Consider the following 288,358-nt stretch of genomic DNA (forward strand, 5'->3'; position numbering starts at 1 on the left):
AATCAACGCATCTTTAAATACACCTATTGGATTACAGGGTTGAGTTAACCCAAGGGAGCAGTCATTTGAAACAGTATTTATTGCCGAGTATTAGTTTGTCTGGCGAATTGTCTAGTTTTGTCAGTGGGTCAGAGTTTCACTTCAGGGTAACGAAAACGCTATAGCAACACAGAGCGAAAACGTTACAATATAATAAATAACATAAAACGATTGTAAGCAAAGGTAAACCCTAAGGTATTATAATAATGCTAAATATTTTCAGCAAAGGTAAAACCATATTTATTGTAACTAATTAGACCTCCTGTCCGCCAATACATAGTTTTTACATAAAATCACTTGATGCAAGAGGTGTCTTCGCTTTTTTCTTTAAAATGTTGTTCTATTCCCATAGATAGGTAAATATGTTTATCCAAATATATCTGCTTCGCATTTAATTGTTTGATCTCTGGCAGATACAAACTCAAAAGCACATTTTTCTCCTTTTAGAATCGCACATCCATCCGGCGGAAGCATCACTCCTGCATGTATACCAATCCTAAATAAAATCAGTATTGTCTTACATTTAATTAGTATTGTGTTGTTAAAAAACCAATATGGTCAATACTATGATAAAAACAGCAACAGCACATACATGTTTTGTATGTAAAACATGAATTATGTAGAGAATTAGAAATAATTAGAATAATTATAACTGTTGAAGCCAAGCCTTTAAACAAAATTTCTCTAATGTTTTATTGGTACAATAATGTATACGCATTGTCATTTTTGATAGATTAATTAGTCATTTGTCAAAATTAGTTGTCCTACTCATGTCAGAAAAGGAAGTCCTTATTATGACTTTAAGACGAAAATACAGCAACAAATGCGCTGTTTCTTTACAAAAGCCGGTTATTCAAATGTGCTCATCCTTTCCTTTTGTCTATAAAAACATAAATATAATACATGTACCAAGATGCTTAGCTCACTAAGTCGGTGTCGCTATGAATGCCAAAAAATATTAATAACAACTTAGGGTTCTTGTGCAACTAACTTTTTTACCAACCGTGTAAGGGTAGTATAGCCAGTCAATGTCGTTAAAAACTTCCATTATCATCACTTAAAAACTAAAGAGTGTTCGCATGACATCATAATTTTCGTAAATTTTTAAAAAAACTCTTTTTTTTAAGAATAATACCTAGAAGCCATATATATTTGGAAACATGTTGATCCAAGCTTTTGGTATATGGAACAGTAATAGTTTATGATTTCAATGATGTGTAATTTGATGTCTGTCAGAACAATAATTTTAAAAGAAAACGCATAAAAAATTATAAATCATAATTTGTTTGAAATAATTGAACTTAAACAGTGTTTCATTCGAGTATTCTCTGGAAGTCTTGGAAATTAATCAAGCAACCGTATGCATTTTGGGAAGAATGATGAATACCCTTATGTGTGTCATCTTTTAAAAATATTATTGAACACATGCCCCTTGACATGTTGGTAAGGTGGCCTCAAAATAGTAAATATATACAACTGAAAAAGAATAAAGTGTCTTCGTTTGGGATACTTTGTAACAGCCTCCTGTTACAATTATAACTTGTACTTTTTAAAAGTGGTATTAGTTCTAATATTGATATGGCTACAGCAATGATTACACATATATGGTGGGCTTTATATAGCTATGTATTTTCAACATACCCACATATAGTCATACTTCCATCCGAACTACAGCTGTGCTCTATACAATTGGTGTAATCAGTGTATGAGTGACCTAAAGGTAATGTGACATTTTTATATACGCACTGCATTGTGCCTGAAAGAATAAGAAATTGCATGTATAAAGCTAGTTTGAAATAATTGTATGCTTCAAGTAAGACAATGATTTATCTTAGAGAATTTTAACCTTAACGTTTATCTAATAAAATTGATCATGGAAACAGGGAATGAGTCAAAGAGACAACAGCGCTTCCAAAAAAAGCAACAAAAAATACAGTCAAAGGCATATGCATTGGTCCCTAGACCATAATGAATACTAGTTCAGCGAAAATGGAAACCACACTGAACTCCGAAACATAATAAATGGACCAAAATTTTTAAAAAAATACAAGACTAACAAAAGTCAGAGGTTCCTGAATTGAGACAGGCGTAAAATTACCGCGGGGATAATCTTGTTTTGAAATCCAAACCCTCGCCCTATAATATATATATCAATGATACCCAATGTGGAAAAAACAAACACACATGCAGCAATACGCACAGTAAAACTCAGTTTTTTTTTGTGTCCATTTCTAGAATATGTAACAGACGAAACCAAGCATAATAACAATGATCAACATAAACACATAAATTAGCAAAGGACCACTAGCAGTTACTGAGATGCAGATCCAGATCTCAATTAAACTGATCGATCGAAGGATTATGTCTACAGTAACATCATATGAAAATCAAGCATAAACCCTCCCGTTAGTAGTATCATACCATATTAAAATATAAGAGAAAAAGTTACCGGTTGTACGTCTTTTCTTAATGTATGCCTTTAATAAATTTAAAATCATAATCTTATATCTAGTTCTTCTTTACATACGTCTCTATGAAGTTGTTTGAATTAAAATTGGATAATTATTATTTTTAAAGTTTTATCCTCTTTTTATCCAATTAAAATCTTTATTGTAATTAAAATCTTTATTGTTGGTGTGACTTCTTTCCCTTTTTCAACAAACTAGCCTTGTTCTTTGTCCGATAGTTATATTTTGGATATAGACACAAATAAAAAAAAAACATGTAGATTTTATGCTTCAAGTAAGACAATGATTTAAAATAGATAATTTCAACCTTAACGTATATGTATTAAAATTAATCATGGAAACAGGGAATGAGTCAAAGAGACAACAAAGCTTCCAAAAAAGCAACAAAATAAATACAGTCAAAGGCATGTGCATTGGTCCCTTAACCATAATGAATACTAGTTCAGTGAAAATGGACGCCACACTGAACTCCCAAACATAATAAATGGACCAAAATTTTAAAACAAATACAAGACTAACAAAAGTCAGATGTTTCTGAATTGAGACTGGCGTAAAATTACGGCGGGGTTAATCTTGTTTTGAGATCCAAACCCTCGCCCTATACCAATAGCCAATGTTGAATAACCAAACACACATGCAGCAATACGCACAGTAAAACTCAGGTTTTTTTGTCCATTGCTAGAATTAGTAACAGACGAAACTAAGCAAAATAACAATGATCAACGTAAACACATAACTTGATTAGCAAAGGACCACTAGCAGTTACTGAGATGCTTCTCCAAATCTCAATTAAACTCATGGATCCAAGGATTATGTCTACATCATATGAAAATGAAGCATAAACCCTCCCGTTAGGAGTAGTATCATACCATATTAAAATATAAGAGAAAAAGTTACCGGGTGTACGTCTTTTCTTAATGTATGTCTTTAATAAATTTAAAATCATAATCTTATGTGTAGTTCTTCTTTACATACGTCTCTATGAAGTTGTTTGAATTAAAATTGGATAATTATTATTTTTCAAGTTTTATCTTCTTTTTATCCAATTAAAATCTTTATTGTAATAAAATTCTTTATTGTTGGTGTGACTTATTTCCCTTTTCCAACACACTCGCCTTGTTCTTTGTCTGATAGTTATATTTTGGATATAGATACAAATAAAAGATTTAAAATAACATGCACTGAAAATATGAAATACATTTAAAAAATCTAACCAGGTTGCGGCATTGTCCTCATGCAAGACGAATTTGAGAACTGAATTAAGTTACACAGACACAACAAAGTCCAAACTATTCGGTCTGCCATTATCATTGTCACTTTTAATTTGTGACGGGAATAAGAAGATAAGATAAGAAAGTTGAAATTCTAGTAATAATATATACCAGTATATACTGCAAAATTGAAAGATATCAATTAAAACTTAGAAAATAGGGAACATCTTTTGAGTTTACTTAGACACCACAGTATATTATAAATGATCAAAAATTTCTACAAACGTGTAATTTGATATTTGTTTTTTCGCTGGTACATACTTAGCTTGGATTTTGTGGTGTGTTTTTTTTATGGCAAATATAAAAAATTACTTATCCTCATATATGTTTGGATATATAGAATAAGTAAATGAGACAGAAAAACCTTCGACGCAAAACCAAAATTATAAAGGTGCCTTTATATTATTTTTATCAAGTAAAATTGAGAATTGAAATGGGAATGTGTCAAAAAGACATCACTACTATGGGGTATTTGACTAACTTGAGTACCAATGAGGGCCTTGCACGGTCGGCCTTGTACAAGTGATTTCAACTGATGGTTCATCATTTTAGTGTTTAGTTTATTGTTGTCATGATAACGATGACAGCTCGATTTTGGTCCTAATTTAGGCATAAAGCTAGATGCATCAACTTTATTTCGATTTATCCATATGTGGATATTGATTGGATTGAAGACTAACGGTGCATGGAAACTGAAGTTCCTCTTTCCAACCGTATAAATATCTCCTTGCTCTTTCATAGCGGATTCCATAGTTGAAATGAATAACAACTTAAATATCATCATTTAATTGTGCAGTTATGCATTTTGATGTTTCGGGTATGTCACATTAAAAATTTCTTACCGATAATTACCTCTCTTTTTTTTTTATAATTTACAATATTTAGACAACTGCATCAGCTTGTTCACTATGTTCATGTAATTCATTATATCATAGTTTGTATGCCCCATTTATGAGCATTATGTTTTCTGGTCTGTGTGTCCGTTCGTCCGTCCGTCCGTTCGTTCGTTCGTTCATTCGTTCGTTCGTTCGTCCGTCTGTCCCGCTTCAGGTTAAAGTTTTTGGTCGAGGTAGTTTTTGATGAAGTTGAAAACCAATCAACTTGAAACTTAGAAAACATGTTCCCTATGATATGATCTTTCTAATTTTAATGCCAAACTAGAGATTTTATCCCATTTTCACGGTCCACTGAACATAGAAAATGATAGTGCAGATGGGGCATCCGTGTACTTGGGACACATTCTTGTTTACTATCACTTCCCTTAAATAAGTACCTTCAAAGTAACCCATTGGAAATGATAGATTTCTGGCAGAGTATTAGGTTTGAGGCTGCCGTGAAAATCTAGTCTGATCCACTTGTATTTTTGTCCATCTAATGAGTTCAGCCTTTTTCAACTGATTTTTATAGTTCGTTCTTATGCTGTACTGTTATACCACTGTCCCAGGTTAGGGGGAGGAGTGGGATCCCGCTCACATGTTTAACCCCGCCACATTATTTATGTATGTGCCTGTCCCAAGTCAGGAGCCTGTAATTCAGTGGTTGTCGTTTGTTTATGTGTTACATATTTGTTTTTCGTAATTTTTTTTACATAAATAAGGCCATTAGTTTTCTCGTTTGAATTGTTTTACATTGTCTTATCGGGGCCTATTATAGCTGACTATGCGGTATGGGCTTTGCTCATTGTTGAAGGCCGTACGGTGACCTATAGTTGTTAATGTCTGTGTCATTTTGGTCTTTTCTGGATAGTTGTCTCATTGGCAATCATACCACATCTTCTTTTTTTATATTAGATTATTTCATTTGACTATTACAATTTAGTCAAATAGATATAGGAAGATGTGGTGTGAGTGCCAATGAGACAACTCTCCATCCAAATAACAATTTATAAAAGTAAACCATTATAGGTCAATGTACGGCCTTCAACACGGAGCCTTGGCTCACACCGAACACCAAGCTATAAAGGGCCCCAAAATTACTAGTGTAAACCCATTCAAACGGGAAAACCAACGGTCTAATCTAAGTATATAAAAAACGAGAAACGAGAAACACGTATAAACTACATAAACAAACGACAAACTACTGTACACCAGATTCCTGACTTAGGACAGGTGCAACTTGACATTTGAAGCGGGATTAAACGTTTTAATGGTACCAACCTTCTCCCTTTTCCTGAAACAATAGTATAACATCACAACAGAAAAACAAAAAGCTCAAGTGTATCAAACAAATCTTGGTTACCTGTCACATTCCTGACTTTGTACAGGCATTTTCTGATTTAGAAAATGTTGGATAACTTTGAAATCATGTCATTATGTCTTTTTAATTTGTTGTGTCAAATTCATGTCTAAGACTTCTGTCTTGAATGTTCCTTGATAAATATACAAGAAGATATATAAACAGTCGCCGTGACTGTATCGTGAGTTATTCAGTTTTCTGAAGAACATTTATTTACTGTTTTTTGAAGAACATTAATAAATTTGGCTGGTTTTTTTTTTGTGTTCACGTATCGTTGTCAATATAGTGGAATTTGATACGACTGTCATACAAGTGAGAGGTTTAGCTAAATGTAGCTATAAAACCAGGTTCAATCCACCACCTTCTACGTAAGAAAATCCATGTACTGGGTAAGTCAAGAATATATAACAGTTGACTTTGTTATCCATTCGTTTGCCGATGTTTAACTGAGCAAGGATTTGTATTGTGACAAAATGTCACTATAAAATCCTTGGTTTGAGCTTTTGATTTTGTCATTTCATAAAAGGGAATTTCCTTTTTGAATTTTCCTCGAACGTCAGTATTTTTGAGATTTTACTTTTATTTATTTTTTCATTCTGTTATTTTTTTTTATTACTCCGGCTTTTGTCGGGTTGTTTACTCTGTGACTTAATTTCGACATATTCCCCATTTTCCGAAGTTTCCCTGTTTTATTCAAGTGGCAAACAATAATTAAATAATGAACTTGTTTAATCCCGTTTCTTGAGAGTAAATTAAATTAAGATAATTATTTGTTTGTTATCACACGATTAACGATACTTTACCTGTAATACCTTGCTTACAATTTGTACGATCACTGGTAATCACATGACTTGCATGTTACTTCGGGTCACCAGGCATGCGTATTATTCTGTTGCGAGAGCCTTGAACGAAAAGCGTCGAAAATGGCGGAGTCTCTGAGACGGTTGGTTAATATCGGCACATTTACCGTACTACAAGATAAGTTAGAAAGATGGCTCGGCAACTATCACGTAAGTCAATAAAATGCAGTATCTTATTTTGCAAATGCACAGGTCATAAACCCCTGTTATGTCCTAAAATCAACATAAGTTCCATTTTTCTACAGAATGATTTATGAAAAAACGGTTGCTAAGATAAATCCAGGTGTGTTTTGTGGAACGTGAATGTGTTTATAGAGCATATGACACCTCTCTTGTACTAGTTATGATGTACAGCTGCAACTTGCATTAATTTGGGGTTAATAAGAGTATTTTTTGTCGATTTTCAACCTTGCCGCCATGCAGACGAACTAGTTTGGACTCGGTATACGGATTTTTGATACCGGATATGGTATTTACTGACATTCTTCCTATTCATTTTCTTAACTAAAACATGCAATTTAAACAAATAAAAATTAAAATATTCAACACTTATTCAACAATTGTGTATTGATTGGTAACTATTTTTTACCATGATAAAAAATAAATAACCAACCACCAGTCACTAGAAATTATTCCTTCTTTAGTTTCACTTTCTGATCATAACTCTTACAAATAAAATTACTCAGATGAATTTCAAGCTCTTGCCGATTCAAGTGAACAGTAACTTAAAATTTTGTAGTAAAACGTTTGGCATTTTTTATGTTTAGAGTTTACAAGGATACTATACAAATCCTTGGAGTTCAGTAGTAATCTAAACTGCTAAAGGAAGGACAATGCAGTTTAAAATTTTCCTTATTAACCATATAAAACGCATATACTCTATTAAAGAATTTCAAGTACTCCTCAGATATATAAGTACAACTCGTCCAAAGGGCTATTATCAAAATTAAAAAATTGTTCACACTTAATTTTTTATTGTATGTTCGACAAATTTTGAAGCTTCTCAGTGTAGAGATGTTATTTGTCAAAATTAAATGTACGATCATGCACTCCCATTGTTCTAATTTGAAGAATTGGACATCATTGCTTTATGGTCTGTACCTCTCAGAAAATTTAGATTTATATAGGGGATCTTTAAAAATCTTGTCTCATTTCATCAAACCTATATCTTTTAAAAGTTAGTCCAGTTAAAAATAATGTGAATGATTATACATGTATGAAATAAATGAAAAATTTAAAAGGCATTTTCAAAGTTTCACTGTTTGCATTAGAAATGAACTACAGGTTGTACATTTATATCAAAATTCTGAGACTACACAAATTGTTAACATGAGTCTTAAGAGGCCTATGAAATTTCAAGACTTGCCAAATTGGCCATTCCTAAGGGAATGCCCAAATACAAATGATAATAGCCCATACTGTTAACAAGCATAGAGAAGCTGTCGTCTATTTTAAAGGCAAATTCTGCAAAACAGTCAAAGTTGGCACATATGTGAAATGCTCTATAAAAATACTGCCAGTAAAAATGTTATGTTTATCCCTGTACTAAATTGACAGTTAATATTTGTTTAAGAAACAATAAATCATAAGAAGAAGCATATATTACACCACAGTGTTATAAACTTATAAGTTTTTATTGGTTTTACCTATGTACTGGGGTAAACTTTTAAGTGATAAACTTTGTCAATACCAATTTATTACTATATATTTGTAGAGAATTTAAATTCATTCAGGTGTGAAATGAACAATAAATTAAACTATTTACATGTACTTTGATCTTATAATCTTTATTTATGGAGTCAGATTTAAAGTATGGTAGTTTTGCAGCAGGGTTAAACCTTCATTTTTTAAGGCATAGGATTGTTAAAATGGTTGAAAAATATTAAGTACATGTTATATATATTATATACACATAACAATTAAATACTTTTTTTAAACAGCTATATTTTTTTATGTATGTGTAATTATACCAGTTTGTGTGGCCTTATATATATCCTTGCATAAGTAATGCATTCATTTGCATCAGTTAAACCCCCTCCTAACAGTAACATATAACATTATTTTTTGTGCACACAGGAAAATCTTTCCTGCACAGTTGACATCTGTTTATGAATTCATTTCATTTATGCGGTATTCAAATGACCCAATAAATATATATTTTGCTTACACCAGTAAAATTTGTAGGGATTACCTATGAGAGCATTGAACTGTTTGTAATGGATGGTTATTGAATGTCCTCTTTTGTACTGAAGTTAAATAACTTAGATTGCTCAAGTTGTTAAGCATTTGTGATTTATTTTGAGACAGGAACAGTGTGCACATTTACTTAAAATGAAAGGTTTTCCTAACTAAACCTAATGGCTAGTAAGGAGTGTTTAAAACAAACAATGGAACATCCATTAAAAATTAATTTTTCAGTTTATAACAAATTTGATCAGATATATTTATTTTTATTGATTATTTCATGATCAAGTAAAGGTAATAATAAATTGACAAGTCATATACATGTACAATAGCTTTATTTGATTAATCTTGCTGCCAAAGGTTACTTAGGTTTAAATTCGTAAAATGGTTATTGATAAAATTATTGAAAAAAATAATGATTCAGTTTGATCAACTCTTTGGGGATTATGAAAAAGACTATTGTTCATTTTTTAAACCTCCAACAGACAAAATTTATAAAGCAAAAGTTAAAAGTATAAAGTACACAATGCATCTTTGATACAAAAGTTATTGTGTCCGTACATGAATTGTTAGTAATATTTAATTTGATCAGACTTGACAGGAATTGGATCTTTATGTACTTTAATATAATGATTAATAGATGTATAATATGACATGGCATGTTAGGCAATGGTTTTGGAGATTTCTGTCTTATATAGTTTTTGTATTTAATAAAAATGTAATTAGGTCATGGAATTGTGCTTCATAGGTCCTTTTCCAAGTCTGATTTGAAATTTTGGGATCTCAGGGTTGTCAGTAATTTGTCTCCTCATTTTTTAAGCATACATCAAGAACTTGATGAAGGAAATAATGTATCAAAAAATAGATATATGTCTTACGGTATACCCCTCACTTGCATTCAAATTCCATTCCCCGACTTCAGGCATGTTAACTTATTTAATTTTTTTATAATCCTTGAAAAAGATGAATTAAAAACATATTGCATTTAGTTCAAACAGCTACATACAATGATACATGTATACACTGTCATTCATTCAATTTTAATGTTATAGAATTTTACATATTACAAAGTTGTCAGATGCTTTTTACAATATACAAATTGCAGAAGTAGTGAAACTCTGTATGTTTATTTAGAGAACATGCTGAAACAAGCAGGATTTTTGTTGCATGATATATCACCCAGTTTAGTACATACACTTGACATTTTATCTCTCAAATTCCTATAGTTCCGTTCAAATTCCATTGACGTACATATCTGGGTAAATACAAACTATTATTAATTTACTAAATTTGTTTACCTGAGAATTTTAAAATAGGTGTTTAAACCTATCATTATACTGATTACAACCATATAAGGATAAGTTCAGAATTTGAAAACTAAAAGTTGTATTTCGTAAATTGTGTAAGAGGCATTGAAAGACCTGATTATGATTTTGAAGCCATGTAGAAATCTCTGACGTGAATGTGGTTAATCTTAGAGGTCATAATCTATCGTATAGTCACATTTACTATATACATATTTGTGTTTAAACAGTTCAGGAAATCTATTGAAGTTTATATTGACAAAATTAAATGGGGTTGATATAAAGCTGTAAAATATATTTTCTTTTCTTCGGTAGCAAATATTTGCACAGATTTTGATTTATTGAAAACATTTAACACTTTAAATGTTTTAGATTAAATATGAATGGTTTTGTATATATCATCAATTCTAATATGAATGGTTTTTCTTTACTGTGAATCAGAAATTTATGTTAGAATATTAAAAAGTGCTTCAGATATATATGCAAAGTTTATAATGTTTTATTTTCATTTAAAACTATGGACTGATAAATAAGTGCTTCTTTAAAATTGCTTCTTTATTTACCGTGAAGGGACAAATAAATTTTATATTCAAGAAATTCATCAACAGTGATATATATATATATATATATGTGCTAGTTTTTGCCTTTTTAAAAAAACTTTGATATCATAGTATTGATGCAAATAAAAAAAATATATATGCTGTTTTCTATTAGAAGGGAATTTTCTGTTTTAACTCCTAAAAATAAAATATTCTGTGATCATTTCTTTTAAATTTTAATTTTTAGAATTTTACCAATTTTGTTTTTTAAATCTTTTTCAATTTTGCATAGACTATGTAGACTAAAATAAAACTCATTATTTTTGTGACCAACTAGTTCGTAATTATTATTGAATTCAGGCCTGGATTCTGATGGGGGTACATATGTACCTTCCTAAAAACCAGAAAAACAAGACTCAATAAACAATACAGACAATTTGTTTGCCCAATTTTAAATTGCTATACATCAGAAAATATTTCAGTTGTATTTATCATTCTGTTACATGTTATACAGATTTAATTGTCCAAGTTAGTGCCAGCAAAATTGCCCTATAATATTGCTCATATTTCTTTCTACCTTTTATCTAAATATAGTGTATTTATACATGATGTTGTATGTACATTTTAACTTTTAGTTTCTTGTGTACAATTTGGAGTTTAGTATGGCGTTCATTATCACTGAACTAGTATATATTTGTTTAGGGGCCAGCTGAAGGATGCCTCCGGGTGCGGGAATTTCTCGTTGCATTGATGACCTGTTGGTGACCTTCTGCTGGTGTCTGCTCTATGGTCGGGTTGTTGTCTCTTTGGCACATTCCCCATTTCCATTCTCAATTTTAAATAAGTAACCAATATAAAATCAATATAGTTATAACAGTGACCATGGTCGTTGACCGATTAATTGATTTATATGACCTTTAATTTTGTGGACAGATTAATATTTTCTGACTTTCAACATTTAATCAAACTATATATATATTGATCTGATTGGTATGTTAATTATTCTGGTTTCATGCCATTCTTTAATTTTTTTATGTTCTGTGAAAATGTAAATAATTGATATGTCAAACATTAATTTGATATGAAACATCTCCTGTTTCTGTCACCGATAATTGTTTTTATTGATTACATTTACCTTATTGTACTTAAGTAAATATGAATTTTTGAATGATTTAAGTATGTGTTTGGATACATTAGTATTATAAATGTAAACAATTCTGATCTCTTGATTCATTAGTTTTAAAAGGTTTGCATATAAATGTCTGACTAGAAAAATTACCCGTTTCAAAATCCTCACGTAAAATATATACACACTTTGTGTTTTACTTAATGATTTTGAAGTATCTGTGTACCATGAGTGAATTGCATGGATTTCCCAACTTCTAAGACAAAGCTTCAGTCATAATGGTACACTTATAACATTAAGTAATACATATATAGGTCACATTTAAATTCTTACTTCGATTAATGACATTGATTCTGTTTATTGTTTATTTGAAATAAATGCAGCTATTTGAGTATTTAATTTCTTCGGCTTTTGTTATCAAATTTAAGAGCTTCCAAAACCAATTAAAAGTTTCCACCATGAGTCGGCAAAGAGTTGTGAAAGAGGCATTAAACACCAGAAATCAAGTCAATCAAATCTAAGAATAAGTCTTTTTAGTTCAGTTTCGGTTACCTTCAGAATTTTTAAACAAGCATGCAAAACATCTGACATTTCTTTCGACAAGTACAATATATAAAGCTTTTTGTATTGTATAAAACTTAAATGTTATTGTCTGCATGGAATATGCATGTACGTCAAATTTGTCAATGAAATCATTCAATTTAATTAATTTAGATGCTAGTAGCCCAGCAAAGCTAAATATATAAATGTATCATCTTTAAACTTTTGTTTTATTACTGTTTTTCCAGATCAACACATGTGACCAGAATGTTGCTCGGTGCTGTGAAATTATTGAACTCAATGCCAAAGTTCAAGGGCAGCTATTTAAATTACTCAGTGTCACTGCCGAATCAGGTAAGCCTTACCAAGATCTGTATTTATCCCTTATTTATTTTGGTTGTCAAACTATTTGACCTTACAAACAATATTTAATTGTGAGATCCAACTGGGACTCAGGGCACAAAAAACATGCTTGAAACATGAAATCCAGCATTTTGATTGGTTGATTTTGGAGTATGAATACAAAAATCGTGCTCGAAAGTTTTTGACCACAAGGCCTGATGTGGTCAAGTAAATGCCTAAATGGTATTTTTTAGTGAAAAATAAAAATTGAGTCAATTTCTAATGATTTTTTATGGACCTGCTATCACAGAGTGTGTGCAAGTTCAAACTAATCAATATGACAAGTTGTTTCTCCCAAGTGAACCACATCTCTCACTTGAACCTTTATTTCTCTTTTTATTTGGTTCTTTATTTTTAAATTCATAGATCTGTTTCAGAATTATCCATTTTTACATCAACAAAACATCAAATTATAATATCTTTCAATTGTAAAATTCTTGTAATACTTAGAAAATCTAACATTTCACTCTTCACATAATTGTCAAATATTTTGTACACAAAAACTGCATGATTTTGAAATACTTTTAAATTTTAGAAAACCTTAAGGGCACTTGCTGTCCTTACAAGTGTCTTTCTCTAACCCCTAAACATATTTGTGTAGTTTAAATTTAAATGCCTTGTGTTTTCTGCATTCTTAAATAAATTGAAATATTGATACTTTTAAAATGTTTACGACTGTAATAGTAGCATAGTTGTAATTGTTTTTTGAAGGAATTTAATATTTAAACAAAAGCCAATACACTAAATGCAGGTGCTCTATTAACCTGGAGATTAATTTCAAAGACATTTACCAGAGTGTGAAATAAATTGTACATGTATTTAAAATCGGCCATTTGGCACAAATAAACTTAAGATATTTCCTGTTGATAAGACGATTTACTAAATGTGCTTACTTAAGCATTTTATTGATTGGTGTATAGTTTTTAAAGGACAATTATGATGAAATATTATCTAATAAACTGCATTGTTGAATTGCTATATACATACATGAATGTATACTTTGAGTGTTTATGACACGATAAAAAACAGTTCATTTAGTTATTTGTTCGGACATAAAGAAAGTTTCCAAATATTGATTTAGCCTTTGAAATGTAATTTATAAATATTAAATTTGAAAATTAATATGGCAGTAAATTAATCATGCTAATATCATAAGAAGGAATAAATAGTAATATTATCTTTTCCTTCGTTTGTAGAAATATAGTCCTGTTGTAAAAGCAGGCCACTTGTTTTGTATGTTTTAAAAAAAAGCTTTGTGAACTTAATACCTGTTTTTTTTTTTTTTTAATAGAAATGTGTAGTCATGTAACATGTACATTTAAATACATGTAGGATTAAAATGTTTTTTATACAAACAAATATTGAAACATATACTTATAACTTCTTGATGTTTATCTTCTTGAATAGAACAAAATGTTCAATATTCTGTAATTTGCAAACACATATTAAAAAAATGAATTTTAATCAATTCAAACTCAGATGACGTACCTCACCAGGCATATGTTATTGTGTACCAAGGATTTTATTATTGCCATTCATAAACAATTGTCAATAATTTGAGATTTATGATATAATTACAGGTCATCATTGGTCATTAACAGTAAACATGAAAAAAAATGATTTTTATTAATTTACACCAAATGTGCAAGATGTATCAAACAAGGATCCGGAAATTTTTTCACCTAATTTCGGTCATTTTCATATAACTTAAAAGTTGGTGCCACTTTTCAAAAACAGATTGTCAAAATCTCATTACTGCATGAGTATGCTCCTACTCGTAGCATCAACGAACTTGTTTAACTGTTGCATCGCGTTTACTTCATGATTCATCCTACCATTTTCCTAAAACCGATCAAGAGCAATTAAGGGAAGGCAACAGTTTAAGAATAAAATGATTTTAATGACTCAAAATCGTAATTTTCTCAGTCATCGCTTACGTTTCTTTCGATTCTGAAGTCGAAATTCAAACCGGATGTAATGAGACAATACTAAAACGAACAATTCCGGACTTATTCCCGGGATTAGTTTTGTTTATCAAATTCACAGGAAAACATCGTTTTTTTTTAATATTTTACCTTTAATAGTGTAAGAATATTAATGAAAATAGTTGCACTTGCTTTATTTAGCAAGAAATCATTTTAAATTTACGATATAGTGTCAAATCTGCGGAAGAGAATTTTAGGCATGCGTATCATAGTAAACAAAGCACGTGTGTTAGTAGTGAAAAAAATCTTTTTTCTACGTAAATTAAATCAAGTTTTAATTTAATTTTAAATCATAGTTGACAATTGTCTTAGCTGAAAAGTAATTAAATAATGAAGACAGTTGGTATTGAATTTTAATTTCTTTATAATATTAGTTCGGAGCTTGTGATTAATAGCCAGGTGTGAATTAAAAACACAGGTAAAGAGATTATCGATCATTAGCCAATACTCCCCGAGGCAGTAATATAGCTATTAGGAGGGCCCTCAGGATTATAACACTTTACTGGAGTGGCAGTTTAATTACATAAAATCGATAACAAAACAAAAATATGTTTAAAATGGCGATTTGAAACTCAATCTCAACGAAATGACTGAAATTATTTCTGTTGAAAAATAAATTTTGACCTAAATCCCAATAAATGATTTAGGACTTTTGAGTTTCCAAATCGGTCATGTCTGGCATATATGACCGTTTCCGGACCCTTGGTATTAAATTCTTGGAATCATAATATATAAACTTCCTAATGGAAGTGTAATAATACATAAAAAGAGTAACAGGAATTATAAGAAATTTGGACAAACTTTCACCAATTGTAAGTAAATGTAACTAATTATGTTCATTTATATTTTCAGGTGGCATGTTTGGAGGTGCCAGTATTATCAAATCTCGTTTACTGCCATTTTTGGGACAGAATTTCTTTACCTCAGGGGGATCTGTAACAGCTGACACTAGCCTTAGTATCTTAGCAGAATCAGCAGCTAAAAATAGGGAACTAGATGACTTACAAGATCAGTATGAAGTCAGCTTACAAGACCTAGAAGCTGATCTTAAAGCTAGAGAAAATGAAGTACAAGACCTTCGTGATGAGTAAGCATTATCTTAGATTAACTAACTTCTCATATATATACTGTAAGGGGACCAGGGGGTAATTTATCTAAATATTTCATTTTCTGAATTATTAGCCTTTTGGTAGTTAACACTGAGGTTGTGAATTTGAACCTTGCACATTGCAGGTGAGTTTGACTCCAATCTAAAATGACTAGGATTGTAAGTTAAGGCTGAGGAACAGGGGTTCTCTATGGGCACTATGGCTTTATATTCCAATAAAATGTTTGGGCAGCCATGAAGTAACTTATAGTGCTGATCGTGGCCTTAAACACCAAAAATCAATCTGCCATTCTTTCAAAAGTCTTCAGATAATCAAGTGACTATCGTTTATTATGATCATGACTTAAGGATGATCTGATGTCAATATAAAAACTTTGGAAATGAACTCCTGCACCAAATAATTAAGATAGAGGTTTTAACTAAATTAGAGAAATGCAGCACTGTATGAAGGAACAACTTATTTACAGTTTTACACTGTCTGGTGTTGGATTAGAATGAAACATTACTTGCTTTCCTGATTCTTATTCATCTAAGCCAAACTGCACTACATAGGTCTACATATTTTGAAAAGGGAGAAATATTAGCTAGTTTTGATGTATACATACAGAAAGGCCAAAATGTGTAAGGCTTAAATGAAAGAATCAGAAAGCTGCTTGTTCAAAATGTTGATGTACAATATTTGATGATACATATATAACTTTACATATTTGCTTGATCAGACTGTTGGACACCAAGGATGAACTATCAAGGAATTTAAGAAATTCAACCACTGACAAAATGTTCTTGGATTCAGAAAATAGAGAACTGAGAAGAAAGTAAGCTATATTTTCTATATATTTTTTTAATTGTTACAAATGTTTTAATCATGACATGTTTTGCTTTCCATAGACTGATTGAAACAAAAGAGGAGCTTAACAGAAGTTTAAGAACAACAACTAGTGATAAAATGTTAAATGATGTAGAAATACGTGAACTACGACGAAAGTAAGATTGAATTATCTCCCTTGCTTCTGCTGTATTATCTCCCCTGCTGATTTAGTGTTGTATCTAATTACAGAATGTTTTACTAATTACATTTAGGATTCAGTGTCAAAAAGAAAAAAGAAAAGTTTTCCTGAATTCATTTTCATTCAAAAGATGTAAACAAAAATAAATTTGAAGAATGGACCATTTTGTGTTTATGTATCAGCATCATTTAAAGCTGATAATCAAACAGTTCAGATCAAATATGTAAATTTTGGACAAAAAAAAGTTGGAATTCAAAATCTCAAAATCAAAGTTGGTTCATTTAACAAATAGATAATGTGTTTTTTAAAAAATCTAAATATTATGTATTCTAACTTAATACTTTTGGGAGATGGTCTGACACCTTAAATAACTTAGGCACTACTTATTAGATTCTTATAGTTTTATTTCACTCTATAGATGGAAAGGCAGCACTGCATACAATTTATAGTTATATAGACAGATACACTATTACTTATGATTACTTCAGTTAAATTTAAGAATATCGGAAATGTGTAATGATACTATTACTAATATTGATCATTGTTTATAGTAAACTACACAATTCCAAGAAATACTTTTTTGATGGAATTTAAATGGGATGATTACAAATTGCAAGAAATTTTAAAAATTTTTGTTTGACCCATTTAGTATTATTTTTCTATATAAATATATTTTTTTAAAGTATAACAATTCTTTTATGAATTTTTGATAATTATAAAAGTCACATGTACACATTCCATCAGAAACTGTAAGAAATAGATTTTCATTAATTTGAATTTAAGAATTTGGTAGAAATTAGTATACTATTTTAACTACTGTAAATCAGTAATTTAAAATTTTTATAAACAGCTGTCATACTTCCCAAAAACAATGCAGTGCATTTTGGACAATTATTGTTTAAGGAAATGTTTTGTGATTTTGGATTGGTTAACACCTATGTTATAGTGGGTTTGGTGTATTATCATGGTTTGGAGTGTAATCATATAATTGTGGTGATTGTGTATCATTATAATTCTTCATACACACCTTAAAAGTATTGCCATCTCACTGCGATTATTCTTTATGCTACAAAGCTGGACATTATTTTACATGTCCATTATTCAGTTAGTCTGTCAGGTATTTAAGACTAAAATACTTTATATTGGACTTGCAATCATACATGAACATATGGTCACAAATAATGACATGAAGGTCCTTATAAATTTTGAGGTCACTGGATAGATTTTCTTTAGGCCCTGTAAGAATTCTTCCTCATGCTAATAGAATCTATACAAGACTTCCCCCCCAAAAAAACTGTGGTTAAAATAGTTTTTTATGTAGGCTGCAGTTAGTCTAAGGTCAAGGTCATTGTTATTATTATAATTAATAGACCAAAATGTGTACAGGAAACTGTTTCAATGATGCGAAATCAAATGCTTTAAATGTGTTTGTATCCTTATTCTGATTTATTAACCTACTGGTATATTATGAGAAGAAGATTCATGTTGATTTCTATTGATTTTGAGGTCACCTTGTTTAAGTTCAAGGGCAAGGTTACATACGATAGACTGAAATTTGAAAAAAAATTGCTGTTTCTGGATGATAAATCAAATGTTATTTATTAGGTGCTAAACTAACAAGGATATGTGGGCACACATGATGAGAGGAGGATAACTTTTAAATCTGAATGCACTGTGCATAAGGTCCAGGTCAAAATTACCAAAAATACAGTTTGTTTATGTTAGACAATATTATTGTTTGAAATCAGCTGCTCTACCCATTTATGTGGGGGACATAGATACCTCAGTTTTTGTAAAAAATTTGTTTTGCTTTCAATTTGGAAAATAATGTAGTTTTCAAAATGAATAATTTGAAATAAAGAGCTAAAAAAATCTCAAAAATAATTTGATTATACAGCAAATTACTTTTGAGCTTAGTTTTGTAAACACTTTCTTAGATGACCATATTAGGAATATTATCATTTAGCTTTGTATATTGCACTAAAATATCATTATAGCGGGTATTGACAGGTTGTTGTTAAAGTTAATACTAATATTATGATTGAATTTTCTTTCAGGTTTTGATATGATATTCAGTTTGTCAGATTATGCAAATATTTATTTTTTACGCCATAACTTTACAAGTTTTAACCAATCTTTCTTGCTATTGGTTAGTTCAATTAATCAAGTGTTATTAGATGAATTTACAGTGAGTTGACTGTTAGTGTTGCTCGTACACCAATTGCAACTCATTCAAAATTTTGACCAAATTGCAATTTGTTTTATAAAATCAAATTGTTCAACTGGTGTTGCTCTCCACCAATTGCAGTTGGTTCAAATTTCTGATCAGTTGAACAATTTGGTTTAATAAAACAAATTGCAATTTGGTCAAAATTTTGAATGAGTTGCAATTGGTGGAGAGCAACACTAACAGTCAACTCACTGTAAACAGGTTGATTCACTTGACTTTGCCTAAGTTTCAAATGAATTTCTACTGTCAGATTTTAAAAAGCTGCTGTTGATAATTCATCTTAAAAAAGGAAAGTTGATTAAAACATGTAAATTTTATGTTGTAATATTTCTTTGCAAAATTAAGTAAATGTATGATTAAAATTTGATATTTTAAGTATAGAGACGTTTCTTACAGGACAGAGGAGTTGTAATTTATATAAATATAAAATGTTTAAACAAACTGCTTTAAACATGAAATTAGATGTTCATGTTGAATGGTCATATACATTGGTGATAGCCATTTGTGTTTTATTTTGAGCAGGCTAAATGCTGTTTAATAGAGAAAGCTTTATTTGAAATTTGTCGCTTTTTGTCATATCATTTAAAAAAGAAGAAAGAAGCATTGAGTACTGATAAAAGCTCTAACATTAATAGTAGGAAGGAAACATTTAATTTCTTTAAATTTTACATATAATTTGGAAATTGGACATAATAAGTCCTACACTTTTTACAATTAAAAGAAAAAAAACAGAATAAGAATCAACTTGGTAAACAAAAAATTAAACTCAGCAAATATCGTAACTTTTAGTCATTTGTTTTGTTCAGACTAGCTTTAGCAGAAGATGAAGTTAGAACATTAAGATCAAAAGCAGGGCTGTTAACAGATTACGATACACAAGTTCGCCGTTTACGTGATGACATTGCTCTCCTAACAGCTAGGCGTGACTCACTTTTAAGAACGTCAACAATAAAAGATAAAGATGATTCATTCTTATCTTCAAAAGATGAGTCTAAACGCAACGGTCCAGGGTAAGGCAGTTGTCATGGAGACTAACAATGTCATTGCTTTTGCCAGCTTCCTGCCTTACACTTTAGTCCTGCACTTACATACTTGCTATTAATAGTAACATGTTTTATTGTCATAATCAGAATTAATTCTTTCATCCCTATTTTTGGTGTTGGCTTTTTTGCTTTGATATTGTAATTTTCAAATATATATTTATTTTCTCAAAAGTTTCAAGAAATTTATGAACCGATTCTTTATAGGGATGATTGGATTAAAATATTGAAATTTTTAGTGGTATATATACATGTATTAATAACATAATGTATGGATGTGGATATTATTTAATTTTAGAATTATATGTAAAGGGAATTTAATCTTTTGTTTGTGAAATGTAGAAACTTTATTTTATGGTGGCTAATAAGAAACAAATTAATTTATCTATTTATAGAACATACTTACTCTTAACATATTTTTTGGTTTTCTCTTTCTTTATGTTGTCAGAAATAGTTCTGTCTTGCTAAGCTATGTGTTTGTAAACTTTTTGTAAAATCAATAGTTTCCTAACAAATTCATGTTGTCTGTAAAAATTAAAAACTTATATTTTAAGGAAAAATGGAACGCAGAAAATGCTCGAAGAAATTTGCATAAATACTAGAAATATGAAGCTAAGTTTTTAAATTGGAGATATAAAATAACCGTGTTTTATAACAATTTTTCCATATCAAATAACTTTTTATTGAACGTAATGTGTTTAATTTTAGAATACAATAGTAGTTGGGTTTACTTAGATTTTATTTTTAATTGTGTACTTTTTAAAATTGATTATTATTTTTTTTTATTATTATTTTAAATTAATTTCTTCAATTTTTAAACTTTTGATTGCATCTGTGTTCATGTATTTTTACAGTTTTGGTGAATTTAATAGACTTTTCAGTAAAAAGTTTTAATCACAAACAAAAGCGTTTCATTCCCTCTGCATGAAAAAGCTCTTGGTCAGAAAATTTCAAAATATAATTGACTTGGAAATAACTCCTTCTTGAACATACGTAAAAAAAAATTAACAGTAATATGCAATTTTCCTTTTGGGACAGTATTTTGAAATTGTTTGGCCATAGATTAATCTTAAGCTTGTGAATAAAATAATTAAAATTGCTGTTTGCCCTGAAGTTATTTCTTCCTATCGTCCATTTTTATAGGCTCGCTGACGCACAAGATGAGATTGTCAAATTACGTGCAAGATCAGGTCTTATTGATACGTATGAAAGACAAGTAAGGAATCTCAAAGATGAACTCTCATTGTCTTCCACTAAAAAGAGCTATTTGGATGGGTAAGATTATGGCCGTCAGCACCTTCATTTCATGCTTTAATTGTTCTATCCTTCATTTTATTCTCTTTTATTTCTCAAAATCAAATACCAAAATTAAAACTTATGTAATTTGTTTTTCGAAATACACATTCAGTTTAAATCACAAGTTAGCTCCCTTTATTGCAAAGTGTGATGCTGTGCCACCTGTTGATTTGAATTTCAACACTTGTCAGACTTTTATATAGATATTTAACTTCAACCTCACTGCATGGGTATGAAAACATCTAACATTAGTGATATTATATTCTAGAAAAGTAAGAAATAATGAAGAGTGGAAAAGATTAACTACAAAAACATTACTTGATTTTAAGTTTTAATATGACTAATTAAAAGATAATGCTAAATCTGCATATTCTCTCTTTCTCATTTAAATGTAGATTTTCTGCTAGTTCAATATAGAATTATTCTTGTATAAATTATTTGTTATTTGCAATAAAACTGTGTTCACACTACATGGCGTGTTTTCATTTTGGAACTTACTAATTGCATGATGAATTTTCACACCAGTATTGCATCACAAATATGTATATTTCTAGATTGCAGACACTCTAGAGCACAATGAGAAAAAAACAATTTTTTTAATAACAAATTTTATAAACCAAAAGGTACATTGTATAATGCCTGATCAGTCTTTATGAACATGTTATGTGAACACTGTATCATAGAGTGCGTTTGATGAGGGGAAAAAAGAAGTTTGGATATTATAATACATATTTCATATCTGGAAGTGAAAAAATTTACAGGAAAAATTAAATCTTTCAATAAGAAGATATATATGCAGTCGATAAAAAGCTTTCTTATTATTCTAAAGAATTTTTATTCTGATTAAAATTACTGTTCTTTTTAAATTATAAATGTTTTCTTTACTGTTAACATTATAGAATTAAATCTTTATTTTTAAGCAGAGATGTGTACAGCAGTTTGAACTCCTACCGTTATACACCACGAGTAGGATCACCTCTGTCCATTGACGATCCCGTACAACGTGTCAGACAACAGAATCTCATCTCACGATGGAACGATATGTTCTCACAGGATCGTCTGGATGCTATGGATACACTCCGTCGCTATTCAGATGATTATGAAAACAATCAAAGAATCATCTTCCTAGCTTTACAGGTATGGGATCAAATATTATATAGTATGAAGAATAGTTTCAATAAAAATACATTATCGTTTAAATTTATAATTGTATATACAATAGATATAAGAAGATGTGGTATGAGTGCCAATGAGACAACTCTCAATCCAAGTCACAATTTGTAAAAGTAAACCATTTTAAGTCAAAGTACAGCCTTGAACAAGTATCCTTGACTCACAACGAACAGCAAGCTATAAAGGGCCCCAAAAATGACTAGTGTCAAACCATTCAAACAGGAAAACCAACAGTCTAAAATTAAAATTGAGAATGGAGATGGATAATATGTCAAAGCTACAACAACATAGAGCAGACAACAGCCAAAGGCAACCAATGGGTCTTAACAATCTAATCTATTATTTTTTTTAAAACAATGAGAAGCAGTATCTTACTGTATGTACCGGTATGTTCTTTTTTGTGTAAGTATTGTTGATATTAATTGTTTTTCCAAGCATGTCTCCTGTGATTAAGAATAAACAAAATTGTTTTGTATAATAGAGTCAAGTAAGATACTGTTTGTTTCAATGAATTAGAATCACTGTGACTTGCTTATTAGAAATACAGTATAAACCTCAAAGAAAGAGAAATCGTATAAAATTTTGATTTTTCCTTTTTTGTGGATTTTTACAGGAAGCATTCAGTGTGGCTAAGTGTGCTTTCCGTCAGTTTAAGATGAAAGTCCGAGCAAACCTTGCAGCTACACACATTGGTCCAGAGACTCTGGAAGAGGCAGTCCAGGACTATGTCAACAGAAATACAGACCTTTATGATCTTCCTGGAATGGTTGCTGTAAGTTTTCTATACAAAGGGAAATAACACAGGTTTTTCAATGTTTAAATAAGCCAATAATAAAAGGTATATTTTTTGAAAAGGTTTAAAATAGCTGGTTAACAAATTTTCGTCAAAAATCACTGTGGTCAAAACTATCATATATGCTTGAGATTTATATTTCTCAAAATAGCATGACACTAAAATGAGTACTATTATTGACTGAAATTTATAATTTGAGAAGGCAGGTTAGAACTGCAACATTAATACATGAATATAAGTACTCTTTTTAAAAAATCATTATGCACTTTAAATATTTGAACTTTCTTTTATAAGGATGTATTGAGAGGATTGAACAGAAGTCCAAAGATCTATCTTCCACCAGACTCTACCTTTGCAGTCGTTCAACCATTCATCAGAGAAGCCTGTAAACTTGCCTGGCAAATGAGTGCTCTGGCCCACCCACTTGATATTGCAGTGGCCACTGATGCTGAACTCTTTGACAACAACAGGTAACAACATATTATATCTGGCCTATTTGATATTTATAATTGTTTCTATACTTGTTTTTTTTTTTTGCTTAAACATCTAAAAACAGACAGCCATTTGAAATGTGTTTCTTATGTTAACTTGTATGAAACTAATTTGGTGAGGGACTTGGATCCAATTCATATAAAGAAGCATTTTTTTTATTGGTCAAGAACCAAATCTACCTTTTGAAGTTCTCAAAAAATGTCATGTCTTTCAACTATCTTACAGTATTTAATAAAAAGTTTGCACTGTAATTGCTTTACACAATAAGTAATTAATTATATCAAGTTTAATATTTTGCTAAATCTTCCTACAAACAACCAGTTTTAAGGCCAATCAATATATCAAGTAATTTTGCTCTTAAAAAAAAACACTTCTCAGAGAAATTTCAATATTTATACAATCTGTTTACAGATACCGCAGAAGTTATGATTCTGAGTACACAGCTCCATTAGTAAACCATCACATCTGGCCTGCCCTGATGCAGGGATCTAAAGTTCTAATGAAAGGAGAAGCTTGCACTCGTAGAGGAGCATCACTGGTAAGTCAGATTAAATTCTTAAAGTCAAATACATGTTTACCTTAATAGTATAAAAGACGAAGAGGAAAACTCAGTTAAAAATGAATGTAAAACAACTGCGACATCAAATATAGGGTGAATAATTTTCCATCTTTTCAGATGTATTTATAAGGAGGGGGATCAGACCTTTATCGGGACTCCGGGATCGAGTGTTTTTAAGCTCTGGATTTACCAATCTGGGAATTCTGTTTTGGAATAAGGGGATTTAAGTTTCTTTAAATTTTAGACCTCTGGATTTCATGTTTTTAAGCCCGGGATTTTGGGATCAGGACCCTTCCGACCACCCCTCCTATAAGTGGGAAGTGGGTCTGAAATGGGTACAAGCTACTATGTAATATGGACATTGAAGAAACTTAATTATTTAACTGTTTTTTGAAACATTAACAAGTCTGTGAAACTAAAATTTGATTTGAAATAGAAGGGATTTAAATTTGGTAAACACTGAGTTTTTCTTGTCAAAGTATATTTTAATCTTTAAGGGAAAATCCAGTCGAAGGAGATTACTAACTGTATAAAATCACTTGCACGTCATATAATCATTGTGGTGCAGTTTTCATCCTTATATGTTTGAAATTGTGTCTGCAATCCTTTAAATGTTTTAGACCAAATAAAAAAAATGTGTGTTTTCTGACTGCTGTCTATTTATATCAATTGACTTTCAAATGATTTTGATAAATTGTAGAAAGAAGAAAGTCAACGTTTTTGCATTAATATATCTAATTTTTTAAAAATCCTGAAAAATGTAAAAATTCTTTTGATGGATACACACATTTTCTAGGTCTTAATTGTCATCATCATTCTTACATCATCTCAAAATATAAGATAGTCACATGATATTATTTTAAAGAAAAAATAAATACATGTATGACAAAAACTGGTTGCATTGTAAACAGTTTACAGGAAATATTTTTGTAGAATAATTACAATTGTTTTAATGTTTTTTTATCACAGCCAGTAGAGTATTACCGCGTTGAGGTAAACATTCTTTAAATAAATTTTATTTTTTGTACACTTTTGGTGAAAGAATATTAAAAATGTGTCAATATAGTTGAACCTCATTTTCCCTATAAGAATGTTATTAAATTTGTTAATGATAAGCATAAATGATTCTTCCATTAAATGCTTTATTTTACTATATAAACTAGTCTTTCTTATCATTATGTAGATAGCTTTATAATATCAGCAGGTATAAGAACAGATTTATTTTATAATTCTAAATAGTTTCTGCTTGACCAAATTAATGTAAGAGAAATAAAAAGTAAATGTATATTTTAAATAACTTTTCTTTTTACTATTTTTTTTACTATGTATAATCAAAATATTCAGTTATTGAAATAAACTGGTGAAAATAGTCTTATCCTAATAATTTTCAATCATGACTACTTATAAGTTTACAACTTTAAGCTTCCATTTATTTAAAAATGCTTTTAATATTTAGAAAATTGAGATTCCTCAGAACTTTTATATGGTCATAAAATTCAGTAAAAGGCTTCTGCTTGCTTTTTGATAGCTTTGTAATAAACAAATCTAACCTAAATATTAAGCGTATAGTTCTGAAATATATGAAAAAAGAAAATACATATTAAATTCCTGGACATTCTAAGAAATGAGGTTCAACGTTTTACTAATAGTAGATTTTTAGTTTTAACTTATTGTATTTTTAAACTTTTATATAACAATTTTTACATATTTGAAGCTTATTGAGAATTATTTTATGAATGTCGTTTATTTTGTCAAAAATTTATAAACCATACTGGTAGTATTCTAACATTAAAGCTGAACTAAGAAGACTTATGCAGTTCAAAAGCCCCTCATCTTGACAGAGATTCAATTGGTTTGTCAGCTTTTTAAAATTAATATTGATTTAATGCCTTCTTTTTGTTTTCAGGGAGCTAGTAGGAGAAGCAGAAGCAGATCTCGATCTGTAAGCCCAAGTCTGCGTGCACGATCCCGTTCTCGTTCAATGAGCCCATCTCGTAGGGCTCGTAGTCGTTCCCCAAGTCCACGACGAATTGCAAGTCCGTATAGTTCAGGTCGGTTGTAGAAGAGACTTCTTACTTCATAGACTGTGGCTATCTGTTTAGAATTTCTTCATAGTTGCACTGCAAACTTCATTATCCATCTTGTCTTTGTATATGTAATCCTTTGTACATTATTATGCACTTTTGTGTGATGACCAAATTTTTTTTAAATCTTCATTTTGTCTTAACATGGTTCATATGAGCTGCACACACACTGCACCTTTAATGTCACTTAAATTTGTGTTATCAGTGAACACTAAAGGAATTTTAAATGATTTATTAAATTTTGACAAATTTTGAGAATATGAAGACCCTGGGATTTGAGAATGTCATTTTCTAGCACTTTGTATATAGCCTCTAAATTACACAGCATTTTTATTATTTATTTGTGACCTACTTTTTTATGCATGTGTTTTTTTCTTTTTCTTTGTTATACTCTTATGAATTTATTAAACACTTTAAGAAATCATATAGTTTGAAATTGTGAGCATGGTTAGAAAAAATAGTGGTTTTGAAATTTAAATGCACATTACAAGATTAGCTGCAGATTCACACACACACTGAGTTTTTTGTTTTGAAAGATGCAAACCATTTTTTAGTAAAAGTAAAACTTCTTTTAATTGTGCACTTTATTCTAGTTTGCACTCTATACTAATTTCATAACATACAGTTCATTGAAATTCAAATAACATTTAATGAAATAAATGGTAAAGGTTTAACATTTTATTTTTTTGTTGTGAACTTTAATCAGCAATCCTAACATTAAAGTGTGTAACTTAACTTTTGTTACCAAAGTCACATATGCTCATGTTGTGTGATCTAACCATTTGACCTTGACATTTCAGATCCACTTTTCTAGATGCAAGTAAAACAGATGATCCATGTTATTTAGTTGACAATATACAGATATGTTGATACCATTTGTTAATGTTGTTATTGACAATTATTTATTTGTTTGGTAATGTGATCTGTTGCAGACATACATGTCTATATTTGGTATTGTCATGTGACTTGTCGCGGACGGTCAAACTTATCTTGGTACTGTAGAAGGGGATGTTGGTTTTGTGTTAAATGTGAAATACTGTGTTGTAGTAAGGGTTCTAGAGTGAAGCAAATATAAAAAGAATGAATTTTTAATTTGTGTGTTTAAAGTACAATGTTAACCAGGAAAAATGTGAAAAAGTTTTAAAACGTATGAACTCTGAAACTTTTTCCCCACTTCAAATTTAAGGAAAGATTTTAAAAATTCAACTTTGATTTGAATATTTCATATCAGACCAGTTTGAATAACAAAGAATTTGATATTTAACAACATACACCTAACCATTTGAAGCTTCTTAACATGCTCATTATGAAAATTTTGGACAACATTAACAAAAAGTTCTTAATCTAACATTTAGTTATGACATCCACAATAATGTAACAGTTCACAATATTCAGTTATAAATATGTATTTTAATTTATTTATATTTAATTGTTAGTGCTTTAATATTGTTACCATGGTTATTGAGAAGTAAGATTCTTTTTGTTGACATTCCAAAAATATTATACCTTTTTAAATGTAGATTGTTTTGGTTTTTTCGGATAATCAAAAATTTGATAAGGGGTAAAATCATGCAAGACATTAAAAAGATTCTCAGTCAATCAGTTCAAATAGGGAAATTCAAGAGGACAATCCCTATAGCATTCTGTGAAGGTGCTTTTGGACCAAACTTATACAACTGTGATACTTATTTTATTTTTATACAATTTAAGAAAGATATTATTAGATTTTTACAATTTTTGTGATTTTAGAAAAGGGTTCTGTCCATTACTCTAGCCATTTCAGTATAATCTATTTTGTTGAACATTGTTTTCTTGTGATATTTTAATAATTGTTTTTATATTAATCATGTTTTCATTATTGTAGAATATTTTTGTTAGTGTGTATTCTATACTACAAGTTTGAGATAGATCTGTTTTGGAATTTTTACAAAAATAACAAAAATATTAATAGGGTTTTTAGATTTATGTTTATGTGTGAATATGAAAGTGAATATATTTTAGAAAAGCATGATTTGTTTGTTAATTTCATTGATTTTTCACACGAAATTTGAAAAATGATGTAAAATTTCATATTCTGTTTTTTAGCAAGGGGAGATAACTGCAATCATTTTCTATACTTCTAATTTCAGGTTTATTTTTTTGGGGTGGGGTTTTTTCCAAACTTTTTTTTCATTTTGTTATTTTTTCAAACTTTCTTTATATATATAAAAAGAAAATAACCTAAGTATGTTATAAAAAAAAAGATTGAAGAAACTTTTGATAATACTTTTTTTTTTAAATAATTTGATAACTGAAGCAGAATATGATATTTTATTGACCAGGTTCACCAGGGTTGGAAACAGATTGTAGATATATTTTGCAAGATTTTTTTTTCATATGCAGTTATATTTATATTATTACATATATTTATGTAGAGTTTTATAGTAATAAAAATAAACAAAACGCTTTACTTAATATTTTAAATAGAAAGGAAATTTGATGTTATTTTATAAAATTGAAAGAAGTAACAACAGGAATTTGTTCTTTCTTGATGGATAAATAGTTTTAAGAAGATATGGTATGAGTGCCAATGAGACAACTCTCCATCCAAGTCACAATTTGTAAAACTAAACCATTATATGTCAAAGTATGGCATTCATCACAGAGCCTTGAATCACACTGAACAGCAAGCTAGAGGACCCTAAAATGGCTGTGTAGTATTTGTATTTGTATCCATCTGATGAGTTAAGCTTTTTTCAACTGATTTTTATAGTTTGTTCTTATGTTGTACTGTTACACCAATGTCCCAGGTTAGGGGGAGGGTTGGGATCCAGCTAACATGTTTGACCCCACCACATTCTGTATGTATGTGCCAGACAGGAGCCTGTAATTCAGTGGTTGATGTGTTGCATATTTTATTTTTTCGCTCATTTTTTGTACATAAATTGGGCTGTTAGTTTTCTCGTTTGAATTGTTTAACATTGTCATTTCGGGGCCTTTTATAGCTGCTCATTGTTGAAGGTCATACAGTGACCTACAGTTCTGTGTCATTTTGGTCTCTACTGGAGAATTGTCTCATTGGCAATTATACCACATTATCTGATGGGTAGTGGTTATTTAAGAAAGATACCCAGAACATCAGGAAGTAAACTCAAAACTATGCATACAAAAATAAAATCGCAATATTACTGACTCCAAGAAAAAATAATAATGGAAAGTCCTTTGTGATATGATACCCAGAACATCAGGAAGTAAACTATCAAAACTGTATGCATACAAAAATAAAATCGTAAAATAACTGACTCCAAGAAAAAATAATAATGGAAAGTCCTTTACGATATGGAAAGATTAAAAGCTCAAAACACATCAAATGAATGGAAAACAACTGTCATATTCCTTGCATGCCTCAAGATCAATAACACAATGGCAGAATGTATTAATACGGAGCTACACCAAAAGTATATTATCAAAAATGGACTAAACAATGAAGGTAAACCAAGAAATAACCAGGTGCTCCCCAGGGCGCAGCTTTATACGACCGCAGAGGTCGAACCCTGAACAGTTGGGGCAAGTATGGACAAAACATTCAAGCGTGATACAGCTCTGAATTTGGATTGTGATCAAATTTTTGACAATACATGGGTTTTTTTTACACAAAACAAATGTCAAGATTTTACAAATCAATTAAAGATTTCTTCTTCAAACTTTTTAAATCTAAAATTAAATAGTTGACACAGCATAGGTTTCTGACACAGAATGAATGTGGTCTAATGAACTTAAAAGTTTTTTTTTTTTGCCTTTGAGCAATTCACTATGCTGTTGACTATTAATCCTCTCAAAAAAATGTTTGAAGAAATTTTCTTTTTATTTATGAAATCTGAAATGAGAAAAATTTAACCCCCCCCCCCTTTTTTTTTCACATCCCCGTTTCCCTTTTTCCAAAACTGATATCAATTCAAATTTCTAATGGAGTTTGCAACAATAACTACTCTTTTAAATACATCATAAAATATTAAAATGTAAAATAAAGTGCTTGTTATCACTGAATGGTAAAGATTGGTTGGTAGTAAAAGTGAATATACATTGTTTATTGTATAAAACAATAAAAAAAACTTCATCAGAAACATTTTATATTGGCAAATTTCCAATGAAGTTATTTACATAAAGTTATTGGCAAATAAAAATAGAAAATGACATCATAGTCATGTCTGGCAAATGTCCAACATACACTATCTAAAAACATTTTAGATAAGATAAGGAAAAAAAGCTTCATCAGCAACATTTTATATTGGCAAATTTCCAATGAAGTTATTTACATAAAGTTATTGGCAAATAAAAATAGAAAATGACATCATAGTCATGTCTGGCAAATTTCCAACATATATTATCAACTACTATTCTATACAAAGAAAGATAACTCCAATTGAAAATTAATTGCTATTGCACAATATTGTGCAATTAGATATTTCTTGCTATTGTGCAATACTGTGCAATTGAAAATTTCTTGCTATTGCACAATACTTGATATGGAATCCTGATTTGGACCAACTTGAAAACTGGGCCCATAATCAAAAATCAAAGTACATATTTAGATAAAGCATATCAAATAAGCCCAAGAATTTAATTTTTGTTGAAATCAAACTTAGTTTAATTTTGGACCCTTTGGACCTTAACGTAGACCAATTTGAAAACTGGACCAAAAATTAAGAATCTACATACACAGTTAGATTTGGCATATCAAAGAACCCATTTATTCAATTTTTGATGAAATCAAACAAAGTTTAATTTTGGACCCCCATTTGGACCAACTTGAAAACTAGGCTAATAATTAAAAATCTAAGTACATTTTTAAATTCAGCATATCAAAGAACCCCAAGGATTCAATTTTTGTTAAAATCAAACTAAGTTTAATTTTGGACCCTTTGGACCTTAATGTAGACCAATTTGAAAACGGGACCAAAAATTAAGAATCTACATATATAGTTAGATTCGGCATATCAAAGAACCCCAATTATTCAATTTTTGATGAAATCACACAAAGTTCAATTTTGGACCCTTTGGGCCCCTTATTCCTAAACTGTTAGGACCAAAACTCCCAAAATCAAACCCAACCTTCCTTTTATGGTCATAAACCTTGTGTTTAAATTTCATAGATTTCTATTTACTTATACTAAAGTTATTGTGCGAAAACCAAGAATAATGCTTATTTGGGCCCCTTTTTGGCCCCTAATTCATAAACTGTTGTGACCTCAACTCCAAAAATCAATCCCAACCTTCCTTTTGTGGTCATAAACCTTGTGTTAAAATTTCATTGATTTCTATTAACTTATACTAAAGTTATTGTGCGAAAACCAAGAATAATGCTTATTTGGGCCCTTTTTTGGCCCTTAATTCCTAAACTGTTGGAACCAAAACTCCCAAAATCAATCCCAACCTTCCTTTTGTGGTCATAAACCTTGTGTCAAAATTTCATAGATTTCTATTCACTTAAACTAAAGTTATAGTGCGAAAACCAAGAAAATGCTTATTTGGGCCCTTTTTGGCCCCTAATTCCTAAAATGTTGGGACCAAAACTCCCAAAATCAATCCCAACCTTCCTTTTGTGGTCATAAACCTTGTGTTAAAATTTCATTGATTTCTATTCACTTTTACTAAAGTTAGAGTGCGAAAACTAAAAGTATTCGGACGACGACGACGCAGACGACGACGCCAACGTGATAGCAATATACGACCAAAAAATTAAAATTTTTGCGGTCGTATAAAAAGAATACTATAACACTTTATTAAGATGAATAACACATCATGACCTAAAATCTATACCTCAAAACCATCCTGTACTATTGTGAAGTTGATATAATACATCTCGTAACAATGTCATGGTATTTGGATAAACTTTTATAAGAATAAGAATGAGATGTCCTTAGACATAACCTGGTCATCAACATTCTGCTCAGACTCCAGTCTTATAAAGTCTTGAGTAGTAGCTACATTACAGGGTAAAGTAAAATATGCCTTCAATGTTACCTTCCACCCCTACATTTATTTCTGCAACAGCCCTAATAATTTTATATGATATATAGAAAGATGATTAAACTGGAACCACAGATGACTAAAAAACAGTCTGTGATGAACACTGGCACCTCAACTTGAACATTAAATTGGGGCATCAACATAAACTATAGGTGAGTTATCTTAGTTTATGTTCATAAACTTAAAGAGTGCACATACTGAAGTGACTAGCCTGTTTTACTTATTTAATTTATGTTGAAAGTCTAATGTAAAGGTTTTACTACAAATATCCCCTAAACTTCATGCTATTTATGATCCATGTAAAAGAAGTTAATGTCCCATGAACCTTGCAACACACCATGCAATAGATATAGGTCGCCTATTGCTTATACTATCTAAAATAGATAAAGAAACTTTTAAGATCAATCTATGAACCATTAAAAGAGGTCAAGGTAAGATGAACCATGCCAGTGGACACTGCAATCAATTGATACATCAAATATAGCTTACCTGTTGATAAAATCTGACAGACATCAATGAAAACTTAACATTGACTAATAAACTGAAAAAAGAGGTGCAGGTCAAACAAACCAGTACACCTTAAAATCAATCCATACACCAAATATAGTTGAGATTCTGCTTAAAATATCTGATAAACAGACAAACCATGAAATCTGAGCATTGTTCAATAATTTAATTTTGGATGTAACGCGTCTTCTGATTGGCTGACGTTATTTTGTTATGAGCCCATAGACATAATTTAGTCATGTGACCGTGACGTCATCAACGTTTTTTCATGGTTTTCTACGGTTTAAAATGGAATTTAGAATTAAATTATAAGAAATGACTGTAATATTTTTTCTGTCTATTCGAAATAACATAAAAAATGTGGTGCACACTGTTAAATAACCCGCTACGCGCGTTATTCAGTGTGCACAAAATTTTTTATGTTATTTCTTCATAGACAGAAAAAATATTACAGTCATTCCTTAAATAAAGAATGAAAATGCAGTCAAGTTCAGACAAAATCTGCCAGACAGACATTCTATAAGCCAAGCAGCAGATTTATTGCTCCTAGTTTCAGGGAATCATCAACTCAGAAAAAACCTTACCAGTAACATTGACAAATGAAACATGAAAATAATGTCAAGGTCAGATGAAACCTGCGATCCTGATGAAGGTAAATCTAGTAAAGCACTTCTGACATATGGAATTTATAAAGTAAGCTGCGTTGAATAGAATTTGACCTTATGCAAGTGCACCTATATATGTAAATTGACAAAGAGTTTAGAACATTTAAATACATGCTGCTCTGATTTGAAAGGTTCTTATGACAACTAAATTTTCAAATAGTATAAGACTTTCAGTAGAAGTATTGTCATTCTGAAATAGAATTACATATTTCAAGACACTATACGTATATTGTCTTTATACTGAAATCAATAAAAAATGAAAAAAAAATGAAAAAAAATTGTTAAAAAAAAATTGTTAAAAAAAATGTTTAGAATTTCCCTCTTGGGGTACCATTTTGGGGTATTTCCCTATGAGCGTAGTCCAGGCTGTAAGACATTGACATTAATAGGAATTAGAAAGGGAAAATGAACTTAATTAATAACATTTGATAAACATGGTATATAAATAACCAATTTGAAGACACAACAAGTTTAAATTCATAAAAGTTTGACCATTGTTACTTTACGTTGTCATGGTCGTGATGTGACGTTGTTGATGAAATACAGTAGTTCCGGTAAGTAGGCGGGGCTTATAAGTTAGTTGAGGTCATTGATGTATAAAGCTTACGTTTATACGTATAGCTTTATCTGTATAGTAAAATAGCTGATTGCAGTATAAGTATTGATATTCTTTCACATAAGATTTCTATCAAACTCAGCTGAAGTGTCATCTTTAATTTTTACAGTACTGGCTCAATACTGCTGCATGGTGAATCAATTCATGAGAGTATCATCAACTCAGTAGTTGGTACCTTGGTATAATTTGTAGCAAACCTTTCTTAAGTTGACCATAGATTGGTTCTGCTTTATAACTTAGGTCTTTTTTTTTGTCATGAACCTATTCAACTGTTTGGTTCTTATACATTCTTGGCTTTCAAATATACAACTCTGGGCAATCTCGATGAAGGTTTATACAGAAAAGTTCTTGGAATGCTTTAAATTTAAATTTTCAAATCATTCGATACCCTTACTATGGTTGACATACTGCTAAAAAAATCTGAGATACATAATATCTGAATTAACAGTAATCTATTGAAATATATGGTTATTTTTGAGCTGTTTTTTTTGCAATTTTGGACAGGGTTTTGTTATTACGATTATTGTACAAGGTGAGTCACAGTAATAATAACTTGCATTCTGACATCTGAAAGATATATAATTGCAACTTTTCTCCAAAAAGCAATAAATAAACTCACATTTTTGTCTATTCTTCAAAAAGTGCAATAATAAATGCACACAAGTTGTTAAATTCTGTGTCATTTGGTCTCTTATGAAGAGTTGTCTCATTGGCAATCATACCACATCATCTTTTTTATAAACACAATAATATCTGTATTTACAGTATAAAGCACTGCTTATCATTATTTGTGATAATATTTGTACTCACTTGATATAAAATGAAACAACACTCTCTAATGTTTTAACAAATTTAATCTGTTAAATACCAGTACAATGACAACTTTCCCATTCTAATATTTAGTAAACAGAAAAATCAAGGCAACAGCAGCCATTAAATAGCCAAAGAAAAAACATGCAACTCCAATGGAATCTATATAATTTCAGCAATAGCTGGGACCATAAGTAAAATAGTAAAATAGTTTTTGGTAAACCAAATGATGGTTTTATTGAATACGTACATTCAGTTACAAGAAGACTACTACTGTGGATTCATTAATATTTGTAAGATACAAATTCTTGTGGATTTCTTGGGTACGAGCTAAACAAGAATTTAAATGTTCAATTAATTACAATTTTTTAAAGGAATGAATGCAGTCTTTGCCAAAACAAAGAAATTAAAAATCCACAAAAATTCAAATTTTTCCCAATCCACGAAAATTTGTACCCATGGAAATAAATGAATCCACAATATTATTCTTTACAGATGATACATAGGAATCGTGTTTATGCTCTTTGTAACCTCCATAATTTGACTCTTATTCAACAAGTGTGATTCTGACTGGCACAAGTAGTCTAGATCTCATAAAAAATAAATGCTTAATAATCTTTCTTTAGTAAAACATGTGACCAAAATTTATAGCCAATATTGCAAGGGAAATATAACAACTGAACACATGGGTTTAAAGTTCAAACTTTGAACTAAATTCATATTCTTGAATGATTGTGAGGCCATCAAAATAGTAAGGGAAAAGTGGAGTGGGGGAGGGAGTAAGGCAATAATTCAAAATAATTACATAAAGTGTTTTCATGTATTTTCATTGCATCAGAGTAATTCGTATGTATAAAAACAAGGAAGACCATGTTATTACTTAAGATTGTCTAAAAAATGAAACATTTCTTTAAAATTTATCTCTTCTAGTTTTTGTTGAATGTTCCACACTGCTTTACAATACATAAATGAGGATGTAAAAATGAATAAATGACAGGATGTCAGTTCTTTTCAAAACCATCAACAAAGCACAAAAATACAATTGCTGAGACATTATAAGACTATTACACAGAATAAATAAACACATGTATGAAATGATCTATTTGCTTCATATCTTATTTTAAAGTATATACTTTTTCTAAGTAGTAGCACTGTTTTCAAGTAGTAGCACTGACTGTTTTTATTTTCATATCTCAGGCCATGCCTATCCATTTATATACAGCCAATAAATGACAGGGAAGATTACCTTTCCAAAGTCTTCTTTTTTCAATAACTGATATGCCATTTTTTTCTTGCAATCAAACAAATGTCTTAATTTGTGTGAGTATTTTTGCTTTATTGGCTATATTAAAAAACTCTATCAGTAAAAAAATTAAGGTTTTTTTTTTAAACATAGAATTAATCAATTTTCCTTCAATATATGTTGCTTTTTACCATGGAAAGATAACTCAAAGCAGTCTGCAATGAATGTCTTCCAATTTTATTTTTTTTCATAAATCAGGCCATTTGTGTTATAATTTAAATTGCAACACATTTGTCATTTAGGACCTACTCGTAATTTACTAATAAAAGTACTTTAGGGAGGTGGTTTTGACCAATTATGTCCTGTAATCGTTTTCATCCTTTTTAATTCTTTGGTGAATAGTTGTCTAATGGACAATTTTATATCTCCATTTTATATGTTTTTATACAGGAAAAGAATTATGGACTCAAAAATAGTCATGGATCAGTGCATGATGCTAAATGAAAATAATATATCAATCTTCAATAAAGCTTGGTTGATATAAATAATAAAAGGCACAGCTTTGCAAAAAATAACATATTCTAAACTGAATAAAACTGAATAATTAATTTTAAATGCTATTTTACATGATAATGTATAATATTAGACAGATCATTAGCTGCATAGAGTAAGCACAACAATACATTTGCTTTTCGAACAAAATGTAAACAAATCGTAACAAGTCAAAAAGTAACCAGAAAATCGGCTCAACAAAGTGTAAAATTTATATATACATAAAATATTAACATTGCATAATGATGTTCAATAAATATATATATTTTTTTGTAAATTAATAGATTCTTGTTAAGTTATTTCCATAGCGGAACATTCTTTGCATTGTCCTAGTTTAAAAATCACTGGCCTTCAGTGGCTGAATATTCAAAACATCTAACATGTTATAAATAAATAGATTGGCAATCATTACATAATACTTTTATGGTCTATTTATATCTAATTAACATACATCTACTGAATTTTCAATAAGGGAACTAAATTGTTGAGCGTATTTGTATTTTATGCAACTCTTTAAATCATTTTTCTAGAAAAGTGACGGAAACAAAAATTCTAAATTGTATAACATTTGTCTGTCAGATCATTAAGTCAGGTTTTATTTTCTCAATAAAATATATTTAAACTATGAAATTAGATATGTGCAGTTGCATTTTAGATTAGTAATTGTACATACATGTTTAACATAAAGCAGGCACAATTTTTTAAAATATAAAAAACAACAACTTGCATTTGTGTGGTAATATGTCATGAGAAATTGTGGTCGTCATGAAAATCTATTTAAAAAAAAACAAAAGCACAAACAAAATTCACATGCTTGTAAGTAAAAACTATTATAAAATAATTGGAGTTTAGGTATTGTTGAAGGTATTCCTATTTTGTCAATATTTTTCTTACAAAAAACGACTAATCAGTAACCATGGTAAACACAGTGAGAACAGATTAACCCTCTTATATCAAACTGTGTGCCTGTCCAGTATTCACGGTTTTAAACTTGAATTAAATGTGGGTTCATATAGTCTCTTCATGTGAGAGTTTATGTTAACTGTAAAACCAGTATTCAAGGTTTTAAACTTGAATTAAATGTGTAAAATAAATTTTCAACATACAAAAATTCATACCTCCTTCTTATCCCAAGATTCCAGACCCTCATATCAAGATTCACATTTCTTCAGAATTACAAAGAGAAGTGAATCATACTTCATGAAAAAAATATATGTTTTGAGGCAGAGTGTTAATCTTAGAAGCTGTTCAATCTATTTGAGTGTGTCGGTCTAAAATTTAATACTTCTATGCTGATTTCTGTTAATTTTTATCATTTTTTTTAGATAACAAATAGAGATTCTTCCCCAATACTTTTTGACATCCTATTACTATTAGTTATTTGGATTAATTAATTGGTTGATATGTAATATGGTAATATTGGAGGTACTAATATTAATAATATTGAATTAAGACCTGATATCAATTAATATAAATTATGTAAATGAGGACTTTTAATGATTTTACCCTGAAGTTCGAAGTTCTGATGGAATGTTGATGCAGTAACTTACTAACAGATAATAAATATAGTGTTAAAGTTCAACAGTTTTAAAAACTGAAATATTCTACATTCCTACATCCTAGTATATACTTTGAAAATCACAGGTCACTTAATTTTCAGTGTTGACAAACAATACTGATATTTTTTTATGTGGACTTTATGTTGATCTTTGTCTCTGGAAACAAACATTTTTATTATTGCTATCTTCTTTAAGAAAAACAATACTGTATAAGTTATATATATCATATAATAGAAGACAGATCTACATGGATTACTTAACTGATATTTTGTAATAGCATCAGAGATCTATGTGGATAAATTAACTGATATATATCATATAACAGGAGAAGAGATCTTTGTTGATAACTTAACTGATATTTTATAATAGCAGGCGAGATCTGTGTGGAGGTACTTTGCATGCTTACTAGTAAACCTCTTACCAGAATCGAATTGTAAGAGGACTTACCATGCTTACTGGTTGATTTATTATTGCTTGGCAAACATTTCATGCATATTCAATATAAGAACATTTACTCAAATTAAATATCAATGCAGCAAGCAGAAGGATTATTAAAAGTTTTGGCACAAGTATTCAATAAATGTAGATTAAGAAATCAATATGTTGCAAAAAAAAGGCCATAATTTCGCTGACAAATATTGCATGCAATCAAAATCTTACAATAATTCACAAATTCAAAATACAGTGTTATTTAGATATTTTTTTCTTTGGTCTAACTGTCCTTCTAGCTCCAGAATTTGGAGAACTAGATCTATTGTGTGTCACTGGAGAGAAATCTCGCGCTGATATAGTTGGCAGGTTTGCTGTTCTAAAATTACAATTTGACTGTGACGGAACATTGGCATTTCCCGTACTAAATCTCCTATCCACATGAACATTTACATTGCTAGAAGGGGGGATGTTATTGGTATTAGATGGTATGTTAGTATCATCTCGGACACCTCGACAGACTGTTTCCATTGACTTTATTATAGTATCAACTCCTATATCTCCCTCATCCGACACCATTGCCATGAGTGTTGCAGTATTTACAACAGAGTTATTGTTCTTATTACCATATTCTGCTTTGGGCTTCCTAGGAAGACCTCTGTTAGGTAGGCCAGTATTTGTCCCTGAGGCAACAGAAGAAGACTGAGGGATAAAATCAGCAGTACTTGGGACAGGAAAAGCTTTAGATACATTATCATAAGTTTCTAACCCAGGGGACGAGTACCCTGCAGCCTCGGCCCCTGTTGTTACTTTAGGAACAACAAAACCTACATTAGATTTTGGTATGTGCATGGAAGTAGTAGTTGTCCTTGGCTGAACATTAGAAACTTTACTTTGTGATGCTGGAATAAATCTTTGAGAAGCTTCAGATGAACACGGAGGTGCAGTTATCATCTTTTGCTCACCACTTGGAGTTGATGGTATGACTGCAGACGAAAACCATGACGTTGTGGTCACTGGATTAGGAGTAATGACATTTTGTTTATATCTTGAAACTACATTTCCAGGGACAACAGGTTCCGATGCAGCACGAACTCCTCTTGGTATAGGTACAAAATTTGAGGCTGAGTTTATACTAACAGAAGTAGGAGCTATTCTAAATGAAGCGGATGAAACATTTGAAAATGATGGTTGAGTATATGTGGTTGATGTTGGTTTTGCTGATGTATTGGTTGAAACTGGAGGAATATTAGGAACTACAATATTTGGTTGAATATTGTCCTGTTCTGAAAGACTTCTTTGACTAGGATCCAAGTTCCTTGGTTTTTGTTTTTTAGTCATAGTTGACCTGGTGACTGTTCCTTCATTAAATGTCATAGAACTAGGTGATTGTGCAAAAGATATTGGCGGAGTTTTAGGGAGGTCTTCTCTAGATGACTGTCTAAATGACTGTGTCGTGTTAGAAAGACATTCATTTTCTCTAGATGACTGTCTAAATGACTGTGACATTTGAGGATGGCGTTCATCGTCTCTGGATGACTGTCTTAATGACTGTGCCGTATTAGAAAGGCATTCGTCTTCTCTCGATGACTGTCTTAATGACTGTGATGTTTGAGGATGGCAATCATCGTCTCTAGATGACTGTCTGGATGACTGTGAAAATGACTGTGATGATTGAGGATGGTTATCATCTTCTCTGGATGACTGTCTAGATGACTGTGTTGTTCTTGAAAGGCAATCATCTTCTCTTGATGACTGTCTAGATGACTGTGTAGATGAGGGTCCTGACGAAATTTCATCTGGCCTGGTACCTTTAACAGAAATTAGTAGTCTTACATCTGATACAACACTTATCCCAAGACATCAAATTATAAACAAAATATTATTTTCCTCTTTAATTGAGTTTGAAAATAAAAGGAAATGATAAAGTAAGTTTTATGCGCCAGGAGTTCATATTCATGTCTTGTTTTGAAAACAATAAAATGGCATAACCATGATATATCTAAAACAAATCTAATAAAATAAAGACAGAGGTTGCAGTCATAGGTGGCAATATTGTTTTAATAACTAACAGGCTTGATGAAAAATGTTTGGTTTCAAAAACTTGAGCTTCCTTTTCCAATTTGTAATAAATTCTAGCAATATTGGACATTTAATCATTGGAAATTTGATAAATTGAAGCATGGCAGTTTCAAAGTCTTCTATCTTAGAAATTCATAAAATTTGACAGGGAGTTTTTGAATAATGACAAGCTCCCTTTTCATTTCAATGAATTTCCGATTTGTGACTCAAGAGTAATTGTGCTTTTTTTGTGAATTGACAATTTTGGTCTTACAACTCTGCTGTACTTAAATAGATATTAACAAAAACTTTTGACAAGCTTTTTTCCCCTTATTGACAAGCTCCTTAATGATTTTGCCAGTTTTTAAAGATTTCTTCAAACACTTTAAATTTTGGGACTTGAGAATCATTAAAAATGAATATTTCTCCAAATTAGAATTTTTGTTTTATCTCAAATTTACTTTACTGTGTTTTAAAAATAAACCAAATGTAAACCAAAGGTTCGGTTTTAGAACCTTTAATTTATTTTGATTTCTGAAGCAAGCTAAATTTTATTGTTCTTTATAATCAAGTATATAAACATCTTTTTCCTTTGGTCTTTGGATGATAGAAGTCTTATTGGCAATCATACCACATCTCCTACTGTGGATTCAGTTATTTTCGTGGGTATCAATTTTCGTGGATTGAGGAAAACTTGCATTTTCCTGGATATTTGATTTCATGGTTTTGCCAATGTCTGTATACAAAGCCTATAGAAAATTTGTTATTCATTGAACATTGGAATTCCTGGTTCTTTTGTTACTACGAAACCAATGAAAATTGGTATCCATGGAATAATAATGACATGACAGTACTATTCAGTGGCGGATCCAGAAATTTTCATAAGTGGGGCCCACTGACTGACCTAAGAGGGGGCCCGCTCCAGTCACGCTTCAGTGATTCCCTATATAAGCAACCAAGTTTTTTCCCAAAAAGGGGAGGCCCGGGCCCCCTGGGCCCCCCTAAATCTGCCTCTGCTATTTTTTTTTGCTGTCAAAAATAATATCAGTCAATTACCACCAGATTTTTTCCACTGTAGTTGCTGTATGCTTTGTAACGTTCCTTCTTTGTCTATCTCCCAAACAGGCATATCTACTGTTGGCATATCCTTGGTACTGAACATCACCATATCAAAACATAATAAACTGTTTAACTGTCTCTCTGATTCCTTCATTAACTAAAACATATATTTCAAAATTATTTAATTATTGGAAAGCATTCAAACAAGTAAATTGTGATGAATTATTTAACAGTTATAAAACATTTTTTTTTAAGGCCAAAGCTTAAGGAAGGCAGAAATTTTCCCTGAAAGACTTATTCCTCCTCAAACTGCAAGAGGTATAAAACTTTGAGAACATTAGTTATATGCACTGGAAGTCGAACTTGAATGTCTAAGTTGAACTATGACCATCACACATTGTAGTTTTTGGTAATAATTCTGCCAAATTTCAAAACTCGAGGGGGTTATACGTCATTTATAAAAGAAGGTGAACTCTGTTAGTCAATCATTGCAATCACTTTCTGCTCAACTGATTAATGTTTTAAATAAGAAGTTTTCTGATAGGAACCACTTTACTAAGAAATGATTCAGTAAGCAAGATTTAGCGATGTCGAAAAGTTTAACTCTTAAATCATCATTTTATCAGCAAGAAAGTGGCCTGTAACATTGTATAGACACTTGCAATTGTCCACTATTGAAAAATGCATTGACCTTTGAATGTGCTGTTGGGTCAACGTTGTTGTATCATTGTCAGTCATAATTGCTAATTACGGTACTTGTACTCCATTATATATCTTCATTTATTTATCTGTCATTCTGTAGTGTTGTAACCTGTATAATGTTTTGCTCATCTTATGTTGGTCATCTTAACCAGTCTGAATATGCATGAAATACTTGACACTGGATTTAGTAAATCATAATCAATCAATCAATCAATCAATCAATCAATCAATCAATCAAACAATCACTACTTTATAACAAATCCCATTATATCTTCTAAATTGATCATATATACATTAAAGTAAAATTCTTGTATGTGTTTGAAATATGTGCTATACTATACTATTGTGGATTCATTTATTTTCATAGGTGTCAGTTTTTGTGGATCGAGAAAAACTTGTGGATATTTGATTTTGAAAATTTCTGCATATAAAAGTGTTGATTCGTTGAATATTTTAGTTTAAGGCTTATCTATACATGCTATACTCATGAAATCCACAAAAAATAGTACCACACAAACAATAATGAATCCACATTATTGGTACACATACATATACATGTACACATACATATACATATACATATACATATACATATACATATACATATACATATACATATACATATACATAAACACATACATGTTCACATACATATACATGTACACATAACTATATACCTTGATTCTAAGACCGGTATCTTTTGCTGTCTTTATACCATTCAGTCGTTTCAGATGATCTTCCACTGTTTTACTAAGCTGTTTATGTTTCCTTAATTGTTCATCTATTGGTCTTTTAATTGATTTTATATCATTCTGAAGTTGGCGTAATAATTCTTGATGTTGACCTTTTAATGACTGGATTAGTCCAGAAATCTGACCTTCTAGCTGGCTTTTAATACTTTCTTCATTGGCCTGCAAACATGGTAAATAAACAAAATGAAAATGAAAGAGGTAACAGTATTGAGAAAATTCTGAGATTATAGTGATGTTTTTAGTAATGGAAAAAATGTGACTGCGAGTATCATAATGATAAGAATACACATTCTTCATTCAATATACATTTTAAATATACATCTTTCTGAAATCGTAATCATGGTAATATTTGAATCAAAAAGCCTAACATTTTGTCCAACTCTTCAAAAATTGCCATAATTAATGTACACAGTATAAATTTGTAACTTTACAGTATTCTGCAGGCCATTCATTAGGAGGCAGTACTCGGTACTTTGACCTTCCTTTGCTATTGACAAGTACCGCCTAAATGTAGGAATTTTTATATAAGATATTCATGGAATAAATAGAAACGTGGAAAGTACCAGTCAACATGAAAGATAATGAAACCCCTGATTCTGAAATTTTCAAATGATCTTGGAAATATATCTATAGTTTAAAGTCATATGAAACGAGTGACTGGTGAAAAAAATGTTTATGCTATTCTTAAACCAATGCATATGACAAATTATAGAATTTTCCTGAGAAAAAAGTATATGTACATAAGTTTTAGATTAGAAACTAGCCATTTAGTAATAAAAAAACAAATATGCATCATTTTTTTTAATTTGATTAGTTTCATATGACTTTAAATATTAAGCAATTATAAGTCTCTATAGTTCTTTACCAAAGAGAAAAAGAACCTCTACTATCTGATCATCAAAAATATGATATTTTGACATAAAGTTATAGAAAAAAAGAGGATAAACATAGAGCATGTCAATCAACACAACATCTGGTTGCGTTCTATTTTAGTACAATAAGGGAAATTCCTGCTGCAAGAAGAATGGTTGCCTCAAAGATAAGAAAGATTTATATGAGACTGACAATGACGGATCTCCTGCATCCAAAGGTCATCATATCATGCATATAGTTCATAGACTGTTGATCCATTGTGTAGTATATATATATATGTTGCATGAACTTATGGTTAACAGTTGGTAAACACAAAATGTTACATGAATTTTAATGTTATCTAGTGTACTGTATTAACCTTATATTATTGTAGTTTATTGATGAATTGTAATATTTAATAGCTGATACATGTATATAAACCATATTTTTCAATAAACACCCTAAGGATACAAGTCACTCCCACCTATTGCGATAAATACATGTACATGTAGGCTAATGACTGTAAGATAAACAAATAAATTTCACATTTTACAATTTTAATATTTACTTATTTCTATTTGTGATGTGCATGAAACTATATATACTAAAATTGTTATAACACGTTCATCTTAGAAATGAAAACAAAATCAGTTTATATAATTTCATTACAAATCATGCAAATTATTAATTGTTGCTGTTAATATCAGTTATAAGTCACAGTTATATATAACCTGGTCATGCAGGTATATAATAAACAAACTGACTTGTTTAACTTTATGTCATAACAGTTTGCTCAAACACAACTGATTTAGTAATTAGATGAATTTTTAGCTTGATTGAGGATAAATCTCACACATTCTTTTTATATTTGTCCGTTAAGTCTTAGGCCAAATAAAAAAGTATGTGTGGTTCCAGTTACATCTGAAAAAAAGTTAGGGTAGGTAGGTAGGGATTTTTTTTTTATTTTATGGGTTTTTTTTTACATTGAGTCTATGGGAGCAACATTTAACTTTGACTTTAACAGTGCTTAATGAAAAATGACAATAAAATCTTTAGGGTAGGCTATTTTTAAGCCGAAAAAGTAGGGAAGGTAAGGTTACTGGAACCACACATATATTTTTATTTGGCCTTAGTCTCTTAGACAAGTGTAAGAGTAGTTTGACGAATACCTTCTCAATTCAAAACACTATATAGTAATTACGATCGAGTCTCATGACAAATACATTTGTATATTAAAATATTAACATTATTGAGAATTCTTTTATGCTAAAGTATCAAAGTACTAATGTATTACATTTATTGCATTTGTATTTTGTAATTTCTCATTCATTAATTGCAATGGAATCTCCTTATTTTTGCTTCTTGGAATATTTAAGATTCAAGTCTGCCTCTCCATAAACATCTTACCACTTATATTGACAACTAAAATTTATCGTAAGTATATACAATTTCTGGACTTACAAAACATTGTAGTTATATTAAATTTATTTTTTATAACAATGACAAGGCCAGTATTTCATATTGCCCAGTATTATATACTGTATAGTATTTGTGTAAATGCTCTTTTGTTCCAACGTTGGAAAGTTCCGGGCAGAAAGAACTAACTAGCCGAAAAGTTCTGGAGGAACTTATTAACTAATTACTTTGTTCTTCCTCTGGTTTAAAAGTTCCACCGGAACAAAGTGACTAGTCGAAAAGTTCCAACGGAACATATCAACTAGTTAGAAAGTTCCTTTTTGCCAAATTAGTAAAAACCGGAACTAACAAACTAGCCCAAAAGTTCCAACGGAACTTATCAACCAGGCAGAAAGTTCCATTTGGAGAATTGATGCAAAGTAAAAGCACAACATATTATATTTGAACCTTTCAAAGGGAAACCAAGATACTGATTACAAAAGTCAAAAGGAACTTATCAACTAGCCACAAAGTTCCTCTTTGGCAAATAAGTCAAAACCGGAACTAACGAACTAGCCCAAAAGTTCCAACAAATTTATCAACCAGTCAAAAAGTTCTATTTGGAGAATTGATGCAAAGATCCACATGAGGAGGGGGGAATAATATTCTTCCCTCTCTTGATGGTACTATGAATACTAAATTTGCATGATAATAACTTATTCCGTTTTTATATGTGAGCTATGAAGTAAAACTTTAATTTAGCTGAGGGAGTTTGTTCTTCCCACTCAGTACATCAAAATTTAAATACATTTTCATTATTTCCCCAAAAATGAAGTTCCATGCCTTTTTTTCATATTTGTTCCCAAAGAAATCCCTGGTTTCAGTGTGTTGAGTATTCTTGTAAATTAATGATTTGCTCTTATACATACTGATACTCATTCTTCCCTCACTTTCTACAAAAAGGACGAAGTATGGTATATTCCGAACGATGTAACTAGTTGTTCTGTTCCGCCAGAACTATTCAACTAGTCTAGCTACATTGTTCCGGAACTTTTCAACTAGCCACTTTTTCCGAAACTTTTCGACTGCACACGGAATAAAACAACTGGTTGGAAAGTATGAAAGTTCCATGGGAAAGAAATAACTAGTTGAAAAGTTCCGCCGGAACAAAGTAACTGACGGAACATATTGGCTGTTACATTAGTACCCTATAGCTAACATGCCTATGATATAAGTTGGTAAAACCACTAGGCTGGTAAATACTCAGATGTGCTAACCCTGTTTACTAGTCTGGGTCATCAACGAAAACAAATATTTTGAAGAATATAACTTCAAATGCGAATTTGTCTTGAAATTTTTTATACAATGTAACCAAAATCAATTACCTCTCAAGGGACATAACCCCAGAAAGTCTGGTTTAGTTGTTTACATTCATTGATACATTTCTTCAGAAAAGCTATGTACATGTTATGAAAATTCCTTGTAATGTCAGAGTATATCTGATCTATAGGCATCTGTATAGATATTTTTAAGTTCTTCAAGATAATGATGCAATTATTTTGCAATAGCTAATTAACCATGATAATGTGTCTGAAAGATAACACAAATTTGCTTTGTAACTTACATTACAATGCACATTGAACATTAATTGGCAATTTAAAAAGAGGTGAAGTTTACTTGTTTAAGTCCACATGAAAACTTTATGGTATATTGATAAACTCAATAAACTGAAACAAACTGAATTCAGATAGAATGGTTCATACATGTAACTTCAGAAGATAGAGTAGTTGATCTTCTTAGGCCACCAAGGCCCATCCTCATATTATCATGATTATAGTCTGAGAGAAATTGATTATTTTGATATTACATGTATTGCATACAAGTTTACAAGGCGTTGGCATTTTTGCAGAAAAATGGTTAAGTCTCTGTCATGCGAGACAAAAATCAAACATTGTAGCTCCACAAGGAACATGCACCAGGGGCGGATCCAGGATTTTCGGTTAGGGGGCGCAAACTTAAATTTTTTTTTTTGGAGGTATTATTATCGAAATTATTGAAATATTCTTCTAGAGAGGGTGCAATGTAAATATCTTGCCAAGCGTGGCGAGAAATAAATATTTTGTGGTAAAATTAGCGAGAAATTTAAGTTTCAAGCTAAACCTGCATAAATCCACCCCTTACAATTTGTAATCACTATAATTAACAAGAAATCTGCGATCTTCTATTCATTGACCCAATAATAGCTCACCGACCAATATAAGATTTTGAAAACAAGAATTTCTACTTTTGCCAGCGATTTTTAATTGTCTTTTCTTAATTTTTCTTTTCTTCTATTTCCGGAGGTCGTGTCAAACTTTTTATATACATTTCTACCGCAAAACAGTAAAATCAGAATGAGGTCCTTGCGAAGATATGTTTATTTTCGTGGGATCCTATGTAATACGGTAGTACGGGTTGGGGGCCTTCACCGTTTATGCATGCTTCGGCAAACTTTACAGGTTGAAAGTGAGAAACATATATTGATATCATACAGAGATGTTAAACAATGATACAAATTAATAAACGAACCTTTCGCTTGAACCAGTATTCCTATCTTTCATTAAGAAAGAATTTAAACAGGACTGTTTTCTTGGCCGTGCCATCATGAAATAACCAACCCAACCGCGGGTAGGGCACTTTCACCTACTTCGTGGGAAAGTGAGGTAGGGTTGTTTTTGAACTTATCAAAGCAATTGTTTATAAAATCCGCAACTACCATGTCACATTGTTTTACTTGAACTGCTAAAAGCCTATGATATTTTTTCACCAAACGCAGTACTGCGATGAAGTATAATATATTTATAGAACTTATAAATAAACCGTAGGTCAGTTTATTAGTAATCACGTTGATTCTGTTAAACTTACTGTTTTATATACTTCTTTGAATGTTAAAACAGATGCAATGCGACGAGATTAATATTCGTCGTCTGTTCAGATAATTTATTGAGCTGAGGAAAACCCATGCTTTGCAAATTTTAAGGGGGGCGCACGCCGGCCACGCCCCCGCCTAAATCCGCCCCTGTGCACTTCTCCCTCTCAATTTCAAAAAGAGAAGTCACTTCTCCCTATGATTCTAAAGTATAGTGAGCCCTGTTTTGTTGACAATTTAGTAAGGAATATTTTAGCTCATTATATGTTGCCAAATTGGTTTCTCACTTCAATAGCTGAGTTGAAACTACAACCAGATGCTCTGCAGGGTGCAACTTTATACGACCGCAGAGGTGGAACCCAGAACAGTTGGGGCAAGTATGGACATGACATTCAAGCTTAATACAGCTCTGAATCTGGATTGTTATCAATTTTTGACATAATATAGGTTTCTGACACAAAACAACTGTCAAAATCTATGATGCAATACTGTGCAATGAAAGATTTTTTCCTGGAACTTTTCAAAAATTTGAAATTTGAGAAATTTAAAAAAAAAAAAATAAACCCCTTAATAAAAGAATTGAACCCCCCTTGGAGCAATTACGCCCAAACTTGATCACAGCGTTTCCATTGTAGTACAATGTATATGGAACCTTGTGGTACAATTTCAGAGAGATCCATAGACTTAAACACAAGTTATTGTTTGAAAAGTAGAAAAAATGCTTGTTTTTAGCCCTTTTTTGAATAGGCAATAACCCCCAAACCTAAGTCCAGCCTTCCTTTTGTGATTTGGAACTTTGAGGTACCATGTTATAGAAATCCATACACTTAGCTTAAACACAAGTTAAATTATTGTCCAGAAACTACAAAAATGCTTGTTTTTGGCCCCTTTTTTGGCACTTAAAATTCCTAAATTGTTGGCACTATAACCCCAAAAATGAATCCAAACCTTCTACATGTGGTATTAAACATTGTGGTTTAATTTCAGAGCAATTAAAATACTTAAACGCAAGTTATTATCCTGAAAGTAGAAAAATGTTTGTTTTGGGGCCCTTTTTCCTAAACGGTAGGGACTATCATCTGCAAAAACAATCCCAACCTTCCTTTGTGGTATTGAACCTTCTTTTTAAATTTCAAAGAGATCCTTTTGCGTACACTAAAGTTATTGTCCAGACACTAAATATGTCTTCAGACGACACAGACGACTACGACATATATGCATCATACCATTATACGATCCCAAAAACTTTTTAGCGGTCGTATAAAAAGGACAAAGAAGAATAAGATGAAAGAAGACGGCATAACTGTTACCTTGTATTGGGACAGTTGGGTGCATTTATAACTGGTTTAACCTTAAACCAAGTAAAGCTAAAAGGTACATATTTGTGCACATTAATGTACATGTATCTACACCTTGTGCTGTTTATTGCAGTTTGTATTTGTTGCTACATGTAGGCCTATTTTTCTGGAGCAGAGTTTGTTGTTGGTGTGAAAAAATGTTGGTACATGTAATGCTATAAACCTTTTATGTACTGGATCCTTATTTATGCATCTGTTTAGGTCTTATATCATGTATATCATGTACAAGAGACACTTAAAATCTTCACTTTGTTTATTATAATTTGCATATCATGACTTTGAACTTTGCATTTTAGTTTTTACAGAACAGATTAAAGTTGGCATGAAGGTCAAATTTGGCTGTTAAATCATTTCTGCAAAAATGTTCAAAATTAGACAATTTTTTTTTTCTGATCATGTTGAAATTACGAATCTTGAATTTTTCCTGGGGAGGGGGCACTGACTGGCCTAAGGGGCCCAACTCCAGTCATGATTCAGTGATTCCATATTTAATCAAGTTAAAATGTAAATCAACCAATGTTTCCCCACTAAAATCCACCCCTTCCATCAACCAATGTATCTGTCTGCATTGTTTTTACCTTGATTTGTTCCACCATATCCTGAAGCAGCTGCATTTCGTCATGGACTGGGACAACCTTTCTTTTTATTTCAGAAATGGCATTAGATATTTTCATCTGAAAAGTAGGAATTAGTAAAATTATTAATAACATCAATCAAAACTGAAGCAATAATCAAGATAATTAATCAATATTTGCAAAAAATAAATAATGTATACATGTAGTGTATTTGCTTGAAGTGATAAACATGATAAAGGGACATACAGGTACAATGTAACTAGAGATCTGTAAAAGAGACAACACACAAATTTGAACTAACTGTGTTTTATGGTACAAAATGTAGTTTATATATAAATTAGCAATGTTTTTAACTATTACATGTACAATGATGTAAGTTGAGGCAAACCAAAGTAAAAGAACAGAACCAATTTTGGGATGTACATGTAAGTACAAACGGTTGGAAGTACAGATGGAAGAGGGTTACACTTGAGCACCCTCGCCTAGTGGCAGCTGGGGGATAAAAATGCAAGACATTGGTAAATTGGGGTCATTTAAAACTTGTTGTCAGGTAAAGTTTTGTACAATTATCTTCTACATGTAACTTTTACCAAATTAAAGGAAGATTCATACATGTGATACATGTATGACAGTCAAAAAATGAAAATTTTGAGATATGAAAATGATGGCGTCAAAAATATTGCCAGTAGCAGCCGTTCTTTGTTGCCAGATGAAATAAACACCATATAGAGGGTTTATTCCTAACCTGATTTAAATTATACATGTACATGTAGCACCATCATGATAACTATGATAATTGTTCCATGTTGCTACATTTTGTACATGAATAAAGCCCTTGGGAGAACACAGACTGATCTATCAATAATATTACCTGATATTGGTCTGCTTGTTCTTTGATTGGGACACATTTATGAATAGTGCCTGATGATTTGTCTGTAACACAGTCACATGACCTACACACAGCCCTGTTACAAGTCAGACAGTACAATGACATTGGCTCAGAATTGTGGAGAAGACAGGGACTGTCAGAAACTGAAGAATCAAGTTTCCATGCTGCATCATTAGATGCTAACGGTTCGTCTTTTCTGTGAAGAGCAATAATATTCTCCAGAATTCTGTTTACTGTTAAAGATTCAACACCACGATCTAATTCAATAGGTCGTTGACACAAAGGACAATCCAGGTGATACTTCAGACGATGTCTAGGTAGTTGTCCATAAATATTTGGTCTACTATTCACAGAGAGTATCCCCTCTATACATTTCCTACAGAAATTATGAGTACATGGCAACATTAGAGGTTTGTCAAAATATTCCAAACACACTCCACACATCAGTTCTGCTTCCATATCTGACATGTCACGAATAATAACAGTTATCAATATTTCCTGTGATTATACCGGTAAGCTTCTTACCGTTAACCGCGAAGCTACCACTAGTGGCACTACGAAACTCATGAGGTCAGCACTAGCAGAAGGAAGAAATTCAAGAATAGACCATTTATCGAAACACTATATGTTCATTTCATTTTGAGTGCACAGAAGCAACTTTACTACTGCACTGTTTGGGAAGATTCCAAGTTTGTGAACTTTTTACGTCATTCCATAACGTTACACTAAAGAAAGCAGTTATCTATCAATCAACATTTTCTGTCAGTTTGTCTTCCTAAACTAATTAACATTGATTAATCAAATTAACACAGAAATGTTATTAATATAAACGTTTGAATGACTGCGTTTCCACGGTTGGTATCAAAACCCGAAAATCTTTTATAAAAAATACAACAACAACGTACTGATAGCTATTGTCACCTAGTCGTCTATTACGTTATTATGATATCTCAATTATGTCAGTGGCGGATTCAGAGGGGCATAGAGGGCGTACGCCCCCTTTGCTCGGACTTTTTTTTTCGTAAAATGATTTTATCAGACTAGACTTCGTGAAGTTTGCCATTTCCCGTGTACTCTTTATTTTATTTTTTACGACAATTCTTTAATTATAAAGATATTTTCGCTGGAATCTACTGATTATCAAAGTCATGTGTCTGTGATTCGCTATATGGTGGAGTTGACCAGTGCATCGAAAAAACCGTCGCTCAGTCAATTTAATATTCAAATTACAGTAAGTGAGTAACACATTGCTTTTGCTGAGGATGACATTCATGACACCTTCAAAGTAATACTGGATTGAGCAAGAACGTATTGACTTCTGTTTCATTATTCCACCAAACAGAAAGTAATACTCTATATATATATATAGACTATTACACTCTCATGACAAAAAAGTTCCGCATCAATATTAAACACCTACGAAAACATGTTTAACCCCAAACGCTCCAGACTATTTTAAAATAACATAGCTGAATAATGATCCCCAGTCAGTATAAGCTCTATATACATTTAAAGTCTAATGTACAGTCTTAAATATTGAAGAGAAAAAAATTGACTCTGATTTTTGCTTTTTTAAAAAGGATTGAAAACAATAATCCTGTTCACATCTTTGCTATTAGAAACAAAAATTTCCAACAGAATTATTAAGCATTCAATGAACATGATGAATAAAAACGGGCATATTTTATTTTGTGGCAGGAGTTTGCATGTCTGACCGGCATATCTGTTTCGCCGAACTGATATATTGAATACTTTTTTTCAAGACCAGACTGCAACCTGCCGCTGCTGGGTGTGGCCTTTATGTCTCAATTTGTCGGCCATCAATCATAACTTCGTTGTCATTTCAGACTCATTATTAGCCTTTGGTTGATTTAAAAACCCTCACCTCCCTTAATTTCGTTGGGTGAAATATATCAACCAAACATTTGGATAAAAATTGCTTGTTTGTCTTTTTTAACTCATGACTGTCGTATTTTAAATTTAATCATATAGCCCGGCGTATATCTTGTTTAGATCACGAAATTTGTGAGTTTATGATAAACTTGTTACTTGCAACAAACCGGCGAGAATTTTCCATGTCTATTTTTACTGATAACTCACATGCACATCAAATTTATCAGAACATAGTCTTAGATTTGGATCCATACTACTAGTATTATTTAATGATAGACAATAATAGGGAGAATACAGCATCGAAAATATCCAACCCTTACACTTTACAGCAACTACAAAATATACATGCCACACGCCAGGACCCGTTTAAAAAGCGCATATTACACTTTATATATTATGTTTTTAGACCAAAAAAGGTCCCAAAAGTTTTAAAAACTTTGCCCCCCCCTTTTAAAAATCCTGTATCCGCCCCTGTATGTATTAATATTGTTTGTAATTTGAACAAACTATAATTTATCATTGATTTTAAATCACGTTCATTGTTATGCATATATTTATAGTTTATATGATATCTTATATCTTTTTAAAGATTTTTTTCAAATAAATCATTCATAAAATAGGCTGTTTAACCCTGCTAGATCATTATGATAATAGTCCGGCCCAGCCTATCAGATTCTATAATTAAGTTATTTTAAAAAAAGGACATCCAATCATCGAGGATATATGATATCGTAATAAGATATCTATGAAATATATTATAAGCTCTACAAGGTATCTTACATGATTGATTTATCAGATATCGTTTAGCTTATATGGTAAGTACTAACTTAATAAGATAACTCAGTTTACATGAAAAAAATCTGTATAAATATAAGATATCGTATATATGCTTTATACGATACATTTTATAATTATAAACAAGTCAAGTTATTGTTTTACCTAAAAAGATGTCTAGATTAAGTTGAAGATATCTTTATAACGGCATCTATTGGATCGAACTTGAGATAAATTATACCGTGACCAGATACGGTTAAGTCTGCCTATCATTTAGACTTACACATAGAAATTGACAATGGGGGCGGTTGAAACAAAACTTTACGACACAAGAGATGACTTCAGCTTCCCAATTGTGAACTTTCCATTTCTGTGTAGCATCATTCCAGCAGCGCCAGTATACAAAGTATATATTTCTCAAAATGCATTAGATATTCGATAATATATATATATATAGATTCTTTATCTAAATATTCTTTAAGATGTTTAAAAGAACTTAGGCCGTGTTCCCATTGACCTAAACTCGGTGTTGTGTAAGTGTAACTCACACGTAAACTATAGTGCCTAACAAGATTGTGTGAGGGAATTCGATGTTTGCTATACCACTGTTCATTTCAACACACTTTATGACAATACTCCTGTACCAATCGAAATGAAATTTTTTGCAGTGTTTTGAGAAATGATTTTGCTTTGTAGAAACGTATTGTTTTCGAAACATTTTATGTTTTAAAAGGATAAATTTTCTGTATAAAGTCAATAATTATGTGGACTTTTGAAGCCCAAACTTTGTACGGCCTTAAATACATAAATGAAAGATAAAAAAAACTGTACCAATACAGAACGACATGTTAATGAAATTATAGCAAAACTTTTGGTTGACAAATTTTTATTCGTTATCGCTAAAAAATAGATATTGAATATCTTACATTTTCTCCCTACCCAGTTTACCCCTATTACTTATTATAATGTGGACCGGTCATTGTTATTAAATATTACGCAATTTGATTGGGTTTAGTTATAATTGGTTTACCTTCAAACTGTTTATACTTTTCATACATGACTATTGATTAAATCAGGACGTGCATACAGTAACTAAAATGACCTTCAAACTGGACACTGGATGAGTCCATGTTATGTTTTATCAATGAAAGTATAGGTATGAAAGGTAAGAAATGCCAATTCTCCTATTTTCACAAAATTTTCAAAATACACAGTAAATAGATTATTTTTTAATAGTCAATTGCGGAGAAAAACAGAAAAAGTTTTCAAATAAGACGTTTTATTCCAATCAACAAGTCATTTTTCGGAGAGAAATGCCGAAATACACTTTACACACCGCTACGCTAGGTAAAATTATTATCTTTTCAAAAAAAACAACATTTTTCAGTCTCATTGGAACATGCTAATTACAATTAATCCCAAACTAAGTAAGTCATTAAATAAAGTCTAAATATGTCCGATCTACCTATTTTTAGAGCAAAAAAGTCAATACGATCGTTTTAAGGTCAATTTCGTCTACCTCACAAAATCTTGTTAGGCACTATAAACAAAATTACGTTCCCATTGATAAAACTCAATGTTTACATGTAGTGTAAATCATGTTTTGTCTACATGCAGTCGATACTCGATGTAGGCCTTGTGTAGATTCAGTGTACATAAAACTAGGCATTTAAAACATTAGTTTCACCGTGCATATTTAAAGAAGAAACGATTTTTGAATAAAATTGATTTATAGCAATTATTATAATAAAAGTTCTTTACAGAAATATTTGTCTAAACTTGACATATTTATTTGTTTTGTTTAGAAATAAAACTTAACGTAGCTTTATTAAGCCCTTATTAAGACTCAAAGCAGCATCATTGCCGAACACATAATTCATTTGAAAATTAAGGTATTTCCGAATGAACTTGACTTACACAGAAATATTTGCCACTGGTCTTTACTCAAACAACGATTCACTCATAAATGCATTACTAAAAAAGTGTGAGGTAAATGTATTGTTTGTGCAGTATCTCGGATCCGTGAAATTACACTTAAAAAGTCAAACAAAAAACATTACCCCCCCCCTCCCACTTTTGCCAAATATTTCTTGGAGAAGAGTACCATTTGAACAACAGAAAAGATAGAAATCTAGTGATCCCTAATATATCAATCCTTCTTCTTCGTCTGTAAGCACGCTGTTGCCGCCTACGTTTTCTAAAGCTTAATCGAGACATCTTTAGTATCTTTAAACTACTGCAAATCATCAAAATGGCTTTCATAAAGAAGCAACCACTTAACTTCAAAAAAAGGGGGGCTTTTTTTTTATTTATCTGAGTCAGAATTATTTCCGCGCAAACGTTTTACGGGTTTTTTTTTTGGTTTTTTTTTTTATGCTGGTATTCAAATTTTTTTTCCGCCTTCAACATTTAACATTATAATGTATGGGGAAACTCTTGATTCAGAATATTTTTTATCATCTATAGAACCAGAATTGTTTTCTTTATCCAATTGGGGTTTGGAATATTTCCAGAGTCAAATGGTCGTTCCCTTACTGCTAGAAAAGTTGTCCGAAAACTTTTCATTCGATTCTACGTAATGAACATCTAAATGACATAGAGTTTACAAGTGTGAACGAATCTTATGTACAGGTAATTAAACAAGGTGTATAGATGTGGACAAATTTAATGTAAAACCAATGTCCAGTACATTAAACTAATTGTAAACAAGTTTACTGTACATGGAGTTTGGTGTGAACACGGCCTTAGATAGTTGATTTTTTTCTGGTCGATTGATTGGTTTATCAAACATCTCCTTTTAAACATATTTTACATTAACTGGTTTTGACAGTTTTCTCTAAAGCAAAGGACCAGATTCCAAACAACACAATGAAATTTTTAACATGAACAAAATTATCATCAAACTTAAAAGGTGATGCGAGGGATACAAAAGAGATGGTGATGCGAGGGATACAAAAGAGATAGTGATGCGAGGGATACAAAAGAAAAGGTGATGCGAGGGATACAAAAGAGATGGTGATGCGAGGGATACAAAAGAGATAGTGATGCGAGGGATACAAAAGAGATAGTGATGCGAGGGATACAAAAGAGATGGTGATGCGAGGGATACAAAAGAGATGGTGATGCGAGGGATACAAAAGAGATGGTGATGCGAGGGATACAAAAGAGATGGTGATGCGAGGGATACAAAAGAGATGGTGATGCGAGGGATACAAAAGAGATGGTGATGCGAGGGATACAAAAGAGATGGTGATGCGAGGGATACAAAAGAGAAGGTGATGCGAGGGATACAAAAGAGATGGTGATGCGAGGGATACAAAAGAGATGGTGATGCGAGGGATACAAAAGAGATGGTGATGCGAGGGATACAAAAGAGATGGTGATGCGAGGGATACAAAAGAGATGGTGATGCGAGGGATACAAAAGAGATGGTGATGCGAGGGATACAAAAGAGATGGTGATGCGAGGGATACAAAAGAGATGGTGATGCGAGGGATACAAAAGAGATGGTGATGCGAGGGATACAAAAGAGATGGTGATGCGAGGAATACAAAAGAGATGGTGATGCGAGGGATACAAAAGAGATGGTGATGCGAGGGATACAAAAGAAAAGGTGATGCGAGGGATACAAAAGAGATGGTGCTGCGAGGGATACAAAAGAGATGGTGCTGCGAGGGATACAAAAGAAAAGGTGATGCGAGGGATACAAAAGAGATGGTGATGCGAGGGATACAAAAGAGATGGTGATGCGAGGGATACAAAAGAGATGGTGATGCGAGGGATACAAAAGAGATGGTGATGCGAGGGATACAAAAGAGATGGTGATGCGAGGGATACAAAAGAGATAGTGATGCGAGGGATACAAAAGAGATGGTGATGCGAGGGATACAAAAGAGATAGTGATGCGAGGATACAAAAGAGATAGTGATGCGAGGGATACAAAAGAGATGGTGATGCGAGGGATACAAAAGAGGTAGTGATGCGAGGGATACAAAAGAGATGGTGATGCGAGGGATACAAAAGAGATGGTGATGCGAGGGATACAAAAGAGATGGTGATGCGAGGGATACAAAAGAGATATTCAAACTCATCAGTTGAAAACAAACTGACATTATCGTTTCAAATTAAAAGACAAAAAAAAAAAAAAAAAAACAACGAAAAGACAAACAACAGAACATAAAAGACAACATAGAAAACTAAAGAACTGACAATACGAACATTATCTAAAACTAGAGATGATCATTGGAGCTCCAGAAAGGCAAGTAAAAGCTTGGTTTTAAGACTAATTCGTTAGTAAATAAGTCAAATTCGAGATCAGGATAGAATTGTGACGAAACCAATGAAACAAGACAACCAACTCGTGACAACGATTTTCATTTTCTTAAATTATCGAAGGGAGTCTTTTAATCTCAGGCACACTTTTGAACTTCGAGCTCTTAATTTGAACTTGTGCTTATGAGTGCAGGATTTTCTCTCTATATTAAAGACTCATTAGTGGGTTTCGGTTGTTTTGCGCACTTTGGTCGGGTTGTTGTCTTTTTGACCCATTCCCCATTTCCATTCTCAATTTTATTATCCTTGTGAGAATAAACTCTATATCAAGGAAACAGTTACAGGAAATATAAGCCCTGGAATATCGTATGAATTGGGAAATAAATACTTCGTATACACGGCGCTTCTCTGAATGTTGCTCCATAACTTCAATTATGGAAATCATGATGGGAAATGCAAGAAAATTAAAACTAAAAGAGAATTGTTATCACTTAGCCTTGAATTACAAATAAGACAACTATCCAGACAGAGACAAAATGACTGAATGTTTATTCACAAGATATGTATATGTAAAACCATCACCCAATATTGCATGATTTGATAAAAATATCGTTTTTTGTGTATCGGGTGTAAAAGGAGAAAGGCCTCATAACAGTATGAGAAGTCAGGGCCGTAACTACATTGAGGCAAATGAGGCAAATGCCTCACGTTAGAAATTAAAAAAAAAAAAAAAAAAAAAAAAAAAACTGAAACAAAAGATTGTCTTAATATCAAATTGTAATATCAAATTGTTTTCACGGAAAGTGTCTAGCACGAAGCAAGTTCTCTTCACTCTCTGATGTCGCCCCTGCATGTTTTTCGTGATCCATGTTTCTATTTTACTTTTATTTTTCAAAGTTGATGGTCTATTGTTTGTACTTCTGTGTCCCGTGTTTGTCTTTTGTTCATTTATTGTCCTACTTTATGACTATAGTCTGAGTGTTGATTTTCATTTGTAAACGTGTGGTTTTGGCAATGTTGCATGCCCATCGATGCACATATTTTGTGCGAGAGAATATTTTAAGAATAGACGATGCTACAAGACACAGAAAAAAATGGTCGTTTCTGAATGGAGAATTGAACTTGATATCAAAGAATACAAAACTGGCTTTTTTTGTAGATAAAACTAGATAGCTGACATGGATTAAATTAAAGTAAGGTCACCAATTTCCCGATATCAAAAAATTAAAAAAAATTATATCAATAATGTATTGCCATATGACCTTGAACATTGAAGGGTTAAACTTGCATTAAGTCATGACCTTTAACAGAAAATAAAGGAATATGGAGTAAATGTTCACGAAACCTATCACACACAAAGTCAATGCATAGAAAAATTACTAATGACCAATGGTCAAAGTTGCTGGAGTGTTCTTCAACAATAAAAGAATCATTAATACCAAGATGGTCCCTAGTGTCGACTTGAGCAGTACTACTAGTAGTACTTAAAGTATAATACTGCAATGTCACTATATTTAAATCTAGTCATAAAAAAAATCACCAAATTCTAAGCACAATACAAGCCTGGAACAGACAGTCGACATGCAGATCCGGTATTAATGATTATGAGAATTACGATTTTTGCTTTATTCTACATATCGGTCTTTTAATGTTGTCCATAAAACGTAAAAGTCTTAAATTATAATGAATCTGTTTTTGCTTTGAGACAAGAATTTTGTGGAGAAAAAAATAGCTAAAACTTAATTGCGTTTCAATGTCAGAAAGCGTCCGGGAAACGCTCAGAATGCACGATTTTGCGTTATTTTTCTCAGAGCTTCTGGGGGCCTTGAGCGCGGCCCCCAGACCCCTATCCAAAAAAAATTCGCCTCGCTCCGCTCGGTGAATATATTTTGCCTCACGATTAGAAGAGGCTAGTTACGGCCCTGGAAGTAAAATAATGATAATGAGATAACTCTCGCAAAAGTCAAAATGACACAGATATTAACAAATATAGGTCATCGTACGGCCTTCAACAATAAGCAAAGTCATACCGCATAGTCAGCTATGTCCCCGAAATGACAAATGTAACTTGAACAATTCAAACGAGAAGACGAACGGCCCAGTTTTTGTACAAACAAATTGTACTAAAGTGCGTGCCAAAACTTTTATTATTTTACTATTTCAGGCTTTCATCACCGGTAATGCTTGTTTAGAATCCATGAGAAAATAAATGCATTTGAACCATTAAAAACATATAAAAAATATACATTTAGGACCAACATAAAAACATATGAAAACATATGTTTTAGGTCTGATAGTTTGTAAAACATATGAAAAAACATATGTTTGTAAAAAAACATATGAAAAACATGTGTTTTCCATATGTCTACATGTATGAAAAACATATGTTTTGATATGATTTTAAAAATATATGTTTTTCAAATGTTTTCCATATGTTTTTATATCGGGCCTAAACATAAGTTTCCACATGTTTTCAAACATATGAAAAACATATGTTAAACATATGAAAACATATTAGGCAATTTTTCTTATGTATTGCATAATTTATGTACAAAATAATGAGCGAATACAAATATGTAAAATGAAATCCATATAAAAATAAAACTGTGACAAATGAATAAAAAAAAAACGTTAAATATATGCAACAGTTGCCTATATATATGCACATTCAAAGACTCGGATACACTGTCGGGATTGATTCCACAGAGTGTTGCTGAAAACTAGGAATAAGACTCGGAGTCATTATTTCATACACATTGAATGTTTTAAAGATTGAATTCACATTTTTTTTCGGTGCAACTCGCCCGAATCCGCACCTGCAATTACGTTGTTGATTAAAATCATAAAAAACTGGTCTATAATATAGAACGTTGTAGTCTTATATTTCTTTATGTATATTTGTAATTATTAGATTTATCAGTGTAGTTCGGAATCAATTGGCAAGATAGTAAAGATCCAAGGAGTATGGAATTTTAAATCTTAGCGTCTGCTCGATTGGCAAATAAGTGGATACATTAGAATTTTATTGTTTCTATTCAAGGATTTGGAAAATTCTTGACGTTTTATGTTGTAATACTTCAATCTTTCCGAGACATCTGACTTACGGCACCGATTTTATGTACAAATTGTATGTGAAAACGGAAAATCAATGAATACTAAAAAACCACAAATTAACAAACAGACCATGAAAAAATCGATGTAAACAAATAGCAGATCACACTCCAGAAGATGGATGTTGAACAGAGAAAATTTTTCAATGATTTTGTGTGTAAAGTTAAAGTTTTTGATAAACAGCAATGTGTACGGTGTTTTAATCTATTTGATAAAAACAGGTAAGCTACATTCATGATTATTGTTGTCCGATATGTACGCGTCTTTCCCCTTCGAGGACAGGTAAACACTAAAAGTAAAACAAGTGAAGAACAGGTAACCCTATATGCATGAAATTAGGAAATACACATTCAAAGAGATAAATTCACATTTGAATGTGAATCAGTGATTAAATTTTTTTTTATTCAGAACAACAGTGAACTAGATTATTCAACTATCCTACTGCAGTCTAAAATCGGTCATCTTGTCAGTTTGTTAGGTATTTGTGTTTGAACTTAACACATGGGGAAACTATGCCTTGACGTCACAACGCTACATCCGGCGTAGAAAAACACTTCAGAATACGTTTTTCTGCACTTTTGAATAAAAAAACATTTCTAAATGTACAAATGTAAGTTTTCATTGTTGTTCTCAATTATTGCTAAAAAATGCCAATTTTCTAATGCCTGTTTCAATCCCGACTTCCGAATGTCTAAAAACATTCTAGAACTTCACAAAATCCCACTTCCAGCCTCCATTGTTTTGTGTACATTCCATTCAGCGTCATCAATCTTGTGACAGGCAATACAAGTCAAGTACATGTAGGTTAATAAAAAAACAATTTACATTTATTTTTCTTAGAATTAATTTTTTATTCATTATAAAAAGATCGACATTCTGACCATCATGACTGTAGGCTAGTGGTGTAGGAAAATATTCATACAAAATTCCATTGATGTCGAAAGGGATGTCAAAAAATGATGTTTCCTGTTGAATAAAACACCTAATTATTGCAAACTATTTTAAAGCAATATCCCACAAACGAATAATGTAATTGCCAATGACTTATTGCGGTAGACTGAAAAGTCACATAATTGACAGTAGAGCAATTTGATTGGGTAGAACGATTTTACATCACATGATTTTGACGCCATTGGAATTTGAATGTAAACAAAACAAGGTCAGTAGGTTCAGTATTGGACAGCATTGTACATTGAGTTACTGAGAAACAATTATGAGTTACCAAGCTTGACAATGCATGGTAGTAAAAAATCAAAGCTAAGTCTACAGAAAAAAGAAGAAAAAAATGTCCTTAGGATAACGACTTACCAACATTCCAAAATATATAATTTGTATTATTAGCTCACCTGACCTGAAAGGTCAAGTGAGCTTTTCTCATCACTTGGCGTCCGGCGTCCGTCCTCCGTAAACTTTTACAAAAATCTTCTCCTCTGAAACTACTGGGCCAAATTTAACCAAACTTGGCCACAATCATCCTTGGGGTATCTTGTTTTAAAAATGTGTCCGATGACCTGGCCATCAAACCAAGATGGCCACCATGGCTAAAAATAGAATGCAGGGGTAAAATGTATATTTTGGCTTATATCTTTAAAACCAAAGCATTTAGAGCAAATCTGATAGGAGTAAAATTGTTGATCAGGTCAAGATCTATCTGCCTTGAAATTTTCAGACGAATCGGACAACCAGTTGTGGGGTTGCTGCCCCTGAATTGGTAATTTTAAGGAAATTTTGCAGTTTTTGGTTATTATCTTGAATACTATTATAGATACAGATAAACTGTAAACAGCAATAATGTTCAGCAAAATAAGACCTACAAATAAGTCAAACATGACCAAAATTGTCAGTCAACCCCTTAAGGAGTTATTGCCCTTTATAGACAATTTTAACAACTTTTTCGTCATTTTTTTCAACTTGTACAAAAATCTTCTTCTCTGAAACTACTGGGCCAAATTTAAACTTACTTGGCCACAATCATTATTGTGGTATATAGTTTAAAAAATGTGTCTGATGACCCCACCTACCAAACAAAATGGCTGACATGGCTAAAATTAGAACATAGTGGTAAAATACAGTTTTTGCTTTATACCTTTGAAACTAAGACATTTAGGGCAAATCTTTCAAGATTTAAATGTCCATCAGAATAAGATATATCCCCTCAAAAATTTTCAGATGAATCCTACAACCCGTTGTTGGGTTGCTGCCCTAAAATTGGTAATTTTAAGGAAATTTTGCAGTTTTTATGCCCCACCTACAGTACACACAGAGAGGATGTAATCTCATACTCCCAACACTGATTCTGGTGTAACACAGTGTCACACTGTGAAACACAGATTTCCCTCCCAAAAAACACCAAGTAATTACTCCCATCTGGGAGGGTTTTATGACCTGTTGATTGCAGGTAAAAGTAATAAAAATCAACAAAGCATGACTGCATGGTCTGACAGTGACATATAATTACAGGTTAACTATTCTCTCACTTCTTCCTATTTCAATCATTTCCCATTTAGTTTTATTTCTGAAAGCTATAAAAAAAGGTTAATGAAATGATTTAAAAAATTATATACAAAAAGTATTTTAGAATGGAAAATTATTTACATTCTTTCAAAATCTCATAATTAAGAATGGCAACTTGATATTTACAATAAGTTGTATTAATAGTCAGTTTAAACATATAGATATTAATATATACATGGTTTAAAAAATAATAGTAATGATACAAACAAAAATGAATAAAATAAAATAATGTAGATAAATTTCATACATATTATATTTATATAATCTTCATTTATCATTTAAATTTATAAAAAAAAAAAATCAATAAATTCAATTAAAATATATGTCTTTATTTTCTATTTATTAGTTTTGTTTGTTTTAATTATGGTCCTTAGGTATGAAAAACCAACACTGTCAGAACAAATGCTGAATATATTTTTAATAAATAAAGTTGTGCAGGATTCTTTAATAAAATCAGATTATAATATATCTTTGATTAAATTTAACAAATCTCACACTTTTCATCATTTAATGACAGGAAACACAAGAAATGATTATTGTAGTCATCAACTACTGGCACACTTCAAAGGTAAACAAGCAATAAAAATCATGGTGTTGGGAGAAACCACACCAAGGTAATAAACAATTAAGGAGTTTTAGGGAGGAATTACTCCAAGTTTCTCCTAATTTGCTCCCAAGATTTGGAGAGTGTTGCTGGAGTTTCCTGGTGTGACACCAAGTTTTTACACAGTGTAGGGAGTATGAGATTACATCCTCTCTGTGTGTACTGTAGTAGAGGGGCATTATGTTTTCTGGTCTGTGCCTCCGTTCGTCCGTTCGCTTCAGGTTAAATTTTTTGGTCAAGGTAGTTTTTGAAGAAGTTGAAGTCCAATCAACTTGAAACCTAGTACACTTGTTCCCCATGATATGAGCTTTCTAATTTTAATGCCAAATTATAGTTTTGACCCCAATTTCATGGTCCACGGAACATAGAAAATTATAGTGCGAAGTTCAGGTTAAAGTTTTTGGTCACGGTAGTTTTTGATGAAGTTAAAGTTACATCAACTTGACACTTAGTACACATGTTCCCTATGATATGATCTTTCTAATTTTAATTCCAAATTAAAGTTTTGACCCCAATTTCACGGTCCACTGAACATAGAAAATGATAGTGCGAGTGGGGCATTCGTGTACTATGGACACATTCTTGTTGGTTATTATCTTGAATACTATTATAGATAGAGATAAACTGCAACAGCAATAATGTTCAGCAAAGTAAGATCTACAAATAAGTCAACATGACCAAAATTGTCAGAGAACCCCTTAAGGAGTTATTGTCCTTTATAGTCAATATTGAACAACTTTTTGTCATTTTTGTAACTTGTACAAAAATCTTTTTTTCTTAAACTATGGGCCAAATTTAACCAAACTTGGCCACAATCATTACTAGGGTATCTATTTTAAAAAAGTGTCTAATGACCCCGCCTACCAACCAAGATGGCTGACATCAGTAAATACAGTAACAGGTGAGCAACACAGGCTCTTGAGAGCCTCTAGTTTTCCATATTTGGTCTTGTTTTATTGAATTTTTCAATTAGGTAATTTTCAGCAGGTTATGCAGCAATGTTTTTAATTCTTTACTAAGGACTGTTCAGCACATTGTTGCAGTTCTTTACTAAGGACTGTTCAGCACATTGCTGCAATTCTTTACCAAAGACTGTTCAGCACATTGCTGCAGTTCTTTACTACTAGTAAATGACTAAGGACTGTTCAGCACATTGCTGCAGTTCTTTACTAAGGACTGTTCAGCACATTGCTGCAATTCTTTTACTAAGGACTGTTCATCATATTGCTGCAGTTCTTTACTAAGGACTGTTCAGCACATTGCTGCAATTCTTTACTAAAGACTAATCAGCTTATTGCTGCAGTTCTTTACAAGGACTGTTCAGCACATTGCCGCAATTTTTTACTATTAGGGCTGTTCAGCACATTGCTGCAGTTCCTTATTAAGTACTGTTCAGCACAGCTGCAATTCTTTACTAAGGACTGTTCAGCACATTGCTGCATTTTTTTTACTAAGGACTGTTCAGCACATTGCTGCAATTCTTTACTAAGGACTGTTGAGCACATTGCTGCATTTCTTTACTAAATGAATAAGGACTGTTCAGCACACTGCTGCAGTTCTTTACTTAGGACTGTTCAGCACATTGCTGCAATTCTTTACTAAGGATTGTTCAGCACATTGCTGTAGTTGAGTTTTTTTACTAAGGATTGTTCAGCACATTGCTGTAGTTGAGTTTTTTTTTACTAAGGACTGTTCAGCACATTGTTACAGTTCTTTACTAAGGACTGTTCAGCACACTGCTGCAATTTTTTTTTACTAAAGACTGTTCATCACATTGCTGCAGATCTTTACTAAATGACTAAGGACTTTTCAGCACATTGCTGCAGTTCTTTACTAAGGACTGTTCAGCACACTGCTGCAATTTTTTTTTACTAAAGACTGTTCAGCACATTGCTGCAGATCTTTACTAAATGATTTATAAGGACTTTTCAGCACACTGCTGCAGTTCTTTACTTAGGACTGTTCAGCACATTGCTGCAATTCTTTACTAAGGATTGTTCAGCACATTGCTGTAGTTGAGTTTTTTTTACTAAGGACTGTTCAGCACATTGTTACAGTTCTTTACTAAGGACTGTTCAGCACACTGCTGCAATTTATTTTTACTAAAGACTGTTCAGCACATTGCTGCAGATCTTTACTAAATGACTAAGGACTTTTCAGCACATTGCTTCAGTTCTTTACTAAGGACTGTTCAGCAAGTTTTTTTTACTAAGGAATGTTCATCACATTGCTGCAGGTCTTTACTAAGGACTGTTCAGCACATTGCTGCAATTCTTTACTAAGGATTGTTAAGCACATTGCTGTAGTTGAGTTTTTTACTAAGGACTGTTCAGCACATTGTTACAGTTCTTTACTAAGGACTGTTCAGCTCACTGCTGCAATTTTTTACTAAAGACCGTTCAGCACATTGCTGCAGATCTTTACTAAATGACTAAGGACTTTTCAGCACATTGCTGCAGTTCTTTACTAAGGGCTGTTCTGCACATTACTGCAATTTTTTACTATAAGAACTGTTCAGCACATTGTTGCAGTTCTTTATTAAGGACTGTTAAGCACACTGCTGCAATTCTTTACTAAGGACTGTTCAGCACATTGCGGCATTTTTTTTTTACTAAGGACTGTTCAGCACATTGCTGCAATTCTTTACTAAGGACTGTTTAGCTCATTGCTGCAATTCTTTACTAAGGACTGTTTAGCACATTGCTGCAGTTCTTTACTAAATGATTAAGGACTGTTCAGCACACTGCTGCAGTTCTTTACTAAGGACTGTTCAGCACATTGCTGCAGTTCTTTACTAAGGACTGTTCAGCAAATTGTTGCAGTTCTTTACTAAGGACTGTTCAGCAAATTGCTGCAGGTTTTTTTTACTAAGGAATGTTTATCACATTGCTGCAGTTCTTTACTAAGGACTGTTCAGCACATTGCTGCAGATCTTTACTAAATGACTAAGGACTTTTCAGCACATTGCTGCAGTTCTTTACTAAGGACTGTTCAGCACATTGCTGCATTTTTTTTTACTAAGGACTGTTCAGCACATTGCTGCAATTCTTTACTAAGGACTGTTTAGCACATTGCTGCAGTTCTTTACTAAATGATTAAGGACTGTTCAGCACACTGCTGCAGTTCTTTACTAAGGACTGTTCAGCACATTGCTGCAGTTCTTTACTAAGGACTGTTCAACAAATTGTTGCAGTTCTTTACTAAGGACTGTTCAGCAAATTGCTGCAGTTTTTTTTACGAAGGACTGTTCAGCATATTGCTGCAATTCTGTACTAAGGACTGTTCAGCACATTGCTGCAATTCTTTACTAACAACTTTTCAGCACATTGCATCTTGAGTCTTACTATTAAAGCATTTATAAGTTACATTATATACCTATATGGAGTTATTTTCTGTCAGAACAATAGGTCATTCTTTTGAAGAATCCAACCGGATGATACCCTTGCTTTCACCTCATTTTCATGATTTTTGTCATGTCAATTTCATAAAATGAATAATCATGGTAATAGGATAACAATATTTTGCATATTGGATATGAGGTCCTTGCAATGCCTGCATGGCTATCAGACAGGCTCCATTCTCAAATATATTCATGGATCAGTGATTAAGTGACCTGATTTCTGTTTCTCAGATATTATAAGCAGTAGGCCAACTACATGTACAAATGTATATGTGGCTAAGTTATGATTGTAAGGGATACATACCAGTCTGTTTCATTTGACCTTGACCTCATTTTCATGGTTCATTGCATTGGTAAATGTTTAAAGTTTTTGTGCTTTGGTCTGTTTTAATCAATTTCTAATAGCAATATAGGTCATGAATGTTTGGTGTATTCATGGTATATATTAATTGAGGGTAGTAATGCCCTTTAACGTCGGGCATCAAACAGTCATTTTCAGCTACTGTTACATGTAGTGTCAAGTTGGTTAAAATGTTACCATGATTCTTCAGAGGTCTCAAATAATTATTGTTACTGTCATTTTTGTCAAGAATTCTTACTGTTATCCGTCATGAAGGTACCCCCATTACGACCCTCATAATTGTATAAAGTGTACTGTCTGTCTGACAGTATTTATTTGACTTTGACCTTATTGTTATGGATCTGAAAACATGTTTAAGTTTATGTGATACTCAAAGTAAAAGTTTCATATTTTAGACTTTCAACATAAAATGTTTAATCAGTAAAGCAGACATTTCAGCATGTGCACTCTTGTTATGTTAATTATATAAGGAGGAAGGAATACCATTGTCAAGAAAAGCGCCACATTGAAATTCGTTTAGTAGACTTAAAATCCATGAAATTTAAGGCCTAGCAATTGTGAAAATACTTCTACTGACTGGAAATATCACTCAATGTTTGACAGGTCCCAAGTATCTATGCTATCCATATATGTTTCTTACTTATTCCCCCATTGACCATCGCACTGCTGTTGGGGATCAATTTATATGTACATGTCATTTCTTATACATATGTATTGACTATTTATAATTGATAATCAATTTTAGCAGAAAATAATTTGAAAAGGAGAAAAATGGTTTGAACCAAATCTTATCAGGAAAATAATTTTTCTTAAATTTAAATACATGTAGGTGTGTAATTTATGTCATATGCAGTTTACATGTTTATGTTGAGTCATTTGATGGTGTCACATTAGATACATCATGGGTCATCATTAATTTTCTGGTCCAAAGTTTATAATAATCATGTTATTTTCTGGTTAAATCTTTCAATATAAAACCTTATCATAACACATAGTCATATTAGTAGGATTATGATTAAATCTCTTATATCAAAGTACAAAATATAAAACTATAAGTATTTTAATCCTGTTGTATAATTCTTTACATAGAATTTAAAATGGATATAATGAAGGCACAACATGATTTCATAAATAGTTTCAAAGCAAAGCAGAAAATTTTTGATGCACAGCAATGTGCTTGGTGTTTCCACTTGTTTGATGAAAACAGGTACGAGTATTTGTTATGCTTTGATATTAATATGATTATTTTTCATTTTATTCTTCTCTTAAGCTTGTGATATGGGTTTTTCTCAGTAAAAATAGAATGTATGAAGTCATGAGCTTACATCATTGACATTATCTAGGAAAACAATAGCAAACACATTTAATAATTTATTAATTAGTCTTTTAAACTTGAGGATGTTTCTAGGTTACATCTCATCTCAGAGTTGTTGCTCTTCATAGAGATTGTAGCTAATCTGAAATGCTCTCTGTTAGAAAAACCGTGACGGTCATTAATCTATAATTAATAATACCTTTTACCTATATGTAACCTATATATGATAAAAAAATTTGAGAATGGAAATGGGGAATATGTCAAAGATACAACAACCTGACCAAAGAGCAGACAAAAGCCAAAAGGCCACAAATGGGTCTTCAACCATTTTATACGAAATTTCTCCAAAACAGCTACAGTAAAAATTGAAATCTTCAGAAATCTAATTTCAATGTATTATTAAAAGTTCAAACAACTGTAACCATGGTAACTGTTCAAAGGAAATTTCATGAAGAAGAAAGTTTTTTTTTTTTGCTCATTTGTAAATTAGTGCGTTACTACAATATTTGATGACTGTATTATATTAACGTTGTTTGACACAGGTCTGAAATAACTGAGATACAAGTTCTTATGTATTCCTATACTTTTAAATTTCTTACATTTAAGGAATGAATGTATCATTAATGTGCAAAAGCTCACAGTTCAATTTCTAATATTTCATAACAATTAACTGCTTCATAAAAAAAACCCAGAGATGACCATTTGCAGGAGCATTGTTTCATATTCCTATGATTTCTGTACCAGGGTAGTACCAACTTTTGATATCAGAAACTTTACAGTTTATCATTTGTTTCTTTGGCAACTTGAACCTAATATTTTCCTTGTAAGGTGCTGCAGAAATACAGTCATGGATGAATACCCCATACTGTAAATTATTTTTTTTCATGGGTACCAATTTTTCGTAGATTGCAGAAAACTTGCCTTTTCGTTAAGATGTAATTTTCGTGGTTTTGCCAAAGTCTGCATACAATCTGTTGAACATTTGTAATTCATTGAACATTTAAATTCATGGTTCACCTGTACCCACGAATACCAAGAAAATTGGTATCCAACGAATATTAATGAATCCTGGTATATCCTTTCTGTTCTATTTTTATGGTACATTGAAAAAAAACATGTATTGAGGGGGTACTTCATTTTATATCTTTATTTTCAGAGATGGGTATTTAGATGGAAAGGAATTAGATAATCTTTTGTCAGCAGTTTTCTCCATTCTGTATCTTTATTTTCAGAGATGGGTATTTAGATGGAAAGGAATTAGATAATCTTTTGTCAGCAGTTTTCTCTGACGGTACAGAATCCTACACTGTTAATTCGGACTATAAGGCAGAACTGTTAAAACTACTAGATCAAGATCAGGTACCTTATATTTATATATTTTAACATAGATATGATTATTTAGAAGGTATATCAAATTAGTGTCTGACAACATGGACCAGAGACAGATGATACAAGCAATTCACCTATTCAGAATGACATGACCCAAAGTGCTTTAGATACAAGTTATGCCCTTTATACATGGAAATAAATAAAAAAAATTTTAGTTTCCATTCTCTAACTGAATTATGTTGCCTTAACCAAATATTACGAAGCTTATACATGCTTATTACCACAAACACAGACGTGTCACTTTAACAATTGATGATGGAAGTGTCTAACTACTTTGACTGGCTTTACAGCCCACCCACAGTTAGCTCAATGCCTAAAGGTGTTTGGTGAGTGTTTAAATATTTTGTGCAGTCGGTCAGGAACAGGTTGAAGACGCTATTTTGGAAGGCCGCCATCTTGGTTTTGTGAGTTGTTTTGGTTAGGTTGTTGAATATTTTAATGTTATATCTTCACAACTGCTGCTTTCAGGGCCAGTTTGTGGTTAGCTTGGTAGCCTGCTAACCACGATGATGGAGTACTGGTCGATAAATGTTGGATGTAGTAGTAACGATGATTTTAACCATTGTCGAGTTATGCCCCTTTTTAAATCGAAAAATTGCAAAAGTTTTAGTTTCCGTTCTGTAACTTAAGTTTGCCCCAACCAAACATTATGAAACCTATACTCAATACTTATTACCATAAAACCATAAAATTTCAAGTACAAATTTGGGTAGCGTCACTTTATCGTTCTTGAGTTATGTCCCTTTAAAATGGTGTATGCAAGTGGGGGCATCATCTGTCCATGGGGACACATTCTCCATTATTTTTTATATGATATATATCATGTATATATAACTAAAAGATAAACCTCTCTTTGCAGTACACAACATTCCTACACTTGATGAAACCCTCAGCAAAGTAACAATTTACCTATTATCTTGCTTTTTAAAATAAACTTGACAAACATTTGTTAAAGGAAAGCTGATAATTTATTGATCTAATATAGTTTGGAATGTTTTTCTTGGTTTTAAACAGACTATATCTCTAGGTACAACTATTAAATAGGAAGAGATGTGATAAGCCCTAATCAAACTTAATAACTGATCAAACATTTTAAGTAGTACTGACGTTTTACCATAAACATTTTAAATAGCACAGTCATTTGACTACTATTTAAACTGCTGAGCCAGGATTTTGAAAAAAAAGGCGCCCATGGCTCCCAAACTAGGCAGTGTTTGTTGTGGAACAGCAAAAAATTCTGCATTAACTATAAATGTAGCTCCATAAAGGGGGTCTGGCACCCTGCCCCCTCCCATTAAGTCTGCCTTTGTGAACCCTTTGTTACACCAATTGTCACCATGTATGGAAAATTAAATAATTCAACTGAAACAAAAAGTACCATTGGTTTTACAATAAACCCAAAGTGATGTACCCTGATCGTACACAAGAATGACATTTCTTGACAGGTGTATGTAACATCTTTATATATATAAAGTCATTATATATTCAAAATGAAACTATCCCCAGGTATGTTGTGATTAATGATACAGAATATTTCTATGTACATGAACTAGAAGCTGTGCTTACTTAGTAAGAAAATTAGCCTGACGGTGTTGTTACCTGTGTGTATTGGAAAAGTCATCAACTTCATTTACAATTGTATTGATTGTAGTATCAGAACATTGGTTTTATTCCTTTAACAGGGGGTATATACAGAGATGTTAAAATAGGATAGTGCTATCAGACTGTTAAATACTAGTCCAAGGTCTCCGGACCTAATAATAGTATCATATTGGGCCTATATATTTAGTATTGATGTCATATCAAAGGAAAGAAGTCTTGTTTGAAAGTAAATATGGTTCTAAGTACCTGCTTTGTTATTGTATTGGCATTGATGTTTAAATGTCAAAGTTTAAATTTTCTGATTAATTTCATATCAATGAACATTGACCAGTAATTATATTCAATAAGGGCTTTGACCAGCAAATATTGATGAAAATATTTTCTATGTCCAGAGAAATTATTAAGGTCAAGTGAAGCATCTTTTTGGGGTGGGGTTGGTGGTGGAATTGATTTGAATCATTTTAATTCCACTTGTATACTGTTAATTCATTTGTTTAAGTTGGTACCAATTTTTAGGATTAAGGAAAAAAAGTATATGGATATTTGATTTTACAGCTTTTTTGATTCTTCAAACAAGCTTATAGAAAATGTTTGCTAATCTCATGAATGATGAACATTTAGATTTGTGGGTCACATGTTCCTTCCAAATCCATGAAAACTGGTATCTAAAGAATACAGTTATAATAAATCCACAGTACATTTCATTTTGCTACCATGAATCCCTGATAGGTAAAAGATTGGACTAATAAATAGGACCTAGTACCTCTCTAAATTGTCTTATGGTAGCTATATATAGGAGATCCTAGTCTAACACACCTTTTCAAATGACCGACAACCATAGTTGACATTCAGAAGTGATCTATATTAGAAGAGAGAGGTCCAGTGATCTATATTAGAACAGGTCCAATGACCTATATTAGAAGAGGTCCAGTGATCTTTATTAGAACAGTTCTAGTGATCTATATTAGAACAGGTCTAGTGATCTATATTATAACAGGTCCAATGATCTATATTAGAAGAGAGAGGTCCAGTGATCTATATTAGAACAGGTCCAATGATCTACATAAGAAGATGTCCAGTGATCTATATTAGAACAGGTCCAGTGATCTATATTAGAAGAGGTCCAGTGATCTATATTAGAACAGTTCTAGTGATCTGTATTAGAACAGATCCAGTGATATATATTAGAACAGGTCCTGTGATCTGTATTAGAACAGGTCCAATGATCTATATTAGAAGAGGTCCAGTGATCTATATTAGAACAGTCCAATGATCTACATAAGAAGATGTCCAGTGATCTATATTAGAACAGGTCCAGTGATCTATATTAGAACAGGTCCAGTGATCTATATTAGAAGAGATCCAATGATCTATATTAGAACAGGTCCAGTGATCTATATTAGAACAGGTCAGTGATCTATATTAGAAGAGATCCAATGATCTATATTAGAACAGGTCCAGTGATCTATATTAGAACAGGTCAGTGATCTATATTAGAAGAGATCCAATGATCTATATTAGAACAGGTCCAATGATTTATATTAGAACAGGTCCAGTTTAGAACAGGTCCAGTGATCTATATTAGAACAGGTCCAGTGATCTATATTAGAACATGTCCAGTGATCTATATTTGAAGAGGTCCAGTGATCTATATTAGAACAGGTCCAGTGATCTATATTAGAACAGGTCCAATAATCTATTTTAGAAGAGGTCCAGTGATCTATATTAGAAGAGGTCCAGTGATCTATATTGGAACAGGTCGATTGATTTATATTATAACAGGTTCAATGATCTATATTAGAACAGGTCCGATATCTATATTAGAACAGGTCCGATATCTATATTAGAACAGGTCCAATGATCTATATTAGAACAGGTCCAATGATCTATATTAGAACAGGTCCAGTGATCTTTATTAGAACAGGTCCAGTGATCTATATTATAACAGGTCCAGTGATCTATATTAGAACAGGTCCAAGGATCTATATAACAACAGGTCCAATGATCTATATTAGATGAGATCCAGTGTTGTATATTAGAAATGGTCCTGTGATCTATATAAAAAGAGGTCCAATAATTTATATTAGAAGAGGTCCAGTGATCTATATTAGAACAGTTCCAGTGATCTATATTAGAACAGGTCCAGTGATCTATATTAGAACAGTTCCAATTATCTATATTAGAACAGTTCCAATGATCTATATCGGAAGAGGTCCTGTGATCTATACAAGAAGAGGTCCAGTGATCTACATTAGAAGAGGTCCACAAACTACTTCAGTCATTTTGTCACCACAGTCCCTCAAAATTATTGACACAATTGAAGTTTAAACGAATGATTTTATTATAATTCTATTCACATGGTATTTTGAAATACCTTTTAAAAATAGTGAAAACTGACCACTTCCTTACTTATATGCATTTCATTTAACCAAACAGGGTTCTATATGAAAAATACAATAAAAACCATGTGCAAAAGAAAAAATTAAAGGCAATCATACATCAGAAAAAATAAGGATCTTAAGACTAATTATATCTCGCTTCTTCTATTCAACGGAAGATGGTGGTTAAATGTAGTGCGTCAGGCGAATTCTTAAAAACAGGCTTCAGCGTGTTGAAGTGTCATCAATTGGTTGTGATATAAATTTAGAATTTGATTGTCTAATGCTAGTTTTATGTAGAATTTGATTATACAATCAATAATGGCCAATCATTTTACACAACATGTTTTATGTACTAACTTGTTATATTCTTTTTTCAGAAGAGTAGATTTTATATTGATCTATTTCATGTTCATTAAAGCAGATTAATAAAATCAGGTCATTAGCGAATGTTTTCTACCTGTTTTAATTAATGATAAGATGAAAGAATTCTAGAAGTGATTTCAACACTGAAAAAAAATGTTTTACAAAATCAAAGAGAAAAAAAAAAGATTTAATTTTTGAAAATGAAAATTTCATGTTGAAATGGTTGCAGAGTATAGGTTTTTAATTCACTATAAAATAAACATTGTTTAATTGATTTATAACAGTAAATGTTCTCTATGCTGTAAAATGTTGGGTATAATTTGAACCGTTCAATATTTAAAGGATCTTCATGAAAACAATGTAATCTGTAGTCCAAAGAAGAATTTTTTATGACCATAAATAGTTCTTTTTGTAACTTATTGATTCAGTCTTGCAAACATGCAATTAAGTCTTAAAATTGTTGTAACATAATTTCCTTTAAGTAATCTTTTTTATCATGATATCTGATTAATAAATTCATGTTTAAACTTGCACATTCATTTAAAGTGATAAACCCCGGTTCTAAACAATTCATTTTTTCGTGGAAAACATTGATATTCATTTCAGTAATTAATGGTAAAGTACTCTGTGGACTTTCTGTACTCATTGATTTTATTAGTCATTTTTTTTCCTTTTAATGTTATTTAATGTTTTATGTATGTTGATTTACCAACTTTTGACATTTAGTGTAGATGTGTCATGCATATTGAAATCAGTAGCATATTTAATTATTGAGGGGGTGGGGGATTCTTCTATTACATTGATGCTAGTGCTAGTCTACTGGCAGTCCTTAAAGTTTCTACTGTCCAGCACTGGAATGACTTCAATGATGCATTGTTTATTTTAAAAATTTTCAGTTTACGAAAAAACCTCAATCTACGTGACATGTTAATGTGAAAAATTCACAGATTTCTGTCAATAGACTATTTTCATATTACCAACTTTTGACTCCAGTTTATGCTATTTTTCATGTAAAGAAAATATAAAGCAGTATATTTTACCCTAGAATTGTACAGATTAAAAGCTTGATTTTACTTATTATGACTGTCCTTAATTGACTGAGTACCAGGATGTCATAGGTAACCTGTTGAAAAATAATATAAACCAGAGTCAAAAGTCGGTAATATGAAAATAGTCTATTAGCTGATTATTGGAGGAACCAATACACATACATGTAGAGCACTTGCAAGAATCCACTGACTAAATTTACCACAGTGGATGTCTATATGAAAAATGCCTTTAATAAATGTAAATAAATTATTTTTTTAGGTTCTTGCATGTGCCCAATATATTTTCCTTTCACTGTCATTGTATGAGTGAAAACTTAATGCTATTATTGTAATTTTTGGTACAAGGAGTAAGTTTTGTAAGGACCCTATTTTGCCCACAGTTTATTAAGTTCAATTTTTTAAGATAAAAATATTTTAAGTTGATTAAAAAATATGTAAGAATGTGATAAAGATTTTTTTTTTCAATTTTTTTATCAGAATAAAGTATTGATTTTGACATTCCAAAATAGGCTGAAAATAGATTTTTGACAAATTTTACAAGATCATCCATTAAATTATAAAAAATTCTTAAATAAACATTTAACAATGCATAGACTTGATAAAACACATCTGCATTTCTTGTGTACATATTACATTTGATGCCATCTATTTAACCGCTAAAATGACCTCCTAAGACTGCAAATGGTCTTTTAATTTGAAATAAACATCAAGAAAATATTAATAGATACAACAACCATATGGAAGTGGATTTTTCTAAGTCTGTTTGATTTCATGTTATTGCTAAATAACGTATAAGAATGATGGATTGAACTATAACTAATGAACATAATGTTTCACCCTTATTTCAATGTTGAAACTCTTTTCCTTTTAATAGTTTTAATAGCTGATCACGCCTGTTACATGCGTAGCCCATCTCAAACTATGAAGCTAAATTGAAGTTCACATGAATAAAGTTTCACATATACATGAGGTCAAATTATTCACTTGCAAGTGTAAAAAACGTCAGTGATGTTTTGGGGCTTTTTTTTGACAAATTTAGCCCAAACTAACTGCTTATAATGGAACATTATTTAAAATTTTCTCTTTGATTGATATTTGGAACAAAAAGAATCCAATATAAATTTTTGTCTATCTCATACCTAACTAATGCCTTTTTATACCCCCGTTTTAAAAAAGGGGGGGTATACTGTTTTACCTCTGTCTGTCAGTCCGTCCATCAGTCCGTCCGTCAGTCAGTCCGTCCCATGAAACTTTCGTCACATTTTTCTCAGGAACTACACATCCACCCTTCATGTAATTTGGTATCAACATTTATATATGTCAGCCATACCGTGTGATGCGTTTTCAGATTCATCACTTGACAACTTCCTGTTTACCGAACACTTGTCTGATTTTACACATGATAGCCAAGTTGAAAATTTTCGTCACATTTTTCTCAGGAACTACAATACAAGGATTTCTGAAATTTGGTTTCAGGATTTATATAAGTCAGCTATACCGTGTGATGCGTTTTCAGATTCATCACTCGACAACTTCCTGTTTACCGAACACTTGTATGATTTTACACATGATAGCCAAGTTGAAAATTTTCGTCACATTTTTCTCAGGAACTACAATACAAGGATTTCTGAAATTTGGTTTCAGGATTTATATAAGTCGGGTATACCGTGTGCTGCGTTTTCAGATTCATCACTCGACAACTTCCTGTTTACCGAACACTTGTATGATTTTACACATGATAACCAAGTTAAAAATTTTCGTCACATTTTTCTCAGGAACTACAATACAAGGATTTCTGAAATTTGGTTTCAGGATTTTTATAAGTCAGCTATACCGTGTGATGCGTTTTCAGATTCATCACTCGACAACTTCCTGTTTACCGAACACTTCCATATTTTTACACTATTAATATTATCCACTTGCGGCGGGGGTATCATCAGTGAGCAGTAGCTCGCAGTTTCACTTGTTAAAAACTTTAAAACATTGAGTAACATGATGCACTAACAAAATAAGTTTCTAAATAAGGACAGACAAATTAATATGTGGCAGTGTTTAATTTCTTTTTGAAAACTTTTCTAAATTATAAAAATTGGTGATTCTCTATGTTTTTCAAAAAAGATGAGCATAGTTTGTGATTACTCTGAAATCTGACAGGCTTTTAGAGTTTGTTAGACTTGATTAGCTCAAACAATTTCGGACTAGACAGTCATGATCAGTTCAGATTTCAAGCTTGTTAACATAAAGTTAATACTCTTACTTATTAATCTGCTCCTATAAAAAGTTGATCAATTTATATTTCAATTTATAATTAAGATTTATGATTTTAAGCTGGATGATAATATTGCTTAAGGTATAGATAATGGAGTTTGTAGGTGTCTTATAGGTGTTGATGGTTAACCACCCTTTAATCACACTATAATTAATGGTATAATGATGTTCTTCTTTTATTACAGGATGACAGATTAAGTAAAAAAGATTTTCTGGAAACATGCTTTTATTGGTTGAAACAGGTAAAGACTAAAAATACATGTAAGATCTAGAGTATATATTGAGGTCAAGGTGGCAGGCAGAAATCAGAGTTTACAGATAATTCTCTAATTATATATTATTGGAATAATTCTACTAAAATATGCTTGTCTTTGCTTATTTCTTGTAAGTTGCAAAGCTGAAGATGAAATCACTAATTTTTTTTTTTTTTTTTAAGACATATAAACGTTTTATTCCTAAATATTTCCTGTGTACAATTACCTTAGTCTTCCAGGATCAGGCTAAGGGTCCCTGTTTACAAATTGAAACCATCTATCCAGGGGAAATAGAAGGCAATAAAAAAAGTAGTCCACTTTTAACCTTGGATTTACATTTAGTGTAAAAAATATAACCATATAATGTTAGAAGCATCTAACAGTTCTATACTTTAATACAAAATAGTAAGTAAATAATATAAGATACCCACATAAAAGATATGCATTTACTACAATAAACATGATAAGCTAATACTTTTTTATCACTTTTTTTTATGTTTATATAAATTGATACAATCGATATTCTAATACTATAAACCATGAAAAATGTACTTTGAATCAAGCTATATTACTGTCATTAAAGTGAGAGGGTTAGCGCTATAGAACCAGGTTTAATCCACCATTTTCTACATTTAAAATCACTAATTTTAAAATACATCGAAGTCACATAAAATAATGTAGGTACATATTTATGGGTTTTCATAATTGTTAACAGAGATTAGAATAAGAATGAGATTCATCTGTAATTAAGCATCAACCATGCATCCATACCACATTCATGGTAAAGCAAAAGGATAGAAATATATCAAGATATAACAAAAAACAACAATTTTAAGGGTCATGAATTTTGGTTTAGCAGACAAACTCATGTTGCTGTTTCAAAGTTTTGGGAGTTGCTTTTGAAAGAAGAAAAAATACTGCTCAACTTCTCATGATCACATGAGTGTACCTACACACTACATGGTTAACAGGTTTTAGATAAATGGAGTATGCTACATGTGCATGCTAAAATAACAGTTGAAAATAATACTCAACTGTAAAAATGAAGAAAAGACACCAAAAAAAACCAATCCAAAATTTAAAAAAAAGAAGGAATAAATTCATTGAACATCTCAAAAAAGTCCACAATCATTTAATTTAAGAAAATAACAATTGTATTTTTTTCTTTTTCACAGATATTACAGCCAGTCTCTGCTTTGATAGTGGTGGATGTGCAGAATGATTTTTTAGATGGTAGCCTTGCCCTTCGTAACTGTCCTGCTGGTCAAGATGGCCTTGGGGTCATTCCAGCTATTAATTCTGTCCTTGATACTGTCAACTTTGACCTGGTTGTGTATACAAGAGACTGGCATCCATCAAATCATATATCATTTATAGACAATATAGATAAACGAAAACTACACTCAACTAATAAGGTAAGATTTGAAGAAGAAGGCTAAAAAAGTTGTCACCTGACAAGTTGTCATCAAATACAGGCTTATTATGACTCTCTGGACAACTGATATGCATCTCTGAAGCAATGCAGATTCAGCAGTTTAGATGAAAACACTAAACACTTAAAAAAGAACACATGTTTAGAGAAGGGTATTAATATGTTAACTTGTGACTTTCCTTGGAAAACTAAGTTGTCCAATTGGGGTTTTAGTAATTAAAATGAACTTACCGGTTACCAGAAATTCTTTCTGTAATTTAACTGCTTTGATAGGACAATCAGGTTTCTGTTTGAGAACAGTTTTTGTTTGTACTGCAGGGGAAAGGGTAGAAATGGGATTCACTGCAAAATATTTTACAGTCGCCAACTGGGCAATCAGGGTGATGAAATATATTCACTCAGTCGAAAATCCAGTCACCTTTGGCGATCATTAAGTTTAGTTCCTGTGATTATTTGATTTTAATATCTAGCGAATAGAAACACTCATAATATTTCTTATTTTCAGCTTTACAATCTGATATAGTTTTTAGTACTGTGGAATCATTATTGTACATGGGATATCAATTTTTGATGATTTCGTCGTTACAGGTGAACCACAAATTTGAATGTTCAACTAAAAACAAATTTTGTATAGGCTTGTATGCAGTAAAACCACAAGATCAAAAATGCACAAAAATACAAAGTTTCCTCAATTCACAAAAATTGGTACCCATGAAAATCAATGATCAACAAACAGTAAGGCCTAAATTAAAATATTGTTTGTTTGCACTTTTCCGACCCTATTTTTTTAAACAGGGTAGGTAGGTAGGTAAAAAATTTATTTTTCTTTCTCCCAAAAAAACCTGGCTTGGTACATTTTTTGTCATGGGTAGGCAAGTAGGTATAATATTTTATTTTATAGATACAAAATCTGCATGATATCATTTTTGTCTGTATTGCTTTTGTTTAAGTATGATTTTACTGATCTTTACTATTATTACAGTTTCTGGGACTGTAAGTATAATAGTCCAAGGAAGTTATGAAAAAAACTTATCAAGTAGAATGTGAAGTTAATTCATATGCACTACTATTTTGTTTTCAAATATCAAAATATAGGGCTGTGCGGCATATTTTCAACGTTTATATGCCTGGAACTTTTAAGAGTTTTAACTTGCACTAATAGTAATATTCTGTACTACGTACATGTACCTTGTACGCTTAACTCGACTGAAATGTTTATTAATATCATATTATTTGACAAAATTTTATAGTATGGTTTGTGAAACAGTTGTACAATGTGCAATCTCTAGCATGTTTTATTCCAACATTCTACCAATTTTATCAAAATCTGAACTTAAATTATCAGAGATGATATCTGTGAAATAAAAAGAATATTTGACTAGAATATAAAGCCACTGCCCGGCAGTGCATTTCCCACCATCATCCTCATGCAACCAGTTAAAAGAGCTACATTTAAAACTAAGCATTTGTCTTATTTTACTTACAACCCTAGAGACTGAGTGCTTAAATTTTTGTGTGTCCCGGTGTTATCAATAAAAATCTGCAAGACTTGAAACTCAATTGTCACATATTTTACATCGCATTTATAAATGGTCTATAAGGAAAACTTGGCGATTTTACTGCCAATTATTCTCCAATTTACAGGACTTTGGTTCATGTCAGATAAAAAATGTCAAAGCTGGTCGGAGGCAGTATTAACATAATCCTCCTGATCTATGGATCAACAAAGGCCATCCCTACATAGGATACAACGTTCGTTAACAAAATATTTTATACACACGTTAATAATTTTGTATTGGAAGAACTTTTTTTAATTAACCCTGCTCTTCAAGTATAAGGACACAGGGCAACGTTTGTCATATCAAGATTTCAAAACTTTTCAACATCAAATTCAATCAGATGCTTTGAATCTCTAAATGCAAGTGTTCATGCCAAACGCTCACGTGATACCAAATGGACTTATTCTTATACGAGGATTCCGGTAAAAAAGTTTTGAGCGGGAAATACAAATATAAAATTTCGGTAGGAACGAAAAAATAAATAAAAATAAATATTGCTGGTAAATACAAATAAAAGATTTCCAGTCAGACAAATTTATAGGGTCGGTCGGTAAAGTGCAAACAAACAATATTTTAATTTAAGCCTAATATGATACTAAAATCCTTATTCTGAAAGAAAAATAAAAGTACATTTTATTTACAGATATTGTGTTCCGAGGCCAAACCTATGGATACTGTGATATTTGAAGGTCCACCACCAACTGTACAGAAACTCTGGCCATCACATTGTATTCAGGGTTCATGGGGATCAGAGTTACATACAGAATTGAAGGTAAAGTTATTGATGTGAAAATCTTTTTTAGACAGATGCATATGCTGCTTGAGAATTGAGAAAAATGCAAACAAAGTTTAAACACAGGATACATCTAGCAAGAAAGAAGTTGTTAACTATTTTTACACTATGTTTAATGAGAGAAAAAATGGAATTAACAAATAAGTAGGGGCATTAAGGCCTGGTTTTAGACCAAGAAAATTAAACGTTTGAGAACTATTTCAAATTGGCACATAATGTTTAGAAATGCATAAGGGTCAAGAAATATAAATGGAAAACATACAGATTTTCATCTGATGACGTAACAATTACCTCATTATATGTACTGTTTTCACAAAAACGATAAACATGATGAAAAGTACAGAATTTTTAGCTGTTTTCTACCTTTATTTCCATTATGGAAACATGGTGCGCAGCCAAGAAACAACAAAATAATTTAACAGAAGCTTTATCATAACTATTGACATTATCTCACCAAATATAAAGTCCTTTCTTGGGTGCGGACATACTTTTTCCATTTAAAATATACCTTAAATTTGATGAAAAGCTAGGAAAAATCATGAAATTTTACAAAATATGCAAATAAAGTCAGGATTTGTTGCCATGGTAACTTATTCAATGTCAAATTTGTTTTATTTTTTTGAATACCTTGTACCTTAGTCAAAGTTTTCAGTAATTTAAGAATATGTATGATAACTTTTAAATTTGCAGTAATTTTTGGGCCAAATAAGGGCCTTATTGCCCCTATTCCTTTTAAGGCTTATTTTCAAACTATGAATTGGTAACAATCAAGTAACATATAATTAAAATACTATTGTCTTTTTAATCTGCAAAATAACATTAATTTATGTCTGTTATATATAGGACATGCAATTATGCCCTATTATCTTATCTTTGTTTGTTTCTTGTACCGCAGTATAGTCATCACTTTTTCTGCACACTTTATTTGGAGGTGACAGATGACACATGTCGTCTCTCCCAATTTTGCAAAAATCTGAATCGCTTAATCCTAGCATTTTAAAATACAATTATAGTAGAACAAAGAAATGCTTTTAGAATTCTCATTTAAAACTGAGGGTAATTAAGAATCAGAGACAAGAAAAAGGAAAATGAAACATAGGGAACATATTTGGTTCTAGAAATTTAAACAACAGAAACTTAATTACCTTAAAGTCCTTACTGTCATTGAATTATTAGTAACTAATTTTTTATTTTACATTGAAATAAGTATATTTATGACCATCTGTGGATTTAGTTCGTTTATTTTGCATTTTATAACTGTTTTTTTGTATTTTTAATCTAGAACACAGATGGCGGTATCATAGTTAACAAAGGAACACATCCCAATGTGGATAGTTACTCAGCATTCTGGGACAACAATAGGCAATCCCAAACAGATCTGGTCAAAATATTGTCAAAACACAAGGTTACAGATGTGTATGTGTGTGGTGTAGCATATGATGTATGTGTAGGTAAGTTGTCAAATGCATTGTAAGCTGGAGCAAAAACATTTTAGGTAGCAATACACAGTTAGGAGTTTAGTTTCGCATTTTGGCCCCTGTGGATTTTTCAAATAGGAAAGTTATTGTGTAATAAAATTCATTTTTAGACAGCTGAGTGCTAATTTAGCCTTCAAAGATGGTTTATAAGAGCATCAAGATTATTTTTTACATGTTTTATGGGCTGTTTTCTGTTTGACAATCTGTATCTTCATAGCTAGACTGGCAATCGCTCCAGAAATTAATGTAATGTTTACAAACACTTTTTTTCTAAACGAAGTTTTTGACGCAATTTTACAAAAAAATGAGACGAAAGACATATGATATTCATTGGATTTGCTGAATGATATATGCACAGAGTTTCAGAAAAGGTATTACTTCAAGCGATTGAAATTCTACTTTTAGTCAAATTTTGGGGAAATATTTGACATCTTTTCCCCCCTTTTTGCAATATTTTATAACAAATAAATGCAGATTGTTGCCATGGATACACCCAAAAGAAATTATATTTTACCATTTTATATACTGGATATAAAATCTATGGAAGATTCTGATTACATACATATGCCCATATATGACACAAACAGTAAGCTTGATATTGCAAGAAAGCAATGAAAAGGGGATGGTAACATTTATAAGGGCAAATTTAAAAAAATGTTCCTAACTGTTTATTGCTACCTTAGTCATTCACTGTGGACTACAAATCAGGATATTGTAAAAATTACAATATTCTCTGGGTTTTTATATACTGATGGGATACTATTTTTAGTAAGACCACAAATTTGATGAAGTCGAATTTCAGAAATATCACATCCACAGAATGGAAGACATGTTTTTCACAAAAAAATGTGAAGACAAAAAATTATTGTAACTTATACTGAAATGATCATGACTTACAAGTATTTTGATGGAGTTGTCCACGTGATGTAGCTGTGTTCACCACTATAGTTATATGTACATGTGTTAAAAGCTTTATTTGATGCTTTGCAGGATTTACCTGTTTAGATGCTGTAGAACATGGATTTAGGACAGTACTAATTGAGGATGCCTGTCGAGGTGTAGATCTGACAGATATAGATGAAATGAGGAAGAATTTGAAGACCAATGGTGCTGTCATAAGTCATTCCTGCAAGGTATATTATTAAATTTTGTACTTTTATGCTTGACATTTGTTTCAAAAAAGTTAAAATCCTATGACATATGCCCATGAGTGATTTGCCTTTCTAGTTAGTGTTTGTCGTGGTTGACCAGTATTTTGAAAATTGTGACCTTTGTCTAAGACAATTTCATAAAAGTTGCAATGTCCTGTCTAGTTTGTAATGCTTGCAGATCAGTACCTGATATTTGGCAATTGGTGGATCATGATCATTATGCAGGTCACATTTGTGTTTTGTTTTTAATTTTTCAGTTTTTACAATAACTGCCCTTGGACTTAGAAAATGTAAAAAAAATGTAATTAAGTTATTTGGTTTTTTAGGTAAAGATTGCATGAAACCTTATGGGACTGACTTGATATCTAAATGTTCCAAGGCTTATCACTACCTTTTTTTGATAAACAAAATATAGTGCATTGATCATAACATTCTATACATCCTCTATCCATGAACATTTCCAGAAATGTATCAATGTAATATATGCTCATATATTCAAGGCACCAAATGATGTTACACTTTTAAGAAAATTGCATAACTTTTGCAAGATATCTGTTCTAAAAATAGAATTATGTCATTGTTATTAAATCATCTTTAAATAATTTGGAATTATCTTCCTTTGTCTAGAATTGCTGTTAAATCAACTACAATTAATGCAATAATTAATTTTACTTCCTAATGATAAATTGAAGCAATCTTTACTGTTTGGTACTTACAAGCACTTTTATTTTTACATTTGAGCTGTTGTATAGAAACCAACTTTATGCCAGTGCACATATACATGGAAATATTATAGACTTTGGTTGATTTTAAAACATTCAAATACTTAATTAAAGATGAATTTTGGTCTGTTTTTTGAGGTTCTTGTATCACATCAGTTCTTAGGTTTTAAGGGTCTTTGGGTGGAAAGTGGAAGTAGTTGAACAACTGTATCGCTAGCCAGTCACATCTGAGTTGGAAACCTGCACATGGCAGGTGCAGTTGGCTCCTATATTAATTGATTAGGATTGTCAGTTTTTCTACCAAAGATCACATGGATCAGTGATTCATTCTTGGCACTTCATCTTCCTCCACAAATGAAAACTGACCACCATGAAACATAGTGTTGAAAGTGGCGATAAACACAAATCAATCAGATCAATTAAAATCAACTCAGTTTTTAAACAGATTTTGCATACAGATTTTTTAAAATCTGAAATAGGTTAATTGATGTATTGATAGTCATGTGGCTTTTTTTTGTGTGCATGAGATCCATTTCTATCTGATGCAGCTAATATATTGCCTACAGAACTGGAACTGTCGTTAGCATTTCTTCCTTATTGAAAATACAGAAGTTCTCAGTTTTGTCATATTTGCACCTTTTGTGTGAGTTCCCTGAAATGTACATTTTATAATAACATAGCAGGCAATATGGGATATTTATTGTACTGACACTTTCAGTTTTAGAAGAAATATATATTTTTAATGTATAAATACAAAATACAAATACAAAAACACATCAATGTTACTAAAATTTTTCTCAAATTTGGACATAGATAATGTGAAAAAATGAGAAAAAAGCTACCAGTCTTAAGATAAAGACGTTATTACGAAGTATGTTAATCAGCCCCAGCATAAATCTAACAACTCCTTCACTATTAATGAAATTTACATAATGGGAACAACTAAACATGAAAAGTAGTCTTTGAATTTACTAAGTCTAGGAATTAAGATAACCCATGTTTATACCTTTAAATAGAAAATTTTCATGATCCTATTTGCATTTAGTTAATTCTTGAAGTGAATATGATCTTTACTTTTCCTTTCAACAGATTAAAGATCTTGTCGAAGCTCATGACCGACCACCTCAACTTGGTTTACAGACTGCCAAAAATGTGGCATTAGCCAGGACCCTTGTAGCGGAGGGAAAAGTAACGTGACCAGATCTACAATGTGAATTCTAGTCAACAGAAATGGAATAAAGTCATACTTGTGTCACATGACTATCACATGACTAATAGTCATGTGACAGACTGTTTGTTGTTAAGTTAAATTATTCATTGTATATGTATTATGAGATGCACAAAGTTTAAAAGTATACATTTCTAATTATAGACTATATCAAGTGTATTTAAATGCTGTTTATATGTTTTCTCAGTAACTATCCTATGACAGTTTTTGAGTTTTTGTTGAAATCTGAAAATTCTACTGTAAATACATTAATTGTACTGCTAACGGTATGATAAAGGCAATACATTATTTGTGATATTATAAAGTGATAATTTCTGTTCTGTATATTCTATGACTTCTAAGTTTTGTACTTAAGCTTACAACTAAAATTATAAGGTTATTTGTTCTATAAGTATATATATTATGGATTTTGTCAATTACATGTACTTATCAAATGTCATTGAATTATTCTAGACATCAAATAAAACTGCCACACATGGGATTGTATGTATATATATAAATAGTGTAATATCCTGTAAAAAAAAATAATTTTTTTTTTGGTTATACTTGCTATTTTATTATTAATTTTTGAAGAAAAAAATCAGTAGACCAACAAGTTACTGCTTACTCCATATAAAACAAACAATTTCAAGACAATAATCATGTTTGCTTTGGGGGACTATTTTACCTAGCAACATAATCATCTTACTTTAAATTCAGGTCCTGGTCTAATTTTCACTGTTGTCACTACACATGTATTGACATTCAAGAGTTATGCCTCTTATGTGGATCCATTGATACAGAACGCCTACATGTACTATAAGATATTATTTTAAAGAATAATTATCCCACCAAAGGTTCATTTTCTTTGTAAACTTTAATTGTCTACCTCCAACAATAAAAATGCTGCCATGATATTACAAAAACTGCTGATTGTGGTGTTAAACACCAGAGGTCAATCATATGGAGAATAAAGGCTAAGTCGTCAACAAGATTGTATGGTCATACAAAAATGCAAAGGTGTGGAAGTAGAATTTAAGAATAAATAAAGAAAATTCTTTGTTTGATGCCTTTGAAAATATCATTGTCGTTGCTCTGACATGATCAGTATTTCCATTGTTCTCCATTTGTAACCAAGTTTGGTTGTTTTTTTCTAGATATCTGTCTCACAGTCTATGTAATTTTAAATTTATTCTAAGAATGTACATACTTTATGAGCCTGATATTTCAGACAATGCTTTAAGAATTCAAACATAGCTAGTTACATTTAGATAAATTATCTAATAAATATCATTAATATACAGAATTTATTATAAAAAAACATTGTACGGTGATGGTCATTTTAAAAATTATTGTAGATCTCGAGTGACTGAAATGTCATATTGTTTTTATAAAGAGTATTTTTACAAAATCCAAACAAATTCAGTGTCCAATGGTCTTTGTACAAATACCATTTTTCTTTTTATTATTTATACAAAAAAGTATTTAATTTGCTTTTGTGACACTTAGGTTGTTAATATTTAAAATAAAGTAACATGGATTTCAGTATAGTACGTTGTTAATATCTTGAAATAGAAATATGTTTTTATTTCTTTTGTAACTGTCCATATTACACAAAATAAAATGACATAATGTGCATTTTTTAAAACCTTTCATATACTTTCTGCTAAATTAGAACTGCTGTAAAAGGGGGAGTTGAATTTAGATTTTCAAGCATTATTTCATTCATTGCACTGTAAATTTTGTTTTATTAATCTTATTGGATATTTTATATTGTATCAAAAGATAAAGTTATATTTTTTAATTTGTGTTTATATTAGTACTGAAAAATGTATTGAAGATTTATTTATTTCCTTAGGGGCCTCTTTCACTGAATAATCTAAGTTGTTCATCTACATTGTATAGTGATAGCTAGCCTTTTTATACTGAGGTTGTGCGCTTTGAACAGTGCTGGTTGTTAGGTGCCTTCAACTCCAATCTTTAATTTACTAAGATTGCAATTTTTTCTGCCAAATGTTGATTGTGTTCTCCAGGAACTCGGACTATAATAAGCAATAAATACTGGCTGTTACAGTATAGGAACAGGTGATTACAGTAGTGTTAAACACTAACAATCAATTTATTTATTATTTATTTTTCAAGGGAATGAATTTTTATATTTTGTGGGAAAATTGTTTGTGTATATTTAATACTAAGGTTTTGATCAAATCTGCAAACTAAGTTATAACAAAATTGGTATTGCATTGAAGGCTTTATTGGTAGCTGAAATATACCCATAGAATCTACAAAAAATATTTTACACCAATATATAATAAATCAAATGTTCTAAATTTATTAAGAATCTCAATTATATTAAACCGTCCATGTTCCAAATTTAGACAAATTTTAAGTTTTAAAGTCATAATAAAGGACCAATATATTTATCTCTATTGATTCTTTCTATTTAACATTTTGACTATTATTTATGCCTCACCTACGATAGTAGAGGGGCATCATGTTTTCTGGTCTGTGGCTCCGTTCGTTCGTCCGTTCATCTGTCTGTACGTCCGTTCAGGTTAAAGTTTTTGGTCAAGGTAGTTTTTGATGAAGCTGAAGTCCAATCAACTTGAAACTTAGTACACTTGTTGCTTATGATATGATCTTTCTAATTTAAAAGCCAAATTAGACTTTTGACCTCAATTTCACGGTCCACTGAACATAGAAAATGAAAGTGGGAGTTTCAGGTTAAAGTTTTTGGTCATGGTAGTTTTTGATGAAATTGAAGTCCAATCAACTTGAAACTTAGTACATATGTTCTCTATAGTATAATCTTTCTAATTTTAATGCTAAATTAGATTATTACCCAATTTCATGGTCCATGGAACATGGAAAAGGATAGTGCAAATGGGGCATCTGTGTACTTTGGATAATTCTTTACACTATATTGATCTGAAATGTTGTTCATATGACATCTTAAAGTCACAAATGAAAGATTTTGAAGTTGTACATATGTAGAAGGAAATATGTTCAAACATTTGTAATGATACATTTACAAAACTAATTTTTATTTATATTTAATTTTTTATTTGTACATGTACTACATTTTTTTCTGAATTTCTGTGATTTTTCAATGTATTTCATAAATTTATGACTACTGTTACATAGCTTAAAGTGCTGAATTGTAGTTAAACAAAAGATTACTCTCCTTTTGTAAGTTAAAATCAGAACAATGACATTATTTTTTTTATCTGAATATTTGTTAATTTTTGTGGTCACAGTTTCACAACAAGGGCTGGTTCCTTGGGTTATATATTATTGGTATCTGTTGTTTTAAACCAATCACTGCTGAATAACAGTATATGCATATACAGTGTAACCTATGTAATTCAACACACTGCGGGATCAGGAAAATATGTCTGATTAAGCTGGGTGTTGGATTACTCAGGTTTTTTCTGCAAGGATAAGTATATTTTGGGACTATGAAAATGTGTCAGTTAAAGCAGGATATTAGAATACTTAGGTGTCGGATTAGGCAAATTACACTGTACAACATATTTGGATGTAACAAATATAAGCTCATCAGTAGGTACACATTTTTTCAATAAAAGTACATCTATTTTGAAGTCTTTTTTTGGCTTTCTGTGTAAAAATTAACTTATTTTATTTATCTCTTTACTCTGACATCAAAGTCAATGAAAAATATATATTTTGGAAGTTAAGTTCTTTGTTTTCTAATGATTTATCAACTACCAAATTTGCTTCTTCCATTTTTAGTGGAAAACTGTTGAATGAGTAAAAGAACAAAGGGTACCAATACTAGGAGGTTATATAAGAAACTGGTGATTTAAACTGCATATATATTGTGTTTTTATTACCCCAACAATAAGATGAATGTAATTTGATTTTTGTAATACTATTTAATATTATCTTCATGGGGTCTCTAAAATAGAAAAAAAAATTGTGTCGAGAACTTACTGTCAATAAGTGTGTATACTACAATACTATCCTGCTAGTCTAAGAGGTTTTAATCTCAGAACTGCTGAGCCATCTTTTCCACAGGTTGATGTGTGTTGTAATGATTAATTACAAACACCTTTACACATTTGTATCTTGATGATGAAATCCCTTTTGGTGATTTATTTGTGTCCATGCTGAATAATTATAATACCAGTATACTAGTCAACACTAAGCAGGAGATAAAACAGAATAGGCAACTTTTGAGTTCGATGCATTTCCGTCAAAAACTCTGGTTTTAGTGAACGTCATTTGTGCGTTTAGGGGCGTCGTCACTTCCATTCCAATGTTGAGCGAGTGGTTGGAAAACTATAATTCTATATTGTACGAATGTATACCACAAATTGAATTCTCAAAATTGACAATCAGCATTGATGTCATTAGGGAATTGTCATTAAGTACCTACAGAACAACCATTATTTCTAGTTTATCCTGCACAATGACGATCACCAAGACGCTTGATGAACGTAAATAGTGCAGGGATACAGGCGACCCCCTCTATCTGGTAAATGACGTCATAAAGGCGCATATAATTGACGAGTTTTTTCCGGTGACGGATGAACTAGAAAGTGGTCTATTGGCTACTTCAAATCTTATGTAGTTGCTTTCAAGTAATACAACTGATTTTTTGTTTGTTTTAAGATTTTATTTTGTACACTTTTTGATCTAGTTGGTTGATTCTACAGTAGAACATGATAGATTTACTGACCTTCGAAATAACATGATCATTTTTGCACGTTTTGTAAGTTTTCTTACAGTCATTGATAAACAGTGATTTGTCTTTAAAAAAGGGTGTATTTTACAGTTTATAGAGGATAAAAATAAGTAGATACACAATTATTAGGGTATTATGCACTCATGGAAAGCTGTTTAATGTGTAATACTGTAGAATGGTTATGGTCTGATTTTATCATCATACAATGTGTTCCATACCTACTGAAGACTTACGGCCAAAAGATGTGCCATATAGTATGCTTTTAAAATATTTATTTGAAGAAAAAAAAACATGAGAAAAGTTGGTTCAATTTTTCAATGATGAAATGATAACCTGTATTTTTCTCTCTCTTAGTAATACTATTTACAACTGTTTTCGTAAACTACATACATATATTATAAAACATTGTTGGTACTTAATTTAAAACAAAATTTGTATTGATGTTTCTCACAAATATGTGTATGTTTCACATATTATTTTATAAAAGTTTCATTTTTTGTTTTAAAGTTATACTAATAAAGCAATCATATCTAACAACTGTTCTTTTTTACAATCATTTCCACATAATTATTAGAGGATATGTCTATTTGACAATTTCATTTGTTGCACATTACTTTCTGGTTGACTATGTGACACCTTATTTCTGTCAATTTCATTTTTGTCGGGGTAAAGATTGCATTCATCTAATCAAAAACCCTTATGTAGCAGATATGTATCACTATTTTTGAGATACACAAAATATAGTGCATTGATCATAACATTCTTTACATTCTGTCTGTGAACATTTCAAGAATTTATCAATAAAATATATGCTCAGATATTACAAAAAAAAATGATATTATGATTAGTCAAGACAATTACATAACTTGTGCAAGGTGCAGGAATCTAATATATTTTCTTAAAATATCAATGATGTCATTGTCAAAGTAATCTTTTAAATTGGAGTTATCTTCCTTTTTTCAAAACTGAAGTTGATTCAATGTTTGATTTTACTTCAACTGATATTAGAGGTACGGCCAATTTCACGTGAATTGTTTTCATTAGATAAGATAGGTAAAGCATGTTTTAAATAGCCCGATAGATGCTAATTATAGTACATTAAAATACGTCACATCATCTATTTTCATACCTTGAACAGGTATTCCTAAAAAAGACAAGGCTAAGACTATTGATTTTCTTATATTGATGTTATCTAATTGTTAACACCCTTTATGCGCATAAGGTACCATACCACGTTACTTGTTTAGAAGCCTAATAATAACGAACAAATTCAAATCAGATGCTGTTTTTATGCCCCACCTATGATTGTAGAGGGGCATTATGTTTTCTGGTCTGGGCCTCCTTTCGTCTGTCGGTCTGTGCCTCTGTTCGTCCGTCCGGTTAAAGTTTTTGGTCGAGGTAGTTTTTGATGAAGCTGAAGTCCAATCAACTTGAAACTTAATACACATGTTCCCCATGATATGATCTTTCTAATTTTAATGCCAAATTATAGTTTTGACCCTAATTTCATGGTCCACTGAACATAGAAAATGATAGTGCAAAGTTCAGGTTAAAGTTTTTGGTCAAGGTAGTTTTTGATGAAGTTAAAGTTACATCAACTTAAAACTTAATACACATGTTCCATATGATATGATCTTTCTAATTTTAATTCCAAATTAAAGTTTTGACCCCAATTTCACGGTCCACTGAACATAGAAAAGGATAGTGGGAGTGGGGCATCCGTGTACTATGGACACATTCTTGTTCTCATTTGTAATTTATGTATATCTGTATTAGTCATGGTCTTTAAGGTTTTATCGTACATAAGATAAGATAAGATCATATATACTTAACCTGGACGACAACATCTGATATCAGTTGGTCATAGAACATCTTGTGTTACAACAACACAACACATGTAATATGGCCTTTTCTGGCATTTTAACAAATACAACAACTTCTTGATGCTTTATATACAATCACGATTTGTAGTGTAATTGATTTGTTCTGTGGTGTTGTTTTATTTTCTGATGACTTATATGTTCTGGTGCAGGGACAGTGGTAAAATTTCAGTACTAGTATCTACACAGTTGATGAATTTGCAACGAAATTGCTGTTGACCATGTTGACTGCATTTGTTACATACACCATGTTCAAAAAAGGTTTCAAAAATTGTTTTGTGTTGTTTTGAAACTTGTATACAATGGCCTTATTTTAAGTTATGTGTATATTACACATGCAACATTTGAGCTTCATTGCTATATAATCCATTCTCGTTTTATTGGTTATGTTCAGGCATCTACTTCAGTTTGAAGGCAGTTGCTCCTTGCAAATATGTAATAAATGTGAACACATGCATAGAAAGTAAGTTAAGAGTATGTACAGTCAAAGGAATGCACACAATAAGTGATACATTATTTTTTTTCTTTAATAAAATGATATATAGTCAAAGTATCTATGTGAGATTCGAACTCATTCTTCATAAAATTCTTTCCTTCCAGGTACTAGGCTTTACCGATTGAGCCAAATCAGTACATATAATTGTTTCTGGTATTAATCAACTATTTAGGTACAATTTAGCGATGTTCCAATTTTTCATTAAAAGTTGTTTTTTAGGTATTAAGGACACACTAAACCAGTTTCATTTTTGAGGGGGAAAGTTGTATAAATTACAACAATCACAAAAAACATAACTTTTTGGGGTTTGAAATGTCCTTCTTGGAGGATTCCCTGTTTTTCCAACCTGAAAACGCCCTAAATTCCGCAAACTTGACTTTTGTCCTTTTTGAGGGTTGAAATAAGTATCTTTCACACATATCATGATATATAAAAATCGAGATATTGATCAAAAAGCATTTTAATTTTTTTTAAAAGTAAATTTTATTCTTTCAGCACTTTTTTAAAATGGCCCTTCTGTGAAAAAAAATATGGGGAAATTGGCCCTACTTCAAATTTAAGCAATCTTTACCCTACAGCGTTTTTGAGCATTTTGATTTTTCAATGCACCTGAACTCTCAGTTAAACATTGACTGTGAACAATATTAAGAAAAAGGGATTGTAACATATTTTGAACAGGGAGACTCTAAATTTGTAATTACATTTGGTGTTCTGAACCAGCATCAATCCACTAGGATAAAAGTAATCGTGTCCTATGAAATAGTAATCTTTTTTTCTCGATTCTCTTCATCGTCCTGCTTATCTGGCTTTTTTAATTGTTTAAATACAAGGGTCACTGATGAGTGTTATGTAGACAACACATGTGGGTGGTGCTCAAAATTTGTATCTAGTGTCTATGATTTATGAGTTTATTTCTATGCACACTGAGAAATCTTTATTATTGAATGTCATACAAACTGACACAAAGGTAACCATTTTTGCATATTTCGTGAGTTGTTTAATCCACAATTTACTACGAAAGAAAATGCATGTACCACGTCAGAAATATGACAGTTGTTATCTATTTGATTGATGTGTTTGAGCTTTTAATTTTGCAGTTTGATTACGGACTTTCCGTTGCGAATTTTCGTAGAAGATCGATATTTCTGTTATTTTACAGCATGCTTACACCCATTCATTTACACTATTGACATAATATAGAAATTGACAAACAATGAGTTGTCTGAAAAATGATTATCATACAGTTGATGGTGTATAAGTATACCATGAGTGTCGAAATAGTGTATGGTATGTATACTGTAGAAAGGTTTTCATCATCATACTATGTTAAAATTGTATACTTATTATGTCGTATGGACAAAAGAATTGCCAAGTAGTTTGCTGAAGATGAGGAAACTTCAATATTGTTAAGGATTACATGAAAAGTTTAGTTTTGTTCTCTTTGAATACTTATAATACGTACAATAGTTAATTATACTACATACCATTCACATTGTTAGTACTTAATATAAATCAAAATTAGTATTGATGTTTCTCACAAAAATGTGTATTTTTCACATATTATTATTATTATTTTTAAGGTTTTACTATTAAAGCAATCATAATCATCTCACTTCTCTGTTTGCAATTGATTTGAAAGATGCTCTACTTAAAGTCTTTAGAGACTATAATGGCTTTCTTGGCATATACTTAGAATAAATGACGTAGATAATACCTACATACATATTTTTTGTCAATTTAGTTTTTAAAACCAGCAGCAAAATTGTTCTCTCATTAAAACAACTAGGATTAAAGACATAGAATCTTAAGAAATAATCATCTTTTCGTCAGCAATATTAAACACCGCCGTACTATATTTGGCCTTTTTAAGTGTTTTGATTCAGTATCACTGGTAATTTCTTTTGTAGACAAAAGGCGCATCTGGATTTCACAGTTATAGGTCTTGTAGCCATGATGAGTTTATTTAAATGCTATCTCATTGATCTTTATTGTTTGATCTCATACAAACGGACACTTGGATCAAAAGTATTTGAAAAAAAACATTCTTATATTATAATATGTATAGTTAATCTGCATGTACAGAGTTTTCCTAGTTAACTGTATTGTTAAGAAAAAAATAATTTAACAAAAAATACCGAACTCCGAGGAATTTTTTCTTCTATACATACAAAGTGTGCGTATATAGACTCATAATAGATGCCAGGATTAAATTTCGTAAATGATAATTAGCATGAATATGTACATACAAAATATTCATAACAACACACCCGGCCTTGTAGTTCTATTTCACAATTCATATAATGTATCAAGTGGTATTATATATTAACAGACATAATATAAGATTCTTGCGTTTTGCATGTTCAAGAAGTTTATAAAATTTCATAAAAAGACTGAGTTATAATTGACATGAAGTTTCATCCGTGTATTAATTTATTTCAAAGATACCACAAGATCGTTGGTTTGGGTGAAGTTCATGAAGTTATATAATGTACAAATTTATTAAGGAGATGGTATAATTTCATTGTGTATTGCAGTTTTAACGAAGTGTCACATTTGTTTTGCGCTGTACATAAGTTTTCGAAAATGTAAAAATGTTCAACCCTGCCATATTCTGTATGTGTGTGTACAATGTCAGGAGCCTTTAGTTCAGTAGTTGTCGTTTGTTGCTGTATATCATATTTGTTCTTCGTTTACTGTTTTGTATTAAATCAAGCCATCAGTTTTTTTGAATAGCTTTGATATTATAAAACGTTGATATGAGGTTAGGTTTTGATCAATGTTGATGGCTGTACGATGACATATAGTTGTTAATTTTTATGTCATTTGGTCTATGGCGCAGTTTTTCTGTCATTTACTATCATAGAACATCTACCTTTTCACACTTGCACTATGGTCGCGGTGTTTTGAATACTATGGATTCCTTTTTATTCGTTGGATACCAATTTTCGTGGGTTTCGTTCGAACAGGTGAATAACGAATTCAAATGTTTAACGAAATAATAATTTCAATCAGATTGCTAACAGACAAAAAATGGAAAGTTTTCCGCAATCCACCAAAATTGGTACCAATGAAAATAAATGAATCCACAGTATAATATGAATTTTTGAGACCACTAATTTATAATCAACATTATAAACGTCTCGGTAATTTCCACAGATCGCCCTTGTTTTTTAAAACGTACGTATATATAGAAGATATGCATACTGTCATGGAAATTGTTTTTCGGAGTACATTAAGTTTTACAAATACACATAATATAATCAACATATCACTAGGTAATTACAGTGATTGTGTTATATATTTTTCATGAACATTATATATAGAATACATTTACAAAGGATATAGCAGTAACTGCTATCTCATAGAATGTTGGAAAGATGGACGAGGAGAGAAATAGTTAATACGATTTAACATTGCCTTTATATAAGTTAGATTTAATATGAAATTGAGAACGAAAACGAGAAATTTGTGAAAGAGACAAAAAACCGGGCAAAGAGAAGAAAACATCGAAGGCCACCAACGGGTCTTCAACATAGCAGACAAATCCCACACATGGAGGCGTTTAAATTAACAAAGGACTACAAGCAGTTTCTGACATGTCAGATCCAGACCTCATTAAGGGCATAGGATACAGTTTTGATCCTGTATTTACAAGTTGATGAAAATTTGAATATAGGCTATTTTAAATCTGATCAAATCAAATATGTTATAAAAAATATACCTTCATGTGCTACTTTTTGAGTAAATTGAGGTTCAAATTTCAGATATTTCCTCAAAATACGGATTTGTGGACATATTTTCCTTTCGATAGAAATACATAACTTTTTTGTTTTAAAAGATAAACACGATCTGTTTTTTATTAAATTATTTGTAATTTGTGTATTATATAAATATTGCATAAATTTGTACATTTTATCTTTACAAATAACTCAAATTTATCAAATGATCATGATTGTAGGAAAAAACCGTAATTTTTGGCTGTATATTTATCAAATTTAAAAAAATTGCACTATTTACGTTTTCATGAAAATTGGTACACATAATCTTCTTACGCCATCAAACCAAATCCCATTTTAAAAAAGGGGGGTCCATGAACTCGTTTTCAAGTTAAATCAGTTTGAATGCTAAAAATTAGCCGAAAACTGCATCTTTTCCCGATAAGTCACCGTTTGACGTCGCGAAAATAACAATTTACGTTAGCAACGTAATTACCTCCCCTGTAACTGTATCGTATGCCCTTAAAACTGATTGTAAGATATGTCTTTGTAGACGAAACGCGCGTCTAGCGTATATACTTAATTTAGTCCTGGTATCTATGATGAGTTTATTTATATTCATCATTTGAAAATGAAGCACATTCCCCTCCATTTGGGGTTTAGAATCATACAATCATAAAATATGAAAGACGAACATCCATTCATCGACACAATTTGGTATGTCAAAGATGAAAAAAAAAACACATTTTCATTCAAATAGTGATATTTCAAACACCAATGCAACGATACATTGAAAATTATAATACTAGTACTTGTTGCTACAATTTCATTATTTAATCGCATAAAAAACTTATGGGTCAATAAAAAATGAGAATGACAAATTATTTTCAGCATTGTGCATATCCATTCAGAAATATGCTAATTGTCTATGGGATTGATTCCAATACATCTCTACAATTTGTCCTTATTTTGCCAGTTGAAATTAAGTTCAACAGCCTGGATTCTTACAGAGTGCAATTGTTCCGAGAACACAGTTATTTCGTAGTGTAGTAATTTAAGAAAATTAATTCAGATATAAAAAATCGCACCTACTCTATCTCAAAAATATTTTAACAGTCTAGTGTACTACTATTGGGACAAATAATATCAAAATTATACAAAACTACCATCTCTAACTCAAAATATGAACAATTCTATGTTAAGGGGATCTAAAATTCACTTGACAGTTTCAGACATACTGAGTTTTTACATCGTTTGAACTAGACCAAATCACTACTTAACATAAAGATACAGCACCCAATTTTTTTAAATATTAATTTCACCCCTTACTTTATATTTCATCCATGAAATATCAAGAAATACATTGGGAAAGTATATTACAAAAAATTGCAACTTATGCACTGTTCACCCTTATAGCTAGGGCCTACGAAAACCAAAGGACGATAACTGTGTCCTTGGACCAATGATTTGTAGTTTGTTTTAAATGACCCAACTTAATATTAGCAGCAAAGTTAATATGATATTTAGGTCCCCATTGCTTTAGTCAATACAATTCGTGTGCCCCCTTTATAGTTGAATATGTTTGCATTTCACCCACCTTTTGACAAAAAAACTAAATAAAAGATGAAGATGAATGATGAGCACTGACTTACTATTAGACAATTAGGAGTTTTCTTTGCTTGGCACTTTCAAATGTTTGTCCCTTCTTTTCAGCCTATTCCCACTCAATTGCTTTATTATTTACTAGATATAATACGCGACTACCGTTCTTTTTTAAAACACCCTTAAACTGGATAGACCCTTCATTCCGACATCTTAATCAGCATATTCGACTGATATGACCACAACAAGGACTGTGATATGTATTACCCACATTTTACATTTTTTTTAAAAACAAAGTAAAAATTTAAAATATCAGTGGAACAATAAATAATTATTAAAAAATATGATAAACAAAAGTAACAAAAACAGGCTTAAGCTAAAAAATGATAACCAAGCTATAAGCATTCGGTAAACAGTATTATGGGTAATAAATGTGAAAACGAAGTATGTCGTATATAGCATGCATGCACACATAAAATTGATTCAAAAAAGGTAGCTTTTGTAAGTTATTCCTGGGGAACATGTGACAAGATATCATACATGGCCATTATGTGTAAGAATACATAAGAATTCAAAGCATTCAGTAGCGTGGACATTTTTAGAGAATAATGTAAATTGATTCAGGTTAAGTATGCTTAGTTGAAGTTTGCTACCAGATTTCTTAATGCTCTGATTTCCTATTAATTCAGAGAAAAAAGTGATCAGACTTTTCATGGAACAGACGGAAATATCGACGAAAACATAAATCGAAGAACGGTTTGACATTGATCAGTATACCCTTCCTTTGGAAGCTATGGTCTAGATATATCTCCAACTGACTTATTATAAACTTACAATGAGCATTTAATTCACAAAGTTAATAACCCAGTTTTTCCCCAGTTGATTCACGAGACATGCTTTCACTGTCATACACATCTCATTTTCTAATTGTTTTGGGCACCACTGTGATCCTTAGTTTCGAAGGGGATACACACTTTTTGCAATTCTTCCATTTTGTCCTCATATTCCTCTTTCTCTGCAAAAAGATTATTATCAAGCCAATTTAGGGACTCTTCACAAGCCTGTTTTACATTAAATATGTAGTCTTCCATTTTATTTCTTGCTGCAAGAGACTGCTTTTGTTTTTCATCTTCTTTTTTATATTTCTCAGCATCGGAAACCATTCGTTCAATTTCCTCTTTACTGAGTCTTTCTGTGTCATTTGTGATTGTAATTTTCTTCGAATTTCTATTGCGTTTGTCTATAGCTAAAACAGTTAAAAGTCCATTTGCATCAAAATCAAATTCTACATCAATCTGAGTCACACCTCGGGGAGCCAGAGGTATACCATCCAGATCAAATTTCCCAAGACATTTATTGTCTTTGGTCATGGCTCTGTCACCTTCAAAAACCTGAATCATCATTGCGGGTTGATTGTCTGAATACGTCGTAAATGTCTGTGTTACACTTATAGGGATCTTTGCATTCTTTTCAATCATTTTGGTCATTACGCCACCTGCAGTTTCAATTCCCAGAGAGAAAGGAGCTACGTCGATTAAAAGAACATCTTTTATAGTGTCACTCCGATCGCCAGACAGGATAGCTGCTTGGACGGCTGCACCGTATGCAACAGCTTCATCTGGATTGACAGATTTGTTAAGTTCTTTTCCATTCATAAATTCTGACAGCAAGTTCTGTATTTTTGGTATCCTTGTAGAACCTCCTACAAGTACAATTTCGTCAATACTACTTTTATCAAGTTTGGCGTCTCTTAGCGCCTTTTCTACAGGTATAAGTGTACCCCTGAACAAATCTGCACACAGTTCTTCAAATTGTGCTCTAGTTATCTTTGTGTGAAAGTTAATATCTCCAAACAAAGAATCACACTCCACGTTTGCCTCTGTACTGCTTGATAATGTTCTCTTGGCTTTTTCACAAGCTGTTCTCAGTTTTCGTTTTGCACGATCATCGCGCGAAATGTCCTTTTTATATTTTCTTTTAAATTCATTTAAAAAATGATTGATCAATCTGTTGTCAAAGTCTCTGCCTCCAAGTCGACTATCACCGACTGAAGAGCGAACCTCGAACAATGAACTCTCATGTATCGTAATAATTGAAACGTCAAATCCTCCTCCTCCCAAATCAAATATAAGGACGAGTTTTTCGCCAGATAATGTTTTGTCAACACCGTAACCTAAAGCAGCAGCAATTGGTTCATTTGTTATTCGCAGGACATTAAGTCCTGCAATAAAAGCAGCATCTTTTGTGGCTAGTCTTTGAGAAAAACTAAAGTAAGCTGGTACTGCGATGACGGCATTTGTAACTTTCATTCCGAGATAATCTTCAGCTGTTTCTTTCATCTTTACCAATACCATCGAACTTATTTCCTCCGAGGTAAATGTTTTTGTTTTGCCTATGTGTTCAGCTTGTAGTTTTGGCTTGCCTTCACATGCGATGACTTTGAATGGCCAAAATTTCATATTTGACTGTACTTCAAAATTACTAAATTTTCTGCCGATCAGTCTTTTGACATCAAAAATTGTATTTGAGGCATTCACTGCAATTTTGTTTTTAGCTGCATCACCAACCAGTCTTTCAGTATCCGTGAAAGCCACATAACTTGGAGTTGTTCTGTTCCCCTGGTCGTTGGCAATGATGTCTACTTTTCCATGCTGGAAAACCCCAACACAAGAGTACGTTGTTCCTAGATCAATCCCGATAGCTGGACCTTTTCCTGCCATATTTGTCCACTATTGGTCTGTAAATGAAATATTCAATCTTATCAAAATCTGAAGAAATGTACTGATATGGAAAATTTTCTTACGTACATTAATCTCTCTATGGCCTGTGCGTATTCGACCTTAGCCTCTTGTTATGACTTCAGCAATAACAAAGCTAGAACGAGAAAAAGCCATGATAAATGAAAAGGTTAACAGACGTGCACTGAAAGGAAGAAACACCGAATAATTTAATGATTGTTTTGATTAAGTTCAATTATTAAAAATGAAAAACAAATTATAACAAAATGATAAAACAAATTTACATCTATCTTTCAACTCGATTATTTATCAAGTGCTCCATGATTTTGTGTTGTGGTAAACTCTTAAAATGTGCTGTGCCAAGTACCAAGTCAGGAATATTGCAGTTGTTATCTTAAAGTCCGTTTCTCTGGGTGTTGCATTGTCATTTGTTTTTATTGCACTTTAGTGTTTCTATTGTATCGTTGTTTTCCTATTATACCCCGGGTTTGTTTTCTCTCAATCGATTAATGACTTTCGAACAGCGGTATAGTCTTTTGCCTTTATTTGACAAAAAACAAGTTGATAAACAGCTAACGTTTTCAAAAACAATCAATGAATGGCGATTATTTGCAATGGATTCTTAATCAATATAAAAAGACGTGCATAGAGGACTAGTTTAGTATATATGCATGCATAGGTTCAATGATTTCCTTTATAGCATTAAATTTACAAGAAACTCGTTTTATATGACTTGATGCTATTTATCTATTGATTACAAGTGTGCATATAAGTTGAATGTTTTAATGAAATCTCTATCGTACGTACAACACTTTAACCTGATGAAGCGAAAAAAAAATAAGAAAATTTTAAATAAAACGATCAGTGCCACTAATATATTTCTAATACACATAGCAATAGTCGTATCATCAAAATAATATGTTTCGAAATAGAGATAGGCCAAAAATTAGGAAAACATTAATTTATTATCAACAGTTGATGAAATGGAATAAAGAAAGTTCTGTCTTACATCATTGTAATAAGTGCAAATAAAAAAGAAATGTTTTTTATCCTCAAAATTTGATAACAGTTATCATGGTGGTTATCACAAATAATGTACACTAATAAGACCTGGTTAAATAAATTAGATTTTATGTTGCTAGCAATTTTGTTTAGTTGACAATGACCAGTACTATGTTTCCTAATCCCATAATTAAAAGGCTTAAATATTTCAACAGTATTTTAGAATTTGTCAAGTCAACCTCTAAATATATATAAACTTGCAGATTTTTGTATACTTAAATGAAGAATATTCCAAAGTCTTAAAAAAACTATTTATATCTTATTTTAAAGGTCTGGAGCAAGTAATTCAATGTTGTCGTTATTTGCTGTATATCATAGTAATTATCAATCATGCTGTTAGATTTCTCGTTTGAAGTGTTCTATATTTTCTATTTCGGATACTTTTATAACTCCCTTTGCGGTATCGTTTTTTATCCTTACCGAAGGCCGTTCGGTGACATATGTTTTTTTTTTATTTCATTTTGTCCCTTGTGGAGAATAATCTTATTGGTAATCATACTACATTACTTTATTGCATATTAGCTTCAAGTTCAACCTTTTACTATTTGCTATCTACAGTCAGTGGATTGTGTCTTAATATAGTAAACAATACGGTGTTAAATAATTGATTTGCAAGACAAAAATTCCAGCTCATTTACATGTATACCTGTGACCTTTGATTGATTTTAGACAATATTGTTTTTGTAAGTTTTTTTTATTATTTATCTATGAATAGCTGCAGTGTGTATATTTACAATATAAATTTTGAAACCCGTTAAAATATTTTCTAGAGAATAGTTCGAAAAGGCTTCCAAAATTTCACAAAAGTGTAAAATGATGGTGGGCATGGACAAAATAAACGATTATTATGGAAGTTGGTCATGCCACTATTTGACTTCAATTTCTAAAACAGAACATTAAAGTACTAACACCACACATAACAGTTTTGTCCAGGCTTTAAAATTATTATAAAAAGTGCTAAGTTTAGAAAGTGTTAATATTGTCGAATATGGCAGAATAAAACTACTTACGTTATCCGTATAAATGTTTGCTCTAGTATTGTTATTATGACATCCGCCATTAATAGAAAGCCGGAGCTTTAGTTTGTATATATCATATTTATAAATGTTATTGAATTTTAAGTTCATGCATAATTCAGAGTATAATGTATACACGCTGAAACCCCATCTATCTATTGATTGCAGCTAACAATCCTAATAACAACGCTTAAGAAAAAAATGTAAAAATTCAAAAATACTGAACTCAGAGGAAAATCAAATCGGAAAGTCTCTAATCATGGCAAAATTCAAATGACAAAACACATCAAAAACGATTGGACAATAACTGTCATATTCCTGACTAGGTACATGAATTTTCAAATGTAGAAAATGGTAACTTAAACCTGGTTTTATAGCGCTAAACCTCTCACTTTGTATGACAGTCTCATCAAGAAAATATTTATACAAACAAAGCAAATAAGCCAACAAAACCTTTAAATTACAAGCATTCGAAAAATAGTTCTAATAACTTACACATAGTGTGACTAAACATCACACAACAATTGATTGTTTTAAAGCATATAAACATGCAAATGAAATTTGAAATACCAAATACTGAAATATTATTATATAACCGTCTCAATTCTTTCCTTTACAACTTTTTGAAGCCAAAACGAAAGTTCGCGTTGTTTCCGGTGATAACATGTTTAAAATTAGAACATTGATTTTAGAGCGATAGTCTGTGTCATAAATCTTTCTGAAGTATGATAAGATACAATAATATGGAAAGAATATTGGGTATTTTAATAGGAAAGTTACCATATACTTATCGAAATGTATGTGTGTAGAAAGTGAAAGTATGATAAAGACCAAGTTCTTTGAAAAAAGACTTTTTGTTGTTAATTTCTGTGTCATTTTGGTATCTTGTAGAGATTTGTCTCATTTGAGAGAGAGAGAGAGAGAGAGAGAGAGAGAGAGAGAGAGAGAGAGAGAGAGAGAGAGAGAGAGAGAGAGCTTTGAAGACAAATTGTAAAGTGTTGCACATGTACAGCTCCAAAAATTTTTAAATGTACAAATATATTAAGGATATATATGATTTATTCATTTTGCTTGTCACGAATCATGAAGATTCATTTAAGAATTGAATGCTTCTTTTTGTAAATTTATTGGGGTGTAAAAGCGTTGACCGACGTACATTTTGTATGAAGCGCGGCGCGGAAGCGCTTCATTCTAAAAATGTACGCACGGTCAACGCTTTTACAACCCTATAAAGTTACAAAAAGAAGCATTCAATACTTATAATTACATTTTTTAGCTATGATCATGAAAACACAAATTTTATATATTTTATTATTTAATTCACTTGTGCACTTTATTGTTGGAGCACGTGTTATCATGAGTGAAAAGTTGTATTGAGCAATGCAACTGCTTACGGAATAACACGTGATGTGCAGTTAGCCAATCAGAATAAAATATTATAATGAAACATACATCTAATGTAATTATAAATACATGATTTTAAAACAGACATTGTACAACGTCATTGTGTTAAGGCACAGTTTATTAAGTTTATCAAGTTTCGTAAATGTATTCATTCATAAAGACAATGTCACAAACTCGTGGTGTTTATAAGCACAGTTCGTGAAACGTAATAAGTTCTTATGGTTAAATCCACCATTTTCTACATTTTAAAATGCCTGTACCAAGTCAGGAATATGACAGTTCTTGTCCATTCGTTTATGATGTGTTTTGTTATTTGATTTTGCCATGTGATTATGGACTTTCCGAATTGATTTTCCTCTAAGTTCAGTATTTTTGTGATTTTACTTGTTCATGAATCTAGAATGCACAACCACATAGTTGCAGTGTAAAGTGTAGTTCATGAAATTAAATTGGATAGATCAATCTTAAGTTTCTATGTTATGGCTTGTGAAATTTCGTTTATCTTTTTCTTTTTCGGCCATGGCGTTGTCAGTTTATTTTCAATCAATGAGTGTGAATTCCCTCAGGTGTCTTTCGCCCCTCTTTCAAAATTAACATTGCATGCGTTTTAAGTAGATAAGCATAGTTTTTATAAACTGCATGAATTTATAATGCGCATTATACTTTTGTAACGTTGAGCACTTCTACAGTGAAGTTTCATGTGTGCATATCTATAATTGACATTGCACAAGTGGCGAGTTATTGCGTAAGTTCCGAAATTACAAAAGGGATAATAGAAGGTCTTTGTTTTCTGCAGAGTTCACAAACTATTCAGCAGTTTTTTTTTAAGTCAAGTTCTAAAGATGCATATTTATGTTTGATATTCTGCAAATCGTGGGGTGTGGAATAGTTCCTAACATTTCTATAGTGTTCAAATCTATAAAAAATATAAAAATAACAAAAAACAATGATTAAAGATAACAATAAGTAATGATTATAAATCACAATAAATCAAAGCAACAGTAACAGACTACAGTTTTTAAGTGTGAGCTATAACTAACAAATAATAACCCCGCATTAATATTCGGCAACTTGGAAGTTTACGGGAATCGAATGTGAAAACACATTTCACGGTTTAGCATGCATGCATACACAAAGGTTGAAACTATATTTTAGAAAGCCCTCTTTTCAATTGACGTTCTAGAGAAAATTAAAAACAAATTGTTAAGAGAACAATTGACATTCTTTTTCAACCGAAACAAAATATATGAAAAATTAATTTATAAAATCTGTCCTTTCCCGTGTCAATTGAAAGGTACAGTATGCTGATTAAAAAAAATATATGATTTCTATACACTTTTTTTTTAATTAGGTAGATAATTTGGTACTTCATGTTTTGAAATTGTCATTTCTATTATCATATTACAGTTTACCGGACACTGATTAAAAAAATATTATTTAATAAACTTTTACATCAAATGAATAGTAACAATAGCAATTACTGGTTTACAGAAGGTCACTTCTGGTAAGCTTGTGCAATGGCATATGACTTGCATCCTTATATGTCTCCACTGTGAATTGTTAACATTTTATATTACAATACATCTTTATTTAACATTCCAAGGAAGAAAACTCTTAATTTTTCACCGCAACGCTTCCAATAAATTTATTAGGACTGATCGCAACTAATAATTTAGTAAAAATTTATAACAGTTTCTTAGCGTAGTTTAAACAACCAAAAACAAAAAATATAAAATGACCTTGACCTTTGACCTTGAACTCATTTTTTTGTGGACCAAGAAAATAAAAAACAAGAGACCTTAGGTCTTTATCACTAATGGTTCAAGAGTTACTATTACATTTCTCATGTGTCAAATACATTAAAGAAATGTGTCAAATACATCAAAGAAAATAACTCTAATATGTATTCTTCAGAACTCTTCGATCACATTATTATTTACAACCTGAGAATATAACGATTCATTTGGTAAAATATTTTTTTCGTTATCTTTTGCGGTTGCGAAGAAGTAGTCCGCACAAGAAAAACACTGTTCATTGAGGATAACTCTTACAAAGAAAGTTCCGGTTAGCCATGGTCGGTTTGGAAAGCGTATTAACTATTCGAAATCATGTACCAAAATCTTATCATCTTTTGAAAACACATATACAGCGCAAAAAAAATCAAAAAAGTCGAATGAAGAAAACAAAACAAAACAAAACAAAATCAAAACGTCTTTCCACGGAATAGACATAAGACATTAAAATGTCATGCAATCCCACCATATTTGATTATTTTTTTTCTTCAAATATTCACTTAATAGTTCGTATCAGTATTCGGTAACCAGACTGATACGAGAAGATTGTGAAAACGTTTCGCACGATAAAAAGTAAAATCACAAAAATACTGAACTCAGAGGAAAATCAATTCGGAAAGTTCATAATCACATGACAAAATCAAACAACAAAACGCATCAAAAACGAATGGACAAGAACTGTCATATTCCTGACTTGGTACAGGCATTTTCAAATGTAGAAAATGGTGGATTGAACCTGGTTTTACAGCTAGCTTAAAACATGCTAAATTAAATCAAACAATAAAATATCGGAAAACTCTGATTATCTGCAGAGTAAAGGGTCACCTTTCATGGGACCGATAGACGGACGAACGAAACATTTTCTATAGAATGGAAAGGTGTCAACCAGAAGACCCCTTCCTTTATGAGTAGGGATATCGATATATAACAAACTGGCTAATCGTAACTTTACAAATAAAAATTTAGTCATATGTTTTCACATAAGTTCTTGTGAAGAGCATTTACTGCCATTTTGTCATCAGTCGACATTATCTATTTGACGATCTATTTGTAACACCACTGAGATGTTTTGGCATTAAAAGTTACACGCTTTTTGTAATTCTTTCATTTTATTCTCATATTCTTCCTTCTCTGCCAGATAAGTATTATCAAGCCAATCGAGTGACTCTTCACAAGCCTGTTTCACACGAAATATATAGTGTTCAAGTTGGTTTCTTGCTGTGAGACACAGCTTTTGTTTTTCATCTTCTTCTTTATATTTCGCTCCATCGGAAACCATTCGATCAATTTCCTCTTTACTGAGCCTTCCTCTATCATTTGTTATGTTACTATTCGTTGAATTTCCAGTGTTTTGGTCTTTAGCCGAAACATTTAAAAGTCCATTTACATCAACATCAAACTCGATTTCAATCTTTGGTTCACCGCGAGGAGCTGGAGGTATACCAGTAAGATCGACTTTTCCAAGAAAATTATTGTCTTTTGTCATTGCCCTTTCACCTTCAAAAACACTAATACTGAATGTAGGTTGATTGTCTGAAAACGTTGAAAATATCTTTGAAATCTTTATAGGGATCCTAGTATTCCTTCCTATCACTTCATTCATAACGCCACCTGGAGTTTCAATTCCAAGAGTAAAAGACATTACATCAACTAAAAGTACATCTTTGATAGTGTCGCTACGATCGCCTGACAGGATAGCAGCTTGGACGGCTGCACCGTAAGCAATAGCTTCATCTGGATTGACCGATTTGTTAAGTTCTTTTCTATTCATCAATTTTGACAGCATGTTCTGTATTTTTGGTATCCTTGTGGAACCTCCCACAAGCACAATCTCTTGAATACTACGCTTATCAAGTTTTGCGTCTCTCAACGCCATTTCAACAGGGTCAAGTGTGTTCCTGAACAATTGTGCACACAGTTCTTCAAATCGTGCTCTAGTTATTTTTGTGTGAAAATTTATATCCTCAAACAAAGAATCGCACTCTACAATTACCTCTCTACTGCTGGATAATGCTCTCTTGGCTTTCTCACAAGCTGTTCTCAGTTTTCTGATTGCACGAATATTGCCAGATATATCCTTTTTATACTTTCTCTTGAATTCGTTTACAAAGTGATTGACCATTCTGTTGTCAAAATCTTCGCCCCCAAGGTGACTATTCCCGGCTGTTGAGCGAACCTCGAATAATGAACCTACATCAATCGTAACAATTGACACGTCGATTGCCCCACCTCCTAAATCAAATATTAACACGTTTTTCTCCCCTAATAAGTTCTTGTCAAGACCGTAGGCTACAGCAGCGGCTGTTGTCGCGTTCATTATTCGCAGGACATTAAGTCCTGCAATTAAACCTGCATCTTTAGTAGCTTGTCTTTGAGAATGATTATAGTGTGCAGGTACTGTGATGACGGCATCTGTAACCTTCTGTTCGAGATAAGCTTCGGCAGTTTCTTTCATTTTAACCAATACCATTGAACTTATTTCCTCTGGGCAAAACGTCTTTGTTTTACCTTTGAATTCAGCTTGTACATTTGGCTTGCATCCTTTGTTGATTACTTTGAATGGCCAATGTTTTATATCATTCTGTACTATTGAATCACTAATGTTTCTGCCTATAAGTCTTTTGACATCGAAAATTGTATTTTCAGCATTCATAGCAATTTTATCTTTAGCTGCATCACCAACAAGTCTTTCAGTATCTGTGAACGCCACACAACTTGGAGTTATTCTGTTCCCCTGGTCGTTGGCAATAATGTCTACTTTTCCATGCTGGAATACACCAACACAAGAGTACGTTGTTCCTAAATCAATTCCAATTGCTGGACGCTTTCCTGTCATATTCATTTCACAAGTGTCAAATTGATAATCTGAAAAGATAAATGGTCATGTTTTAGTGCATATTATTTGCAGAAAATTACGATTAACAAAAAGTTAAATCACCAAAAAAAAACAGCTTCTAAAAATATCAATTGAACGTGAAATTTAATTCTCCTATTATAAAACGATACTATTAATATGATCAGTGAATAGAAATTGTATTTCTTTTATTATTATTACTTTCATCATTTCTATTATTATCAACATTATCATTACTATTATTGTAAATATTATCATTACCATTACTGTAAATATATTATTACTATTATTATCAATATTATCATTATTATAATTTATATTATCATTATAATAATAATAATTATTATTATTATTATTATTATTATTATTATTATTATTATTATTATTATTATTATTATTATTATTATTATTATTATCATTATTATTATTATTATTATTATTATTATTATTATTATTATTATTATTATTATTATTATTATCATTATTTCATTTATTTTATTTGTTCTTGACCACACATGTCAATCATAACAGCTAGTCAAAAATAAACTCATCAAATATACAATGCTTTATAATTTTGTACAATAAACACGCGCAAAACACAATGCTTTTCATAAACAGTAAAGCATTATTATGAAGGTCTGTAATTACAAAAAGCAAAACTTTACCTGAACCTCTTTGTCAAATTTTGGGTGAATGTCAAGATATGATGGTAAAATGTAAAGTCACAATATTACTGAACTCCGAGGAAAATTCAAAACGGAAAGTCCCTAATCAAATGGCAAAATTAAAAGCTGATATGAAACACGTTACATCAAACGAATGGACAACAACTCTCATATTGCTGACTTGGTATAGATATTTTCGTATGTAGAAAATGATTGATTAAACCTGGTTTCATAGCTAACTAAATCTCTCACTTATATGACAGTCGTGTAAAATTTCCTTTTTATTGACAAAGATGTGTGAACTAAACAAACAGACATAATAGGAAAAAAATTTGGGGTACATCAGTCATCGTTGTGTTATTACTCAATCACTACACAAACAAAAAAAAAAGATATATAAACAAAAAATTACCATGACACTATAACGGAATGTTGAAGTACAGAACCACACCTCATGCAAGAAAGAAACACAAAAATACACACAGACAAAGGACAGTAGCAAAAACGATAGACAAGAATACAAAAAATTATCATAAAAGAATAACAAAATGAGCCACGTCAAATGGTCACCACCTAAAGACTGTGTAAAAAGATAGTTACTTCAATACAGTCCTCAAACTTTAATATTGTCAGTTGGTAGACACCATCTATATAACGGAACGTGAAGTATAAGGATATGTTAGCTTTTCGTCATTTTCATAAGAAGGTCCCGTATTAAGTACTAATAAATATAATATAAATAGAGGTACAACTTTGTTACTAAGATGAGTAACAGAGTTGTTTCCCAAAGGAAGGTCAATAGTTTGTTGAAAACCTGTGCTACAAACGTAATAATTATGTTGTCAATCAAGACATCAAGCATTTATAATGTCACTTTCCCAGAACATTTTGTGAAATTGTTTGACATAAAAAGTAAAGATGTTTATCACTACCTAAAACAATATATTGTTTCAACGTTATTCATTCCTTTTTATAAAACAAAACAGTGATACATTTTGAAGTCCAAAAATAAAGGCAACAGTAGTATACCGCTGTTCGAAACTCATAAATCGATAGAAAAAAACAAATCCGGATTACAAACTAAAACTGAGGGAAACGCATCAAATATAAGAGAACAACGACACGACAGAAACACAAAGGTGTAGGTTCAGTAAGACCCCTTTTTGGACCCAAATTATAGCAGTTTTACAAAATTGTTAAAATGTATACTTTTAGTTATTTATTGGACAGTAGAATGCTTCTGCTAAATAAATATGGGCTGTGTTTGACAATACAATGCACATATATCGGGTACTAGCATAATTAATTAAGTCATCCTTAATTACTGAATTCTTCACAATTTTAACATTTTAGTTATATTTTAGGCGGTTTCCGTCTTAAATGAAAGTGGCCGCTTTCGTGTTCATTCTTAATATTGAAATGTAAGTTGTATTTGATGATAATACATAACATATATAAAGATTGAGGATGTTGTTTTTTATTTGGGCGGGTTGTTGTCTCTTTGACACATTCCCATTTCCATTCTCAATTTTATTGAGGATGACATACTTTCATTTTTGACAAAAACCATCTAAAAAGTGACAATTTTTGGCATATTTGATAGATTTTCATATTTAAGCTAGAATCGGGGCATTTTTAATGAGTAAATCAGTAAAAATCTTTTACATATACTTATTGAATCAACTAAAATATACACTTAAGTGTTTAAAAAGTCTTTCGTCAGATGAACTTGAAATTTGAGGCTAAAATCGGCCCTTACCAGACCTACTCCTTTAAAAGGTAACACACGCAGAAACGAACTAAGCATTAGATAAAATCCGATGAAAATAGCAAATATTAAAATCAAAATTAAATGCATGAATTTGGGATAGAAAAGTACCGTGACATGTCTTATAGCAATGCAAATTCACACTCAAAACAACAATTTCAGCTGTATACATAAAACTTTTGCCTTTATATATTGCTTGCGTCATAATCAAATAGTTAATCTTTTTTAGAAGAAGGTATGCTGAAACATCAAAACTAAAAAAACAATGTCGATGACTGACTTGATCTTTAGGTTAAAATTCATCTTTTTTTATGAATACAGATAAGCCTGTAAAATAAAATAAACTCTTAAGTCAAGAACCTGATTGTGGTTGTCGTTTGTTGATGGGGTACATTACTGTTTCTCGTTTCTCATATATAATACCGTTGGTTTTCCCGTTTGGGTGGTTTTACAGTTGTCATTTTGGGGGCCTTTTATAGACTGTCATCAAAGTGAGAGGGTTAGCGCTATAAAACCAGGTTTAACCCACCATTTTCTACATTTAAAAATGTCTATACCAAGTCAGGAATATTACAGTTCTTTTTGATGCGTTTTTTTTTTTTTTTTTTTTTTTTTTAATTTTGCCATGTGATTATGGACTTTCCGAATTGATTTTCCTCTAAGCTCAGTACTTTTGTGATTTTACTTGTTATAGCTTGCTGTTCAGTGTGAGCAAAAAGACAGTATTTTAAAGGATTCGTAATGATTTACTTTTTTACAAATTATGACTTGGATGGAGAATTGCCTCATTGGCACTCATACTGCGTCTTTTTATATCTATTGATTATTCGATATTCATCAATGATATTAAATCAAAAAGAATTGATACAAACGTCATTATATTATTGCACATGCAACTCATGGTTAAATGTATCTGTCATTATTTATTTCTGGTTACATACCCATTGTCAATATTTAGACGTCATGTCATTGGTAAAAAGTTCTAACCATTCAGACAAAAAAGCCATTCTTAATTGTTTTACAAGGAACATTTCTTTTGTAATTTTGTTACGCTTCAGTTTTAAATATCAAATTTTAGAATATGAGTAAATTCGAAGGATTCCATCTGGTAGCTCTTGCCCAAATGCCTAATTGATAACTTCAAAATTTTGCCAAATAACATCATAGATTATTCATTGTTTTAAACCATTGTTTGTGCAAATAACATATATATCATTTGACATACCAAATTTATAACCGGTTATCTTCCTTCATGTACAGCTTCTTACAGTTAAAACGAAACTGGTATTTCCAGTGAGGAAATGATTAAAGTTGAAAAAATTATTTTACTGCGATATCCTCGGTCGTTATCCTTTTTGAATTATGATAACATATAATAATATCGAACGAATATGAGAATTTTATCGAACCTTTAAATATGTTATCAATTCATCCATAACTTTTATACCTTTTACAGAAACAAAAGCGACATTATTGTTAAATCTAAAAATATTGTTTTATTGACATATTTATTGATTTTGTTATTTATAATTCATTACCAATAAAAGCATTAGTGTTGTACACACATGGACATGCATGGTCCTTATATCTGTCGATACATATATTTAATATAACACAAGGTCATATGTTTCTCTGATTATTAATGAAGTCTTGAGAATGATCCATTTGAAGTTAGACAAGTACTGATTGATATTTTAGTCTTCGATATATGATTTTTTTAGTTGTTATTGGCTTAGCATTTGCTTTTAGTTAATCCGAGTACTTTCATGTTGCTCGTTAAGGAGAAAAAAGTAAATGACAAAATCAAATAATAAAACACATCAAAAGAATGAACAACTGTCATATTCCTGTCTTGGTGCAGGTCTTTCAAATGTAGAAAATGGTGGATTGAACCTGGTTTTATAGCGCTAAACCTCTCAACGAATTTGTGTCTAGGAAGTCACTAATTCAATATCAGTACATTTATTTTGGTAATATACAGAATTTTATTTTATAAAAGGTATTCGTTCACCTCTTTTGCAGCAAAACTCAATCCATCCAAATATATGAAACATGTTGAACGTTTTTGTTAATTCGAAGTTTCATATGACAAGCCTCCTTACAAATTTCATGAAATTCCGTGAAGGTTTGATTAACTTCTTGATGTCTGTAAACACTTTAATCTCAGACTGAATCTGGATATAAAGTGTGAAAGGAACTGAGCTGATCATATATTAGTAAAATATGGACAAATGAAAATAAATATTTTAAAATTTTGCTTTGGGTACTGTATTTTTTACTCTTCATCCAAATCACAATTTGTCAAAGTAAACCATTATAGGTCAAAGTATGGTCTCAACATGGAGCCTTGGTTAAGATTAAACCACAATGTTGACTGCTGTAGTTTTGACATTTTTTCCCCTATTATGTATGTATGGTTTGTTCATGCATTGTTGTGAAAAAAAAATGGAAGTTAATGAAACTGTCATACAAGTGAGAGGAATATGACAGTTGTTATCCATTCATTTGGTGTATTTGAGCTTTTGATTTTCTCATTTGATTAGAGACTTTCCGTTTTGAATTTTCCTCGGAGTTTAGTATTTTTAGGATTTTACTTTTCACATTGAACAGCAAAATAAAAAGGGACCCAAAAATTACTAGTGTAAAACCATTCAAACAGGAAAACATGCTGTTTTTCTTTTCGTCATTTTTCATTTTCTTTTTCTCCTCACAACTGCCTTTGTTCATATCTTTTTGACAGATCTTAAATATCAACCGAGCATTGACTTCATATTTTCCTTTAAAAAAATCCATTCTTTCATTTAAAAAGTACTGTACATTACCACCCAAATTACTAGCAAGTTTAACATTTTTAGAAAAAAAAAACCATTTCGACCAAGGAAAGATTAGTTTTAGATTAGCAATGAAAATATATTTATAAATAAAGGCAACAGTAGTATACCGCTGTTCGAAATTCATAAGTCGATTGAGAAAAAAACAAATCCGGGTTACAAACTAAAACTGAGGGAGACGCGTCAAATATAAGAGCATAACTACGACACAACAGAAACACAACATTAAAATGTAACACACACAGAAACGAACTTTAATATAACAATGGCCATTTTCCTGACTTGGTATAGAACATTTTAAGAGCCGGTCTGTGATAAAACCATGCAAAATTGTCCAAATCCAAAATATTCCAATCAGACTGATATTTTGTATTTTAGATACCTTATATGTAATAACTATTTGTGCAAAATATTTTGAAAAAATATTCAGCCATTATTTGTGTATGCCGAACATTCAATAATTGTCTATTTCTGTACTGACAAATGGCCATTTCAAGCCTATTTTAGGGTATTTTGACCTGATTTTTTTTTGTTTTATAGAAAAAATACAGCTAAATGATAACAAATTTCTTAACTAACAACTTAAAATGAAAGGAAATTATGATAATTCAAAAAGTTGTGAGATTTCTCAATACCCCTACTAACAGGTTGAAATTGCATGGTTTTGAAAAAGTGCCGATTCAGCAAAATTTGTATATTTTCAAAGGCTTGAATCGTGTAAGATCATGTTTTATTTTCAATAAAATGTAATATTTCATAAAGCTTATATATTTATCTACAAAATGCAAGAAAATGGTGCTCGGCAAAGGATACCTTCTTACGAGAAAATAATAATTAAAGATAGGCGTGATGGCCATTTTGCCGATTTTTTGATTTTTTTATCTGTTTCAAAAGTATGTAATAGTCAAAATATAAGAAAAATAATGACTGAACTAATGTTTACTGGTTATATTAATTGAATTAACCAAGTTTAACTTAGTTTAAATTATAAAATATACTAAAGGAGTAAACCCGGGGAAGCCGCTTTTTTGCATTTTTTTTACCCTAAACTGAGCATTTTTACCATATGTTTGAAATCTTAACTTATTCAAAAGTAAATTACTTTAGTAACTTAAAATGGGCTGTTTTATTTACAATACTATGCACACTCATAAGGTAATATCATCATGAGTTCTTCACAATTTTAGCATTTTATAATGGTCTTTTTAGACGCTTTTTTGTCTAAATTCAAAGTGGCCACAATAGAGTTCAGTCTTAAATTTTTAAAACATGTTGTATTTGATAATGATTCATAAAACTGTTTAACATATAAAAGATAGAGACTCAACATGAATGCAAACCCTTGCAATTTAGACAAAAATACTACCATAAAAGTACTAAAAATTCTAAGCACGTCTCCCCCAGATGAAATCAGGGTATTTTCTTTTCTAAAATAGTATGAAAATGTAGACAAAATTTTACAAACTGCGCAGCCTTGTACATCCATGTTATCTATTTCCAGAAAAGAGGAAGATTTAATAGTTTTGTGAATTTCATAAAATTGTGCCTCTTACCTAGAAAAGTGCTATATTTTGTATATTGTGATAAAGCTTTATGTCAAATATAAAGAGACTACTCCTAGTAGTTCCTGATAAAACTGGAACTGAAATTTTGTGACGCTGACATGAACCAGTTAGTTATCCCTATGTCAATTCTGGGAGAACAGTGGACATAACAGTAATGTTAAGTTTCCTCCTAGAATGTAATCTCTAGCAATTTGAGGCTTAGGAATAAGACATGTAAAATACAGATGGCCTATTACTACCAGCTGAGACAAACACAAATATTTCAAATTGCAATAAAATTTATTTCATAACCACATGTAATAACCAGATACTCCGCAGAGGTCGAACCCTGAACAGTTGGGGCAAGTATGGACACAACATTTAAGTTTGATATAGCTCTGAATTTGGATTTTGATTAAATAGTTGACACAACAGAATGAGTGTGGTCTAAGAACTTAAACTTTGACATTTACCTATTATGGTCCAATATCCAAAATCTAAATACATGGTTAGATTCAGCATATTGAAGAACCCCATTTATTCAATTTGTTGAAATCAAACAAAGTTTAATTTTGGACCCCGATTTGGACTAACTTATAAACTCGGCCCATAATCAAAAATCTTAGTACATTTTTAGATTCAGCATATCAAAGAAACCCAAGAATTAATTTTTTGTTAAAATCAAAATAAGTTTAATTTTGGACCCTTTGGACCTTAATGTAAACCAATTTGAAAACAGGACCAAAAATTAAGAATCTAAATTCACTGTTAGATTTGGCATATCAAAGAACCCCAATAATTCATTTTTTTTTCAAATAGTTTAATTTTGGACCCTTTTTGGCCCCTAATTCCTAAACTGTTAGGACCAAAACTCCCAAAATCAATCCCATCCTTTCTTTTATGGTCATAAAGCTTGTGTTTAAATTTCATAGATTTCTATTTACTTATACTAAAGTTATAGTGCGAAAACCAAATATCTTTGGATGACGACGACGATGACAACGGCAACGTCATACCAATATACGACCAAAATTTTTCATTTTTTGGCGGTTGTATAAAAACAAATATACACAGATAAATGGTTAAACTGTTGAGCAGACATACAATTACCCGGCCACGTCCACTTGTATTTTTGTCCATCTAATGAGTTAAGCCTTTTTCAACTGATTTTTATAATTCGTTCTTATGTGTTACTGTTATACCACTGTCCTAGGTTAGGGGAGGGTTGGGATCCCCCGCTAACATGTTTAACCCCGCTACATTATTTATGTATGTGCCTGTCCCAAGTCAGGAGCCTGTAATTCAGTGGTATTCGTTTGTTTATGTGTAACATATTTGTTTTTCATTCATTTTTAATATACATAAGGCCTTTAGTTTTTTCATTTGAATTGTTTTACATTGTCTTATCGGGGCCTTTTATAGCTGACTATGCGGTATGGGCTTTGCTCATTGTTTATGGCCGTACGGTGACCTTTAGTTGTTAATGTCTGTGTCATTTTGGTCTCTTGTGGACAGTTGTTTCATTGGCAATCATACCACATCTTCTTTTTTATATTGTCATTAAAATGGTAAGATTTTTATATACATGTAATATTATGGTGGTCTACTGTAAAGAAAAACGTGCAAAATGGTCTAAATACAAGTTTTTAGTCATGAATGAACATGATGAAGGTATTAGCAAAAAAAAAGTAAAAGTTTGATAGATCTGAAAAAATTTAACATGATAAAGTCATCAATATCTATTTTAACTAAATATTAAACAATTTTGCAGCATCAGAATTTTTTTGGATAAAAACAAGCATTCTGTGAGTAAAACATGGCAATACATAGTCCCCAACCCGTTACAAATTCATTGTAATGGAACAAAATTTTAACTTGATCTATGATTTGTCATGGTGTAAACTACATAAAAATATCGAGACAAAATCTTCAAGCAAAACAAAATAAACTTGTTGAATTCCGACTATCTAAGTGAATTTCCTTATTCCAAAGACCACAACTCTGCACACAAATATCAGACTGGAACAAAACTGAATCACTAAATACCAAAGAAAAGGAAAAACATTCAAACTGTCATTTTGTCTTAAAACAAATGAGTTATTTCCGTTTGAACAGAAATTTTCTAATGAATAAGTATTGCATCAAAAATTTAATTCTAGAGAAAGGGCTTCAACTGAACAAAGAGAAAAGCTTAAAGCGTGAATAATGAATTTGACCTGTAACTTGTCATGATAAATCAATAAACCAAATATCAAATCAAAATCTACAAGCACAAAAAGTCTTGATTTGCCAAAATGACAGATAGACAGACTGACAGACTGACAGACAGACAAACGCAGTGCAAACCTAAGTCCACTTAGACGTGAGCCGTTAGGGGACTTAAAATCAAAATCTCAAAGTATCAACAAACAGGAAAGAGATGTTCTTTGGAGAGGGAACATTCAAGATAATTTTGGAAAAGCTTTTGATTTTTGAAGAAGTAGGGTCACCTCAAATGTCTTTCTTTTATCTTGATTTAATCTGAGATATAAATCAAAAACTTTTATATGGCACATTATATATGCACATATAAACTTTTTTCGTAGATGAAAAAAAATGGCCGCATTTTTTACATACGCTCTAATAGACACAGATTTCGAATCTAGACACTCAATGAGTGATTGCCCCTATAATTGGTTGCATTCCAATCAAAAGTTTCAAAGAGGAAGATTTTTTGAAGAACAAGTATGTTCACAACTCTGTTTCATATAACAAGCTTTTTAAAAGACTGTCATCAATTGAAAGTATGTGAAAATCAGGTGCTCCGCAGGGCGCAGCTTTATACAACCGCAGTGGTTGGACCCTGAACAGTTGGGGCAAATTAAAGTTGGTCACAATATTCAACCTTGATGCTGTCTGAATTTGGATTGTGATTGCATTTTTGACAAAATAAAGGTTTTTGTTACAAAATAAATGTGGTCAAAGATCAACAAATCTATTGCACAATACTGTGCAATTGAAGATTTCTTCTTGAAAATTTTCAAAATTTGAAATTTTCAAAATTTTGAAAAAAAAAGAAATCCCTTAAAAAATTGTTTACAAATCACACCCCCCCCCCATTTATTGAACCCACCTTTAAGGAATAACCCTTAAACACAATCCCATCCTTTCCTTTTAATTATAGAACCTTGTAGTACAATTACAGAGAGATCCATATACTTAAACCCAAGTTTTTGTTTGGAAACTAGAAACATGCTTCTTTTTGGCCCTTTTTTGGCCCTTTATTCCTACATATTTTGGACAATTAATCCAAAACTAAATCCCAGCCTCCCCTTTGTTATATGGAGCATTGTGGTACTATTTGAGAGAGATCCATACAATTACACACAAGTTATTGTCTTGAAACTAGAAAAATGCTTGTTTTTTGGCCCCTTTTTGGTCCTTAATTCCTAACTTTGAACCCATGACCCATTTAAATGAATCCAAACCTTCTACGTGTGGTTTTAAACATTGTGATACAATATCAGAGCAATTGAAATACTTATACACAAGTTATTATCCCTAAACTATAAAATGCTTGTTTTGGGCCCCTTTTGGGCCCTTAATTCCTAAACGGTTAGGACCATCATCCCCAAAATCGATCCAAACCTTCCTTTTGTGGTATTGAACCTTCTGTAAAAAAATCATAAAGATCTATACACTTAAACTAAAGTTATTGTCCGGAATATAAGTCTACTTTGATCAGTTTTAGTTAAAATATTAAGGGGCAAAAACTATTACAATTAGTGCATTTTATAGATATTTGGGAGCATTTTTTTTACCAATTTCCCAATATTTGCCAGACTAAATTTTTTTACTTGTCTTAGAACTGATATGCACCTTTAAAAAAATCCTAAAAGTTGAAAAAAATAAATATGATCTTGAGAGAAAACACCTACTGAGTACATGTACTACATGCAAGTTATCTAATACATCTGTTGCACGAACGTCTCTGGCAACCTGCCAAAAGGTAAAAAAAATGTCAAAATGCATTTTTTTTTATAATGTTCTTTGCAAAATATAACAAGATAATGCTATATTTAAGAGATATATCAATTATCCAGACCTTTAAAAAGTACCTAAATATGGTGATTTTTTTGGCCTTTTTTTTTTAATAATTCACAAGTATGCAAATAAGGCTGTTAAATGAAAAATAGTGTGAATTTACAAAAAAATTTTTTTTATCTTAACTCCTAAATACCCAAAGATTTTGGAAATATATATAATGTTGCCCAGTTATAACTACCAATTTGGACGAAATTTGAGATTTTGCATGGTTTTATGGCAGACTGGCTCTTAAGGGGGGAAAAATGGTGGGTTGAACCTGGTTTTGTGGCATGCCATACAGTCCGCTTTTATGGAAATGTTAAATGTTTGAACAGCGGTATACTACTGTTGCCTTTATTTAAATATAACATTAGAATGACAACATTACATGACAGAACTACAATACAAATAAATGGGAGAACATATAGGACAAAGAAACACACGAATAATAGCTAACAAAAGGTACCAGATTTAAAATTTAATACACAAGACGTGCTTTTCGTCCACACAGTGACGCTCAGATGAATAAAGTTAGAAACATAATATATCACATAAAATTGAGAATGGAAATGGGGAATGTTTCAAAGAGACAACCCGAACATAGAACAGACAGCAGCAGATGGTCACCAACAGGTCATGCTTAGTTTATGAGAAAATGTGAAGTAAATAATTTAACTTGTATATGTGATGAATTTTTACAACCTCAAGGTGAGTGTAACTGCTGGTAACCGTTTCGTCTCCGATGGTATAGCCGACACAGTAATGAACATGTTTGTATTGACATTAAATACCATAGATATGTATTTTTTGCTAATTTACTGTTTATGAAGTGCTGAAAGATTCGAAAACTCAAGCATTTTCTGAAAATGTTCGGAATTAATGCCCTTCAACTTTGTATTTTGCAAGCTGCTTTTTTTTTTATTTGAGTGCCACTGATGAGTCTCAGCTCCGGTCAAACGTTTTTGTCGTCAAAAACTAATGTAACATACATCTTACTTTTAACACTATCTCACCCTAATAAGGGCTCATGTTTTATCGCGAGAAAAATCCTCTGCAAAAGACCTACATCGTTTTCGGTAATATTCGAATAGAAAATTAATGGAATATTGCTTTTAAATCCGACGACTGTCTTTATTGCCGCTTTAGTCCTCGTTGGATCCCATGAAACTTAGATAATATAACTGGCTGTTTTTCGTGTTGGAAGGACCAACGTTAACATAATTAAATAAAAGAAGAATTTTTGAAAATGTAAATGAACGAGTGACGTTGATATAGATATGATGATATCAGGTGATAGATATAACCCCACTAAGGGAACGGCTATGCTTTTCTCATAACAAAAATATTCTGATCTCCAATTTGATGAAAATATTTTGGTCAAACAAATGACAAAAAATGTTCTGAAACCGGGTTTTCCCATACCTTATAATGAAAATTTAGAATAAAATATTTTGATTGGTACCATAGAAAAACAAAAAAAATAAAGATGTTCGTGATCATACCCCCCCCCCCCTTTCCTTTTTGAAGTTAAGTAATTAACCTAATTTAATTTCCATTCCCAAAATATTGTCTATGAAATTATTAAGACAAAATCGAACATAATCAGTTAATTAGAAACTGCCTTGAAGATCTAAAAAACTGTATTCTCACTTTAAAAACATACCTCTTTTTGTTGTCGTTATACCCTCGTCACATAGTCACATAATTTTGCGAATAATTTAAGTCATGTTTCCTATACCGTTAATGAGTTATCCCTCTTTGTTTACAATTATAGGCAAATAAAAAATGAAAGCGTTCTTATTTGGTATTATATTGGTTAGCAAATCAATATTTAACAATTTAATTTCAGATGATAAGGCTACTTACTATGAAATTTTTTGAAAGGAAAATCCTGAATGTAATCAACATTTCGGCCCGTTAAGGTCAAATCATTCAAATTGTAACTCGTCGAATACCATTCGTTGTAGCCCAATTAGCACTATTTCCTGTCCTATTAACGAAACTTTAACATTGTTATGACATAAAAAAAATATAATGTCAGATGATGTTGATATCTATATATCCTTACTTATTTTTACCAACAAGCTAATTACATAACTTTCAAATATACCGATGAGATAAGTAGGTAGCTATTCATGTAATGTGTATTGTGATTAGTTGCCCTACGAGAGAATAACACCTCCCGGAACAAAATCTGACTTTTACCAGCTATAGTTAAAGAAGGAGATAAGGCGGCTGTTCAATACTAGAAAGTGTGTCCATAGAAGTGAAAAATTGCAGGTTCAATCTCCAAGGAGGCAGGAAAGATCTAGTCTTACATGTTGGGGTTGCTTTTTTAGGTACGTATACATATATATATATAAATATATTCATAAGTTGTTAGATTGCTTAGTTACGAATAAAAATACATTGTGAATAGCTAACATATAACAACCATACACGCTTAAAACACATGTATAACTTAAATATGACATCTTAAAACGCGTTATAATATATTTATTATGTCATGTCTATCTCTAGATTTGCCTAATGTGACAAGGTAAACATGGTAAATAAAGGCAACAGTAGTTTACCGCTGTCCAAAATTCATAAATCGATAGAGAAAAAACAAATCCAGGTTACAAACACTACTAGTGAATGTATATTTTAAATAGCTGATGTGGTCGAGTGGTCTAGGTCGTTGGACATGAGGCTAAACGATTGGTGATGTACACAGGCAAAATTTGCTCACGTGAATTTCACATGAAATTGACATGAACAATTTCACGTAAGATTCACCTCAAACGAGCTTATACATGAAACTCACGTCAAAATATTCATGTGAAATTCACGTGAATTGAGATTCACATGAATCTCACGTGAAATTTTTCACATGAAATTCACATGAAATTCAAAAACAATTTGGTATTTTTCATGATATTAATCAAATTTTAAAATTGAGATGTTATTTGAATTACTTTTTTTTTAAAATTCATGTGAAATTCACGTGAAACAAATTCATGTGATTTCCATGTCAAATTCACATGAGTTTCACATAAGATTCACTCAGTTCACGTGAAATTGATGTGAGTGAAATTTGCCTGTGTAGTGTATCAGAAATGTTACTTGAAATCCCGGTGAGGGATAGAAAATTGTCAGCATAATAATCTGATTCTGACACTGATGGGCTATAGATATATACCAAGTCAGGAAAATGGCAATTGTTATCTTATAGTTCGTTTCTGTGTGTGTTGCATTGTTGTTTGGTTTTTTGTTGCACTTTAGTGTTTCTGTTGTTTCGATGTTTTTCTCTTATTTTTGATGTGTTTCCCTCAGTTTTAGTTTGTTACTCGAATTTGTTTTTCTCTCAATCGATTGAAGACTTTCGAACAGCGGTATACTACTGTTGCGTTTATACTAGTAAATATAATTACTCTAAATATCAGCAACACAAAAGAGCAATGGATACCAAAGGAAAATAAAATGCCACATAGAGAAATCGTCAAAATAGGCCAAAAAAACCAACAAATAAACGAAAATTTGCAAAATAACAAACAGCAGAATACAAAACACAAGATAAAAACAAAATTATAACAAGACAATCGCTCGAGAATTCCTTGGATTTATACACCACAAGGTCAGGAAGGATGACACTAGTTCCTAGATATATCAGCCCCTTTTAATTGTGCCAGATAGTCGTCACATTGAGTTTTCCTATAAGAACACGTTTTTTTTTGTTTAATTAAAAATTAAATATTCAATGAGTCCTTTAATCCGTTTATATAACCTAAACAAAAATGTGTGCTTTTAAACTTAAATAGTTTGTCTTTTGTATAATAACCCTTGTTGTAAGATTCCAAAAATTATGCCGTAATTTTTGCACTGAAAGCGAATTACCATCCAACGACCAGGGTTGAATGGGGGCATGCCAACAGAGACATAACGAACTTTGAAAGGCATGTTCGTCGAGTAATGACTGTTTCTTTCATTTGTCTCGTCTGCTGGTGGATGTTTCGACCCCGAGGGTATCGCCAGCCCATTAGTCAGCACATTGGTGCTGACATGATTATCAATCATATGGTCATTTTATATATTTACTGTATGCAAAAGTATGAAATATTCGAAATACTACAGATTTTCTTATCCGAGGCATATATAAACTTAGCCGTATTTGGCACACCTTGTTGGAATTTTGGGTCATAAATACTCTTCAAATTTGTACTTGTTTGGCTTTCTAACTACATGTTTGTAACTTGATCTGATCGTCACTGATGAGTCTTATGTATACGAAACGCGCGTCTGACGTTTTAAATTATAAGCCTGGTACCTTTGATAACTATATGAGTATGTATTCTTTAAAAAAAGTAAAACAATTTCAATTTCATAACAATTTTTTATTTTTCAAAACAAATATTGAGTTATAAACTTAACATTCGAATATAAAAACAAAAACAAATTGAAACAACTGTAAACAACAAAAATAGGTAAGTGTAAGTTTACAAAGAGCTATGATTTTAATCAACCTCTTCTACAGTAGGTCCATTAGAAGAGTTGTGTCCTCCTGTACTACTTGATTGTCCATTTTGAGCACCACCATGAAGTTTTGACATGACAGGCGTACATACTTTCTCTAGTTCTTTCATTTTGTCATCGTATTCTTCTTTCTCTGCCAGAGAATTATTGTCTAACCATTTAAGTGACTCTTCGCAGGCTTTACCTAAATCCTCTTTGTCCTGTGTTGACAGCTTGTCTCCCGAATCTCCGATAGCTTGCTTGACACTAAATATGTAGTTTTCTAATTGATTTCTTGAAGTGATACGCTGGGTTTGTTTTTCATCTTCTTCTTTATATTTCTCAGCATCGGAAACCATTCGATCAATGTCCTCTTTACTGAGCCTACCTCTGTCATTGGTGATTGTAATTTTCTTTGAATTTCCACTGCTTTGGTCCTTAGCCGAAACATTTAAAAGTCCGTTTGCATCAATATCGAATTCTACTTCAATCTTTGGAACACCGCGGGGTGCTGGAGGTATACCAGTGAGATCAAACTTTCCCAAATGATTATTGTCTTTGGTCATAGCCCTCTCACCTTCAAAAACTTGAATGCTAACTGCTGGTTGGTTGTCTGAATATGTTGTAAATATCTGAGAGGCCTTTGTAGGGATTTTTGTATTTCTGTCAATAAGTTTGGCCATTACACCACCTGCAGTTTCAATACCAAGAGACAATGGAGCTACGTCAACTAAAAGTACATCTTTGATAGTGTCGCTACGATCGCCGGACAGAATAGCAGCTTGAACGGCTGCACCGTAAGCAACAGCTTCATCTGGATTGACAGATTTATTAAGTTCTTTCCCATTCATAAATTCTGACAGCATTTTCTGTATTTTTGGTATCCTTGTTGAACCTCCGACAAGTACAATCTCTTGAATACTACTTTTATCAAGTTTAGCGTCTCTTAAAGCTTTTTCAACTGGTTCCAGTGTCGTTCTGAACAAATCTGAGCACAGTTCTTCAAATCGTGCTCTTGTTATTTTTGTGTAAAAGTCTGTTCCCTCAAACAATGAGTCTATCTCAACGTTTGCCTCTGTACTGCTTGATAATGTTCTCTTTGCTTTCTCACAAGCAGTTCTCAATCTTCTGAGTGCACGATTGTTACCAGAAATGTCTTTACCACATTTTCTCTTGAATTCATTTACAAAATGATTCACCATTCTGTTATCAAAGTCTTCGCCACCAAGGTGAGTATCTCCGGCTGTGGAGCGAACTTCGAACAATGAACCTTCGTCTATCGTAAGTATAGAAACGTCGAATGTTCCTCCTCCTAAATCAAATATTAACACGTTTTTTTCGCCTGATAAATTTTTGTCGAGACCATAAGCTAAAGCAGCAGCTGTCGGCTCGTTTATTATTCTAAGTACATTAAGTCCTGCAATGAAACCAGCATCTTTTGTGGCTAGTCTTTGAGAATCATTGAAGTATGCAGGCACTGTGATGACGGCATCTATAACTTTCTGTCCGAGATAAGCTTCGGCAGTTTCTTTCATTTTAACCAATACCATTGAACTTATTTCTTCTGGGGTAAATGTTTTTGCTTCTCCTTTGTGTTCAGCTTGTAGTTTTGGCTTGCCTCCACTATTGATGACTTTGAATGGCCAATGTTTCATGTCTGACTGAACTGTGGAATCACTAAAATTTCTGCCGATCAGTCGTTTTGCATCGAAAATTGTATTTGTAGCGTTTAGTGCTACTTGATTTTTAGCTGCGTCACCAACCAGTCTTTCAGTATCCGTGAAAGCCACATAACTTGGAGTTGTTCTGTTCCCCTGGTCGTTGGCTATGATGTCTACTTTTCCGTGCTGGAAAACACCAACACAAGAATATGTTGTTCCTAAATCAATTCCGATTGCTGGACCTTTTCCTGCCATGTCTAGTTATTTCACTTTTGTCTTCAATAAATAATCTGGAAAGAAAATAGTTTATTTTATAATATTTCTGTATATCTGAGATAAAACCAACTTTTACTTAGAATGTGAAACTGTGAAATACTGACTTACTGTAACAAAATAAATAAAGAGAGGTACATTAAATGTCTGACCAGAGAATTAACATTGATCTATCATCATCTTCATATAAACATGATTTGTATCTTTTAAATTATTATCAAAAACTAGCCGCAAATTCTGGAATATTATTTCCACAGGAATAAATATTACAGTATATGTTCCTAACGGAATTAATGGTATAGAAAATTTGTTCTAACAGGAATAGATATCATGACAATGTTTATAACAAAGTTTCCATTGGAACTTCTGTTTGGCGGAACAAATATACGTTGACAACTTGCAGTCAGTTTTACAGAAAAACATACATTTTTTATCACTAAAAAGGGAATTCATTTCTGAAAATCGATACAATTCTATAACTTGATGTTCTCGTTTACTTAATCAATATTGAAACAGGGAAAAAATCATATAAATTTTGCTAATAAGTACATTGTCAATTTGAAGTAACTGAACTATTAATTGTAAAAATGTTAAATAAAATTAATAACATACCAGTATATATCAATTGATGATGTTTTCTTTCGGGATCTCCTGTTTTTTATTTGTTAGCTTTTACTTCTGTTTTCACTTCTCAATCGTCGTCTATTTTGTTATGATTCCTTTCTTTACCATATCGCCTTTATATACTCCAAAACGAAGGTTCCTGATCATTCAAGAAAATATATAATTAGAAAATGATTTGTTGTGCAAAATCCTCTGTTTTTATCCTTTTCGAAGTATGATAACATCCAATAATATCGAAAGAACATTGGGAATGTTATTTCTATTTTTAGGATATTTAATGTAAATATGATACAACTTGTGTTGATCTTAGATATTCACGAATGTTATCGAAAGTTCAATTATGAAGTTATTTAACACAAGACCAAGTTCTTTATGAATATTTAAAAAAAAAGTTGATTAAGAAAATTTGATTTAGTTGAATTTTCATTTATAAGGGTGTTTGATATTGTCTGTTATATATCCATTAATAAATATTTTAAGTACTGATATTTCAGTATAAATGCAGAATCAACAGTTACTTTTAATTTTGAATACAGACATAAGAATATTTAACTATCTACAGATACCACTAATGATATATATATATTACAAACTGACATAAAGTTTATGACAGAATGGTGAATAGTAAAATCACAAAAATACTAACCTTCGAGGAAAATTCAAAACGAAAAGTCCCTAATCAATTGCAAATGACAAAATAAAAAGCTGAAACACATCAAACGAATGAATTACAATTGTCATATTCCTGACTTGGTACAGGCATTTTCTTATGTAGAAAATAGTGGATTGAAACTAGTTATATAGCTAGCTAAGAGACAGGAAATAACAAAAATATTTGTTTTGAAATTTATTCTGCTACTGATTATTAAATTTGCTTCTGATACAGATAGTCAATATAAGATATGTTCATTCAAACTAAATTGCCCATGAAGAGCAAAGTAATGTATTATAATATAATAATTTACAGACGGGATAAAAACATTTCCATATATATTTAGTATGACATTCAGTCTTTAACAGATATCATCCCCTGGTGTCAGCTGCATCTAGCATATCACTGACACTGGGAGGACTGTAAACATACTGAACCTTTTGGACTAAACAACTTAATACATATTCCTAATATGACAATGTATTAATTTATTCTCAATATATAATCAGCATCTCTTGAATTGTGCATTATAAAGAAAATTATGAAAAAAATTGATTCTATTGAATGTTATCTGTTTTAATCTTAAATTATAATGTTATCAATTTTCATGTCAAATGTTGGTGCCCTTTTGTGTCTTGATTTGGAATAGAATATTCGTCTTCTTCTTCTTCTTCTTCTTTTTTTGTTCTTTATTAAAGTAAACATTGCCAATATGAAGGCGTATTCGCTTTTTATTTTATATATACACATGGAAAAAAGTATTGCAATTTACACCAAATTGAAATTGAAATTAAAAAAACACTCTTTATTTTTTTGTGATATAATTTGGTAAAATAGAACTAGTAAAACATTATTTAAGTATCACCTGAGTTTAATCAATAAATATCGACTCGATAAGTTTGTATCTGCACATGCAGTTACTGTACCCGTAAACAGCAAAACAGATGTTTTATCCTCATTATTTTCAACACTTTAAATAACCAAGTTTTTAAAGTTATGTTATTGACACCTTGTAATGGGTGCGTAACAACTCTTAACTGCAGCAAGATGCAGATTATCAGCATTAGAGAAGCAGGGATGTCGCTGTAACAACTGCACGTATTGTTGGTCATCACCATTCCACTATAAGTCGTTTTGAGAATAAAAATCAGTCAATAAACGAAGTTAAAGACCTTCCGAGATAAAGAAGACCCCCTATACCATTTGCTAGGGAAAATCAAGCATAATGAAGGTTGGTCAGAAGGAAACCCATTGCATACAATACAATCCTAAAAAGTGAGTGGTGGGCATACAGGAGTGTTTTAACAAGAACTGTTCGATATCGACTCATCGCTACTGGTTATCGTGCGATAATACCATTTCGGAGACCTTTGCTTACGAACAGACATACATTTTTCCGTATCCAATGTAGTGCAGAGCTCGCCAAAGTTGGAAATTAACATCGTGGAGGAAAATCCATTGTTCCAATGGAATTCGTTTCATCTTCCTTGGCCCGATCGTAGCCCGGATTTGAACCATATTGAGCATATATGGGACACTATTGGGCGGAAAGTGCGCGAAAGGACACCCCAGTTCAAACACATCATGAAATAAACAATGCCCTTCATCAGAAATGGTTGCTGTTACCTTAGCAACAAATTGGTCGATTTATGGCAGGAATCAGAAGACGTTTAGATGCGGTTATCCGTTTGAATGGAGGCTGCGCACAAAGTACTAATTCTTTGGCGTATAACGATCAACCATGATGTGAACAGTCATCTGAAGATTAATTTTGAAATGTCTGACATTGTATAAAGTCCGACTACTGTTAAAGTTGAAAAATGCATTTTTTTGTACAAAAAACACTTCATTTTGTTATTAAAATTGTGGTTATATAAATCATTTTTTTTCAAACATTTTTTGTTCGTTTCAATGCCAATGTTATCATAAACTATGTTTCAATAATATTATACAAATACTTTATTATATTTCATAAAAAAGAGAGGCTGATTTTTCAAGTTTTAAAAAATCAAGGTGTTCCAATACTTTTTTACATGTGTATATATATAGAATATATTCGTTATTTTATTAGAGCTGACATTATTTTCGGAAAGTGTTCTGTAATTTTCGATACGGTGTGTGTGTTTTTTTTTAATTTAATGTCTTCTTTTTTAAACAAAATTTCATCTTAAAGCATACTAGCTGTTTACATGCAGTTAAACAGAATTAATTCAAGCAGTTGTCATAATTTGTCATCGTCCATTAGAAAATGATGACATGAACAACACAATGCTTGTTTCTTTCAATGGATAAAAATGCATTTGACCAAACGACTGGTGTTGAAAGATGCACATGGTCAACTATTCCGGTACACTTTGTCAAAACAACACCTTGATATGGACATGGAAATTAGTCAAGAAATCGTGCCAAGAAAACCACACAAACTAATAAACACAAACAAGTTTTGGAAATTACGCAAACTCTCCGAAACTATACCAGGCCTGATAAAATAACACAAATAATAGAAATCATCTGACGCTAAAACTTCCGTTGGCAAATTGCAGAACAGAGGAGGAAGAAGAATATTGTATTCCAATCAGGGGCATACAAATTTGACATGACAATGACATTAATTATAATTTGAAATTAAAACAAATATCATTCAATTCGACCAATTAAGTAATATATAACTTTCTTGAACGAACATTTAAGTAGCTTCAGGTTTTATAATACACAATGCAAGTGCAGCTGATAAATGATATGTTGAAAAAATACATAGTCATATAAAAGATATTATATCTACATATTTACATATATATAAAGTTGTCTAGCAAAAATATCCAGCATGTGTATATCAGTCCTTCTCTCGTGTCAGCAGCAAGTAAAATAGCTGTGTACGTGGTATCATAGATGCAGCTGAAAAAAAGGAATTATACGTAAATTATATTTGTATACATCTGTATAACTAATGTTTCTTTTAATATGCAACTTACTTTTTGTGTGTGTTCTTTTTTTTTTTATCATGAACTTAATGTGTTAACTGTCGATACACACATTTTTATAGTCTTTATTCTTTTTATTTGCTGTGAATACCACTGTCACTCTAATATCATTATAATCAATTTAACTATTGTCAGTTTATTGTATGCCATAATCATTTAATGTTTACAAATGTGTTTGTGCTAATATATATATAATACTGTCAATTGTCTATTTGTGATTTCAACCTGTATCAAAAGAATACGAGGTAGCAGCAAATAATTTTAGAGTTTTAGTATATATTTTTTTACTTCCTTACCATTTTTCACCATAAGTGAATGTTAGAAGTTATATATGAACTATGTGATTTGTGTGGATTTACATATGCTCATTGATTAAGAATAAAGTTATATTTGGCCATAAACTTATGTTTGATTCGTATTATGCGGTAGGTGGTGATATTTATTTCCGCTTAAAAGTTATGTCTGACAACTAAAAAGTTAATAACATATACTGGTAAAACCGTTTATCAGTAATTATCACTACATGTTGTATATAATATTGATCAATATTTAGTTGAAATTTATTTATAAATCGGGAACCAACAAAATCAATCAAATTCTCTTAATTTTTTCTTTAATCTATGAATATCCTGTTTTCTAAAGAACTTGGTCTTGTGTCAAAAACTTTAAAATTGAACTTTCGACAACATTCGAGAATATTTGATATCAATTAACGCTGGATGAATTGTATTTATATTTACTATTCTAAAAATAGACATTATATTCCCAATATTCTTTCGATTTTTGGATTTCATCATTATTCTAGAATGATAATAACAGAGGACTTCGAACTAAAAATATTTTTCTATCTTTAGATTTTCTTGAATGATCACGAACCTTCGTTTTTAAAGTATATATAAAGGCGATGTTGTAAAGAGAGGAATCATAAGAAAAAAGACGACGATTGAGAGTGCAAAAATTTACAAACAGGAGATTACGAAAGAAAAATCAACAATTGATATATAATATACTGGTATGTAATTAATTTCTTACTGAATAACACTGAATAGTCTATAGTTAATTCAATATATGCTCAAAATAAAAAATAACTTATTTTCGATGTATCAATATTGAATCCTAAAAGAGTTGAATTAAGTAACAGTATTGTATTCCTTTTTTTGTTTTTAAAATTTTGTGTTTCTGCCCAGTAAAGGCTGTAAATAAAAAAAATCTGTGTGAATTAAGTCACTGAGGAACAATAAAACATAGTTCATAAAGAACATTTTAGTTACATTTGAGCCTATTTTTTCCTAATAAGATACACATTATTGATCATTCACAGGTCAGGTCAGGTTATTCAAACTATTTTTCGGTAAAAGTAAATTTTTTTACTTTCCAAGCAAATTCAAAGTTCGGTTTACTTCAATTATACAGATATATAACAGAAATAACTATATATTTATATTATCTTTTCAGATTATTTATCCAAGACAAAAGCAAAATAACTACTGAGATATGGCGGGAAAAGGTCCAGCAATCGGAATTGATTTAGGAACAACATACTCTTGTGTTGGTGTTTTCCAGCATGGAAAAGTAGACATCATAGCCAACGACCAGGGGAACAGAACAACTCCAAGTTATGTGGCTTTCACGGATACTGAAAGACTGGTTGGTGATGCAGCTAAAAATCAAGTCGCATTGAACGCTACAAATACAATATTCGATGCCAAGAGACTGATCGGCAGAAATTTTAGTGATTCGACAGTTCAGTCAGACATAAAACATTGGCCATTCAAAGTTATCAACAGCGGAGGCAAGCCTAAACTACAAGCTGAACACAAAGGAGAAACAAAAACATTTACCCCAGAAGAAATAAGTTCAATGGTATTGGTTAAAATGAAAGAAACTGCCGAGGCTTATCTCGGACAGAAAGTTACAGATGCCGTCATCACAGTACCTGCATACTTTAATGATTCTCAAAGACTAGCCACAAAGGATGCTGGTTTCATTGCAGGACTTAATGTACTACGAATTATAAACGAGCCAACAGCTGCTGCTTTAGCTTATGGTCTGGACAAGAATTTATCAGGCGAGAAAAACGTTTTAATATTTGATTTGGGAGGAGGAACATTCGACGTTTCTATACTTACGATAGACGAAGGTTCTTTATTCGAAGTTCGCTCAACAGCCGGAGATACTCACCTTGGTGGCGAAGACTTTGACAACAGAATGGTCAATCATTTCGTAAATGAATTCAAAAGAAAGTGTGGTAAAGACATTTCTGGTAACAATCGTGCACTCAGAAGATTGAGAACTGCTTGTGAGAAAGCAAAGAGAACATTATCAAGCAGTACAGAGGCAAACGTTGAGATAGACTCATTGTTTGAGGGAACAGACTTTTACACAAAAATAACAAGAGCAAGATTTGAAGAACTGTGCTCAGATTTGTTCAGAACGACACTGGAACCAGTTGAAAAAGCTTTAAGAGACGCTAAACTTGATAAACGTAGTATTCAAGAGATTGTACTTGTCGGAGGCTCAACAAGGATACCAAAAATACAGAAAATGCTGTCAGAATTTATGAATGGTAAAGAACTTAATAAATCTGTCAATCCAGATGAAGCTGTTGCTTACGGTGCAGCCGTCCAAGCTGCTATCCTGTCAGGGGATCGTAGCGACACTATCAAAGATGTACTTTTAGTTGACGTAGCTCCATTGTCCCTTGGTATTGAAACTGCAGGTGGTGTAATGGCCAAACTAATTGACAGGTATACAAAAATCCCTACAAAGGCTTCACAGATATTTACAACATATTCCGACAACCAACCAGCAGTTAGCATTCAAGTTTTTGAAGGCGAAAGAGCAATGACCAAAGACAATAATCATTTAGGAAAGTTTGATCTCACTGGTATACCTCCAGCTCCTCGAGGTGTGCCGAAGATTGAAGTGGAATTCGATATTGATGCAAACGGACTTTTAAATGTTTCGGCTAAGGACCAAAGCAGTGGAAATTCAAAGAAAATTACAATCACCAATGACAGAGGAAGACTCAGTAAAGAGGATATTGATCGAATGGTTTCTGATGCTGAGAAATATAAAGAAGAGGATGAAAAACAAACCCAGCGTATCACTTCAAGAAATCAATTAGAAAACTATATATTCAGTGTTAAGCAAGCTATCGGAGATTCTGGAGACAAGCTGTCAACACAGGACAAGGAGGATATAGGTAAAGCCTGTGAAGAGTCACTTAAATGGTTGGACAATAATTCTCTGGCAGAGAAAGAAGAATACGATGACAAAATGAAAGAACTAGAGAAAGTATGTACGCCCGTCATGTCAAAACTTCATGGTGGTGCTCAAAATGGACAATCAAATAGCACAGGAGGACAAAGCACTTCCAATGGACCTACTGTAGAAGAAGTGGATTAAAAGTATATAACTCTTTGTAAACTGACAAATACCTTCACTTTGTATTATAATTACGGTAGTTATAATTTGTTGTTTTAGCTACTGTATTTACAATTTGATGTTATCGATTAATATTTATTGTTGTTATCAGTTAACATTAATTGTAAAATACGTATGTTTAAATCTCAATATGTTGTTCAGAAATAAAACTTGTTAAGAAATTAATAATGTTACTTTATTTAAAGAATATACTAGTAGTTGGCAAAATGAACGTTTAATATAGCAAAGCTGTGCTTTTGCATGATATGAAAAGACCAAAAAAAAATGATGTGAAATGTTTGCCAATGAGAAAACTCTCCACAATAGACTAAAATGACACGGAAATCACCGTACGGTCTTCAAGGATAAGCAAAGCCTATACCTCATAGTCAGTTATAAAAGGCCACGAAATTACAAAAGTAAAAAAATTCAAACGAGAAATTAAAGGCCTAATACAAATAAGCAACACACAACAACCACGGAATTACAGGATAACTTGGGATAGGCACATACAAGCTTTTATTGTGCTGTAATTTTTGCACTGATACGAATGTTCATCCTAAGAATAAGTGCAGACTGACAAATAAAGCTCAATTATTTTAATGTAAATTCATTTATATATTGTTGTCAGTGCACGCGGATGTTTAATGGGTAAAACTTGGATTGTTATCCGGAAGATAAACAATTTCAGTGGGAAAGAAAGAAGTTATCATAAATGGTAAAAACAGAGAAAATATGAAAACGTTAATGAATGATTAACATGACAAAATAACGATAAGGCGTTTGAAATATCTCACTGCAAAATGATTTAAAACAATAGAAATATTGAGAAACATTGGAACAAAAAAAAAAAGACTCCCAGAGCAACAACATTGAACAATCTCAGATTCTCACTGTAAGTATGCATAGGCAATGAAAACGAACATCTTCCAGTAACTATTTGCTAGCCTCGAATATATATAAACGGTACTCGCACCACACGATTGTGTGAAAAGTAAAATCACAAAAATACTGAACTCCGATGAAAATTCAAAAAGGAAAGTCCCTTATCAAATGGCAAAATCAAAAGCTCAAACACATCAAACGAATGTATAACAACTGTCATATTCTCTACTTGGTCAGGCACTTTCTTATGTAGAAAATGGTGGATTAAACCTGGTTTCAAATCTATCTAAACCTCTCACTTGTATGACAGTCGCATCTAATTCTAAAGACAACGACATCTGAATAAAGTCATAGATAATTGGAAAATGTGATATGAGTGCCAATGAGACAACTCTTCATCCAAGTAACAATTCATAAAAGTAAACCATTATAGGTCAAGGTACGGCCTTCAACACGGAGCCTTGACTCAAACCGAACAGCAAACTAAAGGGCCCCAAAATTACTAGTGTAAAACCATTCAAACGTGAAAACCAACGGTCTAATGTATATATAAAAACGAGAAACGAGAAACACGTATGAACTAACGTGATAAACAGCATTAAAATATCTTTGAGTTATCTTTCTTTATTCAGAACATGTCCGAGGAAAACAGATTCATTGGTATGATATTGAAATTCGCTTTTTGGCAATATTGATATTCTCACGTGTAACTTAAAAATACCACAGGTAACTTTAAAACTCTGTGATGAAAAATCCTGAATTTATATATGAATATGCTCTGGATATTTATCAACATTATGGCCGTGACGAGGTTTCAATATGTAGATCGTCCTGAACATGCATGTCAGTAATATTTGCCACTGGGCGTTGAGCAAACAACAATAAATCACTCGATCAACAGATATATCCATAAAAAAGATCACACAATAAAATATGTTTTAAACTTATGGAAGAAAAGCTTAGATATTAGCGCAATTAGCCTGATTGCATGATAAATATTAGCCTGAAATAAATTACTATAAATCAGTTTCGGACACCAATATTTCCCGGACACCAGCATTTTCTTCAATAAAAAAAAAGCGAAATTGAAGTGAAAAAAGTTATTACAGTACTCACGTTACATTGACCACGATAGGGACAAAGGAGCAACATGATGTTGACGATCCAAAAAGGCATAAGCGAACATTTACTTTGTATTAGCTTATAAGTTTTAGTTGGATGGTGGACAGAATATGGCATAGGTTTTCTTCTTCAGAAAATTGTTTAAGCCTTTCGTTGGTCGATCCATTGCTTTTGACTTTACAGAACAAACAGTTATACAGTACTCTTGTTATGAAATCAGTCTTAAATGTATACAATTATATTTTGAACCATTTATTTAAAAAAAATATTACAGAACAAATATTACTTTTACTGTATCAGTGATCGCTTCAATGAAATTTAAGATTTTTGGCAAATCATTGAAGTTTTCACTTGTTCCCTAGAAAAGATTAAAAGGGTTGCAAAAAGCATTTATTGTGCGCAAATTGTAGTATGACTGACTATGCGTTTTTCGCGCTGCCGAAACCAAATGAGCTTCTGTACATGTGTCCCTATATAATTATAAAAAGGAGCATTCAGTTCTTAAACATAACGTTTAGCTATGTTTTAAAATTCCATAATTTTTTTTTATTTTTTAAACTTATAAAATATTCTGTGTTTTTTTATCATGTTTATACTGAGAATCTACTGCATGTACTTTTACGAATTGTAATAAACATAAATCAAAAAAAATAATTAATTCTATTTCAAACTTAACTACAACTTTCATTCTTAAAATTAACTTTTACAAAATATTTGTTCTCTTGTAAGAAACACCTTAGCGCGGGAAATTACCTCATGTTATCTCAACCTTACCTGTAGCTAACTTATGATTAGCCAATCAAATCAGCTGTAGAAAGGGAAAATCCAAATGTGTATTTATTTAGCCAATTTTGTCATCAGTAGCAAAGCAAGGAACGTATTTGTGTTGCAAATTAGTAAGTATATATACATGACATGCATGCAAAATATTAAGGGAAGAGCTAATAACTATATAGGTCTACGGTAACAGAGCCTGGCTTATTATGTGGACTGTCGGAAAACTAGCTGTTTTGGGCGAAGTTTCAAAATTGTTTATAATTTTATATATAAATATTTCCATAGATCTCCACAATTGAACGAGACCCCTCCAAAACAGAAAACGTTTTATTGTCAATCCTGTGTAAGATATAAGAAGCTTAGGGGCGTTGTCTAATTTTGCGCCTTTATTTTTGTTTTGACTGTCACGCTCACGTGACCTGGAACCACACATGCTTGACATATTTTGAATTTTTGACCTAGTTATTCGTAGGATAGAATATTTTACATCAATATATTATGACTTAGGATTATCACTCACACATCGCATATAATGATTTTGTTCAGATACACATTTAGATACCTTTTTTGATACCATATATAGTAAATGCACACAGCTTTTTATTGAATACCAGAAATTGATCAGCTAAGGCAGCAACCATTTGATTTTCTGGGGGGGGGCTATGGTTTTTTTTTCTGGACAAATTTTTTTTTTCGCCTTTGGCGAAAAACAATCTATTTTTTTCGCGACAAGTCAAAAACAATTTTTTTCTTTCAATTTTAGCATTACATATAGTGGCAGCTGAGGGTGAAACAAACGATTTTTTTTTCTCAGAATCAAAAACAAATTATTTTTTTCTCCAAAAACTGGAAACAAACTTGTTTTTCCAAATGGTTGCTGCCTAACAAGCACTGCTTCTCTGAAAAGGGGGGGGGGGGTGTATAATCTCTTGAATACCAGACTAACCAGACACTGTTTTCTAGAATACCAGACTAAGCAAACACTGCTCTTCTTCAATACCATACTAGAAGCAAACACTGCTCTTCTTGAATACCAGACTAAGCAAACACTGTTCTTCTTCAATACCAGACTAACCAGACACTGTTTTCTAGAATACCAGACTAAGCAAACACTGCTCTTCTTGAATACCAGACTAACCAGACACTGTTTTCTAGAATACCAGACTAAGAAAACACTGCTTTTCTAGAATACCATACAAGGCAAACACTGCTCTTCTTGAATACAAGAATAAGCAAATACTGCTTCTCTTTAATGCCAGACTATAAGGCAAACACTGCTCTTCCAGAATTCCAAGACAAAGCATTTACTTCTTTTCTTGAATACCATACTAGAAGCAAACACTGCTCTTCTTCAATACCAGACTAGGCAAACACTGCTTTTCTTGAATAAAAGATTAAGCAAACACTGCTTTTCTTGAATAAAAGATTAAGCAAACACTGCTTTTCTTGAATAAAAGATTAAGCAAACACTGCTTTTCTTGAATAAAAGATTAAGCAAACACTGCTTTTCTTGAATAAAAGATTAAGCAAACACTGCTTTTCTTGAATAACAGATTAAGCAAACACTGCTCTTTCAGAATACTTAGACTAAGCATACACTACTTTTCTTGAATACTTAACTAAGCAAACACTGCTTTTTCTTGAATACCAGACTAAGCAAACACTACATTTTCTTGAATAACAAACTAAGCAAACACTGCTTTTCTTGAAAACCAGACTTAACAAGTACTGCTTTTCTGTAATGACAGACTTATTAGCAAACACTGCTTTTCTTGAAAACCAGACTAAACAAGTACTGCTTTTCTGTAATGACAGACTTATTAGCAAACACTGCTTTTCTTGAATACCAGACTAAACAAGTACTGCTTTTCAGTAATGACAAACTAAGCAAACACTGCTTTTCTTGAAAACCAGACTAAACAAGTACTGCTTTTCTGTAATGACAGACTTATTAGCAAACACTGCTTTTCTTGAATACCAGACTAAGCAATGCAAACACTGCTTTTTCTTGAATACCAGACTAAGCAAACACTACTTTTTCTTGAATACTAGACTAAACAACTTACTACTTTTCTATAATTCCCGACTTAAACAAACACTGATTTCCTTGAATACCAGACTAAGCAAAAACTGCTTTCCTTTTATACCAGACTAAGCAAGTACTGCTCTTGAAAGCCAGACTAATCAAACACTGCCTTTTTAATACCAGACTAATCAAACACTGCTTTTCTGTAATGACAGACTAAGCAAACACTGCTTTTCTTGAATATCAGACTAAGAAAACACTGCTCTTGTATACCAGACTAAGCATATACTGTTTTCTTGAATACTAGTACCAGACTATACAATGCAAAACTTGAAGAATAGACTAAGTATACAGGACCAACCGATTGTATTTATTGTATATTTGTTCTTGTCCTGAACGCATGCCTGAAGTATTTGTCACTGGATGTGCAATCAATCTTTCAAAAAAGAAACCCTAAGAAAATTGTGCCAAGGAATGTTCACTGATTTATCCTTCCAGAAGGAAAGAGTGCACTGCCAGACAGGAATCACTGTTACACATTTAGTGCATGGTCATGATCATCTTTAATGAAAGGCCAGGCAAACATGTCTTGAGTATCCAAGAAAAATAACAGGTTGTTAAAATTATATCATACTTTATGAATGCTTGTTTTGTTTTTAGCTCACCTGGCCCCAAGTGCCAAGTGAGCTATTCTCATCACTTGGTGTCCATTGTTCTTTGTTATTGTCCGTCGTCGACATCATTAACTTTTTACATTTTGAACTTTGTCTAGAGAACCACTTACACAGAATGGAATGGAACCAAACATGGCATGAATGTTACTAATATAAGGTACCGACCAAGTGTTGTTACTTTGTAGCCAATCCATCATCCAAGATGGCTGCAAGCAGAGAACTTAGTTAAACATAGGACCCAGTCTGGGAAATATATACAAATGTCTTCTTTAAGAGAACCACTGAATGGAATGAAACCAATCATAGCATGAATGTTCCTTATTAGGGGTTGACTTAATGTTGTTACTTTGAACTTAGTTTGAAGCCAATCCATCATCCAAGATGGCTGCCAGCGGGGGACTTAGTTTAACATAGGACCCTATAGGAAATACATACAAATGTCTTCTTTTAAAGAACCACTGCTTGGATTTAAATAAACATGCCATTAATTTTTCTTATGGAGTTCTGATGAAATGTTGCTACTTTGTTGCTAATTTACTGTTTAAGATGGCCACCAGGATTTATTATTAAATTATAGGGCCAAAATTCAACCAATTTGGCCTCAATCATTATTTAAGTATCTGTTAGGATTTTTATCTTTTTTTTATTATGATTTCAAAAACTTGAGTAGAGACAGGTGAGCAACAAAAGCTCTTGAGAGCCTCTAGTTTGTATAGGGAAGTATGAAAATCATAGTTTTGTTCCTCTTTCACAGACACTTCTGACAGGTAAATTTCTTTTTACATTTCATTTTTGTTTAAAATATTCTTAATAAATGACATCTTTATTATCATTGCTAACACATTGTTTCATATTTTACAAAAAAAAATAATGCCTTTATTAGAAGAGCACTGTTTTCTATGCCTGTGGGTCAAGTCATGATATATCAAGTTTACTACCAGTATGTAAAATTTGCTTAATGTGTTTTATACTGTGTCATGGGAAAACACAATATGATTCATTTATATAACAGGATACACAAGTATATATGCATTTTTTTTCTTGGCAGGTATAATCTGTAATGTATCATAATATCAGTTATAGAAAAATCTCATAGTCAGGGACCAATCAAATAAAGACAATTCATTTTGAAATTGTAGTGGACATTTGGCTTTAAGGACAGAGTTAAAATTTCTTGTTTTTCAGGTGAGATATGGAGATATTATAACTTTCACACAATTCTGGCTGGCCGTTTTTGAGCTTGTTATGTGAAAGTGATGGTCATTCATCTTCATTTCCTTACTTAAGGCTAGTTTTTTGTTTGTCCATCACAGTTTATTTCAAGAGTCCTCTAGTTAATTTTTTTGAAGTGTTACCTTATTGCTTGTGAACAACAAGACTTTATTTTCCACTTTTACATATATTTCCAGTGACAGTCAGTCATAATAATATTTCCCCTTTTTGTATTCATTCTAACCACCTTTAAATATTTGCATTGTTTTGCATTCATTTCATATCTTTAGTTTCGCCGTCATTTGAAATATTTAATTCATGTTTATTTGATATCTTTTCTTTCAAATTCATTTGATATCATTCATTTCATGTTCTTTCAATATCTTTTGTTTCATGTTCATCTATTATCTTTTGTTTCATATTAATCTATTATCTTGTGCTTCATATTAATCTATTATCTTGTGTTTCATGTTTGTTTTATGTTCATCTGAAATCTTTTGTTTTATGTTCATTTGCTATCTTTTGTTTTATGTTTGATATCTTTCCTTTCATTTTTTTATATCTTTCTTCTGTTTATTGAATATCTTCCTTCTGTTTATTAAATATCTATCATCTGTATATAGTTGATATATATATGTTTATCTGTTTATTTCATATTTTTTATTCAACTTTTATTTCAATTTTTGATATCTTTTATTTCATGTTCATTTGATATCTTTTATTTCATGCATTTCATTTGATATCTTTCTTTTCATGTAAAATGCATTCATTTATTATCTTAAATCTTTTCACAGCTGTTCCTTTGATATCTTTCTTTTCATGTTCCTTTGATATCTTTTGTTTCACGTTCCTTTGATATCTTTCTTTTCATGTTCCTTTGATATCTTTTGTTTCACGTTCCTTTGATATCTTTCTTTTCATGCTCAATTGATATCTTTTGTTTCACGTTCCTTTGATATCTTTCTTTTCATGTTCCTTTGATATCTTTCTTTTCATGCTCATTTGATATCTTTCTTTTCATGCTCATTTGATATCTTTTGTTTCACGTTCCTTTGATATCTTTCTTTTCATGTTCCTTTGATATCTTTTGTTTCACGTTCCTTTGATATCTTTCTTTTCATGTTCCTTTGATATCTTTTGTTTCACGTTCCTTTGATATCCTTCTTTTCATGTTCCTTTGATATCTTTCTTTTCATGTTCCTTTGATATCTTTCTTTTCATGTTCCTTTGATATCTTTCTTTTCATGCTCATTTGATATCTTTTGTTTCACGTTCCTTTGATATCTTTCTTTTCATGTTCCTTTGATATCTTTTGTTTCACGTTCCTTTGATATCCTTCTTTTCATGTTCCTTTGATATCTTTCTTTTCATGTTCCTTTGATATCTTTCTTTTCATGCTCATTTGATATCTTTTGTTTCACGTTCCTTTGTGTTACTTTTACTTTTATGCCATATATGGTCCAGATAGACAAGTAGGACACTTGGTTTGTGTGCACATAATACTGGTTTTCAGGGTATCTGGCTTTTGCATTGTTCCTTGCTGTTTGGGTCAAAATACAGATTCTTGGTTTACAATGTAAAACGGGTTGAATTACTGAAGAATGTTTTCATTCTGTCTTGGTACACATTTTCAGTTGAGTCAGCTAAGTATCTGGTTATCATTTCTGTGATGGAGAATGCATTACTTTATTAAACCCAAGGGAAGGTTGACATAAAGCTGTTTTGGTTTCTCTGTTTAGGCCTTTTAAGTTTACCAGGTATATATTTTGTCACATTGACTTATTGAGAACCAGGAAGACATCCTTATACAATATTATAATGCCTTGTTCATGTCATTCATATAGTCTGATTATATATATAGTCTGTATATAGATAATTGAAAAGGACTTAACCTTCAAATAAATCTATACATTATGATCTGACACATGATGCTGAAAGAATTGCAATTTGTTGTTTATTTTAAGACGTCACTGCTTAAAAGATTTTGTTTAAAGACAGAATTAAAATTGCATCATTCAGTTGAAAATATTAATTTTCTTGTCGGGTGATCATGTCACTGGCAGATCTAGATCTTTTTGTAAAGGGGGGGGGGGGGGGGGCTCACTTAAGGGAGGTGGGAGCACTCCCCTCATGCTTCAGTGATTCCCTATATAATCAACCAAATTTCAAAAAGGGGGGACCCCAGCCCCTCAGGATCCAGTGTCCTATGCATGTGATATCATTCAATCTATCTTATATATATATATATCTAGTGTGTTGGGGAAAAATAATACTCTTGAACTGAATTTTAAATATGCGTATTGTTATGCGTTTACTTTTCTACATTGGCTAGAGGTATAGGGGGAGGGTTGAGATCTCATACACATGTTTAACCTGCCGCATTTTTGCACCTGTCCAAAGTCAGGAGCCTTTGTTAGTCTTGTATTATTTTAATTTTAATTTCTTGTGTACAATTTGGAAATTAATATGGCGTTCATTATCACTGAACCAGTATATATTTGTTTAGGGGCCAGCTGAGGGACTCCTCCGGGTGTGGGAATTTCTCGCTACATTGAAGACCTGTTGGTGACCTTCTGCTGTTGTTTTTTCTATGGTCTGGTTGTTGTCTCTTTGACACATTCCCCATTTTCATTCTCAATTTTATGATGGTCATACACATGCTTGTATACCTATATATTTCTGCTAGGTGTTTTAAATGTTGGCTGCTGGACGATTAAATTTAGCCATGAAGCTATATATGTGTGACATACAACTGCTATTTTTGCCATATTAGCTTGTAGATTAAATGCCTATAGTGACATCTCTCAACCAGAAAAGAAAAATTACAAAAGTTTCTTTGATCGAGAAAGAATGAGAAAGGTGTGGTACTGAATTATGCAATGTTTCTCATAATCAATTATAATACTCAATTATTATTTAAAATTTTGATCCTTTTTTTAATTTGTCAAATGCATATCATATAATTTTAGATAAATGCTGTAATCTGAAATTAAACTGCAGTTAATGCACATTTTACAGGTAATTTTAGTTTGATTGATGTGATTTGGTGCATCTGATGTACATGTATGTATATAATTTTTGTTCATGCTGAATGCACATAGATAATGCACATTGACATAAACTTGGTATGACAGTCACTTCCCTGTCTAATTTGATGTAATAAGAGATAAACAAAAGGCTGTTTATCTGTTTACATGATGCTACAAATAAAAAGTTTGATTAACATTGAAAAAAAGGGGGGGGGGGAGTTTTAAGAAAAGTGTTAAATATGCTGTGTGTCATTTAGGGATTAAAGTATTATAATTATATCATCCACAGTCTCCTCCATTTATTCACAACTTTTCTTGATGAGGTGAATATAAATCTTGACACATGCAGTTTATTGCTAGGCATTTGTCAATTATTAAGACTATGTAATGTTTGATACCCGTAGCCAGGGGGTTTGGGGGGGTTCGGACGAAACACCCCCCCCCTTGAAATCAAATAAGCACTGTTAAAGTCAACGTTTTGTTCAAATTGTGACTGTTAAAGTCGAGTTCACAATTCCAACGAATGATGCTGCACATTTAAATGGATTCTAGTTGAGTATTGTAAAGCTTTGGATTCTTTCCTTCAAAATAAACCATGAAATTCCTTATTATATCATTTATTATTATGCAGTTTTAAATACATATGGTATAGTTACCACTTTTCCATTTAGATATTTGAATGTCTTCATTCAATGTAAAAAAAAAAACCTGGCTCAATGCAGATCCAACTGCCAATAATATATTAGGTCAGGATCACAGACTTAATAATAATATAAATATAAGTGATCCTTGACCTCCAGATTTCGCCAGATTTTACAGAATGCTTAGAAATAATTCAGATAATATGATTTATCTCCCTTGTCAGATTTGCAGCAAGTTTTGTATGCAATTATGTGAAGGTATGTCCAGGGTTAAAACTTGCTGAATCATTCATGTAAACATAGTCTAAATTAAAAAAAATATTGAAGTGAATTCTTGAAAGTATTGTTTCCCTGAGTGAACTCACAACACAATTCTAATGGAAAATAAATTTAATAAAGCTATAATTTCCCTTTTAAAAATTGTAAAACAATATAAATTAAATTGAATGTTTAAACATGAGATTTTTTGTCTACAATGTGTTGTAAACATATGATAACGGTTATGATTTGTTTCCTGAACACTCTAGTGTGTGGTGTCTGTTGGCCAAAATCCACATACGTAATATCTTTTTACTCAAAAAGATTGAAATAAGACAAGGGGCTTCTTGAGGGAAAAGCTTAATTTGAATTTTCTAAGTGTATCATTTAAGTTATTGGTCCTTATTCAGGAGTTGTGCACCTGTCCAGGAAAATAAGTTTTCACAAAGCGTATCTTTACTTTGTGAAACTTATTTAAAAAATGGGTACTAAGCATTGAATAAACACCGAACGCTTTTATGTACAATATATCTGGACATATTGTATTGGTCTGTATTTTAGCTGCATTATGATAAATGATATTCCAAGCAATGCTTATTTTGAAGAATAATAATAATAATGTGTCCATAGTACATGAATGCCCTTCTCGCTCTATCATTTTCTATGTTCAGTGGACTGTGAAATTGTGGTCAAAACTGTAATTTGACATTAGAATTAGAAAGATCATATCACAGGGAACATGTGTAATAAGGTTCAAAATTGATTGGACTTCAGCTTCATCAAAAACTACCTTGACCAAAAACTTAAAGCTGAATCAGGACAGAGGAATGGATGAACAAAGGGTCACTAAAAGAGGGACGACAGATACCAGAGGGACAGTCAAACTCATAAATCGAAAATAAACTGACAACGCCATGGCTAAAATGTAAACAGACAAACAATAGTACACATGACACAACATAGAAAACTTAAGAATAAACAACACGACCCCACCAAAAACTAGGGGTGATCTCAGGTGCTCTGGAAGGGTAAGCAGATCCTGCTCCACATGTGGCACCCGTCGTGTTGCACACTGACATACAGACTGAAAAAAAAAAAGCCTCAAGTTGGGCATAAAATGGTTAAGGCCGAGGAAATAATGTTCAATATTGAGGAGAATATCAACTCAATTATAAACTTTATTAATCATTTTTTTTTATCATATTCTATTAAATGTTATTTTTATGTGATTTTTTTTATTCCATATAATAGAAAATTACATTTTTGTCTTCTCCAGATTGTAATGCAATTATTTCTTATTGGATATTTATTTTGTAAGTTTGAGCAGTGTTGTATTCCACTTCAGAAAATATTCAACCATATTTAAAAGTGCAAAAATTCTATATCATGGTGAAAGAATCCAATATTATACTTATAGTGCAATAAATCTTATAATATGACAGAATATGGATGCATCTTCCTAAGCTAGAATGTACAAAATTTGACATCAATTGATTTACCTATTGAATGAATTAGCCTATATAATTTTGTTCACTCTACATTTCAGCTCTGAGGTATATGTACCACAATATGCTGTATTTGAAAATGTCTTCCAGCTAAAAATTTCCAGTGGACAGAGACAAATTGTGAGTTTGATTTTTAATTTGTAGACACTTTTGAAAAGTACAATTTGATTGATTGATTGTTGATTGCTTGACACTGCATCATGTACAATATGAGGATCATAAGGCAGCATTGAGTATTCATAAAAAAGTTAACACACATTTATATATACCAGGATGAGTTTTGAAAAAAACCAGGACAGGAGTTTTGAAAAATAAAAAAAAAAGACATGTTAATGAGCAACTTGGCAAAAAAGAGACATGATGACAATTAATGAAAAAAAAAGTCAGGACAAAGATAACAACTTGAAAAATGCAGAACAAAACTTTTCATCCTAGCCCCCCCCCACCCCTTAATAAAAATCAAATGGTTAAGTTCCCCAAGGACTTTAAAAAAATGATTGCTTGAAATGGCCAGGATTTTAGCCTTTGGTGGGAGATGCACTTACAATACAAAATTGGTCAAAGTTGAATTTTCTGGAAAATGTCTTCATGAATAATAGAAAAGTCTGAAAATTTTATTTTTATTAGAGGTTGGGGTTTTAAAAAAGTCCCTGACAGCCATGCAACTCATACACAAATTAATTATGGAACATGTTTCAATTTTTATGCTCATCAATATTCAGTACATTTTATTTTTTCTGTTGACAGCGAAAGAATTTAAAATAGAAATACATTTGTTCTGTGACCATCATATACAGCTGAAATGTATATTTGAAAGCAGTATAAATAATGAATCAAGTTTTCTGTTCCTAAATGTATTTATAGTATTTCATATCTTTATGATATTTTAGCCTTTATTATCTTTAGAAGCAAAGATCAGAAAATGTAATTAAAGAATATTGACTAAAGATTTGAACTATTGGTTGTAATACGCTGGGTGTTAGACTGATTGATAGCCTCAATCCGAGCCTCAATCATGATTCATTCCTACACACATCTGCACATGCATTTTTCTGCTGATAGATTGATTTTCTTTCTGTCTGTTTTTAAAGATTATTGTCCAATTTGCAAATTAATTCAGGAGTGTGACTGAAATTAAAGTACAGAATTACAGACTTTTACAGAATTATCTCAGGATTGTCACTGTTATCCAGGCTTTGAAGTTGATGGTAGGTGTATTTTGGTTTCTTTAAGGGTTTAAAGCTTTCTTTAACAGAGAATAAACCAGATGAGAACTCCTCTTTGTAAAGAGGAATATGTAATTTATATGTCAGTGAGACAGCAACCTGACATTAATAGTTAAAACATTAAGATTTCAATAGCACATGGTCTTTAAAAAAAAGGTAGGTGTCTATACGATATGTCAATCTGAGAAGTAAAACAGGTTGAAATTTTTTTTCCTTGAAAAAATAACATCGCAGAACATGAAAAACTTGGTTAATTCATAATTTATGGTCCATTGCACCCTTTATGTAATCCAGGATCTTTCTCTGTCTGGTTTATGACAAGTACCTGCTTAAATGTAATTGTTATCACTTTCAGTGATAGATTATTATTATAAGATAGCCTTTAATTACTTATATTATCATTTTAACACCAACATTTTTGTAAATGGATAAACAAATTATGAAACCAAATAAAAAACATATATTTTGACCTATGTATATATAAGTTTTACCCCTGTCACATACCATACTTAATTTTTTTGTTCTAAACCAGGAATTATAAAATACAGTGTTTGTCATTGTCTGTGTAAATCTATTTGTTTTTTAATTGGTATTTATTGACATAATTAAAGCCTTACGTTGTCTTTTAAAACACTTACATGTGGTTAAAAGTTATCTTAGATCTTATAGGTCCTTGACCACTAAATGTTTTGTCATTATGTAGGTACTCATATTTTTGTCCTTTTGGTCATTGGTAGATAATCTTCAGGGGCGGATCCAGCCATTTTAAAAAGGGGGGTTCCCAACTCAGGATAAAGGGGGGTTCCAACTATATGCCCCATTCAAATGCATTGATTGGCCATAAAAAAGGGGGGGTTCCAACTAGTTTAGTTGATTTTTATGAACCTTTTACAGAATCTTCTTTCTCATTCTGTCCCCACCCCTCCTTTTTGTGAGCTTTTCTCATCACTTGGTTTCCGTCGTTGTCCGTCATCGTTAACTTTTACAAAAATCTTCTCCTCTGAAACTATATAGCCAAATTTAACCAAACTGGGCCACAATCATCATTGCGGTATCTAGATTAAAAAATGTGTCTGATGACCCACCCAATGAACTAAAATGGCTAAAAAAAGAACAAAGGGGTAAAATGTAGATTTTGGCTTATAACTCTGAAACCAAAGCATTTAGAGCAAATCTGACTGGAGTTAAATTGTTCATCAAGTGAAGATTTATCTGCATTGACATTTTCAGATGAATCGGACAACCGGTTGTTCGGTTGCTGCCCCTGAATTGGTAATTTTAAAGAAAGTTTGTAGTTTTTGATTATTATCTTGAATATTATTATAGATAGAGATAAACTGTACACAGCAATAATGTTCAGCAAAGTAAGATCTACAAATAAGTCAACATGACCAAAATAGTCAGTTGACCCCTTAAGGAGTTATTGCCCTTTATAGTCAATTTTTAACATTATTCATTAATTTGGTAAATTTTTACAAAATAATTTCCTCTATTTCTTATGGGCAAAGTTCATTATAGATAGAGATAATTGTAAGTAGCAAGAATGTTCAGTAAAGTAAGAACTTCAAACACATCACCATCATCAAAACATAATTTTGTCATGAATCCATTTGTGTCCTTTGTTTAATATGCATATAGACCAAGGTGAGCGACACAGGCTCTTAAGAACCTTTAGTTTGCATATACAGTAAAAAAAAAAATATACTTATTAAGAGTGTGGAAATCCATTTATGAGCTTAATTTGCAAATTATATTTTTTTTCCATTTTTTTAAAGAAATAAAACTGGAAAGGTTGGGTTGCAACAAAAGAATTATTATTTTAATAATCAATGGTCTAGACATAATAAAAAAGCGAGAGAAAAAAATAGTTTACCTTGTTTGAAAAAGGGGATATTGATTTAATAACTTAGGTTTTAATTCCAGAAGGGCAAAATGGTGTTTAATGCTGATTACTTTAAATCTAAATAATGAATTACACTAATGGTATTGAAAGACTAGACTTTTGTTTATTAATTTGGAAGTCTGATTACATTCTGAATAAAATAACATGTCCAAAGTCAACATACCTATATACCTATTCATATGTCACTGTACAGAATCTCTGGCAAATGAATAATTAAAATGTACCGTTGCATAAAGATAAAGAAAGTTTTATATGCTTTTAAATAAGTCCTAATAGTAACGATTTCTGTATGTTTCAGAGTTTTGTTCTAAAAATGACTAAATGCTGATTCATTAAAAAAATTCCCAGTGATTAACTAAAGCTTGCAGCATATGAAAGTGGCCTGTTTTATAAGGTTGAAAAAGACTAATTAAAAAATAAATTTTTTGCCTGAAAACTTAAATTGTTTAACGTTTTAACATGTTTAATGAATAATATAAGAATAAAGAGATGTAGATGTGGAATGATTAACAATGAAACATACATTCACCGAAGACGGTACGGTGAAATAACATGGATGTACTCAGCTATAGGTTTGTTTTCTTTTGCTTGTACAACATTGATTTGTCTAATTTTCCATGCTGTGTGATCATTGATGAAAAAAAGGATATTAATAAAAATCAATTGATATTACCATTGTTAGGACATGGGGAATCATCTTTATTTTGTTGATTAATATCTCAGCTTTATGTAACAATGATCACAGTGATTCATACAACGAACATTAATTTACCATTTACTGATTACCACCGTCTTGATTCACAAACTTTCATCGTTGACTAAGCTTTTGTATTTTTGTATTTAGTTTATAATTTTTTGTACTTTTTGTCACAGTTTTTTCAAAATATATATGAGGGGCGGAAGGACTTTTTTCAGGCTGTCAAGATTGGAACTTAAATTTTGTTAAATTGTTTGAATTCTGGATTTACACTTTTCTGGACCAGTGGCATGGGCACTATAATGATTAATTTTTTGGAATCAAGGAAAGAATGCATTATTGATTCGGCAATTCAAGGATGATACACCTCCTGTCCTGCTCATATACTATTTAGCATTCAATTTTATTTGTTTTATTCAAATTTTCACAGAATTTGTTGGAACGGGGAATGAAACGGGTGAAGAATTATAATGCTTGACAAAATACATTTAAATAGCATTTTTTTCTATTATTGAAACTTACAAATAGATATTGATTTACAAATACAAGGAAAAACAAAATAATAAATAAATTTACAAATGCTTGGAAAATAATCACTTCATTCCTATTATAATTTTAGCATAGAGTTGTAATAGTTTGTTTGATGCTTATCATTATGGTTTTGACTTGTAATACCATAAAGATATATGATGACCTCTAGATGTATAGGTACTCTTGTAATGTTGGGTTGCTGATTTGTCAATATTTACTTCAAATCTTTGTTTATTTATGTACATGTGAAAGAAAATCTTTGAAGAAGGCATAGATTCAGATCTATTTACTCAAGGTCATATATTTGGACACTTCTATACATCTCCTCTTCAAACTGAATAAATTCTTTTTGATAAATAACAAATCAAAAGGTTGATATTGTATTGTTAAAAAGTTACACTTTAAGTTCCTTTAATGGGTATCTAAATCAAAAAGAAGATAGAGAAAAATATTTACATTTGTGATTTAAAAGGTAAATCAAATATTTCATTGTAAAAGGTGGGTGATCACATCACAATTGTGTTTTCATTGAACAAATTTTTATTGATATTTGCATATCATTATATGGATAGTTTCAATTAAATCTCTTCCATGCAATATCTATTTTACATATGATTTTTTTCATCTCTTCAATATTTTTTTAATACAATCATTGATATAAAAATGCATGATAAACTAGCTTGTTATCTTAAGAATTGATAATGTTTGGCAAACTTCAGTTATACATCTAAGGTCAGATCAAATGCAATGATAGATTTTGTTTTCTATTATTGGTTTTGTTTGATAAAACTGGAAGGTCAACACTAAATCTAACATGAGTTTTTTCCCTATTCACAGACATTGACTATTTGCACTAGTTTTAGTTTATTTGTTTACTTTTTCACCTGTCACCTTAAACTGCATAATTCTATCAATTTATGACTAAATTTCCCATGCAGTCTAAATTTGTTCTTTCACAATCCAAATATATAAAACCTTGTAAAGGAAAAAGGAGATTTATTGTCGCAATAATCCCCGGTTAGACCAATTTTAGCTGTGCTTTAAAGTTAACACTGTATAATACTGATATGGTACACACACAATGTTTATGTTGTCATAAGTTTATAAGTGCAGGATTTCCTTTTTAAGGCCTCTGATACAAAGTACTTGTATCATACATATATATATACTATCATATGGATTTAACAAAAGGATGGTGTAGCAAAATCTGTCAAATTTTAGTTGTCATCGAAAATGGATAAGATGGATAGTTTATTGAAATCATTTTATTGCGAATTAAAACAGGTTAGTGATCATCACTCTATACCATTGGAGAGAATGCATGCGATTTTACTAAAACTGCATTTTTTTTGGTCCATGTAAGCTTAATCTGTTTTCATCCACATGGATGAGTCACATCCATCTCAAGTACTGCAATTTAATTTATCTAATTTAAATAATTATAGTGAGTGCATATGGATGGAGACATGTAATTTAGTTTGCAGGTCAATTGAGATATCTGCTTTATAACTGCATCCCTTGACTTATTGTATTCTGGCCTCAGTAAGCTTGCTGTCACAGGCAAACAGATTCATATGATATAACCTAGTTCTAAGATAATTCATTATGAAAAGACAGTTCTGATTAAGTGCAGGAGTATTTTGCATTCTTTAATTAAATGAAGTGAAATTTACAAGTATTGCATATTTTTGGCATTTTTTAATGGGTATCACATATTTGTCTGATAAATGGAATTCTTTTTCTGTTAATTAATAACATACCCATTGAAAGTGAAAGTTTGACAGTTTGTTAATAAAATGCCTTATTTTCTTATTACATAATCTGTAAATCATAAAGATGTATAGCCATTCTTTTGATTGAGTAAAATTCTAGTAATCTCATGATTTTGACGTTACATGTATTACGTGCAGTTTAGTGGTTATCATTTGTTTACACAAACTATAAAACTCAGATGATTCACTGCATTCTGTTCCTCTCTTTATTATGGGAGGAGATGGGGGTGGTCACAGTCCTGTATTTCTCACAATTTTTATATTCATAGCATCTGGAACATTCAGTGTTTTCAGTTCTGACTAAATATGATGAAATCATTGATTGATTGATTGATGTTTAATAACTCAATTGCAAACATTACAGGAAAAACAACATGATAAGATATACTTATAAAATCTGTCTAATATTAAACTGAAACACTTATTTGCCATAATTTTAAATGGGTCAGCTCTCAAGGTTATAGTCAAAGAAGACATGTCATCCCACCTACACATAATATTGTTACTCCAAAGTTGACATTGGTCTTGCTCTTATAAAGATATACATTTGGAAACAAATTATTACAACTTATATTAATCCCTTTTCACTTGCTCTTACACATAAATGGTTGGCAGAGACTAGTAACAGCTAGTCAGACATATTTTTGATGTCTGGTAGTATTTTTAGACTTGCTGGGCTTATAGTTCCAGCAATATCCCCAGAAAAGGCCTTCACACATCAGAACATCAGGGACCAAAAAGCAGAAAATATGCTAACATCTTTTTCAAGCTAGCAGTGTATCAAAACTAAATGTCCAGTGCTCTATGCAAGTAAGTTACCTCTATGATCCTCCATACTACAGACGAAATTACTGATTTTATACAAACCTGTAGATGACTTGTTATTTGGATTTTTTTTTGTATAAATTAGCAGATGATTAAAATTGCTTGTACCTCTTAAAGTAAACAAAAAAAGTTAATGCTGATAGCTTGTATTGTTTAAATGACTCTTTGTTTCTTTCAAGTGTAAAATGTACCATCTGGTAATAGTATTTTTCATAGCTTGTTTATAGCTTTTTTAATAGTAAGCATAATCGTCTTTTAATTATGATATATAGAATAAGCAATATATAAAAAGTATATAGGTTTAAGGTTTCCCTCATTTGAATTGAGTCAGGATTAGTTATGTAGTTTTTTTTTTATTTTGCTTATTTTTTACCTGACCTGCAATTTTTACACAATTCACTAAAACAAAAATGTTAATAAAAATTTAAAGTTGGCATATTTATGCATCAAATACAGAAATGGATCCACCAATTTTTTAAGGGGGCTCCAACTCAGGATAAAAGGAGTTTAATTAAGGTTCCAATCATAAGCAATGATTGTCTAAAAAGAGGGTTCCAACAAACCAACCCCTCCTTAGACCTGCCACTGAAATATAGGTTAGGTAGGAAAACATTAAAAAACATTTTTGTTTTGCCTTAACAAAGAAAAGACAGGATTTTGATTCCTGTGACCTCAAGTTACAGTTATAAATACCAAATAGAGTAACATTTTTTGTAATGCTTTATAAAACATTGAATTATCTCCCTTAGATGATCTGATAAATCAGACAGTTAATCATGACAGGATACAGGTGTGTCCAGGTGTTAGGGAAAATCCAATGTGTAATCAAACTAAATTAGAATGTTAAATAACTAAAGTCATGCTTCTAAAGTTAAAATGAAATATATACATTTAGTGCTAATGGAACAAAACAATTAGTTATAAATTGGAATTTGATGAGTTGAAATTAAAAATAATTGTCCTTGATAACGGAATACAATTATTTTGTCCCATTAAATAATAAACTTAATTAATAATTGTTTAAAAATAGTTTAAATCCACTCCAAATTTGACGAATACTGCCATCCATTATTCATTTTAATAATATGAATAGTACTGTTACTTATTTCTAACTTGACAAAAGATAGAGTTTACTTTATTTTGTATAAAATACTTATTTCTGTGGAGTAATTGCAACTTTGAATTCCTTCTCAAACAATGCGAACAGAGGCCAATTTACCCCCCCCCCCCCTTTTTTTGTGGGAAACATTTGATAATTAAGAGAATTGCTGAAGCATGATTCTAGTGGCTCCCTCTTAGGCAGTCACTGAGTCCCCTCTTATGAAAATTTCTGGATCGCCACTGGACAATTATTTGTTTTTGTAGTATTTCCCTGAATTTTATTTTAAAAGTATTTTAAGTTTGAAATATTATTGGCTAAATATTCAATGATATTACAAAATAACTACATTGATATTTGTCATGTGCATAATGGAAGTGTTTTTTTTATTGTCATAACATTTTCTGTTCACCAATCTCCCTTTTGAAAGTGCCTTTCCTAATCAAGAATGTTAGTCATTATTTACCTATTGTTTTATCTGTTTATATGTAAAGTGTTTCCTGTTTTTGTAAGTGGATGAGGACTTTTATTTTTTTTAAATACCCTAAATATATAAACATTCTTTATAGTCTTTTCATTTAAAGTCATGAAAAATAACTTGTTTTATTTCTATTTTTGGCACAACACAAAACTTTTGTCAACTGTGTCAAATCCACACAAATGTTTTCAATTATAGATAACGAATGCTCTTTTATTTTTCTTTAATTTCTCTTTTTTTTAAGGTCACTAAATTATTACAATTTTTATAATTAGGTATATACAGATTCTATTAGAAACATGATGATTAACATTGATTGACTGTATTTTGTAATAATTACATGTATGGGCCTATGGGGTGCAGGGGCAGATCCAGCCGTTTTCAAAAGGGGGAACTTACCAACCTAGATAAAAGGGTGGTGGTTTCCAAACATATTTCCCCATTCAAATGCATTGATCGTCTAAAAGAAAATGGGGTGTTTGGTTGGAACCCCCCTGGATCTGCCACTGGGGATGCCATTTAGAGAAAAATGTGGAACTTTTGTTCCCATGAAAAACACCAGAAGTTGCTATTCTGCTGTTGTCAATCGTAACCCACTTAAGAGCAAGCTGACATCTAGAGACATTTTAACATTGAATATTTTTTTTGCAAAAGTTAGATGTTTTTTGACAAGCATTATACCCTATTTCAAAATAAAGTAGAAGTGTGCTATTATTTAGTAAGGTACCATAACCAGGAACTAGATTTTGCCGGCATTAGTCATTGTAAACAAATTCTTGCTGAAAACTTGGAAAACCAATGTGTGTAATGGCTAAGTTTAGAAGGTTGTAAATAAGAAAAAGTAAATGTTATTTTGCAATAGTATAAGTGACTAAGTCAATTGTAAGATTCACTTAAAGTGTCCCTGTGCAAGAAAAAAGTAAGCATACATATAAATCGTAATATATACATATATGTTATTCATGTTCTAAAATTTTATGCATCTTATAAAGATTCTGGACTGAAAAGCTTCAGTTTATCACAAAAATATTTTCTTTCATTGAATTTTGAAGCGTTTAAGCTTGTTGTTTTAGATCTTTCAAAATTTTATGGAAAAAATGATATTATAGACTTAAAATTGTGTTTTAATTATTGTTGCGTAAAACTTTCTGCTTTATTTGTTGTCATGGAGGCACATGCTGGATGGACAATTATGTTTAACATGTGACAGTTTCTTACTCATCATTGAAAGGAAAGGAGATTAAGACACATTTTGGGTTTAATTTCTTCCTGTAAATTCATTGAAAATTAAAATAAACTCTGTAAATGAAAGTTATATGAAAATATTTACAAGTGTTAGGATTCATTTTGAGAGATGTAATACAGTTGCAGTGTCAAAGTTGCATACTATCCAACTGATATAATTTCAGAAATAATTGGGCTTCATTAGTATAAAGCACAAGTAGAAGCCAAAGTAAATTTTTTTCAGCAAGAAAATAAACAGATGTTATCTTTTTCAGTAAAACAGTCTTTTCATGACTTAATAATTACATTAGATGTATGTTTCAGTACAATACTTCATTCTAATTGGCTAACTGCACATCAAGTGTTATTCCGTAAGCAATTGCATTACTCAATAAAATTTCTCATTCATAACACGTGGTCCCACAATAAAGTGCACAGGTGAATTAAATAAAAAAAATCATAAAATTCGTGTTTTCGTGATCATAGCTAAAAAAATGTAATTATAAGTATTGAATGCTTCTTTTTATAACTTCATAGGGTTGTAAAAGCGTTGACCGTGCGCACATTTTTAGAATGAAGCGCTTCCGCGCTTCATACAAAATGTACTTCGGTCAACGCTTTTACACCCCAATAAAGTTACAAAAAGAAGCGTTCAATTCTTAAATAAAATATGATTATTATACAAATATTGAAGCAAGCTTATAATCCAAATTAAACAAAAAATAGTCTTATTTCTTGGACAATAAAGGGCACCTTCTGTTTATGTTAGTTTCTCAACCCTGAGGTATTTGGTGGGATTCATGTTGCTCAGTCTTTAGTTTTGCTGTGTAAGGTTTAGTTAATTTGTTTGTCTTTTCATACCAGTAGTTTATGTTTTTTTCCATGGCATTGTCATTTTCTCTTCAAAGTGTGAGTGTTGAATGTGCCCTTCCTATCTTTAACTTCTTTTTGATTACTTTTATCTGAGAATTAAAATGTGTTGAAACATGGATAGTGAAGATGCTGATTAGGCACTCACACATTTCTGACATGTTGATCATAGATATTGTCTGATAAGGTACATGGAAAATTAAACAATTTAATGCTTCTAAAAACCTTTCAGCAGTACCTTATTATTTTAAGTGCAATCTAATTACTGATGTTAGTAGTCAGGTGTTTCAGTTCAATTTCAAATAATCAATGCTGATGAAAGAATAATTAAGTTCCCAAATAAGTATTTCTCCTATTTTTCATATGTGCAAATTCAAAAATAAATTTGGCATAAAAAAACAAATTCAGAAACTTAGATAAATTATCATAGCTTTAGTTTAATGATTCAATCGAAGAAGAGGAAGTAATTTTCAGGAATATTTTGGCTATAAATAGAACACTTGCCTAGCCTGAAATTATTTTGGTCAGCCACTGGATAAAAACAAAACACCCTTCCTGTATCATTTTGGACAAAGGTTGTGAACTTTATTACAAAATGTAAATCAATCATATTTTTGTGCTTTATCTATTGCACTAGCATTTCATGGCCATCATCATTTTTCCCTGAAAAGGAAATATAAACCAAAACTACTTAAGATTTTTTGGTATAGGGGTAAATTCAGTTTTTCAGACATTCACATGGTCTTGTTTTCAAACACTGTAGATCCTTTACTGACCCCCATTATTTTTCAATCTTGTAGTAAAAACAAATAGTACGTAATTCAGCATTCTTTTTTTAATTTTGTTTTACTCTAGTGTTGATCCATCCATCAAAAAATGTTTATTACAAACATTGAAGAGCACAGGACTTCAGTTCTATATAGAAAGCTCTCCCCCAAAGGGCGGTCCTTGAGCTAGCTGCAGAACCGTAGCTCTTAGGTCCTTATGTTATTTTTTGACTATTTGCGGACCACAAATAGTCAAAAAATAACATAAGGACCTAAGAGCTACGGTTCCGCAGCTATCCTTGAGCGTGATGATGTATATTTATTTACTGAATTTACCCCTCCAATAATTCAATGCTGATTTTGTCACCGTGGTTTCACCAAAATTTTCATACAAATCTAAAGAGAATTTGTACTCCGGTGAACATTTATATTCATGGTTCACCTCAAACCACGAAATCCATAAAAATTGGTTCCCCAGGAAAATAAATGAAACCACAGTATTTAAAATACATTTGAATTTTAAGGCTTATTTTGTCTAAAAATGAAAAATAACTTGAAAAAAGTACTGTCCCCTCTTTGCTTGTTAAGAAATGCAAAAAATCTAGGACCATTCAAGAATGATTATTTAAATTAAACACTGTTGTTCTCAGATCCCCTATTTTTTACCGCCTGTATCCTACTATTTTACCACTATGACTTGTTGTAAAGTTGTTGATACAAAATTTCAGCAAATGCGGTCAATATCTATTACATTTCAAAAATTGTAAATGTATTTGGCTATGCATTCAATATGTAAAGAAAAAAATCCTTTGCATGTACATGTATGTAAATTATAAAGTACAGGTATTTTGGGATATTTTATGTCTTTATGAATCATTTATTTAAATAGTCTTATATAAATGTTACTTATTGACATAAAAAGATACTTGAACTATCTATAAAACACAGATGGTGTACAGGTTTGACAGACCAGCTTAAGGTAAATAAAATTATATATGTCAGTCATACAGGACCAATATTGGGCACTTAGTATAGGGACGACATCAAAAGTTCAATGTAGGAAAAAAAACTTATAATTCACATAATTTTTTATGCAGTTAATCTGCATTATGCGAGCACCCTAGATTTGTGGTCTACCCAAAAAATGCTGAAATACTTGCCATTGATATTATCTAGCTGGCTACTATGTTAAATATAACTAATTGAACACTTTTTTAATACTTTTTATTCTAGAATATAAAAAATATTACCATAAAAACGTTAAATGGTCGTCGATTTTCCCAAAAGTTTTGAAGTTGCACATAGGAAGTAGTGCTCATTAGGAATTTTTATGTAGTTTATTATCGCCTGTGCTTTTGGCTAAGATGTCAAAAAACAATTGTACGAAATATTTAATCGCCGAAAATCTTTTAAGACAAGTAGTTAAGATTTCCCAAATGGCAAAAGTCGTAGGAATATTGTTTGTCGTCAATACGTAGTACAACTACGTCAGTAGTCTATTATATAATAAGTTCAACTGTTCATGCTGTTGGCGGCAATTTCAAATTAGAAGACGAAATTCGTATCTTTTCAATTTGGAGGCAGGGGTTCAAATTAGCGGTGGTCCGAGGTCCGCGACCTTCCACTTTCGAATTGGTTACTAGCCACGCCCGACGGGCCTTCCACTCTGAGACAACTATATCACAGTTATAGTAGTCTCAGTTCCACTTGAAAGAAAATAAAAAATAGCTTTGCAAACCTTTTCGCTAAAGTCTCCAAATCAACGATTTCAAAACTTATTTTAATCATTATTATTCATGACAGCGATGTCAATTTTGTTCAATCGCTAGCTATATACAGAAAATCGCCGACAAAAAATGTGTTAATACGAGTAAAATCGTATCTGACTGACAAAAACAACATTGGAACACAAAGACAATGGCTGCCGTGAAAAGACAATAACAATTTCGGATCCGATTCCGGAAGCGGATAAGGGTAATTCCGGGTTTTTGGCGAATCCAGGCAGGTGACAAAATACATCTATGCATGGTAAATGAATATAAACACTGGAATTGAAAACCAAAAGATATATGTAAAAGAAAGAAAAAGCAGAAAATATTTTAAACAGAAACTCAAAATTACTTTTGACAAATTTTAATGTCAAAATCCAATACAATGTGACAGCTGGGAACAGTAGATCTAACAATATATATATGTTCCTGGTCACAGTTTAAATTTTGAATTTTTCTTTATCAGTGATAAATGTTGATAATGCATGTAAGATGCTTTTAAAGTGTAAACATATTACTGCAATTTTGAAGGGGTATTTTTTTTCCTCAATTTTGAAGGATGAGTTAAAGTAGCTGGAAGATTCTTACTTTATTTTCACAAATAACTACCTGAATGTAGGCAAATCATATGATATATAGGTGGCGTCCTTTGGGCCACTCTACCCCCTCCTGTTTGATAACTTTAAAACGGATGACCTCTCAACCATATACATTCATGTATGGGACTATATATATAACTAATCAAATGAAATATAAGGGGAGTCCATGGGGTGACCCACCCCCTCCTGTTTGGGAACTTACGAAACGGTCGAGATCCCCACCCCTAAACAATATATATTCATGTATGGGTCAATATAACTAATTAAATGAAATATGGGGGGAGTCCCCCTACCCCTCCTGTTTGAGAACTTGGAAACCGATGAGATCCCCACCCCTAAACCATATATATTCATGTATGGGACAATATAACAAATCAAATGAAATATAGGGGAAGTCACTGGGGTCATCCTATCCCTTCATGTTTGAGAACTTGAAAACCCTCGAGATCCCCACCCCTAAACCATATATATTCATGTATGGAACAATATAACAAATCAAATGAAATATAGGGGAAGTCCCTGGGGTCATCCTACCCCTTCCTGTTTGAGAACTTGAAAACCCTCGAGATCCCCACCCCTAAACCATATATATTCATGTATGGGACAATATATATAACAAATCATTTACAGTTACTATGGGCAGGTCAGTCAGACCTCACCTTTGGTCCTTGTAGTAGTGAACATTTGTCTGATTTGTGTCCCATAACTATTGTACTATAGAACACATACTCAGTTTTCTTTACAGGGAAACCAGTCCATTCATACTATTACATGTTCGTACTAAGTCAACACGGCAGAGGCGGATTTAGGGGGGGGGGGGGGGGGGGGGGGCTGGGCCCCCCTTTTTGGAAAAAAATTTGGTTGCTTATATAGGGAATCACTGAAGCGTGACTGGACCGGGCCCCCTCTTAGGTCAATCAGTGGGCCCCCACTTATGAAAATTTCTGGATCCGCCACTGTTACACGTACTACTAACAGTCAACTAAAACCAACGTTAACTACCAACTAGAACAACTACAATCATTGCGAACTTGTACCACTGCAGACTCACCATAAAAAATATACATTTATATATTCATTGCTATTGAAACCTTGATAACATATAAATTATTTGCCTTAATAATTAATTCATTAGATAAACATAAATGTACAATATATGAATGTTTAATGCCACATCAGAGGTGGATTTAGAGGGTTTTTCAGTGCCCCCCTTTCCATTTTTGAGAAAAAATTTGGTTGATTATATAGGGAATCACTGAAGCATGACTGGAGCAGGTCACCTGTTAGGCAGGCAGTGGGCCCCCACTTATGAAAATTTCTGGATCTGCCACTGCACATAATTACGTTTGCCTGGTTTTTGGTTAACTGCCTTCAGCGCTTACAGCGCTTTGATTCACTGTAGCTTTTTAATTTAGCGCTAAAAATTCAAAAATGATACAATGTGAAGATATATATTATTATGCACAAATATTTCAATTTTTATTTTATTATATCATTTTGTATTTATTAACTTAAAACCTGCCTCCCGAAGAACAAGCTTTATTCCAAGCTTGATAATATGTGGATATCACAAGCTTTTGTTTAATATCCCATCTTAATTGAAAGTAAAAGGAATTGTTCATCTCAAGGCAGATCTAGCCATTAATTATAAAAGGGTTTTTTCCTAACCCAGGATTGAAAAGTGGGGTTGTGTTCCAACTTTATTTCCCTATTCAAATGCATTGATGTCAAAATAAAGGGTGGAAAGATATAAAGGCATTAAATATACAGGGAACACATTGCTTATGTTTTCATATAAAAAGAGAGCCAGTATTAGTGTTTTTTCGTCTGAGAAGTTTGTATTTTTCGTAAATGTTGCATAATAACGCTTTTAATTTGTATCGTTTTTAAGAAGTTTCAGTTTTTATATAACAATTGTTATTCTGAAATGTTCTTATTACATACAAATATGAAAGGGGATGTCATTAGATTTTACCTGGAATAATAAATTAGAAAGAAACAGCCTATTTTATAATTTTGTTATCTCATCTGTTGCTGTTTAATTTGTGATTTTATCTGTCAAAAACATAATGAATCAAAAACAATAGATGGAGCTACACCTATATAAAATTGTTGTAAGTTGTTATATGAGTGGGGGCAGGATCTTTTTCGGGACGTCGGGATTGGGTGTTTTTAAGCTTGGGATTTCGGGATTGACCCTTTGGGGATCCGGGATTTTTTTTTTTTAATTTTGGGATGTCAGGATTGATTTTTTTTTAAAATTTGGGACCTCAGGACTTCATGTTTTTAGGCCCAGGATTTCAGGATCCTGACCCCCCTTTTATATCATTTTTATATCCATAATCTTAGGCTTAACTGAGTATTCTCATAATGAACAAGCATTTTGAAAAGTTGATTGATGATCAGATGCAATATTGTACTTTCATGTCAAACAATCATCTTCTAACTGTTATACTATATCAGTTAATAATTTACAGAACTTGGAAGCAATAATTTACAGAACTTGGAAACTTAGTAAAAACTTCAGCTCTTGCTGTGACTATGGTCTTTCAAGGATTAATCTCTGACCAGTGGCGGATCCAGCCATTTAAAAAAGGGGGGGGTTCCCAACCCAGGACAAAGGAGGGGTTCAAACTATATGTTCCCATTCAAATGCATTGATCGGCCAAAAAAAAAGTGGTGTTCCAACCCCCGGAACACCCCCCCCCCCTTCCTGGATCCACCAATTCTGACCTTGAAATCAAGAACCAGAAAATGTCTGCTGTTAATCAAATTGAATGAAATTATTATATTAAGCCTTAGGTAGTAAGGGAGTCTTTCCTCATCTTTGATTTTGATTGACATAAATGATGGATGTAGATATTAACTAATTAACAAATATTTATAGGAAAGTGCAATTCTAGGTATGGAATTTAAAATTTAAATGAATTAATTAATTCATTATGATTTTATTATAATGGAAAAAATTCTGAGCATAAAGATTTTTTTTTAAATAAGGGGAGATAACACAAATTTTCATAATTTAGCACTGACATTAATTTTATCAAGATGAATTCACTTTTACATGAAAGACAAGATATTTTAAGATTAACTGTTTATAGAATTTGGGTATGCATGGGTAATGAATTTCCTTCTTATAACATTTTTTTATTATGTGAAACAATTATTTTGTGTAATTTTAAATTAGTATCTCGGAGAATTTTATCCATTCAGGATTACCATAGGAAGGATACAGTTTGATATTACATGTAGGTTTGGAGGAAGGATCAATATATTGAACAGGAAAATGTGTATCTACACAATAACAGTGGTGTCCACAAAATACAATAATAATATGGCAAGTTTTCCTCCTGCTAGGGATGTATGTAGGAAGATACCACATAACTACTATGATTTAAGATAAAAGCAGTTGTTGTTTTTAGTATTAAATAACACTTGATCAATTTCATGTATTTGGTTTCTGGCTGGATTCACCTTCGCCAGAAACTGGGGCCCTTGTTGGGTAAGTTATCTAAGTAGTTCAAGCCAAACAACACTAAAGTTGTGATCTCAATCCATGCAATTGTCAAAGATCTTCAGTTTTCCTGTTGGAGGTCTGTTGTTCTCTCTAGGAGCGCTGGCTTTCTCCACCAATAAAAACTGAAAACCGTGAAATACTCATAGCCAGTTAGGGACCGAGAGTGTTTTTAATCACCAATCAATTCACCAGGAACACCTAAACATTTGAAAGTTCGGAATGTGTAAATTTTATTTTTAAGAGCTTTTATTTGAATTTAACTTAAATTTTTTGAAAGAGGATTTTTTTAATGCATTCTGAGCTACTCCTTATTTTCAATGCATTTAAAGTCATTTTGTTGTAATAAGCATCAGTGCAGGAATGTTCCAATCAGTGATAACATTAGCTTAATTGTCAATACATCTTATTTCCAATTTTATGAATGAACTATTGCAGTGACAACATTCTATCTTTTACATTGATTAATGATTCATTGACAAAATACTGAGCTGAAGTTCAGAAAAGAAGACCTAATGGAACATGGAATATTGTATTTTATTTGATTTCTATAATCACCTGGCTTACATGTCAACTAAATACTCTAAGCTTAGGACACAGGGGATCAATTATTTAGTAAAAACTATATCTGTCTGATAGTTCTTCATATGAGATAGCTTTGAACGTCAGACTGATGCAGGCAGGCAGCAGACGGCATAATGCATGTCATGTTTGTGATTCACATAACTGGATTGATAAACATTTCACCAAACATAAGCCTTATCTATTGAATGCTGTATTTCTTTTTTTCAAAATAATTCATGAGACCATGCAATAACTGCTACTGTGAGAATGCTATTCCACCAATGATTAAAAGATGAAGAAAAAAAGTGATTTCTTAAAAGTTTTTAAGAGGTTTCAAAAGGAAAAAAGTGACTTTTATAGCTATACATACTGTTTGTAAATGAAAAAAAAGGTTTATTATAAGACACTTGAAATTTTGGTTGGCTTGGTTAGAGGAAACATGTGCATCTTATAAGGTCTTTATGCCCTCTAAGTTTAAACATCATTAATCTCAATGGAAGTGATGTAAAACTTTTATTTGCGGAGATATTTACATTTTACATATATGGTGTGAGTATCGTAAAAAATACTGTAGTAACTTTAAATTATCAGTCAGATAGTGGTTGAAACTGAACTCCATACATATACAGAGTTTAAAAGCCTTTTGCTGGAACATGATCCTTAAATATTTTACATTTAATATTTTAAGTTTTAATAACATTTTTTTCTTTAAAAAACTAGTTCAAAGCATTACATGTATTATGAAGAAATATTTCCTTAATTGCAGATAATTTTTCCTTTTTTACTAGATTGAAATCAATATCTTGAGAATTGTATGTGGTATTATAAAGGCATAAGATCTTCTTTCCTTTTTAATATTGTTTTAGTTTGTGCAGTTGTGTCACACATACATGCAAATGTTGCATATTTATCCATTATGAGTATAAAGAGATCTTGGGTGTATATAATCTGTCTGTTTCCTCAGAAAGGCGAATTTAACGAACAAAGAAAACATTTTCGTTGAGTTATTTTTATATCATAAATAGGGTAATACCCTTTTCAATTACATGTTTTGAAAGTGAGGAAATCTAAATCTCTGTTATTATCATAATTTGTGAGATCTCAAGCTATGGGATTTTTCTTGCCATGCAATTGATGTCTAATGATGCAGAACTTGGGAAATTAAACTTGAAAAAAAATCTAAAATTAATTCTATTGAAAGATATTTAAAGTTTCGTCACATCAGCAAACATTAAAGCGGTTGTAGCTAAATACTTAGTACTTAAATAAGGAAAATTATCAGTAGGACAGAGATCTACAAATCTGTCAAATAGATATCTCATGCTTACATAAGATTATACTTGCCATTGAATGACCATTTTTATTCTGCACAAAATTTTGGAAGATAAAGAGTATTTTAAAAATACTGTAGCAAAATCAATCAACATGACAAGATCTATACACAGCCAACAAACAAATGGAAGTTTTTAACGACCTTGACTGGCTTATACAGCCTTTGCACGGTCAGTTACACAGACAAAGTTATCAGTCAACTACTTATAGGAGTTATTGCCCTTGAGTGATAATTTTCTTCCTGTATTAGCAGAAATGATCAGCAGGTTATAAGATATACTTTGAAGGAGGCAACATGGACTGAATTATCCTTATAGCATTATTTTGCCCTTGAATGATGAATTTTTCTCATAGAAGTGGTTTTTTTTTTTGCAGAAACTAGTAGATAGAGGGAAATTGAAAAGCAAAAAAAAAATAGCATTTCCTATGTTGTGTCTTTGGTATTATTGTTTGTCTGTTTGTCTTTTTCTTTTTTAGCCAGTGGCGATCTCCTTGTAAATGAACTTACCAATGTGGATCATGATTTTAAGTAGGGCACAGGACTGCTTCGTTTTGGTCAAAAAGATCTAGTTTAGGGTTTAGGATCCAGGTCGGTTCAGTCACTTGGATTCACTTGATTGAAGGAAAAATTTTAAAAGTACCTACAGTTGTAAAAAGTATTTCATTTAATCAATACATCAAATTCTACTCTAAAATATTGAAACACAATTTAACTCAATTATTAATATAAAATAAATATTTAAATTTCTAAACTTTATGTGCAAATTTTACCAGAAATATCATGGGAAATGATTTGATGCACGTAATTAAAGTTCCTATTTTCAAAAGCTTGACTGTAATTGAGCTTAGTTAAATGAGCATTTGAAGTTTGAAGCAATGATGCATCTGAAGTTATATATTTAAAGTTTTAAATATGGGATTTATATGATGACACAGTTTTACAACTCCTTTTAAAGATAGAAATATATAATAAAAGTTTATTGATATTGGACTGGTAAATGTTTAAGTGATTGGTGGGTGTGCCCTAAGGTAGCAAATGATAACTTACATGTTAGAGGAGTTTTTGTTGACTAGAAGATGAGTCCATGTTGTATCATATTAGATGAAAACTGAACCTTGAGTGAAGTCATGCGGGACATTCATAATATTCATGACATTTTTTGGTGATTTTGACAGATTATATTTGCCTATGTGTCAGGTCAGATTGGGTATACTAGTAGTAGCATTATACATAAGAATTTGGGATATGTAAGAAAGTTGTTTGGATTTTTACCTGTGCAAAATATTATTTGATTTGTGACTTTTTGTTGAATTGTTACGATTATAAACAAGTGTAAGATTTTCCCAGGATATTTTTCATTTACCTGAGGGTTTTAAAGACTGGGAAATATAGTGATTGGATAAGGAGTATCACTTCTAAAGGTAAGAGCCAAGTTAAATATGACATCGCATTTTTTAATCTATTGTTTAAATTAATGTAATTTGCATGCAGCCAAGGTCTGCTAAACAATGCATTTATTTTCAAGGCCATGTCTGTGAGCAGTATTGTACTTTAAATTTAGATGTGACAGAAAACTTTTTTTTATCTCTTTTCTTTTTATTTTGGCTTGAGTCTACTTATTTTTAACTAAAAATTATGACTTGAAGTCTTTCACCAATTAAATGAAGAAAGTGCTCACACATATTATTCAGTACTTAGTACACTGGTACCCTTATGGAAAATATATGCTTTTCTGTTACAAATCATGATGTATTGTTCTATGTGTACATGTTATGCTGCCCATCAAGGGCCCTTGATTGGAATAATAAAAATATAATAATAATATATGCTCTATGGCTCATAGTTGTGGTAACAGAGGGGATGTGACCTTTATCAGGACTCTGGGATCGGGTGTTTTTAAGCTTGAGATGTCAAGATTTAAATTTATTTATATTCGGGACCTCAGGATTTCGTGTTTTTAAGCCCAGGATTTCATGATCATGACCAATTTCTACCCCCCTCGTAGCAGTTATGGCTTTGTTGCCAATACATGTTGCAGCATCAATGCAGCTATAAAGCATATTTTGTATGCAAATTAGTTTTCTTGCACCATAATAGGGGCAATATTCTGGCATCATATTGAGGCACCAATGCAGATAATAGCCTATTTTGTATGCAAATTAGTTTTCTGAAACTATATGTTTACGATATTCCATGATCTTTTCCACATCAGAATACTTCCAAATCATACATGTTATGTAAGGTTTTCTCTCTTGATCATGTGTATGGATCTATATATTGGTTTGTCCATTACTTGTTGAATGTTGGTTCATTACCTTTACCAAAAGCTCATTTAGGGTGGGGAGGGGCAGGCCATTTTTGTTGGAAATATAAATTTGTTTGATTATGTAGAGAATCACTCAGGTATGATTGGAGCAGGCCCCCTACTGTGCAGTCTGTGCCCCCTTCCCTTTATGAAACTTTCTGGATCCACTCAGATGGCCATACATTTATGCAAATGTAGAGATATATAGTTATGATAAACCCTGGGCCAGTATCTAACCTAAAATAGAAATATAAAGTGTTGAACTTTTTTCAGGTCAGTTTTTAAGCTTACATACTTTGAAAGCTTTTCAACAAAAGATGAAACGTAAATATTTGAAGCTGTAAGGATAATAGGGGAATTTTTAAATGTTTGAACTCTTACTAGACTCTGCCAAATACGGGATACAGTTAGGTTTTTATCCTCTCTGTACATTATAGGGTCATTAAATAAGAGCACTTATTACTGTACATGTGTACTTTAAATTATGCTATGCAGTTAGAAAAATCAATTTACCTTATGAAGTTAGAAAAAAGTATAAACCAGTTAAATATCAAGGGTGCAATCGCTGCAGCCAACCGCAGACAAAATGACAAACAACTATGCATATTACATTACACAAAAAGCAGATTTTGTATCAGTCTGAGGCCCACTAAAAAGCAGAGTTCATGTGCTCTGGATTCACAATGTTTAAATTTTCAGTTGTGAAGCAAAAAATGCTCTTCATTTTTGGTATAGGACTGAATGCTAATGAATCCTTCCATAATGAAGTAAAATTATATATAATATGTGCTTAACATTGATGATTTTCAGTTAAACTTTTCTTACAAATTGTACTTTTCTAAAAGGATGGTTATTTTTTAAGGCATTTTAATTTACAGAGCCTTGAGGTTTTTTTTGCATAATTTGCATACTTTATATGATAAATGTATTTTGACATTAATTTTTGACATTTCAATGCATTTACTAATAATAGGATTGTATCATGGTTTTGTAAAACGTAATAGTAGAAAGATATTTGAAAGGAAGATCAAATTGTTTTTATTGCAAAGATCCTGTTATGAATAATAGCCTTAAAATAAAAATAGAATTTATAGTTGCGACGTAGAAATATTGAATATTCCAGTTTAAATCTTTCCATAGTTATAACCATGTCACATATATTACTTATGTTTACAAACATTTATTTTCTTATAATTATTAAGAAAAATAGATATTTAAAAATTAAGTGACTATGTATATATGACATAAGACACCCACATGACTCAGAGATGTGCTTCGGTGATTGTTTTTAGTCCCATATATTTCAATTTTGTAAAAGGTATATTCCCACCTTTGAAGTTGTTTAGTTTATTATTTGGCAACATTAAAAAGTATTGATTTAACTTATCTATGTTAAGGAAAACTTCTTTCAAGGTCACATTATCTGAGGTGTGATTAGACAACATGTACGTTCTGTGCGACAATTTTCTCTTCAGTTTTGTCTTAAAAAGTTTTCAAGGTCATTGTTTCTCTTGTAGTGTTGATAGAATTGTCTGTAAAGTTGTAAACCAAACAAATATTCCTGCGTTTTCTATTCTATTAAATACAAATAACTGTTATTAAAAAATGCATTCTTTTAGTTTGGATAATTTACGTAGTGCACTTTCTGTGCCACATTTTTTTCTTCAATTTCGTTTTTAAAAAGTTTTCAAGGTCATAGTTTCTCTTGGTGTATTATTGATAGATTTATCTGTAAACCACTCAAACATTCCTGTGTTTTGTACTATTATATATAGTAGAATCCTATAGAATACAAGACAGCTAAACAGCTATTGGGATTTAATTGTTTGCATGTAGCCAGTAATTTAAATATTTACTTAAAAGATCATCTTTTAAATAACTTGTGTATGGTTAATTTTGTGGGTGTATTATTGAAAACTATCTATGGTTCAAAGGTGGACATTTTGAAAAAGATGTAGATCTTATTTATCTATATAAGAATGCACTCATTTGTGCTGCTGGATTAGAACATGCAATGGAGGTAAATTAATACTGTTTTTGTCCATGTATTTATTATCTTTTCATTACAATACATGATAATTGAATGTTGCACTTTGCACCTAAGATTGAAGTCAATTTTCATTAGCAAAGATCTGCAAAGGCAGCTAATATTACATCTTAAGATTAATACACGAAATTGTTTGGAAAACTGTCTCAGCCTTTCCGATAGGGCTTTAAAGTGCATTTTAAATATATTCATGTCCTTTGATGAAATTGTTTCAATACATAGTTTTAATTTAGACAGATTTACAATTTGTGCAACAGAGCAAAAATCTATTTGTGGTTGGCCAGGTTGATCACTTTCAAGTGCATTTTTTTTTTTATAAAGATTGCTTATATTGACTGTAACAATATGCATGGACTTTAAAACTTATGTAATAAGTATACTCTTACATGCAGATTATACTAAAATAAGTTGCTTAGACAATTGTTCTTTGTTCAGCAGTTAATATACTGCTGTATAAGAACTTAAAGTAGAGGTATATAAGGACTTGCTGTATAAGAACTTAAAGTAGAGGTATATAAGGACTTTCTGTATAAGAACTTAAAGTAGAGGTATATAAGGACTTGCTGTATAAGAACTTAAAGTAGAGGTATATAAGGACTTGCTGTATAAGAACTTAAAGTAGAGGTATATACAGAGTCTTGTTGTATTAGAACTTAAAGTAGAGGTATATAGGGAGTCTTGTTGTATTAGAACTTAAAGTAGAGGTATATTAGAACTTAAAGTAGAGGTATATAAGGACTTGCTGTATTAGAACTTAAAGTAGAGGTATATAAGGACTTGCTGTATTAGAACTTAAAGTAGAGGTATATAAAGAGTCTTGTTGTATTAGAACTTAAAGTAGAGGTATATAAAGAGTCTTGTTGTATTGGAACTTAAAGTAGAGGTATATAAGGACTTGCTGCAAATGACCTTGTCAATGTGGGCTTATATTTTAAAATGCATCCAAAATATGAAGGGTAAATGCACAATATTCTATGCTCAAAAAAGTTTTTAAGCTAGCTGCTTAAGTGTCTACATGCAATAAGAATCTATACCTTATAAGTCTTGAAACTTTCAATTCCTATTTATCTATTTTGAAATAATTTGTCTGCAAGGTCTAGTAGTACCATGCAATTTATCTGTTTCTACTTAATTTATTAAAATGACCTTACTAAAGTTGCTGTATTTTTACAGTCAAAGAGCACATTAGGATTGAAATTATTTTCAGAAATATAAGATTATTTTCATTTGAACAAAAAAATACCTAACTATTCCTGGTCCATTTAAAATTTCATAACCTTTTACATGTTTTTTTTTGTCCAATGTATGAATATTCATATGTTAGACCAACAATAGTAGATAAAGCAATTTTGAGTTAAATTTTGTCATATTTATCCTAATTATGATATAAGTAAAGTATCTTTATTTGCTTAATATGTTCTAGCTTGTTTCTATCGCTGAGTTGACTGAAGAATTTGACACTATTTCACTTAACAATTTATCACCGAGTTGTAAAATCAGAATTTATATTCGTCTTATATGGACATCAATTAGATAGTTTTATTCACAAACAAATTGTCCCACCATCAATGGAGTTTAAATTAAACCATGATTGTAAATACATTTTTACAACCCCCTTTCAACCAGGATAGAGGTAAATTGTAAAGGTATAAATTATCACTTTTATTGTATTTCTGACTGGGTTTCTATTTATTATTGTATAAGAGGGTTTGACTTTTGAGTCATTACACATCTGCGGTGTACATGCATTTATATGAATAAAAGAGATGCATTAGGTACATTGCCAATGAGAGGTACAACAACACCAACATCTGTTTTTTAGGGTTTTAAAAGGAGATATATACAAACTTCTATAATTTAAAATGATGTGAAACATGAAATAAAAGTTTTTATTCTTGAAAGGTAACACTTCCACCTATTTGCTGAGCATTATAACATAATGGATCAGAAATAGTTAGAACTGGCAACTTAAATTTGCAAGAAAAATAACACAGTTTACTGTCCTCACTTTAGACTATTTTCAGTTTAACACAAAGACTTATTTTTTTACTTCAAACACATTCAAACATTTTAAAATAACATTGCAATCCATATCTATAATGCACATTTTGATAATCATTACATCTACTACATTGATTAAATTAGAGATTAAGAACTTGGTTAATTAGCCTTTGAAGCTAAAAATGTCTGTCCGTTTCAACCCTAAAAGGATTTACTTAACATCCACGGTATATTTTGACAATAGTATTTGAAGTATGCGTATCTGATTGTGTAAAACAGATAATTCTTTTATCTGTGAGGGTGTATAGATACGCTCGTGATAACAATGACCAAACAAATGGTTGTTTTATAGTCATGTGTAAATGTAATTTCTTTAGATTTAGGTTTTTTAAAGTCGTGTGCCTAGATGTGATTAGCTAAGATTTAGTTAGGATGATAATTGGAAAGTCTTTATATTCCTATGTCTCAAGTATTTGAGAAAAGTCAATGGTTTTGTCTGTACAGTGATGGGGTATGGTCAGGGAGGTTAGAGAAATTGTTGAACTGTGTACAAACAAGGTTTATTGCTACAGGCATTATAACTTTATATGATCTCACTGTACCATGGCAGACACATAGACACAAACATCAAAATAAATGTTTACTTTTACTGATATGTACATGTGTGGTCTGTTTGTAAAGGTACATTGCCTGATGAAGCATTTTAAGTTTATATGAGCATTTAACACAACAGTGTAAATAAATGAATATTAAAATAAAAAGATGTAAATGAGACATTACTCCATATTCCAAATGACACAGAAATTAATAACTATAAGTCACTGTACGGCCTCCAACAATGAGGGAAAAACCAACACTGTTTCCTCATAGTGCACTTAAGGCCCTAGCTATATGTTGCATATGAAGTTGGCACATAAATTATCCTTCATTAAGGACCATATATTTATGCATGTCTTACAAATATTGCAGTACCAAAAAGCTTTTAAATTGTCACTGTACAAGCTATTTTATTTGCTTTTGTTGAAATAAAATATCGTCAAATACAGGAAGGAAAATTAGCTTTTCACTTTAAGAAATTTAATAAGTTGAAAATCCTAACGAGGGAGTAATTATTTAAAGGAGCTATTTTGTTAATCATACTTTACTGGCTAAATTAAGGAAATGTAATATGCTGGACAGAATGGTACATACATTTAGAAGTAGAATAAAACTATAATTTTATCAAATGGTAGCATTTATAATATTAAAAGAAAAACAAACAAAATGTTAATAAAATACCGGGTAGTTTATATAGGCTATGAGCTGAAGAAATTTTAAGCAAACTGAAAATAAATGTTATACATGTAACAGGAAAATCTAAGTGCTTTCAATTGGGTGTTAATGTAAATTTTTAAAGCTCCCAAAATATGCAGTTGATAGAAATATTGAAGGTCATTCTTTTTAGGTCATTGTAGAGACCCACTTATAGTGAAAGATTAAAATCACTCACAATTGATGTAAATGTATTAAGATTCCTAATAATGATACATAATAAAGGCATTGAAAAGTATTATTTAGATGTAAGGGTTAAAAAGGATCATTTGATAGTCTCACTATTTCTTTTCTTTTTTGTGAGGATCACAAAAGAATTTACTGTAATAGATATATGGTTTGTGTACTTCTCTGTTTTTGCTTGCCAGATAAATTGACCTTGAGGGAAAATCATTGGTTGTTTGTTGTTTGCTTAATGCCTACAGCAGTGGCACAGGCACTTGTCTCACAATATATTAAGGTATATAGGAAATTTTTTTTTTGAGACAAGTGCCTGTGAGCAGTGGCACATATTTGATAATAGAAAATGCATGATGCACTGCACGAGGACCAAAGCCCAGGGGTTAAATTTTTGTTCAAAACTTTGTTAAAGTTGGTGCTTTAATAACCAAAGTTTTCAAATTTGGAGTACTACACATTAAAAAAATTATTAGGCTCTGAGTAAATGTTTTTTTCTACAGGGCATTTTGAAATAATCTGATATCTCATTATGTTCTTTTTGTGTATTTAGGGTAAACATTTGATGATTAATCTAAAGTTATTTATCCAGTTATGAAATGAAAGGTTTAATTTGTACTTTAGAGTGATTATACCACCTTATCAAAATATATAGATTTGTATGTCCATATATGTCAGTTACCACATGGTTTAGTGGATCCCTCCGAGGGGTATCTGAATGGTCTCATTATGACCTCAATGTAACATTAACGATCAGAGCCTACAGGTGTACATTCACATATGAGTGATAAATGTGTAGTCATACAGGAAAATGCCATAATAAAATAATATAGTATTTTTTAATTGATATCTGTGTAAAAATGACATGGACTAAAATTACGGTCAACAATTAACACAATTTAGTGATGTGTTCACATTAAATTTTCTAAGAAAGCCTGTTTCTTAGGCAGGATTTTGTTAAAGATGTTTATTCTCTTACTGAAAAAAGTTATGCGATGGTTAACCATACCATATCTACCTATAGTATATGTTTAGTAACTGTCCTTTATTACAGGAGAAGAGTCTGAGATTTTTAAAGGGGGCTGGGCCGGTTAACATTTCTGCAACCATTCATGTGCATGTCTTTGTAAGATTCAATACAGTTTAATTGGCAGAGACCAGAGGACTGGAAAAAAGATATATCAAAGATTTACTGACAGACCAGTTAAGAAAAAGGGGGAGAAATCAGAAGGGAGTGTTATTATTAAAGAGGAAATATTTCTCCAATTTGCATATTCCTGGTTACTAACTTTTCATGATAACAGTAAAATTTTAAGAGTAAAATAGGTTCAAATATCTCTTGGATTACAATGTACTTTGAAAATACAGGTAGTCCCTTTTAAAGGCATAAACATCTCCTTTTATGCCATGAAAGCTGTCTGTAAAATTGAGTTAAATTCTTCTGTGTAATTCAACTAATTGTATGTGCATATATATATGCAAATATCTAATAATATTTGTTGAATAATGTTTATGTAATGTGTTTTCTAACTGTCATAATAATTTACAACCCTCTAAACAAGCTTTCAGGGGTTTAATTGATGGACTTGTCACCAAGTTTTTTTTTCTTAGACATCATGACATCATGTGGGATTATATGATTACGAAACAGAATTCTAGGAAATTATCTCAGCTATGAACTTAGGATATAGTGTATTACAGTTTAAGAAGATTAAAGTAGGATTTTTAATGTAGAGCATCATTCTATTGTAACAGGGGGTAGACAAGAGGGGGGGGGGGGTTCTTAGGTTTGTACATCCCCCTTTTTTTTTTTGGACGATCAATGCATTTGAATCGGGACATATGGTTGGAACACCCCTTTATCCTTGGTTGGGAACCCCCTTTTGAAAATGGCGCGATCCGCCCATGTTAACTCTAGAAATATGTCAATGTAATTATGCATCAGTTAAGAAAATAGACAATCATTGTATTTATTAGCATATAACACATGATTACAATAAATATAAGTCAGAGTGTAGGTGTTCATCATCTACTTAAAGGTAATATATTATATAGGACTCATGGTTGTCTATTATACCACAAACACTTGTATATTGCTAAACTAAATACGTATATAAGATATGCTTTTTAAGGAATTTTAAAAAGAAAAAGATTGGTGCGCATTTGGAATTAGACTTGATTTGATATATAAGACCCCTTTATTTTTGATTTTTTCAATATCGATCACTAAAAAATCACAATCCTTGTTAAAATAGAACTGAAGTCAAAGAAATATAGAACATTGTTTTACTTTTTAGATAGACACCTCCTTCATAAGGTAAAATGTTATTGACCTGAAAATGATAATAGACCCAATAGAATTAAATTGGAGAGGAATTTTCAAACCCCAACATTTAAATCTCAATTATACATAAACAAAGTTGACAGAAAAGATAACCCACAGTGATAATCAATGGTCATTGAACAATTGGCCCGGTCAAGAGTACATGTTGAAATGATGTCAAACCTGTATTTTTATAGTCTGTAGTACAAGGGTATATTATCATAAGTATCAAAACTTTATCGTTTTCTATTGATCTGAGTTGTACATGTACATGTATTGTTCATATTTATGTTTTGTTCTCTTTTGAATGTTCAGTTGTAATTGTAACATAGGCCCGAGTATTAAATATGTCTATGTTTTGATTTTTACTTTCTTCAACGGTCAGTAACCTGAACCACTGGTCTATAACTTTGTTTTTATATAGAGGATACTCACCTTACATGATGCTATCTGATACTTTACTGGAATTTTAAGATTCACATAATCTGTGAACTGTACCAAACAGGTAAGGATAGTGACTTAGGTGTTATAAAGCCAAGAGAGGTGGAGAATCAGTATACTTAACCCTTTTCAAAGTTGATGTTATGATTTTTCATGAATCCTAATTTTTCTATTATGGATAAAAAAAAAAAAACGAGTGTGACTTCCTTAATGCTTATATGAAGACAAAAATCAGCTGAAAGTGCTAATTTAATTCAAAGAGATCAAATTCTTGTCCTCCTACATATGAAAAGAAAAATAATATCATGCATAATATTGGTGACTTCTTATAATAAAACTTCCATATTTTATGTACTCAAGTTTTTATTTCCATTGCATTGAATTTCAATTTCCATATTTTAAACTTTTTACTGGTGGAAATTTTCTACAAAATTTGAAAATGTATTTGAACATTTCAGTAAAACCTAAATCAACTCTAGTTTTAAGACTAAAATAAAATTCTAAAAGGGGCACCAGAAATAGACATATAAAATGCAGGTTTAGCTCATGGACAGCTCCTTATTTTGTTGAATTACCTTTATATATATGAAACAGTTCATTGCATTGATAACTACGACTTTCATTTTGGTCATGAAATCATATTTTAACCACTGAAGAATTAATATTTAATGGTATCTGATCATTAGATTAATAGTCTGACAGTCGTGTGGTTTGGAAAATTGACCAATAATTATGTGTTCTAATGGCATGGCAGGAAAAAGTCTATTTCTAATTCTTGGTGAATTGGTATTTTATTACTTACTCAGTTGGTATATGAGATGTGGATTGATTACAATGAAATCATATACTACCATTTTTACCAATTAAGATGAGTACATGACCTTGAACCTTGACCTTAAGCTAATTTTTTTTCTGCATCTAGTAGACCCTTCATTTTGCCAGAACTATGTTATCAAATTGAATAAAAAAAAAATAGAATAATGGTGAGGTTTTTTTTTTACTTTGCACACCATTGCCTCACAAAAAGGCTATGTACCATTAGTATCTTGACAGATTGATGACCTTGGCCTTTGATCTCAAGTATTAGGTAAACTTGTACAAAACTTTGTAGATCTTAAAACCATGTTTCAGTTTTCATGATATTCCGATATTGAATGGTCAAAGATAATTTAGAAAATTTGAAATCAGAGTGTACATTTAAAGTTGCTAGTGTTGAACAATGGACAAAAATGTGGAGGTTAATTGCTATTTTAGTGAATGCTATTGCAAATAATTAATTAACCTTCACTAAAAAAGTTTTTTATTACTAGTGATATTTGATTTTTAAAGTTTCCATAACATGAACTTTGTGTCATTATTGGACCTCTATTTTGTGACTTTGTCATAAGCAATAAATAGTTGATTAATATCAAAATATCTGTTGGAAATCATAAGTCTTCACCTTGGTTTTGTCCTATGTTGGGATATTTAATATGTGTACATGTAATACCATACTTTTATATTGATCCTCCATATGTCAACAAACTAGATAGATAATTTGTCTTTTATTGGCTCTATTTATCTGCTGATATCAAATGATATATGGTCAGTATCAGAGGGTCAAAAGGAGTCAGTCAATGTCAGGATGTATTAAATGGTATGTACTGTCATTCTGTGGGTTTTGAGGAGTCCATTTCTAATGGTCATTATCAATGAGGGGGTCGGACGATTGGGACTTTGGGATCAGATGTTCTTAAGCTCAGGATTTCTAGATTGTTCCTTTTAGGATCCGGGAATTCTTTTTTCGAATTTCGTGATGTCAGGATTTTAATTTCTTTAAATTCAGGACCTCTGGATTTCACGATTTCAAGTCCGGGATTTTGGGATCACCCCCCTCATCAAAGAGTCCTCAATATCTAGGTGTAAATCTTCTGTGGCCCTTCCAAGAAGGGGACAATATGCTACGTCTACTCTTGACGGTTGCTTTATCCAGCTGATACACTAGGTCCCCCACCAGTGATCCTTTTGACTACAACCTTCAGGTGAAAATTATGAGGTATTGTTGGACAGTCCAGCTCAGGGTAGGGGTCAGATGGAATTCGAACAGATATTAGCTCTGGGATAGAAATGACAAACAAAAAATGACTACGGGTATACCAAAGCATAATCTTGTTGATGACAACATTTGTAAAAAAAATGCTTTAAAAATTAGTGCTTGATATAACAGTTTTACTGTAACTCTTGTATACTTCCCTTGGTTTAGTGATTCCAGTACTTGGTCAATGCTGAACTAAACTAAGCCAACTCTTATATGAACAGTAATTTTAATATTAGGAAATAGTATCTTTAAGTAAATTGTAGTAATATACTTAAAAATACTATTTCATTTATCTTAGAATTAATCCGTCTGAAGCACAATTTAAGAATTGAACTTTTTTTTTTGGAATAATCATTTTCATGTTCCTTGTTTCCCACTCTTAAGGTGTCTTTAGTATTAAAAAAAAAGCAGGAAATTTAAGTTAAGTATTATAAAGGAATGTGAATCATTTGTTAAACTTAAATAAGTCATAAATTTTGAGGAAAGATCAAGTAACAATCCATAGTGAAAGGTTACATAGAAGTTTTGTAGAAAAGAAAAACAATGGGAATTTTTCAAATCATAAATATTATTTGACATTGTGACTGTTTTAGGTATGTATATTTATGATAATTTTCACAAATATTTTAAATTAGATGAATAAATTATTTTGTTTTGGTTGAAAGAAGGCTGATTTGTGAGTTAATAAAAAATTATCCTGGAAAAGTTTGAAATTTTTGATGTCCTAAATTGTCTTTTGAAAGGTTTTAAAACCAACTATGAGTCTTGAATGCTGTCAATATGATTTGTATGTTCCAATCTTATTTAAAGATTCATAATTGAACAAGTCATCAAAATATTTTTTTTACTGAATACTATAAATGTTCACATGTCAATATAGGCTTGTAGTCTGAGTCCAGAGATAAAAAATATAACATAGAAGAGACAGTTAATTGTTCCTCACATTTTAGCTCACCAGACCTGAAAGGTCAAGTGAGCTTTTCTCATCACTTGGTGTCTGTCGTCCGTCATCCGGCGTCTGTCGTCCGTAAACTTTTACAAAAATCTTCTCCTCTGAAACTACAACTTGGCCACAATCATCATTTTGGTATCTAGTTTAAAAATGTGTAGAGTGACCCGGCCAAATAACCAAGATGACCACCATGGCTAAAAATAGAACATAGTGGTAAAATGTAGATTTTGGCTTATAACTCTGAAACCAAAGCATTTAGAGCAAATTTGACGTAAGTAAAATTGTTTATCAGGTCAAGATCTATCTGCCCTGAAATTATCAGACAATCGGACAACCCACTGTTGGGTTGCTGCCCCCGAATTAGTAATTTTAAGGAAATTTTGCAGATTTTGGTTATTATTTTGAATATTATTATAGATAGAGATAAACTGTAAGTAGCAATAATGTTCAGCAAAATAAGATCTACAAATAAGTCAACATGACCAAAATTGTCAATTGACCCCTTAAGAAGTCATCACCATCACCAAAACACAATTTTGTCATGATTTTTTCGGTGTCCATTGTTTAATATGCACATAGACCAAGGTTAGCCACACAGGCTCTTGATAGCCTCTAGTTTATGTTCCTATCCTCTTTAAAAAGGTACTTAATTATGCTTACAGAAAAAATAAATTTTAAGATCAGCTTCAGTGAAAGTTTTAGCTCATTTATTATGTTCAGACATGACAAAATTATGTAAGTACTGAGAAGTTTGTTAAGGTTCACATTCTACATACAGTGCTTAATATACAAACCAAATTTGTTTCCTATTTCAGATACTTCATCTTTGAATCACATTTTGGTATTTTTAGGATTCCTCCCTATTTTACATAGAACTTAATGCTTTGACAAATCATTAAAAAAAGAAAAAATCTAATTAACATGAAACATACATGATATACCGGTACTATAATTGACTTACCATTAAATCACTTATGAGAATAAATTAAAAGGATAACACAGTTTTAAAATAGAGTGAAGGTTTAATGAAACATAAAAAAAAACTATTATATTGCAACATGTTGGTTTGTTTTTAAATTTTAAGTTAAGAAAAACTGCCAACCTGACCTAGACTTATAATAGTCCATCATCATGGCACTTTGTTAGGCTTACATAGACTTTCTTTGGATGTTTTTGTAATGTTTTTTGTTGGTTTTTTAATTTTTTTTTGTGATTAAATATTGTCTGTTGCCTTCTTATGAAAACATATGATGTCTTTTGCTAGTTTTAAGAAAGGTGAAACAACCAAATATTTTACAAAAACTATATAGAACAACTTTGATCTAATATATAGAACATGACCCAAAATACATTTAAAGTGGGTTAAGTTAAAAATAGAATAAAGCTCAGCAGGATACCCTACATAGATGTATATTATTTATTTGACTTGGTTTTTTTCTCATTGCACTTTAAGGTTTCACCTCTTTTTTGAGTTCAAGTTAAGAAAGAGTTGTTTCCCTTGCAGCCATACATTTTAAAATAACTTGCAAAGTTGTTAAGACATTTTATTTTAATTTAAGTGTTTCTCAGACCTAAACTTTTTTGATGCTTATATCCTGTTCATACAAAATGTTCACTATAATGATCTCATATTAGTACTGGGAATATACTGTTAATTCCCATGTGAAAGAAAAAGTTGCATCTTATGATTAATCTCAGGGTTATAAATGACCATTCAATAATTCGACATTCACAGTAATTGTGTTTGAATTGTACGTATTGTGATGCCAATACAGGATTTTTTAAAGGGCAGCCAGTCAGACTTGTATAAGTCTATGCTTTAACCATAAGTAGCTGCCCCCTCCCCCTCCCCTGCAACCTGGCCAAGATATCTCAATCACAGGGTGTATCTGGAAGTAAAGTCACAATTTAGTGTGCACACATCAAGAGAATTGTAGTTTTTTGTATACTCTTGCTTTTGTATAAGAATAATCAATCTACCTAAAGTTACAAATTGATTTAAAATGTATGCAATGCACTTTCCTGAAAACTCCTTAAGTTTCAACTCAGAGTTATAACAATATTGATTTTTTTTCAGTTTCTAATGTACTCTAATTTTTTAAACAGGGGGAGGGGGTGTTCTAACTATATGTCCCCATTGAAGTGCAATGATCGTCAAAAAAAGGGGGGTTTCATACCCCCAGACCCCCTGGATCTGCCACTGTTAAATATTTCTGGTTAGAATTTACTTTGTCTGAATATTAGAGTTACCTGAAGAGATTCTGTTTATATCTTCAATTATTAGGTCTTTTTTTTAATATGAGCCAACAGCTGGTTAGCACAGTATTTTATCCATCTTGAACTAAATATACTAGAAGCTTAAAAAAATAAATATAAATTCAAAAGATGTTATCATTTACAAATCTTGCTTTGGTCCAGAAGTAACTGAATCACATACATGTACCAGTACATAAGTATAATTTTGATTGAAATTAAATATGTAAGAAAGAGTAACTTATATTTTTAAGAGATTTATTAATTTAAATTTATAAGATATAACTTTTTCAATATGTAATAAGATCTGATCCTGATAGAATTTCATAAATAAGAAATTTATGTAACAGTAGTCTGGGTGTTTTATTTCATGCAAACAATATTTAATCCATGAAATTTAGACATAAAAGATCATTGTTAAAAAGTCACACTTTAGTCAGGGAAAAACCCAAATGTAATGCAATACTTTAAAGTCTTTATATATAGGCATCCTAGATATACAACTTGGGGATTTAAAATAAAGTCAACTTTATGATATGTTGGTTATCTCTTTAATAATTGAAGAATTCTACTCCAGATATTTTACTCTCAAAGTTACCAAACTTACTATTAAAGTCGGTCAAGACTCTCACTTTATGATTTTGGATTGAAGATAAAATTTACTTCTATACTTACTATCCAAAAGGAAAAAAACACAGAAAAACAAATAGAGAGAGGGAGCTGGCATAAGAGAGTTTTCATAATTTTATTGATTCACAGATTGTAAGTTGCTTAATTAAAGTCCAGCATCAAATATTTGATGCACATTCAATACAAAAACAAGTTAGTCACTTAATGTTATTTGATAGGACCATAATGGATTGTTAAAAGTAAGCAACATTTATTAGCAATCAATAGATGGGAATGGAAAACTTAAGATAAACTGGCAGATTTAGTCACTGTAAAAGAAGACTTTAATGTGAATTTGAGCAGGACTTGGAAAAATTCCCAAAAAAATAAAATTTCTTCCCTGTCAAATACCTTTGAGACCTTCACCCCATGAACTTTTGATAAACACTTTGTTTATTTGGATAGCAAAAAACTCTTAAAAGTTGTTATTTTTTAGATAATGTTCTTCTTTATCTGTGTTCAATTGAAATTTAGATCTATATAAATATTGTTTTAAAATTTAATGGTATTTTAATGCTTCTCTTCAGTAAAAAAGGTCTCAAATATCAACATAACAAACATATACTATATTTATATTATGTTTGTTTCATGTATCTTGTCAACGAAGATTGACAGACAGGGACAATAGCATATTCTGCTGACCAGAGATGGACAAACTTGCATACTATATATCTGGACATATTTTCACACTTGTTAATGTAAGGGGGGATATTAATTTGTCCGTAAATATGAATGTTATGACTGACTAATGAGGAAGAATACTTTTCCCACTGACAGGTAAAAAGGGGCCAGTATTAAGGAAATTAAATATTTTGAATATATTGTTGTATTATAAAATAGCCTTAAACATTTGGTAAGTCCAGAACCAGTCTTATTCACCATAAACTACAACATCAATAAAATTATTGATCATTGTTTAAAATTATCTATTTCTTTTGTAAAACCTGATTAGCTTGTTATTCATTGTAAACAATATCCCCTATGGGACCTCCAGGTAAGAATCAGGTGTACCAGAGGTCATATGTCAAGAAGATGTGTCTTAAATTGATCAGTTTGATTAGAAAATTGCCAATTGATTGTAAACATTTGCAATCCTTTAAAACCTAAACATGGTCAGACACTTCATGAATTTTGTATCAGGTTTACTCATATAAGTCATGTGAGCGTCTATTTATAGATAAATGATTAATCATCTTCATGATTATTTGTTTAAAATACTGAGAGGGGTGTGTTTATGATTGATTCTGAAAATAATTCTGAAGATAGCAGTATTATTCACAAGATATTGTACAATTGGAGTTTTTCTATTTTTAACTGGACCTAGATATTATGTGACAGTTTGTTTATTAATATACAAGAAGAAAAAAAATAAATATTTGTATAATCATTTTAGTTTTGTGGACTTATTCTTCATTCAAAATCATCATACTTTGTGACATTTGTGGATTTTGAATACCCAAAAAACAACGTGGTAAGGTCATAAATTAATATGCTATGATACTGTAATACGATAGGATTTGTCATCAGAATCAATAATACATAAAACACTATGTTCTCAGTAATATGATTATTTAGAATGAGTTTGTCATTGATAGTGTTTAAAACATCTGTCACAAGTCCTGCAGATACAACTCTGTGATTGCTGTCTGTTTGTTTATATCAAACTATTTATTTATTATTTCTCTGGTATTTGTTTTCAATTATGCAAATTATGCAAATGACTTGTCATGTAATATTTAAGTATACAAAGAGAGTAACATCACAATTGAATTGCATGTGTGACAATTAGGTAATATTCCAGACAAACATGTCATACTAATTTGAGTTGGTATGTAAACAATCCTAGGTTTGAACCATATATATATATATCATATGATGCATTCTTAGACCATGGAAGTATTATATTGACTTATATAATACTCCCATGCTTAAACCAAGTAGACTTGAATACTGGAATTTTATTAAGTAAATGTCTGGACCTCCAAATTGGTCACCAATTGTATCAAGGCTAAATTTTATTGTATATGTTCCTTGAATGCATTGAAAAGGGCATCAAAAAAAGTTTGAAAATAATGCAGCCAAGTATCTCTAAATCTATACCCTTCTAAATGGGTCATAAAACATAAAGTTAGAATCAGTTACAACTTTAAACAATCTTATTTTCCCCAAAGTCATTTACAATTATGCAATTTTCTTAAGTAGAAAAACAATGTGAATATGTCATTCTTAAACCTAAGAATCCCTTTATATAATATATGTCAACAAAGTTATAACATTGCAAAATATAAATCCATGACCAAAAAGTCATTACAGTAAGGGCTAATATACTGCAAAAAAGTGTCCATGAAAAAAAAGTTTATAGTTTAAAAAAATGCTCAGCTATTACTTGCATGCATGATCCCAATAAATATTATTTTAAGACACCACTAGATGGATCATTATATACATTAATAGCAAACATAGGAAACACCCTGATTGTCAATAGTGTTCATAATATAATAATCAATGATATTTCTGAAGTGCAAAATTCAGACCTAATCTAGTTTTGAGTTTTGCCAAGTTATTGTCAAGTTTAGTTATAAATATGATGGTCTGACTATAACAGTTTATCTTAGTACAGGGCTGCAGGCCAAGGATGAACTTCCTATTGTGTCAGTTAGAAGTGTCTAGGATGTTGATAGGTTCAGATATAAGGTCAATTTGTACTGACTGCCTCAGTTTGAGATGGTATAAATGACCTAAGTCAGATATAAGGCCAATTTGTACTGACTGCCGCTGTTTAAGATGATATAAATGACCTTTGTGTAACCTTGATAATAATAATGTAGCCGTGGAAACATTTATCTGTTTCTGTATGCACCTTCAAGACACCCCCCTTTTTTACATGGAATTAATCTGTATCTTTATTATCTAAGTGTCATTTTTTCACCACATTCTGTATCCAAAAGAGCAAGTATCAGAGCTTTATTGACAAGCCTTTGCCTCTTTGTATCCGTCATAGTCAGTTTTGATATTAGTTCAAATCACAGAAAAGAAATAAACAATTTTGATCCCTGTATCTCTTTTGTGTATGTTGGGATCCAGCATATTTGAAAATGGGAGTTCCAACCATATGTCCCAATTCAATTGCATTGATCATAAAAAAAGAGGGGGTAGTTTCTCCAGGATCCGCCACTAAATTGGCGCCAATGATGGAATAGGACCTCTAAGACCATACTTCAATAGGCAGTTTCTAATAACAATATTGTATGATAACATTTCAAATGCATGACTTATTGGAAAGGATTTAATATTAATTCCTGTGTTTTTGTTTTTTAGATGATGGTCGATGTGTTACCAACAGAGGTTGAGGATTTTCACCTCTCCTCTCCATTCTTGTCATCTGACTCTGAGACGGAGGATGATTCCAATGGTTCTTACAGATACAACTTGGACAGTGACACAGATATGTCTCCTGAATGTCTGGTAGGCTTAATAGTGAAAAATAATATTTTCTTGAGATACCAATTTATATTTTGCATTTTACTGTTAGATGTAAACCACAAAAAAGTAAATGTACAAGGTTTACTAAAGCTTTTTGTTACTTTTGATATAAGCACAGGCATAAACTACCATAATTATGTTACCTCAAAACAGCTTCTTTTTCAAAATTACAGTAGCTCACTCTGGTTCCCACAAAGATAAATGAACCCATATTACATGTACATGCATTATTGAAAAAAAGTTATTTTTTGAACACAAAGAGCTACATATAATTCTGTTTGGTAAGAGTGTGGATTTTAAAGTGAGAGTGTCAGGGGCATGCACTGCTACAAACAAAAAACTAGAAAAAACCTTTTAACTGAAACTTTTTGATTTCAAAAAACATGTTGCTCACTTTTTCCTTTAATCAAGATTCATTATATTTTTTGGTCAAAGGGAAATAATCAATACAAAATATCTCTGACCCATTTCATTTTACACTGATTTCTTTTTGACATGAATGTGCAGCAAAATTGAAAATGATGTATATAAAAAGAATTATTCTTCAGTGGAAACCTTCACAAAACCTTTTGGTTAGATTATTATAATATGCTAAAATTGAACAGTTTTTCCATTTTTCATTTGGAATGTGTATGAGAAATTTAGACAAAAAGCTACATTTCAATATTGGTGTTAAAAAATGAGTACTATAAAAAATTGAAAAATGCTTGTATTTGGTAAAATAAAACCAGTTATGTTCTAGGAAAACAACCACATCATTCGTATCATCTATGATCAGTTTTGTTCTGGGAAATCAACATTGTTGTTGGTGGAAACAGCTGATGATTACAGATAACTTCTATCTGTCCAAACTCATACACCACACATTATAGCCTTCATAGCATTTTCTAATATATACAATTTATGTTAGTTTTATCTATATTGGAGGTCTTCACCTGTAACAGTAACAGTTTATCAATTAAGTCTTAATTGTGATTCTCAATCAAAACATATACCGGTATATATTATATATATAATAGATGAAATATGGTAACAATTTGCTTTCTTTGGAAGTACAGCTATATACGGTGGAACTTTATGCCATTAAAAAACTAAAGGGAGAATGATTAAATGTCTATTTATTAAGAATGGTATTTAAGCACCATTCTAAACCAATAAAAAAACTTAAATTCAAGTAAGACTTTTAGAGTTATCTCCCATGTCACAATTTGTACTTTAGTCCAAAAATGCTGAAAGGGATAAATATTTTTCTATATATATATTAAATTTTGAAAGATTAAAAATACCACACTACAGCAATAGATTTCTCAAAGTCGAGATTTTAATGTGTATTACAAGTAATTTGAGTAAAATTTCTTCCTAGACCATTTTTCGGGGATAAATCTTGACTGTTACTTGTGTTAACCTTAATCTTTTCCTGTGAATTATTACTTCAAAGGTTATCTTTTGTGTAAAATCCATGTAACAGTCAATGATTGACCTTTGGTGGAAAAAATATTAGTCATTGTTAGTATCTCTGAGAACAAACCACCCCCTTTTTTTATTTTTTTTGTAAAATATTTTACATTAAAGCCCCATTCTTCTCTCAAAAACTTGAATTAAAACAATAATTTTTCATTGTAGACTGGTCCCTCTGTCATTGTGGTGACGGAACCAGAAATACTATCAGATCTCAATATCAACAAGCTTCATGCTTTCACCGATGATGACGAGTGTAACCTTGACCTTGATGAAGAGAACAGTAAATGTGCCAAGTTTTATGAAGAATGGCGAGTAGACTGTCAGGTTAATGAGAGAGTGTTCACAGATTCTGATTGTTCAGACAGCGAGGATGAAGCAATCTATGTAAGGCCCAAGAAACCAAGGAAGCGAGTTAGATGGAGGAAAAATGTTTTTTGTAAGTATTACAATTATATATTATAACTAGTTTAGTAACAATGAGTTTGACCAATATTAATGTGCAGAAAGCTTTTTAGGCCATTTGCAGGTTTGTAGTGAGAAGAGAAACTACAGTTTTGTCAGTGGTTATTTAGATTGATTGATTGTTGTTAGCCGTACATCAATGTTAAGGTTTATACTATTTGTTAAGAAGGTTATCTCGAATTTGAAGTCTAATGATGTTTTTAAATATTTATAGTAAAGAGGTCATGGATGATATGTTTAAACATTACTACTTGTCCCACGTAGGGAGCCTCCTCATTTGATTGTTTTCATTTGTATAACGTAGAATATTTGACCTTCAAATAATTTGGTTATGATGGCACAATTTTGGTAGTACATGTATCTGCTAAATTGATCCCAAACTTAACTTGACCATTGCCTTTTGTTGAACACATTATTCGTACCTCTAGATGGCATTTTGTCTTTCATCATGCTAGTTTGCTGTCTCATTGAAACATACATGTACATTGTAATACTTTAATATCTCCCTTTATTTACATGAGCAAATTCATATGATCTACTAGATTGTAAGTTTAGTGTAAGAATGGGTTTTACCCTATGTATATTTTTATATTTTTAATGTGGTTAATTTATTGGTGTATGGAACCAAAGAGCCCAAAGCAAATGATTGGCCTTGACAGTAAACTTAAGCTGGTAGCTGACATAGTTTCTGTCATATTTATAATTTAAGTGTCACTTGTCATTTTTTAAATGACCAGCGTGTGTTTTACAATACTTCTTCAATAAGTGCTGCATTTAGATGTTGACCACTGGAACAAATCTAGTGGTACTCAGACATTCACCAATGGAACACCATGAATGAGCTCTAAATCAATGAGTTGAGATATTTCTGCATGTATTACTCGCATTATGTAATTTAGGTTAAAGTATAAGTCTTTGACTACATTTCAATAAAGTACAGTCTGATCTGTTGAGTATTATACAATTATCTTTACCAAACTGTAGGATATGTTCCTAGATGAATGATTACAGTTAAAAATTGGCTAAAAAAAACACCCTAAATTTGTTACAAAAAAATATTTATTAGAATTTGAACATTAATTTTTTAAATAGTTTCATGTATAAATATATATATTTTTTTCTAAGTATCATATAGATGTCTCTTCCTGGATTAATGTCCTGTAGAAGCCAAAGGTCAAAGTCACTTGCCTGAAAATGTGTACCATTTTTTTTTTGGATAAGGAGAGGTTGCATAAATTAGCCCTTAGATTGATTGATTTCAATAATTTTCATATAGAATAATAAAAACCAATACATGTTTATGCATTAGCAATCTAAATAATTCAATCAGGTTTTGATAAGCCAAATTATTTATTCTGTTTAAACTGTTAATTAAGCATTGTTGGTAGCTTTAGATGTATACAATGATTATGAAAGTGAACCAGTGGTACATGTATTATGGTTGAACACATGAAATATTTGACACTGGCCATTTTTAAAATAAGAAGCAAACAATCAAATATCTATATTTTTTTTTATAAAAAGATAGTGCATAGGCGGATCCAGGGGGGGGGCCCTGGGGGGCCCGGGACCCCCCCCTTTTGTGGGAAAAATTTGGTTGATTATATAGGGAATCATTGAAGCATGACTGGAGCGGGCCCCCCCTTAGGAAAAGTTCTGGATCCGCCACTGTAGTGCAAATGAGTCAGAGATACACATTCCTGTATCAATCAATATAATGGTAGGCCAATGTTATTGTAAACTAAAACAATTTCAACAAAGTTTGGAAATATTTTAGATTTTCATCATCAGCCACACTTATAATATGTATACATATAGACCCATTGTAGAACATGATGTTTATTAGAACAGGCAGAGAAATGTAATAATTGAAACACCTTTTTAAAGTCATATAGTTCTATTTTAATGTTAGTCAACACTGCCCTAACATGTACCCCTTAAGTTTTTATTAATGAAAATAGTTTTACACAATGTAGACCTTTTTTGATTGACCTCATGACATTAAGGTCAAAATTTACAAAGAAGTTTCATATCTCTAGCGCCTTTGCATCTTTCTTCAGGAATTACTACGCAAAAGCAATACACAAAAGACAAGCATTACTAATCTTTAATTTATATTAGTATAAAATATAAGCATCGTTTTATCTTTTATATAAAGCATTGGTAAATACTTGATTCTTAATATTTAGGTCAAATTAGTGTATTGGATACACGTTATTTTGGGAACTTTGTTGTATAGAATTTCATTTCCGGCTTCTGCAAGTAAACACGCGGAGGCCTGTTTGTTCAATGAAACATGGAAAGAACAGAGAAGAAACGAAGTTTAGGTCTTGAACTTTTGATTCAAGCAGGTAAAAATCATAAAACATGACGACTGGAAATATCTATGTAATTCTAAACAATGTACTGTCTGTTTATTTAAGTTGACATTGTTTACCGTTATCAGACAACACCAGGAAGTGAACTTAAAAATCATTTCCTGTTTATAACTTCTGTTTTTATTATCTTTTCTTTAACAATGTTATTAGATAAGTTCCACTTACAACATCTCCAGCTAAGACGGATATCATTTTACATATAATTTCAGATTTACCCAATAAACCCTAGCCGGTATATATTGTATTAAAATCGACGTGGTTCACAGGTGATACCACGTGCATAAACAAAACAAAAATACTTGTGTAAGAAAAGACACTGTTGACAGAAAAAAGTGTAATACATCTTCACATTTGATTGACCAACTGTATGTTTATATTTTTTGTTGTCTCATTTTTCTGAAATTGTAATATTCTTTGTGTCACCTTCATACAAAGAGGAGTTGCATAATCCAAACATTGAAAAATTATTGTATATAATTTCTTCAATGTCAACCTCTCTAAATGTTAGAAAACTTTATACAAATAATGTTTTAAATTTTTCTTGTCATTGTTTGGTCATGACAAATCTTTATCATGTGTACAAATCTGTTATTTTGTATACTGATTAGGGTATGTTATTTTGAGAAAGGTCATCAGTTATTTGTCAATGTTATTGTAATTGAAAAAAAGAAATGTAATTCTATCATTTTTGGTCCTTCTTTCAATGTCAACTCTTTGGCAATGCATGCACAATGAACCTCTTTTTCACACAAATATTTATGAAGCAATTATGTACATGAATTGATTGTTCTTGACTTCAAATATGCTAAATGAAAAATTTCTACCTTAACAGTGCTGAACCCAAAATGTCCCTAAAATATGCTATAGTAGTAGTAGTCATGAATATTTGGGGATGGATGGGCAGCAAGAAACAGAAGTTGAACTATATTTTTATGGCCCCGTTTGATATAGTCAACATTGTCAATTGGGGCATTAAGTGTTACCCTTAATCTCTGTCCGTCCCATTTTCCTCATTGTACTCTTAACTAAATTTTGCCTCTTGCAAATTTTATGAAACTCACTTAGGCCAAATAAAAATATATTTGTGGTTCCAGTAACCCTACCGTCCCTACTTTTTCGGCTTAAAAATAGCCTATCCTAAAGATTTTATTGTCATTTTTCATTAAGCACTGTTAAAGTCGGAACATTGCTCCCATAGACTCAATGTAAAAAACAAAACATAAAATAAAAAAAAATCCCTACCTACCTACCCTAACTTTTTTTCAGCTGTAACTGGAACCACAAATACTTTTTTATTTGGCCTTCCCATGCTTACAATTCCTGAGAATCAAAACAACTTGCTGACGTACAGAGTTCAAATTTTGGGAGTGAGTCTTTTTGAAATTGCAAAGCTTGAGCATTCATGTCTTAGACACATTCTTTTTTAATTTATTTTTTCTCTGCCCTTAAACTAATTAGTAATTTTATCTTTTTTTTCTCTGAAAAGCAGTGTTCAAAGTGAAAATAAAATTTAGGTCTTTGATAAATATCTAAATCCATAGCCTGATTAATGTCTTATCTATAGACCTTGCAGGTTTTTACTTTACTATAGAACAGAAATTTGTGTTAGACAGTTGGTCTTTGGTGAATAGTTCTAATCAGCAAGAGTTGATAAACATTGACAGGGGTCAATTTTAAATAATGCATACTTTATAAATACAAGTCATAGATCTCTTTTACGAATTTATAACACTTTACTTAATTAAAAACATACCTTTAGCAATTAGAAAATTTACTCTGTTGCATAATTGGCACACTTGTCAGGAGAGTACATGTATTTCAAAACTTGGTATAAAAATATGAGGATGTGGTATGATTGCCTACCATGATACAACTCTCCGCCAAAGACCAAATGAAGTAGAAATTATAACTACAGGTTACCTTATGGTCTTCAACATTGAACAAAACTCATACTGACTTCCAAATTATGGAAAAGAAAGTGTGATGCATGTCACAATTGAAATGGGCATTTCAGTTAATATCTTGGAACAATTATCTTGGCAATAAAACTTGCATGCTGGTAATGTTTTTGGCAACATCAGCTGGGCAATATACATAAATATTGAGGCTAGCACAGCATCTTACACAAGGTGAACCCTGTTACAAGTTTTTATTTCCTCGTCACAGCAGTTACCTTTGTCAGTCTACATGCATACGTTAAAAAATAGTTTTCATCCAACTTTAGTTTGTCTCAAAGAAATGTTGTGAAACTTAATACTCAATTCTTACCACCCTAAAACATAGTTAAAATTGGATGACGTCACTTTTACCGTTCTAAGAGTTGTGTCTTTTTATAAGGTTACAATGTATATGCAAGCTAGGCCATCATTTGTGACCAATGGACTCATTCTTCATTTATTTTGAAGTAATTCATCACTGTAGCATTGGGGTCACTATTGACTATAATTTATTCTTTGTATCTTATGTAAATTCATTGTGGAATACAAATAATCTATACCACACTTCTCTTTTAGAAGTTGACACACTTCTAAAATGCACATTAGTGACATTGGTCACAAGCTTTCAGTTTTTTTAGTTATAAATTTGTTTTGAGGGGGCATCAACCACGTACTGTGAGAGGAAAATTCTAAAATCAATAATAATTCTTAATTGTTTTTTGTACCACACATATGATGCACATTTAAAATATGGTACTTATATTTAAAATGCATAAACTTGAAATGTGTTGTTCTGATGTGAATTGAAATAAAATTTTGATTCAGTTAATCTTTAGGCGTGCAGGGGTCCTATTATTGAAGTTTGATATCTTCAGTATGAAAACTTATGGTAAAAGTGGCTTTATTACTTAAAAATCTTTCTACATAGTGGAGTAAGAGTAGACTTACAATTTTTTGAAATAAATTTTACCTAAGTAATTGTGCAATTAAAACACAACCCCTGTGAGAGTCATTTCGACCTTTCATATGATCATTTCAATAGGATCATTGACAGATGCTATGGATCTATTGATTTTCTGCCATCATCTGAGCATGCTCATTGAGGTTACTTCCTTGTCAATTTTGATTGGTCAATTTTACTTCTGCAACCACCAATCAATGAAATTAATTTACAATTTTTTTTTCTTGAACAGTTGTTAATAAACTAAGGGGAGATAATAGGTACAGTTTTAAAGCATTTCTGTTCAGGATTTTGGAAATATATTCTAAAGCTATTTGGAATTAAATCTGTAGCACAAAATTTATACAATTATGGTAAGAATTTATATTTTTTTGTGCACATATTTGTTTTGGAAAGTTTGAAGTAGTATTAAAGTCCCAAACACATCATTTAGTTTTTAAGTTCTGAAATTATGTGTTGTTAATAGGTATTAACACTTGAGATACTAGAAAAAGGTCAAATTTACTACAAGTACTTGACCTATAGTATTTTGTTTTAACTAATTCTCATATTGAACAACATATTATGTAATATAATCACTTTGCAGCATACAGTGCAAATGATTAATTTATTTGACATAAGGTTTCATTTGATTCAATCTGTTACATAGTATTTTTAGCATATCAAAGACGCAGTTTGAAAGGAGAAAAAAGAATAGTTTCAAACTTTCATGCTCAATAAAAGAATTAAATGTGTTTTGCAGGAGCATTTGGTAACATGAATAATATCAACATAAACATTTTTTAAAATTTTTTTTTTTAATAGTAATCGAGCAGTTTCTGTCAAAAAGCATCACTACAGCAATTCATATATAAAGCACATCATTTTAGGGTTATATGACTTAAAATTCTTTTAAATCTGAAAAATTTACAATACCCCTTATATATTGTCTACTATCATTGACTATTTATTGATAAAAAATATCTTTGAATGGGAAATGGAAGTGCAAATAAGTTATTTTCTAGTTCTGGATCAGTTCTCTCATTGCCTCAATGATGTTTTCAAGAATAAAGTGAAGTCATGTAAGCAATGTATTCAATATGAAGTCACCAAATGAAGTCACTTGTTCAAGTTGAACTGATGTAAAAAATAATCTCAATTCTATTAGATTGTCAAGATTTGGTAACTGATTTGTTTGTACTCCCAATAAAACTTCTTCAATACAAGAGCTGAAACTGGGTTTATATAGATAAATAAAAATATTGAACTTATAAAGTAAACATGAACATACACTACAGTAAAACTTAAAGAGATGTTTTTTTTTAGAAATAAAATTCTGAAGCAGGCATATTTTTCTTTGCTTGATATATGTTTCAAGTTCTCAGAATTAGATGTTTTAAATAAGTTAGTGAATAAATCCTGACAGACATTTCTTCAGAACCATAACTTATCATAGTGTTTATACTGTAAACAAGGTAATTGAACACAGTGCAATTTCTGGATTTTCGTGAGAAAAAAATTAATGCTAAAATGAATTGTTGCAAATATTCAAAATTGGATCTTTATTTATAAATTTGAAAATCTGGAAATTAAATCGCTTCAAATGGGCTTGAAAGGGCTACATGTAGATGTGAAATAAAGTGTCCTGGAATATAAGTTGGTTTTCAGTAGTCATTTTTCTACTTGTTTGGTCTTGATTGTAAGGAGAGTAACAACGGGAAGATGTAACAATGCTAGATATATATATTGTCAACAATTAAAACATGTTCTGTCTGAAATTAAAGTTTTTTAAGACTTCAATAATTTTGTCAAACATTATTGAAATTTTAAGAATTATGGATAGAAGCTGCTTCACAATCATGAGATAGCATCTGGGGATATTTTGAAAAGGATTTTTTTATTAGTAATTTTGTTGTATCTTACAGATAAATGGATTAATAATTGGATAAGTTACTTATTAGTTATGTTTTACCAGTAAATCACATTTCAGAGTTCTGTTTTTTTATACATCATAAACATCAAATCTTAATAGATGGTGAAGAACTTCAAAAACTTTCTTCTTGATCAAGGAATAGCATCTTGAAAAAAATTTGAATTTTACGTTTCCATTTATAAATTATTCTTTCTTAATTTGATATTTATAAACAGTTGAGGACTTTAATTTTAAAAACTTCAATAACTTTTCAAAATGGTCATGGAATTTACATTAAGATCTCTTTTACAGATCTTTGGTGGATCATAACACAGCTATTTATTGTGTATTCAAATTTTTTTGGCTGTCAAATATTTAGAACTTGTATAACTTTGTCAAACCTTCATAGAATTTTACCAAACTTAGAAGCTTCTTTGTATACAAGAGATATATATATATAAAGTTCTCAAAGCAAATCTTCTTTTTTGTTTTTATCTTTTTATTTTAACTTTGGCGTTTTTTAGTTTTTTTCATTTCCACTGACAGTACGTAGCATCTTTGTACAGGATATTACCATAGTCCACTTAATCATTTATATTGTTAAATGTACTCATAATTTAAAGAAAATTAGATAATATAATATTGACTAGAAACTGTGTAATTTATTACATGTACTAAGGAAGATAACTCCAATTCTAAAATTAATTTTTGGGATACGATTGCTTTCAAGCAATTTGTAGACTTAAACCATTGGCCATGCCCTCACGTCAACCACTTTATTTTAAACATTAAGAAACATCTCAGATTATTATGATTGTCTTGTTTTTAAAGTTAAACACAAACAAGGGGATTGAACTTAAACAACCTTCCTATATTATGTTCTTTTCATAATCTTCATGTTTGATATTTCCCTTGACTTATATTCATGTTTTTGACAACACGGAAAATCAGAATTAAGCAGTATTTATATTTAGTGTTTTTTATAAATTTAGAAACACGTCAGAGGGAATTCTCCAGTTTTGATAAAAATGCAAGAGTTCTTTAAATTCCGATATATCTATTTCTGTCATATAAGAACTGAAGTGGAGTTTTTCTTATATGTCACTGTCATGAAACTGATATTTGATATTGTACTTCCATAAATAAATAGCGAACCATCTAGGTTGTTTAATTAACATTATTTTTTTAATTATAATTATGCGCATGCGTATAGTTTTCTTGATTGGGGTATTAGATTGAATGGTTGCTCTGGATTCCCCACTCAATTAATTAATTTTAAACTCATGGGATCCTTTTATTTATGTCTGCTATTAAGGGTTATTGTGGTTGCATAATTTTAAATCATATGTATCATTTAAATTAAAATGAATGTAGTCCACATCGTAAAGGTGTAACTACAACACCCCTTCAGGTGAAATGGAGTCTTCCATATTATCGTTTCGAGTTGTTTCCCTTCCGGAAGTAACTTTTGTCAATTTTGAATCGAAATACAATGATTGATACAACACTTCAGGAAAAATTAACTCGTTCTGTCGTTAAACGTCGTATTATATTAAACATGATCGCAATTTAAACCGAGGAATGTGTACAGAATAGAGTCATGACCACTGACCCAAAGTAAATAAATATTTAAAGAGTTAGGAATGGGGTTCCTCCTAGAATTAACGTAGGAAAATAGGTGATAAGATATGAAGTGAAATATCTTCTCTCACTCTTGAGTCTCAGTGACTGCTGTGGAAAGTAAACTTGGAATTGATAGTACAAATATAACACAATAAGTACATTGTCCATACACTTATATCCAGGATTGGCTATTTTGTAACTATTCAGATTACGTAAATTACATTTTACATGTGCAGTTCAATTAGTTTTGAAAATAATATTATCCAGCTACATGTATACATGTGTCAATTAAAAACAATGGCAATTGTATCCCTCAGAGCAATTTGCTCTTTGATTACAATCTATTATTACCAAAGTTATTTCAACTGATTGGGCGTAGCTTATGTTTTAATTTGCATAAGGGCAGTCTATTTGAATTCTAATCACCTATCAGTGTCACCAAACACATAACAAAAGAACTGAGTGTATGCTATGGGACGAATAACTGGACACTTAATTGATGAGATCATCCCAAAACTCCTGTCTATAGATGGACTGGTCTTAAACAGGCGAACTTCTTAAACCCTGCCCAGTCAAGTGAAATAAATCTAGTAATTATTACTTAAGATTCTATGTACATGTACTAAGGAAGATAACTCCAATTCTAAAATCAATTTTTACAATCAATAACATATGTCATTTCTAAGTAGGTGGGAAAAGTAGTTCTCCTGTGAACAGGGTATAAGATTAACAAGTCAAAAGTTTTTTCTTCTCTAACCATATCATAATTTATCTATTCACCAAGTGTATACGTTTGTATTTTGACATACTTCAAACTTATGCAACGAACGTTTAACAATTGCTTAGCGTTACTCCGGCGTGCAGCTAACGTATACCGACTTTGTCAATTTTCTCGGTATGTTTGGTGCACGCTGGTCTATATGCCAATGTGTGACAGGGCATAAGTCACCACAATTTTTAAATTATTATATATTTCTGGTCTGCATCAATGATAAACCTGTTAACTTCAGCATTTGAGATTCTAATGATTTCAAGGAAATTAGTACAATGTACAATCTGACTAAGATTCCATAAAAGAATGTTTTTGTCTATAATAAAAGAATGGTATAATCAGGTTCTGAGGTTTAATTGATTAAGCATCAGATTTAAGACAAACTTGTAAATGAACAAACTTACTTTTCAAGATAACCAGATTTATTAAGAATCAGTTTTCTCTGTCAGAACTTTTATAGGTTTTATGCATAGTTACTATGTATGTGACAAGGGAGACAATCCTAATCATTTTCAGTTTAATGACTTGTTTTTTTGACCAGGATTACTCCCCTTACATCATGATAATATTATAGCCTTGCTTTGACAGTTACATCAGCCTGATCTGGTGTTAATGTTGTTTTAAAAAACACATTTACTAAAGTCAAGGACAATTTTAATTTGTTTTTTTACTGATTTTCCTGTTAATTTGCTTCTTTGGTGGAAAAAAATAAATGTCATGGGTATATAAGCTGGTAGAATATGACACTTTTAAAATAGGTGTTAAGTGTCCTTGTAAAATAGTGTTTTATTACACTTGGACCAAAAAAGGATAAAATTAAATCTTGCAAAATTAAGACTGTAGTTTAAAATGACATTTTTAACATATAATTTATTTAGCTTAATTAAGATTTTAAATTATCCTCTGTTAAAGTGTATTCCATTGATTATTTGTTTGCCCAAGATACTATTGGAATGATCTGCAATATGCTAGAGTTAACTCCCTTTGCACATAATCTGAATTTCATTTTTTTCCATTACTTGTATAAAGGTGGCCTTGACCAAATTTTTGGTGCTGAAGGGTCCTCAAATATTAAAAAAGTATGTTTTCTAATTCCATTTGATGAAGACAATTTAATAAAAGTTTTCTCTTATGTAATAATATTAAATGTCAACCAGTCACATGACAGTATTTTTTTATTATTGCTTGACATCATTATCCTCATAATTCAAACATTATTATGGTATTTGAAATAAGAATTTAATTGGAGATAGAACGGAACTAGATATTGATTATTTGTTTCTCCCATCTGTCGTGTAAGAAGTTTATTGCTGATCTATTTTAAGAATCGCTCTGTATGATATTAAATAATAATTTCTCTCAGATGTTGTAAAATGCGTTTTATAATATGATTGAGAGTTTTGTAATAATTTAAAACAAAAACCTGAAAATCAATTGGGGTTATAAATCATTTTGTAAAATTCTGGTTTGTCAAGGTTTTATCAAGCCTTAAATGGGAAGGGAAACCATGTTTGTTTGTTTTTTTAATTGATGAATCCGCTGCTTTGCAAATGATTGTTTTGTTTTTTGACCTTTCCAAATTTAATGTTGTTGGAGATGAATAAAGCATACTTGTGATGAATCCCTTAACATTAATTGTGAAATGTTTAAACAAAATGTTGAAACAAATTTTTTCTAACAATTTTTCAATCCTTTAATTCAAAACAAAATCTGTATTCTGTAGTGAGATTCAGCTGGTCCATTGCTATGAATTTGGGAGAAAAAGATTTTTTGTTTTTATTTTTTTACAATTCTGCTTTATGTCCATTATGGCTTACACCTTCACCATTTTCATTGAATAAGAAATTGGTCCAACATGTTAATGAAGTCTTTTAAGTAATGTGAAGGAACACACAAGTGGGCTGACTAATTGCAGATGAAAGAGTTACTTTTGTGCTTTTTTCAACACTTATCATTGTACCTTATTCTATTAGTGCTAAGTAAGGTATTCTATTAGTACTAGTTCAGATGAGGTATCAGAGGTGGATTTAGAGGGGGACCCAGGAGGCCTGGGCCCCGCCCCTCCTTTTCTGGGAAAAATTTGGTTGATTGAATAGGGAATCACTGAAGCATGACCGGAGCATGCCCCTTCTAAGGCAGTCAGTGGGTCCCCACTTAAGAAAATTTCTGGATCCGCCACTGGGTATCAGTTGTGAACATTGTTTGACATAAATATTTAAAGATTATTATGTCATAGCTAATTATATAACTACTGGACAGCTGATTCAGATCAGTGATGCTTTACTACAATGGTGTGCATCAAATCTGTTACATTTTAATGTGTTTTAACAAACATTATACCATATCAAGTTTTAAGAAAAATCTACTCATGACTTTTAAAGTCTTAGGATCAATAACTATTATTTTTCTTTGATATATTAAACCATTGCAAGTTGTCATGGTTACCAGACTTAATCAATGAAAATTATTATTTAAAAGGCTTCTAATATCAGAAGAATATTGAAGGCTTATCCTGTTTTAACTCATATCACGACATTTATTTCTGTCAACTGAAAACACACAAAACATTGTTAATCTGTATGTGCATTGTGTTATTTACTGTTTTTCATTCAGCCATGTTCAGTCTTTTCAATTTCAGTTTCAGTATTTTGGTTTTAGTTGCTCCACTTCTTCTCTGTGGTATGAAGAAATAACATCTACAGTAATGTTCCTGATATAGATATATATAAGTTTCTTCTCTAATAAATGACTTCTGCTTTTCAATGAGAAAAGGGGGGTATATCAAAGAAAAGTGTGTTCATTTTATTAGCTCACCTGGCCCGAAGGGCCAAGTGAGCTTTTCTCATCACTTGGCGTCCGTCGTCCGTCGTCTGTCGTCGTCCGGCGTCGTTAACTTTTACAAAAATCTTCTCCTCTGAAACTACTGGGCCAAATTTAACCAAACTTGGCCATAATCATCATTGGGGTATCTAGTTTAAAAAATGTGTCCGGTGACCCGGCCAACCAACCAAGATGGCCGCCATGGCTAAAAATAGAACATAGGGTAAAATGCAGTTTTTGGCTTATAACTCAAAAACCAAAGCATTTAGAGCAAATCTGACATGGGGTAATATTGTTCATCAGGTCAAGATCTATCTGCCCTGAAATTTTCAGATGAATCGGACATTCCGTTGTTGGGTTGCTGCCCCTGAAATTGTAATTTTAAGGAAATTTTGCTGTTTTTGGTTATTATCTTGAATATTATTATAGATAGAGATACACTTTAAACAGCAATAATGTTCAGCAAAGTAAGATGTACAAATAAGTCAACATGACCAAAATGGTCAGTTGACCACTTTAGGAGTTATTGCCCTTTATAGTCAATTTTTAACCATTTTTCGTAAATCTTAGTAATCTTTTAGAAAAATCTTCTCCTCTGAAACTACTGGGCCCAATTTAACCAAACTTAGCCATAATCATCATTGGGGTATCTAGTTAAAAAAATGTGTCCGGTAACTCGACCAACAAACCAAGATGGCCGCCATGGCTAAAAATAGAACATGGGGTAAAATGCAGTTTTTGGCTTATAACTCAAAAACCAAAGCATTAAGAGCAAATCTGACAGGAAGTAAAATTGTTGATCAGGTCACGATCTATCTGCCCTGGAATTTTCAGATGAATCGGATAATCGGTTGTTAGGTTGCTGCCCCTGAATTGGTAATTTTGAGGAAATTTTGCTGTTTTTTTTGTTATTATCTTGAATATTATTATAGATAGAGATAAACTGTAAACAGCAATAATGTACAGCAAAGTAAGAACTAAAAATAAGTCAGTATGACCAAAATAATCAATTGACCCCCTAAGGAGTTATTGCCCTTCATAGTCAATTTTTAACAATTTTCTTAAAATTTGAAGATTTTCAATAACATTTTCCACAGAAAGTACTGTTATAGATAGAGATAATTGTAAGCAGCAACAATGTTTAGTAAAGTAAGATCTACAAACACATCACCATCACCAAAACACAATTTTGTCATGAATCCATTTGTGTCCATTGTTTAATATTCACATAGACCAAGGTGAGCGACACAGGCTCTTTAGAGCCTCTCGTTTTTTCTTGTCATACAATTCTAATTTACTTAGTGCATCTTTGAAACTGAAAAAGTCTCCATAAATTTCTTTATTCCATTGATTATGTTATGCATATCAGATAATGCTAAAGAATGTTGTTCTGAATAACCTTTGAAAATCAGTTAATGTATTTCAAAGTTAAGTCAGTTTGAAAGATTCTCAAACAAATGAGAATTTATACATGAAAACAACAAAAAGAAATCACATAAATGAATATTAAACTTAAATCGATCTTGGTTTTACTGATATTGTTTTACATAAAGATATTCTGCTTTGTTATTATTGTTACTTTCTGTGTCATTTGGTCTCTTGTGGAGAGTTGTCTCGTTGGCGATCATACCACATCTTTTTTTTTATATATTATATAATTTTAGGTCCCTATACTTACTAGTCACTAAAGTAAAGCATGAATAGTGTCAGGGACTTCAGGTTCAGTTTACAATTATGGTTAGGTTGGAGTTATAGCTAAGTTTATAATTGTAGAGCTAGTTAAGTATAGATTTGTATATGTAATAGGTTTGGAGGCTGGTTTTCTGACAGTAAATTTTCACTTGAAGGTTGACTTATGCAAATTTGTTATATATGAATGAACAAATATTTTAATATTCTAGTGATATAAAAAAATAAATCATTGATAATGAATCAGGAACAGCTGAACACTTATCCTTCGCTCAAACATGTTATAACAAGGTTATTTTGCTTAAATAGACAATTTTATATTGAGCGTTTAACCTTAATAGCCTCTGAGGCTATTCATTTTTGTATTTACCTACAAAATTTAAAGCTTTTATATAGTATACAGTAGATGTTTATCATGTCCTTTAAACCATTGTAGATTTATTTTGTTCCAAATGACCCAAATATTGGTCGGTGTGTCGATGGTTCAACAACCCGAGGTAGTAAAACAGATATTTTTAGCTACAAGTGGCCTTAAGGGGTATCAACTGGTTTCTAAGTGCGATAGGCATGTTTGTTGTAAGTAGCCTAAAATAATTGGGTGTCATCTTATTAAAGGAAATGACAAGAGGAAGACATTCTTTTCAAGTACCAGTTTGTTAAAATAGAGGTCCATAGGGGGAAATTGGGAGATTTAAGTACTGATTGAAAGAGAGATTCAAGTACTTCATAAGTAAAAATTAGGATAATTAGGGAAAATTTAAATGCTTGTGAGATCTTAAAGTGGAAGAGAGTGACTTTGTTAAAAAAAATGTATAATGTACGAACTACTTCTTAGAAAAGAAGACATTTGGCTTAACCTATTGAAGTATATATTTAAACAATGTGCACAGACTATTGCCTGTTATATTCCCTATATACAAAGACATTTTTACAATGTTGAACTCAGAATCACCTCAATTAAAAGTCACATATATGCAACTGTTCAAGTTGTTAGCCAGAATCCCTACTTTCATATCAATAGAAAAATATACTTTGGCAGCATTTTCTTGATAGTTGTTTGTCTGTTGTTGTGTTTTGCCATTGTGCATGTTGTGTTGTGTGTTGCTTTTTAGCCATTATGTTTTTCGAATTTGTTGTATTACTTTATTCATTGGATTGTTGGTTGTTTTTTTTAGTAATTTTGTTGTCTGTTGTTTTTATAGCCATTGTGTATCATTGTTTTTAGGTAGTGTGTTGTCTGTGGTTTGTTTTTCTTTTGACTAAAGTGTTTCTATTGTTACCTTAATACCCTTCTCCCCTTTTTTCTGTGCATGTCCCTTAGGTTTTGCGTTTGCTTGTGTATTGCAAAAATGAGAATATAGATCATGCCCAGGTCAAGTTTAGTGTTTCTAGGAAGATGAATTATTTTATTTACATATATAAGGTGGTGCAATAAAGTCATTAGTTACTAAACTTGTATGTCAAATCTATTTATGGCATACATGTATCTGGCAGCTATACATGTACGTAGTAAAAGTCAATGTTTTCAGAAATTGTTTACAGATATGTTCAATAATTGCTATTTCAAATTATTATTTTGTAGAATACAGCTAAAACTATCTACCATTTTTTTTTTTCAAATACTAACTTTTTGTATTAGCCTTTTTTTAATTTGTTTATGACAGATATCGGTGCAGAAATGTGACAAATATAGAAATAGGTTATCTAACTCGGATTATAGTTAAACATCAGTATTTATTGAACTTGTATTCTTAATAATCAAGAAAACATCTTTAATCCTGCCAGACAAATGGTCATTGAAAAAGTTACACAAACAACAGGTTGTCTCAGTTTGCTATATTGAACAGACATGACATTAAACTGATCAAATCAGTGATGAGTGCCGGTATTGGACTCAGTATTTGACTCGATATTTGAATGGGGAAAAAGCAACTTTATGCACTAAATGTATAGTACTTCTGTACATATATGGTAACTTGTTTACCTATTATTATAAAATGGTTTTCCCTGCCAGATCAGATAGATGCCATTATTTTTTTATAAGTATTTGACTGGGGGAAAAAGCAACTTAATGTACTAAAAGTATAGTACTTCTGTACACATACAATATATGTATGTGAAAGTGGTCACTGGTTTTACCTACTATTATTATATGGTTTTTCCTACCAGATTGGTTAGATGCCATTATTGTTTATAATTCATACTTTATAAAGCAGTTCTGTTTAATCGATTTTATATGGAAATATAAAGGTGAAAAGAATAATTTTCTATTAACATTAATTTTCTATTAGATAAATAATACTTTATATATACATTTCACGCCTACATACACATATATTTGGCAGGAACATCAGTTCTAACACATATATATTAGATGCGGTTCAATGATCAGAGTAGTCATCTGTCCTATGAAGAACATGCTAGTAGACCACTAATTTATTTACACCTGAGTTTTTCAACTATTTCTCTAAAAAAATAATCAGTGCACAATAGTACATATAAGTTAATTGTCCTTATTGATATGTTCTTTATCTTTAAATAGCTAGTGAAAGTAAATACAATAATGAATTGCAGCATGGATTTTGTTCTCGCTTGATGTTCTAACAGTGGCAAATATTTCATGCATTTTTGCAGACAATATGCTACATGTTTACTAACATTAGACTTATTTATTTGAATGGTTATTGAATAGTTCTGGGTCTCAAAACTGAAATATGCATATATACATGTAGCATATACTGCAATATTAAAAGTATAGTGATTGGTAAATAGCATTGTTTATGCCTGTATAAAAGTATCTTTTTAAGACATAGGGCACTAGCATAAGTAGAAGTCATAGTTCATAACCCAAAGTGTACATTATATCGTTCCCTGTGCAGGGGTTCTAAAAATTGTTGAGTTGAGATCAGGGATGGGACCTGACTTTTCTTATAGGGGACTCTAAACTTGACTCTTTATGTTTGGATTACAAAAGTCAAGGACCCACCATTCTTTACATAGATGCTTTAAACAGAACCATGGAATTTCTTATGGAGGACCTTAAACTGAAAATATCAAATGGATTATGCCATTAGGCAGCAACCATTTGATTTTCTGGGGGGGGGGGCTATGGTTGCTGCCTTATGATCCACTCTTGGTCCTTTCATTATTTAATGAAAATTTGAACCCCTGCTGAGGCTACTATTTTGGGTAGTGAATGCAATATGAATTATTGGAGACCTCTAATTTAGTTCAAGTGTTGTTGAGTAGCTGTTTTATTGACAATTACCCCATATCTTCAGTTGATTATGTTGACTTCCCCACACTGAACCTCAGTCAAACCAGTTAATAATAATTCCTTTGTTGGCTATACTTCCTGTAGCTCATTTTATCATTAAACCGACTTTAATATATTATAGTACTTATAATCAGATATGTGGTAAACATATTGTTTGTACAATTTTAAATCAACATATTGATCTTCCTTTTTATGGGAAAATAAAGTGGTAAATATTTTTGCAACCTCCCTGACACTACCAGTTTTGTTATATAAGTTGTTATTTATACCATACATATACTTGGTCCAATGCTAATGTCCTGTACATGTATGTAAATATATGACAGCATTTTACCCATTGATTTGCCACACATTCATTGTGAACTTTTGGCACGTTTTATAAAGTTTAAAAAAAAACAAAACATGTAATTTTTTGAGGTTGATAAGTTAGTACTATTTATAGATTGAAAGCAGTAATGTTTATTTAGATGAATAGGTACATTTTCTTTGTAGATAATTTGTATTAGTAAATGTAGGCTAGGAGACATCTTATGATGAAAATTTGTCTACTGACATAATCCTTAAACAGAGAAATTGATTTAATATTTGCTATGGCTCAGTCTGTTCTATTAAGAATTTATGTAGAAATATTTTGTTTACTGATGTTTGCATTGACTGTTTCACTTTTACAATAGTTTTGTGTTTATCTTTCTTTCACATCATTTTGTATTGCCCCTTTCACAGGTATCTTCTTCCTCTTTGTATTGCCCCGTTCACAGGTATCTTCTCCCTCTTTGTATTGCCCAGTTCACAGGTATCTTCTCCCTCTTTGTATTGCCCCGTTCACAGGTATCTTCTCCCTCTTTGTATTGCCCCGTTCACAGGTATCTTCTCCCTCTTTGTATTGCCCCGTTCACAGGTATCTTCTTCCTCCTTGTATTGCCCCGTTCACAGGTATCTTCTCCCTCTTTGTATTGCCCCGTTCACAGGTATCTTCTCCCTCTTTGTATTGCCCCGTTCACAGGTATCTTCTCCCTCTTTGTATTGCCCCGTTCACAGGTATCTTCTCCCTCTTTGTATTGCCCCTTTCACAGGTATCTTCTCCCTCTTTGTATTGCCCCGTTCACAGGTATCTTCTCCCTCTTTGTATTGCCCCGTTTACAGGTATCTTCTCCCTCTTTGTATTGCCCCTTTCACAGGTATCTTCTTCCTCTTTGTATTGCCCCGTTCACAGGTATCTTCTCCCTCTTTGTATTGCCCCTTTCACAGGTATCTTCTCCCTCTTTGTATTGCCCCGTTCACAGGTATCTTCTCCCTCTTTGTATTGCCCCGTTCACAGGTATCTTCTTCCTCTTTGTATTGCCCCGTTCACAGGTATCTTCTCCCTCTTTGTATTGCCCCGTTCACAGGTATCTTCTTCCTCTTTGTATTGCCCCGTTCGCTGGTATCTTCTCCCTCTTTGTATTGCCCCGTTCACATTTGGTGCTTCAATGAGATCTTACTACAATCGTTTGGCATAGACATGTCTGAAGTCCAGCCTTAGGTCAAAGGCATGTGTAGCCTGTAATAGATAAATAGCTACTTAAGCATGTGTAGTTTATAGCTAGCATAGCTGCACATGCCATTTATAGGCATGTGATTTTAGCACTTCATAGTGGCATTAGCCATAGGCATGTGTAGTCCAACATAGCCCCATAGCCCATCAGTATGTATAGTTTAACATAGACACATATGATATGCTATTGGCATAAGAATAAGTCCATCATAGCAGTATAGGAACTAGACATGTGTTGGTACATGCAAATATGAATATGTGGTAGGTTTGTTTTAAAAGCTGTGGTACAATTGTATGAAGCGTTGAACAAACAGAAGAAATGAAAACAAAAATCTATATTTACATTGAAAGTACAACTAAGCCACATTATATAATGGGCTACAGGACCTAAATTTTACAAGTTATTCCCCAGCTTGACTCTTGACTTGAGAAAAACAATAAAAGCCCAAACTATCCTGGGCAGAGCTCAGAGTTTGATAGCATAGCAATTATTGAAACCTTTGAGTTTCTTGTAATGAATTGAGGGGAGTGGTACTTCTCTATGATATCATATAAAAATATATGCAATGTTGTTGTGCATTTATAAACCATATGAAATGTTCCAATATTTGATCTTGGTTATTGTTTGGTTGCTATTGTATTAACTTTCTTCAAGTAGTAAAATATAGACTGTAAAGTCGATTGAACTTTATAAAGGTGCATTAATTGTTTATTCTTGTAAAAGGGAGTAGTTTAATTTAAACATACATTTGATTCATAAATTCTATTTAATTTATGACAGGAAATATTAATGTCACCAAATAGAGAAGTGATTATAACATGGATCTTTATTGCAGTTTAGCTATGATATATGGAGGGGAAGACAAAAAATTAAGCATTCTTCGCAGTTACATGAGTGCCAGGCAATCAAACGGTTTTGTTATTTAAAATGGCAATAAATGTATACCTTAGCAAAAAATATTGCCCTAAATAATACTACACACCGCCTACTTGATTTGGTAAAATGATTTGTCATGTTAAGACTGTTGTCAGGGCTATAACAAGTTACATTTACACCTGTGGTGTTTCTTTTGTATGTGTCCCAGGTCTATAGAACAATAAATGCGGAAACAGGTAATAAAAAAGCATCAGATTTCCGTGTCCACCCAACCATAAAATGTTTACCTTAGACGGACCAGAAATACCATCTTTTGTTATAACATTCTTTAACCTTAACAATAGAATGTTTGCTTCACTGATGAGTTCCCGTGAAGGAGAATTGTACAGATCTGTACAAATAGGTTAAGACGTGTACTTATATTGTCCCTATACAGATAAAACAAGACCAAAAGTAAGACATAGGTTAAGACGTGTACTTATATTGTCCCTATACAGATAAAACAAGACCAAAAGTAAGACATAGGTTAAGACGTGTACTTATATTGTCCCTATACAGATAAAACAAGACCAAAAGTAAGACATAGGTTAAGACGTGTACTTATATTGTCCCTATACAGATAAAACAAGACCAAAAGTAAAACAAAGGTTAAGCTGGGTACTTTTACAGGGGAAAAAAGAGGAAAGAGGACATTTTGTGAGATCTGACGAGATTTGTCTGTTGTACTTAAACCTCATTTGATGGCCGTTCATTTTAAAGCAGACACATTTAGTATCTTGAAGTCTGATGTTGTCTAGTGGCAACTCTTCAGAGAATGTTCAGTTGTCTTGTCAACAGATATAAAACTGGATTGGGGTTTCACATCATACTCAAATTTGCAGCCTGGTGAATTTTTTCTTGCATTGTTTTTATATTTAGATGTGCTTATATTAAGAGGCTATATATATAATTGTCTCTTAAAAGGGTTAGGGTTATATAGAACTTGTATATGGATTGTCTCTTAAGAACAATGTAGAAAATGACTTTTAAATGTTTTCCTGGTAACAAGTGTATCCTGGTTACTGAAGTGTATGTTCTAATGCAGAGATAAAAAATAAAAGTGATGTTCTGAATAATTAAGAAATTGATACAGCTTAGCTATATTGAATTTTTGAAATGATTTAATAATTTGATATATTTTCTAATACTGATGTCCAAAAAACCTTAGGGTTGCTATAAGAAGGTGTAGTTAACCATGTTTTAGTAAGGTGTTTAAATAGTAAATACATTTGTACATGTAAATTTTAATAGGACAATTTTAGATTTCTTATTGCATGGTGGTTGTTAAAATATTAAAAGGGTCCTCGATTTTTCATATATTTTTTTTCCGGAAAGATTACTAGAATTTCTAAAGCGTTTCAAGGGCTAAAGCTCTTTTAGCACTAAAGTTTTTTTCACACCTGGCTCATGCCCTCTACAAATGACCTTGATTGATTCTTAGACATATCGATAACACTATTATATACTTAGTCTACTGATGCAGATTAAACAGTGCAGACCTTGAAACAGGTTAATAACCTAACAGGTTGAAACAGACTGCAATGAATTCATTAACATCTCACCTAGATAATATAGGCTCTGTAATTTAGACTTTCACATATATGGTGTAGACCATTTAGTAAAATCGTGAAGTCTTATTTTGGTGTACTTTTATTGTTGGGTTGTTGGTTCCTTCTATTTCACCCGAAGTGTCAATTGTGTTGAAGGGTAATGAAGACCCATTGGTGGCCTTGGGCAGTTTTCTGCCATTTTGGTCAGATTGTTGTCTCTTTGACACATTCCCTGTTTTCATTCTCTATTCTATTTTTCCATTTTCTCCAAGCTCTGTTCATAGTTTATGCTTTTCTTGAATAGTTTGCATGCTTATTAGAGATTGTGTAATACAAGTACTGATATGGTACCAGTATACTGTAAATTCAGAAATTATTGCATGCATTTATTATTGCGATTTTGTCATTTTTGACTAAAATGTGATTTTAATTTTCGCGATTTTGAGACATCCTGTTCAATTCATATAAAAGATTTCAAATGCGAGTTTAATTTATTGCAATTGTAACCCTGTTGCATTTTTCGCAATAACAAAAACCTCACAATAATTTCTGAATTTACAGTATACAATTCTTTCCTGATCTTTCAAGTCTGGACACAGGTCTGGACATCTGAATTGACCATACAGTAGACAGACAATGAATTATGTATAACAAGACGTCATTGTTGGTCAGTTCATTGTAAGACATGGTTACTCTATTGTTACCTTACATGTTGTAACAGAACATAATTATCTACCTGGCTAACACCTGAACTATCTACCTGATAAATGTGTCTTGTTATTGTTAGTCTCAAGTCCTTGTCATACATAACATGTGTTTTGACCTGTGACAACTCATTTTTTCTCTTCCTTCCTTAGGGTGTATCCGTTGTCATATATTTATTACTGTAAATTCACAAATTATAGAGTGCATTTTGTATGGCAATTTTTGAAGAAAGGACAAAAATGCGAAAAAAAAATATCGCAATTTCATGAAATTCTGCATACACTTTTATGTACATCAGATATCAGATTGCAGGTAAATGTGATTATCACCCACTATAATAAAAACCTCACAATTCTGAATTTACAGTACCCTGTACTTAAATATTAGGTTCTGTATTTTCTATAACAAATATTGAATAGTACTATGTAGTTTTACAGTAAAAAGCATTATTTCTTTGACGCAACTCTATTCTATGTATCATTCTGTATAAACCATTCTTCTTTCAATCTTTTTCTGCAAAGTCTGGACATGTTCAAGTGACCATATTGCAATAGATCATTAAGTATTCAGTCAAAAAGGATTGTTCAGTGAATTTTATGAATGAAAAAAAAATAACAAGTAATGTAACATCTTTGTATAACTGCACCTTCACTAATGTGTTTGTAACATATGCTGAATAAAATGTACTGCAATTAAAAATTTAAACATACATTCAGCAGCTGATTGACCTAAAACAGCAACATTTTGTAGTTTATAGTAGGGTAAAGAGATTTTAATGTAGATTTAAGTTTCGTGAGTCAGAAACTGACCTGCTTGCACAATTCATCAATTATTTTTTCCCAGCCATTCTCAAACAAACAAGAAGTTTTATATAAACTACCATTCTTAGAACTATAATATGGTTGATATATTGTTTTCCAAATGTCATGTGGTACATTTCTTTGAAGTTCCAGCGAAAGTTCCATAACACCTTGATCTCAAGTTCTATGGTAGAAAAAAGCTATCTATAATTCTCTCTCTAATTTCTAACTTGGTAGATGTCTTTAATCTGAAGAAGTCTACCATTGATTGTAGTGTTAATTGTGTGACACTGATTTTAGGAATAAATAATAACCATCTAAAATAAATGCAGTATACTTGTATGAAAGAAATGAAGGGTTTTTGAACTCGTGCTTGAAAATAAATGCGAACAAATGTACTTGGGCAAAAGACGGTCAACCTGTTTCTTGTATATGAATGCTAATAGTATAAGAAGATTAACTACAAACAAAACAACAAATTTGTGTTTGTTGGTTTTCTCTTGAATTCTTTGACATTTTGTCCAGCTGGTGACTATAATAAATAACTAAAAAGTTTGGGTTTTGCTCATTGTTGAATGGTGCAGTGCCCTATTGTGACTTTCTCATCCTTTGGTCTCGGATGGATATGTGCCTTTGGTAATCATTTCATATTTCCTTGACCTTATTTATGTATTCTCTATAACTTTGCTAACAATACTAGATGATTCCCTCTTGACAGCAGGGTATGTCATATAATATGTATAGACAAAAACAGCTTATTGTTATCTGTTGCTAACTATGTTCCACTGCAAGCTTTCTATTTGGGTTGACAGCTTTTAGACTAATAAATTGCCTTTACTATTGAAGTTTAGAAAGTAAGCATATTCAATGCACTCAGAGTAAGCCTTATGATGTGCATCTATCAGAATTGATTAGCTGACTTGTAATTTATTTTAAATTGACTTCTCAACGGGAGTAAGAAACTTTAAAACGAAAACAAATATTTTCTTCAGTTGCTACAATAAAAAGCAAGACTATCAGTACTTTGTACTGGGCTATCTACTTAAAGGACAAATATGTACACATAAATTTCTCAAATATGGACTCTATTGTTTTGTCATCTAATAAGTGTTCACCGAGGAAATCCTGAATGGAGGGACACTTCAGTACAGTTAATTTTTTTTCTTCCCGTAATGCACTTAACTGCTTGCAAAATCGGACAAGAAAGTCAACATTTAAGCACTCCTAATTTTTCATGTGACAGTCTTGTGAATCATATAAAGAGTGTACTACAGGTAATCTATGTACTGTGAAATTTTCTTGAATCAAATCTCGTACTGACGTAAGATCAGGGCTATAGTCGTGATAAAAGTTGTTTACAAAGAAAAATGTTTCCGGTTTTTCTATGTATTTGAGCTGAATTATATTAATATGTATGTTATAATGACAGGTTAGGTAATTGTTAGTAATAAAAGTGATATTGCTTCGAGCAAATGTCGTTCATTCTTTTTTAGGTTGAAAAATTAAGCGATAGTCACGTAAGATTGACTTTTGTTATATCTTGTTTATATGACATCTTATGAGGTATATATTGTACTATAAAAACACCCACACTGAATATAAATATATTTTTTCTAATTATTTTATTATAACTTTTGATTTTTGAAAGTAATAAAAAAAAATATGGCCATGTTTCTTTCCTTATTTGTGATAGATGTATGTTCATTTGACTTTCAAATTTTGAAAAAAATATTGAACATTTCCCAAAAATTACCATATTTTAAATTAAAATATTTATGTACGATGATGAGATGTTTCTTAGAACAACATACAGTTAGTAAATGACAATACAAATTTGACCTATTCAAGAGATGACAAACAATTCTTTAGTTTTTATACATATTGTAAAAAATACATATTTTATGATATTATTTTGAGAAAACCATAATTTATGGAATGACAGTTATTAGTTCTATGCAGATGATCATTTGATACAAACTTACAGAAATACATTTATGATTAATATGAATGAATGCATGACTTGCTATTTTAGTCAATAAGAAAAGTCTACAATATTTTTTTGTTTTTTTGTTTAATGATAAATAAAGCCATATTTAAATGATACAATCAATATCTCGTCAAACCATCGGTACTTTTGAAATAAACAGGAAGTGTGTTCTGAAGTAAGCATCAAACTTTATTCAATTGATTATTAACCCAGTACAATTGATTGTGTATGGTTAATGCGGTACTTTTATAATTCCTGTTATTTAATGAGTATGTTCAGTCAATAAAAGTTTACTATTCTAAAGTAAAATATTCTGCAAACACTGCTTTTGTTTATGATCAATTGTTCAAATGCCATTTTAATACAAGGTTTATTGTTTAAATTATTATTGGCTTACAGGTCACAAATATGTAGTATGTTATACAAGTTGATTGTCCTTGTCCATGCGATGATGGGAAGTGAATATCATGATATTGATTTTGTCAGCATCTGAATCTGAATTATCTCCCTTATATTAAGAACTCAATGGATTAAAACATTTAAGAACAGGAAACTTTATCGAGTAATTTGTCTACTTTTCAGGTTTTCTCATATTAATTTACATATGATACAAGGGATAATGTCATAAATTCTAAGAAAATCTGTTTCAATTTCCTTTATAATATCCTTGACCCAATTTAAAGTTTCTAGGAGCATGTAGGTGTTTTTGTAGTGTATTCCATTTAGCAATAGCGGGATTATGCATCAGTAAAGGTCACAAGGGTTCAGTCATTTGCATTTTTGATTAACAACTCCTAAACAGTAAAGAATTTTAATTAAGCTGCCAAAACATGTTTATCTTTCCCTGGTTTTTCTATTAGTAATTAAAAGGAAATGGTACACCTCTACGGAACAGCAACCAAATGATACACAGATGCAGATTCAACAATTTCTAAAGGGGGTTCAAACCCCCCAGAACACCATGCAATGTTCACATAATTTATTAAAAAAAAAAGGGGGATGTATTAACCATTGTTTAACAATCTTCATGATCATGATTATAAGTACCCACAAAAGTTTCTGAATTTACAGTAATTGATGGAAATGATGTGAAATTAGCTTATATTTTAATGAAGGCACACCTCTTTTAAGAAGCATTTATCAGTAATTTTGTGTAAAATATTGGAAAAAAAACGAGATTTTAAAAAGGGGGAGGGCGCACCAACAAGGCATAAACCCAAAGGCAGATTTAGGTAGAGGTAGGGGATGTGCAGGCTCCCTCTTATGAAGGTATAAATATAGTCAATTCATAGAGTTTTTGCATTTCCCTCTCTCAACCTTCAAACATTGTCTAGTTTGGCTCCCCTCTTATTTTTCAAAATCCTGGATCAGTATCTGTATCCATATATATAGCTCCATAAGGGGGCTAAACACTGTCTCTCCTTAAATCTGTGCCTCTAATAAATCAAAAAATCTTATGTTTTACACCTACATCTATCTGGCAGTCATAGAAAAAAAATAAAGACTCAAACATTTGGTTCAGCATTGTCTCATTGGCAATCATACCATTCTTTTTTCTTTTCTTTTTTATGATATATAACTAAAGAAGACATATCCTTACTCCCTGTTTAAGAATTTAGGGGGGATTGTTCAGTGTTGTTATGGATTTCAATTTGGACAACGCTTTGTTTTGGTTCTTTTTAAATGTAATTTTGTCAGTTGAAAAATACCAGATATTGCTACTGTACAGGTTCCCCTACTTCTCTCTTCTAATACAGCCGGACAGTCCTTATATTTTGTGTACACTTGTAAAAAGGATTAAACTATGAGATTTAAAACCTTGATATTAATACATTAGTATTTCACCTTTGCACCTTCAAGTTAGGTACATTATAGGTGTGTTAGATTTAATGTGTTTTGTTTATGATCACCTAAGTAATAATTTACTTATGACACACACATAGACTTTAAAAACAAGATATACAATTTTTATCTTATCCTGTTTCCTTATTACCTATCAGTGTGTGAAGTGATTTTTACCTGTATTCACCTGTTCTCACTAAATACACCTATATCCCCCCATTAACAAAAGCCTTTTTCATTATTCAATACTTTTGATATTGAATATAAATTTTACCTAATCTTAATCCCCCTTGAGCTGTTTTTGTCACTTTATCAAGGTAATTCATTTCCTACTTGTATACAAGGTATTCATATCGGCAAACATATTTCCTACACTGTATATGACCTAGAAAAGGAGGTCATGTGACTGTCAGCTATAGTTTACTTCCTATGCATGGTTGTTGTTTGACATAACTGACTTCCTATCTCACAGAGGTATGTGTAAGCAAGACAGATTGTCACTGATTAACAATTATTGACAATTTTACTCAAATTGGAAATTTATTACTTGGAATATTGGACATTAGTAACATATTATAGAAAACACATGTGGATTTTTTTATATTTAATTGATTTGTTTGTGTGACTAGTGTGTAACACATCATTTAAAGAAGACTACCTATTTTTGTCAATATTTGTGAGGACTAACATCAACTAGTAACATGCAATATTTCACTGGACAAAATATTGCATTTAGATTTTTGAAATAGTAAATACTGTTTTTTAAAAACAAGGTTTTAAGGAATAAATTAAAAAGTGAAGAAATCGAAATTGCCTCAAAAGTTACAGTTCTTTAAAAATAAAAATGATGGATTACAGAATTGCCGCTAATTATATATCTCCGATGGATTATGAAACGTCTCCAGTGTTAGATTTATCTATGAAAAAGGTGAGACGTGAGTCTGTAATGTCGGAAGATAGTTCAATTGACCAAGGACTTGATTTTGGAGAATCTAAAAAAGACACTAGTAGTGCTAAAACCTACAAAAAGAAACTTCTAACAAGATATTGTAAGTTTTCTTATATATTGCTCTCTGTTTTAACCTTCCTTTTTTCAGTACTCTTTTTAATTCAGATTTTTTTTTTTTCGAAAACAGCTACATGTATGAACATTGAATGGAAAAATAAAGTAATTTGAATTTTATGTACATTTATGTTGGGTACACTGAAAAATGTAGTTTTATTAAAAGTTGGTATACATATTTTGATGATATTGTAAAGAAAAAAATCAGAGAATTTTTTAATGTTAATTTCCTCAGGCCACATTTTCACAAAATTTGGAAGTATAATTTCTATTTTAAATTTAATTGCTTCCTAAGAATAATCATCATTTCACAAATTTTGAATGTTGAGATTCATCATTCTTATGATATTGAATTTTATGTTCAAATTATTTTGCACTTATTTAAACTGACGACTTTTTTTGTGCAGTAATTTGGTGTGACGATAGTAGTCATTTTAATATTTGACGTCACCCAATTCATTCCTGTTGACATTACGCAAGGTTGGGTGGGTTATAATCGGAAATATAATGTATAAGAATCAAAAGGATTTAAATACATATCATGTATTCTAGTAATTTGACAAGCCAGCTATTATCTAAACCTGTCTTGTCAAGTTTTTTTTATCATGTCATGTTTTTTAGTGTCATGGTTATTTCTAACAATATTATTTCATTTTACTTTTTATGGAAAGAAAAGGTATTCATAACACGATATAATAAGTATATCTGTCGGTAAAAAGATATGTTCAAAATGAAAAGCTTTATCTTGACATTCTTGGAAGTTCAAATGACGACTTTAGAATTTGAATTGTTCCTGTTTAGTTTGTCTGAATTTCTACTAAAGGAAGTCCTAATTCATTGGAACAATCAAGGGCGAAATTGATAATGATCAAATTTAAATTTCTTGAGGATTCGTCAACAGGTTGATAATAGCAATTTTCAGCATTTAAATGTCTTTCTTTTCAGTTCTAAAAACTTGAAAATGTTTTACATAAATAGATTTTAGAGCATAATTTGAGATAACAAGATAAATGTATTATGTCGGGAGATCATATCTCCCCCATTTAATAGTTATACAGTAAGTGATGGGCTGTTTGTTAATGAGGGACTTAGATTCCTCAATTACTAGGGTTGAACAGTACTTTACCTCAATGTTTACTTGACCACCATCAAAAATGTTAAAAACAGGCAAATCAACAAGACTAACATCATTATTTATGGTGCAGTGTCAGCATTTAACCAGCAATAACAACATAATAACTGATGTTAGATTTGGGTTAAAAATTGTAATTTTATTAATTAAAATAATATTTCAGAAAAGTTCTTTATCATATCTGTAAAGGGAGGGTCTAATTTATTGAGATCATTTATATGTATAAACATGTAAAAAATTGAGAAAGTAGATTTTTATCAAAACTTTTAATAATTTTTTCTCGAGTTTTTTTTTTAAGCCAGCACAGATGTTCAGTCCTACACATAGAAATGTTGTTAATAAGTTGAGTAAATGTGACAACCTTTAGATACAGAACACCTGCTCCATGGCCTATGTGGTGCATTCTATTCATTCTCATATTTATTCAAATTTCTTGCTTTCTATAGAACTAAACACAGAAAAGTTGTCTGAAAGTTTGCAAGATTTTATGAATTTCAATATATTTTTTGGGAGTAGTTAAAGTTATCTTTGAATAAAAAAACGACCAGCTCACAAATGCATTAATAATTTGGTTTCCTTAATTTGCATTTTTTGTACATATAAATTGTTATGAATTCAACCTCTCTCGAAGGTTACAGATAAAATGATTTTACTGCAGAAATAAGGGGAAAAAATGTTAGAAGTAAAGTACTGTGGTGTTGATAGAGGTATTATGATTAATGATTTGTTTTGCTAAAAGCAGATTACATAATTTTGTATACATAAACTACATATTTCACAAATGTAAAGGCCTGATGAACTGGCAATTTTCATGGTTTTTAAAATCCTTTCTGAAATGCATGAAATGAACTGTTTATGGTTTCCAAATACACATTTAGTTAGTTCTACACTCTTTAAATGGGAAATCTTGAAACTCAAGTATACATGTACATGTACATTTAGGCTCTCTGTATAAGTATGGTTTGCATTGCTTTATCTTTTTCTTGTGTGTTGAAGAATTATAAGAAACTTAATGTACTCCAGGGGCTTTCAGTCATAAATCTTTACTTAGTACTGGAGTACGTAGAAAAGTTTTATGAACAGAAGCCATGGTATTTATATATATATATATATATCTTCGCAGGTGAGCAACATTGAAAATCTTGTTCTAATTAGCTTAGGTCAAACTACATAAGCTTTATTCCATCTATGTCAAGCGAGTTGGTTATTAAGTCATTCAATGTCATGTATTTTGCCTCAGTTGTGTTTTGTTTTTGTCTTAGTGAATTAGGCCTGTGTTGAGATGTATTTCAATTGATGATTTATTATCTGCCCTTGATTTGAATTGGACATTTACATTCTAAAGTAATAGAAATTCTGGCTTATTATATTTATATACAAATGTATATGAATGAGAAACAGTCATCAGAGGTTAAAAATAATTATTAAAACTGAGCAGTTTTTGTAGTATTTAAACAAATTTTAAAAAGTGAACAAATTCAGGGGATTTAGTAAATTTTGAAGTGGATTTATTAGCACTGGTGTTACAAAAAATGTATATGTACATGTGGAGCATGTTGAATGAATCAAACTCACATATGTTGTTGTACCTACACGACTATTGACAAACATGTACCGTATGTAATTACCATTAATTCCAAGTTTACATATGTATGTTGGAAAAAGCCCAAGGACAACCTTACTAGTATATCTAGGTCGGTGATCTTGACAATTTTGTCGCTGGTGACGACTTTGTTAATATAATATAGTCGTGGGGGCATTCTCCATTGTACAACTTAGTCCCTCCAGGGTCCACTCAAACACAGAAATATTCATTGTTAATGATCAAAATTAACAAAGTTGTCATTTTTTGTCTTGTTTCCGTAGTCACGCCCGGGGGGACTACAATGTCTTGGTTTCTGCTTTACATTCATAGATACAGGTCAAAGGAAGATTACATGCTTGATAATGTTAAAAAGTCTTGACTTTCCTCTGGAGGATAAAAATATTTGTAGTCAAGATTTGTCTATGTCAGCAGTTTTCTGTGATATTAATGGAAAAGAGATTTACCGACTATCAGTTCTTTTATTATAACTAACTATATTCCTCTTTTGTATGATCAAACTATTGTTAGCCAGTTTATTATTCAATAGCTTTCAGTTTTAATTTCTTTGTCAGGAAGCCAAAATTGCTTCATTTATAGTTCATTTTCTCTTCCAATTCCTAAGAGATTAAAACAGTTACATAACTCGTAAGTAGTTTTGTACTGAAATATGTAGTCTTAAGATCATAAACTTTTAGAAAATAGGGCCATGAAATTATTCATTTGCTTCTAAGAATAACTTATTGATACTTGATACATTAAAGAGTACACAATTATTGTGGACATACAGACTTGTTTGACAATCAAGTATAAGCTTTTCATGGTGTATGTATGTTTATATAGGTCTGTTTGATTTTTTGGTATTTTTGGGTCTCACACTCATTGATCCTTAAATCTATTCTTTTCATTTCTATACATAGTAAAGGGACAAAGTTACTTTTTGATACATTTAGCTCTTTTAATGTAAGAGAATTAAATCCCTTCGTTTGTTGTGGTGTGATACATTGTAGGTTAGTGCATATATGCTAGATTTTGGATTTGGGGTAAAAAGGGGGAGGGGAGTATTTTGATAGCACTAATTAACACCATTCGGTTAGTTAAGTGACAGTTTTGTGGTTGTTTTACAAGTTCTTTTATCAGTAAAGTGACTTCATGATACCAAATTTTGGCAGTAATTGTTATGTTTCTTATACTCTCCTGTGAAAAATAGCATGTAACAAGAGGAAAAAGCTTCTGTTATTGCATTCAACGAGAGACAAATAAGAGGTCTTTATAGATTCTCAATAAAATGACAGTGCTTAAAGGTGATAGCTGCATCATGAGAAAAGGTATGCATGAACTTGCACAGCATGCATTAGCGATAAATATATAAATAAAACATTCAATATTATGATCCAACGAGAAGTGTGTTTTAATTGTCCTTCTACAAGTTGCCTAACTGATTTCACATGTAGATTAGTAGCAACAATGGTTATGAAAAGTCCTCATAAATATATACTTTTTTACAACATTCAAACCATACTTAATACTTGTGTACTAGTTAGTGTTTATGAAAACTTTGTTTTTCTTGTCCACTTTTTCATTGATTTGTTTAATGGCAAAATTGACCAATAATACTTTTTACTCCTAAGGTAATTGTGAAGTAATGTGCTTTTATACATTTTTGTACATGCATGTAGTTCCTGATACAACTACAGAAAAGTCATGCAATGGTCAATTCTGACTGTTGTGCATGGGTACGTGAAATAATTGACCAGATAATAAGTTAATCATCTAAAAATGTGCATCTGGTTACTTTGCTCATTACAGGGAGATCCAAACACCAATAGCCATTAATTTGTGACCATGATCACTAAATCTGTTATGTGTTTGTTTTAATACACACCTACACCATAATAACAAGCATTGTTTTGAGAGGGACAGGTAATCAATCACATGTGTCCAGAACTGACCAGACCTAATTTAGTGACATTGACTGTCTTCCTTTGTTGTAACTATATTTTTGCACTGATTTCAAGACATTAATGTTATATAATGCAACTTTCTTGGAGATTTGTAATTCAAAAATAGGCTGTATGCAAAATATTTTAATGCATTAAAAAATATGTTAGGTATTTCCTATCTTGAATACAGGAAAGCATTGAATGGTATGTCATGTATGTGAAAAAATGAAGTTAAGTTGTTGATGAAAACAAAAAAAAGCAGGCTGTTATGTATTATGCCTAAAGATATGTTTATGAAGACTGTAACTAGACTTGCTCTTCAACTAACATGTCTAAAATGGGAGAAAAAACTACTATTTCTTTCTTAAATGCTCATTTTGCAAACTTTAAAATCTCGAATCAATGATTATTACTAATACTTTCAAATGTAAATAAAAGAATCTTTGATAACTCCAGAAATACAAGTGTGGCAGTTAATTATATTTGACCTTTTGTTAGTGACAAGTTAGATGTATAAGAGTGATAGGAACCGTTTACTTTAATTATGGTAAATTGTAGTTCCTCATTACAATGTTATGACGCTGCTGGTGTAATATATCCTCTATGATTTACACCAAGTATTTTACATTGTGCATTTATCAACATAATTTATTTGCTGCTACTATGTGAAAAGTTACAAAATGTTGGCTGCTGTTTCTCTGCAGCTTATGATAAAGTAGAAAGTTGACAACAACCTTGTAAAATTTGTTTGATAAAAAAAAAAACAGAATCTTTATCTATGCACTTGCAGCCATGCATAAAATACAACTATATTGTAACTGATCTTTATCAATATTTTATTTTTTTATAAACAAAAGATAAATGTTTAAGTATATATGAAGATGACTATAATTCATTTGTATTTTAATGTTAATTGTTCTGCATACCGATAATATTCAGCCCTCATGCATTTGTCATGTTGGGATTGATGTATTATGTTTACCATATATAGATGAAATATTGATTTGAAATGAATTATTAAAATGTAAAAACTATTGTTTATAAGAAATAAAACTTATGAATAACAAGCTTTATATTTAAGTTTCTAGATAAATACTTGTTTTCATAACTTGAGCCGTCACCACATATTTAGAAGAGAAATTATTTCCGATGTGCTGAGTACATTTTTACTCATACTTGGATTAAAAATTGTTAAACTATTTTTACGTAGAGGGATTTAGAGGAGAGATGTATTTTTAATGTAATATTTTCATAAGTATTTAAAACAACATTGAAAAAATGTTTAAAAATATGCATGATACTCTGTTAATGTTAAGTAATTTTCCAAGAAAAGTGTATAGTTTGGAGTGTTTTGTTCTTATGTCCTCTTTTCCCCTATGAGTAACCTCGCAAGCAATCAAAAACAATTAGGAAACCAGAAATGAATCACGAACAGTTTAAGGAAATATATTTCTTCCTTTATAAGTCATCAGTTTAAAGGATCCTTGTTGTCTTACTTTGTCACAAGATAATCATTTAGGTATTATGAACGATCCTATTAATAAACTGAAAAATGACCAACTGCGGAAGTTTGTCATTAAGAATTTATGTTCACATGTTGTAAATTGGTAGAAAAGTGAATATGAGAATGTATAATTTTCCATGATTTCATGCTCAACAGTTGTTTACAAGGATAGACAGTCAGGTTGTTGACCTATGAGAAAAGGCGGAACAATTATGTTAAAGAAAAGTGAAATTGCATGATTTATAACAAACATGTTTTTATGAGATTTTAATATCAAAGTACATCTGATTCTATTTTTCACAATCTTACTGAAATTAATGTTATTTCTGCAGCTAGATTTTTATTTTAAGATCACGATAACGCATTGTTTCAAATTTTCCTTTGAAGTATGTCGGAGACTTGCCAAGAACCTTTATAAAAGTAGCTATTGTATAAGTAATATTTCCTGATTTGATAATGAGAACAAAGGATTTAAATACACCATAGGTGAATGGTTCACTGTTATGAAAGAATGAACTTTAACTATGGTAAATTAGAGTCTACCGATCATTATAATATTATATCTAATGACCTTCCTTAAAGTTTGGGAAATTATTCAGATATTTAAATTTTTAGTCAACTTAAATCTTGAGCTGTTTTCTATTTATAACTCTTGAAACAAGATACTACTAATTGTTATGGGCACATTATTTGTGATTTCTTAATATGCCCCTGTAAAAGAAAAGAGAATTCTAGCAACCAAAGCAGCAGTCCCTCAATAAAAACATGAAAACATGACAAGTTTTATTGCACAGACAAATTAATGCTTGCACATTTGACCTAATACAAGTTTTATACAAATCTAGGTCACTGTGTATGTTTTTTTTATTTTCAGTTAGATTTATAAGACCTTCAAGAAAAGGTGAGACCTTTTTGAATCCTCAGAATGGACCTATAATTGAAAATTTTGCTTGCATATCATCTGAATTTTTTATTTTTTCTTGTTTTAGTGGATGCTTGTGAACAACAAACAAAGATCAAGGAAGAACCAAGAGAGAGACTATATTATCACAATGGACACCATGTGGCTGCTGAAGCCTTACTGTGTATGGACTCACCTCACGAGGATAACAAAACCTTTCTTCAAGATATTCTCAGACAGAATCAAAAATCAAGTAAGACCTCAATCAAAGCATGTTGAGATTATCTCTTATAGGCATTGTTTCAGTTTACACTAGTATGACCTCTATCAAAGCCTGTAGAGATTGTCTCTTATAGGTATAGTTTCAGTTTTACGCTAGTTAGCCCTCTATCAAAGCCTGTAGAGATTGTCTCTTCTAGATATTGTTTCAGTTTACACAATGTAAAAAATTGGAGAGCTTTAGTGAAGTGCGATTTTCAATAGAAAATAGCTTCACGCTGAAGATATTAACGATAATTGTGGATGTTAATGATAAGTCTTCAGCATTAAAACAAATAAAATAAATGAAGCATATTAATGTTATGGCATTTAAGATTTATTTTTAAACTCCTAGCTTTAAATCTTATTTAAATGAGATCAGATATCAAAGGTCAATAAGGGGAAGAAGAAAATCAACCAGGAACATTGTTTTGGCAAATTCACAGATCTAAGAAATCTGCCTGAAAATAATAAATGTTTCAGTTTCTATATTTGCTTTCAGAAGATACAAGTCCTTGAGGATCTTTAAATGTTTTTTAATATTTCCTCGGGGGTTTAAATTTCTCAAATTATTATGTATAAATTTTTGCACTGGTGCCAAGGATCCATAGGTGATTACATGAATGTGCTATTCTTATTCATGTTCCGTTTCTTATGTGCGATAAGAATACATAATGGAAGTTTTGATCTTGTTTCTTTTGAATCGGAAGAACAGAGGAAGATTACCTTACATATGTTAAGATTTAAAAAGCCGGTTTTATTTAATCCTTAATTTATACCAGTGGGTTGTCAAGATAATATATCTGACGCATGACTTCATTTCAATAGCTGTATTAGAATAAGGAAATGAAGAGATACAAAACATTTTTCCTCGCTTGTAATAAATGATCTTTTTAATGGTTTATAGTTTTGGGGTGAAATATTTCTGCCTGTGCAACAGTGCACATTCATTGTTGGTACTAAGAAAATTGTGTTTTGAGGAAGTTATCAATGTCTGTTTTTAATGAATAGATTTGGATATCTGAATGAAAATTAATTATGATACGGTCTAAAAAAATACCTTTTACATAATAAAAAAGGAGGAGGGTAATAGAATGCTACGACAATATCAAGTCTATATCATATAAATACATAATTCAAGCAGTATAAAAAAAAAATGTAAATCAGAAAAAGATATAAATGGAATATTTCAAAACCATCAGATTTTTCTAAATTTTTATACTTATAACAGACATGAATGACAAACAGAACATTCTTGAAAGCATATACTCAAAATTTTTTCTGTTCTTTTTCTAGCTTCCCTACCTCCTAGCCCTTCAGACAGTGGAGTGTCTTCAGACATCGACAGTAACTGTGACGATAAATCACGGATCCCCCCAGGTAAGGATATGTTTACTCTAAATGTGAGTCAGCTCAGAAGGAGTGAAGAGTAAATACTAATTCATCATTTGATACATCTGTTACAACTACATGTATAACAAGGTTGTAGGGATGTGAACAGATTGGCTACAGTGAAAACTCAATTTTCAATATTTAGTCCACGAAAAATATTTTTTAAACACATATTTCCTTTTAACGAACAGTCACTAGACTTAAGTACACACACCTTTGCTAAACTTTATCCAGTCTATATATGTAATTTGTATTAAAATATTTTGCCAGTATAAAATTACAATATTGAAATTTGGGAAGGACGATACAATTGAAATACGAGATTAAGTGTAGGTTGGATGTTATAACATGTAAATAAAAAAAGTCAAATATAGTGATTTTGGCAAACAATCAAAGAAAAAAGAAACCACAAACAAAAATGGCTGTATATTACAACAGACCAGAGGAAATACAATACATTCTTTTCTGTTTGTTAAACATTGCTGGGTTTATTTATAAAATCTTAAAAATTTTTGTGGGTATTACTTTAAATTATAAAGGTTACAAGTACAAGTATTTATTGTATATTTTGCAATTATATTTATTGAACATAGAAAGTAGATTTTTGTAGAAATAATTGATGTAAATTATAGAATTAAGAATATGATTATTTAAAGCGTTAGTAAATCTTATTACTTAGTACAAAAATTAAATCAAAATTTGATTTTAATTTTCTCAAAAGCAGGATCAATTCTCTTATGAATAATGCATAGAATCACTGCCTAGAAATGAGTCTTATTAAATTATACACACAGAATCATTAACTTCCAGCGATGTAATAGATTGTCTGAAGTATCCAATTTGAAGTGCAGTTAGTTGGAACAAATCTTGATTGCAGCCACACTGACATAGATCAGCTAGAACAAATAGGTCATGTATTTATACAACTGATCCCATTGATGGGATTAAGCGCTTCCGGGGAAAGTTGTCCTATTTTGAATCAATAGTACAATGTTAGGAACATAGTTAAAAACTGAATTATTCTGCAATTAACCTACTTTCGGGTTCGAATTTAATGCTTATTGAGGATGAAATGAAAATAAAAATGGCTCTTATATCTGTTATTTTCTTTTTCTTTGACAGTGTATTTACAGAGACAAACATCATCACCGGGCCCATACATTCCCCCTTTTTGTCAGATGACAGCTGGACAACTCCGACCTCCTCCTGCTCACCAACCTTTACCTGCACATTTTAATACTGCCACACACATAGCAATGAGACCAGGTAATTTGCATAAATTTATAAACCAGGTTATTTGCATACAATGCATTGATATTTTAATAAAATTACAAGCATTCAAGAGTTTTGAAGACCTCATATATACTATAAATTGTTTTCCCACAATGCATCTTGATAAAACAAGTCGCATGGATACCTTATATATCCGAAACACAAATAACACTATGTATGGTAGTTATTGCAAGAATTTCGTTTTAATTTTGTATTTGAAATATATGAATACAGACTGCAAATGTTTGCATGTATAAAATGCTATGACATTACAATATGTTATTATGATGGGTATAGGACCATTATTGGGACTGCGGGAGGGGGTGTTTTTAAGCTCGGGATTTCGAGATTAACCCTTTCGGGATCCGGGAATTCTTTTTTTCAAATTTAGGGACCTCAGGATTTCGTGTTTTTAAGCCCGGGATTTCGAGATCAGGACCCCTCCTATCCCCCCTCTATTATCCTTTACTGTGAAAATTAGCACATCTTTCAATGGCATTTAACACATATGAATACAACCTGCTAGCGACTATAAATAGTACAAAAAAATCTGTACAATGTTAATAGACCCTCTCCTCATTTAACGTGTGAATTGCCTAAAATAAACTGAATAGCTTTTTATAGAAGTTTAACACCTATATAAAAGTGGGTTATTTTCTTTCATAAAAATCTTATTATAGAGAGAATGGAACTAAAGAAAGAATTTCTATGTAAAAGTGTTAATTTAGATAAACACCTTTTTTTAACCTTATGAATACTGGGTTTTGTGTAAATTTCTTTTCACACATTGAAGGTCATAAAATGTTTTAATTGTTGCATTCAAAGAGCCTTGAGCTATTTGTTTAGGTTTTGACCATTCATGTCCTATATTTTGACATTGACTCACTGACCTTCACCTAAATGAGATGCTAAAAGTGGAGACCAATTAGGCTCTGTTAATTCACAGAAAATGAAAAATTTTAATGATGAAATAAATATTATTAAGTTTGAAATATATTGGCTTAGATGAATGGTGACAATGAGTGTGACGTTGTAAATATGTTGGCATTAGAGATATTTACTCTTTTTTTAGCCAAACATGAAATTTCAAGATTCATTCTAATTAGGCAAAATTTTGTATAATTTTACCATGTCGTTTAACTGCTGCTTACATTAAAAAGGAAATAGTTTAATTTTTAACTATACTGCAATAAAATTGAAATACAAAGACTCAAATTTTAATTTTGCAAATGGGAAATATTTTTGTCATCAGATTGTATGTTTCCCTTTGATAAATCAAACTTGTGTGTACTCTTCGTGCTAATTTCAGAAGTCAACCAATATAACTTAAACATCCCATGCCAGTATGTAATAGAGCTTGAAACGTTATATATTTGAATTTTATTTTAAGTGACGAACAAACTTGAATGTTAACTTATTGTTATATATAAACTGGATAATGTCCAAATTGTTAAATGAGATTTTTCAAATGCTAAGTTTTACTGATAAGCTGACGTTTATGGAAGTAAGGCAAAATTTAAATGTTGTAAATCCTATTTAAATATTTGAATTGGTTTCGGGTAAATATCGATGTTGGTGGATATATTTCCTGGCTAAAACCTTTTCCTGTTGGGGTGTTTTATCTTTTACCTATGTTTAATGTTCACTTGTAAACTAGGTCAGATAAATCTTGTACAGTGAGGACCCCTAAGGGTATACGATTTACCAAAAAAATAGGCTGGACTATTTCTTAGATAAAGATATTTTCAGTTAAACAAGTTGAATTATAATGACTTTTTTAAAATACAAATCTGCTTTTCATATTTTCCTGATTGATTTTTTTTTTGAAGATGAAACCACTGAAAGGTTTAGAAAATTAGTCAGGACAATTTAACTGAAAAAAGAAACTAAAACCAAGACGGAAGATCAAGCTAGATAAAGTTTCTTAAAGGAAATTTTCTTAGAAAACATTTAACAATTCCTCATGGATTGAGTTACAAACTAGGAAATTTCTAAGATTTTTCTCTCAGTTTCAAATTCGTATCAAACAATATTATGATAAAAGAATTTCTAGACGTGGATATAAATTTGATACGTATGACATGTTTCATATTCCCTGTCTTTAATCATGCTAAATTCTTGAAACAGGAAATGTCTAGCAAGGTCATCGGTATAGGAAATAAACCTTTTATAAACTAGAAAAACAGGTTGTTCATACTAGAGACAAGGTTTTAAGTCTTGTCAACGGGAAATCACATGTTTTAGATTAAATAATTGAATCACGATGGTTTCCGGTAATATTAAGACAGTTCCGTACTTTACATGTAGACGAATTGTCCCAGGGTTTCGGAAGACACTTGCAAAAGGTCGAAGTTTACTATTTTTTTCTTTAGATAGACATCTATCAGTTCGCTTAAGGAAATAATTAAATTTATGTAATAATCTTACATTCTGGACTAAAGTACTTAACTAAAAACTGATATTTTTTTAAGTATTCAAATAGTTTGTGTATATAGAATTCAATAAGGAGTGAGAAATATACAAACACATGACACAATTCAGTAATAAACTTAGTTAGGATTAATCCTAGTCTTGGCTGGTTTTATTTCTCTCAGTATCGACAATAGGTGTTATACATGTATATTGATTGATACATATAAACCTTATACTTAAGATGGAAGGCCAGCTGTAACTGTCCTACATTTTACTAATCAATTCTATAAATTGACCTACTTGTAGATTTGCACTGTAAATTTTTCATGTTTCATGTAAATATTCAATGTACATTAACGTCCTATTATGGGCATAGATTAACTAACATTAATCCTTAGAGAAACATCTACTTTTCTAATTGTCATTTGTACCAACAGAAAATAAAGAATCGTACAGATTTTGTCATGATGTAAAGAATTTTCTTGCAAATGAATGATAATTGACTTATTAAAAATTAAGCAGTCCCAGTTTCAGACATCTTATTGTTGTGACTGGTTAACCTATAATTTCCAAGAACAATGTATCAGATCAAAACACAATGAACAGTCCTTGCTCTTTTGTAACCTCTTGGCATGAAAAAAGGTAAAATTGTTGACTGATTTACTATAAGATTTAAATATATCCAGTGGCAATTAGAGAAACGGATGGTTCAAATATATGGATCTGAATATAAGGATAATTATCACGATGACAAAAACAGGAAGTTGGGCTCTAACCGATTGCAGACGTTATTGATTTTCTCTAAGATAAGTTTACTGTATAATACAGTAGGCACAGGAAATCAGAAGATGTGGCTAAACATAGAGAAAGTCTGTAGGCGGCATTTTAAGTACAAAGTCTATAATTTCTTACAGCCATAATTGTTCAGGTTTTCCCTTTAATTGTATAGTAACGATAAACCTGCTTTCTTCATGCTGAGAGAAACTCTCCATCATTTCTTGAACAAGTTAATATTTTTTATCAGAAATGTCATATTCAGAATTATACATGATAGCCATTATTGTTGCACAAAAAGGTTTAAGATATATTACAATGTCTTAAATTAATTACATTTATCTTTGCAGAAGAATCAAGATACACAAACAGTCTGTTACCCTCCCCATTACCACACATGGGTATGGAGAGTTGGGAAACCAGTTATCACTCATCCTGTCACTCACCATCAACCAACACGCCTCCGATGTCACCCATTAGAAGTAAGGATAAAAAAGGTACTTTATTCACACCCTTTGGTAGGGTGTCAAGGCAGTTCAGTCCTGTTAATTCAAATAATACAATCATCTTATTATTCAACAAAAACTGTTGGATATTTGGTCAGACAAACTGCACTGATTAATTAGACTCAATAAACAAATTTCTAGACATTTGAATGAAAGAAATTGTAAATACCAGCTTAAGGTTATTTTTGTCTCACACCTAAATGTGTACAAAAAAAGTAGGTTTATGTACTATATATAATATATCGTTTTCAATTAACATTTACAGTTTATTGGAATTTATTAGGAAAATTAGCACATTTTCCACAATGTTTAACACATATCAAAATAACCTGCTATCTGATAAAATTGTAAAAAAAAAAAATTGATACTAAATAAGCCCTTTCCTTAAATAGCGTGAGAAACACCATATATAAGCTGTGAATTTCTTTTTATAAGTATGGTATTTTCTTTATAAGTGAAATTAACAAAGATTGAAAGGTTACTGGACGTATAAAGGAATTGATGTAGTGTTGTTATTAAAACTAACACACAAACATATGTCTCTGTCAACAATTTCTTGAATATCATTATAAAAGTTAAGCTATACTTTCAATTACTAAGGCCACACCAATTTAATTTCTTGTTCTACGGATTTTTGGACTCCAAAATTTGGGGCGAGCGAGCGATTTGAAAATTTTAATAAAAAAATATTGAACTTGCAAATTTTTGAGGCGAAGCTTGAAAAGTAAAGGCGAGCGATTATATTTTTTTTTGTAAACATAAAATAGTAGGTTTTGACAATAATAAAACTTGATTCATAACTTGTACTTTGACATTTTTTAATTTCTGAAGTATTTTTTCCCTGTTCACCAAGAAATAATTAAATCTGGTCTATGTATGTGTGACTGACAATGAGACAATTCTCCATCTAAGTCATAATCAGTTTGGGGGCAACCCCTTAATGTTATAAATATCCCTTTTACATGTTTTAAATGTTTTATGAAGGATCAATATAAGTTAAAATATATTTATTTGTACAAAAGGGCTCATATTTTCTCAAAGAACTATATATCTATCTAGTATTAAATGGTCAAAACATGTCCAAGAATTTTGTAATATTCCTGGACTTTGACCATGTTAAATTAACACATTTACTTTAACAGTTTAATATTATTCAAAAAAAGTGGACCCCTCTTTTAGAAAAAAGTTGTTTAAAAATGATGTAACTCTCCTCTTTTTTAGTACAAAGTTCTAAGTTTTCAAAGGTTTTGTATAGAAGAAGTATACAAATCCTTTGTATTTTTATTTTCTTTTCTACAGCAGTAAAATGTCCCCTTGTCTGAGGGAGGGTTGTTCTCAAGCTGACAATAACAAACACAGGTCAAAGTACGGCCTTTTACACAGGGCTTTGATACAGACCAAACAGCAAGCTATAAAGGATCCCAAAATTATAAGCGTACACAATTCGAACAGGAAAACCAACGATCTAATTTATATATTCAAACGGGAAAATACCAATGAACAACATCAACAAACGATAACTACTGAACGAAAGGCCCCTAAATCAATCAGGACAGGTGCATAAACATGCAGCGACTATAGATAGTTTTGTTTTGCCAGCATACAATATAATTGCAGTTGAAGGCAAATCCTTCAGAAGTTCTTTGTACTTTATTCTAACAACGAACATTTTTGATAGGGAATCTTCTTCTTCTTTCGTCATTCCCTTCTGTTTAGGAGCACTCGGATGAGACCGATAAATGTTAACAGTATATGTACATTAAAACACACAAATATTAATATATAATATAAGTAAGGGGGAAAGAAACCAATGTTGATATCTTTTCATAATATTTACAAAAAAACGGTGCGGGAAATAGACATGATTACATTTCCGGATGCGGGAAGCGGGAATATAAAAAAAATAAAAAAATTCTGTTTTGAAAAAAATAGGTGCGGGCGGGTCCGTCGAACAAGGAATCAAATTGGTGTGGCCTAATTGAAAAGTATTAGCATTTAATTAAGATAACATATATACTCTGAATCAAATCATGTTTTGGAATTGTTCGATTTGGTTCAAGGGTGACGACTTTATCATGATGCGTATCTAAATATATCTCATTGTTTCAACCATTTACATAATATTCATATGATATCATATACTTGTCAAACTTTTTACATCATTTTTGACAACAAAGCTTTTAATTAGAACCTTATGTAGGCTGGAGGGTCTTAACTCTGTGAGGCACCGATTTTTTTTATATATCTGTTCACATCAAAGGACTTGTTATTAAAACTTGTACTTTTAGATCTAAATATAAGAAGTGGTTATGTAAACACATTTCTATCAATGACGTTAAATTTGTGGTTAATTTCTGTGTTATTAACATGAATGGGACGACGCAGCGCCTTATATTTATTTGAATTGAATGTACATTGAATCGGAAATTATGAATAAATGATGCACTTACATATTTATCATATAATTTCATTAACTGTGAAACAACAGGGGCATCTTTGATAGCGGAAAAGGGGGAGGGAACTATGTTTTTTATCTTTAAAACTGTTAACTGTTAAAATCAAAGTTTAAACAGCTTGAATCTTTGATATTTTTTTGATATATACATTATGTGCAATGATTTAGTAGTAAAAAAAAATGTGGGTAATTAGAATACTAAAGCCCAGATATGATTCATTTATTATCTCTTTAAAGCCGTATATTTTTGTCGTTCTAAGTAGTGTTTGTGCATTTTAAGATTTTTGAAGAAGCTTTTATTTGATGAGTAAATATTTGATGATAGATAAGATAGACCATGGGTCATTTAATAGATTTCCACTTCCTCCAGTTTACCTTTTATATACATGTTACGACTTCATATTACGTAGATTAGGAGGTTTTTCTCTCGAGATTGAAATGCGGAGAAACATGAATGCCCATTGAATGATTATTGATTCTGTAACATGTTTTAGAAGTGTATACAACTTTTACCTATCCATTCATACAAGTTAGATTTCATTGATTTGTCATTGAATAAACGGCAACAAATGTTACATATGAGTAAATACTATTTAATCTGTAAAGAAATAAATATGTCATCAGAAAATATTATCGTAGAAACAGTATTCAATAACTTCTGTATTAGGAGAAAAAAAGGATTGCTTGTTTACGAGAAACAATAACTCTAGCAGTACATCTGTACTTTTACTGGCTTTCTTAATGATTAGTTGGTGAATTAGATTTTGTCAAGTTTTCTTTTCTTTTGCATTGAAGTTGATATGAAAACCGAGAGAAAAAAAATCAGAAATCGAACTTGTTGTTCACAATTGTATGGTTTTTGAAGTTTGTTTAAGTGGTAGTCTTAATATTGGCTATACCCAAACAAGGTGGTTGTAATCTTCAATGATTTTGGAGGATAAAAAGGGTGTACTTATACCTAGAGTCAGCTTGAATAGCTTATACAGATTACTAGAATGTAATTAAGTTTGTGTTGTCATTTAAATGTCCTGCAATCCTATTTATCTACTCTCTCTCAAGAGGCAACAGCTTCACATTATTCAAAGTCATGTAATGTAAGGTTCTGGGGACAACTCTTAATGACAAGTATATCACTGATCATAATAAGTCTTCTCGGATGACATTGTTTATAGAACAATCAAAACATTTAAAGTAGTTCTGGTTTTATGTTTGAGAAGCTATCGTCTTTGTCTTTGAAGTTAAAGTGTAGATGTACTTTTCTGACACTTGGTCAATACATTGGGGTAAATAAGTTCTTTATACTTTTCATTTTATGACAAATTGTCACTTGTACATGTTTAGCATGCCCCACGTTTTTGTCTTTATCACTTATTCTTGTGGGTGGTTTTTATTTGATGATTACGATAGTTCAGTTGGTGTGTGCCATGTCATCAAATCGTGTGTACTCCTGTGGTTATCTCCCCCTATTTAGTTAATGTCCACTTGTAGTTATAAAGGTGATAAGAAATTTCCTATTGAAGGTCTGTGGTTTTCTCCGGCCACTCCAGCTTCCTCCACCAAAACTGGCTGCCACAAAATACCCCAAAAGTGGCGTTAAAACAGACAATCAATTTATCAATGTTAACCATCTTTAAAGATTTCGACTTTAGACATGACTGTAATTTGTCTTTTTACTTATTTAAAAGTTTGAGAGTTCTAATAGTTTGTTTTTTTATTATTTCAGGTAGAAAACCAAAGAATTTAATTGACTGTCCTATTAATCAACCAAAAAGGAAGAGAGAAAGTAAGTTAATGAATTTATATCAAATATAGATCATTGTTTTCCTGAAAAAAACATCTAAGTTCATAATTTAAAATGACGGTTGCCACCAATAACATGCTTCAATAGTGGCAACTGCAGACAGATGCTTAGAAATGCTTGACTTGGTAGAAACTATTTAATGTGTAAATACAATGAACCTTACACATCACTGACTATTTCAGAAATAGAGTTTTCCATTAAAATCCTAATAAATATTTTATTTCTTTTATGTCTGTCTATAATGTTGCATTCATTAACCTATTAATTACAATTGCTTTTAAAATGCATAATAGAGAAACCTTGATAAAAAATTGATGCTAAATGATTACAAATTCCTGAAGAGGTTATTATGAACAGTGCATATGCACTGTTTGGAAATATTGTGTTGAAATACTGTTTAAATAATTTTCTGGTCTTTTAAAAAACCCACATTATTTCTTTGTATTGAAAATTAAACATCAACAAAAATTATTGGAGCAAAAAGTGTTCAGTATAATTAGAACCAAAAGCGTTAAGAATTATTAGAGCAAAAAGTGTTCCATCAATCTACATAAAGTATTGAGAGCTTTGTTAAAAAAAATGGTCAATTTCAAAGTCAGAAAAATACTCCAGAAGTCTTACTGGCTGGTATAATTAGAAACTTTGAATTGGTTTGTACACAAAAATCTTGAAGATGTAGTATAATTGCCAAGGAGGCAACTCTTCACAAGAGACGAAATGACACAGATATAACACAAAGGTCACTGAACGACGTTCAAAAATGTGTATTTATTGACAAGATTGTGTATCCATGGATTATGTTGCATTGAAAACAGCTGGTACATTGATATTTTACTGGTTCCCTAAGTCAATAAAATACAGGGTATCAAATGTCCAAACTAGCATTGATATAAATTTTCTTGATTTTTATGTATATTTAAATATTGGATTATTAGAATCCATACAAATTGAGAATGGTCCCAAGAATGTGCACTAATTGTGTATGTGGTGTTATATTTAAGTTTTGTTGCTTGAATGAATAAATTTTTATTTTATTTTGAAAACATAACATTAAAAAATGAATTGGTCACTAAGTTCCTAAATGTTTTGTTTCACAGGTAGTACGACATATCTGTGGGAGTTTTTACTGCAGTTATTACAGAATCACGAAACATGTCCAAGATACATCAAATGGACCAATCGGGAGAAGGGAATATTTAAACTAGTTGACTCAAAGGCAGTATCCAAACTGTGGGGCCTACACAAAAACAAACCCGACATGAACTATGAAACTATGGGGAGAGCTTTAAGGTATGTATTTATTCAGAATTTAATAATGATTGTTGTATTGCTATGTGTGCAGTGACATATATTTCATGCACATTAAGGACGGTAGGAAAAACAATTCTGAAATTGTATATGTTCAAAGAAACACATTCAAGGTTATCAATTTTCCTGTAGGAGGTCATTTCTAAATATTTTCGTAGAAGCAATATGCCATTTGTTTGCCAATAAACTGGAAATTGTTCAAGTGGGTTAATTTTATTTCAAATTACTTTTAATATACCCAAGCAATTTTGGTATGGATTTTATTTGTTATCTTAAAAGCTGCTTTGATAATTTGTTTAGAATAAAATAAGTTATTAAATGAATATTTTCTAATTTAAAAAAATGAAGTCAAGTTTATCTTGCTTGTAGGTTAACGACATATCAAATATTGTGATTTATGTGTTATCAAATTTTCATTTAAGGAGTAGGAGAATAATTAGGGTATTTTCTGGATTGTGCAAATATTCCTTTTAAAGTACTTGCAATTTTCTGGCAGCAGATTGACACATCCTTCTTTTTTGGTCAGTCCTGATTCTGAGGATTGCCCTGCATATGTTTAATTAAAGTAATGCCACAGTATAACATATTACTTATTACATTTAAAAGGTTTGTACATCTACTAGTATGTATTTGATTGTCCTGAAAAGATGTATTATACATGTTTTTATCTTCCACTTTTAGGTATTACTATGCCAGAGGTATTTTAAACAAAGTTGATGGACAGAGACTAGTATACCAGTTTGCTGAGGTTCCAAAACAAATCATTGAAATTGACTGTAGTAACGTTTGAAAGGATTGTTAATGTTGAAATGATTATGAAGTGCCATAAACAAAAGTGTCCCGATCACTGAAGAGAACTTCATAGACCTGTGTCTTGTCATCAGTGTGATAATCTCAAGAATTGTGATAACGGCATTACACGGACAGGTGCTTTCCCCTGTCGACAACCAACTTTTGAAGGAGTGAAGATATCGGTTATTTTGACCCTCAAACTGTGGCAGTGTCATGATAGATTGTTATGCTCTGCTGAAAATGTATCCTACGGGAGGAACACCATGTAGCCTATCCTACTGTGGTGTACCATGGGTGCCTTTTATGTCGTAGCAAAAAATCGAATGTCACATGACTCTCATGTGATCACCGTAATGTGCTTTATAAGTATATGTGCTCACAGACAAATTATCGAATGTACAGACATTGAAAGAATTGTATACTTTGTTGAGTTTTATATTGTTTTGTTGTCTATGTTTTTGGAAAATTATTTAATTGTTAACTGTAGTCATAAAATAGGAATTTGTATGTCATTTTTGGGATGTGAATATAGACTAAATGGCATGTGTCTTATACATGAAATCCTCTTCAGGTGACAAAAATCAGCCCAATAAATTATAATTATGCAGGTTTTATTCGCCTGCGTAGTTTACAATGATTTATAACTATTTAAACATTCTTGCATAAAAATATCAAGGTTTAAATCGTTCAACAGATAAAATATAACCATTTCCTCTTATTTGAAGGATATCTCATCAACTATATCAGAAATACAAGCAAGTCTTTGGGAAAATGTAAATTAGTCTGATCATTCGACCTTTGTTTATATGGATCTAGGTCACAATCTGATTTTATTAAAAGTTAAAGATTTGTGGAATTTGTTGAGGATTTTGTTTTAAGTTTATATTGTTACAGAGTTTTAATGATAATATTGTTATGATATGTTGGTTTAAAACAAAACAAAAAAACAAAAAAATAGACCCTTTTATCATAAAAACCAAACCCTATATGACAGAAGATTTTGTATGGATAATACAATTGTATGTTTTAATGCAAGTGTACAGGTTTTGGTGAAGTCAGGTTTTACTGTATTTGATAATGTACCAACCTATTAATTCCTTCGGTTTGTTTTTTAACTTGTTTATGAAGTTTGATCCATTCCATTTTAATTCAGTGCTGTTAAAATTCAGATACAGAGTAAAAATGACAATACTTGTGAAACAAAATGATTAATTAACATTTAATTCTATAGTGAAATCTGTTTTGGAATAAACATACAGTATGGTTGCTTAAGAGCTGTTCCTTTTAAGTGGACTTTGGAGGGTTGATAAAGATTTAATTGAGTAATTTACTTACATAAAATAGACCTACAACTGTATATAATCCAAAACCCATGTTCAAACATCAAATTTAACATCCTTCCCTAACAAAGTTATTTTAACAGAACAGCCCTCAGTTTATCTTTCACCTTTCTTGTTAAAAAAAAAAATTTTTTTGGCTTCTGATGGTAAAATTGACCAATGTTTTTTGAAGCAATTAGTTTAGTTTTAAAGACCAATGTTTTATGTTGAACTAAGTCTAAAATAATGATAAAATGATTCTGTAAACTTGTTTGTTGGCCATTGACGCTGTTGGCGCATCCTCCCCTTTTATCACGAGATTGTCAAGATAAAAACAAGTATTGTCATGTTTACTTTTATATGCATGGTTTGACCAATCCTAAACATTCCTCTAACCCGAACATTTCCTACGGTTTTAAACATGTTATTTGTTATTTTATAATTTCTTTTTATGTGTGTGAAGTGTTAAATTGACTAATAGTATAATATATTTTGAAATATGTGTACGTGTGGTTAAGTTGGAAGTGAAGAATGAATCAGAAAAAATATCCTCGAGGGAATGTGAGTTTAGTACATTTGTCCTTAATTTTTTGTAATTATCATTTTTTTAAAAGCATAATATAAAAGCAGGTACTTGCATCACAAGATTTAAATGCCAAAGATAGGGATTCCCAAAGCTATATAGATATGTACCAGTTGACTTCTTTACAGTATTGCAGATTTCATTAATATTTAACATTTTTAATCCCAAGGAGGCTTTTCATCATTTTTAAGTATTTAAAAACATGATGATAGGTTTTTAAATGATATTCTGTTATTTGACATAAATTTTACACATCTATGCTTTGACTGATATTTCGAAACTGTGCTGTATGTTTTTTAAAATTAATAATACTTCGTTTACTTTTTTAGAAAAGACAGAGTTGTCGTTTCTTGCATTTAAGATTTTAGTGACATCACTTACAGCATAACACATATATATTAAATTAGTCAGAATTAAGAACTATGTTATTTAATATGTATTATAAATATAGGAAAAAGAGAGAATAAGGATTATAGAAGATTTATAGATTGAATTACATTTACTAATCTGTTTTTATTGAGGCGTAGGAAGAATCTTGAACTAGATTAAAAACACAATATTTCAATTTTGTGAGGTATTATAGATTATTCTTCATTGTAAGAAAGATAATGGTATTGATTTGTGTATATTCTTAACAATTGATTTTATATAGAGTTTCTGCCTTTAAAAGCCAGGTTGGTTGGTAAAAGACTATGATTTATTATTCATTACGATCCTTGTTTTTATCAGCGGAAATATTCTGATATTTTCCTGGTTACAAGAAGGTTTATATTTATGAAAATAAAGGCCACTTATGGATTTTTAATTTGAATAAATCTTTTTTATATGCTTAAAGGCAATAATAAGCTGTACTTTGGAAATCTACATACAGTGTTAACCTGTTTTCAAAATAATTGATTCTATTGGGAATGGAAACAATAGAAATAACTTTTTAAAATCTTTTGTTAAAAAAAATTTCAGAAAAAAACCTTTTTTTTTTGGTTTATCCTGTTTAAAGCAATGAATTTTTCATGCTGTTATGGGGTATATATTACAGATATTTCACAAGGTCAATTAACAAGTCATAAATTATAACTTTCGCATAAGAGCAAACATTTAATATCCTTGAGAGAAAGAACTCATGACACAGGTATAAATATTTACATACTACCATTTATTCCATGACGAAGATCTGAATTCCTATGGCAGCTATTACAATTCACAACACTAAAAATTATTCGTTAAAGTAACAGATGAATTGTAACATCGATTTGTATGATTTCATGTATGTATAAACCATACTTTAGGTTTTAGAAAAAAAAGCATTATATTTTTGCTGTTCATTATTAAATGTATATTTAGACCCAAGTTTTTATGTAATCTGGTTTCCCTATATTCAGAACTCATTATAAATTGGATTGACATATAAACTCAGCACACTCTTATATTTGAGAAGATTTTACTAAAATTGTTTTAAGGATTATTCAACGAATTTTAGATTTGCTTGTTAAGAATTGATTTCAAAGGAAATTGTAGTTTTGATATGTATTTTTATAATTTTAACCACAGATTTTGGAGTAATTTAATAAAGCAAAACTATAATTTTATTTCTCAGATTTATAATCATGTTTTGCCATTTTTACTGTTTACTTTTAACCCTCACATGAAGATTTTTTATTACATTTTTCGACATAATTATTTTACTTTTTGTCTTTACCTGTAATTTTAATCAGGTGAATTGATATATGGGCATTATTTATGTTATATGTAAAAGTCTGTCTTTCTCTGCAATTTCTAATTACTACTTATATGTCTACTGATCCTTGACCGATTAGAGAGGCCATTGTAATCCATTTTATTATGTCCACATTATGCTGATTGCCATTTTCAGTTTATTTCAAAATTTTTAGAGAATACAAATTAAGGTTGCAAATTATTGTGTACATTTAGATGAATGAAAGACTGTTTAAGGATAAAAGTAAATCTGACGTTTTTTAAAGTTTAATGGCAGGGAGTAGATTCAAATATAAAAGGGATTGTGCAATCTTTTACCGATTAACTGGAAATGGCGAACAATTGATTTGGATAATTCTTTTTCATATGAAAAAACTTTCATACCATACAGACTTTGTACACAACAATGGATGAATAGGCATATTAAAACTCTTGATATTGTGGGAAGAATGTGGATTTTAATAATCATTTATAGAGAGAAAGAAAGACTGAATAAAAGTTATTATGTATGATGCTGAAGATTAAGATTATATATTATTGTGCTGTTCTTATGAATGTAAGAAATGACAAGAAAAATGTGATATAAATATGAAAATAAAGAAATAAAAAAAAATTAGTTTGTTTTTATGATATTCATAAAGGAAGCTGTTACATGAAGATATTATTTTCATGTATTGAAATAGGGAACCTAAAAAAAGTACCAAATTACATATTTCTCATCATATTTAAAACTGTCCTTTATTTTGCACATGTTGACTAAAGTTAAAAAGATATGGAGATGCGGTATGATTGCCAATTAGGAAACTATCCACCAGAGACCAAATTATGTGCTTTTATCAGTAAGCAACTAAAGGTCACTGTAATGCCTTCAACAATGAGCAAAACCAAAACCCTAAAGTGAGGTATGTAAATGCCCAACATGACAAAATTTGAAACAGGTCAAATACGATAATTAGCCTGATTAATGATAAAGAAATAAGCAATGACAACCACTGAACTCAGGTACACACACTATGTAATGCACATAGAAAAAAAAATGCAGCTTTAAATTCAAATACTTTCAAAAACAAACAGCATATATTATGCCAGGATATTCTTTTTGGGTCCTAAATGGCTGACTACTAGAACTTGGTGAAATGTATTTTAGTAGCTGACAAAGCAGAACTTATTTTCCTTCTAAAACAAACTATGTCCCAACTGAAGATGGAATTGTATACATTTCTAACATGAATTAGAAGCAAAACGGCTTCAAGTATATTGAGATTTTTAATGTGGAACCTAATACATTGTCCACAAAAGGAAATACCATACCAAAGTCTAGTCCTACTCAAAGTGGAGTAAGCAACACCTTATTGGAATCAACAACAGAAAAATCAGATTAAACATAAAGAACAGGTACAGCGAAATGCTGCCTAACTTGTAATTAACCTAACATACAACCCAGAGAAGCCAATCACAACTGGAACACAGGAGAACCATATCTAATGTCACCATCATGTCCAAGGTAGTCCACAAACTACTAACTAAACCAATACTCTACATTCCAAACCAGCTATAGTAATTAGAACTTGAAATAGCCCCAGTTTGAAATTATTGCCATAATGTGTTGAACAACTAACATCCATCCTGCAAATTATAATGCAATGCTCGCTAGACACAGGTGAACTACCAAAGGACTGGGGAGACGCGAACATATCCAGTATCTTCAAAAAAGGTGACAAACGTCTAGCAGAAAACTACAGACCTGTATCCTTAACATCTGTCATAAGCAAAACTCTAGAACATATGGTATGCAGGCACATTCTAAAACATCTGAAAAAAAACAAGATCCTTACCAACTTTAACCACGTCTCCAGGTTAGGATACTCATGTGAAACCCAACTCATAACTACCATCAACGACTTCCTACAAGAACATGACAAGGGACATCAAATCGACGTAGGCATATTAGATTTCTCAAAAGCTTTTGACATAGTACCACACAACAAATTATTACATAAGTTAGATCAATATGGAATCAAAGGAAACACACACAAATGGCTTACAAACTTCCTTACTGCAAGATCAATGCAAACCATCGTGAAAGGCGAAACAACAGTTGACTCTGGGGTCCCCCAGGGCACCGTCCTAGGACCAATCCTGTTCCTGGGCCACATAAATGACCTTACAGACAGCGTAACATCATCAGCAAGACTTTTTGCCGACAATTGCATACTGTAAAGAACAATTAAAAATATCCAAGATCAACACAAACTACAAACAGTTTTGAAACAACTAGAAATCTGGGCCCACAAATTGGGGATGCGATTCAATGCCAAAAGGTGCTATGTCTTATCCATAAACAAAAAACAGACAAATTCTATACGCTTAATAAGCACATCCTACAAGATGTACAAGTGAACCCATATTTAGGGCTCTAAATATCAAACGATCTGAAATAGAGTATCCACATAAACAACATCACCAAGAAAGCCAACGCCACTTTGGGCTTTCGTAGGAGTATCTTGAGAAACGTACCAGAGGCATGTAGGAAAGTAGCATACATATTCCTAGTAAGATCGACAATGGAATATAGCGCAACAATCTGGAACCCATATATGAAAGGGGATATTGACAAACTGGAACCGGTATCCAAAACAGAGGCATATGAACGATTCATAAAGAAAATTACAGGAGTCGAGAAACAGGATCCATAACTAACATGAGACGCCAGCTTGAAATAGAGAAGCTAGAAGAAAGGAGACACAGCCTCCGTCTTATCCTTATTTACAAGGTGATTGATGGTCTGATGCTTGTATTTCCTATCATGATTTTCTTGATAGAGGGTTGCTGCTCAGAAGGAAAGCTATTAAACCAAGAGTTCCAAATGGTGAAGTTGAAATCATCCCTTCGTAAATTTTACGGACGCCATCACGAGTTGGTTGACCGTTATGGAATAACCGTTTCACAGATGATATCGGATATGTTCCTTACGTCGTAACTACAACCCCCTTCCCTTTCATGAATGTGACCTACCGATTAGACTATTTATCGGATTTGTTATTACACGAGCAACACGATGGGTGCCACATGTGGAGCAGGATCTACTAACTCTTCCAGAGCACCTGAGATCATCCCTAGTTTTGGTGGGGTTGTGTTGCTTATTCTTTAGTTTTCTATGTTGTGTCATGTGTACTATTGTTTGTCTGTTTGTCTTTTTCATTTTTAGCCATGGCATTGTCAGTTTATTTTTGATTTACGAGTTTCACTGTCCCTCTGGTATCTTTCGTCCCTCTTCTCTACAAGCCAACAATTTTGTCATGCCAGCACGACCTAAACGAACTATCAAAGCCAAAGCATATTCAAACTGTGAAACTCACAATATTATTGAACGTCAAGTAATCAATAATACCAGAGGACTTAAAGTACCAAATAGCAACAAACCACAGTATAAACATTCATTTTTTGTGGAAACAACTATTCACTGGAACCAATTACCAGATAAAGTTGTGCATGCAGGTTCTGTAGAAGCATTTAAGACCGCTCTACAAGAACATCGCCCATAACAACAGCGATCTTCTCCACCGTGTATAAAAGCCTAAATAGGATTCTACACGTACCACTACAGATACAGATACAGAATAGAAAGTTGTTTGTACGTCACTTGTGTAATGGATTATTAATTCGAAAACAATTAATAATTTAGATCTTCGTCTGTGGTTAAAGCCTCAAGTTAACAGGAAACAGACTCTCCAGATTGTCCAAGATATGCCATTGGGTCATTTGTTGCCGTTCTTAAAAACAATTTGGTAATTTCACCAATGAACCAGGAAAATGAGGTCAATGACAGATAATACCTGCCAGACTGACATATAAACCTTAGAACAAATCAATACTCCAAATATACAAAATGAGTTAAGTTCAATTAGACAATTTATGCTGAGTATATATAGCTTATGTCAAAAAGGAGGAAGATACCAGGGAGGAATCAGAAACCTCGAGTCGAAAAAACATCATTTGAAAACGCAATTGCAAAGAAGGGACAAACAACCATGGACAAAACACTGCACAGAAAGACAACAATTGAACAACACGAACGCCAAAAAAAAAAAAAGATCATCGATTCTATTCAAACTTGCGAATCTTGTTCTTTGCCTGTTATTCCTAAGGTAATGTGACATATTTTCGCCACACAGTACAGAGTGTTGAATAACACAGTGTTTTTAACTGCCTGTTTTGTGTATTGTCCCTGTTATAGATTAGAGGTAAGCTGTCTCGAAGAGCTTACATGAATGCGTAAGAAAATCAGCATTATACATGCTGATTTCTCCGTATTAGGAACGATTTGCTCATATCATTTAATAATTTGTCTTACAATTTCAAAAGAAATCCTTGCGGTAAAATAATATGTTTTACTCGGTTTTGTCTGACAACCCCTTTGAACTGTTTCCATTTGGTAATTAAATACTAAAACAAAGTAAATATTCTAATTTTGAAGTCTGAAATTACCAAATGTGCAAGAGAAGAGAATTAATGCACAACTTTGTTCTAAAAATAGTATCTGTTTCAATTGTTATTGTAGACACGAGGACAAAACCATGGTACGGCCTTAAAAAAGTATGGTTCAACTAATCATCACAAACAGGTTTTTTTTGTATAAATCCCAAAGATTATAAACACGTAAAGAAAAGAAATTATAAAATATCCAAAACCGTCTACGTTAAAAAATGTCTGAGAATTTTGGAGTATTTGGATATTTTAGGTAAGATTATAAATATAAAATTGAGAATTGAAATTTGGAGTGTGTCAGAGAGAAAACAACACGACCAAAGAGTAGAAAACGGTCAAAGGCCATCACAGCGAGAAAATCCCACACCAGGAGGGGGGTTCTGTTGGCCCTTAAACAAATATGTGTACTAGATCAATGGAAATAGACGTCATATCAAACTCCAGAACATATAAATGAACTAAAATCAAAAATCAAACAGGACTAACAAAGGCCAGAGGCTCCTGACTTGGGGCAGGCGCAAAAAAAATGCGGCGGTTTAACATGTACGGTGATATACCAATTCTCACCCTATACCTCTAGCCTATGTAAAGATAAAACACTCATCAATACACATAGTAAAACTCAGTTGCAAAATGACAAAGATTTCAAATGCAAAGACCCTATGACGGTGAATCAATATTAATACCAAAACATACCATCTTTAATGACCTGACAACAGTATCGTATTTATATTACCTCTGAAAAGGTCTGTTTGGTTTGGTTAGCTTTTAAGGTGAATGCCGACATTTGTGCTTAGTTTGTTTAAACATAATGTATTGTTAAAAACAATACAGCATATTAAGACGAACTAAAAATTGATTGATTTTGGTCTCATGCGCGAACCTTTAAAATACCTTTAAAACGTGCAATTTTAAAAACCAAAAAGGAAATTTAAACTGGAGAATATCATTGTGTTTCCAGTATGATAGATCTTATAAATTATAAATTCTATATCATAAAAAACAATCATATAATTTAATAGACCTATTCACTATATTTTTTCAGCTCGGCTTCTGGTCACATATCGAGGAGAAGCTTTTTATAAGTCATTAAGTGGTCACATAAAGTCAGTTGAATGCCGTGGGGAGAGAAACGAGAAATAATATTTTTTTTAAAACTATACATAATATTGATTCATTCGAGAAAAAAAGCTTTAATTGAACGATTATCTCAGACGATGTCCAAATGAATGCTCTTGTGTCATTTTTAAAACTTTAAAAAATGACAAAATATGATACAATATGATACAATAATTCTGCTCTTAATATTTTGTTCTGGTAAACAGTTCGACATTACATTTTACAGATAAAATATTTTGTTAATAACTATGACCGCGTAAATTATTTAAAATGTACTATTAGTTAAGCAGCTTACCACACAAATCATGCAAATGGTGATACAAGCATGAAACTTCGTAAGAACATGCCTGTTGGTGTATGTAATCATATTAGGGGGGTAGCCACGAAAAAAAATCATCCGATCATGGCGGCCATCTTGGATTTTCGAAATAATGTCTTCACAGGGAACAGACATCATATGTATTACCCGTTTTGCTTGTATTGTATTCAAAATGTTACAAAATGGAGTAAATCATGGTTATATAAGATAAAGTATCACAGTCGGTCAAATATCGGTCGATAACCCACTCCTGGTTTTATGAATATCCAGAATATGTCTGTTTTATAACCCAAATAATCACGGTCAGTCGTTATATTCCACAAATCTTCGACTGATCTTCGATTGCTATATTAATAGAGGGAGTGATTTTATTCTAGTTAACCTTTTTGAGAGTGTGTGTTCTCATTGTTATAAGACGTGTCTCGGTACTTGTCTATCCACCGTTCATATTTTTAGTTACGAAGTTTTATTTGCAATTCTGATCGGATATTGATTTGAAGGAATTCTATCCCTATTACTAACACAGTTCTATAATAATACTGTTGTTAATACATCAAATAACATAATTAGAAAAGTTATCTTGAATTTTATACAATTTCTCGAATTTTACCTGTGACGTTTCTCTGTGTTGCGAAAATTTATTCATGTTACAGACACACACTCTTTGTGCGAGTGTTAATAGTTGATTAGTTTCACTCGGTTATAGTTTGCTGTTGCATTTATTTATTGCTCAGATAATATTTGCTTTATTGTTCTATAAGTTCATTGTTGATTACTTTTGTTTATATAATAGTTACTTAGTTTTTGAAATGGCTAAAGGAATTCTCTTATCAGCTTCTTCAGCAGATAGTTGGTAAACTGATTGGACAAAATGTTGTTTGTGTCAGGAGGTCACAACAGACCTACTGAAATCATCAGACAAAGGATATACAATGTTAGGCAAAAATATCCATCTTTTTCATGAATTAAATGCCTTCCCTATCCCTCTTGATATTCGGCGATTAAAACATGGAGAGGGTATTTTAAGCACAATGAAAAAAGAAAATGCCAAGTACCATAATTTGTTTGTGATAAAGTTCAATAATACTAAACTTGAGAGAGCCCAGAAACGCAATATGTCACAGATACCATCTGGAAGTTCTAGTGACTGTACGTCTCCTAAACTTTTTAGGTATACTCCTCGTTGAATTAAATATCAACAACAAAATCCCGTTGAAAATGTGCATAAATGTTTCATTTGTGATAAAGAGTGACCTTTATCTGTCTTAAGAGAGGCAATGACAATGAAACTAAACCAACGACTAGTGGATTGTGCAACAGCTCTTCAGGATAAACAACTGTAGGCAAAGCTGAGTAGTGGTGATGTTATAGCACAAGAGATGAAGTATCACCCGTCTTGTCTCGCAGCTGTATATAACAAAGAGAGATCAAAGAGACAAACAGAGATCGAAAGCAGTTGCACACAGGAGGAAACTATAATGAAGGAAACTCCATTAGCTGAGCTGGTCACATACATTTTTGAAACTCAAAGAAACTCTGAAGAGTCGGTTGTGTTTCGATTAGCAGACCTGGCAAACCTGTACGATGAAAGATTGGCACAGCTTGGTTCTTCTTCTGCACAGGTACATTCTACTCGACTTAAGGACAAGCTATTGCGAAAGATGCCAGAATTGGAAGCACACCTAAAGGGCAGAGATGTACTTTTGATGTTTGAAAAAGATATAGGACCAGCTATAGCGTTTGCTTGTGATTATAATGACACCATGCATATGGAAAAGACGGCTGAAATGATTCGCTGCCAATTAGCTACAACGAAGACAACATTTTCTAGATCCTTGGTCTCTGAAGATATGATGAAAGCATACCCCAACCTTTGTTACAGTTGGTGAAAATGATAGAACATGGACCTGATATCAAACCGCAGTTATTGAACGTTTCTACAGAGTCTGACTTAGCTGTGGTCCAACTTTTAATGTTTAATTATCACCCAAACAGCCAAAAGGTTACGGTACAACAAAGACATTCAGCTGATCATGATACAATTTTGTGTTTATCTTGGAATGTTACTCTTAGCAAAAACCAAGAAAAGACATCTTATAGATACATTATTTCAACATGGGTAATGTATCTCTTACGATCTGGTACTGGAAATTTCAACTCAACTAGGTGAAGCTGTTGTTGAACGTTATATAAATGAAAGTGTGATATGCCCGCCTTTATTAAAGGGCAAAGTGTTTACCACAGCTGCAGTCGACAAAATAGATCACAACCCAAGCTCAACAAAATCAAAATCATCTTTTCATGGGACCGGAATCTCTATTTTTCAACATCCAATTAAAGATAATATCGGCGTTAGAAGAGATGAGTTAATATTACCTATACACATAAACCAAAATCTAAAAAGGTACTTGAACTCCCTGCTGCTTATATGAATATAAAACCTGCATATCTTAAAACAAAACCAGAACCTCTCATTCTGCCTGACGATATTACTAATATACTTAACCACAATTATCTATTCATGAGTTTGCAAAATGAGTATGAGTGGTTAAATACGGTGAGGTTAACAAGTGAAGATATAACGTCCGAAAATATTTCATGGTCATCATTTCATTCTTCAGAGAGACGTGGACCAACTGTTGAAATGAGTCTTAGCTGCTTAATGCCATTATTTCAAAAACAAGCTCACTCATTTGCTATTTTACCATAAAACTTTCGATGGATATGCTCAGGGATGTTGTGTCGTTTCTTAATCCTGGTCAAACTCCAGTGATTACAGCAGACCAACCACTATTTGTTTTGGCAAAGAAAATTCAGTAGGAACGACTAAATGAATACGGTGAAAACAAATTCGTTGTTACGTTCGGTGGATTACATATTGAGATGGCATGACGTGGGAAATATTTAATGATGTAAACAAGGTTTTTGAACGATTAAGTAAGAAACCTGTATTGGTCAGTGACGCTAATATGGAGTTGATAGAGGCATTTGTTGTGGTTATGTACGACAGAACTACAACAACATTTGACATCAACGAATCCAGACTTGAACTATTTGCACGCAAACAAAGACAGTATGACACCATTCGACCCACTAGAGATGCACTGCTTGATCATACCAAACTAGCTACATACCGAGGTGGCCATGTATGGGGACAGGCAGTCACACATGATCAACATCTACCTAGTCCTGGTGATTGGGAATTGGTTAAGGAGAACGCAGATGGAATGTGGATATCTCATTGGACACAATTAGCAGCAATTGCTGCATCTTGCCAGGGCTTACACAAATGTGGCTGCAAGAAAACTTGTTCTGGTAATTGTAAGTGTTACAAAGCTGGCTTGACCTGTACAACATTGTGTTCATGTAGCTGTTAAAACGGAATACATCGGACAATATTGTAGATTATTACACTAATCATTCCTCAAGCATGTCTAACATAACTACCGATATATCAAACGGCAATTTTGATCGTATATCTATACCACTATTATTTCACTCGAGTGTACGAACTTTTTCGACCCAAACCGGAAGTGGTGATTTTTTTTTACAATTGTCTGTTTGACATATTTTCATATCATTTTATTGTATTTCAAATAGTTTTCATGACATATATAGCGTTGAAAATGGTAAGAACAGTTTTTCAATCTCCACGATTGTGCAAAATGATGTCAATTTCGAATTCAAAATGGCCGCCGTGAAAAAAATCGAAAACATGTTGGCTACCCCTCTAATATGATAAAGTACTACATAATGAACGTCTATGCCAAATCCCTTGCTTGTATCAAAATTTGTATGATTTTGTCAAATTTCGGTACTAAGCCGCCCCACTATATATACAAAACGTTGCGGAAAGAAGTTGAAAAAAATCGTCTAGCATTGGAGACACAAATATTCTATCCGGTTGGAGATACTTAAGCGACTTTTCCCCTAGAGAAATACACAAAAGTACGGGTTTACTCACACGGATTGAAATACCAAATGTTCCAATGACCGTATCTTCTGTAAAAATTCGAGTATGACGGCTTCTCATCGAATCGTGCGATATTTTAACAACCAAAACATGAAAGTTTTTTTTTTTGGGGGGGGGGGGGATGACCGAGTGTAACCTTTACTCTTAAGTCGAATCCAGCGTTGTAACACTGTAAATTCTATAAAAGACATGAAGATGGAATTGATTACAGATTAGCTAAGGTATCTGTCGTAAAGAGTCGTAGGATGCAGTTAACAGAAAGAACTAATTGAAAAGTGCGTCTAAACTAGTGACAGGTCTACGACAGATCTTTCCATTAGATGACCAATGAAGGTGACACAAGGGCAAACACACATAAATTTAATATACTCATAATTACTCTACTTAGAAGCTCAACAATGTTAAATCAGCAAATTTGCGGAAACATATTTTTGTACTTACCTTGCCAAGATTTGAACTCATACTATTATATGTGTCAACAACGCCTGCACTGTATCCACCGCTTTAGTGATTGTTGTCTAATTGGCAATCATACCTCAAGTCAACTTCTTATTTGTGTATCAAACACAAATTTTGGAAAGGAGAAACACTTTTAATCTCTGATTGTACAAGTGCTGAAGATTAAAAAGAGTTCTAATTTCAAACAAAAGACTTTAAGAAACATTATAGACATTATAGATTTTAGTTTTGGAAATTATTTCGTTTGTTAGTAAAGCATTGATAGAGTTCAATAGTAATAGAAACACATTTAAAGCAATACGTGAACCACAAAACAAACCAACAGTACAAATAACAACATCAAGAATTACAAGAGAAAACAACACAAGGCACACATGAACAGAAACAAACAACAACGAACACAACATCGTCCAAGCAACAATGTCTTAGACGAGATGAACATTTATACGTCAATTTCGTAAAATCAAAATTTCGACATAACGACATTAAGATCCGAAATTAATACAATAATCAAGGATCTAGGATATAAAGCTAGGGTGGAAAGGTAGTCTTTAACAACTTTTTATACCCCATTTATATTTTTAATTTTGGTTTATTTTGACATTTCAACATCCCATTATTGGCTGCTTTGTCAGCTTGTTAAAACACAAAAAAACATTCTGAGAGTAATCAAGTTTGATATAAGTCTTTTATCAATAATTCGAACACTTGAAATTAATATATACACGTGTAGCTACTTTAGAAATATATTATACTATATTTAACTACTTAGTAGATTAATACATTTTCTGAAGATAGACTATTAGATCTATATTAGCTTTCCTCCTTCTGCCCTTAGATCAACTTTAAGCAGATAGTGTCAAAGGTATAATGATTCATTACTTCAAACAAACCCAATATGATCTATGTTTATTTAAAATAATTGTTTGATTTGAATCTGAAGCCGGCAGAACTATTATTATGTATTGCTATTCCAGTTCATATAGAATACTGCTATAATTTTTACGTTGCAAATTCTCAGAAAATGGTTTTAAATTCCAACTAATAAGAAATTGCACCTAGATAAAGTCAACTTGGTTTATCTTTAGATATGGATTAAAATCATGTTAGCAGGTAACGTGTAGCTATTAACTCAAGAAAGCTTTCAAGTGCTATTGTTGTTAATGGAGAATATCATCCGATCAGTAGTCGGTACTTCTGTACCGACAGGGTGTATAACACACCTTTTTATAAAATTCCGTTTATAAATTATGAAGTTATATAGAAACTAAGGCTTCAGCTCCCTCAAGCAAAGTTAACCTTAGATGGATTTTTCCTTCAATCATTTCGGTTCTTATAAAACCTTCAACTATTCGGCCTTGAGTGTACCAGATGAAGGTAAATAAAACAAAAAACACTTGGACGCATGAAATATATAACTTGTTTTTTTTCCATTTTTTTATTAGGTGAAATATGATATGTGTTGTGACGTTGATTTTATTTATATGTTTCAAAAGATATCACACTGATCTGTTGCCTTCTTTAATGGCACTTGGTTTGTTTCGAAAGAAATCACACTGATCTGTTGTCTGACGTTACGCGCGATGTTCGTACCTCATTGGAAAATCGATGTAGTTGGCAAGATGCAAGTCCATAATATACAATATTCATTGCTATTGTACGTATTTTAAAAAATAATGTTTTTTAAAATAAAAACGAAAAAAAATAATTGTTAAAACTATGTTTTATGCTGCATGCGACAAGCTTCATTAAAAAAAAAAAAAAAAAACGGCCATTTTAGGCTGTACCGCGTAACATATTTCATTTATTGTAACCACTAAACTATGATTTTCGTCTAAACTATTTAATATTTTGAAAAACGTGTTTTTCCATTATTTAACATAAAGGTTCCTTCAGTCTTTTATGCATATTTTTATGACGTTATAATGACATCATAGAAATAAAAGCGTACCATACTATAAAGACAAATCTGTCCCACGGGAAAAATAATTGGGATTTCAGATTTAAGAATAAAAAAATATGTATCTAAAATGGAAATAGGTCAGTATTTGAATTTACTACATCAATGTTAATTTGCTTAATTTTATGAATTTAAAGACAAATATCCTGGAAAATGATATATGGTAATTTATGGACGATTTTTCTAAGGCTTACAAGGTTGTCGCACCGCCATTTTTTTTACGTAAAAAAACAAACTCAACTCAAATTTACGTCAATTGTTTGCTTATCAGTGCTCTTATAATGGTAGAATTTTATGATTTTTTTAAAATGTTATTTTTCTTAATTTTTCAAAAATCTAAAATACATCAATTTTCAATAAGTAGTTAAAACGCATCGCCGATTATGTGGAGTCTTACAAGAATGTTGCACTTGCTTAAAAACAAAGTTTCAGTCAAAGTTTTGGTTTGAACGTTACGAAATATTCGCGACGTTGTGTTACGCTTATATGAACGAACATAACGTCTCTGCGTTCTTGTACTTTCATATGAAGAGAACACACGGATCCGTTGCCGCCATTATTGCCACTCCGTATATGTTTCAAAGAAATTCAACCGATCTTTTTCTAATGCATGCCTTTTGTCATTCAATACGTTTTCGAAAGAAATCACATTGATCTTTAGTCTTCTTTAATGCCACCTGATATGTCCGAAAGAAATCACATGGATCCGTTGCCGGCATTGTTGCTTCGTATGTTTTGAAGAAATCACACCGATCTAATGCACTCTTTATTGCTATTTGACATGTTTCGAAAAATAACACTGATCAGTTGCTTGTCTTATTGCCACTTGATATGTTTCAACAGATATCATACTAATCTGATGCCTGCCTTTTTGCCATTGATATGTTTCAAAAGTTATAGAAATGCTATTTTGTCTGCCTTGTTGCCACTTGATATGTCACACTGATCTGTTTCCTGCCTTATTGGTATGTTTCGAAAGAGTTCGCAATGATATGTTGTCTGCTTTGTTGCCACTTGATATGTTTCGAATGCGGTCGCAATGATATGTTGTCTGCCTTGTTGCCACTTGATTTGTTTAAACAGAAAACACAATGATCAGTTGTTTGCCGTATTGCCACTTGATATGTTTCAACATATATCACACATATTAGTTGCTTGCCTTATTGCCACTTGACCTTTTTCAAAAGATATGACACTGATCAGTTATTTGCCTTATTGCCACTTGATGTTTCAATAGATATGACACTAATTAGTTGCTTGCCTTATTGCCACTTGAAGTATTTCAAATATATCACACTGATCAGTTGCTTGCCCTAATGCCACTGGATATGTTTCAAAAAATATTATATGACACTGATCAGTTATTTGCCTTATTGCCACTTGATATGTTTACACAGATCTGACACTGATTAGTTGCTTCCCTTATTGTCACTTGAAGTATTTACAAATATATCACTCAGATCAGTTCCTTGCTCTAATGCCTCTGGATATGTTTCAAAAAATATAACACTGATCTATTCTCTACGTATTTGCCCTTTAGTATTATTTTACAAAAAAATCACACCAAGCCTGCTTTGTTGCCACTTTATATGTTTCGAAACAAATCATGCACACTTATCTGATGCCTGCATTTTTGGCCATTGATACATTCTGGATTTTTTTTCGAAAGAAATCGAACTGATCTATTACCTGCCTTATTGTAACTGGATTTTTTACGAAAGAAATCGCACTGATCTGCATTTTGCCTTTATTATTGTTGCTTGATATGTTTCAAAAGAAGTCACATAGAGATATGTTACTTGCCTTATTGTCACTTATTCTGTTTTAAAAGATATGATACTAGCAGGTGCTTGCCTAATTGTCACTTGATTTATTTGAAAGATCTCACACTATCAGTTGCTTTTCCTTTTCCCACTTGACATGTTTCAAAAGAAATTTCATTTTCATTTTGATACTGATCTCCCCAAATAAGTACACAACTGCCATTGTGTGTGTGTCTGCTCTCGGACTAAGTAATTGTTGAAGAAGTACAAACTTTATTCACAAGGTTTGATCAGTTCACTTAGAGTAATTTGATTGAAAGAAAATACTTTTTTTTACTATAACTGTTGCTTTGATATATATAAAACGGCAAAAGAAGAAGGGGTATCATATTTACTAGCTGTAGCCCACCACTTGTTCATGTCTTATAGTTTTTGGTTCCGTTGTTAAATGGTTGTCTCATTGGTGTATAATCGCATCTCTTTTTTAACGTAGATAGTTGTTCACTGATGTGGTTAAAACATGGCATCATTACTAAACTATCCAGGGGCGGATCCAGCCTTTATTAAAAGAGGGTTCCAAATATATATCCACAATCAAGTGCATCAAAACCCCGCCCCCGCTTCCTTAATCCGGCACTCCTAACAAACCAATTAACCCAATATCTTTTGCTTACCTTAAAATGCTGAAGGGTTGGAGCTTGTTGTTCACTCTGTAATGCCTTAAGTTAATAAAAGTACTAATAGAATAAAAAGAAAATTTTCAAGGTCCTTTTCTTAGAAACCACTTTAAGATATAAATACAAATCCTGTGTACATTATGCACTCATGTGAGTATCAAATGTATTGATTTTATGGAAATATAAAATTGTATTATGAACTTCAAAATTTAACTGGGTTACCAGCCACAAGTACGTTTTATTTTTCTAATAACTACAGTTCAAATTTTAATTATGAAACAGCTTAAAGCAATAACAGATAGATGATATATATAAGGACTTGATAAACCAAATTAAAATGAAGACATTAATAACATCATTTTTCTGCACCTGTGTTTTTTATGTCAAGAAAAAAAATGACAGAATAACAACTGATTGACTGGAGTGCAACATTTTATTAGAGTAACATTCATTAAAAAAGAAGACAATTTAATAAAAAAACAAAAACAAAAACAAAATCAAAAAATTATAAAATTTCAAAATCATTGATCATTGTATTGTAAGTATAGTCCGTTTGATTTCTATAAATCTTAAAATTAATTCTTAAAAATTCATTTTTACTTATAAATATTTTCTTTCTTCATGTGTGTTAATGTATGATATATACGAACTCTGACTATGAATATCATAATTTTGAACCAATAATAAAAAAGTTACTCATTGGCTCTCTATGTTACTTCTAATTTTCTTAATACAAAATACTCAATGGAGTAAGTATGACTAGTGTAACAGCCTCCCATTCAAAACAAAAACATTAGACATGTGCTTTAAACCTGTATTTTTTGTATTTTTCATTACATACAGAAAGCTAAGTAGTCACATGACCAGAGTTATTTAAATGAGTAAAGTCACATGGTACAATAAAGCAGGTTAAAGCACATGTCTAATGTTTTTTGTTTTTAATGGAAGGCTGTTACACTACTCATACTTACTCCATTGAGTATTTTATGTTTTATGTTGCCTTTTTTTTTTACATCTGTTTTAAACGATATCACATTATCAGATGCTCACATTGTTTTCCCTTGATATGTTTTAAAAGATATCACACTGATTAGTAGCTTGCTCTATTAAATCTTGATATGTTTTTAAAACATCAGATGCTCACATTGTTTTCCCTTGATATGTTTTGAAAGATATCACACCGATTAGTAGCTTGCTCTATTAAATCTTGAGATGTTTTTTAAAAAAAATACACTGATGTGTTGTCTGCGTTTCAAAGAAATCACACACAGTTTCCTGCCTTATCAAAGGAAATAACATTGATATGTCTATACCGATCTCCACAAATAAGTACACATATAACTGCCATTTGTGTCTGTCCTCCGACAAACCAATTGTCGAATTAGTTCCAACTTTATTAAAGAGGATTGAAAAGTTTAATTAAGAGTCATTTGATTGAAAGATTTTTTTCTTATCATAACTGTTGCTTTGATACATATAAAAAGGCAGAAGAAGAATGGGAAATCCTATTTACTGGTTAAAGCCCGTCAATTGTTCATGTTTTGTAGTTTTTTTCTTGTGTCGTTTGTTGGTTGTCGCATTGGTGTATACCCCGCATCTCTTTTTTTACGTGGATAGTTGTTAGGATCGAATCTAGCCTTTTTTTAAAAAGGGGTTCCAAATATATGTCCCATTTCAAATGCATCAACCCCTTGATCTGGCACTCATAACAAACCAATTGCCAAATATCATTTGCTTACCTAAATATTTTGAAGCTTGTTGTTCACTTTGTAATGCCTTAAGGTAAAGTATTATTAAAATAAATGGAAAATTTTCAAGGTCCTTTTTCTCGAAACCACTATAAGAAAACAATTTCTTGTCTACTTTATGCACTCGTATGTTTTGTGAGCATGATATCTATTGCCGTTGTTGAAATTTAAAGTTATATCACGAACTTCTAAATTTAACTCGTTTATTTGCCACCAACACGTTTTATTTTGTAATTTTACAGTTTAAATTTTAATACAAAAAATAGCTAAAAGCAAAAACATGAACAGATATATGATATATAAAGTCTTGGTAAACCAAATTAAAAATGAAACATCATTATTCTGCACCTGTGTTTTTATATCCTGAAACAAATGACAGAATAACAACTGATTGACTAGAGTACATTTTTTTTATTAGAATAACACATCCGTTAAAAAAAGAAAATAATTTAAAAATAAAAAACAACTAAAACTTCAAATTTCAAAAACACTGAACGGTGCACTATAAATATAATTATATGGTAATGAAGTATGATAAAAAAACCTGGTAGAATAGAAAAAGATGAAGACATTTCCCTGTTTTTGAGTGTTTCACTTTTACTAATGAAGCAAGCCTTGATCTTAATGTAAAGCAAAGGTACTAAACAAATAGAAAAATAAACCTGCCCATACTTCTTCAGCTTCACTTGCTACCAAAACACTGTAAGCAAAATCAAATCACATGCAACACCTCTCAAAGCCTTCTTCCAGAGACGAGAGTTCTGTATATTTCTAGCACACAAATCAAAGTTAAACACGCTTGCATTTCATTTATAGAAAACGCCTAAATGGAATTATATTTTAATGATATTTTTCAGCGTATGAAATTAAAGAACGTATGATAAGGTATGCTGGTCCACTCCCTTGCAACATACGGTATTTCAGAAACCCTTATTATCTATATCTGCCAGAGCAACAAAGATAAAGGATATGATACCAGCCTCATGATAAGACCACTATTTGACCCAACTGAATATGAAACTAAAAGTATCATAAATCTTCAAAACAACATATTTTAGGATTTTCTAATGACATTTGACTAAATTTTGTCTTGTATTTTTGCATTCATGAGAGCTTCGAACTTATTGTATTTAATTCCGAAATAAACTTGTGTCCATAATGCTCTTCATACTTTTTTTGGCTTATTCAACTTTTTCATTCGAGCGTCAACGACGATGTCATTTGTAAACGTAACGCTCGTCTGGCGTACTCAATTTTATGGCTGGTATATTGATGAGGACAACACTGCCAAAATAGTCCCATTCAAAATATGATAAACAGTATTTAGATATGAAATAAGGCTTGAGACCAATACAAACCCGTTTACAAGGGTGTTTATGATAGTGTGTAAGATATCTTTTTAAGTAACTTGGCTCTTATCTATTTGGTCCAGTTGTTAAGTTGTTTTTTTGTTTAGGTCAAACATGTCCATTTTGAAACCAGTCTGTACTGCAAATGCAAAAGATGCTGTCATAAATCCTCTATCAGTTATGTCATAATTTATCTATACCCTTTTAGTTAGATGTATGTGCATTATTTATAAGTTTTGAAATCTTAATATAGTAAAGTGTTGTTATTTGTTTCCTGTCTATTTTGTCATTTATTGTGTTTGACTTGTAATTTGTCCTCATGTAACATATATTTTGTGTCTAAATGTAAAATTAAAATTAAATTGAAAAAAAATTGTCAAATATGTTAATATGTTAATAACATCATACTGACATAACAAGTGAATATTCCCCAATGAAGTGTCACTATTATATCAACCTTTTCTTTTTGAAATTAAATTAATATTATTTTAATAGCCATGAATAGTTAACTTTATCTTTGCAATTTCATGGGCCAAATAATAGCCTTGATTTTATACCTCCTCATTTAAAACAAAAGCCAGTGTTGTTTGAATATTGTGGTGCTTAATGACCAAAAGGGTCACGTGGTAGATATGACTGTATAGAAGAATATTTCATATTTTGTCTTTATTCAAAAACTCAAAACAAACTAGGAAATGCTTATTTTTTAATCTATAGATTCTGTATAATTGTTTGAAAGTTGATTTTAAAACGAAACTAAAGCCATAAATTGATATCATACTCGACCGAAGTTGAGACAGGAATCTGAAAACATTATCGCATATGTATTTTAATTATGGACACGATTAACTGCCAACTTACGTATAATGCAGGAATCCGTTTTTTGTGTACGTTTTCAGATTTACACTTTGATATAGACGACACGGACATTGAAATTGTTAAAGAATTTGGGCATATTATTATCTAGAACTGGTAATTCTAAAATAGCACAAAACACTTACCAGAAAAAGCAACAAAAGCTATGTTTAATGTGTTGAAAGCAGGCCGCATACATAATCTTTCTATTCAATATCACTTAGATCTTTTCGATAAAATTGTGAAACCCATACTTTTGTATGGATGTGAAATTTGGGGGCATGGTATTGTTGAAATTATAGAAAGAATCCATCTGCAATTTTGTAAACTTCTTTTGAAACGATTACAAGACCAATATAAACAGTTGTGGAATACACAATTACAAGAGTCTACAAAAGTAGTAAATTATAGAATTTTTAAGTTAGAATTAAGTTTTGAAAAATATATCTTGGATATGCACGAAAGTATTATTTAATGTAGATATAGAACCACAAACCACAGACTCTCAATATACACAGGGAGGTGGAATAATGTTAATAGAAATGATAGAAAATGTCATTTTTGTAATATTGGTAGCATTGGAGATGAATTGCATTATCTGCTAGAATGTCCATTTTTTAACAATAGCAGAAAATTATACCTTGATAAGTACTATTTGGCTCGTGTTAATACACTAAAATCTGGAAAACTGATGAGCAAACTAAACAAAAAGTCAGAGTTAAAAAGATTATGTAAGCTTATAAAGTGTATAAATAAACATGTGGGTCCTCCTGGCTAAAATGTATATTATTTTGAAACCACTGTATTTAAATATGTTTTGTAAATAAATGCTCATTTATGTACATATTTTGCACTCTCTCTGTACCGTACCTTTGTATCTGCAATGGTTATGAGAATAAAGATATTAGAAAGAAACCATTTACTTGATAAAAACAAATCGCATGAAGAACCTGCTTAAATGTATATACGTTTGGTAATACTTGAACATGTACATTAAAAATAATTTAAAAAATTGTGTTGTGTTTTCTTGTACATTTTGAAAAGAAAACCATCTGGATCTCGTAAGCATAACTTGAGGTTAATTATCACGTTTAAATGGCTGATATTCTTAGCTATGTATAACTAGATATTAAATAAACTCATCATAGATACCAGGATTGAAGTTTCATATTAACGCCAGACTCACGTTTCGTCTACAAAAGACTCATCAGTGACGCTCGAATAAAAAAAATGTTAAAAAGGCCAAATAAAGTACGAAGTTGAAGAGCATTGAGGACAAAATTCCTTAATGTTTTGTCAAGTACTAAAAGATCCTCGTCTAATTGAGGAGAATGTTATTACAATGTTGCTTTTGCCTTTAAAAAATAATATTGGTTAATTACCCTCAACTATATTTATTTAAAGGTTAAAAAAAATCACATCATAATTGTATCACTAATTTGACTAACCGACGCTCCTCAAAAATTCAAATTCTGATCGAGTTAGTTATTCTTTTGTCTCATGGCAATGGCTACAAATCGATAGGTTTAAAATCTTGACTGAATCGATCTTTATTAACTTCCAATTACAATGCATGGCTAACTTTGTCTATGGAACTATTAAACAAAAGTCAATAAGTATGTTAGTTTTTACTCGAAATTTGACAAGGTCACCATCACCTACACATAAGATTGTAATAATGAAAAACCCAATGAACTTATTAAGTAAAATAAAGTTATTTCCAAGATTATTCCAAGAAGATTAACTCTGTAATATAAAAAAAACCAACGTGTTTTCCATAAAAAGATTTCCCATTCCTCTTTTTTAACTTAAAAGGTCAAAAACTGTGTACAAACAGAAGATACCAAGAGAACAACAAACAGAAATGAAAAGAGCCAAAAAAAAAAAAAAAAAAAAAAAAAGGCGGACAGCACCATCTCAAAACAAACAAAACAATATACATAATTATAAAGATTTAGCAGCACGTACTTTACCAAAAATCGAGTTTTTATAATGTCACAGTTTTACTATTGCGTATATGAAACAATAAATTCGGTCAATTTTCGTTCCAGTGTCAACATGGTTAACTGTATAAAGGTTTATGGTAGGTACATCTTGCTTATATTATATGGTGTTCGTCTTATTTCTTTGATTTGAACTGACATTAGATATGTCTGAATATTTTCCTGATATGCAATTTGAAACCTGACTCATGAAAAATTCGCTATTTTTTACGTGGAGTAGGACGCTTAAAAATTGGAAAGTACACAACGCGGGAAGCATCATTTAAAAGAGAAATAACACCGATAAATTTAGTGTTCTACGGAATAATTATATATACCCCTACTTAGCAATTACAATAAATTATATGATTAATTGTCACTATTTCCTGCCGAGGACCTTCCATACAGCATTTTGTGCATCACGAATGCACTTGAAATGAGGAAATTGAAGCACAAGGAAACAAAAAGATAAAATCATTGTTTAGTTTAATTAACTTAACTGACTTTTCCAATTTATATTTCCTGGTTCTTGAATTACACGTCGATCAGAATATATTCTAAGAATTATTTCAAATTTATAAGGAATAATCTTTAAAACAATTTTGTCTTTTTTTTTTCTTTTGTTTTAGGTATATCAGTTTTTTATGATTTCTTTGTGTCATAAAAACCATTAAATATTGCATGGTCTAAATTGTAAGTGGCGGGGATCATTCTATAGGAAGGGATACGTATAAGTACATATTTTGTAAAACCTTTTTTAAAGAATTAATCTTCGAACAAAACAACGCCTTTTCCATATTCATCGAGCAGTTTTTATATAACTTATATTGCCAAGTAATCGTTCCTTTATAAATTCGTATTGGGTATGGTTCACTAATTCTATACATGAAATATGTCAATTTCAAGAAGGTAGTTTAATGTTTAAAGGTCAATTGGTCATAAGTCATATATATAGATGCTTCCAAACACTATATTCACCACATCGCTTCATCTTCTAGTTAACATCTTTATCTGATGAAACTGGGTAATTCTATGGACACTAGTCAAATAATTCTTTCACATCTAATTAGGATGTCATAGGTTGATAGCTGAGAAATATATGAATGAGTTATATATATTTGTTATGAAAAAGTATATTATGTATAAATGAGGATGTATTGCTAAACTTTAAGATATCGGTATAATCATGAAAAAGGGTATTTTTTTACACAAGTAATTCGTATGTGTCCTGTTGGAATGTTAAGACCCTATCCCATATTAATTTATACTTGATCTATACTTTGTATGTACCAAGTCGGGCTCTTCATGTCTTGGTTTGTACTTGGAATTTTTCAGAGGAGTTTGTTGTTGATAGTTGGCGCGGTATGTGGTACTGTACAATATAGTTACATGTTTTGATACGTTTTTGACCAATAGACTACATTTTTATTTTTAACAGAAACAAGATGAAAGAACGACTTTGTAAAAAAATATGTAATAAAATCTCAATGGGTTAAAACTATGCTGGTTCATGTATTTAAAAACAATCCAGATTTCATTAACATTTCCAGCATTTCCATTCCAATTATATTACAATTTTTTTAAATTGATTAAAATTTATTTCCTTCGTATGCTTTTGGATAATAATGGCATAATATAGGTGCAGTACACCAAACAGATGTTTCTCTCTCTAAAAGTAGAAGATTTATCAAAGTTTACAAATCTAATAATATTTCTAACTACATTTTGTATTTCATTTTATAAAGACATGACCATTTAGACTTGAAGGAGCATACCCGTTTATGATTTCAAAAGTCTCTCATGCCATTTTTCTAATGTGTCTAATTTTCAAGGAGGCCATCAGAGCTACACCCACCAAAGAACTAGTCTGTAAGATAATCATTGCATGTAAATTACAGAGCCATCATCTGATTTTCGTTATACTTTAATAACATTGGATTCACATCCGACGAGCCATGAAATTGACAAAAATGAAAAAACAAAAATACAATATAAAGGTGTTAAAAATGTTTAATCTGTATCATTTGAATACATTACCGCCGATTCTTTTTAAAACATACTATTATAATTTAAGCTTAACTCAGTAGATTAAGATATAAGTGAGTGTACCCTTGATATATCTTATTGTTTTACATGCTATTTGTTCACGATCGAGATTTACCTTGAGAATGAAACTAATTGTTATAGATGTAAATGTCATTCTAACTATTTGTTATTTTACTGATAAAAGGTTATTTAAAAATGAGTGATGTTTTACAAAAATAAATAGATAGAATTGCACCTTTGCGACATAGTTTTCATCTGAAATGCTCAATTTTGATCATTAAGATTGAAGCAGATTACAAATCATCAATATAGGGCAAACAAACAAGAGTGTTATTGCTACACATGCTATATAGATATATTGAGATGTGGTATAATTGCCAATGAGAGATCATAATGACACAGAAATCAACAACGATATGTCACCATACGGCCTTCACCTTTGAATACCAACCTACCCTCTTCGCTCCTGGTGGAGCATAAGGTCGCCAAAAGATTTCTCCATCCAGTTCTGTCTTTAGCCTTTGTTTTGGCTTTTCCCAAGGTCAATCAACAATGAGTAAAAACCATAAAGTCAGCTTTAACCGGCCTTGAAATGACAGATGTAAAATAATAAACAAAAAAACAAATATGATATACAGCAAAGAATTCTTTTTATGCACTTCTTATTAAAGAATCATTCTTTAACATCTTATTACGATGTCATAGGTTGTATGTGTGATAGCTGAGAAATATATATATATATATATAAGTTATACATTTTTCTTATGAAAAAGTATGTGAATGAATCAGGATGTATTGCCAAACTTCAATATATGATCACGAATAATTGTGTTTGAAACACAAGTCACACGTATGTACCCAATTTGTATGTCGAGACCCTATCCCATGTTAATTTATACTTGATCTATACTTTGTATGTACCAAGTCGGGCTCTTCATATCTTGGTTAGTACTTAAAAGTTTTCAGAGGAGTTTGTTGTTCATAGTTGATGCGGTATGTTGAACTGTACAAAGTAGTTGCATGTTTTGATACCATTTTGACGTTTTAACACATAGATTGCTTTTCGTTTTATAACAGAAACAAGATGACAGGTCTACTTTGTAAAAATGATATCGAATAATCTCAAAGAATTAAACATTTGCTGGTACATGCATTTAAAAACAATCCTTATTTCATTTACAACACGCACATTTGCCAGCATTTCAATTTGATTAAATTGATTTATAGTATAACTAATCGCTGTATTTGAATATCAAAAATAAGACAACGCGTGACCGAACGACGCATGGATTAAACGAGTGCGCAGCACGAGTTTAATCCATAGCGGCGTTCGGTCACAAGTTGTTTTATTTTTGATATTCAAATACGGCGATTAGTTATTCTTTTTATTACATTGGCAAATGTTTTTTTTTATGAAATTAATGTAGAAAATGTAAGGAACTATATCTTTTTCCTACGCATTGACGATTTGTTTTGATCCGACGTTATCGACGTCTTGACAACGCCTATTGTTGTATGACGTCAGAGAGTGAAATAACCACGTTTATTTCACATGTGAAATTATCGGTTTTTATCTAACTGGGAAATCAATGTAATTCATTGCAACCAATGTAATAATAAAATTTATTTGCATTCTGATGCTTTCGGATAGTGAATACCATAATATAGATGCAGCACACTAAACAGATTTTTCTTAGAGTAAGAGAAGCTAGGCTGTTTATGAGTTTAAAAGTCTCTCATGCCATTGTTCCTGTAGTTTGTTTCCTGTTATATTTGATGTGTTTTCCTCGGATTTTGTTTGTAACCCGGATTTGTTTTCTCTCACTCTATTTGCGACATTTGAACACTGGTATACTTCTATTACCTTAATTTTAATGCCCCGAATTGGTAGGGAGGATATATCAAACACACTCACCAATCAATCATAATCTTAAAGGTAACCATTCTATATAATATAAATACAAGTCCATCCCCTGGATCTTGTTTATACTTTATTATCATTGCATTCACTAATTCAGACACGCAATGAAATTCTAAAAAAATGACAATATAAAAGTGTTGAAAATGGTTAATTTGCTTAATTTGGATACATTACGCCGATTCTTTGAAAACTAATTTCATTTAAGCTTACCGTAGCCGATTATCATATAAGTGAATCCTTAATATCTCTATTGTTTTACATGATATTAGTTCACGATCACGATTTCCCTTGAGAATGAAACTAATTGTTATAGATGTAAATGTAAATCAGACTCTTTGTCATTTTTTTTTAATTCTTTGCAATTTTAATGATACATAGGTTATTTCAAAATCCATGATGTTTAATATAGAAAAAAACAAAACTGATTCTTTGGGATATTATCTGAAATGCTCAATTTTGATAAATTGAAAAGAGACTGAAGCAGACAACCAATCGTCAATATCAGGCAAAAGTACACGAATGCTATTATTACATGCTATATAAAACTATCAAGATGTGATATGATTGCCTATGAGAGACCATAATGACACAGAAATTAACAACTTTAGGTTATCTTACGGCTTTCAACAATATGAAAACCCCATTAAAGTCAGCTATACACGGCCCCGAAATGACAAGTGTAAAACAGTTCAAACGAGAAAACTATTAAGGTCTAATTAATGTACTGAAAAAGAACGAAAACCAATTGTGATTTACATCAACAATTTCATTTTATGCACTTCTTTTGGTTATGCATCCAATGTAACAAATGTATATATGTAATGGGTACCCGACTAGTTCCCCGTGATGGACCAATACTTGGACTTAATTTTGGTTAAATCTTGGATCTTATTGAAAAATGCATTCTGCACTGTCCAACCGTTTTCTTTGAATAGGTGATTCAATTTGAGCTTCACATGGTACGAATAACTGTCTTTCCTACTGGGTTTAATGTTTTATCAAGATGCACCTTAACACCTATACTTATATGGCAATCAACTACAAACCGAAAATTTGTAAGTCGTAAGTATTGGGAATAAGATGGAACACTCAATATTTATCAACTGCAAAAGGACTGGCATATTTCGGACTTGTCATATTCTTAAAATGAAGGCCAGCTAGCACACAAATAGGAATTGAACAAGACTACATTCCATTAATAAACACATCTAAATGTAATGAAATTTTTGAGTGATATTTTTTGCCTGAGGTATGACATTAAGGTACATATGAAAAGGCCATGTTTTGGACCAAATGTGATGAAACTTAAGTATTACAAATTGACCAAACATTTTTTAGATTGAAACAAGGCTTACGAACATCTAACTACAAGATGTGATTGACAAAGATGTTAATAATAGTGTGTAAAAAGATGTGAAAGATATTGTTTTAAGTATTTTGAATCTCATCTATTTTGTCCAAATGTTATGTGTAAAATTGTTGTTTTAGATCAAACAACAATTTTGAAACCAATCTGTACAGCAAATGCAAAAGATGATGTTATTGTGTCTTTACCAGTTATGTTATAATGAGTCAATATTCATCAAGAAATTATCTTTACTCATTTAGATATATGTATCTGTATTATTTATAAGTTTTAACATCTTTATATAGTAAACTGTTGTTATTTGTTTCCTGTCTATTTTGTCATTTATTGTGTTTGACTTGTAATTTGTCCTCATGTAACATATATTTGGTGTCTAAATGTAGATTTCAATCAAACTCTAAGCTATTTTACTGATGAATAGATTATTCAAAAATGTGTGATGTTTAAAAAACAAGAGAAAACTTGCCCCTTTGCGATATATCATTCTTCTGAAATCATTAAGACTGATTCAGAAGATAGAACACTCATATTTATAAACTTTAAAATGACTGGCATGTTTCGGACTTTTTATATTTTTAAAATGAAGACAACTGTTTTTTGTATGTAATTCCATTCTTGAAGTTAAGAATTCTGTCGAATTACATTTCTTTGGATTTTGAAAAGTGGGATAATAAAATGATGGCGGACGTACACAGGACAGCAATGTGCTTGACCTTTCTTTGCAAGATGAAATAACAGGATGGTCTCGAACGACGACTTAAAGAAATCAAAGTTCAAATTAAATGAAATGTCAAGAATCAATATCAAGTCATGTTTTTTAACTGTTTTCTTTTCTTTTTTTCCACTGAATGATTACCAGCTGGTATTTTATACTAGCCACTGGTTTTGGTTGGGTTTGTGTTGTTCAGTCTTTAGTTTTCCATGTTGTGTTATGTAGACTGTTGTTTGTCTTTGGTCTGTTTTTATCTTTGACGTGTTATTGTCATTTCTTTTTCAACTAAGAAGTTTGGCTATCTCGTTGATATCTTTCATCTCACCCCGTTTATTAAACAATCGGTCATATAAAACATTACTATTATTGCTATCTAAAATATCTTTAAAAAAATTACAAACATATTCATTATTACCAATGGTTATCAGCAATACAATTTGTTTAGTCTTTCTATTTGTACTCCCACCACTACAACTACAGTAGGCGTGTAGCGTAAGAATCAAGGTCGCGTTAAAGAAATATATGTTTCTGTAAGATTCATACCATTCCCCTCATACTTATATAATAAACATATGAACATAATGATTTATTAATGTGCTTTAAATACGAAGTTTTTTTTATAATTATTAAGACACTATGAAATAAAAGCACATCGTTACCACTCCTTTAAAAACCATTGTACTTCTTTTGAAATCAATACCGAGGTTTGTTCTAATTCGTAAGCCAATGTTAATATATGAAGTTGTCTCATTAGCACTCAAACCATCTGTTAAGGTTAGCTTTGCATGACGGAGTTGAAAAATGAGTTTCATTAAAATTTCGTTTCTTTTATAAACGGACGATTTTATGAAAGTTTGTTATAAATCATGTCAGTACCGAAGTTATGACTGCTAAGCTGGTGATACTCTCAGAGACTGATATTCCACCAGCACGTTATGACTACTAAGCTTGTGATACTCTCAGAGACTGATATTCCACCAGCACGTTATGACTAATAAGCTGATGATACTCTCAGAGACTGATATTCCACCAGCACGTTATGACTACTAAGCTTGTGATACTCTCAGAGACTGATATTCCCACCAGCACGTTATGACTACTAAGCTTGTGATACTCTCAGAGACTGATATTCCACCAGCACATGCATCGATCTCAGTGCTGTAGAAATATAAACAGCACGTTATTCATTTCAAGCATTCGAACTGCATTTCGGGATTTTCTTTTATCTGGTCTGCTTTTCTAAACCCAATTTAGTCTCGAAATGGTCTATGTATATTATGATAATCCCATGCTAGTGTTGAAAATATTATCTGTCCACTAAGCATTATAGACCAAAGAAAGGCAGACTAAAATGTCATAGTTACAAAACAACAGTTACCAAAACAGTACACATAAATGGAATGATAATCACACAAACAAAACCAAAAACCAAGTTGAAGTAAGGTGCTATATATGTAAACTAATGCTTTAACGAAGGAACTAATGAACATATCAAAATAATTCAAACCATAAACATTTGTGCAGATACGTAGATATACAAACTGAGAAATATCAAGTTACTTGCATTTATTTGTTAGAATCAGATAAAAGTTTTACAAAGTACGACTAAAACAAGACATATTTGTTAATTTTGCAATCATGGACAATTGGCCAAAGTGACAAACAGGAGAAAGCACATAAAAAAGCAGAAATGAGTGAAATAACAAAAATACTGTAACCTCAGGAAATTAATAACGGATCGAAAGTCCCTTTTCAAACAGCCATTAAAACTATATAGAAGAGTAAATATCAACAACAAGGATGTGTACGTATGATGTACAAAATCATTAATGGTCTAGTTGATAAAGATGCAGCATCTAGTCTTATTCCAAGAAGCCGAACATCAAGAGGATCCCGTAACTAGGTTTCACTGTGTAGAACCGACATCAGGAAAATGTCATTCTACCCAATATTCATACGGGAATGGAATACCTTTCCACTTTTCACCTATATCACCAACCCGAGCCTTGAATGCTTCTAGGCTCGGTCTACAAAATAGACAAAAACACTGTTTTAAGAGGACCTTTATATAGGATTTTAACTTTCACAAAACTGAACTTATTTCAATTGTCTTTGGACTTCATGCGCAACACAGTGGCAGTATAATTAGACATTTGATTGCAGCCGCTTAATTGGAAGAAGAAGAAGTATCGTCAGTTGAGCTCGAACTGTATAAATATTAACAAGCCATATATACATGCATAATTGAGTGAAAGAAAATTTGAATAAGGGTTTGTTATTCTAAAGACCTGAAATTTCAAGTTAAGACACCACGTATTGAGTAAAAAATACTGACAAATCCTTTAGATTGATAACATATGAATGCTCACTTGACAGGAAAAACTGATAAATGAATATTTATAAAAATATAATTAAAAATATTTTTACCCTTTAAATGCTCATCGGATGCTGAAAAATTGCCACCATTTATGTTATTTCACAGATTTGTGCAAAAAAATCAACTTAAGATTTCTAGTCATTATTAAACGTTTGATTGAAACATACAGCAATTTTCAGGATACACAACTAAAATCTCAAGTCATTATTAAGTTTTGAGTTGAAAAAAATAGCAATTTTCAGCATACATAATTTAAAATGAAAAAGTGAGATACAACATTTATCGTTAATGTGAGTTTCAATGTTGATGAAATAATTGTACAATTTCCAGAACTAACATGGCAGTGACCCATCATATAGTTGACCTGGTTAATGCATATCCACATATACCATGGCACCAAAAACAGCGACTTATATAACTGACGATTACAAATTAAAATGAAAAATTTGGAAACATGTTATTATCATCAATATCGAACATCTAATAAATGACCATTATGGTCTTCACTATCACCCCCCTTTCCCCCAAAAAGGCGAGTGTAGGAATACCCCAACAGACATAAGGAACTAATAATTTCGGGGAAAAGCTTGCGATTTATTTCATTGACATCGTTTTAGTCTGTAATCTATAACTTTAGCATCAGGTGATACGGTATGACTGCAAAATAAAGGCAACAGTAGTATACCGCTGTTCAAAACTCATAAATCTATGGACGAAAAACAAAATCGGCGTAACAAACTAAAACTGAGGGAAACGCATTAAATATTAGAGGAGAACAACGACACAACATTAAAATGTAACACACACAGCAACGGACTAAGCATTAGACAACATCCGATGAGAATACCCAATATAACATCAAAACCAAATACATGAATTTGGGATAGAAAAGTACCGTAACATGTCTCATAGTAATGTGAATTCACACTCAAAAATAGGAGAAAACAAACAATACAACGTAAAAATGTTACACACACAGAAACGAACTATGATATAACAATGGCCATTTTCCTGACTTGGTACAGGACATTTTTAAAGAAAAAAAATGGTGGGTTGAACCTGGTTTTGTGGCATGCCAAACCTCGCACTTTGATGGCATTGTTAAATATAACATTAAAATGACAACATAATAATACAGGACTACAATACAAATAAATAGCAGAACGTATTAGGCATAGAAACACATGAATAATAGATAACAAAAGGCATCAGGTTTAAAATTCATTACGTCAAAAACGCGCTTCGTCCAAACAAGACTTACCAGTGGCGCCCAGATATAAAAGTTCGAAAGTCAAAAAAAGGGGGACAAATTTGTACAGCTCTAAGGATCAAAAGTTGAAAAAGGTTGTGCCAAATACGGCTAGGGTTTTTTGCTTGTGATAAGAACATCCTTATTGTATAGAACAATTTATGCTATTGCAAACAGTAAATTTTATCAAATGAATATAAAAGATTTACATGATGCAAATGTCCCTCTGATCTGAGACAGTGGTATAACAGCACAACACTAGAACACACAATGTAAAACATCATTTGAAAAGGGTATTACTCATCAGAACAGAACAAAGTACAAATAATATCTTCAAAGAGACAAAAAGACAAAAGAAACGAATTACCGAGTTTTATACTTATTGTCCGTTCAGGGCAAAACGATCGGAAAAATATATGAGGCAATATTCATAAAATATGTTATGTTCCTGGTGACATGAAAATTGGTATTTTCTGCTAAACACGCGGCATTTATCAGTGTGACATTTAGAAGTATGACATTTTGGAGAAAGAGCAAAAACTCTTCATAGTCAAGATAACTGGTGGGTGAATTGATCTACTTGTATTTGTGACTTGAATTGTGACTTGTTTATCTATCTGCCTCAGCGTGTCGATCTAAATAAAAAAAAACAGGACACTTTTTTTATAAGTCACAACATTTTTTAGACCTGATATGCTTTCTGTTACAGTCAAGGGATATTTACAGTAATTCTTTCATTTTAAGATAAAAATTGATTGAAAATTTGTATACGAAAGAAACAACAGTCTCTATACTTGTTGTTTCCTTACTTTTACTGATTTACTCTTACTAAAGAAATCTGACCGCCGTGCTAGAGGAAAGGCCTTTTTTTCCTTATTAAATCGAAATAAACATTTTTGCTATTTTTAGTTGTTTCGATTTCAGTGTTATATGAATCTCACACCTCAGAATTAGCAAAATTGTCAAAGTAACCAATTGTAATTATCAAAGCATTTTTGTAAGTCTAGCTATTTATAATCCTATCATTAACATTACGCTTACTAAATCAAGGTCGCGTATGAGAACTATGTTATGACTATTTTATGCATGGTTATGTAATATACCTATGAACACATATGTATGTGCATTTAATGGTATCTTTGATGAGTTATTAATATATGATGTACAATTTGAAATTCTACAGAAATCGCATGCAATTTTATCAAAGCAGACCACTCCTTCTATACACGTGTATATCATTTGAAATCAGTAATTGGGGTGGTACATTCATTCTGAAATGTTTCTGGGCTATTAAAAGTATAACATTAATAAACACAGACACATTTCACTTCACTACAAAGTATTTAAGCATATTTTGTTTGTATCAAAGACAACACTTTATAAAATGACATACTGAAGCTGTTAAAAACTAAAAACTCGTTGTTCCTCGAAAACTTGGCATTGGTGTCTAGATTCAAATATTGTAAAAGAAAGTATATTATTACTGTCCGTATATAAACTCTTCATAGATACCAGGATTTAAATTTTGTACGCGCGTTTCGTCTACAAAAGACTTATTAGTGACGCTCGGATCAATAAAAGATAAAAAGGTCACATAATGTATGAAGTTGAAGAGCATTGAGGACCAAACATTCTTAATGTTTTGTCAAATACAGCAAAGGTGATCTTTTCCTGAAGTAGAAAAGCCATAGTATATGGCAATGTTATGTACCTCATTTAACAAAAAAAAATCTTTCGACTTTAATTGATCATTCGTTATTCTAGAATGATCATAACTTATGAATATTTTTTATGTGAAAATATTTTGTGAAATTGATCGCTACTTTTGACTAAGAAATCGAAAATCTTTTTTGTAAACTACTCAATTTATTCCGTCTAGGGAATAAGTATAACACTTTCTATTTATTCGATGGTAGTTTTGAAAATCATCTTGGCATTTTCATAAAATGGACTGAAAAGTAAAACAATGCCACCGAGTTAAACATAAACGTGAAAGAAAGCCAGGTTTTAGATAAAATGTCTTAATACAAAAACTTGTAAAAAACATTAGTTACCTACACAATACATATGCAATGTAAAATTGACCATACTAACTCAAGCAAAACCCAGGCGCACGCATGAAGGGGACAAGTGAATGTATCACATTAATTAAAATGTTGAAAGTTTTTCCATATACATATCATATAAAGAAGAAATATTAACCCGATTTATTTCAGTAAGTTTCAATGTTTTCGGGTTATAATCATAAAACAAAAGTTGACTTGCAAAGAATAATATGTCCTTTGCTGAATCAATCCTGAAAATCTCGTATAACTGGCTATCGATAGAACAGATACAATAGTTAACATAGATCAAACATTTCAAAATTTATTATGAAAGGTTAATAAATGAGGTCTCAGACACAATTACATGGAAAACCTGACCAAAACTATCCTTGTATGTGGGTAGAAAAGGTTTGTCTTTTAATGATTTGAACATTTTATGACCAATAAAATTACAAGAATTATATTTAAACGACTGAAAATGTCAATATCCACGTATAAAAAATGTCATTAATAAGTTAAGTTATTAAGATACATCTATGTACTATAGATATTATTCTATATCTGATGCTGATTTACAAATGGTTTATTTACACATGCATTGTGGAATTAACATTGTGGTGGTTTTTTTTTATCAGAGTCGTGCATGACATCATATCACAAAAATCTAATATTAAAAGACAAAGTGCACTATCCTTTTAACAACATCATGTTTGATGTTAAATTATTTACCTATATTCATCTTTAAAACAATAACTCTAAATATAAAAACTAATAAAGATATTAAAAATGTCATATTGCAATCTTTAATAAGATGACCGTTAATTAAAATGTGCTGCGAACTAAACAATTTCAAGTAATTAGAATGATTTTGGCATTGAAGTATTGACTGAGAGTGTTTTATGTACTATTTCTTTTTCCTTTATCTAGCAAAAGCAATTGTAATACGATCATGGAATGAGTAACCGAATTTCAATGTCATACGTCTGGTTTTTTTCTGTGATCCTTAAATAGAAGATTTCTATTATTACAAGGTTTTTAAAAATAATTTCATAGAAATTATTCCTGTTGATTATGCCACTTGAGACATATTCAATATGAAAAAGACAGACTAAGACCCTTGTGGATAAAAGTAAATTAAAATTCAATTAAAAACTACAGTGTTGAAAACGTAAAGGCAGACAAAACGAATTATGATTATTTAGAGCATGTACCTGAATTTTTCATGATTAAAAACAAGTCGAATGAAAACAAGGTGACAATATAAAGCTATTACAAATTAAAGCGTTTGAACATCTATAAAATAAATAGGTGTAAAATAAAAGACTGTTGGACGTTTCATAAATTGCAGGAATTTTACCTTATATTTGGTCCTTTCAAAAAACATATCTATCAATATGATAAACCCTTAATTCTGAAGTCTTGCTTGGACTTTTTTCATTTTATGTTTCACATTCGTTCTACTCAACTTTTATCAAACTGGATAACATCGGTAATATAGTCTCATGCATGTATTACTTTAACAGGTCGAGAACTCTAGATTTCTTTACATCAGAATATATTTGCATAGTAATTTCCCAAAAACAAGGCCAATACGGCCTTGAAAAACTGACCAATCGATTCAATGAGCTACAATGCATTGTGGGCTACTACGAGTTTACTACAACCGGAATACACGTGGAATTAGTGGAAGAACTGTCAACTAATATAGTGTCTGGGATTCTCAAAATATATGTTTTCGTTCTGCGAATGTGATTTTTGTAAAATATATAACAAAATCTTCAATTTGCATGCTCAGATAAAAAAAAGTATTGTTTACGGGCTTCGCTATTCGACTTTCTTTTTCGCCTTGTTAAAGTTGTTGAACAGATTTTTTCTCCATTTGGTATGCATTGTACCTGTGCAATTATTTTACGACCTGAAACAGTGAAATTTCAGATGAAATGACCACTGTCCACTATGAATTTTTTTGAGCTCTTTTAAACCTGTATAATGTCATTCCAAAATCATTTCTGCCTAGAAAAACACGAAAACTTTCATTGAAACATTTCTTTCTGAACTGGATGTGTAAAATTTTTATCAGGTCCTGAACTGAAAGTAAGAACATTATAATATTCAGTATGCTAAAAATAAGTGTTATGAAAGCGGCAGGGCGGATCCAGCCATTTTAAAAAGGAGGGTCCTAACCCAGGATAAAAGGGGGCGGGGGTTCCAACTACATGTCCCCATTCAAATGCATTGATCGTTCAAAAAAGGGGGGTCCAACACCCGGACCCCCCTTTTTAGCCGCCACTGAGCGAGTACGGTATATAGCTTAATACATTTTGTATAGCTTCATCCTTCGATAAAGTCCGTTTGTTGCTAGTTTTATCACAAACTATACCTCAGAGGTTTTTTTATCGTTCGGCTGCTGTCATGTTGACGTATGTGAAATATCTCCAATATTTAAAGCTCCTGGATCACAGCGGGTGCCACATTACCTATTATTTTTATTCTAAAACGTGCTTTGTATATAGAAATGAGAAGATGCGGTATGACTGCCAAATGAGACATCTTTCCAAAAAAGACACAATCTAGTAAAGTAAGCAGTCATAGGTTCAGTGCCGAAAAGTACGCTATAAAAAACCCAAAAAATTACTTGTGTAAAACAATCCAAAAAAACAAAAAAATAACAAAAAAATAACAAAACAATAAAAACAAAAAACAAAAAAATAAAACAATAGAAGAATTAAGTTCAAATATAAAATATACAAGTTAAACTATTCCTGTATATATTGTTTAAAGATGTCAATCTTATTTTCAAAGCTTGTATAAACAACTATACACACAAAGCAAGCAAGCCAACCAAAGTTTTACTTTGCAAGCATTAGGAAATCAGCTGTAATGATTTTATTCATTTTGGTAAATGTCCGAGCCCGTTTTAGGGACGACATCAAAAGTTCAGTGAAGGATAAGAAACTTAATTCGCATAGTTTTTTCACTGACCCCCACACCCCTCTCTAAACTTAATTTGGGAAAAATTGATTGACCAATATGTATTTATATAAAATTGATTTTGGATCGATAAAACTTGCAGCACTTTCACCCCCCCCCACCCCCCAAAAAAAAACTATTTGATTTAAGTTTTTTTTATCCTACATCGATCTTTTGATGTCGTCCTTTAAAAAACGAAAACAAAATCAAACTACAGTTGGTGACTTCACTACCTTCAAAACAAAGGGAACAGTTTGGAAGTCTCGTATACTGAAATGTGACAAAAATAAATACTTGTAGATTTTATTAACACTGCCATGTATGTAAATATTTCTTCGCCTTTTTACGAACACAAAATTCAAGGATCACACATTTGCCTTTAATTATCTATACGGAAATTGCTGTACTCGTGAATATTAGCACCGACTGTTATCGACGGCTTACTTTACACTAGTAAGTTTGTCTTATGGGTAATTGTTTTTCGCTGTTGTTTCGTTGCTGTCGGGTGGACAAATACATGAAATCTCCATGCCATCATCAAATATATTAATGGCTATATATCGGGTAATTCAAACCCATTTTTTCTTCGCATAGAAACAACTCTTCGTTAATCTGAGCATGGAAGGAATACTATGTATCACGAACTATAAATGAGGATACAAAAAATGAAAAACTAAGCGAAATTATGAATCCCGCATTGCACGAAAAAATGTGTTGTATTTTAGTAAATAACACGTGTTCTCGGTTGATTGTAAACACGTAGTATTCCATCATGCATTGTTACTCATTTAGTGGATTGGTCAAAAACCTAGGTAAAAATAAATTGCGTCACATGTAAATAAACAATTACATGTGAGAGAACATAAGTATGCTAATTTATGCATTTCCATATAAGGTAGTGGTCCCGACCTGTTTAAAACAATTGATCACCACAAGAGTTGAGAGAAGATTTTTATAACCGTGCTGTTGGTTTGTTGTTTATTGACGAAACATTCGACTAGTTTTTACGGTTGGTGATTGTATGTAACGTGTAAGTTTAGTATAATTCAAATGTATTTGTCTATTATAAATTTATTTCATCCTACATACTGAATACATTTGATCAAGTTTTTGATTTTGCCATTTAATTAGGGACTTTTCGTTTTGAATTTTCCTCGAAGTTCAGTATTTTAGTAATTTTATTTTCGATACATTGATTATTAGGGTTATGAAATCAATTACAGAACAACATACAAATCCTTTGAAATCAACTCCGTTGTGATCGTGCTTTTCAATCTGTAATTTTTCTGTAGTAGTATATGATATTGTTTGGATAGTGACTGTTTTTTGTTTTTTAAAATGGTTTTGTATGTTTCTAATGGACTATTTCCTCACTGACATCTTATGTTGTTATCATTGATATAAACGTCTTATAAACCACACAGGCAGTCTAGATAGCTTTAATCCGCAGCCCCCTTATTACCTAATAAGCAAGAACAATTATACATTTTTACAGATAATCGGATTGAAACAAAAATCTATTACTGTGACTTATGAAACACATGTTATTATTAACTTTTAAAGGAGACACTTAAACAATGTGTATTTTTAAAATTTTTGATACATATACAACTGTCTTTTTGTAAATATGGCAACATATTCATAAATCTGATAGTAACCATTGACAAAGTCAAACCGAGAGTGAAACAAGCTCCTCTCGAAAAAAAATGAAATGTTTGTTTCCTTGCTTCCGAAGGGAAACCCTAACTGTTTGATTAAAGGTCAACACGCAATGGTGTGAATGACAAACTATTTCATGAAAAAATTTAAACAATGCTTAGGAAGTATTCTGGAGGAAATGATGTAGTTTCCGGGAAAAAAATTAATAAACCTAACCGCTTTTGGTCTTTAAATATTGAATTTACCTCGCAGAAAACCTGTATTATGCAAATTGACAGAACATTTTGTATGTAGTAAAATTCAAAACGGCTGACTTAACAGGATGCCATGCAAGTGATTAAGTGCTAGTCTACCTAAGAATCAGGCAGTGGTGAAAACATAACAAACAAAAACCCACTCAAGTTGACATTAATTTATGTTCAAAATGTATAATGATGCAAAAGTATACCATTCGTTTCCTTGTCTTGTTCTGGTAATTGGAGATAAAATGTGGTTACAATGCACTAGAAATTAACAATTAAGGGGAGCTAACTCTATAATTTGCTATCATTCTAACCAAAGTTTATCTAAAGATTTCTCAAGTTACCAGACATGCAGACACTAAAGACTTACCATTTCTAACTCAGGATGAGTGTTACTTCAAAATAGGATGGCTGGGTAAGTGGGGTTTTTTTCAGCCATGTTTTGATTTTTTTCAAAATTGCCTGATTCTTACAAAGACTGGCACTTAAGGTCAACGATTTAAGGACTAAAGGAAAAACACATTTTCATTGTCGACAGCAAATACTTTGTTTTTGTTTTTATACATTAAATATTGTGCAAACTATTATCTATTTTTCTAGTATTGGTTTTATGCAACTAATATATTAACATGTGTCCTCGATTAAATACGAATATGCTTATTACAAATTTAAGGCAACACTAATTAGCAGATGTTTGAGTATCACTAATTCATTTTTAATATACAATATCTCAGTAAGTACAAATTAATGAAATCGCACGAATCAAGCAAGGAACGGACTTTATGTACCGACAGTTTTTGTAGCAGGCGTCTTCCACAGTTGGTAAACTATGACATGCACATTTTTGTGCTTAAAGTACCATTTAGCGAGTTGTTAACAACGCGTTACCATTTCTCATTAGGGGATTGTTACTGCCTAAAAATATAAGCTTTCAATTTGAAGATAAAATTCATCCCGTTTGTCATGTAAATTTTTCTTTGAAACAGTCACAGTAATGTAGATAATTGAGTAACAATGCATCATCTTTATAACTGAAAGTTAATTGGCAGATGCCTTTTTATTTTTATTTTTTATTTGAGAAGGCTTTACAAATAAGTTGATGCATCATTTTTATAGTGATTGGATATATGTTTGGTTTACGTTTGGTTGTTTCTTAAAGAAGTCGTTACACACATGCCTCAAATGATGTTGTTTTATGACAATTTATTAACTTATATGTAGTTATTCATTTTCCCATTACTAAAACTAATATATATAAAACAAGGAAAATGAAATAAGAAAATATGATAACATGCATGAGCAATCATAGACACAATATAAGTGCTTGTGAAAAACGATCAATAGTAAAGTCCAAAGAATCTTTACTATGCAACATGTTTACGAGTAGTTTCAGAACATAAAAGAAAACACGTTTGCCCTAGATTTTTTCTACAAGTATTTCTGAAATTATGTGCCCTCGATTAAATACAAAAATAAAACCCAATTACAATTTAATGAAATAATAATTTACAGATGCTAATATAATCCGTTGGTTATTTCGTTTGAAATGTTTTTTTCTATGTTAGGGGCTTTGATAGCCGACGATACGATATGAATGTTTTTCAAAGTTGAGGACCGAACGGTGATCTATGATTGCTTATATCTACTTCATTTGAACCCTGGTGGGAGATTTGTCATTGACAATTGTACCAGATCTCCACTTTTAAAAGCGGGCGGTTTGGCTAGCCACAAAATCAGGTTCAACCCACCATTTTTTCTAAAAATGTCCTGTACCAAGTCAAGAAAATGGCAATTGTTATCTTAAAGTTTTTTTGTGTTGCATTGTCGTTAGGTTTTTTGGTGGACTTAAGTGTTTCTGTTGTTTCGTTGTTTTCCTTTAATATTTCATGTGTTTCCCTAAGTTTTAGTTTGGAACCTGTATTTGTTTTCTCTCAATCGATTTATGACTTTCGAACAGCAGTATATTACGGTTGCCTTTATTTTTGTTGTAGTGTCGAATTTATATTTAGTAACATGACATGAATCCTATATCTAAAAGTGAAATGTAAGAGAATGTTAAGATGTTAGTAATTATATATAATCTCTGTGTCGTTGAGAAAGCTTTACCAATGAGTTTATTATAGTTAACAAAGGTACCAGGCTTATATTTGATACGTCAGACAAGCGTTTTGTCTGCATAAGACTCATTAGATAATCATTTTTATAATTTGTCGTTTAATGGTTTACTTTTTTTTTTTTTCAAACAAACATTAACTCCATTCCTGCCTTTATTTAGGATGAAAGATACATTACTTAAACTAACTTCACTAAAATAAGGAAAATGAAATATGAAAATACGGTAACATGCATATCAATCATAAACACTTGAGTGCTATGAAAAAGGCACACATTCTAAAATTTACTTTTTACAATTCAATACGTCTATGTTTCAGGCGAACATAAAAAAGACTTTTACCCCAGAAATAATTTGTACAATTTATACTTACTTACTTGGTATGAGTAGAGCAGTAACTTTATTGTAACCCGAGGTGCAATTATTGCCATAAGGCGTAGCAGATGGAAATACAGTGTTACCTGCCTGGATAATCCGGCACCTGAGTATTTATGAGTATCATATTTATGATCCTGCTTTTATCGACATATTTTCATGGTCCCAAAATATGCCTATCCTTGCAGAAAAAAAAACCTAAGTATTCCGAAACCCTGCTTAATCTGACAATTTTTTTTGTGGTCCCCCAGTGTGTCGGGTTACACAGGTTACACTGTAGTTGTATCCGAAGGGACAACAACCTACTTTTCCATGAATATCCAGTTGGAAAGGGGTTTATGATACCGAGCTGACAGCAGACAATAAATGACGAAAATAAATTAAATCAAGTATCGTAATATAAAAAGCAGAAACATAAGCATAATGGTTAACGTTTACTTCATATATATTTTGAACGCTAAGGTAGCAAAAAATTACCCTCATAAATTTAACCATCCCCTTTTCATTTCTCTTTTGCAAATTAAGCTTACTGTTTTTGTTCATATATGTGCATGTCTATGTAATCAGAATCTTCCACAGATTTTATATCCAGTAGTCAAACAGGTAAAATATAATTTCTTTTTGATGTATCCATGGCAACAATCTGAACTTTTTTTTTTATAAATTATTGCTAAAAAGGGGGGGGGGGTAAATATGTCACATAGTTGCCCAAACGTTGGACAGAAGTAGAATTTCAATCGCTTGAAGTAATACTTTTTCAGAAACTATATACATATATCTATCAAGAAATCCAATCAAATTCATAATGTCTTTCGTCTTTTTATTGGGATAAAATTGCCAAAAACTTCGTGTTGAACAAACGTGTTTGTAAACATTACATTAATGCCTGGACCAAATAATGGGTATTTGATATAGAAAATGATAAAAGAGGTATAACAAAGTACTTGAATAAGTACCGCTAACACTCAATTACTTCAGGTTGCATACATGTAACGAGAACATAATTTGTTGTAAATTATACTTATTACATAATGTTTATTTGTTCAATTTTATCAACATATTCCTTCTTCAGAAATTATTCTAATAAGAATTTGTTTGAAGTTAGTATTTAATTCAACATAACAAAGTACATTTTTTAAAAGTTCAGTCTAGTTGAATGAAAATGACCCTCACAAATGAAAATGTCCTGATTTACAGCACATATATTGAAATTTGTCTAAAAATTTATATATATAGAATAGTTCTATATTTAATACCAAATTATATATTAACAAAAATAATGGAATTTATTATAAAAACACATCACTTATGTTTATAAAAATAAGGAGATGTGGTATGATTGCCAATGAGACAACTATCCACCATGTTTCAAATGAAGTGGATGTAAGCAATTACAAGCAATCTTACGCCTTCAGCAATGATAGGATATGGTATTCCGTTTGAAATAATTTTGTTAACCAAATCTTTGTTTTTATGGAAGAATTTAGTAATATTCATATAAGTAAGTAATTTGTGGTATCGAAATTTCTGTCTTAATAATTATTAGTAATACATACAGTTCACTCATTAATATCCAAGATGTTTAATTCAGGTTCGGAACAAACAAAAGTATTGCATACAGTACCAAAATGGTTATTTAGATATTATTGCGAGGTTTTTATTTATGCAGATAATGCGACTGAATGAGTATCGCAATAGTAAAAACTCGCATTATGATATCTGATTCATATAACTGTACGCGGATCTTCCTAAAATCGCAATGATAAATCTGGCATTTTTTAAATTCGCAATAATAAATGCATGCAATAATTTCTGCAATTACAGTAGTTGGGGAGCAATTTTATTCGTATTGGTTATAGACGCATATGTAATAAACCACAATGACAACCTGAATGATGTAAAAACAGGTAATTATGAGTTTTCTTTCAAACTAAGAATAAAATAATGTAGTTAACGTTTAGATATATATAAATAAGAAAATGTGCTATGTGTGCAAAAGAGATAACTTGCCTTCAAATTTACAATGCATAAAAAGTTTATAATTATAGGTCAAAGTACGGAGCCGTGGGTCACATCGAAAAGCAAGCTATAAAGGGCTAAAAATGACCAGTGTTATACAATTCAAAAAGGAAAACCAACGGTCTAATATGTATGTAACACTCCCAAACGTGTCCTTCCCCCCAAACGTGTCCGATTCCTCCAAACGTGTCTTTTCTCCCTAAACGTGTCCGAAATGTACAATATGCCCCAAACGTGTCCGAATTCATAACCCCCAAACGTGTCCGATAAATGTTATTCGCCATGATGGGGACACAGGTGACAAAGTTTTCATTTATTAGCTTTAGTTAATTAAATGTAGGTTTTTAATGAATATCATAATTCAAAATTTAATCTGTAATTGTTAATTATTTTTTGACTGAAATTGCTTATTGTTCAGTTACAAGTATTTCAAACTCATTTAGATCGAACCTGCACATAATTATAGAGTTGAATTAATAGGTGACTTTGTAAATTATTTTGTACTTATTAACTCCGTAATGCTTTTTATATTTATCCGAATATTGCCTGGCGGGCGTTAAGCAGCATTTTTTTTACTTTTGTTAATAGTTCTCCATCTGAATTTGTGTGTATTTCAAAAACTCATCAAATCATAAACTGGTTATCCGTTTTTTTTTCAATAAATTTTAGGTTTCCAGCATCACTTATGACACACGATCAAGAGACATAACGTCCAGTGCCAATTATTCCATGCATTGGTTTTATAGATTCTTTTTATTAATATGAATGTTATGTTATCAACGCCGGTTATAAGTGGTTACCGTAATTGCAAATTTAATTTGTACTGTATAAATTCACTTTCTAGACTGTTGATAGCGTATTGTCCAGTTGCAAGTACTCTATGCATATTTAGAGCGAAATAGTTTTACATTTGCTGTATAAGTTAACTTTAGACTGTTAATGACGTATTTCCAGTTGCAAGTATTTCATGCATATTTAGAGAACATACATGTTTTAATGATTTTACTGTTCTATAATGTTTATATTATCTTTAAACTGATGATTGCGTATTGCCCAGTTGTAAGTATTTCATGCATATTTAGAGAGAACATAGTTACAAGTTTTTATTTTTTTACATTTGTACTGTATAAATTTACTTTAGACTGTTGATCGTCCAGTTGCCGGTATTTAACAATATTTAGAGAGAACATACAAATTTTAATGTGCAGAGAAAGGGACACTTTCATCCGTTAACTGTACAGTTTAACTAAACATGTTTGCTTACAATTTACATACGACATAGCCGAAATGACGCCCCCACATTTACCCAGTTTTTTCGGCCGGTTAAAAAAAGTGCCTTATCTATATTTTTAATGAAAATAATGGTAAAATTAGTATACGTTAATGGAATAGCAATAACCAAATAACTCTTGATATGAACACGTTTTTGGGATTGGACACGTTTGGGGGTTTGTTGAGAAATGGACACGTTTGGGGGTTTGTTGAGAAATGGACACGTTTGGGGGTTTGTTGAGAAATGGACACGTTGGCCGTTTATACAAATCACACGCTTTGGAGATGTCTTTAACTAGACATGTTTTGCAGTTCAGTGGACACGTTTGGGGGAATCGGACACGTTTGGGGGGAAGGACACGTTTCTGAGTGTTACATGTATATAAACCAGAAACGAGAAACATCAATGAACCACACCAACAACGATAACCTCTAAACAACTGACTTCTGACAGGTTGGTTTATTTTGTAACTCCGGTAAAAGAAAGTAGTCCCAACCTCCGATATGTCAAAAAGGTAAAAAAAAAAAAAGAAATGTAAACACCATTTGTTTTATTATTTACGTGACAAGTTCTATTAGTGTATTAATATTGCGCATTTAAATGTTGAAATAAATTTGCTATAAAATGAAGAACACATGGTTATTTTAAAACATTTTACAGGAAATCAAGATGAAAATAAATATTTTTTACATGTTATCGTTTTGATTTAACCATTTCAACCAAAAATTAAATAATTTCACAAGTCCTAACATGGTGTCAAATGATTAAAATAAAAGTAACCTCGATATAAATGGTTAGTTTGACTGAATGTTTTACAGACTTAACTTTTAAAATATTACAATATCAGACCAAGATTTATGACATTCTTTAACAACTGAACATATTCAATATGACCATTAGCATAAGAACGGGTGTCATATTCTTCTTCGAAAAGATTGTTCATTATGGTTATGGATTCTTCATCTGATCTTGTATTGTGTAATTTTATATTGGAGCTATTACAAAAATCACACATTTAAATATAGAATTTCATTGAAACAAAGCAAGAAATAGCTGTGGATGCAGAGTATGCGAACAAAAATCATCCACCCACTTGATATAGTTTGCACTAATCTCTATTTGCCTCTAATACTTCTATCAAGCCATATATAGAATGTAACCGAAATCTTCACCCTCCTACAATATACCCTACAAAACAAATGTTGGTGTAAAGACATTAGAATACGAAGTCACTTTCAAACTGCATACTTTTTCTTTGATCCGTGGTAATTCGCAATATTGTTTTTGTAATTAAATCAAAAATTTGCCACCCACCCCTCATAATTCCACTTTGTGATTGGTAACATATGTGTTGATGATATTTGAGGTTTGTTTTTTGTCTTTCTGTAAATGTCAACGTATAAAGAGTGCAACCATACAGAGCATCTAGATTATCCTGGATGCATTGGTCGACAATTTTAAATTTGACCTCCACGTTTCCTTTTTCGGTTTTATTGAGAAAGAATGCTGTCTAAATGATAAATAATACGTTATGCAAATAAGACAAAAGTTTCAATTTAATGAGTGTATTTGCCATACTTAGTGATGTTTCTGTAGATCCACACAAAAAAGTATATGCATGCTTCTATTTATGCCTTATTTTGATAAAACTGATTTTGTTTGCAAATTAGAAAAAAAAACCGGTACATTTGGAAAACCACTTCTAAAGTAACCAAAATGGTTATTTAGATATTATTGCTAGGTTTTTATTAATGCAGATAATGCGACTGAATGAGTATCGCAATAGTAAAAACTCGCATTATGATATCTGATTCATATAACTGTACGCGGATCTTCCTAAAATCGCAATGATAAATCTCGCATTTTTTAAATTCGCAATAATAAATGCATGCAATAATTTCTGCAATTACAGCAGTTGGGGAGCAATTTTATTCGTATTGGTTATAGACGCATATGTAATAAACCACAATGACAACATGAATGATGTAGAAACAGGTAATTATGAGTTTTCTTTCAAACTAAGAATAAAATAATGTAGTTAACGTTTAGATATATATAAATAAGAAAATGAGCTATGTGTGCAAAAGAGATAACTTGCCTTCAAATTTACAATGAATAAAAAGTTTATAATTATAGGTCAAAGTACGGAGCCGTGGGTCACATCGAAAAGCAAGCTATAAAGGGCTAAAAATGACTAGTGTTATACAATTCAAAAAGGAAAACCAACGGTCTAATCTGTATATAAACCAGAAACGAGAAACATCAATGAACCACACCAACAACGATAACCTCTAAACAACTGACTTCTGACAGGTTGGTTTATTGTGTAACTCCGGTAAAAGAAAGTAGTCCCAACCTCCGATATGTCAAAAAGGTAAAAAAAAAAGAAATGTAAACACCATTTGTTTTATTATTTACGTGACAAATTCTATTAGTGTATTAATATTGCGCATTTAAATGTTGAAATAAATTTGCTATAAAATGAAGAACACATGGTTATTTTAAAACATTTTACAGGAAATCAAGATGAAAATAAATATTTTTTACATGTTATCGTTTTGATTTAACCATTTCAACCAAAAATTAAATAATTTCACAAGTCCTAACATGGTGTCAAATGATTAAAATAAAAGTAACCTCGATATAAATGGTTAGTTTGACTGAATGTTTTACAGACTTAACTTTTAAAATATTACAATATCAGACCGAGATTTATGACCTTCTTTAACAACTGAACATATTCAATATGACCATTAGCATAAGAACGGGTGTCATATTCTTCTTCGAAAAGATTGTTCATTATGGTTATAGATTCTTCATCTGATCTTGTATTGTGTAATTTTATATTGGAGCTATTACAAAAATCACACATTTAAATATAGAATTTCATTGAAACAAAGCAAGAAATAGCTGTGGGTGCAGAGTATGCGAACAAAAATCATCCACCCACTTGATATAGTTTGCACTAATCTCTATTTGCCTCTAATACTTCTATCAAGCCATATATAGAATGTAACCGAAATCTTCACCCTCCTACAATATACCCTACAAAACAAATGTTGGTGTAAAGACATTAGAATACGAAGTCACTTTCAAACTGCATACTTTTTCTTTGATCCGTGGTAATTCGCAATATTGTTTTTGTAATTAAATCAAAAATTTGCCACCCACCCCTCATAATTCCACTTTGTGATTGGTAACATATGTGTTGATGATATTTGAGGTTTGTTTTTTGTCTTTCTGTAAATGTCAACGCATATAGAGTGCAACCATACAGAGCATCTAGATTATCCTGGATGCATTGGTCGACAATTTTAAATTTGATCTCCACGTTTCCTTTTTCAGTTTTATTGAGAGAGAATGCTGTCTAAATGATAAATAATACGTTATGCAAATAAGACAAAGGTTTCAATTTAATGATTGTATTTGCCATACTAAGTGATGTTTCTTTAGATCCACACAAAAAAGTATATGCATGCTTCTATTTATGCCTTATTTTGATAAAACTGATTTTGTTTGCAAATTAGAAAAAAAAACAACGGTACATTTGGAAAACCACTTCTAAAGTAATTCATGTGTTTCAATGTCACCAATAGGGTGCAGTTAAAAGAAAAAAAGAAACGTAAAGAAGTTGGATAAGGATAGAATAAGTAATTCAGATGGAAATAAGATCTTAGACAAAACCTATACAAGGTGAACAGATCAATGATGCATTCAAGCTGATATGAACTGGTAGCCGATTCAGAATATAATTTTATGTTTGAACTTGTAATTTTGTTTGAAAGTTTGTTGTTTATTAAAACATCTCAGTCGCTCGACAAATGACGGACTTTATTAATTAAGTCATAGATTCTAAAGAAGTAAGATGCCAACTTGACATTAATAAATATTGTTTTATTATATTCAGGGTTTTCACTTTTATCACTGGATGTGACTTTCGAGGGGGTGTATGCATAGTAGGTAATAGTTCAACATCTTAACCTTTCTGCACTGTCTTACATTTTATGCTTTGCAACTCGGCTAATTTTTTCTCTCTTGTTCCTATTTTATCTGTTATATGCCCCGAGATGAAAATTGGTGGTAGTTTTGAAGCTATGCAATGAATTTGTAATTTGTATCTATAGAAATAAACTAAACAAAAAAGTTGTTCATATAAAACAACAAACAAAGTTATACTCTTACATCAACTACAACGTCCAGAGGCAACTTCCTCCACCATAGTCCGGTAAATAAATGGTCACCATAATGCCAGGCAAATCGGATACAAATATTTTTGATATACATCGTTAAACTACATTTTTTGGTACAGGATATTATAAACATATGGTGTATAATTGGTTATCCCAATTAATAAGAACATTTTGTTTGACTTAGCCTATATTTTCCTTCATTTTAATTCTTACTATATCAGAAGCAATGATCTCGTAAAATTTAATGGACAGCAGGATTTTTGTTTTAATGTGCATTTTCATCATATCATTATTAGACATATGCAATATATATATATATAGCAGTAGCATTTTCTGTAAGACTTTTGTTAATACATCGGCGCTTTGTTATTCACATTAGCAAAGCAATAATTAACCTATAAACTATTACAGTAACGACTTTCTTTCATTCATAACTTTGCATAAGACATCAAAAAGTCTGTTTTACGAGGAATGTAGTAGGCGGAGAACTTATTAATGACAAAAGCCTGTAATGTGCTAATAATAACTAATGTGCTACAGCCGGAAAATCATAATTTATTTGCTCTATATGAACTTGTTACAAGAAAACAGCAAAATACTAACAAGCGTGAACTCAACATGTTCGACAGCATGAAAT

At 31.4% G+C, this 288,358-nt stretch overlaps 8 protein-coding genes and 1 long non-coding RNA gene across 27 annotated transcripts; 4 read left to right on the forward strand and 5 right to left on the reverse strand.

The window, feature by feature from the left end:
* Positions 1–255: 255 nt before the first annotated feature.
* On the reverse strand, positions 256–3,847 carry LOC143041855 (uncharacterized). The gene is made up of 3 exons (XR_012967822.1): positions 3,722–3,847; positions 1,681–1,795; positions 256–535 (listed from the first exon to the last, which is right to left on the reverse strand). It is a non-coding gene; the product is annotated as an uncharacterized LOC143041855 (long non-coding RNA).
* Positions 3,848–6,873: 3,026 nt separating this feature from the next.
* On the forward strand, positions 6,874–29,177 carry LOC143041856 (mitochondria-eating protein-like). 11 transcript variants are annotated; one of them, XM_076213961.1, is made up of 13 exons: positions 6,874–7,023; positions 12,815–12,920; positions 15,806–16,040; positions 16,781–16,876; positions 20,105–20,308; positions 21,482–21,613; positions 22,555–22,771; positions 23,421–23,579; positions 23,895–24,070; positions 24,504–24,630; positions 25,621–25,644; positions 26,558–26,702; positions 27,536–29,177. In XM_076213961.1, exons 1-13 carry the CDS (start codon positions 6,937–6,939, stop codon positions 27,547–27,549), a joined length of 1,722 nt encoding a protein of 573 aa, XP_076070076.1. In that variant the 5' UTR covers positions 6,874–6,936; the 3' UTR covers positions 27,550–29,177. The 11 variants fall into 11 exon arrangements, with proteins under 11 accessions (XP_076070076.1, XP_076070075.1, XP_076070077.1 ...); XM_076213960.1 differs by lacking the exon at positions 16,781–16,876 and adding an exon at positions 16,950–17,045; XM_076213962.1 differs by lacking the exon at positions 16,781–16,876 and adding an exon at positions 16,950–17,045 and having other exon boundaries at positions 22,558–22,771.
* Positions 29,178–39,191: 10,014 nt separating this feature from the next.
* LOC143041857 (uncharacterized) lies at positions 39,192–52,466 on the reverse strand. Its single transcript, XM_076213972.1, has 5 exons — positions 51,659–52,466; positions 50,791–50,886; positions 43,625–43,858; positions 42,243–42,402; positions 39,192–40,936 (listed from the first exon to the last, which is right to left on the reverse strand). The coding sequence occupies exons 1-5, from the start codon at positions 52,142–52,144 to the stop codon at positions 39,384–39,386; spliced, it is 2,529 nt and encodes an 842-aa protein (XP_076070087.1). The 5' UTR covers positions 52,145–52,466; the 3' UTR covers positions 39,192–39,383.
* A 9,132-nt stretch (positions 52,467–61,598) lies between these two features.
* Positions 61,599–87,747, forward strand: LOC143041858 (nicotinamidase-like). Of its 2 annotated transcripts, none has more exons than XM_076213974.1 (8): positions 61,599–61,947; positions 71,153–71,279; positions 79,158–79,214; positions 80,402–80,641; positions 82,861–82,989; positions 84,293–84,461; positions 85,479–85,621; positions 87,451–87,747. In XM_076213974.1, exons 1-8 carry the CDS (start codon positions 61,844–61,846, stop codon positions 87,556–87,558), a joined length of 1,077 nt encoding a protein of 358 aa, XP_076070089.1. In that variant the 5' UTR covers positions 61,599–61,843; the 3' UTR covers positions 87,559–87,747. The 2 variants fall into 2 exon arrangements, with proteins under 2 accessions (XP_076070089.1, XP_076070088.1); XM_076213973.1 differs by lacking the exon at positions 61,599–61,947 and adding an exon at positions 69,688–69,812.
* Positions 87,748–100,374: 12,627 nt separating this feature from the next.
* On the reverse strand, positions 100,375–105,430 carry LOC143041859 (heat shock 70 kDa protein-like). The gene is made up of 2 exons (XM_076213975.1): positions 105,357–105,430; positions 100,375–102,844 (listed from the first exon to the last, which is right to left on the reverse strand). Exon 2 carries the CDS (start codon positions 102,688–102,690, stop codon positions 100,894–100,896), a length of 1,797 nt encoding a protein of 598 aa, XP_076070090.1. The 5' UTR covers positions 102,691–102,844; positions 105,357–105,430; the 3' UTR covers positions 100,375–100,893.
* A 1,710-nt stretch (positions 105,431–107,140) lies between these two features.
* Positions 107,141–114,581, reverse strand: LOC143041860 (heat shock protein 70 B2-like). The gene is made up of 2 exons (XM_076213976.1): positions 114,496–114,581; positions 107,141–110,848 (listed from the first exon to the last, which is right to left on the reverse strand). Exon 2 carries the CDS (start codon positions 110,823–110,825, stop codon positions 109,059–109,061), a length of 1,767 nt encoding a protein of 588 aa, XP_076070091.1. The 5' UTR covers positions 110,826–110,848; positions 114,496–114,581; the 3' UTR covers positions 107,141–109,058.
* An 11,481-nt stretch (positions 114,582–126,062) lies between these two features.
* On the reverse strand, positions 126,063–128,885 carry LOC143041863 (heat shock protein 70 B2-like). Its single transcript, XM_076213980.1, has 2 exons — positions 128,748–128,885; positions 126,063–128,152 (listed from the first exon to the last, which is right to left on the reverse strand). Exon 2 carries the CDS (start codon positions 128,115–128,117, stop codon positions 126,204–126,206), a length of 1,914 nt encoding a protein of 637 aa, XP_076070095.1. The 5' UTR covers positions 128,118–128,152; positions 128,748–128,885; the 3' UTR covers positions 126,063–126,203.
* Positions 128,886–133,274: 4,389 nt separating this feature from the next.
* LOC143041862 (heat shock protein 70 B2-like) lies at positions 133,275–136,004 on the forward strand. Its single transcript, XM_076213979.1, has 2 exons — positions 133,275–133,404; positions 133,848–136,004. The coding sequence occupies exon 2, from the start codon at positions 133,887–133,889 to the stop codon at positions 135,798–135,800; it is 1,914 nt and encodes a 637-aa protein (XP_076070094.1). The 5' UTR covers positions 133,275–133,404; positions 133,848–133,886; the 3' UTR covers positions 135,801–136,004.
* Positions 136,005–147,982: 11,978 nt separating this feature from the next.
* LOC143041864 (uncharacterized) lies at positions 147,983–240,645 on the forward strand. Of its 8 annotated transcripts, XM_076213985.1 has the most exons (11): positions 147,983–148,067; positions 149,068–149,155; positions 186,993–187,139; positions 188,781–189,054; positions 223,976–224,140; positions 225,442–225,525; positions 226,660–226,803; positions 230,346–230,492; positions 234,680–234,739; positions 235,855–236,047; positions 236,747–240,645. In XM_076213985.1, the coding sequence occupies exons 2-11, from the start codon at positions 149,153–149,155 to the stop codon at positions 236,853–236,855; spliced, it is 1,326 nt and encodes a 441-aa protein (XP_076070100.1). In that variant the 5' UTR covers positions 147,983–148,067; positions 149,068–149,152; the 3' UTR covers positions 236,856–240,645. The 8 variants fall into 8 exon arrangements, with proteins under 8 accessions (XP_076070100.1, XP_076070098.1, XP_076070096.1 ...); XM_076213983.1 differs by lacking the exons at positions 147,983–148,067; positions 149,068–149,155 and adding an exon at positions 153,443–153,588 and having other exon boundaries at positions 230,346–230,477; XM_076213981.1 differs by lacking the exons at positions 147,983–148,067; positions 149,068–149,155 and adding an exon at positions 153,444–153,588.
* The last annotated feature ends 47,713 nt before the right edge of the window (positions 240,646–288,358 follow it).

This window comes from Mytilus galloprovincialis, chromosome 8, assembly GCF_965363235.1.
Source record: "Mytilus galloprovincialis chromosome 8, xbMytGall1.hap1.1, whole genome shotgun sequence".
In the NCBI taxonomy this organism is placed as follows: domain Eukaryota; kingdom Metazoa; phylum Mollusca; class Bivalvia; order Mytilida; family Mytilidae; genus Mytilus; species Mytilus galloprovincialis.

Excerpts from the sequence above, each read along its gene's own strand:
- LOC143041856 (XM_076213961.1), top strand. The coding sequence starts at position 6,937 with ATGGCGGAGTCTCTGAGACGGTTGGTTAATATCGGCACATTTACCGTA. Across the intron at positions 12,921-15,805 it reads CAGTGTCACTGCCGAATCAG|GTGGCATGTTTGGAGGTGCC; the intron begins GTAAGCCTTACC and ends TTATATTTTCAG. Across the intron at positions 16,877-20,104 it reads AATAGAGAACTGAGAAGAAA|ACTAGCTTTAGCAGAAGATG; the intron begins GTAAGCTATATT and ends TGTTTTGTTCAG.
- LOC143041857 (XM_076213972.1), bottom strand. The coding sequence starts at position 52,144 with ATGTCAGATATGGAAGCAGAACTGATGTGTGGAGTGTGTTTGGAATAT. Across the intron at positions 50,887-51,658 it reads AACAAGCAGACCAATATCAG|ATGAAAATATCTAATGCCAT; the intron begins GTAATATTATTG and ends CCTACTTTTCAG. Across the intron at positions 40,937-42,242 it reads ACAGTGGAAAAAATCTGGTG|GTACCAGGCCAGATGAAATT; the intron begins GTAATTGACTGA and ends TTTCTGTTAAAG.
- LOC143041858 (XM_076213973.1), top strand. The coding sequence starts at position 69,703 with ATGGATATAATGAAGGCACAACATGATTTCATAAATAGTTTCAAAGCA. Across the intron at positions 69,813-71,152 it reads CACTTGTTTGATGAAAACAG|AGATGGGTATTTAGATGGAA; the intron begins GTACGAGTATTT and ends CTTTATTTTCAG. Across the intron at positions 82,990-84,292 it reads AGTTACATACAGAATTGAAG|AACACAGATGGCGGTATCAT; the intron begins GTAAAGTTATTG and ends TTTTTAATCTAG.
- LOC143041859 (XM_076213975.1), bottom strand. The coding sequence starts at position 102,690 with ATGGCAGGAAAAGGTCCAGCTATCGGGATTGATCTAGGAACAACGTAC.
- LOC143041860 (XM_076213976.1), bottom strand. The coding sequence starts at position 110,825 with ATGAATATGACAGGAAAGCGTCCAGCAATTGGAATTGATTTAGGAACA.
- LOC143041863 (XM_076213980.1), bottom strand. The coding sequence starts at position 128,117 with ATGGCAGGAAAAGGTCCAGCAATCGGAATTGATTTAGGAACAACATAT.
- LOC143041862 (XM_076213979.1), top strand. The coding sequence starts at position 133,887 with ATGGCGGGAAAAGGTCCAGCAATCGGAATTGATTTAGGAACAACATAC.
- LOC143041864 (XM_076213981.1), top strand. The coding sequence starts at position 153,538 with ATGGATAAGATGGATAGTTTATTGAAATCATTTTATTGCGAATTAAAA. Across the intron at positions 153,589-186,992 it reads TTTATTGCGAATTAAAACAG|ATGATGGTCGATGTGTTACC; the intron begins GTTAGTGATCAT and ends TTTGTTTTTTAG. Across the intron at positions 236,048-236,746 it reads ACTATGGGGAGAGCTTTAAG|GTATTACTATGCCAGAGGTA; the intron begins GTATGTATTTAT and ends TTCCACTTTTAG.